The 267,583-nt window shown below is 50.2% G+C and overlaps 3 protein-coding genes and 1 pseudogene across 11 annotated transcripts; 3 read left to right on the forward strand and 1 right to left on the reverse strand.

Moving 5' to 3' along the window:
• Positions 1–5,771: 5,771 nt before the first annotated feature.
• On the reverse strand, positions 5,772–152,889 carry GREB1 (growth regulating estrogen receptor binding 1). Of its 9 annotated transcripts, XM_045447701.1 has the most exons (34): positions 152,055–152,560; positions 84,866–85,038; positions 83,801–83,981; positions 77,829–77,948; positions 74,953–75,129; positions 66,920–67,102; positions 65,385–65,528; positions 63,126–63,254; positions 59,493–59,606; positions 58,862–59,005; positions 55,115–55,300; positions 52,803–53,153; positions 48,288–48,416; positions 47,440–47,559; positions 46,638–46,835; positions 45,449–45,629; positions 44,298–44,493; positions 43,007–43,143; positions 38,957–39,296; positions 37,250–37,365; positions 35,157–35,356; positions 33,746–33,835; positions 30,285–30,898; positions 27,434–27,536; positions 24,835–24,993; positions 23,732–23,874; positions 20,114–20,275; positions 16,307–16,511; positions 15,746–15,920; positions 13,339–13,557; positions 11,315–11,450; positions 9,311–9,511; positions 8,718–8,856; positions 5,772–7,557 (listed from the first exon to the last, which is right to left on the reverse strand). In XM_045447701.1, exons 3-34 carry the CDS (start codon positions 83,955–83,957, stop codon positions 7,394–7,396), a joined length of 5,832 nt encoding a protein of 1,943 aa, XP_045303657.1. In that variant the 5' UTR covers positions 83,958–83,981; positions 84,866–85,038; positions 152,055–152,560; the 3' UTR covers positions 5,772–7,393. The 9 variants fall into 9 exon arrangements, with proteins under 9 accessions (XP_045303657.1, XP_045303658.1, XP_045303655.1 ...); XM_045447702.1 differs by lacking the exons at positions 84,866–85,038; positions 152,055–152,560 and adding an exon at positions 152,778–152,889; XM_045447699.1 differs by lacking the exon at positions 84,866–85,038.
• LOC123581437 (basic proline-rich protein-like) lies at positions 142,000–154,447 on the forward strand. Its single transcript, XM_045447495.1, has 3 exons — positions 142,000–142,051; positions 152,874–153,514; positions 154,034–154,447. Exons 1-3 carry the CDS (start codon positions 142,000–142,002, stop codon positions 154,178–154,180), a joined length of 840 nt encoding a protein of 279 aa, XP_045303451.1. The 3' UTR covers positions 154,181–154,447.
• A 13,916-nt stretch (positions 154,448–168,363) lies between these two features.
• On the forward strand, positions 168,364–190,056 carry E2F6 (E2F transcription factor 6). Its single transcript, XM_045447705.1, has 7 exons — positions 168,364–168,758; positions 177,020–177,074; positions 181,100–181,316; positions 183,034–183,189; positions 184,796–184,910; positions 187,829–187,976; positions 188,827–190,056. Exons 1-7 carry the CDS (start codon positions 168,651–168,653, stop codon positions 188,874–188,876), a joined length of 849 nt encoding a protein of 282 aa, XP_045303661.1. The 5' UTR covers positions 168,364–168,650; the 3' UTR covers positions 188,877–190,056.
• A 17,024-nt stretch (positions 190,057–207,080) lies between these two features.
• On the forward strand, positions 207,081–207,178 carry LOC123581713 (annotated as a pseudogene).
• The last annotated feature ends 60,405 nt before the right edge of the window (positions 207,179–267,583 follow it).

The raw sequence follows: 267,583 nt of genomic DNA on the forward strand, positions 1-267,583 counted from the left end.
CGGCCGTGGGCTCAACTGCCCCAAGAATTTCCACAAATGACAGTGCTCCGGGAGTTACTGCGCTGTCACGAGACTGCAGTTGCACTCTCCAGTCTTGCCCAGCAAGGGAGCAGCTGTTTGCACCAGGAGTGGTGCTCCGGAAGCTGCGGGAGGCAGGGGGGCACCAGCTCCCCTCTCCTGGCCTCTGGCCTGTGTGGCTGCCTCCAGGCGGCCTGTGGGAGGACAGATGTGCGACCGGCCTGGAAGCGGCAGGGTCCTGAAGTGCCGTTTCTGGGGGCATCCTGGTGGCTCTGTCGGTTAAGCGTCCGACTTCGGCTCAGGTCACGATCTCACGGCTCATGAGTTCGAGCCCCGAGTCTGGCTCTGCGCTGACAGCTCGAAGCCTGGAGCCTGCTTCCGACCCCGTGTCTTCCTCTCCCTCCCCCTCTCTGCCCCTCCCTGCTAGCAGGCACACACTCTCTCTCTCAAAAACGAAGTTAAAAAAAAAAAAACCCAAAAAATGAAATACAATTTCTGGAATACTGGAAATAGTCTCATTCCCACTGCCATCTTACACACGGGGAAACAGAAGCAGAGAGAAGAAAGGTACTGCGGCCACTACCTGGTAACCGGGAACGGAACCCCAGGCTTGGGACCGGGCAGCCGACGCTCATCAGAGTCCCATGCTGCTTCCCAGGAAGTCTGATGGCCAAAGAGGAACAGAAAGAAACTAAAGGCTCAACATTAAAGAACTGAGTGAATCGTGATCATCCACTCAGTCCACCCAAATCCTATTTGTTAGGCCACCCTTAAACAGGAAGTATAAATCTTATTTAGCAGCATAAACATACCGTGGTTATACTATTCAAAAGAGAACACAATACAAAATTACACTATGATGCTATGTAGAAATCACTCGGGTGCATAGAAGGGCCTAGAATGAAGCACTTCGTGAAAATGGCAGGTTGGCCAAGGAGGCACGCGTGACCCAAACCCGGGGGCGGTTTCTGTTACCTTCACGCCAGGGTCTGAGCATAAAGATGCCTGGCATGCAGTAGACACACGTTGGGCGAAAAGGATGGTGAAACTGGTTTGTTGTTTTCTCATTTGGTGGCATCGTATCGTTTGTATGATATCTAAATAATAAATTTCAAATAGAAGTTAAGGTCCCCTCGTGTCGTCCCTTGGGCGGCACTGGTGTTGGCTGCAGAGCCTGGAGGATGGGGGTGGAGCCTACTTCCGTCACTTATTAGCTGTGGGACTCAAGCAAGTTCCTTCACCTGCTCAGGCTGCACGTCACATCTGTGAAATAGACATCGTAACAACTCTCCCCTGGGTTTTAAGAATTAAATGGCATCGAAAATAGGGGGGAAAAAAAGTTTGAAAGCATAGTATCTCCCACCCAAGAGTCTCAGTTGGTAGTGGCTGTCATCGACAGGAAGGAAGCTTTTGGTTCCCAAATGCCAATTACCTTTCTAATTCTGTATTTGAACAACTTAAGCTCTATTTGTGTAGTTGGCTGCACTGTTGGCTTGCCTAAGATCGGAGACCCCAAAAGTGGTTCATCAGCCTTAGTCCTGCGGCCATGACTCCATCGGGGCCAGAATTTTAGGAAGCTTCCACCAAATCCTGAAAGATGACGTACCCATTGCCCACCTGTACGAGTTTCCTGGGATTGCCGTAACAAAGCGCCACAAAGTGTGTGGCTTAAAACAACAGAAATCTATTCTCTCGCAGTTCTTGAAGCTACGAATTCAAGATCAAGGTGTCAGCAGGGCCATGCTCCCCAAAGGCCCGAGGAAAGAGTCCTCTTTCGCCTCTCCCGGCATCTGGTGGTTTGCCAGGCATCCTTGGTTTATAGGCTCATCATTCCAATCTCTGCCTTGGTGGTCACACGGCAGTCTTCCTCTGTCACTCTTGAGACACTGGCCATACTGGGTTAGGAGCCCACTTGATTGCAGTGTGACTTTGGCTCGACTAATTACATCAGCCCCAAGCCTATTTCCAGATAAGATCACATTCTTAAGTATCAGGGGTTAGGACCTCGACATATGTTTGAGGGTGTGATTCAGCCGAAAACTTCAACCAAACCCACCCCTAGTAGGGTGGGTTGCCACCACTGGGAAAGACCCTTTTACAGAGCGAGAACCAGACTTAGAGTGGCCAGAGATCCTGAGAGAAAAATTAGTGTTCCTCAGAGTTAAAGAGAGCCAAAGGGAAACTGGGACAGTATATTCAGTGAACGACAAATGTGGTCATGGATTCTTGTTTCTTCTCCAGACACGAAGGGTTTTAAAACTCCACACTTGGCTTTCCAACTGTTTTGTTAATTAAAATGCTAATTCCTTCTGAGCTGGGAAGTCTGCCGAAGCAAGCAGACTGAAAAAGAAATGAAAGCTGTCGACATTGGACACGCCCTTGGTTCAGTCTTCCTTAAAGAGCTGTCTGCAGACTCTGAAGCCAGGTCTGGAAGGCTTAATGCAAATTCCGTTATTAAAAGGGTTTCTAAACATTAATGCTGGGATTGCCCAGACTCGGGATGATACATATGTAATATATTCCGTATATGCTGGCATCCAGTGCTACCTCCCACAGGCAACCCGGCACTTCTCCCAAAGAGAACATTTTGCTTCCATACTTTTATCATATGGGGAGCCTTAGAAGCCAACGGTGCCTCCTAATGGATGACATTTGGTGGCCATAAACTGCTCAAGACAGAAAGCAGCTGTGATGTTAGCAGGACCTATCCTTACACCTGCAAGCATGAATCTAGATCTGTTCTGTCACTTGATAGCTGTGTGATCTTGGACAAGTCATTCAACCTCTCTGAGCCATAGTTTTCTCATTTGTAAGATGGTCCCAATCATATCTACTTCAGAGTGTTGTTGGATTAAATAATAAACAGTTAGCGACCTAGTTAAATGCCTGGCACACAGCAGGTGCTCAAAAATGTTGGCTACTCACTGTTGCTCATTTCGTAGCTAACACATTCTCCAGGAACGAAGTGACCTGGCAAGAGAATCAAGACGCGAAACCAAGTCTCCTGGTTTCAAATGCCACGCCCTCTCCACTGCCACATTCTGCCATGAGAACTCTGACATCCATATGAATGTTGCTTTTGCAGCCTGATTTCTCCTCCTTTACTGCAAGAGTTCTTAAGTTGTGGTGAGTATTCAGGAAAAAAGAGCCACAGTTTGTGTATTTATTATTCTTTTTTTTTTATGTTTAGTTTTTGAGAGACAGCACGGGGGGCAGAGGGGCAGAGAGAGAGGGAGACACAGAATCCGAAGCAGGCTCCAGGCTCTGAGCTGTCAGCACAGAGCCCGACGCGGGGCTCAAACTCACGGACCGTGAGATCATGACCTGAGCCGAAGTCGGACTCTTAACTGACTGAGCCACCCAGGTGCCCCTGGGTATTTATCATTCTTATCTGGTTTGAGGGTGACTGCTATTCCTGGCCTTGCAGAAGTACAGATTTCTGTATTTTCCAATGCTCTGGGACAGTTTTTTATTATGGCAAAATACACACAAACTTTACCATTAGTGTCATTTAGCACATTCACAATGTAGTGTAACCATCACCTCTGTCTAGCTGCAGAACATTTCCTGGAATTTCTATTCCACAAGAATTCTCTCTCCTTTGGAGGTTAATGACTTTCTATCAAACACGTCACTGGGTCAGTCGAGTCTCATTTCGATTGGTCTTCTATTTCCAGAGAGATGTACAAGTCTCCAGTGATGGTTATGCAATTATCCCATTATTACCCTATTTGTTTCCTATTTCTAACTGTTCTCGCCTTGTAAGATTTCACAGTGGTGCTGGCCAGATCTACAAAGTTTTGTGACCATTCTTATCCCCTTGGGTTTAACTTTGAACTTCACCCACTTAATTTTTAAATGTTGAATCCCGTTCTGATTAGCCGTCTTACCCCAGTCTGAGAGTCTCAATCTGCTGCCTTATTAGGTGAATTTAATCCATTTACATTTATTTTGATCCAGGATATATTTTTTTAATTAATATTTTTTAATATGTATTTTTGAGAGAGACAGTGCAAGCAGGGGAGGGGCAGAGAGAGGGGGAGACACAGAATCTAAAGCAGGCTCCAGGCTCTGAGCTGTCAGCACAGAGCCCGACGCGGGGCTCGAACCCATCAACTGTGAGATCATGACCTAAGCCAAAGCTGAAGGCTTAACCGACTGAGCCCCCAGGTGTCCCTGATCAGGAATATGTTTGAATGTCTTTCTGCCATCTACTTTATTTACCAAGCTTTTTGTTTCTTCCCTCCCCAGCCTGTTCTTCCCTTATACCACATACACTGGTTTTGTTGATACTCCTTTTCCCTCTAATGTTTAGATCTTGTACATCCTGTTTCAATTCTTCCAGGGATTACTGTTTTTTAAACGTATATTTAAATATTCCTTTTCTGGTAACATGGTAACCACCCCTGCCCCATTAAACCAGGAATTTTAGGTCAATTTCACTCCTTTATTTTCTCAGTTTCTCCATCACCGGCCACTCCCACCCCCAGCTCCCATGTTGGAAGCATCTAAAACAGAATGGAGTCGGTCAAGGGGCGTTTCACGAACACTACCATTTGCTGGGCATATTCCAGTCTCCAGGAACACAGGAGTGAATGTGTCTTACGAAGTTCCTACTTTCACGGGAAAGGACAAAGAAAACACTAAACAAAACGCATTCTACTGGGGAGGACCTCATTGAGGAGGTGACCTTTGAGGGATCCGAGCGACGTGAAGGGGAGAAGCGGTCCAGGCACAGGAAGCAACCGGCCTGAGGTGGGTACTCGGCTGGCAGTGGCCAAGATGAGCCAGGAGGGCCAGATGTGCAGTGAGCAAAGGGAACAGTCAAGTGTTAGCCCAGACCGCCAACGTTCATTCCTGTTTGCCGTCAGACCTCTCCAGGTGCACCTCCTGGCGGGTTCCCTCTTGAGCTCGTCTGGCTATTCACCCGTCTACTGAGGTCTCTGTTTTCACTTCCAAGATCTGTAATCCATCCTTTTTTGTTCTGGATACCGTATCACCTTACTTTTTTCTGATTTGGATTATGCTTGTTTTATAATTAACCTCTTTACTGACATTATCACCTTTCACTGTATAACGTTTGCTATTTTAAGAATCTTAGTTGTTTGTTCATTTCCATACTTGGTGGGCGGGGGGGGGGGGGGTTCCTGTTTGCTTATTTCGTCTACTATAAACTGACCCATATGACTGTGAGGGGAGAGACAGGACAATGCCACAGAGAGGGGGTGCCAATAGCTTGTCTTCACAAAAGTCTGGACCCCCTCCCGTGCCCCCTCCTTGAGGCTCCCTCCACACTCTGCAGTAAGCTTAGCAGTGGCTGCCTGCCTAGCCCAGGTCAGTGGCGTCTGTGAGTGTTGCAGAAGAGCTGGAAGGAATCGAAGGGCCCAGCTGCACCAAACCGTATCACTGTGACAAATGCCCCAGGCCCCTTCCACGTCCTTAGCCACCGTGACGCACAGAGCACCCCCGACTCCGTCTTCCGACGTAGCATGTTTCTCTGTATGGTCTCAGCTGTGCTATCCTTCATTTCCGTTCTTCTCTACACCTAATTTTCTCTTTCAGGGATTCCTCCATGTGTTAACACACACTTACTTTTATGGATTTATAATTTCCTTTCCAAAACTGTCTTTTCTGTCATGTCATGAGGTTGTAAGCAGGGAGCCCTTGGAGATCACCGGTCACACTACTCCCTCCCAAAGAAACAAAAACAAAAACAAAACCAACCGAATGAATTCCCACCAAAGAAACCAGGAGTGCATCACAGGTTTTATTTATAAGACTGGAACAAACAAGAATATTAGTTTGGTGTCTTCCAAGTTTAAATTAACTAACAAAATGGGAAGCACGGCACACAAGCTACTATTTACAAAAGACAAATACAACTGAAGAAGGAAAGTTTTTATTCCGAGATAGGAATAATGGCATATACGAAGGGATCGTTTTATAAACACTGAACTAATCTTTTATACTCATCGGCTGGTTTTTCTTTGGGCGGGGGTGGGGGGCGGGGAGATTAAACTCTTAGGCATCATCTTCTAAAATAATTTCTTCTTGGACTGTTATCCACCAGAGTGCTCAGAAGTGTCTAAGATGGCTGTGTATGAATGCATGCTGGTGGTGCATTTCTGAGTATCTTCAAACCCTCCCTTCGGATAGGGGCCACTCCAAAAGCACCGTGGCCCGGGGCAAGACAGACGCTGGTCCGGAATCCAGGAGTCTACTTGTCCATCCTTCTGCTTCTCTCCTTGCACAGTGGTCTCGGTGAGGTGCGCTCCCTGCACCGGAACCTTCTCGTCTTCCAGGTGGAGGATCATTGCACCCACCCAGGCTGTTGGAAGGACTAAGCAAGATCATAGCTGTGAAAGCACCCAGTCCGATGCCTGGCCCATGGGTGGCACTCAAACACACAGGCAGACGGGATGGTGAGCGTCACGGAACGTTCCCGCATTCCTGTCGTCCATTCTGATCGGGGCCAAGCACTCGTAAGAGAAAACAAGCTATTTAAAGAACCAAAAACTGAGCTTCAATAAATTATAGTCAAAAGTTTCATTCTTACCAACTATTTTATGTCCCTCTGGTGGTTTCGTTGTTTCAAAGCAAGCAATTTGGTCCTCTTTGTAAGGCAAAGTCGGTCTCTTCAGGTCAACCTCTCCAACTCTAATTTCCTTCCTGAAACACTTCTGGTTTTAAAGAAAGTTTCTTTTCAGCTTTGCCCTTTCTAAGAGGTAGGGTACTGACCCTGTACTATTTTATTTTAACAGAATCATACTTGCTGCGAAGTAAAATCATCTGCTTTACTTTTTCAGAGTGGATGCCTTTGGCCTGGCTTCTGAAAGAGCAAACTTGTCAGCCGTTACGTAATTCTTATTAAATGTCCTTGTTTTTTCCTTCTCTCCAGCCTTTAAAGTTAAAAGATGTTCTTCTGGAATATTGCTTTGTAGTAGGTGATAGGGAAAGCCCCGTAGTCGGAATCCTGTCCATCGCACAACAGGAAGTTACTGACACCTCTACAAGAAAACCCAAGAGTGATCCTTTAGAACTCAGAAAAGTCGCATTTGTCCATGGAAGCACACAGATGACAGGACGGCAGGCAAAAGTTTGTTCTTCATCAAGTGGACTTCGATAGAGCCCAGGGCCGTGTGGCCCAGAACCCAGGAGACATGGCTTTGCGTCCCTGCTTACCACCCACTCATCCTCATCGCTCTAAGACCACAAACGCCCAGGCCTGGGCTCCTGGCACGTAGCACGAGGGGGCCGCACAACGGTCCCGGGGCCGCTCCAGTTCGAGCACCTCGTGGGTCTCAGAGTCCCTTTAGCCTCAAGAGCATGGGGTGCTGAAGGCTCCCCTCCTGCAGAAAATCTGCCGGTGTCTCCCTCAGATGTGCCGCCCGGTCAGAAAAAAGAGCGGCCGGTCTTCCTTGGCGTTGGCCGTCTGGAATTCGTCACGCAGCCGGAACTGCCACTCGTCTTCCAGCTCGAGGCGGACCACCGTCTGGCGCAGGGAGTTCCGGTCCTGGCAGATCACGCACAGGGTGGCACCTGCGTGGGCAACGGCAGAGGCGGTGAAGAAAACGAATGAGAGCTACGGCCTGGATTCTACCGGCAACAAGGAGACACGATGTCGTTTGGGAAGGAGGGACCAGACATCCAGGCGGCACCTCCTGCTGCTTCTGGAAAGCTTCGTACTCTCAGCGAGACACACAGCGAGATGGTTATTTGGCAGGTCTGGCCGGTGACACCACGCGGAGGCGGAAGAAATGTGCACAAAGCGGTGGAGGGGGTGGAGAACCGGAAGCAGAGAGACGCCTCGTCGGCTGGTCAGATCACCAACCAAGCGCTCCGGTTCCAGCCCTGCGCTAGCCCACCTCTCCCAGGCTGACCCCACCCCTTCCTCTCCCATGCGAGCCCCCTGCATACTGGCCAGATGCAGCACACCCCCACCCCCACCCCCCAGCCTCGGGAATTCTCCCTCCTCTCCACTCCCAGCATCCTCGATAATCCCTCTGGTCGGCTCATTCATCCTGTAGGTCGGTCTACCTGCCGCCCTTCCTACCCACACGTCCTGTCCTCCTAGTACACGAAATGTTTCCCCGGGGCAGATCGTGGGAGAAACCTCTTACTACTTCCCAAGGCCACATATAGCGCTGGTGCTCAGTAAACACCCGCTCGACAAGGTCAGAGGGCAGACACCCAAGGCAAGGGAAGATCGGTCAGGATTCCCAGCTGGCTGGAAATAACACTGTTAAGTCCTAGAGAATGAAACGTCTGTCGCTCTCAGCCGCTCTAGCGTGACAACAACTATGGGAGCAGAAAGATCCCAGTAAAGGTCAAAGAGCATGCAGTGCTCCCCAAGATGAGGAGGAAACCCCAGGTACCAGGAGGAAGGCACGAATGAAGGGACCTGGGTGCTGATGTTAAGAATCTGGGCTGACGGGGACCACAAGTCCAAAATATCTACCTGAAAGAAAGGGGACGTGTCTTGTCTCTATCCCGACAGGCACAAGGGGAAGAGGGCCACGCTGGGATCGCATCCCAGCCTTCTTGTACCTTCCTGGATAATCAGGGCAGTCATATTCCGTCTCTGAGCCTCAGTCTACCCACTGGCAAAGGGGGACTAAGACCACAAGTCACCTCCTCGGAAGCGCCAGGTGCCAAAAGGCATTCAAATCGAGGTCCAGGGTAAAAGGATGGGAAGTTACCTTTCAGGAAATGAAACTTTTTCAAAAAGCTAGCTCCCACAAAAGAATCACAGAGGTAAAGCAGGAGTCCGCTAAACATGAAGTCAGAGCAGCTGATGTTCAGGGAGTGGGGCCTGGAGCTCACGTAACACACAGAAATCTGAAAAAGAAGGAATCCAAGAGAGAACATCAGCTTTCACGAGAAATACCCAACAACACCATGCTAGGGCCTTGCGTCTAACAAATACTAACTGCTTGGCCAATGCCCAAGGCTGGTGGGGGTCGGGGCAGAGACAAGACTTAGTGTTATGTCCAAATCCAGATCCTAAAACTCAAGTCCAAGAAATGTATCCACATTTGCCCATCCATCATTTCGACGGATGAGTTGCCACCCGTCAATTTTGGCATCCGCGTCGGCTTTCATTCCTAACTTATTACGGTGGGGGGCAAACCACTTAAACTCTCTCAGGCTTTTACCCTATCAGCTATAAGGCGGGGTAAACGCCTGAGGCAAAGGAGCTGAGTAGCTATCATCCCGAGTCCTGGGTTCTGGCGCCTCCGTTTTAGGAATTTCTCGGATTCGTGGACTCGGCAGGGCCCCCTCTGAAAGTCACCTGAGATCCCAGGTTAAGGTAGCAGTCGACCGAGAGCACAGGGTGGCCGCGGTTCCGCAGGGACAGCGGGAAGAATCGGTGACTGTGGTGCTGGAGGAACTTCTCCAGCAGGAGCTGCGCGGGCGCCGCGAGGAACGTGTGCTTGCTGTCCGGGGCGCAGATGTACTGGGCCGGCACGATGGCCACGGGGTTGTCGGATACCTGCCCGGGGAAGGCAGGGTCAGCCACTCCCAGCCACCCTGAGCACAGAGGTCCCTCCCCAGGCCTCTCCTGGGGTGAGTGGCCCTGTCACGGAAGACTGTGTCACAGGGTAGAGCTGCCCAGCTGCAAACACATACCTCAACCCAGAAATTCTCTGCCAAGGAAAACTACGCTTTACCACGGTAGGACGTGTGAAACTGACGAGTGGGACCGGTAAGAATTGTAGGCATCGACCACTCCATGCAGAAGACTTGCCGCCTGGTCTAGAATAATCAACAGGACCACTGGACCTGGCGAACTCTCCCCCAAATCCGGAGCGGCAAACCTCTGGGAAGGATCAGCCATGCCTTCTGCCCTTTATGCTTCTTCCACGCTGACCTCCCGGCTTTCACCTGCTCAGCTCCTTCACCCAGATCCTTCTTTGAACAGCTGTGTATTACCCCCGAGTCTCTGCTTTAAGGTCACTGTCTCAGGGACACTCACGCAGACTCCCTCCCCCACCCTTCGCAAGGTTAGGTCTCCCTGTGACACACGTCACCCTCGTGGTGCTGGTCACAAGGACACTACATGTTTAACATCCGCCTCAGCTGCAGGGCTACACCGAGTGAAGGGCCTGCGTGCTCAGTAAATACTCAATGAGTAAATGAAAGTAAGTTATTTCATTCAGATGAAAGATTATCGAATGTTCCAGCTCTCTTACACATAACCTAAACCTAGCAGAAAAGAAGATGCTCAAAATAGGAATACACATAAAATATCTAGAGCCAGAGGATTAGACTGAGAGACATAAAGAAAACTCAGTTTTAAAAGTACAACGGTATCTTTGATAGACAATGTGGTAAAAATCAGAATTGTAAAAATTAAACTAGAAATCTAACACAATTTCAATAAGAAATCTCAGCAGCGGGGGAGGGTAGGACTTAATTCAACGACTCCCGAGTTCTGGAAGTACAGACCTTTTCTTTAAATGTCTTGCTACTTTTTAAGAGAAATGAGGATGGGCTTTCCCTTTCAGAGAAGGCTTCACATCCTGCTGATAGGAAGGGGCAGGTGGGTGGGGGTTTGGGACTGGCGTCTGAATTCAGACCCGGCCCAGCTCAGGATAAGCAACCAACCACACAAGGAGTGAGGGGAGATGAGGCAGGACAGAGGCTGAGAGAGTCACCGGGACAGGCCGATGTGTCCACCGCCAGGGCAAAAGTCAAGGTAGATGGAGGTACAAAGCAGAGAATGGGGCTCCCGTCCATGGGTCGGAGAGAACCTTCAGGCAGAGATATGCCAGCCCCATATGTCCTCCTGGAACACCAGATCTCGGAGGGTGTGCTAGGACTTTCCACCCTGAAATTCTGCAGCCAGCACCGACCTAATCAGACCACGTCTCTCCCCACCAAGAGGCTGGCTCGCGCACAGACAACACGGCTACCAGACCAGCCTGTTGGTGCCATTTGGTTATCTGGCCAGGCGCTGTCCAGGGGCCCAGAGAGGAGCATGGCGCCCCACCCCCCAGGAGCTGGGTCCAGCAGAGAAGCCAGGGCAGTGAACACAGAGCCCGGTGCTGGACGTGCAGGCAGGCGAGCGCTCACGGGAAGGCTGGTGGCGGCCACACTGGCGGGACGCGTACCGGGGATACTGTTTAGAACCAGCGATCGGGAGAGAAACCCGATGGCGGGCCTCCCTTCCCCAGGCTCCCGATTCAAAACCTTTACGAAGGCCACCAGCCGTCAAGGCCGCCCCACGGCCTGGCCTCCCTGCCAGCTCCCACACCACCGCAGCCCGGGCAGCAGACTCAGTGGGCGCACTCACCTTGGACGTGATGTGGCAGGACCTGTGCCCACCCACGGCAATCTGCTTCTTCATCACGCTAAAGCGGTTGAACCGGCAGAGCAGGAGGCCGGCGCTATGCGCCCGCAGGTTGAAGTCCACGTCGTCACACGTGAACCTGCTCAGAAGCGGAGGAGGGAGCAGATAGCACTGGACGCGGCCCACGGCCCCGGGCACGCCCCCGGCAGCCACGTGGAGTGTGCACCCCCCGCGCTGGGGGGCTCGTCCCAACCTTGAAGACCTCGCTCAATAGCGGCATATAAAGAAGACAAAACAAATAAGGAGACCAGGCGTGGCTGCGATGTGTCTGCACCAGGCCGGGCTTAAACTACAGAAGGACTACCACTGGCTGATCACACGCTACAGGCACCGTGTGAGCGGCTTCACAAACGCCGTTTCATCTATGCGTTATAAACAAAAAACAAAACAACAAACAAAGAACAAAAGGGAGGTGCCTGGGTGGCTCAGTCGGTTAAGCGCCCGACGACTCTGGCTCAAGTCATGATCTCATGGTTCATGAATTCGAGCTCCACATCAGGCCCTGTGCTGACGGCTCGGAGCCTGAAGCCTGCTTGGGATTCTGTGTCTCCCTCTCTCTCTGCCCCTGTCTTGTCTCTCAAAAAGAAACATTAAAAAAAAAAAAAGAAAGAAAGAAAACAACAAACTCCCTAGAGTAAAAATACTAGCCACATCTTACAGCTGAGAAAAACAAAGCTCAGAGATGCTAAGTCATCAGCCTAAACTGCAAAGCTGTGAAAGAAAAAACCCAGAACTTAGCAGGGCAGCCTCGCTCCAAAAGCGACCCTCCCACGGCTCCTCCGATGGTCATCATGGGTGTGGCCCCAGGGCTCCTAAGAGGGACATCTTGGGTGTGGCCGCCTGCCTGGCCTATAGGGATGCCTGATAAGGGCTGGCAATCTGGTTATTCTTGAGATGTGAGCACTTCCATGGCCAGGCCCAGAGAGAGAGTCATATGGAAATTACTTCCTAGTTTTCTTCCGTGTTAATGCTCCTAAAAACTGACGTATTCCGAGAAGGAAGCAAAGAAGTAAGAGAAATGACACAGTACGACGTAAGTCACTATATAAAGGATCATGTGAACCGATGAAGGAAGTTGAATGATCTCATGCAGATCTACAGTCTACAGAATTATACAATTAAAAAAAAATTTTTTTTTAAGTTTATTTATCTTGGGGCGCTTGGGTGGCTCAGTTGGTTAAACGTCCGACTCCAGCTCGGGTCATGATCTCGCTATTTGTGAGTTCGAGCCCCGCATTGGGCTCTGTGCTAACAGCTCAGAGCCTGGAGCCTGCTTTGGATTCTGTGTCTCCCTCTCCCTGTACCCCTCCCCCACTCATGCTCATGTGCACATGCTCGCTCTCTCTCAAAAATAAGCATTAAGACAATTTTTTAAAATAAATAGATAAATAAAAGTTTATTTATCTTGAGAGAGAGCATAGCATGAGTGTACGTGCGTAAGGGGCAGGGAGAGATGTGGGGCTCAAACTCACAAACCCTGAGATCATGACCCGAGGCAAAATCAAGAGACGGGACACTCAACCAACTGAGCCACCCAGGCACCCCTATACAACAAAAAAATTAAAAAAAAAAAAAAACTGAGGGCTGATTTCAGCTTGGGTCATGGGTCTCGAAGTCTGTGGGATCAACCCTCTTCACTATCAGCACTATCAGCCTGCTTGGGATTCTCTCTCCCGCTCCACCCCCCCCCGCCCCTCCCACTTGTGCGTGCGCGCGCGCGCGCGCACACACACACACACACACACACACACGCTCTCTCTCTCTCAAAATAAAAAAATAAACATTAAAAAAAACCACCCCAAAACCTGAGGGCTGAAAGCAGGGCCAGAGCAATGCCCCGGGAAGGAAGCCTCCGGTTCCACTGGCCCCGCAGCGGGGAGGCGGCCGTCCCCCAGGCCTAAGGTGGCCCTTCAGGGCAGGCTCTGGGCCGGGGGCGGTGCCGACGGCCACAGAGGGTGGGGACTCACCGGTTCTGGTTGTACTGCACGTTCTGGGTCAGGTCCACGTTCAGAATGATGAAGTCGTGCACGTGGCAGCGGGAGAAGGGCTCCCGCACCTCGGCGCTCCCGGTCTTGCTGGACCACTTCCGCATGCCAATCAGGGCATAGTGGGTGATGTTGGGGGACGCCTCGATGTGCTGCATGATGTGCTTCAAAGACACGTTTCTTTCTGCCCAGGAAAACTCCCTGCTCAAAAGAGGGAGACGGACGTCCCCAGGCTGAGGGGCAAACAGCAGCAGGGCCCCCAGGACCGGACGCTGCTTAGGAGCTGGGTAGGGCTGGAGCAGGTGGAGCCCATCGCTGCCACCCTGAGCGCCGGGCGCCAGGCTAAGCGGGTCACATCTACTATCATGTATCCTCACGGCAACCTCATGACCTAGACCTATCATCCCCGTTCTACAAATGAGGAAAAAAGGGGCTCTGAAGAACTTGCCCGGTGTCACTCAACAGAGCTCGGACTCAAACGGCGCCGTCTCCAAAGCCTACCTCCTCCCCATCAGGCTAAAACACTGCATTTCCCGTTTGCAGACCTGAGGGCAAAATGGTGGGGAGAGCGAGACTTTCTGCTGTGAATTCCAGTAAGGGAATGGGAAGGAAGGAGGTAGTGTGTAGATACCCCCCACCCTGACTGTCACTGTCTGAGGACCGTGGCGACGACAGGGACACCTGATGACCAGGGAGGGGGCTGGCGGGAGGGGCTCCAGGGCTAGGAGCTGGGCCCCAGCACGCAGCTCAACTCTTCTGGACCCCAGCTTGCTTTTCCCCAGCCAAGGGGCTTAAATAAACTCTCTAGGGCCCTGGCCAGCCCTGACATGCCAGGGCGTTAACTGCTGCTTCAGAATAGAATTCGGGAATGCAGAATGAAGGCTCCATTCTCTCCCAGTCTCAGCCCCCGGCTGAGCGCTTGCCTTTGGAAGAGCATCAGGGAGAATATTGCCAGCAAAGCAGAACTGCTCCCATAAACTACGGGCAGCTCTATCATCCGGAACACATTTTCTCTCTAGAAGAACAGGGACTAGTGGTAATTGTCACAGGAGGGTACCACTAACATTAAAGAGGTGAAATGACCTCACGTTTCTTTAAAAAAAAAAAAAAAAAGCCAAAAATAATCAGAAGTCATCAGGCAGCCCTAAGTTGAAACATCCATGTGGCAAAAATCACAAAAGGAAGTATTTTACCAACGATGTTCCGAGTCTATCTACTGAGCCTTCCCCACATTGTGCCCTCTGGTGCCCACCTCCAGGCACACCCTTCAGAGTTTAGTTGTTACACTAATGTCACACAGCAAATAAAAATGCAGCTGGCTGTTAGGAATTAGGCTGGCGGCAGGGGGAGGGTGTGGAAGGCCCCAGGAGGGAATTTCTGGGCCACTGGTGATGTTCCATTTCTTCCAACGGGAGTTGGTTAAATGGGTGATCAGTGTGTGAAAATTTCTGGATGTGTGTCCTACTTTCTGTAGGTATTTTATACTGAATATATACTGTGTGATTTTCTGTACGTATTATACATCCAAGAAAAGTTTTAAAAAGTTAAAAACACAAGGGGCCGCCTGGGTGGCTCAGTCAGTTAAGCGTGTGACTCCTGATTTCGACTCAGGACCTGATCTTGTGGTTTGTGAGTCTGAGCCCCCAAATCGGGCTCTGCGCTGACAGTGTGGAGCCTGCTTGAGATTCTCTTTCTCTGCCCCTTCCCCCCTCAAAATAAATGAAAAATAAGAAACTTAAAAAAAATTGAAACCTCAAAACTACGCTGGGCTTGGAATAAGAGCCTACGACATACAAGGCCATGTGGACCACATACTATGCCTTCTATTCTAAGATGCGGTGTCCTCTGTGGTCCTCAGGAGGTAGCTAAGAAGCCCCCATTGAAAAGGAACAGCTTGGGGCGCCTGGGTGGCGCAGTCGGTTAAGCGTCCGACTTCAGCCAGGTCACGATCTTGCGGTCCGTGGGTTCGAGCCCCGCGTCAGGCTCTGGGCTGATGGCTCGGAGCCTGGAGCCTGTTTCCGATTCTGTGTCTCCCTCTCTCTCTGCCCCTCCCCCGTTCATGCTCTGTCTCTCTCTGTCCCAAAAATAAATAAACGTTGAAAAAAAAAAAAAATTGAAAAGGAACAGCTTTGGGGCACCTGGCTGGCTCAGTCGGTTGATGTCCGACTTCAGCTCAGGTCACGATCTCACAGTTCGTGAGTTCAAGCCCCGCGTCCAGCTTTCTGCTGGTCAGCGCAGAGCCCATTTGGATCCTCTGTCCCCCTACTCTCTCTGTCCCTCCCTTGCTCACGCTCTCTCCAAAAAATAAATAAATAAACATTAAAAAAAAAAAAAAAAAAAGGAACAGGTTCATGTTCCTTGCAGGGTCGGGGGAGGGGGGGCATCTCACCTGCTTCTTTCTCCGCCACAGTCTACATCCACCACGTTCCACATCACGCAGGAGTCGTCCGAGATCACGATGAAAGGCCAGATGTCCTGTGGCTTGATCCCCAGCTCCTCCTGCCGGTTCCTCTCCAGCTCCAGATTGTGGTAAGACAGCTCCTTGATCAGGAAGTGGGCGGCGCCTGAAATAGGCAAACCCCAGGCCCACTCTTGGGTCGGTCCTCCACGGACATCTACCCAGGACAGGCCCACCCTCAGGTCTGCCCTACCCAGGACCAAGGCCCCATCTGGAGTTAGAACGGCTCACCGAGGCCCCAGCCTGTGACCAGCCAGCTCCCGACGGACCTAATCTCCATCACCAACCTGCACACACATTTGTCTGCTTATCCTTGTCTCTGACCGTGGAGAATGTGAATCAAAGCAGTGGCCAAAGACGGAAGAAGACTATAGCTTTCAAGATGAAAGGAGCCTGATGAAGAATGTTTAACCCATTCATCTCTAGGACCGTCTCCCAAAAGTCTCCGTTCGCAGGAATTTTACCAAGCAGGGCATGTTAAAAAATGCCTACCAACTCCAGCGCTGTTGAAGATACTTGGGAGCACCAGCATGATGTGGTTGGGCCAGTATTTCTTATAAATGGCCATTTCATACTCCTTGACAACCAGCACGTGCAGATGGCTGGCACCATCCATGGCATGGTACAGGTTAAAGAGTCCGTGTTCGTGACGGCCGGTTGTCGGGGTGAACGTCGGACTTTTTATATACTCGTGGCTCTGGAAAGCAGAGGAATGATGAGGGGAAGTGTTTGTGAATACGGTCACGATCACTCCCCTCCCTTTGAAACGGGGCTTCGCGGAAGCTTCCGATAAGAGAACGCAGCCAGTTTCCACACTCACTGAATGCAGCTTAGCCTTGGGACTTGCTTTTCCCGAGAAGACGACGGGAACACGATGGTTTGCGCCCGTTCCGAGCCTGGCCCCCTGAGGACGGACACATTCCGCCCTCTCTCTCTCAGACCCCTCCCCGGGGGGAGCCGGAGCTGGTCTGCTGGGGCAGGAGAGACCGCAGCGGGCAGGGATGGGCGTCCCACTGAGGCGACCCTCACCCGGCCAGCCCCCAGCTGACCTGGCAGCTAACCACAGACACGAGTGATCGCAACAAGCCAGGGTAACCACACAGCGGGACCTAGCCCAAGCTGCCAGCCCGAAGAATCGCAAGCAGAGTGAGGGCTTGCTTGGGAACGGTCAGTTACACAACCGAAACTAACTGGCATGTGTCAGTGACCCAAACGGATCCCCCTCCCGTGTTGGCACTGAATATGTGCGGAGTATATACTAGTCTGGACGATTTAAATCCCTCAATCCCTCATCCCTGCAGCCTAGCTCCTAATACACTCCGGTTGTGAATCTTTAATATCAAGAACTGGGTTTTCCTCCACTCTGCCCTCAACAAAAAAGTTCTTCTGGTTGAGCTAGGCCTTCCACTCCTTCTGAGTTCCTCAGAGCACCTGCCACAAAAAAAGCTGTGCTGCACCTGGTGCCCGTACCCAGTTCTGGCTGGAACTGGCTGGAACTGGCTGGAAAAGCGAGGGGGGGAACAGAGAAACCCTCCGCCAGCGCAACAGCCCGCCCCAGCCCACAGGGTAGGAGACGCCCTGTAATAAAGGCCCCCATTGTTCTTTACAAATGTTTTCAGTGCTTGGTAAAAGACTGCCAGGTCTGAAGGATTATTCCACCCTAAGGTATTGGCCCTCTGGAGACCGAAAAGCAGCATCCCACACAAGGGTCACATTGGCCGGGGCTGGGGGCAGGCAGCAAGCGGACTCTGAGACGGTCAGGCTGGATCTGTGAAACCAAGCATCCCTATGAGGAGGGCCTCTAAGAATGCTGGTCACGGACTTCTGGTGGAGTCTATCGGATTTTCCATGTATAATATCATGTCCTCTGCAAAAAGGGAAAGCTTGACTTCATCTTTGCCAATCTGGATGCCTTTGATTTCCTTTCGTTGTCTGACTGCTGATGCTAGCACTTCCAACACTATGTGAAACAACAGCGGTGAGAGTGGACATCCCTGTCGTGTTCCTGATCTCAGGGGGAAAGCTCTCAGTTTTTCCCCATTGAGGATGCTATTAGCTGTGGGCTTTTCATAAATGGCTTTTACGATGTTTAAGTATGTTCCTTCTATCCCGACTTTCTCGAGGGTTTTTATTAAGGATGCTGAATTTTGTCAAATGCTTTTTCTGCATCGATTGATAGGATCATATGGTTCTTATCTTTTCATTTATTAATGTGATGTATCACATTGATTGATTTGCGAATGTTGAACCAGGCCTGCAGCCCAGGAATCAATCCCACTTGATCATGGTGAATAATTCTCTTTATATGCGGTTGAATTCAATTTGCTAGTATCTTGTTGAGAATTTTTGCATCCATATTTATCAGGGATGTTGGCTTACTTGACACATCTCCAAAAGCAAGGGAATTAAAAGCAAAAATGAACTATTGGGACCTCATCAAGATAAAAAGCTTCTGCACTGCAAAGGAAACAATCAACCAAACTAAAAGGCAACCGACGGAATGGGAAAAGATATTTTCAAATGACATATCGGACAAAGGGCTAGTATCCAAAATCTATAAAGAACTCACCAAACTCCACACCTGAAAAACAAATAATTCAGTGGAGAAATGGGCAGAAGACATGAATAGACACTTCTCTAAAGAAGACATCCAGATGGCCAACAGGCACATGAAAAGATGCTCAACGTCGCTCCTCATCAGGGAAATATAAATCAAAACCACACTGAGATATCACCTCATGCCAGTCAGAGTGGCTAAAATGAACAAATCAGGGGACTATAGATGCTGGCGAGGATGTGGAGACATGGGAACCCTCTTGCACTGTTGGTGGGAATGCAAACTGCTACAGCCGCTCTGGAAAACAGCGTGGAGTTTCCTCAAAAAATTAAAAATAGATCTACCCTATGACCCAGCAATAGCACCGCTAGGAATTTACCCAAGAATCCAGGAGTGCTGATGCATAGGGGCACTCATACCCCAATGTTTATAACAGCACTTTCAACAACAGCCAAATTATGGAAAGAGCCTAAATGTCCATCAACTGATGAATGGATAAAGAAATTGTGGTTTATATACACAATGGAGTACTATGTGGCAATGAGAAAGAATGAAATCTGGCCTTTTGTAGCAAGGTGGATGGAACTGGAGAGTGTTATGCTAAGTGAAATAAGCCATACAGAGAAAGACAGATACCATATGTTTTCACTCTTACGTGGATCCTGAGAAACTTAACAGAAGACCATGGGGGAGGGGAAGGAAAAAAAAAATGGTTAGAGAGGGAGGGAGCCAAACCATAAGACTCTGAAATACTGAGAATAAACTGAGGGTTGATGGTGGGGGGGGGGGGGGTGATGGGCATTGAGGAGGGCACCTGTTGGGATGTGCACTGGGTGTTGTATGGAAGCCAACTTGACAATACATTTCATGTTAACAAAAAGATAAAATACTTCAGCAAAGGGAAAAAAACCCAGATGAACTAAATGTGGCCAAATGTTGGTAATCGTTGAATTTGGATGATAAATTGTGGGGAGGTTTGTTGAACTACCTCCTAACTTTTGTTAATGTTTCACATTTCATAATAAAATATTTGTTAAACAAACAAACGAACAAAAAAGAATGCTGGTCACAGAGACAGCGAGTTATTAAGAACGAGCTCGTCCAAGAGAGAAAATTTATCTTTTACGGATGACATGATGCACCATCTGGGCTTCGCTTCCAAAGAACAGAAGAAGGCAGAAGAGAAGGCTGGCCGTGACAGAGCAGTCCCTGCAGCTGGGTTTGAGCCCCCCGTCGGGCTCTGTGCTGACAGCACAGAGCCTGCTTGGGATTCTGCGTCTCCCTCTCTCTCTCTGCCCCTCCCCTGCTCATTCTCACTGCCAGAATAAATAAACAAATTCCTAAAACGTTCCACAACAGCTTATTCGAGACAAAATGGGGAAGGGACGAACACGTCCTCAGCACCTGTCACCTCGCAGGCACTGTGCAGGTGCCTCACATCGGTTATTCCCACGATGCTCGCAAGAAGCTGCTGCGAGAGTGACTGCTGCCGAAGCGTACAGGGTGAGGGAACCGAGGCTCGGCGACATTCAGTGACAAGTCAAAACAACACAGCTAGACAACGGTAGAGCAAGGCCGGGACTTGACGGAGTGACCCTAACCCCAGCCCGCTCCACGTTCAGTCACACACCAGTCCCCGCCTGCCCTTGACTCATCAGGCAACCACAGCCTCCAGCTCAACGGTCACCTGCAGCCACTCTGTGTGTGCCCCCCGCCCCGCCCCGCCCGCACCAGAGCCGTACCTTGTCTGTGACCAGGGGCAGCCGCATGCTCTCCAGCTGGCCTCCGGGTTGGCTGAAGACGAAGTGGTGCTCTTTGGACTTGGGGATGATGAAATGTAGCTGGATTTCCTCTCCTAGCATGGAGTAAGAGAAGGCAAAGGCGTGCAGGGTGGACTCATAGAGCTGAGGCGTGAGGGGAAAGGACAGAGCTTGTCGTCAGAGTCCGGCATTACCTCCCAGAAGAGCCCAGGCCCGTCGTGGCCGTGACACCACACAGGTCACTGCCACCTGCCCCACAGCCCGAGAAACCCACAGGCTGGCCCCGGTACGAAGCGTGGACGCCCAGACACCCGAGGCCACGCCCACTCAGTTGCGGACCCTCCCCCCCCACCCCTCATTATTATTATTATTTTTTTTTAATGTTTATTTATTTTTGAGAGAAAGCGAGACAGAGTGCTAGCAGGGGAGGGACAGAGAGAGAGAGGGAGGCACAGAATCCAAAGCAGGCTCCAGGCCCTGAGCTGCCAGCATAGAGCCTGACGCAGAGCTTGAACTCGGGAATGGCGAGATCATGACCTGAGCAGAGGTCAGATGCTTCACCAACTGAGCCATCCAGGCGCCCCCACCCCCACCCCCACCCCTCATTCTGATCCCGCTCCACCCAGTGACGCCACTTCTGGCCCCAACCCCTTGTGGACTCGTGCTAGGTCACCCACTAAAGCATTCACACCACACGTCTCATTGCTTAATGCCAGTAAATGGATTCTTCCCATCACAGGCGTTATGCATAGAAACTCACTAATAAAACTATCAATAACTACACGCGCTTGCACACTTCCGTCACACGTGCTGTCTCGGACCCCTCCACCCTTTGGGGCTGTAATTAACCCTATGAAGCAGGTAGTTTCACCATCCCCTCTTTATGGATGTGGAAACAGACACTCAGAGGTCTTGGGCTCACTCCTATCCCTAGGGTCTAGCCTCACGTCCCCTCACCCCCTCCCGGTCGGCCCGCACCCGCCCCGTGGCTCTGCCCAAGCCTCCTTCAGGCCTCGGCTCGGGCATCCAGTCCTCCTCGACCCCTCCCCAGACCTGCCCCTAGTAGGTGCGGGCCACTCCTGAGGCTCCCCGAGGCCTGGAGGGGGTGGACACAGGCCAGGGCACATGGGCCGTCACTGCCACTGTGGCTCCCCCAGAACCACTAAGCCCTCTGGGGGCAGAGATGAGACAGAAAAAGATTTTGACCTGGGGAGGCAACAAGGGGGGGTGTAACTGAGGAAGTTTCATACAACGGATCAGGGAGCCGTGAGAGTAGAGAAAAGACTCCAGGGTGCACGGGGGCACAGAAAGGCCAGCAGGGAGCGGGCATGTCATGTGCCCCCCAGCACTCCTCCCGTGGCCTGGTTCCGAGTCCCCTGCAGCCAGGGCCCCCAGACCTGAGCACCCTGAACACGGCGGGTGCGGGGCCGGGGTCTCCGCGCTCAGTTCTGTTAACTCACTGCAGATGCCAACCGTGGTGACCACGACTCTACAGCCCGCGGGTCTCCGTTTCTTTAATGTCAAAATTAAGAAAACGCTCTCATGTACACACTCTCCGCTTTGAAAGAATAACTTCATCTCCACGGGGAAAAACATGAGGACGGTTTATGTGCATAGGATTACTATTTTTAATTCTTAAAAAAAAAAAAAACCGCTCATATGTGTTTTCTAATTTTGTCTACAGTAAAATCACATAGTTTTGCTTTTGTTTTTGTTTTTAAACCATCTAAAAGACGACGGGTGCTATTTCAGCCACAGCTGAGCTCCAGGCCGGGCGGATGTGGGATAATTAGAGCCCCTATCTGCTGCGTCCCTCTGCAGAAGGGACAGACGCAGCAGGCCGGTGCTCAGGCCACCTCTGGAAGGTGCCAAGGCCCTTCTGGAAGCAGCCAAGGCATGGGCTTTCCGCACACCAGCTCTAGCTGCTCCTCCCCTTTCCCTGCTTAGGTCTGAAATGAAAACACACACTAGACGTAAAACCCCACCTGCTACTGCTTCTGCGAAACCAGCCTCGCAGGCCAGCTGTGAGGCCACGAGGAGACCATGCAGAAGGCAGCTTGGCCCCCATCAGGCCGCTCCAGGCCATTCTCCCCGGAAAAGCCCCCGTCCTGCTCTCCGCACAGCACCCGGGGCCTTCTGTGGTGTCTCTCTTCTCCCCACCCCCACCCAGCATCCTCTCCTGGGCTCGCCCACCCCTTGCACCTTATGGTCCAGCGATGCCCGACTGAAATCCCTTCTAATTCCCCCAGAGACCCCGTGCCTCCCTCTACTCACATGCTTCTGTCTGCCCCGGCCCCTTGGCAAATTCTTATTGATTCTTCAAAACCCTCTCCTCTGCTCCCTGCCCAAGACAGTATCTTCATTTATAAAATGGGGATAATGTTATTTCCTTGTGTGGTTTTCGTGAGAATAAAAAGCTAGACAGGGCAGTTCCCTATCCAGTCACTCTGAATGAACTGGAGGTGTGCCTTGAACACAGCCACCTGCAGGTGACCAGCCAGAACCTGAGACAGGCAGAGCCCAGGGGCAACAGCCTTAATCCATTTGCCCCAGTGTCTGGGGTAAATATCATTTTCTATCACGTAAAAAGGTTAGAGGAAGGGGTGCCTGGGCGGTTCGGTTGATCGAGCGTCTGACTCTTGATTTCGGCTCGGGTCATGATCTCACGGTCAGGGTTTGAGCCCCACGTCGGGCTCCACGTTGGGCGTGGAGCCTGCTTGAGATTCCCTCGCCGTCTGCCCCTCCCCCATTCACTCACTCACTCGCTCACCTCCCTCCCTCTCTCTCAAAACAAGAAAAATAAAGGTTAGAGGAAATATGGACATATCGAAAGTGCCTGGTGCGTTGCCTGGCGTGTAGTAAGTGCTCAGTAAGTGCACATTCCGATCTCCTTCTCTAAGTCTTTCTACGTGCCAACATTACTGCTTTTCCTGCCAGCTTTACGTTGCTCTGAAGTTCTGCCCTGTCCAAGTGCATCTCTCCACCCCTAGATTGTGAGTCTTATTTTTATGTTTATTTATTTTTGAGAGACAGAGAGAGACAGAGCGTGAGCAGGGAAGGGGCAGAGAGAGACGGAGACACAGAATCCAAGCAGGCTCCAGGCTCCGAGCTGTCAGCACAGAGCCCGACGCGGGGCTCGAACTCACAGACCGCGAGATCATGACCTGAGCCGAAGTCGGACGCTCAAGCGACTGAGCCACCCAGGCGCCCCTAAACTGTGAGTCTTGAATACGGGGATAAAGCTTATTCATCTCTGTGACTGGTGCAGAAGCGCTCGGTGCCTGCTGCACTGAACTAACTTTGGCAATTGCCAGGACAGGACGTAAAGAAAACGAAGACATCCGCAGTCAGTTAACGCTGCTACTGGTAAACGTGTAATCCCAGGAGAATCAAGGTTTCTGTAGCGTCGGCAATAATTTTGCAGCTTACTGAAGGGAACTGAAGATACAGGGGACCAGGAAGCAAGAGCTTCCAGAACTTTCCACGCCCGCCCCCCCCCCCCCCCCCCCCCAGCAACCGGAACGAAAACACCGAGGAACGTGTGGAAGGGCCGCCGCAAGCGCTCCTGGAGACGCAGGGCCTCTGCGCCCCGCGGCCTACCTGGTAGCGGGGGTGGAAGCCCATGTAGTGGTGACACTGCTCGCAGTGGTGGTACGTGTTATAGGCCGCGTACTTGGACAGCCTCATCCGCGCTGTCTGGCGCCGCACGTAGAGCTCCTCCGGCTTCCGGGACGTCCCCCTGGCTGCAGGAAACCCCGGCGTTACAGAGCCGCAGAAGGACAGGACAGACATTCTCTCCACCGCCCGCTCACAGTGGAAGGAACTGAAATGCCGTAATAGGACTTTGTGTGACGGCACCTGCCTGGGCCCCGAGGTGACTCGGCGGGTCAGAAACGACAGAGGTTCAGCGGGAGAAACTAACAGACCACGTTCACGAGGGGTCTCGCCGACGGGCCCACGAATATCCTATACGCACATCTTTAAGGATTCGCCACCTGACGATGCAAATGGGTGGCCGACTTCATACGCAGACCCTGCACTACAGAGGAATTGTCTCTGTTCTTTTCAAAGGACTTAGCGAGATGAAGACTTTAACACTAAACCTTAATTAGGGACTGGTCTGTATGAAGGATCGTTCGCTGAACATGGTTCTAGGGAGAGACAATTATCGGTTTGACACGGAGACTGGTGAGTATCTTCCTTTCCTTTCCACTCACCAAACTGTTCTGGTCAGTGCTTAATATTGCACCGGCCACGAATATCTGATGGTTGCCGAAGGTGACCCTGAAACCCTGCAGGGTCATAATGCTGTGAAAGTCGGCGGTCCCCGAAGGAGGAGGTAGAAAACAGGACACTGAGGGTAGAGAGGGAGATGGGTGCATTTCGTGAGGACAACTCAAATTCCTACATAAACATCCATGCCTTTTATCCTCTCTTAACCAGAACCTTGAGGATATTCTGACCGTGACCACCTGCCAAGAGAGCGCGCATCAAGGTCAGCTACGCGCTGAGCCGCAAGCCTGCCTTCGCGGGAAGAGCTCTTCCTCGTCTGGTGGGGCGGTGACCTCAGTTCTGTACCAGGCACTGCTGGCTATTCACCACCGCACCACCGAGCTCACCGCCGACACGGTTCCACTCGGCCCTTTGCGAGGCTCGACCCTGGACTCTGGAGGAAGGTGGGGCAAGAGATTTAGAAGTCTGACCTTCACTCTTCACACTCTGAAGGTGCGAACAGATCAGACTGGCGTCTTCATACTTCGGGTCGTGAATAATGTAGTCAAAAGGCAACTTCTTGAACAGCTCCAGGTCTGGCCAGGGGTCACTGAGCTGGAGGTAATGCCAATCGGACTCCTCTCTGAGGTCTGTAAGATCGTTGGAAACACAGGCAGGTGACAAACTAGGAAATGAGAATGACTGATTTAAAAAAAAATTTTTTTAAATGTTCTTATATTTTATTTTTGAGAGAGACAGAGTGTGAGCGGGGGAGGGGCAGAGAGAGAGAGAGAGAGAGAGAGAGAGAATCTGAAGCAGGTTCCAGGCTCTGAGCTGTCAGCACAGAGCCCGACGCAGGGCTTGAACTCACGAACTGTGAGATCGTGATCTTGGGTGAAGTCGGATGCTTAACCAACCGAGCCACCCAGATGCCCTGAGAATGACTGATTTTTAAATGTGTCCAAGGACGATGCTTGTGGTAGAGCTATCACTGAGTCTATGGGCTACTGGGGGGAGGGGGTGCTACTGTATCTCAAAAGCTCCCAGAACATACTGCATTTTCAGGATTGTTCTAAGGAAGCAAGAGGTGCCTCTGGGTCCACCTCGTAACCAGAGGACCCGCCTATGCTGTGTTTCCCACGGGATGAGTTTGCTTTCCTGGCTCCCCCACTGACTTCAGCAACTCCCAATACACCTACCACTTGCCCTGAGCTTCCCCCCAGCCCCATCCCCCACATATGCAGGTTCCCAATGCCAATGGAACCTAACATGGCTCTTGTTCTTGTTTTAGATCTAAACGCTATGCAGCCAAAATGGCCACGTCCTATCACTGCACCTCTAGAAAGCCTCTTCCAAGTGTTCAGACCCATTGGTTCCTCCCTTCTGAATGCCAACACCACACATGGTCCAAACTGCATCTTTACACTCGCCGCGTATCATCTTGCGATAATTGGTGTAGTCTATGACGCTCACACTAATTGCTTGCTGGCTCAAAAGCAAAAAAAGTCTAGTTGGTCCAACTCAAATTATGTAACATATTGATTTTACATCTAGGATATGTACACATGACCAGAGTACCTGTCTAGAAGAAAGAGAAGGAAGGAAGGAAGGGAGGGAGGGGAGGGAAGGAAGGGAAGAAAGAAACAAGAGAGGCATGTTTATTGCATATTTAGTAGGCGCTCAAGGCTTCATATGTAGAACATCATTCAACCTTCACAATGCCCCGTAAAACAGAAATTATCCACGTTTTACCAAGAAAACCAACGTATTAAGAGACTATCTGAGAAAATGGGCTTTGAAGTTTAACAAGCTGGCTTCAACTCCTGTCATTGTCATTGGGGTATCCAAGAAAGTGAGGACACACAGACTCAACAGGGCTGCTGGTGTTCATCTGGAATAAAGTTCCAAACTGTGGGTGGGGCGGGGGTAGTGTGAGAGCTCAGAGGTGGGATGAAGAGCCTCTCTCCTTTTCCTTCGGAGGGACGACCAAGGGCTGGATGGGCTTCCTTGGTTCCAGATTTCCTTCAAGTCAAAACTCAAACACGGTCAAGAGCATGTAAAGAATAAAGAAGTGTTGTGTTTGCAAATGACAGGACTTTCTTCTAAGGCTGAATAAAATTCCACTGCGTGTATATACCACGCTTTTCTTTACCCATTCATCTGCTAATGGCCTTTTATCCTTCAAGGGACCACATAGGGTTGTTTGTGTATCTCGCCTACCGTGAATAACACTGCAATGAACCTGGAAACTACGAATATGTCCGTTAGCTTGACCGCAGTGGTGATTTCACAACGTACATGTGTATCGAATCATCAGGTCGTACACTTCCCACGTAAACAATACCAATAAATAAAAAGAATGCCATTTAGCCTCCGCGCAACTCACTGGTTCCCTTTCTTTGCAACACGGACCGGACTCCTCAAATTTTAATTCCCAAAGCAACGGATTCATTTACCAGACCAAGTTTACGAGCCGCCGAAGGAAAGTATGCAGAGACAATGGAGCATAAAACAGCGGCTCAAAGACAGTCCTACCTTAATCAGGGCAAACTCTGTTCCGAGAATAAGGAGGAATGGCTTTCCCCCACATGTCATATACTTGGGTTTTGCCCTAAGATATTGACCTATGCACTCGGCTGCCTGAGTGGAGACCTGCCCGGATGGATAACCCTGCTTCTGAAGGCCGGGATCAAATCCAGCTCAGTTCCAGCTCTGCCGTCTCCCAGCTGGGTTCCTGAGCAAGTTACTTATCAGGAAATAAGCAATTATTCTCATGGTGATGCGCAGAAAATTAAATGTGGCCATTTATGTAAGGTACCCAGCACACTGCTTGCCACTTGGAAAATACTCCGTAAACAGCAGTTATTTTTAGTGGAGTAATTCCATCCCCATGAAGGCCTCCCAGGCACTATTCTGATATTGAGCAAGATGATGACAGACAAGGGAGAGACAAGAGCACCCCACAAGGCCCCGGCAGTGAGCGTGGTCACTGATCTGAGAATTCCATCTGGAGGGCAAAAGACACAAAGTCAACCCGAGCAACCAGTGACAGAGGATTCCAACCCCAAGGGTCACCAACGCACGACTCACGGATATTGATCTCTTCTTCATCATAAACATCCACTTCCGTCAGCCGGATGAGCATTCTGGACAAAATACTAAGGAACTGCAGGTAAGCACCTGTCTTCCCAACCTGTGAAGACATTGAAATTGGAGCCCACAGTCCGCACACCATCTACGTGCAGGCACCGGCCAGAGCACCGGACCCACTTCGTTTCACCCACCTTTTTCAAAGACCTCGTCTAATTAAAGCGAGAGCCTGGGGGGTGCGAAGCCATTTCTGGGGAAACGTGGCCCCAAGAAGCACGGCAGGCCACAGAGGGACTTCCGTGAGCGGCAGACCCGCCTGCTTATAAATGTCGGCAACGCGTCTCTAGTTTTAATCGGTCACATTTTCTAAGCTGTTAGAAATAGGACTTTACCACAAACTGAAGGAAGGTTGCTTCAAAAAATGAACTGCCAATATAAAGCGTAGTAATGTCTTAAGAGAATCTTGCACAATTACAGATTACTATTCTTGTGTTAATACGTCTACGGTAAGAGAATAAAATCTTAAGACGTAAAAGGCTGGCGTCTCATTTCTCCCCTCCTTAGACCAGGAAAAGAAAGAAAATTATTTTTCTCTCCTTCCTGCTCTTCCTTCCTGTATCCTAGAGTCCCTGTTCCCTCAGCCCAGCAGCAGGCTAGGACACCATGAATCTTTGTAAAACTTGGGTCACAGTTGGTTAAATGGGCACCTGTGGGCCAACTTCCCACCCTGTTACTCCGGGAATGTGCTTTCTGAGCTCTCGGCTCAAGGCCTGGTTTGTAGCCAGCACTCAACAAATGCTGATGAACAGAAATGACTTAAGGAAATATGAAATATGACTGGGGGAAGCTTCAGAGAAAATATTTGCGATACATGCAGTAGACAGAGGATTAAATTCTGTAACCTCCAAAGAGCTCCTGCAAAGTAACAGGAAAATGTCAGATGCCTGAAGGAAAAATAAACAGGAGAAACAAAGCAGAAAATCCCTGTGAAAGCCATAACAGTGACCAAGAAATATATGAAAATATATTCAACCTTAATAAAACTATAAGATACTAGGTTTCATCTATCAAATAGGCAAAATTTTCTTTAAGATTGAGATATCCAATAACATGACAGTGTGGAGAAACCAGGACCCCTTTTTCCAGTTTATAAAAAGTTAACAGGGGCGCCTGGGTGGCTCAGTCGGTTCAACACCCCACTTTGGCTCAGGTCATGATCTCACGGTTCGTGAGTTCGAGCCCCGCGTTGGGCTCTGTGCTGACAGCTCAGAGCCTGGAGCCTGCTTTAGCTTCTGTGTCTACCCCTCTCTCTGCCCCTCCCCTGTTTGCACTCTCTCTCTCCCTCAAAATAAACATTAAAAAAAATTTTTTTTAAAGTTAACACACGCTCCTGTAAAAATTCCAGAACCACACGGTGACAATGAAAGAGAACGTTCACAAATCCTGGTCCCTCTCCAGGTTAACAATTCAGCAGCAATCCTGCCAGCGATTTTTTGGGGGGTATTTTTCACACACAGAGACGTACACATACACACTGATACTTTTTCTTTTCCATTGACATTACACTACGCACGTATTATTCTATAACTTAATTTTTTTTTTAATTTTTTTTTTTCTACGTTTATTTATTTTTGGGACAGAGAGAGACAGAGCATGAACGGGGGAGGGGCAGAGAGAGAGGGAGACACAGAATCGGAAACAGGCTCCAGGCTCTGAGCCATCAGCCCAGAGCCCGACGCGGGGCTCGAACTCCCGGACCGCAAGATCGTGACCTGGCTGAAGTCGGACGCTTAACCGACCGCGCCACCCAGGCGCCCCACTTAATTTTTTTTTTTAATTTAAATATCTTAAACCTCAGTGTCAGTATACAGGCCTCTGACTCCAACTTCCTAGGCTGAACTGCATGACACAGCTGTGCCCGAATTTACTCAACCAACTTTGACCAATGGAATTTAAATTGTTTCCAGTCGCTTTTTTTTCACAATTGTAAACGATTCTAAAATGAACATTCTTACACATATGTGGGGGGGGGGGGGGGTTGTATTTCTTGGGGCAGGGTCATCATAAGGAAATTAATACACTGAGCTGGAAGGGAGCAAGTCTCGCACTGTGACAGTGGCAGTACTAATGGGGACAGGAATAACTAGGACACATGCTTTCTACGGTCAGGCCGTGCCCCAGGCACCCTGCGGGGATTCCCTCGCCCGGTGCTCACACTTCTGACGTCATTCTCAGGTGAGGACGCCGAGGCCCGGAGAAGGCCGGATCCCACGCGGGGTGTCAGGTGAGACCCGAGGCCGAACTTGACCCCAGGCGAGAGCCCACCTTGCACCTCAGCACGGTTCCGACAAAGGCCCTTCCAAGACCCGACCCAGTCTTCCCTCACACGCTCCGGACTCTTGGCAGATGTCTGCCATTTTGACAAGTGAAATGGCCTTTCGTTGTTAGGAAAGCACAGTGGGGCGAGAGGCTGGGATGGGGACAAAATCCTCCAGCGCAGAACCCAGGGCAGGGGGGCGGGTGTGTGTCTCCACCTGGCACAGACTGGCCACGGGACTGAACGAAACAAGGTGGGGAAAGCGGAGTCACAGTCGGACGGAGAGGAACCCGGAGAGAAGCCCCCTGGCCCCCCGCGTCACACAAGGCGAGACGCTGAGGTTGGAGGACGGAAGTCAGCCAGCCGTCGGAGGAGGGGGGGGGGCAGGCAGGTCTCGGCCTCCACCCGGCCGCCCGCTGTAGGGTCTGCTGCGGGGATGGCGAGCTGTGAGGGTGTCGGCCCCCCCGCACCGGCCCGGTGGGCGCGAACCCGAGAACCCCCACGGGGCCCAGGCCCCCGCAGGGCGGCACCCACCTGAGGGGGCCCGCTGAGCAGCAGCCGGCGTGGGTGGAAGCCGTCCACGCGGCCCTCGGTGCGGTTGCTGTAGTCCATGTGGCTGGGCCGGGGCACCGTCCACTGCCGGTAGTAGAGGGACTGCTCCGTGGACGTCATGGTCTTGCTGAGCAGCGGGCGGAAGGAGCTGGCCCACATGACCGAGTGGGAGGGCAGGAGCGAGGCGGCCTTGGGCAGGCCGCTGCTGTCGGTGGCCGTGACCATGTCATACACCAGCTTAGGCAGGAAGACGACGGGCGGCTGGCGGCAGGCCTTGGTCAGGGAGCACCGGGAGGCCTGTGGGACGAGCGCCCCGGACGAGGACGACGAGCCGGAGGAGGACAGCTGGGAGGACGACGGGGTGACCGACACCTGGACGCTCCTCTGGCTGGTCCTGGGGCCGGAGTCCGGCTGGGCGGCCAGCCCGGGGCTGCGCCTGCTGATGACCGACGGCGGTCCCCGGCCAGCATGGGGCCTCTGCCTCTCCCCGGGGGCCCTGCCCTCCTCCGACGGGCCGCAGGGCTGCGGTGATCGGGCCCGCTCCCCCTGCGAGGGCGCCCCGGGCTGAGCCGAGGACTCGCGGCACGGTGCCGAGCCTGGGGAGGGATGCACCTGTCAGTCACGCCCTGGGAAGGACCCTCGCAAAGGAGCCCACCTTTCTGCTTTCTGCAGCGCAAACCCCCCCGCACTAGACAATCGCTGGGGATCTTCCTGAACGCAATTCCACCTCTGGGCAAATATCAACCCTTTGGTTCTGTGACAAAGGCAAGACTTGCTGAAGGGAGAGAGCGGGTGTCTTGTGGCAGGACTTCAGCCCACACCCTCCCCAGCACCCCGCCCACTGCCTCAAAAGCCTCTCCTTTGCAACCTCCTGACCGGACCTGTTCCACAACATCCTGCCTTCAGGGCTCAAGCCAACTCTGGCCCCCCCTGTGCACGTGTTCCCCGGGAACGCCTCTCCCTTCTAGACCCTCACGGAGCTCACATCTCACCTCTGCACCAGGACAGCGGTGGCTTCTGGTTCAAACTGGCAGCGAAACTCACAAGACTCTGTGGGCTTTACCTAACACCAGACCTGACTTAAGCTTTAGGAGAATCCGGGCAAGGAAACGCAGCCCACACAGCAGCCGCTGGAATACGGACTCTCTTCGGCCCCTCCCCCACGTGGAGCACGTTGAGACCCTGGCGAGCGTGGTCAGCCGGGCACACGGGGCCGGCACCCTGCTCTCCTTTTTATCATCCCAGCTCACGGCAGCCCCACAGACCGCAGGCCCCGCAGGAAGCAGGGCAGATGGGACACTGCACGGTTGTCCTCACCATCCTTCCCCAGGGGCCGGTGTGGAGAGCAGACTGACTAAGGGAGGCCCGGTACCCCGTACACCCTCCTCAGAGAGGCCTTCCTGCCACCCCGCAGCACTCGGCTCGGCCTGCAGCCCGTTCCCCACGCCACGCGGGCGACCTCCCCGCCGGATCCGAGCTCCCCCGCAAGGGCCCCGCCACTCAGCCCCGCAGCTGGCACCTGGCACCCTTCGAGGGAGGGCACGCACCGGCCAGTGCCCCTCCGCCGAAGGCCTGACTCCTGCTGAAATACCTCGTCGTCCTCAGACAAGGCACTTGAAGTGACTGGCTCAGAGTCAAGGGACGAGCCGAAGACCAGAGACGGGGAGGCAGTAAGGGACCTGGGCGCCTGGCCTGGGGCCAAGGGGACAGATGGGCCCGAAGCACGTGAAAGAGGCTTAAGTTTGCAAAAGTAGACCAAGGGAACCCCGATGTCTTCATCCACTTCCCTAGGTTGTGAGGGCCAGCCTGCTAGGACCCGGAGGACGGATACCCACACGGACCTTCCTCTCCGTCCACCCCAGACCTCAGCTGCTCTGCCCCCCCTCGAATCCAGGGGCTCTGTCAGTCTATCAGATGAGACTCACCCCCACCCAGGTCCCCACCCTGAGTCATGTGGCTGTGGCCAAGCCTCACCTCCCTGGGCCCCCAAGTCCTTCACGTCTGAAACGTATGGGTTGTACCCAAGGGCACAAAACGCATCTCATCAGAGACCCCTACGACCTCAGGACCCTCTGAGGAGTCCTGATTAAGAAAATTGTCTCACCTGACTGAAGAACCCCAGGAGGACAGAGGCCAGCTCATAGCTTGGACCCTCTACTCCTGAAGACACTGCACGGACCAGTGTGCCCCCAGAACCTTCTAGAAAGCGGTCAGGCCAGGATTGGGGAAGAAGCAAACCGCCACTCCTCTCGATTCTGAATAGCATCGGTTCATTCGCTCACCCATTCGCCAGCTCCACCCTGGGGCCCCAGGCTCCCCGTACCGTTTGGGGCAGCGGAACCCGGAGGCCGCCGCGCTTGGCTTTGCTGACTGACCCGAGCCGAGGAGAAGGTCTCCCTTCCGCCACAGAGCTACGGGCCCATGTGCAGGAGGCCTTGTTCTGACCCCCTCTGGCTACAATGGTGGGGAGACCCCCACACAAGGGCTGTGTGGGGAGGGGCAGAAGCCAGGAAGGCTCTGACCCCCACAGCTACGCCCTGACCACGGCCAGGCGCCCACCCGGAGCTGCAGCCCGTGTGACCGTTCACTGTGCCCGAGCATCAATCACGCTCACTTCCACAGCCTGAGCCTCCTCCGTCCAGAAGATCTTCTCTTGCCAAAGAGACCCAAAGGCCAGCTGCCCTCTGAAACCGGCAGCGACTGGGCCGAAACCTGCCCCCACCGGAGACAAAATTCCCTCTTCGTACGTGCGACCGTCACCCTTCACGCGTGACCACGTGTGCACAAACGATAAGACAGCCTCTCTGGTAACGTAACATGCTTGAAGGGGAACGATGGACTCCCTGACGGCAGGACCGTATCTAGCCTTTCAACGCCCTGACTCAGATGCCAAGTCGGTTCTCGGTAACGGTTGCGACAGGAGGACGGGCGGTGTCGTTGGCGGTGTGCCAGTCCTGACCGCTCCCAGACACCAGGCGTCTCTCAGGCGGAGACTGGGCATCTTACCCGCCTTCCCCTCGGTCTGGGTCCGGGGCTGGGTGAACACCTGCTGCCATTTGCTGCGTCCCCCCGCCCCCCGCCCAGAGAAATCTGTGTCCACTTCTCTCTGCCCTCAGCCTCGACCAGCACACCTCAGGTCAGCCCCTCTCCTCCCCGAAGGCGCAGGGATTCATTCCCCTGCGGAGCAGCAAGGCCACACCGCCCAGCACCGGCCACCGAGGGGGGCTGCGTCCATGATCTTCCCCCGGGAACGCTGAGGTCCTGCCCAAACGCCTCACGTCCCAGATCCCAATCCGGAAACACAACTACTCCCTCAGAAAGCCCAGTTCTTCCAAGGGTCCCTTCTCTTTCCAGTTCTAGGTGAAAATTAAGGATCTCTTTTCATTCTCTGAAATCTCAAAAAGAAACGTCCCAACACGCAACTCTCCCACCTGGAGACTTACCGGAAGCTTTCGAGGAGAGGGAGGACGACGCCGAATCATGGGAGCAGGACCTCTCCCGCTTCACCGGGCTCCTCTTCTCTGAGGTGGAGCCTGCCCCAAGATACACGCTCGCTGAAAATGCCTCGTGATCCCCACCTGGTGTGCCCGCCCAGCACTTCATAGTTTGCAAGCTGTGCTCCCAGCTCACACCCACCCACCCACCCAACCACCCGGCTAGCATCCTCTAGGCACCCACCTCTGACAGAGCCCTGAGGAGGCAGGTGGGGAGGGACACAGGGCAGGCCACCCAGGCGCTCACGGCTCATGGGGCCCCTTCCCGTGAGCCGCAGCCACAAGGGAGCGTAAGAGGTGCAGACAGAGACCTGGACGCTGGGGGGCCAGGCTCCCACCCAGCACAGGGAAGCAGGAGCAGGTGATATCCTGGAAAGGTGACCCGACCTGAGCTCTGAGGGGCCAGCAGGGGCTTCTAGGTGAAGCCCAGAGGTGGGAGAACTCAAAGCCAGGGGGAGAGTCTCTGTGTGGCCCAGACGTGACAAGAGCAGAGCACAGCCAGGGAACCCAAGAGGTGAGAGTGGCCAACAGCACGGGGAACAGCGGGGTGGGGGCTGAGAGCGGAGATGAATGAACACCGAGGCTAGAGAGGTAGGCTGGGAAACACCCAGACTGTGGACTCATCCCACGGGCAACAGGCATTTTAACGTCGGGGTCACATTCACGTTTGTGAAAAGAAGCTACGAGTCTGCACGGCAGGCCTTCTAGACTCCGTCTTACAGGTGAGCAGTCTGAGGCCAGGAAACGAGGCACAGCTGTCCCAAGTCACACAGCCAGCAGACGGACCGGGAAGAGAAGCCTGGCCTCCCGACCCTGCTACACCGTCTACCCCACAAACACTGTGCAGTTTTGAATCGACAGCTTTGTCCTTTTCCTTGCTATTGACGACAGCCACATGCTGTGCTCTGCTCCACCTGCCCCACTACGATTCGGGGCTGCATTTCCAGCTCTTCAAAGGAAACTGGGTCTTTCTCATAAATCTTGATAACGGACACATCCTGTTGATTCACACTACCAGAGGGTAAGGCCACGAACGAGTCAAACAGAGCATGAACCTGAGTCCTGAGAAACTCCAATTTTCCTTCCTATTCTCTAAGACTTCCAGAGCTAGGAAGAACCCATGGGGATTTCCATTTTCTCACACCACCAAAAAAAAAAAAATAATAAAAATAAAAATGGCAGGGGAGAGAGCAGAATTAGAATTCAACAATGGACTCGTCACCTTCTCCAAAGACGTATCCAGATAGTTCTTATCGGAGCTGCTGAGCATCGCCCGGGGACCAGGGGTCACAGCCGTCTGGACGAGTGCAGGCCGCCCCCCCGGGGAAGAACAGGGGGGAGCAGACCCACCACCTCTCACCTTCCGTCACCAGCTCCTCGTCCTCGTTGTCTGTACTGCTCAGCTTTTCCGCATCGCTCTCCAAGGGCTCGTTCCGGGCCGCCTTCTCCAAAGAAACCTCGTTGCTCACAAAGTAAGCGGCCAGGCCCAGCTCCTGCTCCAGCGCTGTTCTCACCAAGCAGGAGGAGTTTATCAGACGCAGGTCACAGTACCTCAGAGACCTGGAGGGAACAAGAAGGGATCTACTGAGTGTCTTCTACAACGGAGACACTGTTCCCGGCGCTGGGGGGAAATGGCGATCGGGACCAGCACCCTGCCCCCTCTTCAGGGCCGCAGGACTCGTCTAAACAAAGAAGCAGACGGCATCACGGTGAGCCTTTGGCAACCAAGTCTGTGGAACGTGAAGTCTCCTGGGGCACCTGCTATGTATTCAGCCCTGTCCTGTGTGTCATCAAAAGAGTGCTTTCAGGCCAGAAGAAAAGCAGGCTTGCACCCCAGCTCTGCCACTTCCTGGGGCCAGAACCTCCTGCAAGCTGGGCAACGTCTTGCAGGCTCAGACTTTTTTCATCTGAAAGGGGAGAGTGAACATTAAGAGCCATCAAAGTGCACTGTCTGAGGACGACATGCAGTTAAGTGGGACGTTTAATTATTCAATCGACACTTAAAACGTGCCCAGGATGGAGCTGGGTGGCAATCAGATCACTGCCATATTCGAAATACGAGTCTGTCTGGAGAGACAGACACCAGCAAGCGATGAAAGAGGCAGAGGAGGGGACCCAGAGGACAGGCCGACGCAGGGCTCGGGGGGCTTGGTGGAAACAGCAAAAGGCCTGGAGAGAGGCAGGTGTGGGTTCCAATCAGGCCCTATGGCCTCAGGCAAATGACTTTCCATTGGCTCATCTACAAAGCAGGAGAGTGATGCTGTTGTTGCAAGGAGTAAACGCTGTGTTGAAAGTCTGGCGCGGAGCCTGATAAAAAGAAGGTACTCCGTGAATGTTTGCTCAAACCTAAGATCGCTGGAGACACGGTCTTAGTCCTTAGGGGGCCAAGGAATGGGAAGAAATAATCCATGCGAAAAGCAACAACCAAGGTCAAACGTTCTGGCCCGTGAGGATGCTGCGTGCCGTGGCCCTTGTGGAAGGAACCCAGGCTTTGGAGTTGGGCAGCCTGGAGTCCACGGTCTGCCACCCAGGCTTAATCTCTGGAAGTCCCCATTCCTTCAGCGCTCAAAGGACCTCTGAAATATTACCTTCCCCCAGGGTTATAGTGAGAGTAAAATGAAAAACGGCAGTGGGAATCTAGTCCAGTGCCAGCACGTAACAGGAGCTCGATAAACGACCACTCTTACTGTTTCGTTTTACCAGGAAAGACGTGCAAAGGCCCCACAGTCTGGCTGCCTGCTCTTCTCCATGGGAATCAAGTAAATCTTTAGGAGCCAAGCTGTCATCACCAATTCAAGCACCTGCCTTACTGGAGGCCCAGTGACTTTCGGTCCTGAGTGTCTACCTGTCTGTGTGACGGTCTAGAGACCCCAGGAGACGCTGAGGGGGCTTGCGGCTGACTTCTCCATCCGTGGCTGTGGTCTCCAGGGGAACAGCCTTCGAGATAGCGTTATGTGTGGAAGAAGGGGTTCTTCCTACGTGGCATCAGCTGCCTGCCACCTCCCAGAACACCTCCCACCCCAGGAGGGCCCGGCTGCCACAGCAGCCTGGACACCAGGAGAAATGTGGCCTTGGCCCCCCAGATGATCCGATACTTTCCTAACTGGAACAGCCATCCCTAACGCACATGGTGATCATCGTGCAGAGAGACAGAGGGAGGCATCAAACCCTAACTCCAGCTGTCGGACCTCCACCCACGGAGCCCAGAAACAGCCACCCCACCCCGCCCTCGGCCCAAATGGCGCCTAAGAACTAGGAAAAGCGGCCCAGACCTCAGAGACGTCTCACTGCCGTAGGCTGGAAAACCGTCGTAATGAACACAAATCTCTGATGACTCCGAATGTAAAGATTCTACCTGCCGTCAGACAGGGGAAGCCTGGCCTGCCAACCCCCCAAAGCTGTGTACCTGTGGCCCTTCGAAGACCCCCCGGGGCACAAGCTCCCTCCCCTCACCTTGGTAAGGATTCCCCATGAGGGTCCATCCCACTGAAGATCAGGATGCAGGGCAGGCCCTCCAGCTCCAGGTAGGTCTGAGGTCTCCACTCGGCGTCCTCGATCTTCTGCCACAGCTGCGGATAATTAAAAAGCCACAAAGCGGTGAGACTCCTTCCTTCCGGGCGAGCCCAGCTCTGTCCTTTCGAGAAAAGGACGGTTCCTCATACTGCAAACAAGCACGTCGTCTGCACTGCCACTGTATTCCCAGCCCCACGGCCCGGCGCGTATCAGCTGTTCCCGAAATACCTGCTGACTGATCCTCTGGAAGAAAGCGCACATCCTCGATTGGGTCTAACGTTTTTGCTGTGTTTTCTTCGCCGTGCTGCCCTGCGTTGCCTTTCACCCACTTCCTACTCAACTGTGCTCTCCGTATGCTTTCTAACCCTCCTGCCTTTCCTATCCTCTCTTGGTGGGTTCAGTGAGAAGCTGTGGGCCAGGAGTTTAAAAAAGCAAGACAGGGTTATTGGGCGCCTGGGTGGCTCAGTCGGTTGAGCATCCGACTTCGGCTCAGGTGATGATCTCGCAGTTCGTGAGTTCGAGCCCCGTGTCAGGCTCTGTGCTGACAGCTCGCCTGGAGCCTACTTCGGATTCTGTGTCTCTCTCTATCTGCCCTTCACCCGGTCGTGCTCCCTCTCTCTCTCTCTCAAAAATAAACATTTAAAAAAAAAAAAAAAAAGAGGGGCGCCTGGGTGGCGCAGTCGGTTAAGCGTCCGACTTCAGCCAGGTCGCGATCTCACGGTCCGTGGGTTCGAGCCCCGCGTCGGGCTCTGGGCTGATGGCTCAGAGCCTGGAGCCTGTTTCCGATTCTGTGTCTCCCTCTCTCTCTGCCCCTCCCCCGTTCATGCTCTGTCTCTCTCTGTCCCAAAAATAAAATAAAACGTTGAAAAAAAAAAATTAAAAAAAAAAAAAAAAACAAGACGGGGAGCCTGAGTGGCTCCATCCGTTAAGCATTCAGCTTTTGATTTAGACTCAGGTCACGATCTCACGGTTTGTGGGTTTGAGCCCCACGTGGGCTCTGCCCTGACAGCATAGAGCCTGCTTGGGATTCTCTGCTCTCCCCTCTCTGCCCTTCCCCTGCTCATACTCTCACTATCACTCTCAAGATAAATAAATAAACATTAAAAGTAAATAACTAGGGGAGCCTGGGTGGCTCAGTCAGTTAAGCGTCCGACTTCAGCTCAGGTCACGATCTTGCCGTCTGTGGGTTCCAGCCCCGCATCGGGCTCCGTGCTGACGGCTCCGAGCCTGGAGCCTGCCTCGGACTCTGTGTCTCCCGCTCTCTCTGTCCCTTCCCCTGCTCGTGCTCTGTCTCTGTCTCTCAAAAATAAGCAAACGTTTAAAAAAAAAAGTGTGCTTAAAAAATAAAAATGAATAAAGAGCAGGCCAGCGTGATTTAGGGAGGAACATTCATTAAGTAATTTGGTATCACTGGATGAAAGCTGCAGGTGGGGACACGAGCGGCAGCCAGAGGGGTGGCTGGGTATAGACGGCGCGTGAGGGACACCAACACTGAGGCGCGTGTCGCTGCTCCGTCGCCCCGCCCCCGTCCGGTCACCGCGCACGCGCGCCACCCCTACCCTGCCGGGCATCTTTCACCCCTCCCCACCCCCCTCCCCTGCCGGGCATCTTTCACCTCTCACCCCCCCCCCCCCCCCCCGTCCCCACCTTGAGTTGCTTCACGAAGTGCTTCCCGACGGTGATGCCGGAGCTGGGGTTGCCCAGGATGATCTCAAAGTGCTCCTCCAGGGCCAGGCGTGCCCGCACGTGGGCCAGCCGCTCGTAGGCCACGGCCGCCAGCGGGGAGCAGGGCACCCGCAGCAGGACCATGAGCCCGTGGCCGCAGGGGCACTGCTTGGGGGAGTTGATGAGGTTCTGGGTGATCTCCAGCGTCTCCACCGACGTGTAGTTCTTCATCTGCGACAGGCCGCTCACGGCCATCATGGCGGCCGCGTAGTGCTGCACGAGAACAAAGGTCCTGATCACCGCGCTGTGCAGGCGGGGGAACCTGCAACAAACAAGAGAGGCGGCGCGTGACCGCGCTGCCGCGGGGCTCCAGGATGCCCGGGGCGCTCCGCGAGGACCACGACGACGACGACGACGACGACGACGGCGGCGGCCTTCGCCCAGCCGCCACGTGGCCCAACACATCCGCCGGCTCGGGGGCGGCGAGACCCCGGAATCGCAGACGCGTGGCGTTTCCTTTCGGAGCCGCTTGCGTCCAACCTGCAACACAAGCCTCCCTCAGAGGGCGCGTCAAACACCGCTCCGCCACCGCCAGCGGAGAAACGGAAGCACAGGCTGGGGGCTGCTGTGGAAAAGATCGGGAAACGGAAGACACAGCAAAAGGAACGATCTGAAATGAAACAGAGGGAAGCGAAAACCAAGGACCGTAGCATCGGAGAGCTGAAACTTCAAGCACCTTAACGTACGTGGCATTGGATGACTCTAAAAGGGAGGAGGAGGAGGAACGCAGAAAAAAAAAAAAATTTGAGGAAACAAGGACCGAATTGTTCTCATACTTGCTGAAAACTCAAGTCAGGACAAGAAACGTGAAGAAAATTATACCATGGTGGATCTTAATTTGCTTAAAATCAGTAACAGATTAAAAGTCTGAACACTTTGGGACACCTGGGTGGCTCAGTCGGTTAAGCGTCCGACTTCGGCTCAGGTCATGATCTCAGGATTCGTGAGTTCGAGCCCCGCGTCGGGCTCTGTGCTGACAGCTCAGAGCCTGGAGCCCGCTTCGCATCCTGTGTCTCCCTCTCTCTCTGCCCCTCCCCCACTCACGTGCTCTCTCTCAAAAATAAATAAACATTAAAAAATTAAAATAAAAACAAGTTAATTAAAGTCTGAACACTTTAAATATCTGCAGTTTACTCTATGTCACTTATTCCTCACTAAAGCTGTTGTTTAAAAAAAGAAAAAAAGGAACCACCGTATGGGAGGCAAGAACTCGCACCAGCTCTAAATAGCACGTACAGGTACAATGTGCTTGCCCCTAAGCCTTTGTGGTTGGCTCTACAGGAAGGAAGCTCCCCAGAAAACATACCGGAATAAAAACGGGAGTTGTTAAATGTCTAAATCTCTTAAGTCCCAATAAGTTTGTGTCAGATTTGCGGCTTCCCAGACAGATTTTCCAGCCATATGCTGGGGTCTGTGTGCAACACATGGCGAATCAACAGTCTGGCCACGCAAATGGTGGGGAGAGGCAGTAACCAATGTGTTCTTACCTTTATCGCCTTCTGTCCCAGTTGCCTGTTTCAAGAGAGTTTTCCAGACACAGAACTCCTAGGAAGGGCAGCATGGTGTGGCGGAAAGAATGTCAAACCTGGCTACAGTCCGGGCTGCCACAAACTGGATGTGTCACCTTGGGCAAATCACTTCTCCTCTCCGGGCCCCAGTTCTCACAATTGTAAAATGGGGTGGTTGGGTGAAATGATTCCTAGGAGTCCCTAGGATTCTCCATAACTCAACACTTCAAAGCCTGATGTTCTCTTCTCACTCCGTGAAACGTGAATTTTAATCTCTGTGCAACACTTCCAGTTTAGCAGAGGGGTGGGAAAGGAAGAGGATGGTGGTGACAGGGACAGTTGTGATGGTGGTGACAACGGCAGTGGAAGCTGACATGAGCACGTAATGTGCGCCAGGCACTGCTCTTAACGTTTTGTGTGTATTTGTCCATTCAACCCTCATGACATTCCCATGTGCTAGGTACTCTTATCCCCACAGAGGATTGAGACACTTTTCTAAAGTCTCAGCTCATAAGGGACAGACCCAGGACTCGAACCCAGGAAGTGTGACTTTGGAGCCTGAACGCTCGGCGTACAACTGTTCCTGAGTCTGCACAGGCTCGTGTTTCCTGAAAACTCTCATGAGAAGCCACTAGAAAAGTAGATTTGTTCCCAGGTGAGGGTATGGAAGTTCAGACAGGTTCGGCGGGTCGAAGGTTTAACCTTGCTGAAGGTTAAAGCTAATAAAGTATAGGGGCCCCTGGGGGGCTCAGTTGGTTAAGCGCCCGACTTTGGCTCAGGTCATGATCTCGTGGTTCGAGGGTTCGGGCCCCGCGTTGGGCTCTGTGCTGACAGCTCAGAGCCTGGAGCCTGCTTCAGATGCTGTCTCCCCCTCTCTGCCCCTCACCCGCTCCTGATCTGTCTCTCCCTATCTCTCAAAAATGAATAAACATTTTTAAAAAATTTTTTAATAAAAAAAGACTAATAAAGTATAAAGCCAGAATGTATGGTCCCCTGGCCACTAGCCGTGAGACCCTCCTCCGTACGTATGGTTAGTGGCTCTACTGTTTTGGAGTCGATGGCAAGGACTTGGTCTGGCTTCACTCCAAAACCTCCCACGTGACCTCCCACGTGACCTAAGTGTGTATCTTCCTCTGCCACATGGGGGTAACAGGATCCGTCTCACTGTGCCACCGTGAGGATTACACGAGGCAATACACGTAGAGTATTGGGCCCAAAGTTACCTACAGCTCGCTAAGCAGCCAGCAGGAGGAGGTGCATGAGCAGGGCAGAGAGGCAGAGGCGGGGCTCCCTCGCTCAGCAAGTTTATGGCTCTCGGCTGCCCGTGTGTGAGGTGGAGAAGCGGCCTGATTAAGCCCATCAGCGTCACCGCGCCGAAAGGGATTTCATTCCTCAAAGGGCATTCTGGGGAACGCCCGTCCCCGATGTCCAGGAGATGCCACCTACTCTAGTTCCACTCTAGTCACAGCACGCGGGGCAACTGAAGGCTCGGGGACTCTCTTGGAAAAGCAAACCTTAAACGTAAGCGTGCTGCGACACGGGTGACCGTGGAACCCCTTTCGGCAGAAACAGCCGTCAGCATCCAGCCAAAGCAGGACAGCTCGGAAGACAGCTTGGAACACACCTTGAGAAGCACACGCCTGGTTTAACGCTCTCGTTGGCAAGTGAGGACGAGGTGCCGTGAGGGCAGGTGGCAGGGCCCAGCTCAACACCAATAGTGGCAGAGATCATTTTGTTTCGCACTAGGCAGTCTGCAAAACTTGGCCGGGCTTCCTGACGTAAAAACTGTGTGGATGGCGGCAATCGTTTAACCTCCGGGGGCCTCGGTTTCCTCGTCTCGGAAATGGCAGCATTAAAATCCACCTCAGGGGTCTGCTGTGACACGGGCTAAAAGGGCCGGCTGTAGAGTCGGGCTGATTCTGGAGGTTCACAAAACCGGCTGCAGCCCTTGCCCGACGTGTGGCCCAAGGAAGTCACGGGGGCCCCTCTGAGCCTCTGTTTACTTGCAAAAGGGAGATAATCACAGCAACGGCGAGAGAAGTGGCGAGGACTGAATAAGATAGTGAAACTAAGGAGCAGCGCCGAGCACACAACCAGCACTCAACAGATGATACCCAAAGGACGTGAGAGATGAAGCCCCCTGGGACTGTCGCCGTCGCTCCCCTGAAAACCTTTGGGTGTCTTACCTCCCACTTCCTTGGTTTCCCTGAGTCTCAAACACCCCATTCCACATTCCAACATGTTTCTGCCCATTCTCATTTCTAACACGTTCTAGAACAATGGCCCAACAGATATCACTGGCCCAACGTGCAGGGCAAGAAATAAGCCAGGGTCCCTTTCATGGAAGGACGGTCACCCAGGAAAGGAGGAAGGCGGCTCCCTCCCTGGACTTCTCTGGCTGCACGTGCTTCCACTGGCACGGGACTCCTGAGCATTTGTAGCAACTTCCAACAGAGACGTGTACCTTTTTCCTAATGCCGTGACCATGGCCTCAAAGGAGCTGTCATATCTGAGCAAAGGGAGGCTGTGTCCCGAAAGGGTGGACTCAATGAACTCTGACAGCCCGAAGTACTTCTTGTTCTCAGGATATAAGTCCACCCCCTAAAACAGAGAGGAACATCGGTCACTCAGACACTGCATTTGTGGGGACTCAGAGATTCACACGCCGCAGAGGACCAGGACCAGCCTCTTGATCTAAATGGTGCTGACTCTGTTGTCCTTTGCACGACGCTTTATACGTTAACTTCTCTCCACAGACCCAGAGCACAGAGCATTCTCTACTGAAAGGAGGGTGCATCCCTATCCGTCAACACTTTTCCATTCATTTGACCCCAGTGCCTTTGCCAAGAAGAAAATCAGCCTCGTTCTTTAAACCCACAACTTTGTTAAGACTTTCTTTCCAACCATTTTAAGCTAGTTTTAGGGAAAGGCAAATCAACCATCTGACATTCAGCTGCTATTGAAATCAACAGGAAAAAAAAAATTGCATCCCCCTGATCAATTTCACTCCCACTGACTTAACATTCCTCGGGGCGCCTGGGTGGCTCAGTCGGTTAAGCATCCGACTTCAGCTCAGGTCACGATCTCGCGGTCCGTGAGTTCGAGCCCCGCGTCGGGCTCTGGGCTGATGGCTCAGAGCCTGGAGCCTGCTTCGGATTCTGTGTCTCCCTCTCTCTCTGCCCCTCCCCCGTTCATGCTCTGTCTCTCTCTGTCTCAAAACTAAATAAACGTTAAAAAAAAAAAAATTAAAAAAAAAAAAAAAACATTCCTCCCAAACTATCATCAGAGCCTCTCAAAAGTCAGAGCGTAGCAGATAAAACTGCAAAGACACGACCTTTGCCCTCAAACAGCACCACGGTTGAGCGTGGGGGCCACAGAGCCAGGCGGACTGGGTCACTTCTTGGCTCATCTGGCTGCACAGTCTTTGGACGAGTGGCTCAATCTTCTTCTCTCCATTTGCAAATCAGAAATCGTCCAAGCCCCTGCCTCGTGTAGGAGTTCATATGACAAAGCCCTCAGAACAGTGCCTCCCTACACACGTTAAGATGGGGAATCTAACTAATGTATGTTGGGAGAGTTTCTAAAGACCAGGAAGGGGTTAAAATCTAACTCTGGGTCAACTCAAAGACCCAAGAAACGGGGACCCACTTGGCCCCCAAACGACGCTAGTCAATCAGGAGTTTTACTAACCAGAATTTCTCCCACCTCAGCTGGTGTCATTGTGACCCCAGGCCCCACAGCCCGGCGGCACTCACATTGCTGTAGGAGGCGGGCCAGTGGATCTCATTGTAAGGGCTGATGAGGGTGTGCTGTGTCTGCAGAGCGTAAGGGAAGGAAGTCACGTGAAGCGTCACGATGTTCGGGGCCTCCTTCACCTCTCTGCAGTTCAGCAACCGGTCCACCAATCCCACAGCTGGGTCACTTTGGGAATAGAGATTATGAACAGCGCTACTGAGGAAGGAAAGGGGGGGAAAGCAACAGTGAGTGGAACGAAGGCACTCTGTAATTTTACAAGGATCAAGCAGTTGAATACGTGTGTAACTAGCCCCACCCCCCAAACCTGCAAGTGATCAAAGCTTCTGGCTCTGTGCATCAGGGATGCCCTGACACTCATCGCTTATTAAAAACCTGGCTGGGGGAACAGTATTCATGGAGGACTGCTTTGCAGGCTACACAATCCTCCTACTCCTCGAGAGCAGTGACTCTCACCCAGGAGTGCTCCTTTGTGGCCCCGTCCCATTGCGTACTTTTGTCTCCTGAAATTTTCCCCCGAGACTCCTACTGACCTGAAGCGATCCTGAGAGGATGTAAAATGGCACACTCTGTATTACATTTAAAGAACAGGACCAGGAAGGGGAAGCATTTTGGCCAAGGAGCCAAGGAGGGCAGCACAGCTCAGCCGTTCCCTGTGGGCCACGGCCTCAGCCTTCCCTTCCAGCCACCCAGCAAAACAGAGAAAACAAAGTGATTAGCCCCTTCGGCGGCAGGGAGCTACTCGGAGAAACCTACGTCCAAATGGATGTTCACAATACAGCTCTTTCTACAATTCCGGATGTACAAATGCAGGGACCCGATGCTGCATGCCCTTCATATGGGTGATCTTTGAGTTTCTGGCCAGCCCTAAGCTTCTGACCCTGTGCTAAATCAGAGCCCCCCTCTGCGATCCAACCCAGGATCTCCCTTCCCTCCTCACCCAGTCAGTGACAATGTCTAAATGCACAGCCCTTGGGCCAGTCTAGATGCCCTCCAGCTCTAACGTTCTGGAACACATCCATGGCATCGGCTTACAAATGCCAAAACCCCCAACGTCACTCATCTTTTCAAGGCTTGTACCCACAGCCCCAAGTGTCCCCCATATATTAGCATAATAAAATGTCAACCCGCCATACGCCAAAGCCACGTTCACCTCACGAGGTCCCAGTGGGCGTGGTCGTGGATCAGGACAAAGAGCGTATGCGGATTCTGAAAGGAGTTTTGCAGAAAGGACTTAAATTTTGTCTGCGCTTCAGCATCAAGCTTCAAAACATACTGTTCAACCCTCTGCTTGGTCATGTGCTCCTTTTCCAAGCCGAGCTCCGACAAAACCCCTGTAACGTGGCAAAAAACACATCACAAGTAAAACGGGACAAGAAAAACCCTTGTCACAAGCTTCTCGTTCATTCGGCGGGCGCCTGCCGGGCACCTCCTATCTGGCCGGCGCTCCGGTAGGCCCTGAGGCCACAGGGATGGGCGAGACACGGGAGAGTCGGGGCAGCGGACCCCAGGCAGACCACTGTCACACGTGTCTGCAGGAGCTGGGCACAGAGGCGGGCCTGTTTCATAGCGTGGTGTGTGCATACAGCAGCCTGCCCAGGGGCCACAGCCAAGCTGGCCTCATGATGCAGGTGATCCCGGGCACGGCGTGACTAAAGGGAAGGGTAAGGTCCGTCCCCCCGCCCCCCGCCAACCCCAGCAAAATCATCTCCCAGCCTGAATGCCACTGAGCTGCAGGTTATATAACATAAAGCTAGGACATTTAAGACGTTGACTCTTTGGGGCGCCTGGGTGGCGCAGTCGGTTAAGCGTCCGACTTCAGCCAGGTCACGATCTCACGGTCCGTGAGTTCGAGCCCCGCGTCGGGCTCTGGGCTGATGGCTCAGAGCCTGGAGCCTGTTTCCGATTCTGTGTCTCCCTCTCTCTCTGCCCCTCCCCCACTCATGCTCTGTCTCTCTCTGTCCCAAAAATAAATAAACGTTGAAAAAAAAAAAAAAAGACGTTGACTCTTCATGTATTTCGTATTTCATCCCCTTGAAAACACAGGGAGAATACATTAAGTTGAAGCAGGATATCGACACACAGGTCATTGACCTGAGCGGGACAGAGTGGAAACTCAAGTCATAGTTCTGGCTTTAATGGATTTTAAAATCTTGGGCAATTTGCCATCTCTGAGCGTCTGTTTCATGATCCACGAAATGGGGGTAATAATACTTGCCCTATCTACTTGGGAGGCAAAGACTGGTATTTCAAATCCAAATCTGAATTTAAGGGGATAAAAGCTTCTCCATGGAGCCGTCACAACGTGTCCCCTGAATGTCTCCCCCACCCCCCGCCGGTACCTGAATGCCAGACGTGGAACAGGGTTTGCTGATAGGTCACTTCTGAGGGTGGAATACAAATCAGAAAGTCCACCTTCTCGAAGGATCCTAAGTCCAAATTCTGGGTGCTGGAATCCGCAATTGAACACACATGGGAGAGGAGCTTCTGAGCCACGGCCAGCTGGAAAGGCCGGATGTGGTGGGGCTCCAGATTGTAACCTGGAACCAGAGCCCCCATAAAGGCGAGGTACACTCAAGAGCAGAGAGCTAGGGAGTCACGCAGGGGGCCCCTGTCTAGTGCACAAAGCGACCAAAGGGGGAAACACACCAACATTTATTCGGTGCCTGCTCTGGGCTATGTACCATTTCACACTGTCTGTAATTTAATAATAAAAGGATGAACAGCACTCAGGGAGCACAGAGGCAGTGACCTACTGTACCCGAAGGGGACAAAGACAGCATCTCAGGGAACGTGACACCGAGACTGGACTTTGGAAGAGGCTGCAAGTTCTCTGGAAGGGAAGGAAACTATCACAGCTCTTCGGGAACCTGGAAGGAATAAACTATTTCAACAATGCACTGATAAGCTGGAAAGCAACACAGAGCAATGCACTATCTCAGGAAAAGCGTGCATTTCAGGGTAAGAGGAGACTATTGGCGTTAAAGACTCCAATTAAAATTATATATTAGTCCAGTGTGATGCTAAGAAGATGCCCTGCCTCCCGGATGTGTCTCTAACATTGCTTCCTCACAGCCCCTGGCGTCCCCTGGCCGCTGGCTCACTAGCCCGGACCCTGGCCGCTGGCTTCCTGGCGTCACTCACTTGTGCATGCCGGTGCATCCAGGGATGCTGATTTGGTGACAGAGGAGGCAGTAAGTGACGACGAAATATGGCCTTGATTTTCCTGATGAAATTTGTCCAGCAAAATGTCAATGTCCCCCTCTGCCCAAAACAGAGAGAAAAATAGAAATGGGTTTTCCATCCCAGTGAAATTCGGCAAATATCCATGCAACGTCTACTAGGTATGAGGCACTGTCCCGGGCCTGGGGTAATGGAAATAAAGAAGCCAGGGCCCATCCAGCCCCGGAGCCCACGGCTTGTAAGGCAGGCAAACAGTCAGAGAAAATGGCACAGTGATGTGGTAGGTGCCAGGACAGAAGGAAAAGCCAGATGCTAAAGGACAGGAGGAAGGGGTCTGAGCCCATCCTGGGGGGGGGGGGAGGGCAGGGACAGTTTATGGGAGGAAATGGGTTGAGGAGCCAGGCAGAGAGGGGTGAAGGGCACAGAACTCACAGCATAGAACACACGGACTGAGGCACCGCTCCAGCAAGAAGCCGCAAGCAATCCGGAGGGGGAGCTGGGGAGCAGCCGTGCATGGGGCCAGGGAATACAGAGGAGGCACAAGACCCTCGTGTGCCCCCAAAACCAGAAACCACAAAGCCCCCCCACCTAGGAGAGCCCACAGTCAGCGCACGAAGATGGCCGGCCAGAAACCACCACAGAAAGGGTTGTAAATGCTAATACAGACAACGGAGGGCACGGCCTGAACATCCAAATCCAGGCCAGCCTCGGCAGGTCCCAGGGAACACCCTCCGAGAGAACTTCACCTCTGAGTCTTTGTTTCTGCCCTTCCCGCTCGTGACTTTACACCGGTCTCCCCACGGGCTTACCTGGACAGAGGGTGCTGAAAAACGCCCCCAACAAGTCCACCTTCCCGGTAACCAGCTCGTAATTGACTTCCTTCTGGTACTCCGCTGGGGTGAGGAGGCTCTCAGAAAGAATTCGGGCTTGGTATTTTCCTGGAAAACAAACAACTCTCACTGGGCCCCTCCACTTAGAATTAGCACGTGAGCCCAGGGACGACAGTCTGTCTCCTCTCTCTCCCGCAAGCCTGTCACCATGCCTGGTCAAGAGCAGGTGTTCATGTTGGTTAAACGAATACATGGCATAAAGCATCTTGGCCCAGGTTAACAGGATAACAAGAGGGGAAACCCAGAACACTGGCCTCGGAACCTCTCTTCCCGCTTAGTAGCCGTGTAACCTGAGATACTTAACCGTTCTGGCCCCGTTTCGCCTCCTGAAACACAGGAATAACAGCACTTCAGGACTGTCCTGAGGACTGTAAACCAGGCACTGTTTATAAAAATGCTTAGTCGATCCCTGAGGCACAACAGGCCACCAGGTTTATTTCTGAGAGTGCTACTCAAATCACCTAAGTAATTTATTAAAAAAAAAAAAAACAGAATGAGTTTAGGATCAAGAATGCTTACGGATAACTGGGACAGTGCATAGCAACAATATACACTTTTTAAGTAAATAAAAAGATATGAAAATTTCAGGCTTAAAACAAGTAACACCTGTGGGGTCATTTTTTTTAAACAGTTTAAAAAATAGGAGTATAGTGATTGGCCAAAAATTATTCTGAAATTGACAAACTGACCCACGAAGATCTATGAATACCATACAACAGTGTTAAGAGGGATGTTTTATTTTTATTTTTTTGGATGTTTATGTATTTTTGAGAGACAGAGAGGAAGAGCGCAAGTGGGGGAGGGGCAGAGAGACAGGGGGACACAGAATCTGAAGCGGGCTCCAGGCTCCGAGCAGTCAGCACAGAGTCCGATGCGGGGCTCGAACCCACAAATCATGAGATCGTGACCTGAGTTGAAGTCGGACATTTAACCAACTGAGCCACTCAGGCACCCCGAGAGTGATGTTTTAAATCCTAATAGTCCCATTTAAGCTGAGAAATCTGTTTGTATTCATGAGTTGTTCTTTCTTCTTTTCTTCAAAGAGAAATTTGAAGCCAGAAGGATTCTTTTATTTTTAGTGTTTATTTATTTTGAGAGAGCGCGAGTGCAAGCCAGGTAGGAACGTAGAGAGAAGGACAGAGAGAATCTCAAGCAGGCTCCACACTGTCAGCGCAGAGCCCGATGTGCGGCTCAAACTCACGAAGAGTGGGATCATGACCTGGGCCCAGACCAAGAGTCAGTCGCTTAACCGACTGAGACCCCCAGGCGCCCCTGCATTCATGACACTTCAATCGTGCTGACTACCCCTTAATCTCCTTCAATTTCCTAAGAAAATGTTAGACTTAGGAATTCCGTGTTCTTTTTAATTAACAGGACGAAGTTGGGAAATAATTAGCCATTGCTATTGCTCTGGGAGAGGAACTAATGAGGTCAATGAATTAATGAGGTCACTGCATTAATGTGCACAAAGATCAGCCTGGCACATAAAAGTTGCTTGACACACCCGATCTCCTCCAGGGAGCTGTCCCCTGCTTCCACTCATTCACCTGCAACCAGGGGCGTGCCCTGGGCGTGGTCACCACTGACAACTCCGCCCCTCTGCATCCTGCAAGGAGGGGCTTGCCCTGGGCGTGGTCACCACTGACAACTCCGCCCCTCTGCATCCTGCAAGGAAGGGCTTGCCCTGGGCGTGGTCACCACTGATAACCCCGCCCCTCTGCACCCTCCACTCCCTGCAGCCGGCTCCCCAGCCACCTCTGATACTCCAAAACCTCCCCGCTCTTCAAATCCATAGAGCCTCCCAGACGTGCTCCTGCTTTCTCTTCTTGTCCCCTTCCCTTGAGGGAGAGCCCATGTCCAACAATACTCAGTCCAACGTCCCTCCCCACAGCTGTGCTCCACCCTCTGCATCAAACCCCCTTCCTGCTCCGGGTCTTTACGGAGCTGCCAGACGCGGCTGGAGAAAAGACCACGGTCATGCCCACTCGACTCCCGTAAACCCACTGTGCGCAGCAGCCCCGGCCCTGTCTCCTGCTGGAGGACACAGCGACCAACTGTGACGCATCCCAGGGCCCCTCCACCTGTCCACCTGTGACGCATCCTTCCCACTGCCAAGCATACACTGCGCGACTCAGAACCACCACAAAAACCTGATCCCGTTCCGCCTCCAATTATTATCTCTGTTCTCTATTCCTTGTAAGGCAAAATTTCTCAAAACGGTTGTCTCCCTTTGCTTCTTTGCTCCTCATCTCTTGAGCCCAATCCAGTGGCGCCCTCATCCACCAGCCCACCAGCACCGCTGTGTCCGCGTCACTGATGACCATGCCACAGACAGAGGGAGGAGCCCGTTCGGACTCAAACAGGAGCATTTGGCCCAGTCGCTGCCTCTCCCTTCTTGAAGCACGCCTCCCCACCCCGCCGCCCCCCCCACCTCCACCCCTCGGCCTCCGGGACATTCTCTCCTTCCACTCTCAGGTCTGCTTCTCCATTTCCTCCCCTCACGGGACCGGGCCTCAGACAGCCCCTGCTCCACACTCACCGGATGGGTCCTGGCATCACCTCTGGGCTCTCGGGCCCCCAACGTGCTGACTACCCCTTAATCTCTGTCCTGAACTTTGGACTTTCTACCCAGCTGCCCACCCACGCGGCCACCGCGACATCTGAAGCATGGGCCGGGCTGGTGTGGGAGAACTTGAGATTCCAGCACGACCTCCCTGCCACCCCTTCCCTCCACGAGGACAATTTCAATTTTTCTTTATTTTATTGATTTATGTTGAGAGAGAACACAAGCAGGGGAGGGGCAGAGAAAGAGGGACAGAGAGAAGCCCAAGCAGGCTCCGTGCTGCCGGCGCAGAGCCCGACTAAGGGGCTCCATCCCACAGACCGTGGGATCATGACCCGAGCCAAAACCAAGGGCCGGACGGACACTTAACCGACTGAGCCACCCAGGTGCCCCTAAATTAAATGTTTTCAAAAAACAGAAATGCTTCTGCAGTTCCTGCCATCTCAGCGGATGGTGTCTGCATCAGCTACACAGCCAAAGCCCTCGGGGTGTTCCCACACAGTCCACACGGCCTCCCCCCGCCCCCCCCCCCCCCACCACAAACCCCACAGGTACCCACCCCACAGACACCCAGAATCAGGCCACTCCTCTGCGCCTCCCCCAGCCCAGCCCCAGCCGCCCGCACCGGGCACTGGATGAATCCAGCCCCTCCCCAGGGACCCAAATAGGGGTCCCAAATAGGGGGCTCTCCACACCCAAATAGGTCATTGATTCTTCCAAAACAAAAGCCAGGTCACAGCCCTTCTCTGGTCAAAATCGTGCAACGGTCTCTCAATTCACACAGGGAACAATCCAAAGCTCTGATAAGGCCGTCAGGGCCCCCACACAACGCCCTAGTCCCGTCCTCTGCCCTGGCCTCCTGCTTACTAGCAACATGCCAGGCATGGCCTGTGGCCACGTGGTCCTGGGGGGGCTCCCCCGCAGCTGTCCCCAGAGGCAACATCGCCGGCTGCCTCATTTCTCTCAGGCCCTCGCTCTTTTTTTTTTTAATTTTTTTTTTCAACGTTTTATTTATTTTTGGGACAGAGAGAGACACAGCATGAACGGGGGAGGGGCAGAGAGAGAGGGAGACACAGAATCGGAAACAGGCTCCAGGCTCTGAGCCATCAGCCCAGAGCCTGACGCGGGGCTCGAACTCACGGACAGCGAGATCGTGACCTGGCTGAAGTCGGATGCTTAACCGACTGCGCCACCCAGGCGCCCCAGGCCCTCGCTCTTAATATCCCTCTTTAGGTAGGTTCTCCTGACCCCTCTTAATAACCAGCTCCCCAAATGGGATCCTCCGACCCCGGGCCCCTCCACCTGTCCACCTGTCACTTTCTGCACTGGCTTTGGTGTCTGCCTCCCACACCAGAACGTGCGCTCCAGGCGAGCAGGGACCTCGTTACCTTCCTTCCTGTATCTCCGGTCCCTACAACCGTGGCTGCACACAGTAGGACTTCAATAAATGTTTTTATCCTGTATTAGTTCACTGACGCAGGAGTCCACATAGATAATGAGATGGCTGGGGTATTTTTGTTCTCCATTAGCTAGCTGAAGGAAGTGAGGGCCAGAGTCGTTAAGGGACCAATCACATCATCAGGTGCATGGACCCAGGCCTTCCACCCGGTCTAACTCCAGAGTTGCCCAGCCTCTCTAGGGTTTGGCAAGGTGGAATGCTCACCTTCCTCTCGGAGGAGGAAAGAATTTTAACTCAGCACGCCGGCCGGGGCACGAGCGGCGCACATCGAGGGGGCTGCTGAGCACTAACCAACCGCTGCTACAGACCCTGGGCCACGAGAGGCAAAAAGTGCGGATCTGCAAAGGAAGGGAGCCGGGAAACAGACGCAGCTGCTTTTCCCGCTGCCCCCAATCTCAGGCGCAGGGCTCACCCGTGACGGCGACGCAGGAGTCGATGGCGGGGCTGCGGCACGCGCGGACGATCACCACGTAGTTGGTCTTGGCGAGCTTGCCCTCGATGAGCAGCCGGAACATCTCGGAGAGGCCCTCGGCCAGGGAGTAGGTGCACTCGATGATGTGCACGCTGTCGTTGCAGGAGCTGGCGGCCAGGCCGGCGAGCCAGGGCAGCTGGGCCGAGGTGACGGGGGCCACGGCGCCGGGCGCGGGCGGGCAGGGCTGCGGCTGCGCCTGCTGGTACTGCCGGATCTCGGTCAGGTGCGATTCGCGCCACGAGCGCAGGAAGATCTGCTCCAGGTCCTCCATCAGGGGCACCTGGTCCGCTGCTGGCAACGACAAGACGGCAGGAGAGGCTTGGGCGCCGGCCCCCGGGTCCCCACAGCGAACGCAGGGGGCGATCCTGGGGAGCCGCGCGCAAGCAAACGCGAAAGTAACACAGTCCGCGTCACCGATGCCAGATCGTCTCAGGGACCGACCGCAGGGAGGTACAGGGAGGGCAGCCGCGCGGCCAGAAGCTCCCCAGCCCAGCGGGGCCACAGCTCTTTCTGCCTGTTCCTCAGTCTGGGTTTCACGCGTGGGTTTTAAATAGCAGCAAGGACCGCGAGCCTACGACTCCGGGGCTCCTCCTCTTTCCCTACCTTCTCGCCGTAACCACGCATCGCGCTGTCTGCGGTCCGCGCCCAGCACGGTCACTGGCCACGCAAAGTCCCTTCCTACGAGGCTCTACCGTTTACTCAGCGGTGTCTCCACTGTCGATCCTTTCTTTGCTGCCACGTAGCCACCTCTGCAAGCGCTTTCACAGTACACGACTTTATGCGTAGAGCCTAGCTTCCCGGAGTCTCGAAACTGGGCTTCCGGGGCCAACCTGTACACATCGTCAGACTGTGCCCCGAGGGCCTACGTGCGTCCACCTACCGGCGACTTTAAGTCACGTGTGACACTGGTTTTACTGCACCCTTGGCCCCACTGGATACCCACGCGTGCGTCATCAATTCGAGAGATACGTTACTTGATTTGTGGGTCTGACGCCTAGGAGACTGAATACCGTCAGCCTTTCTTTCCTAGATGTTTTCTGGCGTGTTTGTCCAAATCTTATATCTGGGGGAGTTGGAGGAAACGGCACCATGCTTGGACTCGGAAGGCGTGCTCCCTTCCGGTTCCACCCGGCGCCAGCACGGATCCAGAGCTATCTTACGATACGGGTTCCTGATCTGAAACACGGGATCACAATACTCAGGCACGAGGCTACGCCAAGATTTGATCAAATGAGCCGTTAGGCCTCCCATCTTTGAAATCTTTCCCCTTGAGCCCACGCCCCCTTCTGGAATCACGATCGCCAGCTCTTGGGAGAGCTGTCTACGCTCCCTGCGCTTGCCTCCTGTCTCCAATCCACCGCAGCGCGGCTTTTGTCCCCCACACTCCTCGGACGCACCCATCACCGAGGGTGCCTGTCACTCCCATGTGCCCAAACCCAATGGCCAATCATCAGCCTTCACTCTGCTCTTGGCCTCACTGACTCAGGCGACTGGTCCCTCTCCTGAAATGCTTTCACGGGATTCTGCGTCCGTGTTTACCTGTTCCTTCGACACAGTCGAGGGCCAACCACAGTGCAGGTGCTGTTGGACACGCAGATGTGAACTAAATCAACGTTCCTGGTCTCAAGGACCCTACATCCTAACTGGGGAGATACACGGAAAGTGAGCAAATACTGGTGCTCTAAAGGCAAGATACGGAGGAGAGAGACTCCCAGGGGCCTGCGGAGGGGGCACTGTCTTAGATATGGTGATAAGGTTCTCCCTGAGGTGACACAGGAACCAAAACTCGGAGGACAGGTCCTGGGCAGGGGCGTTTCTCGGGGGTAGATGGGTCTGCCGCGGGGCACGGCAGGGCTGGAGCGGAAGCGGAGGTGGGAGGAGGCCTGGTCACTTGGACCCTGGAACCGATATGGGTTGAGTGTGTGATAGGAGACCCCGGGGGGCTCCAGCAGAGAACAGGTACGATGAGATTCACAATCGTTAACAGCTGTGCAGAATGGGGGGCAGAGCCGCACCCTGGCAAGGGAGGGGTGTGGCGGAGGAGGGTGGGGGACGCCGCATCTGGGACGAAGCAGGGCTTTCCGGTGGATGGGATGTGGGTGGTGAGAAAGGATGGTCCCCGGCACTTCCTCTCTGCCAGCCAGCGTGGCTTCTCAAGGGCTCCAAGCGACGGGCAGGGATCCGGGCTGACACGCCACCTCGGGCCGCAACCGCTGCACCAATGGGCCCCACGCGGCGGGAGGGAGGCTCACCCAGCTGGACGAGATAGTAGACGGTCAGGAGGAGCTGCACCTCCTCGGAGATGGGCTGTATCGCCGAGGCCCCGTAGTGCTCATACGCCCGGGAGATGGACTGAGAGTTCTGGTAGCACGTGTACAGGAGGGGGCTCACGACGACGTCACTCAGGTTCCCGCAGAGGTAAGGGAAGTTCCCGTGGCCTGCGGAAGAAGCAACCACATCCGCTTGGCGACTGGCGTGGGGCACACGTGGCCCCCACAAGCGCGCACGTCGAAGGCGAGGGAGCCGAAGCGGGCAGGCGAGAGGCCCCTGGGCTGACTCACACGTCCCTCTTCGGGGAGAGGGAGGAGGGAGGAGGGAGGAGGGAGGAGATCGCAGATTTCCCACCCTTGCTGAGCTAGTGCACCTGCTCTGAATACTGACCAGGGCTCCAGCGTCTGCCTGTTCGTCGTGTCCAACCCTTGTGGTTCACAGGTGAACTCACTGAGGCCCAGAGAGACGCGCCCAAAGCCGAAGAGGCACCCCGCTGACTACAGAACGCCTCTTGTGAGCACTCTGCCGCACCCCCCCCTCGCCAGCCAGCCTGCCCCTCCCCGACTCCTCCGTGCTGGCTTCTGTTTCCCATCCTCCCAGGACTCTCTGGCAGGCTGAGTGAGGAAAATGAATCACTGCACGGACCGAAGGCTCCAGATACTGACGGAACCCGACCAATGCTTTAGCACACGTTAGGAGACCAATTCCGACGAGAACCCTCAGGGTCAGAAGAGCCTGGCCGGACTGATTCTCCTCTGCGCTGGGCATCAGCTGTGTGGCCCTGCGCAGGAAGTAGGACTTCTCTAAGTCTCAGTCTCCACATCTGTAAAATGGGTCGAAGACACGCAGCCCTCACGGGGCTGCCGAGATAACTGGATGCGCCAGATGCACGTGTGCCGTCCTGTGCTTGGTCTGAACTCATTCGCCAAACACACACTCACTGAATGCCCGCTCTGTGCTACGTGCTGGCATCATGCTTGGCTCTGGGGAAATCTGACGCCTGAGACAGTTCACATCCTCACACAACTGCGTCTCAAACCTGAGGGTGCATGAGGGTCCCCCGGGCCCCTTCTGGGCCTTCCCGCACAGCTTCTGATTTGGAAAAGGGGCCTGATTCTGATTCCAGGATGGGCCTGGGAATTCACCCCTCTAACAGGTCCTGGACGATGCTGGGCCTGCTGGACCAAGGACCACAGTTGGGGTGCCACGGCTTGCGAACGTTATGGCTTAAACTGCGTTGGGGCCCAGGAGAAAGAAACTGAGGCAGCCTCGTGGAGAAGACACATGAGTTTGGGTCCTAAGGCGCAGGTGGGGTTTGGGCATGAGGTGGGCTGGGGGCGGGAAGACCCAGGACAGCGGGCATGTTACAAAGAGTGCGTGGCTGGGGCGCCTGGGTGGCTCTGTCGGTAAAGCGTCTGACTTCCGCTTGGGTCATGATCTCGCGGTTTGTGGGTTCCAGCCCCGCGTTGGGCTCTGTGCTGACAGCTCGGAGCCTGTCTTTGGATTCTGTGTCTCCCCCTCTCTCTGCCCCTCCCCTGCTCATGCTCTGTCTCCGTCTCTCAATAATAAATAAATGTTAAAAAAAAACAAAACAGGGGCGCCTGGGTGGCTCAGTCGGTTAAGCGTCCGACTTCAGCTCAGGTCACGATCTCACGGTCCGTGAGTTCGAGCCCCACGTCGGGCTCTGGGCTGATGGCTCGGAGCCTGGAGCCTGCTTCAGGTTCTGTGTCTCCCTCTCTCTCTGCCCCTCCCCCGTTCATGCTCGGTCTCTCTCTGTCTCAAAAATAAATAAACGTTAAAAAAAAAAAAAAAAAAAAAACCAAAACACAAAGAGTGCATGGCTTAAACCAAGCAGAAAGTGCAGTGACCTTGAGGAATAAGGAGGATGGTCTGTAGTTGAGGTCGTCAGAGGCGGGTCTGCCGGACCCTCACCCCGACTCCTCTGAGGCCCCTGGCTCGGGGGAGGCACAGATGCCACCCTGCCCGTAGTGGTGCCACCGTGCTCTGTCTTCTCATCCCCGCGTTCTCACAGCGTCTCACAGACACGTAATGGCCGTGCACAGGTTACATGTAACACTGTTGCACGTTGACCTTCTTCCCAATTAGCCAAGAGGGCCCAATGGGATTACCGGCCGTGACTCATGCTCAGTTCAAACCCAGATCTGCACCCCTCTTCCTAAAGACCCTGTCCATTTTTTTTTTTAGGAAAAAAAAGCAGCGCCTCTCTTATTTCTTAATTACCGGTAAGATACCTCCCACTTGCCTACGACCCTCTCTCCTCTGTGCCTCCAAACACGATGCCAGATGCTGTACTAGCTTCTTTAGGAAGGAGGCGCACGTGCATGTGTGTGTTTTATCACACGGCCCCGGCGACCGTCACCATCACGCGAGTCCCGCCAGACCTTCACATTTCAACCTCTCCTGCTTCACCAGAAGGGGATTTCTTGGGGCGCCTGGGTGGCGCAGTCAGTTAAGCGTCCGGCTTCAGCCAGGTCACGATCTCGCGGTCCGTGAGTTCAAGCCCCGCATCGGGCTCTGGGCTGATGGCTCAGAGCCTGGAGCCTGTTTCCGATTCTGTGTCTCCCTCTCTCTCTGCCCCTCCCCCGTTCATGCTCTGTCTCTCTCTGTCCCAAAAATAAAAATAAACGTTGAAAAAAAAAAAAAAGAAGGGGATTTCTTTACTTGCGGCAAGTCTGCCCCCACGGAGCCTACGTTAACCTACTGTCGCAAAACAGATCGAGCCAAGTTTCCTGCTTCCATGGGGCGACCGTGGCCGTCTTTGGCCAAAGTCAGATTTCACAGTCAAAATGTACTGGTGGCAGAGGATGACACAGGACAATCCACCGGACCAGGGGTCCCGGGAGCAAGGGGCTGACTGATCTGTCTCCATTCCCTGGTGCTTTGTACTGGACCTGTCATTATGGCACGAATGAGTGAATGAATGTATGAGCGACCTAGTGAATGAGCGAGTGAATGAATGAATGAGCGAGTGAATGAGTATGTGAACGAGCAAGTGAATGAGTGATTGAGTGAATTAGTAAGTGAATGAGTGAGCAAAAGAGTAAGCAAATGAATGAATGAGCAAAATGAATGAGCCAATGAGTCAATGAGTGAATGAGCAAGTGAACGAGTGAATAAGTGAATTAGTAAGTGAATGAGTGAACGAGTGAGCAAATGAGTGAATGAGCAAGTGAACGAGCGAGTGAATGAGAGAGTGAATTAGTAAGCGAATGAGTGAGTGAGCAAATGAGTAAGCGAATGAGTGAATGAGCGAGTGAATGAGCGAACGAGTGAATTAGTAAGTGAATGAGCGAGCGAATGAGTGAATGAGCAAATGCACAAGCAAGCGAGTGAATGAGTGAGCGAATGAGTGAACGAGCGAGGGAGCGAATTAGTAAGTGAATGAATGAGTGAGTGAGCTAATGAGTAAGCGACTGAGTGAATGAGCGAGTGAATGAGCGAGCGAGCGAGCGTGAGCGAGTGAGTGAACAGATGCATATCATGGAACAGAATCGTTCCGCTTGGGCTTGTCGTGGAAACCTGTGAAAAGCCCTAGAACTCTTGGCATCTGACCCGGGGCAACACCAGTGACTGGTCTGCTTAGTTCCTCCGTCGCCCTGGAAAGGGTCTGAGAGTTTTCTCGGGGGGACACCCGTGGGGTCAGCCTGTCCCTTGTTCATCCCTTCAGGCTCTCCGACCTCCACCACCTGTCCCACTGCCATACTTGCCTTTAAATATCACCGGCTTGGCCTTGCATATTTTCAGCAAGTTGTCAGGGACGGACACTGGTTCTCCAGAGGCCACAACAGGGAAGGTGACCGACGCTGGTCCCACCGAGCCAACCTGGGGCACGCAAGACATGCCTGCGCTCTCTAGGGACAGGCCAGGAGAGTTAGGAAGACAGCCCAAACAAGCCACCCACCTCTGGCAGACCTGACGTCAGGCCGGCCTGCGAATCGGCTACAATCTGAGCCTCACCCCTACTTGCGGGAGCCCCCAAGTCTTGGAATCACAGACTCCTGAGGTCAAAGCATCTTCAGAGTCGCCTGATCCAATCTTCCCCACCAAACAACCCAGTCCCCTCCTCTTCAGTCTCCCTGCCACGTGACAGGCAAGCCCCTTTTAAATTCCTTTAGGGTCAGGGAACGAGCTCACTGCCATACAGGAAGCCTGGGCTTGGTTGAGCGGCCCCACCATATGAGAAAGAGACCCTCTGTTATACCCAAGTCTGCCCCCCACAACATCCTCACCGATTCACGCGGAAGCACACACACGGGCACACGCGCCCACGCCCCACCAGCAGCAGCACCGCCACGGGTCCCCGAGTCTCGGGTTTCTGGCAACGTTGCCGTCACTTACCGTACTTAGCTCTGTTGCCACCACCCTGGGCGTAGCCGGCGTCTGTCGCGGATGGAGATTCTGGGGACCACCCTTTGTGGCGTTTTTTCGGGGGCCCAGAGTTTGATAAGATACCTAGACAACATTCAGAGTACGGATTAGGCTTTCGCTAAGGATGAGCTTCCAAACACTCCCCCTGCTCTGGAGAGCACGTATTTGTTATTTTTTAGAAAATCAGAGCCTTACGACGGTCGTTAGCTGTTTAGGGAAGCGTCCGGGCGTGAGGAAATATCCTGTCCATTTCAGTGAACGTTTCGTTCCAAACCGCGCAAGTGCCTCCGCCTGGTCTCTGAGCCCTTAGCACTCCCTCACCTTTAACATGGGGTCACAAGCCCTGCCGTTAAAGGTGGTTCCATGAAGACTAAAGAGAATGTAGCAAAAGCACAGCCTTGGGGCCCACTGGCCGGTAGCCCCCAAGAGCACATCCTCCTTCGCCTCCTCCTCTCAACTGCCCCGTGAATGCCCGTGTGCTTCTGGGATAAGCCACGGTCATGTTCGACCGACCACCACACAGTTTCACCACCTGGGGGCAGGACCGCTCTACCGGTGTTCCTCTCCCACCCCAGCCTTGACCTCTAACTTCAGACCAAAGAAGTCTGGTCTGGAACAGACCAGCTTCTGGAACAGAAGCTGGTACCTGCTGTTGTTAACGAGTCATCCCCGCCCACTCTAGATAACAGCATGTGCGGGACTCACGCTCTGCTCCTGGGTTATTCAAAATATCCAGAGTTGGTTACCACATTCGTTGGAGCAATCCGACTCAAAATCTCCCCTACTTTTAGAAGTACACATTCAGCTGTGGCTGCACATTAAACGCCCCTGGGAAACCTTTAAAGCTCTCTGTGCCTGGACGCAAGCCCATCCCAGGTAAAGCGGAACCCCGCGTCTGGGGGAGCCCCGGGCACCATGGTGACTCCAAGCTCCCTGGTGACCCTAACTCACAACCAGGGTTGAAAACCACGGTGTAGGGCAAGGTTCCTACAAATCTGGCCTGAGAAGGAAGGAGCTGGACAGAAGCAGCAGGGCCCTGCTAAAACCATCCGCTCCCGGGCCCCACCCTGACCTACAGAACCAGACTTCTGGAAACAAGAATGAGAAAATGCTACCGTTCGTGGGCACCCTGGTTTTGCTCAAGCGCCCTTCAGGATCTTGCTCCAGAGTCTCTTAAAGGTGGTAAAATTATGCTTGACTCCGCCTTAGACTGATCAAAAATGAACAAAGGGAACAAAAAGTGAGAACAGAAAACAGGTGGCTCACACAGAGCTTTCGAGCAGGCGGGCTCCTTAGACACGCCTCCTCCCGGCAACACCTGAGGCAGCTACTATAACCGCTGTTCCGTTTATCTTCTATTACCTTCTACTGCCCGCACATCTGTCCTCAGGTGCGGACAGAGGCGCCCCACAGAGACCAAGACGCCTCTGAAAACCACACTCAGCTACCGTAGAGGGGCCAGGCCTCGATACTAAGGATTGAGGGTCTACAGATGTCCTCCCCCTTTGGGACACAAGCCCTCACCGCTCTGCTGGACCCAGCTCGACTCTCCCAAAGTGACGTCACTGGGAGTCGTCCCTGGGGTGCCAATGTGGACCAGCCCTCGCGGTGTCTCCTGGTATCAGGGTGGGGGGCACCCCTTGGCATTTTGGGTGAGCGAGTTTTTATTACGTAGACTTCCATGTCACTCCAGGACACGTAGCACCCAGATGCCCCTGTGTGGACCAAGCAAGGATCCTGGGCACTTGCTAACGCCCCCCTCCCCCCCCCCCCCCACCGCGAGGGGGCAGGACTTTTCCACTCAGGACCACTGAGCGATAGCCCTCAAGCCTGAATTCAACACCTCTTGTCGTTTTAGGAGCAGTTGATTAACATGGGCTTCCTCTCTCCCCAGAGCGGGCGGGAAGGCACAGGACCTCTGACATTTCGGCTGTGCCGTCTCAGTCTGTGAAGGTGTCCCGGGTGGCCAGGTGCCGAGGCCCCAAGATGGGAAGGACGCTGGCCCTGCTCTCAGGACCTTCGGTACCTGACGGACATGGATGGCCACGGAACTGAGACCAGGGAAGGTACCCCCGCTGCAGGAGGAGGGGACAGCTGAGCTAAGCCCTGAAAGGCAGGTTTAGCGGCAGTCAGGACTCAGGGCATGACCAGGGGGTGAGGACAGGAAGGGGAGGGCACTCCTGGAGCGTGGCGGTCTCAAACAGTGGGGAATGAATAAGGTTCCTCAGGTTGGTTGGGGCCAGATTCCAGAAGGGTTCGAGGGCTGCCAGGGACTAGGGGCATTCTACTTCCCACACGGCTCCTCGTTCACCGCGGAGTGGGGCCCCCGTGCCCTGCTGCCCGGGCAAAGGCTGGACGTATACAGGCCTCCACGCAGGCCGGGCAGGTGCCACAGTGCAAGGCTGCCATCACCCTCCGAGAGGTCCAGTCGTTGGCCAGGGGGCCACCCTAAATTCAGCACCTTGCCAAGAAACACCAGTCACAGCCCGGAGCGGCTGGAGGAGGGACAGAGGCTGGACCTTGGATTCCACGCTGGTTAGGACTGGGGAGTCTCAGGTCCAATTCAGAAAAGACACTGGTCCTTCCATCAGGGAGGGGACACTGGTCTTGTACCAGGGATGTCCTCTGCCGGCCATGTAACAGAAGCAGGGAAGCCTGGCCTCTAGGCTTGGGCTGCCTCTCTGGGCCTCACTTCCCTTCTCTACCAAACAGAATGTGGGACCAGAGAGTTACTACGGGCTCTTCCAGTTGGACAGTCTTGCGTGCCAAAATCCACTCAGCTGCGTGCAGGGAGGACGGGGAGAGAGGTAACCCTGGCTTACTAAATGGCTCCTGAGAGCCCAGAGGGGCGAGCACTGAGCTCGGAGTCAGAGGCTCCACGGCCTCTACTCCAGCAGAAGGTCTGTGTAACCCCTTCGTGCACCTCTTCATCCTCTTCTGAGCTTCCTCTCTCACCGCCTCTCATGCTGCCCCAGCTCTAAGGTGCAGCCCGACTGTCACCTCCTCCAGGAAGTCCTCCCTACAAAGGAGCTCGGTGATGATGCCGAGGGGGCATGGTCACTCAGTGAGCTGCCAGAGGTGTCTGAATCTCCATACAGCACCTCACCTGACCCTCTCAGCTGCCCTGAATGCAGAATTCTGATCTCCAGATGAGGGAACGATTTAGCCAGAAGGCTTGTCCAAGATCCCCCTGACCAATAAGAGACAGAGTTGAGTTTCGAATTCGTATTTATCTGATTTTGGAGCCCGTGTTTTTCCCATGACACCACACTGCCCCCAATTTCTCCAGGACCTCACAGCCCTCCTGACGTGTAGCCCACAAGACTGGTCGCCCACCTCACAAGGGGCTCCCACTGCTTCTTGCCATACACCCATCACCCAAGTCGGTGGACGAAGCCACGGCCCCACCCACACCAGGGCCTGGGCACAGCCCCACGGACCCGGGAGGCACCTGCCTGCCTGTCCTGACTCTCTCTCCATGCCACACCCACCCCGTGAGGCTCAGTGGCCCCAGCACGGTGGCACCCACAACCCCCACAACAGCATGGCCTAGAAAAAAGCAAGACACCGCCCCCCCCCCCCCGGCAGGACAGGCGATGCTACCTAATGCCGAGGGCCGTGGCATGGCCGATAGGTCGTTCTTCACCAGCTGTTGGTGCTTCGGAGAATCTTTGCCATTGAAAACAGCTGGACCCACGGCCGTAGCAAGTGAGGGGTGCTCAGAGGCTGGTCCTGGCAGCAAGAGAGAGAGAAAAGGGGAAGCACAGAGTCCGTTCATAGGAGCCCCGCTTAGCAGGAAATTACTTCTCTTCCATTTTTACCAACTAGCCGACAAGTGGTTCTGCCCACTGAGGACACACACCCATGCACGCACACCCATGCACACACACTCCTGCTCCAGTGAGCGCACAGCCCGGGTCAATGAAGGACCAGGGAGACAGGAGTGGCCAGTGGGGCCCCTGCATCCCAAGAGCGCACCCGAGGCTGATCCGCCTCCCTTCTCCCACACCCTCACCCCCCAGGCTCTGGTTTGCACCAAACACGCTCAGGACAGTTGTAGGGCACGCAGTCACCCAGGGCCCTGGGGCTCCCCAGGTCTGAGGATAATGCCGGGGGAAATTATGGGTTCTGGTCTTGTGAGGCTCACTGCTTACGTGCTCACATCAGCCAGCGTGGTCTGGAAGGCCCTCCAGAGTCGGGGGCAGCACAAAACCTTTCTTGTGGGTGAGGTGGCATGGTGAGGGGCTTAGGGGCATAGTTCTGAAGCCCACTGCCCTGGGTCTGAATCCCCTGCTCGGTTGCCCCCCGGAGCCGAGTGACCTTACTTAACCTTCTGAACACCTTATGCTTCAGCTTTCTCAGCTACAAAAGGGGACAGAGCCACTGGGAGAAAGCCAGGATTTCAAAGAAGTGTGCCAAACAGTGCCTGGCAGGTAGTGAGCGCTGAGTATTTGCTATTGGCACCATACTTAACTCTTGCAATCACCCTGCAAGTTAGAAAAGATCTGCTCCAGCTTTACAGGCGAGGAAACAGACGCGAAGAGTTGAAATCAGTTGCCCCGAACTGCCCAGCCAGAGGCTATCAGTGCTGGAAACTTACACCCAGCTATTCCGATGGCAAAGGCCAAGGGCTCCCCAGCCTCCATGGTAGGAGAGGTTCCTGGGGGCCCGGGCGCGGTGAGGACAAGAGCAGACGGCATGCAGAGAGGGAGGCCCGGGTACTCGGTGGGAGGGCACAGTTCCCAACCCTGGCGTGGCCTCTTCGTGGGAGCCAGGGCACCGACTCCCCTCGCTAGGCCCCTCTACACACCTCGTGGGCCGGAGAACGAAAACAGCCAAGCCTCCCAAGCCCTCGAGAAGGCTGCTGGAGCCAACGGCGACCATGCGCAAAGGTCCGTTCAGGATGGCGAAATGCCAGGCACACGACCCAGAAATCCCTGCTTGTCAAATCTTGACTTCACCTCCAACTGCCCGGGAGACCCCAGGCACGCAGCTGAGCCTCGGGTTCCCCAGAAGTACCGCGGGGAAACCCAAGCCTGCTTGCAGGGAGGCTGTTAGGACTCAAGGAGGCACATGCCCAGACTTGTGGGATCCTGAGCACTTGCTTGTCTCACCTGCCCCTTGCAGGCTCCCCACTGCCAACTGGGGGGCTGCTGAGGGACCCCAGTTCACCACCCCACCGATAAGGGGATCATATTACGTAGCAGACAGCAACACAGGACATCTTTCCAAATTAAAAACACAGCACGCGGGGGCGCCTGGGTGGCTCAGTCAGTGAAGCGTCCGACTTAGACTCAGGTCATGACCTCACAGTTTGTGAGTTCAAGACCCGCATCGGGCCCTGTGCCGTCAGCGTGGAGCCTGCGTGGGATCCTCTGTCCCCCTCTCTCTGCTCCTCTCCTGCTCCTTCTCAAAAATAAATTTAAAAAAAAAAATTTTTTTTTAAACACAACACAGCATTCTGTGCCAGAAACCACTACAAATTCAAGATAAAATGCTCAGGCTTTGTAGGCAAAGATGATGTACAAAGCACGCTTTTTATTTATCTTGAAAAACGTTTGGCTGCAGGGGCACCTGGGTGGCTCAGTCGGTTACTCATCCAGCTCTTGATCTCAGCTCAGGTCGTGATCTCACAGTTCATGAGATCGAGCCCCCCTTCCGGCTCTGCGCTGACAGCACGGAGCCTGCTTGGGATTCTCTCTCTCTCTCTCTCTCTCTCTCTCTCTCTCTCTTTCTCTGCCCCCCCCCCCACTCTCAAAAATAAACACACTTTACAAAAAGAAACAAGAAGATCGCTTGGGCTGCACCCTCAAGCTGCCAGGCTTGTGGGTTTAGCTCCTTTGTGCTTCTCGGTCGCCTCACCTGCCTGCTGGGCTCCCAGGGGGACGCTCGGGCTGGCTCCCGGAACGGGCTCGCTGGAGAAGGCAGCCAGAGGCCCGGAGCTCTCCCCTGGTGGGAAGAGTGAGCGGGAACAGGCACTGGCGGAGGTCGGCCGGCTTCTGAACTCTAAGGGGGCAAGACGCGTGCATGAAAACCAACTCCCCCCCCAACCCGGTCACACGAGGCCTTCCTAGACTGGAGGCTGTCCCCCAAGAGAGCCAGACACCTAGATAACCAAAACGGTGCCAATGCCATGCCAGCCTTGCCTCAGCGTAGCTGGGGGAGGCGGGGGTGCGATAACCCCCACGGCTCCGTGCCAAGGGCAGGGGGATCCGTCCGAGGGGCAGCTCTGATTATTGGGAGGGGGAGCAACCCTGAGCGTTTGGGACAAAGAGAAAAACAGAGGACACGAATGAGTCACCCCCATCGCTGCCCTTCAAGCCCAAGGAAAGAACAGATTATTACTCAGAGGCAGAGAAAGAGCTGGGAGCCCCCTGTCCTGAAAGCCACCCTCTGCTGGAAAGATTCCCTCCCAGGAGTTGCATCTAGCCTGTGAGGTGCTTGGTCACAGCACGTGATCAAAGACTCTTCCTGGGTCCCACGGCAGAAGCACCACTTGGTACCATTAATTCTCGGTACCAGGAGCTCAAGAAATGTTTACTGAGTCAAGTAAGAAAAGGAGTAGGGGTGGGGGAGGAAGGCCCCGAACCAGCCCTTCCTGAAGTCCCTTCCTTCTATTCACAGAGGCTGACCAGGAGAGGCCAGGTGACCAGAGATGAACCAACCCAGACAAGGTTCTCGTGGAGACCCCTCCTAGGACATGTCCCTGCACAGCTGGCTGAGTGGGGGCCTCTCAGGGGCCATCCAAGGCTGGGCCTCTGAAAATCCACTGCCCCCCACCCTCTTCTCTCCATAGTTGACTTAGCCATGGGTGATACGGGAGACAGGAGGGAGGAGGGAAGCCCAGTGACTTCTACGACGCTGGCCTTCACAGGGTTCGGGGTGGAGAGAGGACAGGTATCATCCGAGCCATTATTTCTCTAAATCAGAGTTTCTCAACCTCGGCACCGCTGATTATTTAGGCTTGATCGTCTTTGTGGGTTGGGGTATGGGGCAGGGGGGGCGGGGGGGGGGGGGCAGAAAGGGCTATCCTGTGTGCTGCCGGATGTTTAGCAGCATCTCTGGCCTCCATCCACCAGATGGCAGTAGCGCTCTCCAGTCACGATGGGGGACAGAATCACCCCGGGTTGAGAACCTCTGTCCCAAACGCTTGCCACAAGAAGACACAGGATGGTGTGGCCCCCTGCAAACTTTTAAACGTCCCACACAATTAGGCTGGCACTATAAATGTTTACCCATAATGCAAAGCAGCGCTTTGATTTCACGGGGCTGACCTTCTGCCTGCAATTGTGCCCATGGAGCCTGGGCGCTCCTCGAAGTCCGGCTGACAGGCACCTGGGCCCTCTTGGAGGGCCCCTGTTCACCCACCCAACCCTGCTCAAAGCCGAACTGCTCACCTGAGCCTTTCCAACAGATGAGAGGTCCTTTGGTTAGAGTCCCTTGTGCGTTGCGGACCAGGTAATACTTCAAGTGTTTCTGCTTCTTGGGCTGAGTGGTCAACTTGAGATTTATGTGATTAGAGAATTCTGTGAAGTAGCAGAAGCCTTTCTTTCCACAGCCAACGCAATTCCCAGAGAAACCTGGGGGAGGGAAACCACCACGAAGGTCTCCAACTTACCTCCAACATACTCGTCAAATAACGCAGACTTTGTGGTAATTCTAAGTACTCCCATCCTGTGCCACGAACCCGAAAATTCCACGGGGCAAGGGTCCCTAGCACCTTATGTTGGTCCAAGGGTCGAGATGACCTTGACTTGAACAGAAGGAGGCCCAAGAAGACTTAGTCATGGAGGAGGCCCTGAAGCTTGGAAGACTGGACTTGCTGGGGGGGGGGGGGGGGGACAGATTTTAAAGCCTATACACACAGCAAACATTACAAGATGAGACTATCACATTCAACCGTCTACACTGATCAAGTGCCTGCAGGAAGTGGTACACGCCCATCTCCTTCAGTGCTGACTGGTCACAGAATCTCAAAGCCATCAGACCACTGACGACCTCCCAGGAGCCCGAAACTCCATCCTGACCCCATGAGTCGCTGCAAGAAACAAAGAGAGCTCCACGGGGGGGCGCTGGAAGGGTTTGGCAACCAGCGGAACGGAGACCCGCTGCCCCAGTGTGGCTGTCACAACGTTGGCATCCTGCGGCCGAGGCCGGAATGGGCCTTTCTGGGGACGGACGGAGGTTCCCACCAGCTGTGAGGCTCTAGAAAGGTCGCCCAATGACAAAACGACCTCTTAGGAACCATTAAAATCCAGCGAATAGGGATAAAGAGACCTTTACAAACTATAAAGTCCATTCAAACCACACTCAGTGCAACCACCAGTTAACATGGGACAAATGTGACGATTGGCCTAGCTGCTCTGGTCTACACCCACCATCTCAAGAAGACCTTCCTGAGGACCTTGCTTCGCCCACTGGGGCGTCTGGTTTCTATGGTACAAGGCCCTTTGGCAGGAAAGACCCTAAAGCGGAGACTGATCTGTTTCATCATGTTCTCTGGCCGACAAGTTTCCAAAGGTCACTTTGACTTAGCCCATGAGGGCCACGTGGCTCGGTGTGTGAGCCCTGCTTTCAAACAGGGTATTCCTGAGGCCTCTGGCTAATGTTCAAAGCAACGTGTTCGTGAAGGTTCAAAACATCTCCACAGAGAAATAAGGCACCTACAGTACAGACACTCACTGGATTTTCTGATCTATTTTAAGCACATTTAATCCTCCTTAAAAGGCCTTAGAAATAGGGACAGATCTCTTGGTCTAGCCACAGGACAGGGACAGGTTCAGTTTAAACTTCCAGAATCCTGTTCTCTCTGCCCCAGAGCCAACAAAGTATCAAAGAGATGCCAGGCACGGTGCTAGTTCCTTGTTCTTAAAGGGACAGGAAAGGAACTAACACGACAGAGAGCCAGCGAGATGCTGGCCCTTTTACCGTCCTCCAGACAAGGTCACTCAGCTTAACTGACACAACACCAGGCCCCTTGGGACACGAATCCTTCTTTGGGGAGGGTTGAGGACCGGAGAGGCCACGGAATATTCCCCAGTGGAGGTAGACGGTGTGGCACTCCAGCCCAGCAGGCGAATGGGGTGGAGACTCACAAGCGTGGCATTCAAGGCCACCCCAAACACTACCCAACCCCCATAGCTCCAGCCTTCTCCCCGGTTCCTCGCTCTGCTGTGCCGAATCCCCGAGCGGACCCGCCCGCCCACTCCCACCGCCCTCATGCCTCCAGGCTCACACTCTTCCTCCCTTGAGTCCCACCTGCGTGTTGCATGTGTCCCTGCCACTCAATGCCCAACTCAAACGTCCACTTCTTCGGGGCTTCCCTTGACCCGAAGGGCTGAAGCTCCCTGTCCTCCCCTACAGCTCTTCATATTGAACAGAGAACCACCGTAACCTCTTTTGCAGTGTTTAGTCATTGAAATTCGCATCTTTTTCCCCACAGCTATTCCCTCGCTCTAAAGGACCAGCGTCGTGGGGTGACTGCACGTAGGGGTGGGTTGTGTCTGTACACGTTAAGTGTCTGTGCACAGACCAGCGTCCAGCACGTCATAGACGGTAGATATCAGAAGGGAAGGAGAGGCAAAACAGGCTGACTTTCAACGTGAACGTATCAGGATTTCTGCACCTCCTTTGAAATAACAATCTAATGTTTTTATTTCTTCCTTTGTCTCCAACCTGGATCTCTGAAGACAAACGCAGCTCAGCTGCCATTTAAGAATACTGGATGGAACTGGAGGGGATTATGCTCAGCGAAATTAGAGAAAGACAAAGATCATATGACTTCACTCATAGGTGCAATGTAAGATACAAAACGGATGGAAAAAGATTCTAAAAACAAGGAGGGGGACTCTTGAAAACACAAAGAACAAACTGAGGGTGGCTGCAGAAGTTGTAGGAGGGGGGGATGGGCTGAATGGGCAAGGGGCATTAAGGGAGGAGCGCTGGGTACACATCGGGGATGAGTCACTGGAATCTACTCCTGAAATCACTATTGCACGATATGCTAACTAACTTGGACGTAAAAGATAAATAAGTAAATAATGAAATGGGGGGAAAAAAACAAAAAAGCAAAAACAAAAAAACAAGGCCCTGAGAAACCTTCCAAGCTCTCTGGAAGGGATTCTGACCCCAAGTGTTGAAAAGATGGGTGTGGGGCGCCTGGGTGGCTCAGTCGGTTAAGCGTCCGACTTCAGCTCAGGTCACGATCTCGCGGTCCGTGGGTTCGAGCCCCGCGTCGGGCTCTGGGCTGATGGCTCGGAGCCTGGAGCCTGCTTCCGATTCTGTGTCTCCCTCTCTCTCTGCCCCTCCCCCATTCATGCTCTGTCTCTCTCTGTCTCAAAAATAAATAAAGTTTAAAAAAAAAAATTTAGAAAAGATGGATGAATGAGAAACAGAACTGCCAGAAGACCAAGGTGTGCTGCCATCCAGAGACAGCTACATGGACCACAGGCCTTTGATCCGTGACAAATGTGGGCGGTGGGACCACTGCGCCCTTTCAGATGGAGGGATGGGACCACGGGCCATCGGGAAGGCCTTCTCGTGGTTCCAAAGGTGGAAGGCCTGGGTCTGCCTGGTAAGTATTTGGGGAGCCAGCTTCAAGCTGCAGCAAATATGGACTGCTCTTCTAAGAGGTGACTCGGGACCACAGGACGGCTGACCAACTGGTCCCTGGAGACAGGGGAAATGGTTTAAGCCACCCCTAGCTGAACATGTGAGGCAATTCTAATTTTCCCAGAAGTCGTCTCAACGGCAATAAAAAAATTTCACGAGGAAGAATAAAATGAGATGTTCTCTTTGGAAATCTGCCTCAGGACCAGGGAGATAATCAGGACCAGGACCAGGATGATACTCTCTTTAATTTTTTTTCTTTTTTATGTTTATTTATTTTTGAAGGAGAGAGAGACAGAGTGTGAGATGGGGCGGGGGGGAGGGGGGCAGAGAGAGAGAAGGAGACAGAATCCGAAGCAGGCTCCAGGCTCCGAGCCGTCAGCACAGAGCCCGACACGGGGCTCAAACCCACAGACTACAAGATCATGACCTGAGCCAAAGTCAGACGCTCAACCGACTGAGCCACCCAGGAGCCCCAGGATGATACTCTCTTTAGAAGACAGGCCTAGGGGCGCCTGGGTGGCGCAGTCAGTTGGGCGTCCGACTTCAGCCAGGTCACGATCTTGCGGTCCGTGAATTCGAGCCCCGCGTCAGGCTCTGGGCTGATGGCTCAGAGCCTGGAGCCTGTTTCCGATTCTGTGTCTCCCTCTCTCTCTGCCCCTCCCCCGTTCATGCTCTGTCTCTCTCTGTCCCAAAAATAAATAAACGTAGAAGACAGGCCTAGAAAGCCTGTCCTGAATCCTCAAACTCTCTGGCATAAATATCCAGAGTGCAGAGAAACGGTTCCTTCGAGGTTACCACCCCCCAGGAACTATTCCAGAAAAACGAGTCTTTCTTGACCACACGGGGGCGGTACTATCGATTTTCCCCTCAGGCCTGGCCAAGCCGCGTTTGGCACCCCGGGTGGTGTCGCACATGCACACCCCGAACTGGTGCCCACACGTGCTCCCCCTTCCATGGAAAGACCTCCTGGCGAGGCAGGGCTTAAATTGGACCCTGAAGCCGAGGTCCGACCTTGTGAGGGGCTCCGTGCTCCTTTTAAGGACGGAGTCATCACAGGCAGGCCCTGCCCTCCTGTTCCCTGAAAGCGAACGGCGACGATAAAAGTAGCATCGTCCTTGGGTATTGCAGCAAGTGAAGCAGAAACCCCAAAACCGAGCCTTATGTCCACGCTTGTGAAATACCAGCTGTGAAAACCATTTCAGATGCCCCGCCTGGATGGTGCACGGAGAAGAAAATGGGCAAAGTACAATGGAGGTTCACTTGGGGGTGACGGGCAACGTCCTCCTTTTCCACTTTGTATTTGACTGCTGTTGTTTCTGCCATGATCCTCGTCGTGGAGGTAAACAGAGCCTAACGGCGAACGAGGAAAAAACACGTCCGTGGCCCCCAGCCTCGGTATTCTGGCCACGTTCCGACTAAAGTACGCAAGGGATCTACGTTCTCCTTGCGTCTCTGAAGGTGGGCCTCTGGAGGGCTCCAAAGCGCACCTCCCTTTGCAAGTCTCCCGCGTGTGCCTGGGAAGGGGGACACAGGCCAGAGTGTACCAGGCAGCAGCCAGAGGCACAGGGAAAGCCTTAAGAGCCGTGTCAGGCTTCAGATGAGACAGAAACGGGATGGGGGTGACGGGCACAGGAAGATGGGACCAACCTCAAGGCTGGCTGGTGGTGCATTCTTGCCACATAACCAACAAGACCCCCGGAATCCTGCAAGAGGCTCACGGCCACTTCCCCTGCCCCTAATTGTCCCTTTGGAAGAAGGGGGCAGAAATCGGTTATTCATGTGACCTCTAAGAGATCGTTCTACACTGCAAGTTAACAACACAGCAAGCAGGGGCGGCTCAGTCGGTTAAACGTCCAACTTCGGCTCAGGTCATGATCTCGCTGTGAGTTCGAGCCCCGCGTCGGGCTCTGTGCTGACAGCTCGGAGCCTGGAACCTGCTTCGGATTCTGTGTCTCCCTCTCTCTTGGCCCCTCCCCTGCTCTCTCTCTCTCTCTCGCTCTTTCTCAAAGATAAATAAACATAAACAAACACAGAAATCACCTTCTTTGACATTCCAAAAAATAAAAACTGTAAGGGACAACTAGGAAGGAGGGACCTATGCGTGAAGACAGAATTAGCAACAGGTCAGCCAAATGCTTTGGGACAATCTTGGTTGGATCTCGATTCAAACAAAACATCCATCAAAACAAAACCAAAACTGTAAGACAAAATTTGAACACACTGGCTATTGGGTAATATTATGGCATTACTGTTAAATTTTGTAGATACGATGATGGTATAGGAATTCTAACAAAGAGCCCTTATTGTTTAGAGATACACACGGAAACGTTTACAGGTGAAACGACGCGTCTGGGGTTTGCTTCCCCAACAATCCAGAAGTTTGAGAAGGAGTCGTGGGTGAAACAAGACCGGCCGTGTGTTAGTAATTGTTAAAGACACAAGACGGACGCGTTATACTATTATTTGAAAAATGGCTTCCCGGGAATGGCAGCCTTGCCCAGGAGGGGCCCAAGCAGCCCCCACTCCCAGCCTCCGCTCCTTCATTCCAGGACACCATGTTCCTTCACGCACACGGTTCCCCCTCTTCCTGAGGGCACCCGTTCCCCAGAGTAGGAGGGCCAGGGCCAGAGCACCTGGGCTCAAATTCAGGACCTGCCATTTACCGGCCGGGTGACGACCCTGAGCAAGTCAGTTAACCTCTCTGTGCCTTTGCTACCTCATACACAAATGCTAGATAATAACGTACCCACCGGTACACTGATAACCTATTTAGAACAGTTTCTAGAACGCGGTGAGTGCTTAGTAAAGTGGCTGCCATTAGCGTGTAGGTGCTATTGTTCTCGGACTTGCAAAATGCCACTGGTTTTTCAGGGCCCAGCTCACACACCACACCCTGAGACACTGTTCCCGTCACTGGGCTCCGAGTGCCCTTCTGTACCCCCTCGGCACTTTAACCCTCAGCTCTCACGTGCCGCACAGAGATGTGTTAGAAAGTCCCCGTCTGGCCAAGCTTTCCCACCAGCTGGCAAGCTCCCAGCGAAGGACCAGGTTGGACTTGACTCTGGGGCCCTGGGCTGAAGTGAAGGTCCACCTTCGACACGGGGTACACATTCCACAAATGCTGCATGAACATAGGACTCATTTACACCCCAATAGAAAAGGACATTCTAGCTGGAGGTCGTCTCCTGCCTCGGTGATCAGCCAATCGAGAGGAATTCCCGTCGTCAAAAAATGGAAACACACATCTAGATTTTCATCTTTCAGCTTCTCAGACACAATCCCTCTGTTGAGCCCAAGTCACTAAAACAAGATTCCTTTCGTTATAAATTGGAGGTGGGGGGGCGGTTATAAATTAGGAGCTAAAGCCATTGCTTCCCCCAAGATATTCCACAGCTTCCGTTTTATAGGTCACTAAAAAGTGCGGAGCCCAGGCCCCCGGAGGGCTGTAGGCCCACCTTGTCCCGCGCAGCCATCAGGGTTAATTGCAGGAAACCTACACGGTGTTAAGTGTGCAAGCTGAGAGCATAAAGTTATTTTAAAAGAAGAAAGCGTCGGTTATTACCGACCGGCCCTCGTAACCCACCTCCGATGGCTTTTTGGCGAGCAATTAACAAAGCCCCCACTTCCTCTGCACTCGCCACCTGAGGAGCCAAAGCTGTTAGGGGCTGGCGGTGAATGAACTCAAAGATTCTTGTCCCCACATTTCAAGACACAGAACCTCCTTGATTTACTGCCCTCGCAATTCCTTTACAGTCACTAAGTGGTGGAATTCAGCCCAAGCCGCGGCTGCCGCCAGATCAAACGCTGACCAAGTCACTGGCACAGTCTTACCAGCACGTTTCATCCTGAGTGGCCTCGACGAGCAAATTAAATCCGAGACGGAAGTACTCTGTGAGCTCCTTTGGTAGAGTGAATTTCCCGGGATTACCCTTGTTCTCGAGAACTAGTTATAATAAGCCCCTCCTGCCTAGAGAGACGGAGTTGGCCAGAACCTTCTCTCTCGCTCTCTCTCTCTCTCTCTCTCTCTCTCTCGTCACCATCCCAGAGCTGTGTCTGTCTGTCCAGCCCACATTCACCTGCCTTGGTTCAGCATTTACCCACAGTCACTGTCTCCTCGTGGCAGGAACTATTCGTCTTCTGCGGGTCAATCCTTGCTCTCCCCTCTTCCCCTCCTCCCCTCTCGGGTCCTTTGCATAGTGCCTCAGTCCTAAAATGTGCTCAATAAATACCCACTGGCGTGCATTTACCTACTCAGCTTTTGGGGGGGGGGTATCGAGCATGAAATTTAAGTGTTCTACAGCACGAAGACTCTTCCTGACGCTACGTCTGGACCAGATCATTACCAGCCCTTCTGCCTGCCTGATTCTCCTCCACGGGAGACACCGGACCAGGTGAAGGGGCCAGGGCACGTGCAGGAATCGCTCCCCACTTTCTGGAGAAGGCTATGAATGTTCCGCAAGCAGGGACACATACTCAGCCCTGTTCTCCCACCGCCTCAGGTCTGATGCCCTCTGAAAGCATCGAGCACAAGGCCCGTATCCTATCCTTGACACAGGCAGGCGCTTAGAAAAGGCTTGATGAACATACGCACAAGACAGTACTAAATGATGGGCTTTCTATAGGAGGTCAGCCACATCTCAGGATAAATCTCATTTACATTCCACTTCACACGGAAAGAGCCTACTGAAAAACAAACGGGGCGGTAGGATGCAGTGATCAAGAGCCCCCAAAGGCGGCCTGTCCCCCACCCCCCATGGCCTCCCTTGTCCCTGTCCCCCACGCGGATGGAGCCACAGGGAAGGGCAAAGAAAGGACTTACCAAGAAGAGCGTTGTGCCCATTGTCATCCGGCAAGAACCTTTTGTCCACGGCACACACCAGGAGATGGTCTGGCAGGCTGGGGGACTTGGCCCCCACGAGGAGAAAGCCTGCAGGGACGTCTATGGGCTCACTGGAAATGGAGACGAGACGCAGGTCCTTCCCCGCCTGGCAGAACCCTGGGAGGAACGGACGAGACTCACACACGCTGCCCAGGGGCCTCCCCAGCCCCGGGCTCCGCGTGGGCAAAGGGAGGACAGCGTTCCAGGTCTTGTCGGGAACAAAGCTCACCTCTGGATGTGGCTGACTTTCAAACTAGTTCTAAGAGGTAAGATTAGGACCCCACTTACTGAGGCCACTCACCACACGCTAATTATTTTTATGACGATGGTGTCACCATATGATACACGTTGACGTGCAGATGAAACTCACCAGGAAAAAGTGTAGGCACGTGATGGTCAATTAGAATGTACACGAGATAAATCCATAAGAGATTGTGAGCAATTTGATATTCTTTACGCCCGGTGTTCCTTACACGTATGAGGAAAAGATAAATGTCACAAATAGGGAGCAAGAGCCTGGTAACACTGGCCATCTCTGGGGATGGGACACAAGGACACTGACCATCAAGGAGGCTTTCACTCCATACCCTTTTGGACATTCTGTATCTTAGAGCTTTTAAGTAGATTTCCCATTCAAAAAATAAGTGTCCAGGGGCCCCTGGGTGGCTCAGTCAGTTAAGCGTCCGACTCTCGATTTCGGCTCAGGTCATGATTTCACGGTTCATGAGTTCGAGCCCCGCATCAGGCTCTACACCGACAGTGCGGAGCCTGCTTGGGATTCTCTCTCTTTCTCTCTGCGTCTCTCCCGCCCACACTTGCTCTCTCAAAATAAATTCCTAAAAACTTTTTCAAAAAATTTAAGAGATACATGTCCCGAGGCATCTGGAAATAGAAACAGCTGAGACTTATTTGGACAGGCCCTTCCCAAGGTCTTTGGGCACATCCAGCCCCATCCCGTGTCTGTTCCATCCTTAGTTACCGACAGAGGCAGTGACGGCTAACATGGCCTGATGGTCCCAAGGCCTCCCCTGCAAAACCCTACAGTACCGTCAATGGACTCCTCCCACACGCACCTGCTTCGCCATTGACAACACCGTGCCCCTGGCGGGAGGGCCACAAAGGGGCCCTGAGGGGTGGGGAGGCCAGAAGGCACAGAGCCAGTGCCCACGGTGGGCCAGGCCCTGGGCCGGGATAAGCCCTGCAAAGCTGTCACTTGATCACCTGTGGGGAAGTGTTCCAGCTGCCAGTCTGAAGATACGGAAATCGAGGCTCCGAAGAGGTTACGTGATTTGCTCAGAGCCGCAGAGAGGAGGGCCAGGGTGGAGGCAGGTCCGACCCAGCTCAGGGTGGCTCCCCTCCATCGTCTTAGGGAAGCAGGCCTTCCACCTACGCGGCCTGGGCCCAGCCTTCTGAAGAGCTGAAGAAGGGGTGCCTGGGGGGGCTCAGTCGGTTGAGCGTCTGACTTCGGCTCAGGCCATGATCTCACGGTCTGTGAGTTCGAGCCCCGCGTCGGGCTCTGGGCTGATGGCTCGGAGCCTGGAGCCTGCTTCGGATTCTGTGTCTCCCTCTCTCTCTGCCCCTCCCCCATGCGCTCTCTCCCTCTCAAAAGTGAATAAACAATAAAAAAAATATATTTTTTAAATGAAGAACTGGAGGAAGACCGACTATGGACACGGTTGCTGCGTTCACTTGGAAATTCTTTGAAAATCACCGTGATGACCCCTGGAGAGCTCGCTGTTTTCTTTCATTAGGTGGACATGAGAAGGCCCCCTCATGAAGGGCCACTGTGCTGGTGTCCCTCACCCCAGAGCAGCAGCCCCAGCGAGGGCTGCCTGCCTCCCCCGCCGCCATCTTGCACAAGGTCACGTCCAGCCCTACACACGGGGCCTCTACACCCCACATGATCACCGCACTGAGCCCTGCCCGGCCACACCTCAGACTCCTACCTAAACTGCTGGCGGCTCCCCACATGGGCTCCACGCTCCCCATTTTGAGCCTCTGCCCATGCCGTTCTTCTGTCTGGAATGTCCCAGCTTCCCCCAACCCTCTCACAGACTCCTGCCAATCCTCCAGACCCCAGACGATGGGCCACCTCCTCCAGGAAGCCTTCCCTAAACTCTCGACCTGTGTCAGCAACCTTTCGTGGCCTCCCAGGCACCCCTGGTCGCCCACCCCACCCTGCTAGCACTTTCCACGTCGTGGACGAAGGGTCTGCTTACCTAACTAGCTCCAATATCCGAGAGTATCTTTTGTCTCCAAACTTCCAGAGTTGGGAGGGGCAATAATTAATTCACTCACTAAACCATTCGCCTGGTGTGGTGACAGATGAACATATGCCACTCAGACAGGCTGTTGGGCTAGAGAGTGGGAGAGCCAGGGGTTTGCTCCGAGTGTCTCCGCATGCAGAGCGCGAGCTCTTACGACCAGATGAAGCATCTGGCATCCCTGTGCCTCGGTCCCTCAACAGCGCGACGGGAGCGAGTCACCGACCCTACGGGGCTCCTGAGAGACCACAGGTCTGTCTTTTTCAACCACAAAGTGCGATAGAGGAGAAAGATCGTTCCCGCGTACTGGTCTGAGCTAAACGTGCAGCGCCAGCCGACCCGAACGGAGGGGCACGTTCTAGTTTTCAAACAGCCAACGCGGCAAAATGAACTGTTGGACCCAAACCCGTTGGTGAAGCTGAGGCTGTCCAGAGAGCGCCGAGGGGTGAGAGCCTGACGGCCACGGTGAGGTGCAGCCAACGCTGCTGGGTGGCGGAGGGGACGCCCGCTGTCACCTGCCAGGGGCCAGGGTCACGCATTCTGCGGGCTCACCGTCTGTGGTGCAGCAGCCTTCGGGCGGAGGGTGCATCTGGTAGGGATTCGGGGGACCGCTGGGCTCCAGCGCCCCTTCCCCCTCTTCTTCCTCGTCCTCATTGTCCCCTCGGCCTCCACCTAGAAGGGGCAAAGGGGAGCGAGGCGTCAGGCAGAAGCAGCTAGTCCGCAAGTCTCGGCCACCGGACAGCCAGCCCGTCCCGACAGACACACCCCACCCCAAGGTCGGGCGTCATCCCCCGTCTTTGCTGGAGGGGCCAGCTGAGGTCAGGGGACTCTCCCCGGGTCACAGACTCAGGCTCCAAGCCTGGCCTCGCGACCTCGAATCTGGGTTCACCTGTCTCCCCATCCACGAGAGCTGCGCCTGTCTGCACATGCACAGGGCTCAACACGCGGTAACTGGTGGAGAAGAACGGTGCACGAAGCCTGTACCTGGTAGGCACTCCAAAAATATTTCTGTGGGAGGTACCACAGATTAAGATCTAGACCATTTTGGGGCGCCTGGGTGGCGCAGTCGGTTAAGTGTCCGACTTCAGCCAGGTCACGATCTCACGGTCCGTGAGTTCGAGCCCCGCGTCGGGCTCTGGGCTGATGGCTCAGAGCCTGGAGCCTGTTTCCGATTCTGTGTCTCGCTCTCTCTCTGCCCTTCCCCTGTTCATGCTCTGTCTCTCTCTGTCCCAAAAATAAATAAACGTTGAAAAAAAAAATTAAAAAAAAAAAAAAAAGATCTAGACCATTTTGCAGGTGGGCACACTGAGGCCTAGAGAGGCCCAGCGATCGGCCTGCCGCTCTTCAGAGACCCGCTAAGCGGCAGAGCTGGCACGTTCCCAGCTGCGTCTGCTGCCCGCGCCGATGTTCTATCGACCGATTGCACCGGTTAGTTAAGAACAGAAAACGTGGCATGAGTCGCCTCTACAGAATACGAACGGTACCTTTTTATTCATCCCCAAGGGAAAAATGGACACATAGGCATTTCTGAAAACACGCACCCAAATTTGTCACATACACGCAAGGCACCATTCCAGAACAGGGCCAGGCAGGTTATGACGTCAGGAAAGTTTCTTTTTTTGTTGTTGTTTTCTTCTTTTTTTTATTTTTTTTTAATTTTTTTTTTAATGTTTTATTTATTTTTGAGACAGGGAGAGACAGAGCATGAACAGGGGAGGGTCAGACAGAGGGAGACACAGGAATCTGAAACAGGCTCCAGGCTCCGAGCTGTCAGCACAGAGCCCGATGCGGGCTCGAACTCACGGACCGCGAGATCGTGACCTGAGCCGAAGTCGGCCGCTTAACCGACTGAGCCACCCAGGCGCCCCAGTTGTTTGTTTTTTTTTTTTTTCAAGTGAAATAGCATTTTAGGAGTCACGGAAAACACGAAACTGGCCAGGAGAGCCAGCAATGGGCCACGGGAATCTCACCGTGGGCACTCTACCTGGGCAATGGAACAGCTTATTGTCATTCCCCAGACTCTCAGCTCCTAGATTGTGGGGTCCTTGCCCTTCTCCGTCTCGGTACTCCGGGCACCCCGTAAAATGCTCATGCAGAGAAGCACCCAGAAAACACCCGTCCAGCCGATGTGAGCACACACTGTGGTACCTGCCGTCTTTACCCAGCTCGGCTAGAGAAGGGGGCGTCATAGTCGTGAATTTCCAAGGCTATGCAAGAATAGTCCTAACTTTTTTAACAGAAATTTGGGGTTAAAAATCCCTCTCAACTTGTCTACGTTTAAATGTCATTTAACAAACAGCACGGACATGTCTTCATGGAACAGGGTCACTCCCAGCATTCTTAAATAGGCCGGGCTGGGAGAACATTGTTTCTTCTTTTTTATTTCTCTGTCTCCTGTTTTCTCCATTTCTCCAACCTCCTCTTCCTTGGCTCTCACACCCTCCGTCCACCCGCTGGTTCTAGTTTAATGACGAAGTCATGTGCCGTGGAGAGAGGCAGAGCTGGGAACTGCGGATCCGAGTTCTAGTACTTGGGCCTTCCATGGTCTGTGTGGCCACAGGAAAGTGACTGAACCTCTGCGTGCATTAGATCCTGCAACTTTTCGGGGCGCCTGGGTGGCTCAGTCGGTTAAGCGTCCGACTTCAGCCAGGTCACGATCTCGCGGTCCGTGAGTTTGAGCCCCGCGTCAGGCTCTGGGCTGACGGCTCAGAGCCTGCAGCCTGCTTCCGATTCTGTGTCTCCCTCTCTCTCTGCCCCTCCCCCGTTCACGCTCTGTCTCTCTCTGTCTCAAAAATAAATAAATGTTAAAAAAAAATTTAAAAAAAAAGATCCTGCAACTTTTCTATTTTTTTTTTTTTTAATATTTATTTTTGAAAGAAAGAGAGAGAAAGAGAGAGTGAGCAGGGGAGGAGCAGAGTGAGAGGGGCAGTGTGGCACCCGACACAGGGCTCGAACCCATGAACCTTGAGATGATGGCCTGAGCTGAAATCGAGGGCCTGATGCTCAACCAAGTGAGCCACCCAGGAGCCCCCAGGTCCCACATCTTTAAAAGGAGGTGTTTACATAAGGGCACTTTGAGCTGTTGTAGTCTATGCAGGGGGGAAACGCAGCCCTCAGAGTTGCACAGAATATTCCTGATGTGATTTAATCAGCACAGGGTACTGGGAACATATCTTCATGGTGGCCACCATTTTAAAAGGCGCCCGTGGGACAAGAGGCGGAAGAAAGTGAACACCGTAAGCCAGCCTGGGCCCGTGACCTTGGGTAGGTCAGAGCAGGAAGTGAAGATTCCTGGGGTCTCCGTCTTTCTGGGCCTGGAGTACACAGAGGCGGCAGGAAGACTGTAAAAAGATTACCCAGGAAGAGCACAAGGGGGGTGGGGATAAACTCCGGAGCCTCCTTCAGATGCTTCCTTCCTGCCATTAAATGCAGGTCTGGAGTGGCTTTAGCAGGAGGGACAGAGTCCCGCCCAGACCACAGGCGCCCGCAACGCAGCACAGGACCCCGTGGGGGCTGGGACTGTCCTGTAACCACCAGAGGAGAGGGAGTCACAGAAGGCTCTCCTGCACAATCACATCTGCTCTTTGAGCCAGTACCCGCCCCCCCCGGAAGGGGGGGGGGGGGCTCCCGGAGGGGACGGCCAAGACACCAACCAAGTGAGTGAAAAGGGGCGAGAAAGTCGGAGCCACTGGAGCGCTCGGGCACCCAGGAACGTCTGTGTGCACATTATTCTGCTAAGCCAAAAAGAACAGGAATTCAGACTCTCAGAAAAGAATGAAGGAAGGGGATCTTAAGCCTCCGAGAGTCAAAGAAAGAGCTCAAAATCCAGCAGATAAGAAAGCTGCCCTCAAGGGTCAAAGGTCTATAGCAGACATCCCAGGGCCTTTGATGGGATCAGTCGGGCAGCGGCGAGGGCGAGGAAGCTTGTAGCCGGGAGCAGACCAGACCGGACTGCTGGCCAAGGTCTCCCGGCAGGAGGAGGGAGGGAGGAGGGCATTCACACGGCCTCAGACAGACAAAACCAACAGGATGGGGACCTTAGGACCTTCACGCTAGAAACACTGGAATCCAGAAATGCCACTGCACTACTGGGGGTCGTTACTCACTGTAATGTTCCTACCTCATTGCATCTTTCTGTGGCAAGAAGCCGTAGGACATTTTGAGGGGGTGGGATCCCAAGAATGACCTGCATCTTGTTTAACAAATTAATACTTACCTCAAAATGCTGGTATCTGTTCTGTTTGCTCTCTCTCTAAAAACAGCAAATAACACGTAATAAAAGGGTTTTCCCCTGGGAGGAAGTGGTAAGACCTCTACGCCGGGGAACAAAGTCACAAAGGCCCCTGCTGCATCACCTTCACAAATACAGAAAACGTTAACAGATCGAGGGCTGTTTAGTATACCAGCACCCTGGTCATAAAAACCATCTTTAATGTAATTGTCTGAGGAAGGACAGTTATAAGAGACCCAGGGGGAGAGACAGACACACAGACTATAAAACAAGGTGTCGCCAGCACAGGCCGTCTGCGCCAGGTTTTATGATGCAGAAACCAGGGGCAGAGCTGTGTGCTCAGTTTATTGTGACACCCAGCAAACTAAAAAGAGTGTCCTCCCCTTCCCACCAGCTCCCCCTCCCCCTACACCCCCCCCCCCCCCACTCCCAGGCCCCTGCACCTTGGGAGGATTTCTCTATTCTGTTTGCGGGACAAACAGGGAAAGCTGGAGGGTCTGCTCTGGTTTTCATTCAACATTTGGGCTGAACAAGCAAGCCCACTAAAGCCAGCCCCCAGCCCTCAACACGGGAGGCCGGGAGGAGCATAAGGCTCAAAGCTGTCTCTGCAAAGTGTCCCATGCCCAGTGCCCTATCAGCAGGGGAGGACATCCTAAGAAGTCAGAATGTCCGAGATGCAGCCTCCCAGGTAGCCCGTGGAGATCTGGGGCATAAGGAAAAGCTGCCTGGGGAACCTCCTGTCTCTCCCCAGGTGAGCATCTCCACCCGCCCTCCCCGTCTACTTAACCCCCTATCTGCCCCCTCTTCATCAAAGAGCTGCCCGAGTTAAGAGTTCAACTGTGAGACTCGGGCTCTCCTTCAACACTGCAGGCAACCCCAGCGCCCATCTTCCCAAACCGTGGGATTTAATCACGTTAGACGGTGGAGGTGAACCCGCTTTGTAGATTTCAGGATGCCAGGCAAACTAAGTTGTCGTGTGACCATCGTCAATTTATCATTAGCAACGCAGCCTTTCGATACAGAAGGCCGTTAAGGATGACCGTTGAACGTGTGTATGCCTCACGGAAGTCTTTGAGCCAGCCAAAAACACAGCCGGGACCCTCCAGTGAGTTCTCATCTCCCCACCGTGCTGCAGCCACGCTTCCCCTCCAGGAGGACATGCACACGCAGACAAGGACATGCACACGCAGACAATTCGCCGTTTCCCTAGTTTGTGCTTTTGAGCCCAGCCCAGTTTCTCCCAGACCCTCTCTCAGGTCCTTACTGTTGCTATTTGCAAGGTTAATGTTGCAAGATGTTTCAAAGATTGACCCAGGGAGCGCCTCCCTGCCAGAATAAGAACTATCAGGCACTACACAAGCAACTCTGTGCCTCATTTTCCCCTCACGTGCAACCCTCCTGGTCAGCCATCCCCACACCCTGTCAACACACACACACACACACACACACACACACACACGCATGCACACGCACACTGATAATACTGACCCACACACGTCGTGACCACCCCAATCCAGGGGACCTGGCAGGCTGCGTGCTTTCTTAATTGACTCATTTTTGTTGTAAACAACAGTCCTTTTCCCCTTCGGTATCTAAGTTGAGTCTTCAAGCAGAAGGCATAAACTGACCAAAAGGACTTCCGTAAGAGGAAGGGTCTCACCCTATGGATTGCCGTGGGGTTGCTTCTGCCATGAAAATACATGGCTGTTAAAGATACAAATCAAAGATTGAGAAACAGAACCATTTTATTCTCCGGATAAATAAGTAAACCCTAAAGTTGTCCCCATGCCTGAGTATGACTTATGCATTTATTTCTGGCACACGTTCCATTCATCAGGGTGTGTTTCCCTGGCTTTTCGAAGTTTCTAGAGGGCTCTGGCATCTGCCATCACAAAAACTACCCAGACTAGTTTGCAAAGATACGGCCGTGAGTCCCGAGGCAGAGAGAAAAAAAAGACCACTGAGGGCCAAAGCATGTTAAAATTTCTCACTTATCAAGTGACTTTCTGCTGAGAGCCTAAGTAACAACCACTCCAGGATACTCCTCCCCGGCCCTCTTCCTCCCTCCCGTTAGCCAGTGAATACTTTGACTCCTTGTAACTTTACGGCTGAAACTTTATCATTGTTTGGTTGGTTTGTTTGTTTTCAGCCAAGTCCAAGTGTATGCGCAACTTTTTCTAATAGTTCTTTTCCGCCAGACTCAACATTTTGCACACAGGGGAGGAAAGCGTTTCCAGCTCTGTTGCAACAGAAGCTGCACACAACACAGGACAGACGCGAGGGCATCTCCTACCTTCTAGCGTGGAGAGCTGCTGTTCGGCTTCTAGATACAACTGGGAGAAGACGGGCCTGGGCACCAGGCTGTTGGACCGCAGCGAAGCCTCGATGGAGTTGTGCAAGACCTCTTCGAACCGCGTCGTCTTCAGCTGGCCGGCGTATGAGTTTCCCATCTTTAGAGAGGACGACGGAGGCTGCTGTTTAAAAGGGCATCTCAGTGTCAGTTAAAGAGACTGACCCTGTGCACGAAGCCCAAAGGCAGAGGTCGACCGCTTGAAGGGGCTGTGGATCCCCCGCTCAGCAAAGAGGAGAGGAAGGCTCTCAGCCGCAGCTACGGCCGGGCGTTTACAGGAAGTTAGATAAGCAACAGCTTTCTCTAATTTAGCACTCAGATAGCAGAGTCTGACACCTCTTAGGATATTTTACTAGAAATTGGCTCTTTGTCATCCCTGGCTTCCCAGACCCCCGGCTTTTCCCTGAGAGGTGATCCTGCCCCCCCCAACCCCCCCCCCCGCCAAGAGAGCTCAGACAAACGATGGTTTATTTTCCTTGACTTCCAGAAGAACAGCCCTGCACCACTTAACGCATGGGACGGCAGCTGGCAATTCCATGACCCGTGGCAACTGGTCTCCAGATCTGAGGATTCCAAGACCTCCCCTCACCTTCTCGGAAGGCGGGCTAGCAGCTTTCCCAACATTGCCCTTTTTTGCTAAAAGGCCAATTGTTAACATTCTCCCTTTAAAGTGTTTTTGTAGTTTATCAATACTTCCATTACCCAAGTAATGCAGACTTAAATCTGGGAAACCTGGAAATTACAGAAGAGGGTGGAAAAACCATAGGAAAATCACTGCTTTTCCCATTCCCCAAGATGACCACCGTGATTTTTTTTTTTTTTTTTTTGGCAGCCTAAGATAATATTCACATGCCATGCCATTCACCCACTTAAAGTGTACATCTAGTCAGTGTGGTGCAAACATCGCACGATCAACTGTAGAACATTTTCATCGCCCCCAAAAGAAACCTCATACCCTTTAGCTGTCACTCCTCAATCCCCTCCCCTCCCCCCCAGCCACTAATTTACTTTCCGACTTTGCAGATTTGCTGACTGTGCAAGTTTCGCAACAATGGAACCCTCTGGTCTACGTCTTTGGGGACCGACTTCTTCCAGTTAGCGCAATGCTCTCAAGGTTCTCGCGTGTTCGACACCTCATTCCCACTGTGCTAGGATGACGTACTCTTTCCGGACTTCATTTTCTTCACGAGTGGGGGGTAAGAGGGAGAGGGGAGATGGCATTGACATATTCAATGACATTTTTGATTCTGCATTTTTCCCTTGACATAAGCATTTTATTCGATGCTCTTACAAATGCTCTGAAAATAAAGGTCATGGCTCCTCATATTCCGTCCCGTGAAGGTGCAGACATTTGCTCAGACACCTCTCTCGGATCACATGTGGTAAGCCTCTGTGTTTATTTAGTGCTTCCCGAGACCAGCATTTAAACTTATATTCCTTCCTCATGCTGCCGTTCATTTTCTCTTGCATTAAATTTAGGTTTCTGTTTCCTCTTGGCTTACTCTGTTGTACTGTTTCCAAACTGCTTAAAATGATCACTTTGTTATCGTCTTTATTTTCCACCTCCTTTAATAATGAAACCATTTCGGGCTACATATTTTCCTCTGGACACGTCTTTTGCTATGGCTTCGTAGGGCTTGGTATAAAGTGTTCTCCTTTTCACTTTTTAGACACCTTGCAATCTCCCTTTTGATTCCCTCCTTGATCAGGTAATTATCTAGGAATGTATGTTTAATTTCTAAATAGTCGCGATTGGGGGTGGTCAGCCTAATACTATTTGTAATTTTTATTGGGTTGTAATCATGACTGTGGCCTTTAGAAACTCTGCTTTCAAAATGTCACAGGTTTCTTTTTTTTAATGTTTGTTGATTTTTGAGACAGAGAGAGACAGAGCATGAGCAGGGGAGGGGCAGAGAGAGAGAGGGAGACACAGAATCGGAAGCAGGCTCCGGGCTCCGAGCTGTCAGCACAGAGCCCGACGCGGGGCTCGAACCCACAAACTGTGAGATCATGACCTGAGCCGAAGTCAGATGCCTCAACCAACTGAGCCCCCCAGGTGCCCCTACAGGTTACTTTTTAACGGATACCCGATGGATTTTTACAAATAGCCTACGACTATGAGAAGAGAGATGTATAAACTCTCTAAGGGAGGAAAGGAGATAGATTACCCAGTTCTTCTCTATCCTTATGTATTTCTTATCTACTACGCTGTTGATTTTCAAAGTAGCGTCTGACTTAAAAAACAGCCCCCAAAACAGCGTCAACTCGACCACAGGGCGGTAGCTCCTGCTTCGTTACAGGGATGCAACCCCAGTTGTGAGACCAGCCTCATAAGCCAGGCACGACCGCACATATCAATCACTCTGACTCAAGACGTGTAAGAAATGCTCCCTTGTTTGGGCGGCGAAGTCATCTCAAGATGGGGCCGCTGGTGCCCCTCTGAGGGCTCTGGTTTCCCTCCTGAAGACAAAATGGGGCAAACAGTCACACTGATTTTCTGCCTCTCTTGCAAGGAAGGTCCAGCCTTTCCTCTTCCAACTAAAAGTACATAAAAACCATTAAACGCTTCCTGCTTCTAGCAATAATGCCTAACCACAGGGCCCCCTGGTCAGCCCCTGCTTCCAGCCTGGGGCAATGAGGCATCGGAAGGACTGCGTCAGGAATTAGCCCCCCGACACAGAGAAGGCACTCCAGAGAGAGAAAGAGGTCAGCTGCCAGAGCCCCTGAATAGCCCACTCGCCTGGGTCAGAAGGGGCTCCAGGGTCCTCGTGTCTGCCTTCTTCCTTGACCCGACGCATACCTCGAGACACAAAGGAGGGGTTACTGGCCACACTCGGGGACGCTTGCATTATTTTCGATTCGGGGCGGTCTGTTTAAAGCTGCTGCCCGTGAATAACATCACAAATGCCCGTTTCTATAGATCTTTGTCTGAAGAGCTTAAGGCACACAGAAAGGAGATTTGAGCCCATCCCTTTAACATGGCGTCTCTACAGAACCATGCTCGATGATGCAAAGAACACGATGGAGGCATCCAGACCCCACCGCCCTCCCAAGGCCCCTTTCTGCTCACCTGACAGGGGACAGGCACTCCGAGCCCAGAGGATTCCACCGGTTATCACAGATCGATGCCTAACGTGGACGGAGCCACGAGGAAGAAGGAAAGGAACACTCACTGTCCTGCTACTGAGTACAAGGCACATCGGTGGCCAGGGGAGGGATAGTATGAAGCCCATTCTAAATAAAGATGGCAAATTCAAGTCTTGGAGAGGATACTCATCTGAAGGAACTCTTGTTCAAAGAAAAGAAGAGAATTGGGGTGGGGTGGGGTGGGGGAGAAGGAGCAGGCAGGGAAACGGAGGAGGGAGGGGGAGAAACACAAAATGAACCAGGGACAGTGGCACAGAAAAGTTTCCACACTCAGAAAAATGGAAACTTTTACCACCCTACACACACATGGAAGCTTTAATGTCTAGAAGTAAATGGAGAGGAAATGTACCCCGCGCCCTGTGTGATGATGCATTTGAAATTGTAGGAAGGAAACGCCAGCCAATCAGGATGGAGAAGGAGCCCGGAGAATCGAAGGAAAATCGTGTGGCCCTTTCATCAGTGGCCGGGGGACCACCGTTGGATGGGGTGGGAACTCCCCAGGGCAAAGCTCCAGCTCACAGACAAAACCACCTGCCAGGTGAGAGGCTTTGGGAGGGGAGGACACAGCAGGGTGAGGTGGGGACACAGCTGGAGCTCTCTGGCCTGTTAGAAGTGTTAGAATCCGGCCCCCTCGTGGGGGGACTGGAGAGCCCCAGTTTGGCTCAGGGTCAAACACAAAAGCTGAAATCTCCCCCCACCCCAGGCGACAGGGTAAAGGACCCCGGGGCTGCGGTCTCTCCCTGCTCCCTCCCCGTGCAGGTCCTGCTACAGCTACCCCGGCCACGAGCTGCAGGGATTTCTTCCACACCCTGGACACATCACCCTCCACTGCCTGCATTCCAAGGCCTGGCCCACTTCCCGCGGATGCGGGTGCACAACGCTCCTCAAACCCCAGAACCTGAACCGCGGCCTTCGCCATAACGCACAGGAGCCTGGCTGCGGCAGAATGGGCAGCGCATGCGTGGACCCGAGCAAAGTGTTTGACTCGCTGGGCCTCGGTGTTCTCATCTGTAAAATGGGCACTCTGAAGCACTGACCGGCCGGTCATTCGGGAGAGTAAGAGAGGCAGAATATGTGCCCACCGCCTAGCGCAGCACCTGGCAGGCAGGGCGCAAGCATTCATTTCTGGCTACATCTGAATATTCACCCGGGAAGAATTTCAGATTGGAAATGACAAGTGACAAAGAACGCGTGAGGCGTTAGCGTTAGGAGGGAGTCAGTGAGAACTTGGCCCAAGGGGCCGGTACTCAAAAAGGAAGAGGAGGGTATTTTGGTGGGACGGATTTGGCAAGATGTTTAAGACAAGAGGGTACATGGAAAGGAAAGCCCCATGAAGACAGACAGGCTCTCGGAAAAGGAGTTGATCTTACAAGTAGTAAATGGCTCACAAGACGGCACCGTGCGAGAGGAAAATCAAAACTGAGGGTGAAAATCAGACATTGTTGTCGTAGGTAAGTCCCTGAAACCTCAGAGCTAGGGATTTATGGTGACGAACGTGGCGTTTTAGGCCGGCCAATCAGACAGAGAGATGTTTGGGATAAAGCTGGAGGCCCGGGTGGATACAGTTTCAACCGGACCCTTGTGCATCGGCTTGTTTTTAAGACTAAAGCACAAAAAGTTGAAAACTCTGTACCCAAGGAACGCCGCTGGATGGCTGGTGGGCCCTATTTCACCGAGTCAGCCTCAAACAGAGTCAGTTCTACGTCAGTTCCAGTCCCAGAACTAGTCCTGCACGTCCACTGGCTCATCAGACCCCAGGAGCACCTACAAACTTGACCAGATGAATGAAGCAGACTGATCTCCAGTGAGTTTGGAGTCACCAAGGCGGGCTATCTGGGCACGTTCTCAATGGCTGAGACACCCATCCCAAGCCTTTCTCCTCCCCTGGCACCTGTAAACCAAGCGGTGTCGTTGAGAGCATCCGGTTAGAGCAGCAAGCTCTAGTTTGGGTTGAAGTTCAGTGAGAACAAGCATGGGGCGGAGCCATCAAGGAAGATCAAGGGTGATCACAGGCGAAGACAGAGAGAGGGGCGGCTTCGGCGAAAGGGCACAGAGAGAATACACACATCATCTCTACTTCCTCCCAAACTTCACTAGGAGTAGGCGAGGAATCCAGAAACATACTATACACACACACACACACACACGCAGAGCAAGGAGAGCCAGTGACAGCAGACGAAATGTGCCGCCACGCAGTTTAGAAGATGCAAAGCGCGGGGCGCCTGGGTGGCGCAGTCGGTTAAGCGTCCGACTTCAGCCAGGTCACGATCTCGCGGTCCGTGAGTTCGAGCCCCGCGTCGGGCTCTGGGCTGATGGCTCAGAGCCTGGAGCCTGTTTCCGATTCTGTGTCTCCCTCTCTCTCTGCCCCTCCCCCGTTCATGCTGTGTCTCTCTCTGTCCCCAAAAAAATAAATGTTGAAAAAAAAAATTTTTTTTTTAAAAAAAAGAAGATGCAAAGCGGAAGTGGAGACAGACTTTGAAACAAAGGAAGAACTAAGGCATCCTCTGGGAAGCACACCAATTCAAACCACAGCAGAAGCCAGAGGAGGCTTAGGAATTGGAGGCAACGCAGTGAGAAGTGGGGCTGAAGACCTGGCTGGGGGAGGGGGCCGGGGGGAGGAAAATCCCTCCCCACTCTCCTCCCCTCTCCCCTCCCTCAGCAGCCTCTTCCCTGTCTCCACCAGACCCTGGAGGTTTACTCAAGAAAAAAAAAAAAAAAAAAAATCACAGAGATTCTCCAGGATACAGCTGACAACTGGTGTGCGGGACTGAAAACAGGAACAGGTTCAGTCTACGGTGCCCTCTCCTCTCATTCCTTTTCCCTATTTGGTTCCCCCAAAATGCTGACACTCGGGCTTAAGGATCGACAGACACTGCAAACTGGGGGCACCCCCGATGCCACAGATCCACATCCAATCATGTCCCACAAGGCAGCACCCCCCCCCCACCCCAGCTACCTCGTGTGTATGGCAACTTTCACACAACCTCCTGTACCTGATCCTTAACTACGAGCAGACATCCAAAGACCATCAGCATCACAGAGGCTTTTGAGAAACTCCTTCAACATAAAAGGTCAAGACCAGAAGAAACGCACAAATAAAAGACAGCACACAAAAAATGCAAAGGATAACACCCACCACAAATTCCTATCCTCGGAGGAACACTGTATCCACAAAACAAGAACAGAATGCTGTACTGGTCATCAAGGAATGTGTCAGGGCAGGGAGTATATGGGAACGCTTAGTACTTTCCTCTCAATTTTGCTGAGAACCTAAAACTGCTGTAAAGAAATGCAATCTTTAGAAAAGAAAATGTAAGAATGCAGAAACCCAAAATGAACTCTTATAAACCATTTAAATGGTAATAGAAACTTAAACTTTACTGGGAGGGCTAGAAGACAGAATTGAAGATAAAGACACAAAGATAAGAAAATCAGAGAATAAATTCATGGTCTAATAGGAGTTCCAGGAAAAGAGAACAAGGAAAAAGGAGGGAATAACATTCCCAAAGAAATAATCTAAAAAAAATTCCCAGAAGCGAAGAATTTAAGTTTCTGGATTTAAAAATCGCAAGGGCTCACCATAATAAATGAAAAAGGAGCATCATCACGAAATTTCAGAACACCAAGGATCAAGAGAGGATCCCAAAGAAAGATCCAGAAAGAAATTAAATGGCACATTCCACATTGAAAATAATCAGAATGACTTTGGATTTCTCAACAGTGATAATTGGGAAACAATGAAATAATGCCCTTAAAAATTCTGAGGGAAAATGGTGTGCTATCTAGAATTCTATACCCAACTAAAATAACAACCCAAAGTACAAGTAGAATAAAATGATTTTCAGAAATTCAAGATCTCAAAACAACACAAAAACAAACAAACAAAAAACCAGATCTCCCAACTATTCTTTCTCCAGAAGCTACTGGGGCATAGAAAATATTGACCAATGTGAAGACATGAGACCCAGGGCAGAGGGTCCAGCACAAGGAGAGAAAAGGAGCTCCCAAGGTGATAAGGACAACAGCTTGGAAAAGGACATCTCCGAGACAAAATCAATGAAACAGATCTGATTATCTGATGTGTTGAACTATGTTGAGAAGAGCTTTAGAAGTTCTATCAGAGGGGTGCCTGGGTGGTTCAGTCGGTTAAGCGTCTGACTCTTTATTTTGCCTCAGGTCATGATCTCAAGGTTCGGTAGTTCAAGCCCCACTTCGGGCTCTATGCTAACAGTGTAGAGCCTGCTTGGGATTCTCTCTCTCCACTCTCTATGCCCCTCCACACCCCCTAAAATAAATAAACTTTAAAAAAATTTTGAAAAGTAGTTCTATCAGGAGATCAGGATGAATTATTGATAGGTCTACAAAAATTCAAGTAAACAAAAATTGAGACAATTAGTGGCTGCACGAAAAATAAGATGTTGCACAGGAATTAGAAATTTAAGTTAATTGTAGCTCTAAGTCTATGCTGAGCACAGATTCAAAGTTTGCGATAGAATGATTTTGGAAGGATGGGTAAAGGGAAGTGGAGCGTGCATGCGAGGGTACGTTTTAGGGACAGAAGGAAGGAGGCCTGAGAAGGCCACAGTCGGAATGGAATGGAATGGAATGGAGTGGAGTGGAGTGGAGTGGAGTGGAGTGGAGTGGAGTGAAGTGAAGTGAAGTGAAGTGAAATGAAAGTGAAATGAAAAGATGGTCTGGAAATTAACTGCAGCACAAGTTACTATTTGTAAATTAAGCAGTAAATTCCAGAAAACAATTAAAAAAAAAAACTAAAAAATTAAGACAGTTGTCTCTAGGTAGCAGGACCTGGAGTGGGAATAGGTGTTTTTCATTTTAAAGGTTATAATAATGACTTGTTTTTTTAAATGTTTTATTTATTTTTGAGAGAGAGACTGAGACAGAGCATGAGAAGTGGAGGGGCAGACAGACAGGTAGACACAGAATCTGAAGCAGCTCCAGGCTCCGAGCTGTCAGCACAGAGCCCAATGTGGGGCTCGAACCCACGAACTGTGAGATCATGACCTGAGTCGAAGTCTCGGACACTTAACCCACTGAGCCTCCCAGGCGCCCCCATAATGACTTTTTACACTGTGTTCGTATTCACACTTATTAAAAACTGAAGGCTATGTTAAAAACTAAAATGCAAGCACAAAAACGCACGGCAGACGTCACGCAGAATCTCAGCAGAAGGGCCACTGAAGATCGTGGTGGACGACGGGCCAAGAGCAACGGAAGGCCAAGCTGCCAAGCGTTTCCTCAAGATCATCTCGTTTCATCCCAGCAACTATCCTATCTGGCAATTAGTTCTGGCCCTACTTCATTGCTATTTTACAGATGAAGAAACTGTAGCTCAGAAAGGTTGGGAGAGGCATCTCAGGACACACAGCTACTACCTTGTGTGGCCTTGAAAGCCCATCCCCAAAGAACATCTTCCAGGCAGAGCGGTGTGAAGAAGTTGCAGTCAGCAGAACAGGAAGGACATCTCAGACACCCTCGGTTTAAGGGTTATAAGTCTGCCTTACTGTTCTCTTCTAGAGCCTTCTCTAGTAGTGGCAAGGCATTTCCCAACTTCACAGAAAGCTGTGGCATTCCCGTAAACTTCTCAAGGACAAAGCCAGGAAGTCAGCCTCACGGGACTGAGCACTGCAGACACGTGGAAATGTGGGCTGCCCCCTGGGCTCCTCTGGGAGCCCTTAACATCCTGCAGCTACTCATAGAAGGTTCTGCCTCTACTCCCAGAACCACACGACAGTGCAAGGTCCCTATTACAGTACGCCTACATCACACCGTTATATCCACAATGGGGACAAAAACAGAAAACATCAAAACTTCTGTTTTCAAAAAATGAGAACAGGGCGCCTGGGTGGCTCAGTCGGTTAAGCGGCCGACTTCGGCTCAGGTCATGATCTCGCGGTCCGTGAGTTCGAGCCCCGCGTCGGGCTCTGTGCTGACAGCTCAGAGCCTGGAGCCTGTTTCAGATTCTGGCTCTCCCTCTCTCTGACCCTCCCCCGTTCATGCTCTGTCTCTGTCTCAAAAATAAATAAACGTTAAAAAAAGAAAAATGAGAACAAACTGAGGGCTGATGGGGGGGGTGGGAGGGCGGGGAGGGTGGGTGATGAGTATTGAAGAGGGCACCTTTTGGGATGAGCACTGGGTGTTGTATGGAAACCAATCTGACAATAAATTTCATCTATTTAAAAAAAAAAAAAACTTCTGTTTTCATCTAGTCCATCTCATCCTTTTCATTATTTTCCAGTCTATGTTTTGGAACGTAAATAACATATACCATACGCCGCGGTCCGTGTATGCGACACATAAATCAATAAATACATACGTGGAGAGAGACGCGAGTTTGAACGGAAAAACAAGAAAAGCAGTACTTGTTTAGTAGCTGCTGTGTGCTAACACCTCTGTGACAAAAGCACGATCTTCATTTTGCAGATGAGGACACGGGGTCTGAGACTTAAAGCCTTTGTTGGTTTCGCGTCCTTATTATTTCCTTTAGCAACGTAAGCCCCAGGAACATAGGAAAAATCGAAACAGCGGCTATCGTTTATTAGGGCCACTTTGTGTAGCCCCTTTTCTCGGTTTTTACCTCACTTTCATCACGGCTCTGAAAGGCACGCGGCATGATTCTCTTTTTACTTTAGGAAACTGAGACGGGGCCGGGGGAGATTAAGTGACTTGTCCCAGGTCCTACATTTTGGACGATTTTAGAATGTCCAACGATGGCCCGAAGTAGGACAATCTTTGCTTTCAAATGAAGCGGGTGACTTCGGAAAAGAGAGTGTTGTTTTTTTAAGTTGGTGGGGGTTTTTTCATGCCATTCACTTGTCCAGCCCCGCTGAAACTTTTGCTTAAGAAAAAAAAACTGCCTTGGGCTCTTTCATAAAGGTGCTTGACCAAAGGGGGGGGGGGGGGAGGAGGGGTGGGGAGGGCTTCCAGAACAAGAAAATAAAGCCTCAGTGAATGAAAAGCCCCATTTAAAAAAGACACATTTCTAGCCAGACAACGGAAACCGAGAGCATTCTAAGAATGTTGCCTGAAGACAGGTCTGCGGGAGGGAGGAGGGCGGAAAGACCACCGCTCAGACCACCACTTCGAGAAGCAGCAAAGCAAACAAGTGGCCAGCAGCCGGCGGGCCGGGGGCCTGGACAGTGTCCGCCTGTCAGCCCGACTGGCCGTTCCCTGGAGATTAAAGCAGGAGACTCAGACTCCAGCCGTTCAAAGAAAAATATTCCGGCTCAGCCTGTGACTGCTTCTCTGTTCTTCCTTCCTTTCTTTTCTCTCTTCCTTGCAGAAGAGAAGATCAGAAGGTTTGCCCAAGAGGCAGAAAATCCACTTATCTTAAAAGGCTCCTGACACTTACCGGGGAACCCGAAGACATGTGTGTCCGGCTAACCTCTGGGCCCCCAGTTATTCCCCGTTCCCTTCTGAGCACTTTCCACTTTGCTTTTCTGTCAAGTAGGGAGGCGCCCGCGCCAGAACCCAAATCTGTGAACAAATGTTACGGACTTCCCAGAATGGGCTAGCTCACGGTCCCGAAGAGCACACCCAGCTCTGTGCACCCCTGGGTGCTGCTCATTAAGATAAAGCCAACACCTCACCTGCTGCACACGTGCCCGATCCGGCTCTTCTCCCAAACGCCCAGGGCACACACTGTTGGCTCAGTCCCTCTGCACAGAGACCGGAGGCCCACGATGTGCTGAGAACAAGCCCTTCAGTCCGCCCGTCATGCTGTCCAGTTAGATGGGAACCAGCAGGGCTCTCAGAGAAGGGCTTGCAGTTCCCCTTCAGTTATCATAAGCCTCTCAGTAAAGTTCCACTTTACCAGCTTCCAACAATTTTTCAAAGGTGGGCCTTACAAAGCATTCATAATCCGCCTGCCTGCTAGCTGGTAAAAAAAAAAAAAAAACAACACAAAAACAAACAAACAAAAAATAACCATGTACTTTGGAAGAGGACCACCAGAGGCTTAATTCATAGCTGTGCTATTTTCAAGCTGTGTGACCTTGGGTGAGTTACCTAACCTCTCTGGACCACCGTTTCCTTGCTTGTAACATGAAGAACTGCCTCCCAGAGCCGAAGGGAGGGCCAAATAAACGAATATACGGAGGGAAGTTGACACACGGATGTGAATAAACTCTGGTCACCTCTGTAAAATGGAAATTAACTCCTCATGACTCGCATTTCTAGACGCCAACCAGAGATGTGGACTTGGTTCGACTCACTGTACCCCAGCAGAAGTCATCAGGCTCCTGGCTTCCTTTAGGGGTGCACCGACCGAAGTGTGCCAGGGCAAGCAGATACGCGATTTCTGTGTGTCTCATCCCCCTTCTCTCCAAACCTAAAGCTCCCTGGGGCACCTGGGGGGCTCAGTCGGTTAAGCGTCCGACTCTTGATTTCGGCTCAGGTCATGATCTCACGGTTCATGGGTTCGAGCCCCGCGCCGGGCTCCGTGCTGACAGCGTGGAGTCTGCTTGGGATTCTCCCTCTCTCCCTCCTCCTCTGCCCCTCCGTTGCTCTCACTCTCTTGCTCTCTCTCCCAAAATAAATAAATTAAAAAAAAAAATTAAAAGCTCCTTGACAGCAAGAACTAGTCACCCCTTTATTCCCCTGGGACACTGTGCGCACATATATATATATATAGATAGATAGATATAGATGTAGATATAGATATAGATATAGATATAGATATAGATATAGATATAGATATCTATAGAGCTATAGATCTAGATATAGATCTATATAGATCTATATCTATAGATATAGCTCTATAGATCTATATCTATAGCTCTATAGATATAGAGCTATATATATATGTGTGTGTGTGTGTGTGCACGCACGTGCACACACACACACACACACAGCAGAAAATACCTCCTAAACAGAGGGCGTGGGGGAGGGGGTCACAGCGAGGAATGTACGGAAATGGAGCACAGTCCCGTCTGAAAGCTGCACCGGTCGAGTGCAGAATCTGAAACCCCAGCTGCACCAAATAAGCACACCTGAGGTTTTATTTCAGCCCCCCCCCCCCCCCAGGATGCCACTGCTCTTACAGTTCCAGAAAGCGTATCAGCTACTGCCCCGGAGATTACCCGGACTCACCTCACTGCTTTCTATTCCAAGAGGGGTCGGGAGGAAGCCCTCCCGGTTGGACATCGAAGTACAAGATGTGCACTTGTGTTCTTTCCTCATGAGCACGCTGCTTGCTAGAGGGCCCTGTGGGGGCCTGTTCCCCCTTCGGCTTGCACCTGAGCCAAATGCATTGCTCCCTCTTCTGTTCCGCCACCCGCAGAACTTTGCTGCCGCCCCCGCCGGGTGCTGACCCCGGTAAGACCACAGGGCGCGCGTCTCCCACCCCCTCGGGGCGGCGGGGGGCGGGGGGGGGGGGGGTTGAGCTGCTGCAGACGGCAGCCAAGTTCGCTCATCTCTCTATCCCTTACAGAGTCCGGAGCGCTTTCTCACAAAGAGCAGGTCTCTGGCAAGGAAGCGGTGGATGACTGTGCTCATCACCCCAGGCTGCTACAGACCCTGCCACCCGCACCCAGGCCACCCCTGCCTCCGGAAGAAGACGCAGCTGGAGGCCTTCGGGGTCTCAGCACCAACTTGAAGCAGCTGGGTCTGCCCTGAGCCACACACTGACAAGTGTGGCCCCTACTGTGCCTCCTCTGTGAAAAGGTGAACTTTCCCCCCCTTCCAGAATCGTGATTTTGAGCCTTAAAAGTGAAAGCTTAAGTTTGGCTATATAGTAGAAATCTTGCCTTCTCACTTGGAGCTAAGGGCGAACGTGAACCAAAACAGGAAGAGCAGGAAAACAATGAGCGCACGACCCCGGGAGGTGGTCGCCTTAGCAAGGGTGCAGGCAAGAAGGTGGCTTCAACGGAGACAGAAGAGAGCGGAAGTTTCTCTCTCAGGTCAGTCTCAAAGGGCCCCCTCGGAAAGCTGCGTCGGAAAGGATGAGCTCCAGTTTGCGGCAAAGGCGAAAGGGCATTCTGGGCAGAAGCTGGACGGCGCACCCACGCCTGGCCCAGGGGGACACGCCGTCGTGCGCCTGGGGGATGCAGGTCCTTCCAGACGTAGGCATGTAAGGTCAGGGGTAGAGGGGTGACGAGGGGCCGGCTCAGACTAAGCCCAGCCAACGTGTTGAGAACCAGCTTTGTGGAAGCAGGAAAGGACTCTGTGCAGACGTGATTAGGCTCTATTTCAGAGAGGCTTCCTAAGGATGGTCTACAGGACAGTATTGCGATATATACCGCAACTCAAAGACCGGCCCCACGTGCAAGAGGAAGGAGGGGGAGGCTGGTGACTTCAGGGCCAAAAACAGAAGCTCAGCGTCCCAAGTGCCGGGGACCCTCCAGCCCCGCCCTTGCTGGAGGCCCATCCCCAACACTCGTGCACACCCCAGACACTCGGACCGCAGGCCCCCCGTCCCTGCAGGCAACAGCCTTCCCCTTGACTCCTGCCGAGCTTTCAGGGCCTCAAGGGAAGGTACCGGATGTGCCCCGCCGGCCACAGCGACACAGCACCCCCCCCAAAGTCGTACCAGAACCCCCCCAAAACTCCAGCTCTGATCTGAGCTGCCACGAACCGCTGTCCCTTCCTCCTCCAATCTCCCTACAGCAAAATTTAAGAATCCTTCTTCGGCCACCGGACAACTACGGTGACATTCCGAGTTGAGTCCAAAATGGAGTCAAAAAACCAAAACAACCAAAACCATAATAAGCACAGCACTCTCAAGCTGCCGCTTTCAGCCTCACTCTGTGATTTCCACAGGCACGCTGGGGCCCTCCCCCATGAAGAATGGGGGTGTAGGAGCAGTCGGCCCCGAATATATGATATGGCCATAAACGCATTCAGACCGCGGAATGGTCTCCTATAAACTCTTTGACAGTCCTCCTGGCAGGAAACGCCATTCTAATGTAGATTTCTCCGATTTTCCCTAGAGGAACCCATAAACTCCACAGGTGCTGTTTAAGGAAGAAAAGCCGGGGCGAGGGGCTCACTTGTCCCACCACGGCCGTCCTGCCCCCCCCCCCCCCCCCCACCAGCTGCTGCGCCACCGCGGCCCTGGAGACATCCGCTGACAGGGCACAGTGCTTCATCCGAGAACGTCCCCAAGCTCTCTCCTCGGGAACTACAAAGCAGCGTGGCCCCTCCAGCTGCAGTGAGAACTGAACAGGGGCGAGGCACCTTCAGAAGAAAGCCAGGCAAGATTTTCAGGGAAGAACAAACTACTGAGAAACTTTTCTCCAGAAACAAGCAGGCAGGACCCAAAGAGTGCTGCAGACCTTTACACATGATGTACGTATACAAGATACACAAGATAGGTAGGGTATCGTTAGCACATCATATCCTCCCTATACCCACTGCTGCTCCTGTGCCCACCTTGTGCAGAACTATTTACGACCCCTTGAGATGCCACTCCAAACAGTGCACTTTGCTCAGAGTACCTGCACCTGCGGCTTACTGAAACGCTAATGCTCTGCCATCGTTCTCCTGACCGCAGACCAGTGCTGTCTGTCTCAGAAGCAACGAGCCAACACAAACCCTTCCGCCCCCGAAAGTGGGCGCCGCACTCCCCGAAGCCACTGCACCGTACCTTACAACAAGCTGGTCATCTCAGGCAGCCCCATAAACAAAGCAGCCAAGAGCAGCCTGCACCCAGCAGAGTGGGAGCGCTCGCGGAGGCTGACGCCTCCCTGGGGCTGTGCCTTTGATCGCGTGGGGAGCCCTTAATGCCCCTGAGAACTGTGCGGTCAGCCTGACACCCTGGCTCCCGGCCCCTGCCCAGAGAAGCAGCGGCAGCCAAGCCAGCCAGGGGAAAGGTTTCAGAGCCAGTATCTGCTCCTGGGGCTACAACAACAACTGGAGGGGAAAAAAAAAAAAAAAACAACAAAAAAAAAAAAACAAAAAAAAAAAACTTCAGCAGACCTTCCAAGTTGAGCTCCATCTGTCCCAGGCTCCTGCTGGGTCAGATGGCCAATGCCACAGTTTTCTGTCTTCTTAGCACGGAAGTGTTTTGCCGGGTCAGAGTGCTCTCCACGCAGGTACAGGCCAATCTGTCAGTCTAACCCCCAGCAGTTAAACCGAGACGTTTTAAACAACGTGCAAGTTTTGTACTTGGGGGGGGGGGGGGGGGGAACCGCGTCCTCTTGCGCAGAGAACAAAGGGTCGGGAGAAGAGCCTCGGCTTTGCCACGGGAAGCTGGCAGGCCCGACTGCTGGCAGGTGCCGCGCTGACCCACGGAAGCACGTGCCCTCAAAAATGATCCCCGTGAACACCGGGAGCACACCCCAACAAGGAAAACTCCCCGGAGAGGCACAGATGCACATCCTTAAGCTCCTTTTATTGAAATCCCTTCTGGAGCACCTGGGTGGCTCAGCCGGTTAAGCGTCCGCCTTCGGTTCAGAGCATGATCTCATGGTTTGTGAGTTCGAGCCCCGCGTTGGGCTCTGGGCTAACAGCTCGGAGCCCGGAGCCGGTTTCAGATTCTGGGTCTCCCTCTCTGCCCCTCCCCCACCCGTGTACACGCACCCTCTCTCTCTCTCTCTCTAAAAAAAAAAAATTGAAAGAAAGAAAGAAATCACTTCTGCCGTGGAAAAAAAAACGCCAGCCTACATGTCCCTGTTGTAATGGACTCTGAAATCCAGGAATCCTGATCAGGTCCTAATTGAAAAAGCAAAGGAACGAAATCATGGCAGCTTACTTCATTTGTGCTGAATACCTTTAACATTTATTTTTATCTGCTCGTCAGGATCTTCTCTTTGCCCGCAAATACGACGTGGATGTGACCCAGGGTTTCCATGCCACCTACCTTTTGTGACAAAGGCCAAAGTGCCGGATAATTCTTGCCAGAGCCCCAGTCAGCAAAAAGAGCTCTCAGCCGTTTCTAGGTCCAGTTCCAAAAAGGACTAGGAGCTACAGGGTGGAAGGAAGAACCTCGTATCGCAGAGCCTTCCCCGGCTGAGCAGTGTCTCTAGAAAGGGCTGGAAGAGACCCCACTCATGCCCAACCTTCCCAGCAAGGGCGGGGGGGCAGCGCCCCCTGGTGGTTCTGCTGGAGTGAGGCTCCGGGAGTCCAAGCAAACCCCTGGCACGATGGCTTTGTCCATCTGGGGAGGCCATCAGGCCCGGTGACCGTGCACGGAGGACCTGTTGTGACGTCTGCCACTCGGCACGCTGTCTGTAATGGCGGGAAGCTGGACACCTCAGAAACGCCCAACAAGAAAGGAAAGCTTAATGTGGTCTCCGATATCCACACGCACAAAAGCTACGTACACGAAGAGTTTCCAAATGACGCAGACGTCCTTAGGATATAACGTGCAGCAACAAAAAAAGTCTAAATTGTCACAGAGGGGCACCTGGGTGGCTCAGTCGGCCGAGCATCAGTCTCTTGATTTCCACTCGGGTCACGATGTCACATCACAGTTCGTGGGATCGAGACCCACGTCAGGCTCTGTGCTGATAGTGTGGAACCTGCTTGGGATTCTCCCTCTCCCTCTCTCTCTGCCCCTCCCCTGCTCTCTCTCTCAAAGTAAACAAACATTTAATAAAGAGTTATAGAAATAGAGAGAGAGAAATATATATGTAGGTGTATACTTTATGTAACATATACGTGTTACGTAAAACACATTTATATTTATATATCAGTAATACTGTGTTAATATTACAATAATGCACCAGGTAGTATTATATAATATAGGTTATGTATTACTCTGTATTACATGGAACATCATATACTGTATGTTTATAATTAACATATATATTACATTTATATTTATATACTGAAAAATGTCTACAGTGATTGCCTCCAAATGAAAGAATTGAAGATTTTTGTTATGCCTCTTTCATCTTTCCTGTCCTGTGCTAACTTTGTAAACTGACGTAAGTTGTCATCATCACGGGGAGAAAATGAGCGAAGAAAAATCTGTCTTCATTAAGGCTGCGTCACAATACCTTTGAACTGATTATGCGCTGCCATTACTGTCAAAATAGGCTTTTGATGTGAACATAGCATTGAGGTGTGTGAGGACGAGAGAGAGCTCAACACATCAGTTCTGCAGGGATGTTTCTGGTGTGAACCGCCCTTCTGAACGCAGATCTGCAAACCCAACAGATGTCAATGCCAATATATCTCCCTGCCGTAAACCCCTTTCTTCTATTCCACGTCAAACGCTCTTCCCCCCTGGCCAGGTCCCCTGCACGTTAAATATGACGAGCACTGATTACAGTCACCATACCAGCGGCCGACACAAACACTTGAGACTGATGTGTCGGCTTTATTTTTCTTTCTGACCACAAAGGCTAGACGTGATGACCTTCAAAAAGCAGAAGAGTCTCCATCTGTCCAGCACAGTGTCCTGTGTTAGAGGTCATGATAACACCGGGAACAAATACACACGTCTTGTTGGGGGTTTTTTTTCTAGCAATTTTATTATTTTTTTTTTTCAATATGTGAAGTTTATTGTCAAATTGGTTTCCATACAACACGCAGTGCTCATCCCAAAAGGTGCCCTCCTCAGCACCCATCACCCACCCTCCCCTCCCTCCCACCCCCAACACACACGTCTCGTGATGCCTTTTTGTGCCCACTGTACGTTTCATCCCCCTGGAAAGCCCACGCCCCTCATCGGTGACATGAACTCCTACTCATCCTTCAAAATCCACTTCTAGGCATCTCTTTGCTTGTGCGGTGGCCCCGACCTCCCTATACGGACCTGAGCACTAACCTTCTGTGTTTAGGTTTAACAAACCTCCGGAAGCCAGACTAGAGAGACAGACTCGTGGCCGAAGCAGATAAAGGGTACTGCGGTATGGTGCCTATGCAGAGGAGGCCAAAAGGTGCTACCAAAAAAAACGGAGACTCGGGACTCTGGCGGATGTTAAGTGGAGAAGCAGCCCTGAAAATAGGAAGCTTCTCTGAAATACCGTATACAGAGCACTTGGTCCCTCCACTCCCATCCTGTGGCCACAGGCAGAATGTCAGGACACAGGCATTCACCCCCAGGCAAAACACACAAGGGTTCCTCTCCGTAGAAACTGAATCAACCAAGAAGTAGGCCCGCTCTTAAAGACACAGTCTGCAATTTAGAAAGTTCCAGAATACCAGCTGATTCGCTCCTGGGCACCCAAAAAAGCAACACTGCCAATCCACAAAGCTCCATCTGAGGACACACAGAGCTCCCAGCGGACCTCCTCTCTCATTCTTACACACACATGAAAATCCAAAGGTCACAGCATCTGAAGGACTGAAGCGTGAAAAGAATATCCAGGAGGAAAACCAGGGATACAAGGAGAATCAAAACAACACAAAACAAAACAAAACGCAGTGACTTGGGTTATCCTCTGAGAGATCGGGGGGCCATACTTGGCCACCAGCCCATTGAACGAGAGACCAAAATCACAGAGAAGGAGCCCTTCGAGGTGACCCGGGCCATCCTCTGGTTTTAGAGCTAAGGGATAGTCTTGGGCCAGCTGGGCCGCTATTCACAAAAATATCACACAGAGAGGGGCTTCAACAAAAAGCATTTCTTTCTTACAGTTCTGGAAGCTGGAAGTCCAACATCAAGGTGCCCAAAGACTCAGGGACAGTGAGGAACTGCTTCCTGGTTTGGTCGTCTTGCTGTGTCCTCACATGAAGAGAGGCAAGGCAGCTCTCTGGGGTCCCTTAGGAGGGTACTAATCCTATTCATAAGCTCCTCCCTCGTGACCTAATCACACCCCATAGGCCCCACCTCCTAACACCACCACACTGGGGCTTAGCTTTCAACCTATGAATTCGGGGAGGACAGGAACATTATTCAGTCCGTAGCAGGGACCCACAGCTGCTGGAGAGCTGAGGAGGAAGGCTGTGGGTAGGAAAGCCACACGCATTTCCCCAGGAAAGAGTTTTAGCCATTCGGTCATGTTGTTCCTATATACAGACAATTCTGCTACAACGCTGGTTTTTGAACTGCAAATCGGTCCCAGCAGATCGACAGATGACAGAACAATTTGACCACTTTGTGAATTTTCTGTGTGCTTGGGAGTGCCTTCTCGTGCAAATCCACTAAGGCGGACGCAGAAAAAAAGGCGCCCAGCTCCACAGAGCTGCTTGGCAATGAGCAAACCGGGGACCCCCTCAAACCGGGACCGGCTACCTCCAATCGCCACACGTGCCACGCCCACCCACAGCTGTTGGAACCTTCCACATGATTCCACGCCTCCCTCCTTTCCCTGCTTCTCACAAGCTGCAACCCCTCCGATGCACACAGAGCTTCATTCGTGTGATCTGACAGTTCACAGTAAGGTTCCACATTTATGGTGGGATTTATGTACTTCCTAACTGTTTTGCATATGTAAAACTGTGCTTTCCTTTTCTGATAGGACTTTTTCCTCTCCCCCACCCCCCCACCGCCCCCCAGTGTGTCATTGATGAAGTTTCTGAGTGCTATGCCCATAACCCCGGTTCTCCTATAACCCCTTATGGTGCAATTTCTGACGATGCAGTCACTCTGAGGCACACATATGTCTTGTTACGGCAGGATCGACTGCATAATGTATTGCTAACCAGTTCCAGGAGTCTCTCTGATCCCTGAACGAAGACACAAAGGGCATGGTGTGCTGATTCTGCTTTGGAAAAATGTGATTGCCGCCACCGAATCGCTCCTAGTGCGTTATTTCTGGCGACCCCGAAACTTTTCATCTCCTGCTTGACCTTCTCCCCACAGCGATGGAGCTGGAATCTCTTCCTGGGCTAAGGCCATTTGCCGGGTTTTGTTAGCATGAAAGAAATCTGCAGATCATCCATTTTCCCTCCCACCGCATACAAAATAAAATTCAAGCATAAATAATGAAATCTTCATTCCCGGCTTCTGTTTACAAGACAGCAGCCGAGTCTCGGGGAAGCTGTGAGGCTTGCCCCTGGGGTCCCGTGCCGCCCCTCGCCCACCTGGTAGCTGTGTGACCTTGGGCCGACTCCCTGACTCTCTGAGCTCTGGTTTTCTCTGTCATGAACGGAGATACCAAGGTTCACTTCAAAGAGGTTTTGTGAGGGGTGAGTAAGATAATGGAGTATTTAGCGCAGTGGCTGACACTTAAGTGTTTTCCCGTTGATTTTATTTATTTCTTTATTTTTAGGACTAGTCAAGCTGATGTCTTTGCTGCTCACAAATCCCCTCATCTGTGTCTTGTGTTATTTGCCTACATTGCAACCCTCTTCCCTCCCCGACCTCACCTCTAATTTGGAGCTTAAAAATTGCAAAACAGGAGTGACTGGGAAGGTACAAAGCCTCTTCATTTGGGGGGCCAACTCTTTTGGCCCATCATGGCCAGGTTCTCCTCTTTGGCCTCTCCTTGCCCTTCATTAGCTCGGAGCTGTCATTCGTTCATACACCCAACATTTGCTAGGTGCCCAGTATATGCTGGGTAGTTGCGTGATCTGGGTTCCAAGAGCCTCCGTTTTCTCAGCAAAATGAGGGTCGTAATACCTATATCATGAGGTTGGAAGGCTTAAATGGCTCTAGGACCGTAAAGCACCTTTACGCTGCCTCGCACACAGTAGGTGCTCAACAAAGAGTAGCTTTCATCCGCATCATCGTGGTGAAAATGACTAAGCCACAGCCCTGCTGTCAGGAAGCTTAAAGTCCAAAAGCATAAAGAACCCCCCCTTCCAATGCACTAGCACAGACCTGCTGTGGTTCCTATGCTGGGAAGGTCTGCAAACCTCTCTCCTACAGACCCAGACGTGCTGGAGCAGACGTTTCACTGGCTACGAAACAATGAGTCTGATTATGCATGCATAGCACTGAAAAGGCAGCAAGCTTGCGAAGGTATGATTCATCACTGCCTGCTGCAGTAATTAGAAGTATTTTGGTTGGTTCTAGGTCAGAATGACCCAGTTTACTGCACCTTTTTTTTTTTTCTCACTGTGGAAGTCTGTGGTGAACTTTAAAACAAAGCTTGGGAAAAGATAACTGCTCTGTGGCTTTTGCTCAGAGGAAAGACATTATCGGCTCTGCTCCGCAGAAACAAGCCCTCATCACGGAAGCCATTAAGGCTCAGTCTTGGATTTTTCCAGAAAGAAGGACAGTCTGCATGGACCCTCCCACCACCCCTCTCAACCGGAGTTCTTAGAAACTCACCCGTCTGTTTCCCCAGCACCAAGTATAACATAAGTACCAAGAGAGTGTTCATTGGAGGAGTGCTCCTATAGGCAGTTAACTTTCTAAAAGTAAGAAAAAAAGAAAAAAAAAAGAAGAATGAATGACCCAAAATATGTGATATTTGCTAAACTCTCCAGGAATAAAGTAACATTTTCTACTTTATTCCTGCTGATGGTGACTCATTGGCAAAGATAGTGTCTACATGTGTAATATGACATGCTAAAGGACCAAAAAAAGCACAAAAGCCATAACAGAAGGCAGAGAAAACACACATAAGGATAGAAAGTTAGATCACTCACATCCTTGGCAACTAACAGAATAGTATCTTTTTTTTTTAATGCAATAGAAAAAAGACTGGAAGGAAATACATGAAAATTTTAACAGTGGATGTTTGGGGAAATGGAATTATAGACAAATGTTTTTTTCTACATTTTTTTTTTTTTTTTTACAAATGGTCACATGCATGGGGCGCCTGGGGGGCTCCGTTGGTTGAGCGTCCGACCTCGGCTCAGGTCATGATCTCGCGGTCTGTGGGTTCGAGCCCCGCGTCGGGCTCTGTGCTGACAGCTCGGAGCCTGGAGCCTGCTTCGGATTCTGTGTCTCCCTCTCTCCCTGCCCCTCCCCACTCACGCTCTGTCTCCCTCCATCTCTCAAAAATGAATAAACGTTAAAAAAAAATAATAAAAACAAAAAAAAACAAAAAAAAAACCCACAGATGGTCACATGCGGTTTGTATAAACACCTCTTGGGGATGAGGGGGCAGGATGCTAATCATGACATTCCATCAAGGTGGAGTCCACTGGGGGGCGCTGCACAATATGGGGCAGGTGAGGGGGGACTGGAGCGCTGGAGCCACACTGGCCTGACGCTGCCACTCCGCACCGGGCAGGTCCTGGCACCTCTGTAAAAGGGGAGCCCAGGCGAGGGGCCTCTTTGGCAGCAGCCTTCGGCTCTAGCTCAACAGCTACTCATGCGTTTCAGGGGACGACTCTCCTGGGGTAAACTGGACACCCTGCTCGTGGACTGAGTGGGGAGCAAACGTCCCCAGACTGGTCCTCCAATTCAGGCGCCGAGTCCCTGCTTGAAAGTGCCCCCTTAACACCAGCCCACTCACCTGTGGAACTCCTTCTCCCTGGAAATGGACCCACACAGGGGCCGACAAAGTTCAGAGCTGGGATGGGCGGGCTTGGACACAACTTCTCCGACCCAAGGGAGACCTGGGATGCCCCCGCTCCACAAAAACCAAAACTCACCGTCTTTCGAGGCCGGGCTCGGGTCCTACTCGCTCCAGGCAACCTCCCAGGATTGCTCCCATCCCCACTCTAACCCCTTTCTTTCTTTGAATTGTGCTTATTGAATCTGAGCAGATACAGAAGAACGTGTAGGAGATACTTGTTATGAAAACTCATGATACAACGAACAGCCATGGGCCTCCTCCTGTTTAAAAACAAGAACATCAGTGGATGGCTGGGTGGCTTAGGTGGTTAAGCTCCGACTCTTTGTTTCAACTCAGGTCACCATCTCATAGTTTGTGAGCCCACATTGGGCTCAGCACTGAAAGCGTGGATTCTGCTTGGGATTCTCTCTCTCTCCCTCTCTCTCTGCCCCAACCCAGCTGGCTTGCTCTCTCTCTCCAAATAAGTCGATGAATGAATCAATGAATGAATAAATATTTAAAACATTAAAAACAAGAACATCAGAACAGCTACCGAACCCTGGTGAGCTCCTTCCTTACCCCCACCCCCAGGTACCTGGTATCCTGAATCGTACTCTTCTCGCTTTACTGTACAATGTTAACAAATGTTTTCATTTAAATGTAATTTACTACTAACCTAAAATCTAACACAGATGTAACTTTCTTTTTTTCCTATTTGGCAAAGATCAACTTTAGGGTGCAGAAGAAACACCTGGAGGTCTTGTTAAAAAGAAGCTTCTGTCTCAGGAGGTCTGGGCTAAAACCTGAATTCAGCATTCCTGACAAGCTAGGTTCACTTAATTCTAATGTAGGTTTCAACCTAAGCAGCATGCTGTCCACTTCGACATTTTTAAGCTCTGGGCGAACGGACTCGCACTGTATGATTTTTCTTGACCTGCGTTTTTGCTCAGTACAACGTTCCCGAGATTCACCGCTGCCGTTGCCCATATCCGGGAGCCCCTTTCCCCCTGGAACAGCACTTTATTGTATGGACATCCTACGATTTGTTTTTCCACTCTGTAGTTGATGGCTATTTGAGTTACTTCTGAGTTTTGGTCTGTGTGTTATTGCAAATGAAGCCGATATAGACATCATCGTGCGCGTCTCCTGCTACGCACACAACCCACGAGGCTGCCACACAACCCCAGGGGGCACCGTTCACATTGTAGGCTGCGTAAACAGCGCCCCCTAGAGCAAAGAGGCTGGTACCAATTTAGGTTCCTCTCCTGGAGAACAAGCGTCTGGTTGTTCCGCGTCCTCATCCACCCTTGATGTTGTCAGACTTCCAAGTTTTACTCAGCTAGTAGGTGTGAAATGGTATCTCACTGTGGTTTTAATATGCATTTGCCTCTTTACAACTAAAGTTGAGCGTCTTTTCCTGCCTGTTAGTAGGAGATGTGAAATGGTAGCCCACTGTGATTTCAACGTGCATTTCCCTCTTTATAAGTGAAGTTGAATGTCTTCACGTGGTTAGCTGTTTTTCTCTTGCCCCTTTCTCAATTCTGAACTATCACTTCAGTTTACCTTGTCAAACCAAAACGAAGCTTCTGTGAATATTAGTATCTCATGTCTACTTTATAAATTCAGCCCCTGCCCTACAATATATTCTAGTTTCTCTTTTTACTGTTTTATGAGGTTTTTTCCCCTGATGGGGGTGAGGGGAACCACTCTATCTTCACAGGTTTACTAAAGATTTGGTGATTTTATTCTTTTAAATTCTCTATTTTTAGAATTTCTGCCCATTATTTTCAAAAGACAAAGATCCTCTGAATCCTGGTGAAAAGGAGTTTTCAAAGTCACTGTGGAAGCCAAACATACAAACCAGGGGAGAACAAAAATAATTGGTCTTCTGGTCATTTTTTGAAGGTAATAACCACCCTGTATGACAATTCTGTGCTTCCAGTGACCAAAGTCACATTTTAATAATGTTGAGAATTGCCCAAGCCAGTTGAAAAAAAAATTGTCAAGGGCTGATTCTTCCTCCAGTCAAATTACTGAATGACTTCCAATCTGAAAAAGTTATCTGGTCATTCTTTTCAAACAACTATCTACAGCCAGCAAAAAAAAAAAAAAAAAAAAAAAAAAAAAAAAAAAAAAGTAAAATTTGACAAATGTATATCATTTCATAAGAGTATTGGCATTAAGAGTTTCCCCCAGAAAATACAGAGTTTGTACCACTTAATGCATACAGATAGAGTAGAGCTTGGCAAAGGGCTTTACAAAACATTCAATAACCATAGGTTTTACAGCTAAAACGGAACTCGAAACTACCACCTGGTCCAACCCTCTGCCTTATAATAAACTGTTGTGTCATTTTATTTATTTTTTTTTTAAGTTTTTATTTATTTTTGAGACAGAGAGAGACAGAGCATGAACGGGGAAGGGGCAGAGACAGAGGGAGACACAGAATCAGAAGCAGGTTCCAGGCTCTGAGCCATCAGCCCAGAGCCCGACACGGGGCTCGAACTCACGGACGGCGAGATCGTGACCTGAGCTGAAGTCGGACGCTTAACCGACTGAGCCACCCAGGCGCCCCTGTTGTGTCATTTTAAAGACCTAGAACATTTAATGCAAGTAAATAATCCTGCTACTTTCAACGAGGGTGTTCACACTTTATAAACTTTTGTCTTTTATGGCTAGGTTGGAAAGGGATTTCTGCCACTAATTCACCTTGCCATAAATGTGAACTTGGAGTGGATGTAAAGCAATAGAAGATCTTCATCCTTGAAAAGTTACCATTCTCCCGTTCTACCAGGACAGTGACCCCAGGAATTTTGTCATCTGTTCCTCAGACACAGCAGCAAACACACAAACTCGGGCCCCTTCCCAGTGTGGACAGGGGAAAGAGGAGTGTCCAACCTAATCTCCGGGCCACTGTTTTCCCTGAGCAAGTTTCATAATTGACGGAACGTGGTTTTACAACCTGAAAAAGACTGATTCTGCAATCTTGTGGGTTTACTCTAGCCAACAGCTATTTGGTTGTCAATGCGGAAAGGAGATAAACCTACAAAAAAAGTTGAAGGAAAGGGAAATTAAGGGATTTAGTGTATCTATATCAGCAGAACAATAGACGTAGCAGACTTTGTTAAACTCTTGGTAGAATTAGGACTGGGTACCACAGCCTCCCAGGCCACCCTGCTTCTTTCCTTTACAACACACATCACACCAACAATTCACGCTTCAATGTCCGTCTTCCCACAAGACCATGAACTCTGTGAGGGCAAAGACCACATCTGTTTTGTTGATTACAGACTCTCTAGGGTCCAGCCCATACTGGCTGTCTCCATTTACTTCCTGATTGAATGAATGAGTGCAGTCCTGCCATTTAGATAGACAAAAGATCGTCCGGGAGCCACAAAGTCCATCTAATCCACCAGGCGCCCAAGTTTACTCTTGGATCAAGTTTCACCACAAGACATTTTTAACTCATTAGCTTGGTCCCTCATGCAATTCTCTTCCCAGAACTTCCCATAATAGCATCACCTTGACTTTTTGCCAACACCATCATGGAAAACGGCCGTATGGAACCGGCTTTGACATTTGCTTAACATTAAGTCCACTGTGTTACGATATCATTTCTATGCGACCCCACAACAGAAATTATTTTGAAAAGTTAATGCCAGGGAGAGAGAGTCCTTTCCCCTGAAGAACTGGTATGTTTCTCCCTTTCTGGTAATATGCCTGCTAACACTTCTCACTTCCCCATTTTGTACTGAGCACCAGATAAATAGTGATAAGTGCATACAAAAAATAGGCAATTACTAATTTCAGGAAAAACAGAAAGCTACATGGGAAAAAGGAAAACTAACAGTAGCACATACATGGCTCAGTTGTCAAAATGTTTACATGACCACAGTGATGTACACATTAAGTTGAGCTATCAAAAACTATAAATCACCATAATGGGAGGGTGGGGGCCAGGATGGATATATCTGTATGGGGAGAAGAGGGCATGTGTGAAAGAGAAAAATCCTTATCTTCCATATCAAGAAGTTAACAAATTTACCCCGAATTCAAAACTCAAGGAGCAGCAAAATCTGTTCTTCAGAAAAGTCAACACAATTACCAAAAGAATCAGTTAAAAGGATAGGAAGCGACTGCCTCCCGAAAACAAGAAAAAGAATGAAAGAGTGGTTAACTATAGAGAGTAAGACTGCAATTAGCATTTGACGTATAACACCTTTATTTATTCTTCACTAAAATTCTCATCTTATTTACATTAAGGCTCACTGACATTAAGTAACCAAGACCACACAGCTGGTATTCAATGCAGGTTGACTGAAATCCAAAGCTCATCATCTTTCCACTACATGATGCTCCCTTCTCCACTCTCCTCTCCTAAAGGAACTGACGACATAAAGAAAACTTAGAGCCACATGGTCTCAAAATGTCATAGGATGTAAAGAAAGAAGAAAAGTGGCAAAGATGAAGAGAGTGAAGAAGAATATTTAAGACCATTCATAAAGCTAGGGTCATATTAATCCACATGAACTCAAGCTTGACCCCAGGGGTTTTTTTTCTCCTAGAACAAGTCAAGTTGGCATTTATAAAAGTAAGCCTTTGATAAAAAAAAAAAAATAAACCCTGCCAAGTGTCTGATCCCTCTATGCAATGCTGGGAGAAGCCTTCAGAAGCACCAAACAGGAGGAATCACTGGGTCCCAGGGCAAGCTAAACTCAGAAGATCAATTAAGCCCACGCAGTGTGAAGTTTACAACCAAGAATCAGCCAGGGGGACCTCAGAGCACAGTGTACAAAGGATACCGTGAGTCAAGGAAGAGGGAAGATATGCCACAGACAGGGTCAGGCGTGGGGATATCTGGGCGAGAGTTCAGAACCAGGCCTTTCAACTGTGACGGGGTGTCGGGTCCATCAGCTGGCACGGCCTCCAGAGGATGGGCAGAGCTGTCTGCCGCGAGCTGCATGGAGTCCAGTGCCCATTCAGCCAGCGACAAGATGAGTGATGTGTTCTGGAAAGCACAGTATGAAAAGCAATGATAAGACGAAAGCAGACCAAGGCCAAATCTGTCCCAGACAACGAGGTCACGGCGACCTTCTGGGGAGAAGAGGATGTTCAGACAGAACGTGGTAGTGCAAGGCAAATGCAAAAATATCAATGTGTCATTTACAATCTTGCAGGGGCAGCTATTTTAAGGATTTGCTGTCCACCTGATAGGGATTGCACATGCACTGTCCCAGAGGCCACTTCTGCTGGGCATTTCACAGTCACTTCATTTCATCCTGTGCAGCCCTGGGAGACCAACAGGAGGGGAAACGTGAGGGCCAGAAAGAGGGCGTGTCCCGCCCAAGGACGTACAACTAGTAAAAGGCAGAGATGGGAGTTGGACACAAATCCAACACGGTTGCCGGCCGGGGACCCCTCCACCTTTCCTCTCGCCCACTTCAATCTTCTGGATCCTGAAGACATGAGCAAGACTCGGCCTCTGTTCTGCTCAACCCAGACCTCTGGCTACTGAGCCAGACCGGGGTCCCAGATCACACCCACCTCCCACAGAGAGGGTTCTGGCTGTCCCACACTCTGACTTGGCTTTGTCCCCAAGAACCTTCCCTTCTGCCTGGCCCGCCACCCAGCCTCTTGATCTCCAGTTGACAGCTCAAGCTGTGAGGCTGTGCGACCTGCCTCTAGTCCTGGCCTGCTCTGGTCTGGCCTTGAGCAGCCCCTACAGACCTTGAGAGAACTCTCTCCTTTTGTAGGTCCTCACCACATCTTACCGACAACGTCCAAATTGTCTTCTGTGACTAACACCTTCTAGCGAGAGAAGGGAGGAAAAGGGCGTGAATTTCCTATTTGAGCATTTATTTACTAGGAGTCTAAATTTCCACTAGCACATTTTTTTTTCAATGTTTATTTAACTTTGAGAGGGAGAGAGAAAGAGAGAGAGAGACAGAGCACAAGCAGGGGAGGAGCAGAGAGACAGGGAGATGGAATCCGAAGCAGGCTCCAGGCTCTAAGCTGTCAGCAGAGAGCCTGACGCGGGGCTCGAACCCACGAACCGTGAGATCGTGACCTGAGCCGAAGTCAGACGCTGAACCGACCGAGCCATCCAGGCGCCCCTCCGCTGGCACATTTAAAAAGCAATTCTGGGGCACCCGGGTGGCTCAGTCGGTTAAGCATCCGACTTTGGCTCAGGCCATGATCGCCCAGTTCGTGAGTCTGAGCTCTGCAACGGGCTCGCTTCTGTCAGCGCAGGGCTCGCCTCGGATCCTCTGTGCCCCTCTTTCTCTGCCCCTCCCCCGCTCACACTCTCTTTCAAAAATGAATGAAACTTTAAAAAAAAAAAAAAATCACGGCACCTGGGTGGCTCAGTCGGTCGAGCGTCCGACTTCGGCCCGGGTCATGATCTCACGGTTCGTGGGTTCGAGCCCCGTGTCGGGCTCTGTGCTGGCAGCTCGGGGCCTGGAGCCTGCCCCGGACTCTGTGCCTCCCGCTCTCTTTCTGCCCCTCCCTCACTTGCTCTCTGTCTCTCTCTCTCTCTCTCTCTCTCAAAAATGAATAAACATTAAAGAAAAAAAAAAGAGTTCTTCAGCTGAGCCTGTATGAACCCCAAGAAAAGACTTGCCTACGTACGTACTTAGAGTGCCTCCATTCTGTGCCAGGCACTTTGAACCAATCGGTCGAATGGACAGTGACAATTCAGAGACCCCAAAGCCATGAGCTGTGCACCTCAGCCCACCAGGGGCAGAAAGGCAGGAGCGGCCTCTGTGATCAGCAGTGCACCCTGTGGGTCATCTGGAATAGGAAGCAGGAAGGAGACGGGCCAGAGATACCCAAAATAGCAGGGTTTTACCCAGTCCCTCCTGTCCTTCAGGTCTGACTTTGAATCTACAACTTTGGGACTTCTGCCTAGGACGCTGGACATCTAGCCAAAGGGATGGATGTCCCTCACAGCCCAAGGGTGGTAAGACCTCTGCGGGTTGCCCGGTTACTGCGTCTAAGCAAAGACACACTTTGTGAAGTCTACGTTTGCGTGGAGGTTCCAATCAACACACTTTTGTGGAGCTCCTACTAGGGCAACCCAAGGCCAAACAGCGGTTTGTTTTCAAGGTAAAGGGGCATGGAAAACGTTACAGGCAGCACAAGGCAGCAAACGAGAAACCGTATGCATTTTTTGCATTTGATAAGACTTTCACATAAATTTGCAAGTAGACTTCTTTACACGGTAACATCGATTCTGAGGTAGAAGCATCTCCATCATGACCACTGGAGCAAAAGTATTTGTAGCCGATGTTGTGTCTCAGCCCTCAATGCTTGAAGGAGAAACTCGACTGGGTTCAGGGACACGACGTGAGCAGAGGTCAAACATCTGAGTTTATTGCAAGGCAGCTTTTCAAATCAAGGTAAACTTGCAAAGACAGAGGTCTGCCTGGGACACGATTGCTTCATCTTTCAAAACTGGACGGACTAACACATTCCAAATTGTTCTTCGCCTTGAATACAGATCAGTCCGTTCCAAGAGGAGTCCAGCGTGAACTTACACCTGACTGGTAGGTGTTGAGCCTCCGCTATGAGCCCGGCACCAAGGACGAAGCAGAGGCAAGGCAGCTGGATTAGGACAGGCACCAGAGCCAAACTGCCCGCATCCGAGACCCAGGTCCCCACCTGCTAACTGCGCGACCTTGAAAACGTTACTTACTCGCTCTGTACGTCAGTTTTCTCATCTGTAAAATGAAGATAATGCCCCCCACCAAAGATGACCCTACTCTACTCCCTGGAATCTGTGACCGTCCCCTCCCGTGGCAAAAGGGACTTTGCAGAAGGGATTAAAGTTACAGACTTTGAGACTGGGAGATTATTCTGGATTCTCCAATAGTCATCTAGTCGCACGAGTCCTTAAAGGAGGAGAACATGTATCTGTGGTTGGAAAGAGATGAGACAAGAGAAAGAAGAAGGAGAAGAGCAGCAGGAGGGAGAAGAGACGGAGGAGGAGGAGGGAGGAGGGGGAGGGGGAAGGGATAAGAGATTCCAAGTGGCAAAGGGACTTGACCAGCCACTGCTGGTTTTGAAGATGGACGAAGGGCTGAGCCAGAAGATGCGCAAAGCCTCTTGAAACTTCAAATAGCCCTCAGCAGACAACCTACACCAGAATTATGCCAACACCACAAATGAGCAAGGAAACAGATTCCTCCTTGAACAGCCCGAAAGGAACACGGTCCCGCTGACACCTTGGCTTTGGCCTCCGGCGACCAATTCTGGACTTCCGACCTCCAGAATCGTGAGCCATACCTGAGTTTTTTTGAAGCCCCTGTATTCAGGGTATTTTGTTACAAGAATGACAGACAGGAAACTCATACTCTACTGCAAAGGGTTGCTGTAGAGATGAGAAGAGTTTAATCTGTAAGACATCTGAAGCAGGACTTGCTTGTAAGTACTTACCTCATCATTTAACTTTCTAGAGGGCGAACAAGATACAGTTCACATTTGCACAGAACTTCAGTCTTGCAGGGGAGGGACCGTCATACAGACGGTCTTCATAAAGACCGTCGAACGTGGTCCCAATGCCTTCCGTTAATGAGGCAACGAATGGTAACATCTAAATAACCCTTACTACAATGGTACAGGTTCCATCTATACTCTCTGGAACTATATTCAACTACTGGTCTGATTTAAAGAAGAAACAAATCAGGGCACCTGCATGGCCCAGCCGGTTAAGTATCTGACTTCAGCTCAGGTCGTGATCACAGTTCATAAGTTCGAGCCCCACGTCGGGCTCTGTGCTGACAGCTCAGAGCCTGGAGCCTGCTTCGGATTCTGTGTCTCCCTCTCTCTCTGCCCCTCCCCCACTCACCCTCTGTCTGTCTGTCTCTCTCTCTCTCTCTCTCAAAAATAAGTAAACATTAAAAAAATTTTTTAAAGAGAAAACAAATAAATGCTTTTCTGTCTAAAGGTTTTCAACAAGACCTCCCAGTAAGGTAAGACTTCTGAGGGTATCTTTCATGTAAAAAAATCACCTGTTTCTATCTTATGCTTAAACCTTTTTTTTTCCATTTCACTCTATTCACCTCATTGGACCTGGATGAGTTGCCCAAGTGCTATTCAAACTGCCACCAAAATGTCAACAGAGTCTAATGTAAGTTGTTTTCACAGGTTTTAGCCTTGGCTAAATAAAGCACCTGGCTAAGGCCAGGACCGGTCAAATGATGTGCATGAAGGCCCCCACGCTCCCCAAAAGCAGCAGCACGTCCCAGAAGCACAGACAAAATCTCATCCTGTACGATCCACCCTGGAATTCTAAAATTCCAAACGCACAGTCTGAGACACAAATGAGAAGCCCCCCGAGGGACGCAACAGCGACTTTTCCTACTGAAGAGAAAAGAAAACGTCGTCACATTACCTGCACCGTCCAAATTTGCCTACAGCATGACTTTCTCCTATGCTAAAACGTTTTCATGTGTTCGTTTTCAGCTCTCAATGACTGTGAAGTGATAAACTCCCGCCCGAAAGGATTCTCTCTCGCGCTCCTCCTGACCTTGACATTAGACACCTATCTGGAAAGAGGCCCCCTGCTTCCTCAGCGGGGTGTCCACACCAGATTGCGGCGATAAAAGAGAACTATTGCCAGTAATTGAGTATGCGTTGACCGTTTTGTTAGAGTTGCTGGTTCCTTTTTTCCCTTTGCCCTTGAAGAGACAGCACGACACAACCTCTAGGAAAAAGCCCACAAACGAGAGGAAAAGAAAAACCACAACCCCTCCTAAGAAAACTCTCTGGGTCTTGCCAAGTTACCAGCACCTTTTAGTTACTCCTAAACGTTTCACTATCAGTTGCTAAACGTGACAGAAACAAGAATTACATGAACACGTTAAAACAAAAGATCACAAGCCTAAACTAGACTCAGACTGATACGTAAAACAAGATGGGAGTGCAGGTGTAGGAGAGTCCCTTTGAACAATGCCTCCTGGGGAGGAAGCCAACTTCCACTGGGGGAAGAAATAACAAGCACTTTAGTTTGTTTTCAATAACGGAGTGGGTAAGGTGGCCATCACTGTCACCTTTTGTACAGAGAATGAAACAGATGGATCACACAGGACCACGTAGGCTTGATTGTCTCTACCTTGGCACACCTGTTCCACCATCGGTTTCCAGAAACTCACAAAACAGGAATGTCAAGAAACGTGAATTTCAAATTGTATGCTTTCCAGAAGCCCGGAAGTTTCCAATAAAATGCTACGACAGATATTTCATATATGCGTTTGGAGGAAGCCATGACCCGTTGTGGACTGCCAAAACAAGAAATGGGAAAATATCTGCAAACATAATAAGGAAGTGCCGGAAAAGTGACTCCCCCGTTGAACGAAGTTGGTCGTAAGTTACACCGGAAAAACAACTGGTAATGCGCAGATTTTTGTTAACAGGATAATTTCTTGGAGAAAGAACGGACTTTGAAATGGGCCAGGAGATATGCTGTAATTCCTTACAACTTCGTAGTAAAGGACTTGTTGCTATTCCAAAGTACATGCTGCCTTGTGATACCCGTGATCATAGCCTGGGGCCACCAAGAATGCAGAGTGACCCCTTCCAGGGGTGGTGGGAGGACCATGAACATATTTATTAATCGGCAAGGATAGTAATTTCCATATGCTATCTCTTGTTCTCCTGCTCGATTATTTTACAGGTGACGAGCCAAGATTCTGAAATTTACCAGGGCCCCCAAGAGTTCAAGCCCTGAGTCAAGCCCCACGCGCAGGACAGACACCTGTGGGCGTGGACAGACATGGCAGGCCCCCTGCGGTCTGGGACTCCCCGTGTCCGTCCACACCCACGACAAGTGCAAAGCTGCCCTGACCTCCTCACTATCCATGCGGGCAAATTCTCCCAATCACGCCGACATCACTTCTAAAAAATCTGCTCCCGGGAAAACAGGCGTTGAACCATATCCTCTGGGTTGGTCTACAAAGATATGACTCGATTCAGAACACAAAATCCAAGCTGAGGCCAAGCGTCTCCTGTCAGGGAATGGGTCACCCAGTTAGCACGTTTTCAACCCCCTTTGGGCTGCCCAGATACGAAAGCTCGAGGAGGAAATCATTTGGGGGAGGTCCCTAAGTCCAGCAGGGTGATGTCCCGTGGATCTGAAGTAACGTACGTAATTAACGTGCCCAAGTTTGTCCCGGGAACTAGCTTCTCAGCAGGGTGAAGTGAACCACAGATCAGACGTAAGGGGTGTACGTACACAGGGGTGTACCACCTTGGGAGAAATAGAAGAAGCCCCCCCACACCTCCATGCCTTTGCCCCTGTGCCCCCCCCCCCACCTCCCATGTCACTGTCTGTCAAAGCCTTAAGCACCTTTCAAGTCAAGAAGGGAACTGCTACGGGTTAAATGGGTGCCCCCAAAACTCATACGTCGAGGTCCTAACTCCTAGGCGCTCAGAATGTCCCCTTATTTGGAAATACAGTGGCTGCTGATGGAATTATTTAAGATGAGATCATGCTACAGAGGCTGGACTCCTAATCCAGTATGACGGGCGTGCTTACAAAACAGGGGACTTAAAACACAGACGCGCACACAGGGAGAACGCCACGTGAAGACTGCAGTCAGGCTGTCGGGAACCAAGGAACCACCAGAAACTGGGAGAAGGGCCTGGAACAGATCCCTCCTAGTGCTTCAGAGGGAGCACGGCCCTGCCGCCACCTTGACCTTGGACGATGAGGCGCCAGAACTGTGAGAGGATACATTTCTGTGGTTTCAGCTATTCAGTTTATGGTACCCTGTTACGGGAGTCCAAGGAAACTAATACAGGGAGTATCTTATTCCATTTAGGCCCCTTTAACAAAATACCACGGACTGTGCGGCTGGTAAACAACAAATTTATTTCTCCCAATTCTGGAGGCTGCAAGTCTGAGATCAGGGGCCAGCGAGGATGGGGGCTGGTGAGGGCCCTCTTCCGGGCTGCAGACGGCTGCCTTCTGGAAGAAGTCTAGCAGAGGGGTGAGGGAGCTCCCTGGGGTCTCCTGCACAAGGGCGAGTCCCATTCGTGGGGCTCCGCCCTTGCGGCTTCGTACCTCGCAAAGGCCCCACCGCCCAATACCGTCACATTAGGGGGTTAGGTTTAAAAACAGGAATCTTGGAGGGGGCACACATCCACTCGATAGCAATGGCTTAAACCTCATCTTCGCTAAGAGGACCTTCCCAGGCTCCCCCACCAACAAGAAAACGGGGATGCCCTGCCCTGCCCTGCCCTTTGTTACAGGGGTCCCCTTTTCAAACAAGAGACCGCACACTCCCTGCACGGTGGGGAGAAGGAACTTTCGTGGCACGACCCAAAACGAAAAACTGGGCCAAATCCCTCTGTTGGGACTTTGAACCCAGAAGATGCAGGTGGGGGCGGGGGGGGGGGGGGGAACAGGAAGACACAGGTGCACGTGCTGCTGCTGAATCACGATGGTGGCAGAGCACAGGACCCAGAACCGCAAGCTCCTACGTCAAGGACCCAGACCGGCCTTCAACCCAGACCCACTCAGTCTCGGCCTGGGGGCAGCCAGCCCATGACGGTGCTGTCCCCCACCCCGTGCCCCTCACGGCAAAGCCCCTCACCCGAGTTGACTTCAGGGGATCTCGATTTCTTGGGCAAATGATGCAAAATTAAAAAGCCTAGTCTCTCGGTGCACTCACAGGCACCGCCGTCGAGCAGGGGATTTGCCAGCACCCGGCAAACCCCGGAGAATGAAGGGAACACGGAAGTCCTCAGCCCGCTTCCACGTCTGGCGACTGACCGAGAGCCTGGCACCCGGCAGCGCTCAGCAAACACGGCTCGAAATTCATCTCAGTGCAGCCATGCCAGGCGGGTGCCCACCAGGCAGCCACCCAATGGCTCTGTAAGGTGTGACGGCTCCGGAGACCGGGCTGGCCCCACATCTCGGCATCCTGGGGACCGGCACGAACACCCATCGAGGCGTCAGCTTTGCCCAGGGAGGGAAAGGTACTCAGTGCTGGTCCTGGGGTAGCCACCACATACTCATGACATGCCAAGGGGCCAAGATGGCCACGTTTGGGGGACAAGACCAGGGAGAAACAGGGGCGCTGGTTGGCTCAGTCGGTTTAAGTGTCTGACTCTTGGTTTCGGCTCAGGTCACCATCTCATGGTTTGTGGGTTCGAGCCCCGTGTCGGACTCTGTGCTGATGGTAAGGAGCCTGCTTGGGATTCTCTCTCCCTCTCTCTCTCTCTCCCTCTCTCTCTCTCTCTCTCTGCCCCTCCTGAGCGCTCTCTCTTCCTCTCAAAATAAATAAATAAACAACAAAATGAAATAAAATAACATGGGAGAAACAGGGTAGGTACTACCGAAATTTATAGAGAAGGGACAGCAACGAGAGTTAGAGAAGTCTGGAAGGCTGGACTCCAGCATCCTGATGCTTCCCCCTCCGTGCCTCCTCACTTCCAATCGGGGAGCAGGTCTTTGTAAGGCCTTTCATCATCTTTCTGGCTTATCCACTTTATACCTCAGAACCTGTTCCTAATAGCTAACCTCAATCCCTCTTCCAATCAAGCTCATTTCTCATTTTTTTTTTTCAACGTTTATTTATTTTGGGGACAGAGAGAGACAGAGCATGAACGGGGGAGGGGCAGAGAGAGAGGGAGACACAGAATCGGAAACAGGCTCCAGGCTCCGAGCCATCAGCCCAGAGCCCGACGCGGGGCTCGAACTCACGGACCGCGAGATCGTGACCTGGCTGAAGTCGGACGCTTAACCGACTGCGCCACCCAGGCGCCCCTCTCATTTTTTTTAAACGCTTATGTATTCTGGGGAGAGACAGAGTACAAGCGGGGTTGGGTGGGGATGGGGGCCAGAGAGAGAGGGAGACACAGAATCGGAAGCACGATCTAGGCTCCAAGCTGTCAGCACGGGGCCCCACACGCGGGGCTCGAACCCACGGACGGCGAGACCATGACCTGAGCTGAAGTCAGACGCTTAACGGGCTGAGCCACTTAGGGTGCCCCAAACCCATTTCTCATCTTAAATTTGGAACCCAACCGATATGTGATCCATTCATTTATCCAACAAATTTGCTCGGGGCCCTCTATGTACCGGGCACGCTAACATCAGGCACGTTAGCTGGCTTGAAGAGCCCCAGCAGTAACGGAAGACGCTAAATATGGCACAGTAGCAAATAACACTTAGGGAAAAACACCCCACTCAGCTGGGAAGGAGGAGGTCACACAGACAGCCTAAAAGAGCTGGTACCTGGGTTAGGGAGGCGAGCCAGACGGGACCAGGCAGGAACAGAGCCTTGGGGCAGAGGAAGACTCCAGCATCACCCCGGGAAGGGGAACAGTCAGGTCCCGCAGGAAGGCAAAGGTATGGCGGGCGGGCCGGGGGAGCAGGGAGGAAGAGGGGCAAGCCTGGCCACGGAGGCGGGCGCTCCAGGACACAACCTCCCCCCCCCCCGCCCCGAATCCACAGCCTGGCTCATCCGGGTAACCCTGGGTCACTGCGCACACCAAAGAACCTTCCAGACACATGAGCAGAGAAGAAAGCTGGAAACATAAGTGGGCCCAGATGGGTAAGGAGCTTGGTCTTGACTCAACAGTCAAGGTCGGAAAAGCCCCGTGCCCTGTTCCGAGAGTCCCCAGGTGGAGGGGCTTCCCAGAGCAATGCTGCCAGCCTCGCGGCCCTCGCACACTACACAGGTGATGGCAGCCACTGCTCTTGGTGGCTCAGGTCATGATCTCCTGGTTCTGTTCGAGGGATCAAGCCCCGTGTTGGGCTCTGCGCTGACAGGGTGGAGCCTGCTTCGGATTCTCTCTCCTTCTCTCTCTCTGCCCCTCCCCTGCTTGCACACACTCTGTCTCTCAAAATAAACAAACGTGAAAAAAAGAAGAAAAAAAGAAAAGAAACAACCTCATATCTTCTTGGAGAGCCCCAGGCACAAAGATAACGATGTCTGCATTCAACCATTTTTTTCTGCTCACCACGTTTCCTCTTATCGTGCCCAGACTTTGAGCTCTTTGACAGCATGGTCTCTATCTGACTCAACCTCTGTTACCTCAGCACTGGCCACAATACCAGGAACACTGTATACTGTTTGGAGAACGTTGAATAAGGGATTGAGTAATGAGCAGATAGGCAAATGGATGGATGTGCGGGTGGGTGAACAGGTGGGTGGGTGGGTTAGTGGATGGATCAGCAGATGAAAGGTTGGACAGATGGATGGATTAATGGATGATGAAAGGTTAGAGAGATACATGGGCAAATGGATGGATGAATGGATGGATGGATGGATGGATGGGTTGGTGGATGGATGGATGGATGGATGGGTGGGTGGGTGGGTGGATGGATGTTCTTATATTTTTAAAGCAAGACTGAGAACCCTCAGTTAATTACAGTCATCAGGAAATGGGCTCCTGGGGGACCTCTTAGTCACCCTTCAAGGTTCTTCCAACCCAACGCTACAGAAGTTCAGAACAGAGTGGCTAAGAAGATTAAGGAAGGCTTCCTGAAGGAAGTAGGCCTTGAAGGGTGATTAAGAGGTTTCCCAGGGGCCCAGGGCTGTGCTAGGGATTCAGGGAGTCCAATTATGGCAAAGATCTTGAATGTCGATCCTGGAAAAATTAATTACAACAGCCAAAATGCTTAAAACCTCCTTCCCTGAGGAGCCCATCCTTCCGTTCTTAGACTGAAATCCCTCAGGAACGACATAGAGCCTTACTCTCCCCACACTGGGACTAAGTTTTAATTTTTTTTTTAACATTTACTTATTTTTTTGAGAGAAAGAGACAGAGCATGAGCAGGAGAGGGGCAGAGAGAGAGAGAGAGAGAGAGACACAGAATCTGAAGCAGGCTCCAGGCTCCACGCTGTCAGCACAGAGCCTGACGCGGGGATCGAACTCACGAGCGGTGAGGTCATGACCTAAGCCGAAGTTGGCTGCCCAACCAACTGAGCCACCCAGGTGCCCCACACGCTGGGACTAAGTTAAAGACGCCCACCCCTCTCTGTCAAGGAGATGAGCCTGTGGATCCCCAATGGACCCACCAGAACAGATGCAAAAACATCCTTCCTTGGAAAAACAAAGAGAATAGGTTAATCTGTAGAGCTTTCTAGAACGATATATAGAAATGTCCCATTTATGAATAACAGGAAAACAATCTGATCCAATTCAGCCTACTGGTTTTAAACTTTCCTTTCCAGCTCAAGACCAGGGAAGCTCTGACTTTATCAAAGTCTCCCGTCCCAGGGAGAGGGTTTGATAAAAGAACCTATAACCATCTCCCCACACAGCCCTTCCCTGAGTTCTTTTACCCAGGCAGCTCCAGAAACAGGAGGCGGGTCACTTTGACCTGATTGTCTTTGTCTATAAATCTTAAATCGCGTCCACTTAGATAAAACATAAAACCAGCGAGGCTGCCTAAAATGTCTCGAGTTGCTGGGAAGAGGCATTTCTTTCATGCTTTTAAGAGGATCCTTCGGATCTAGCGCTGGGTCACTGAGCACCGGCGTGTGGGAGGCACGGCTTTGTCTTCTATGAGCCTTTAGGTGGCCTCTGGAGGTAAGAGGTCTCAGGGAAAGGGACTCAGAGGACCCACCACTTTGCTCCAGCCCAGCCCAGGAAAGCTCATTGTGCCTTCCACCAAAACGGAGCGTGCCTCAATCCTCAGCCCTACAAGACTAATTTTCTTCTCAAGCCTTAGGAAACATGCAAACCTCCCCTTCCCCAGATGTTTTCAAGAAAATCCTGGCAGCAGTCGCATCTTTGTAGTGTGTTACTAAATGCGCCGGGCATAGCACGGAGTTAAGTACTCCCTAAATATTTGTTGAGTGAATTAGTTTTTCTTTATAGGAAAAGGGTTGCTTCTCTGATTTACTACTTCAGCCCCAGAAAAGTTATGATTTCTTTCTTCGACTTCTACGAAATTAAATGATGGTCCTAAGAAACGAGGTCTTCCACAGAAACCAGTGGTCGACAGAGCACCTAGAAAAAAGGGAGCGTGACCTCGAGGCCCCGTATTGTGGCCAGAATGTGATTTGCTGAGGTGGTTGCAAAGCGGGGTGTGGTCAACCACCTTAGGAAGAAAAAAAAAAAAAATGTGGGAAGAACAAATACAAAAAAATATAACAATCTAAGTCTGATAGAATTAAATCTGATAGAGATTTAGAACCGGTGCTCCTCCCACAGCATTTGAACGTTAAAAAGAATCCAGAGACAGCATCGCTAGAGGTGACAACGGCACAGAATTGCGAATGTACTAAACGCCGCTAAAATGTTCACTTTTAAATGGTTAACTGTACGTTACATAAATTTCACCTCGATTAAAAATTTAAAAAAATTTTTAAAAAGGCTTCGCATTTCTGGCACCGGTTCCGAGGGTAACTCCACCACCTTGTGCTGTGGAAACGTCACCAGCTGTGGGCTGGAAGTCACCTCATAACAGAGCACGTGAGACTGAACCAAGATGCTTTTCTAGGGACACAGAGGGCAAAGTGACGGGCAGCGAGGAAAGTCTCACCGACGGTGATGGTGGTCACACCCACAGAGGTCCTCGCAGTGCGTCGGGAACTGGGCATGCGCCTGGGGTGTATTATCTCATTTAATCCCCATGACATCCCTAAGAAACAGGACTACTGTTACTCCGCCAGCTCACGGTTGGGGGTACCCATCCAAGTATCGATGTATCTATGAGGAGTGTCTGTTCTGGACCACATGTGGGTCCGCTGCTTCATTAGGAATGGTCCCTGTCCCCAAGAAGCTGTCTCGGGGTGGAAGGGAGCAGGCGAGTCCACGCAGAAGGAGGAGGCAGCATAGCAGTGGAGAGTCCTGGGAACAAAGGCGGCATGAGAAGCAGGTGCTGTGCTCATCCCGCACCCCCACCCCCGAATCCACCCTAGTTCGAGCCAACCTTGCCCTGAGTTCACAGTCGTCCACCTGGAATGCCATCCCCTGCCCCGTCCCCACCCCCTCATTGGTTTTCAGGGACGTAGAGCCAATGTGCCTGGGTTGGATCCCCAGTTCTGCCTTTACTGGCTATGTCGCCTTGGGGGGGAAGACTCGACTTTCTTTGAGCCTCAGCTCAGATAGGAATGATGGTGTAACGCCAGAAAGGCTATGACCTCTGCAAAAATGTTGGATGGACGTGGACAGAGAATGACCTTCACCAAAGTCTGGCTCCCCAAGGCCATTCACAGGGAAAAGCTTTGTTCTCAAAGAGACTATGGGAGGAGGTGAGCCTGGGCCTCACGCTGAGGCCCAGCTTACAGGAGCCAACTCAAAGGGATGCCACTGGCCAGAGGTGGGCACTATAAGCACCAAAAACAATCATCACCTCACCGAATGGGGCCCTCTGAATGTGTTAACAATCCATACGTTCATTCAAAACACAACAACGACCCTCCCTGGCCAACTCTGGAGGATGCTGGGAACAAACCCATTATTCTGAAACCTGGTAGATAAAGAGAAGGAGCCAAACACTTTTCCTGCTTCTCCCACCTAAACTGTATTGTAGAGCAGCCAAAGAGTGATGAGAGAAAGTCCTCCGTAAGGATGCCAGCAGCTGGGTGGCCGGGTGGCTGAGTCGGTTAAGCATCCGACTCGTGATTTCAGCTCAGGTCACCATTTCGCGGTTTGTGCGTTCGAGCCCCACATCAGGCTCAGCACTGCCAGCGCAGAGCCAGTTTGGGATTCTCTCTCTCCCTCTCTCTCTCTGCCCCCCTCCCGTTCATGTTCTCTCTCTCAAAATAGGTAAGTAAGCATGAACAAATTTTTAAAAACAAAATAAATTAAAAAGAATGCTAGCAACTACGTGAAGAAGGAATTATAAATCAGGGTATCATTATTTTGCAGACCCTAATGAAATCAGGATCTTGGCTGTGACCATCAGCAGTGGCTAAATCCAGTGCTGAAAGGCTGATGGCGAGTTTTTGTTTTTTTTTTAATTTTTTTTTTTCCAACATTTATTTATTTTTGGGACAGAGAGAGACAGAGCATGAACAGGGGAGGGGCAGAGAGAGAGGGAGACACAGAATTGGAAACAGGCTCCAGGCTCTGAGCCATCAGCCCAGAGCCTGACGCGGGGCTTGAACTCACGGACCGCGAGATCGTGACCTGGCTGAAGTCGGACGCTTAACCGACTGCGCCACCCAGGCGCCCCTGATGGCGAGTTTTTAAGTGGATAGATCAGGCTCACGATGCCTGGACCCATTGGACCCGTGGGCTGATCCCAACATCACAGAGGGGGACAACCAGACCCAAGGTGCCTTCCGTGGTGATGCAAGATAAGGTCCAAATCATCACTTGGACATCTCTGGCCAAACACTGGACCTCTGCATCAAGCTACCAATTTACTGCACACACAGGGGGAAAGGTAGATATTAAACAGCAGCCCGCGGATGCAATCGATAAATCCAGAAAGCAGGGGACTGCAAGAGACAAATGACCTGGTGTTCTCAACAAATAAATGGCAAGGAGACACAAATAATAACAAAGGAAGAACTTATCTTCCTAAGATAAGGACTTTTCAATAAATTGCAACATACGGCCCTTGTTTGGATCCTGATTCCAACAAGCAAACCAACTGCAAAAACACCCTAAAGATACATCCGGGGAAACCGAATCCTAATTGGACAGTTCTGATCATAAGGAATTACTGTTAATTTCTTCTTTAGGTGTGGTCATGGCTTCTTGAAAAAGAGAATCCCTTTAGAGATACCCGCAAAAGTACTTTCAGGTTGGTTTTGTTGTGTTTTGTTTTGTTTCTGGTAATTGAAGTTGGGTGGAACTGAATTGTGTTGACACGCAACGTGGCGTTCGTTTCAGGTGTGAAAACCCAGCGACTCAACAAGTTCGTGTGTCACGTGATGTTCACGAGGGTGGCTGCCACGGTCACCTTACAACCCTATCACAAAGCCACTGACCACACACACTCCACTGTTCCACCGCGGAAGTACGTTTGGATGCAACCGCGTATCCGGCATTTGCCTTACAATAACCCAGCAGGGAAAAGAAAGCTGTTTGAGGCGCGGTGGGATAGACACAACAGGATTTCCACGGGTTGCTCATTTTTTTTGAGATGCGAAATGCTTATGTGGAGGCTCGTTATGAGAATTCTTCTTTCTTTTGTGTACGTTGACAATTTTCCAGATTGAAGGCCGAAAAAAGAGAAAAGGCAGATTTGGCCCCGGGGCTCCGGGATTTAGGGGGAAGTGGTCATTTCTGGCAAGTCAGTGGTCAGTCGGTCTGGACCGACTTTCCAGGTGCTCTGTGCTCCAGGAGACACCCCCGAGGGCATTCCCGGCAGGCGGGGGGCAGGCGGGGGACTCTGTTCCAGCAATGACTGGCTCTGGAAAAACATCGTCTTCAACATGGTTGAGGCCACATCTCTCTGGTTTATATTGGCTCCAAGATGATGTTTTGTTTTCTTTTGTTTTCTTTGCTTTTGCTCTAAGCATAGGTTTAGACTACGCTGTCCCGGACGGTGACTGTTTGTTCCTGGAAGGACTGTGCGTGTTCTTGTTTGGCTGGCTACCACGCAGAAGTCGGTGTGGCAATCCAGAGACGTCAGGAAGGATGTGAAGCCAGCCTTCCCTGGGCCACGTGCAGGGCAGAGGGGAGGCCGCTTGTGTGGCCGCTGAAGAGCCGATAGGGTACGGCTGTGCTAGGAAACGAGCTCCGGGAAACACTCCAGGGTCACACTCCTGTGTCCCAGATGCATGGGGTGGGGAGGGGCGGCTGTGGGGTCAAGGCCAGCCCTGGTTGAAAGGACTGAGGTTTCTCCCCGGAAAGAATCAGAAATTCCAGCTGCCGAAGGTCCCTAGAGAAGGAAGATCTAGTGATGGAAAGTGGGCACGAAGAGCCTGGTACGCAGTATTGGGGCCACGGTGGGCACAGGGCTGGAGACCTCCTACACTAGGAAAGTGGGCTAGAAGCTGGCTAGAAGCCTCTGGAAACAATGACATCCACTATGCAGTTTGGTGCCTTCCAGGTTAGAAATGCCTCCAGGGATCGTTTCTTCCACACATCATTGTAAAGCAACACAACCCAGGTTTAGATGACTTACAGAACTAGGCAGAGACCAGAATCCCCACTTGAAGTAATTCAGGAGAGCACGAAACAGACGTTTGCTCCTCCACCCCAAGGCCAGTACGGCAACAGCAGCAACAGTTCCCAAATTCCGTGGTCTGGGGATCCCCGCCTAGTGGAGGGGCAGGACAGGTTTGGTAGGGACCTGGGGGGGGGGGGGGAGGCGGGGGAGGGACTCTGAGAAGCAGAAGGTGCCATGGGACTCCTGTATCAGCCATAATAATACCCATTTCCCGGAACAGCAAGTTCCGGACGAGTTCTCGGAAACAGTAGCAACAGCAAGAAGTGAAACGATGCAGGTTCACTTTAATTGTTTTTTTTTTTTTTTAACGTTTATTTATTTTTGAGACAGAGAGAGACAGAGCATGAACGGGGGAGGGTCAGAGACAGGGAGACACAGAATCCGAAGCAGGCTCCAGGCTCCGAGCTGTCAGCACAGAGCCGGACGCGGGGCTCGAACCCACAAACTGCGAGATCATGACCTGAGCCGAAGTCAGATGCTTAACCGACTGAGCCACCCAGGCGCCCCAATCGTTTCTTGATTTCAAACGTAATGCACCTGATCTCGTGGCCAGACCGGAGTAGACAGTCCCTGCAGGGCCGCTTTCGTCGTTACTATTTATTCTCCCTGTTTCGTTGTTGCTGGTGCGAGAGACCCTCCGTGAGGAAATGTCAGTGCTTCTCCTGCTACCTGCTCGGCAAAACTAGTCACGTGGTGTTTTAATTCCTTGGTTACGTGGGTTATTAACTATCGTGTAATTCTGTATCGAAATCAGTGTATTTAAACGCAGAAGGCGACATCAATACTTTGTACTTAAGAGGGCGCCTGCTGCGGGCGCAACTCTGATCCTGCAAGTGAGTTCTCGGCCGCAGCCCAACTGCAGTGTGTCCAGAGCGTCGGGAAAAGGGCTGCACACCTGGGGGATGGTTGGAGAGGAGGCAGGAGCCCTGGACTCGAACCTGCTGCACGTACTCTATTCTGGAGCCAGTTATGTAACCTTCCCCAGGCCTCCGCGACCTCATCCGTGAAACAGGGCTGATGAAGTCCCGCCCTCAGGCTTTCTGCCGGAGGTGCAAGCAGCAGGTATAAAGTGCTCAGCGCTGTGCCGGGCACCTGTCAACAACCAGATGCCCAGGAGGCGGCGGTGGCAGCAGCAGCCACAGCAGGGCTGGCCTCATCCTGGTTCCACCTGCTCTGTCTCCATTTGCTCATCGGAGACCCAACAGCCGCCTGAAGGGGACGTGGTCACAGTCACCGACTCTAACCACCTCATTTGTATAGGAGAACGAGACCCCATGCCTGGGTGGCTCAGTCGGTTAAGTGTCTGCCTTCGGCTCAGGCCACGATCTCATGGTTCACGGGTTCAAGCCCCGCATCGGGCTCTGCGCTGAACTGCGGGGCCTGCCTGCTTCCGATCCTCTCTCCCCTTCTCTCTCTGCCCCTCCCCTGTTCTCTTGCTCTCTCTCTCTCTTTAAAAAAAAGAAAGAGGGGCGCCTGGGTGGCTTGGTCGGTTGAGCATCTGACTTCGGCTCAGGTCACGATCTCACGGTCCGTGAGTTCGAGCCCCGCGTCGGGCTCTGTGCTGACGGCTCAGAGCCTGGAGCCCGTTTCAGATTCTGTGTCTCCCTCTCTCTCTGCTCCTCCCCTGTTCATGCTCTGTCTCTCTCTGTCTCAAAAATAAATAAAGGTTAAAAAAATTTTTTTTAAATAAAAAAAATAAAAAATAAATAAAAAAAAGAAAGAAAGAAAAAAGAAAAGAAAATTGAGACCCCGGAGGACTCCATCATCGTTGACACTAGATAAACTGAAGATACTCACTTAACATTCAATTTTAGAAAAAACAAAACAAAACACCTTGACCTTCAGATGTGTGCCGGTACAACTCCCTCCATCGGGAATGTGTGTTTCTCTTCACCTGTCCCAAGTGCTAACTTAAAAGTGCTAACCCAGGGGGCACCCAGGTGTCTCCGTCAGTTAAGCATCAGACTTTGGTTCAGGTCATGATCTCAAGTTTCATGGGTTCAAGCACAGAGCCTGCTTGGGATGCATTCATTCTCTCTCTCTCTCTCTCTCTCTCTCTCCGCCCCTTCCCTGCTCACACTTTCTCTCCCTCTCAAAATAAATAAACTTTAAAAAATAAAAACAAACAAAAAAAAAATAAAGTGCTAACTCAGATGACCTTCCTCCATGAAACTCTCCATGACATTTCCAGCCAAAAGCGCTCCTCTCTCCTGCATTCCCACGATACCTTTGTGGTATCTTACCTCCTTCTACTGCAAGACCAGGCCTTATTCTTTTTTTCCTGGCCACCAGATATCCCAATGCTTAAGCATAACAAACTTTTAATAAATGAAGGGAGGAGAGAGGAGGGCTTCATCTCCTGTGGACAAGCCACCCCCAATTCCTAACCACTTGCAAAGGCGTCTGGTCTGGTGAAAACATAATACACCAGCAAAACCCTTAGTGTTGTCCATTTGCCACCGTGGGTTTCCCATCACGCAATTAACAAAACACCATTGATCAGGAAGGGTGTGCGGAAAGGACTACCCAGGAGGTCAATCATGGGAAGAGAAGCTTTGATTCACGGGCCTGGGCAGCAGCTACCTGCACTGGCCTTACTGATGAGAAAGCGTGGCTGGTGCCCCTTGGGCCACTGGCACAGGTTCAACGCCGGAAAAAGCTTCTGCGCACAGCGTGGCCACTCCCCCTCTCTGCTCGGCTCCGTGTTAACTACCTGCTTATGTGTCCCGCCCCCATCCCAAACCACGCTTCTCAAGGATAGCAAACCCCACCGTCTACACCCAAGCAAGACTGAAGGAGGAATGCACCAGCTGATGCACTGCGACAGGAAACACTACCACTGGGCCAGAGGACAGCATCGCTGAGCGGGACCCCCAACCTCCCAGTCTCACCCTCATCTTCCAGGTGACAGAATTCCCACCCAAAGAGGCCCGGGAAGTCGGCGACTAAATCCCACCTAACCCCAGATTCCCAACTGTGCCAAACTAAGGAATCAAATATGGAAGAAAATCCACAGCAACGCGTGTTCATGTTACATTTTCAGAAAACATTTTCTTGCATGTATAGGTACCCAGTGCACATGCTCACACCTCCGGGGAACATTTTTATTTACTTCTAAACACACCCCAGCAAACCCAGGCTTGGGAGACAGTGGGGCCATTACATGTGAGCCCACAAGCCTCTCCTACTCGGCCTTTTCAGGACGAAATGCATCTAGTCCACCAAGTGACCCCAAAGGTGAGGACGCAGGTATGTATCTTGCAATCATGCATCCACTCGATAGCCTTGAGAAGACATCTGTGCCCAAAGATCAAGCCGCTGTAACTCGTCTGAGAGCAGGACTCGGGACGTGAATGATGCGTGGCCTCATTTGTCTCTGCTCGTGCAAGGGAATCCCGGCCTGCCCCTCCTGGGGCGCTGCACAGATGCCTCCCCTCCCCCAACCCCCAGTCCCCCACCCACAACAGAGGGAGGGAAGAGGGGAGGAAACGGGAGTTCTCTCTCACCCGAGAGAGTGAAAGTCTGAAGTCAATTCCAGCATCTATGAAAGGCAGGAAGGCAAAGGAAGGAGCAGTCCTCGGCTTTTCTCCGGATGCGTGTGTAACGTATCAGGTGCTTGCCAGGTGCCCTGGGTCACGGAAGTGTGCAGAGCTGGGGAGTGAAAAGCAGACCCTTCCTGCTCGGCCAGCAAGGACTTAGGCCTGCCCGCCTCAGTGCTTTACCTTAATACCCTTTCCCCTGCTTCTGTAGTCGGAACAATAAGCTTCAAACAGAGGAGACAAAAGAGATCAGAGAATGTCTGCAAACACAGGGAGGGTTTCTTAGAAGACTAGGACTCTTGGGAATGCAAGCTGGTGCAGCCACTCCGGAAAACAGGATGGAGGTTCCTCAAAAAACTAAAAATAGAACCGCCCTATGACCCAGCAATTGCACTACTAGGCATTTATCCACGGGATATAGGTGTGCCGTTTCAAAGGGACACATGCACCCCCATGTTTATAGCAGCGCTATCGACAATAGCCAAAGTCTGGAAAGAGCCCAAATGTCCCTCATGGATGAATACACACACACACACACACACACACACACACACACACACACACAATGGAGTATTACTCAGCAGTCAAAAAGAATGAAATGCTGCCCTTTATAACTACGTGGATGGAACTGGAGGGTGTTATGCTAAGTGAAATTAGTCAGAGAAAGACAAAAATCATACGACTTCACTCATGTGAGGACTTTAAGAGACAAAACAGATGAACATAAGGGAAACAAAAATAATATAAAAACAGGGAGGGGGACAAAACAGAAGAGACTCGTAAATATGGAGAACAAACTGAGGGTTACTGGAGGGGGTATGGGAGGGGGGGATGGGCTAAATGGGTCAGGGGCACTAAGGAATCTACCCCTGAAATCACTGTTGCACAATATGCTAATTCAGATGTAAAATCTTAAAAAGTAAAAAATAAACTAAAAAAAACAAAAGGAGACGAGGACTCTGCCAGACTTCCAAATGGGGAGCGCGTGGATAAGCAAGAGAAGGGAGGTCACCCCATGAACGGTCCTCAGTGCCTCAAATTCTTGCAATGCTACGAATCTGGCAAATCGAGGAAAGACACGAAGGAAACACCAGTCATGGCTAAGGCCCAGAAAAGCTTATACTGACTCCTACCCATGTATAAATCTTGACTGGGGGGGGGGGGGGGGGGACCCAGGAAGGCCACCTGCCAGCCAGCTTAGAAAACCACCGGCTGGACAGTCAAAGGCCGGGAAGGAAGCTTCACAGGGAGCATCAGGTTTTCAGAGGCAGCTTGGGAGGCAGACCACTAACCCGACCACCCACCCCACTCCCACCCACCCTCTTCAACCCCGACAGCAGCTTCCCATTGCTTTGCAGTGAGATTCTCTCACCCTTTAACAAACCCTGAGAGGTCCGCCTGGGCAGGCCCCCACCTGGCCGCACCCCTCTGCCTCCTGCAGGCACTTGCCACACGGGCCGTGCCCTTGGATGCTCACAGTTTCCCAGGTCAGGACAAACCGCCCTCCCCCGCAGCCTCACGGTTACTGCCAACCATCATCGGATCGCGTCCCAGTCTAGATCAGGCTGTGCTGCTCTCCTGGAACTTTCTTCCCACCTAAGGACATTCCTCCTTGCCCATTCAGGGGTCATCTGATAGTCTCTCTCCCCCACTCAACGGCACTCCTGTGCACACAGGGGCCATGTGTGTTTGGCTCACCAGTCTGTCCCTGGTACCTGACACACTACGGCTGCTAAACAAATATTTGTCATAACAATAAACAAATGTGATGCCTTCACATTAAAAAGGATGAGATCTTGGGGGCGCCTGGGTGGCGCAGTCGGTTGAGCGTCCGACTTCAGCCAGGTCACGATCTCGCGGTCCGTGAGTTCGAGCCCCGCGTCGGGCTCTGGGCTGCTGATGGCTCGGAGCCTGGAGCCTGTTTCCGATTCTGTGTCTCCCTCTCTCTCTGCCCTCCCCCGTTCATGCTCTGTCTCTCTCTGTCCCAAAAATAAATAAAAAAAATTAAAAAAAAGAAAAGAAAAAAGTTGAAAAAAAAAATAAAAAGGATGAGATCTTGCCGTCTGTGACAACATGGACGGACCTAGAGGGTCTATTATGCTAAGTGAAGTAAGTCAGACAGAGAAAGACAATTACCGTTCAATTTCACTCATATGTGGAGCCTAAAACACAGGGGCGCCTGGGTGGCTCAGACAGTTAAGCGTCCAACTTCAGCTCAGGTCACGATCTCACGCACGGTTTGTGAGTTCGAGCCCCGCGTCGGGCTCTGTGCCGACAGCTCAGAGCCTGGAGCCTGCTTCGGATTCTGTCTCCTTCTCTCTCTGCCCTCCCCTCTTGTGCTGTGTCTCTCTGTCTCCCAAAAATGAATAAATGTTATAAATATTTTTTTAAAAACAAGTGAATTAAATAAACAAAACAGCAGAATCAGACCTTTAAACACTGAGAACAGACCGATAATTGCCAGGAGCCCAACATAGCAAAATGAATGCAGGAGACAGTAGACACAGGCTTCCAGTTACGGAAAAAGGAAGTCATGGGGACGAAAGGATATTGGGAACACAGTCAACAGCACTGTAATGGAATCGCACGGTCATAAAGTAGCTTGTTGAATCACTCTGTTGTACAACCTGAAACTAATGTCCCGTTCCGTGTCAACTGTACTCCAGCAAAAATTAGAAACAAATAAAAGTAAAGAGCGAGGGGCCCCTGGGTGCCTCAGTCGGCTAAGATTCCTACTTGATTTCTGCTCAGATCATGATCTCACAGCCGTGGGACAGAGCCCCACGTCAGAGCCCCACCGTGGAGCCTGCTTGGGATTCTCTCTCTCCCTCTGCCCCTCTCCCTCCCCCCCCAAAAAAAAAATTTTAAAAAAGGTTAAAAAGTGATCCCTTTAATGCCAGCCTGTCACTTTCTCATTGTAGGACTGTAAGCAAATCACTCTGTCTCCCTGCACCACCTCTGAAGGTTTGCCAAAACCGAACATAATCATCTTCCCTGATTACATAGCTATCAAGGCGTACTTTCCTATTACTTTTCTTCCAGTATCTGTGTGCAAGCAAGTGCGAACATTGTCGCCATTTGTTATCATTTATTGATTTGTTACTACCAGATTTCAAGGACAGGATCAATATTCTGGCACTCTGTCTATTATTGATCACCCTCTTGATGTGGGTGTACCTTTCTCTAAACGTGTGAAAAATAATAGAGACTTGGAAATGTTTTCGATGAGTCATCACAAAAATAACACCAAATCAAAATTAAAAGCTGGAAGGAAATGTTATGGTTATTCCGGTGAAAAGTGTCAAGATCTAAAGAGAATTTCCAGATAATGGACAGCAGCACCTGCTAAACCGACTCACATTTCCTGGCTTTCTGGTGACTCTGTTTCTGCCACATCGGGAATCTGCCACCGGCTTTCAGGCACTCTTTCCCCCAAAGTCACCCGAAATGCCACTATCCTTTTTTTTTTTTTTTAAGTTCTGTTTTCCCCACAAAAACTGGCCACTAGAATTTCTAAGGAAACCCATGGAAAGGTAAATGATGTCTTCCAGACATCTTAAAACCATAAGGGTATGGGGCGCTTGGGTGGCGCAGTCGGTTAAGCGTCCGACTTCAGCCAGGTCACGATCTCGCGGTCTGTGGGTTCGAGCCCCGCGTCGGGCTCTGGGCTGATGGCTCAGAGCCTGGAGCCTGTTTCCGATTCTGTGTCTCCCTCTCTCTCTCTGCCCTTCCCCCGTTCATGCTCTGTCTCTCTCTGTCCCAAAAATAAATAAACGTTGAAAAAAAAAATTAAAAAAAAAAAAAAAAAAACCATAAGGGTATCTGGACTGGGGAGGTCATCTCTGACCTAGGGCACACGAAGAACCCGTATCCAAAGCGGGGGGTGCTAAGGCAGGGAGGGTAGCATCTCCTGCGGCCACACGACCATCCTCTGAAAACCGGTCCTCGTCGCTAATCAACGTCTGCCGTAGCCCCTTCTCTTCCGTCACTGGCAATGAAGTAGGACAGCCCGGGGGCACCAACACAGCCTTGACTCCGGACAGGCATCGGTGTGAACGCCAGCCGCACCCCTCCCCCTGCATGACCCATCAGCGTGGCTTTCGCGGCCTCCGTCCCTCAACTATGAGACAGAGACGATACAACTTGCCTCGCGGGCTTGTTACAATAATTATGCACTCACTCGGCCTCCTATGTGCCTTCACGAGATGAAGATAACAACGTAGGTGGAGAGACGGAGTATCTGGTCCGAGTGTGTGGTCGGTAAATATTTTCCCAGGTGTAATCGTTGCCTTTATTCAAGGAGCGCATAAATGAACTGAGCAAGGCTCTGTGTTGTCCCAGTTCTGTGCACGTAAACAGAAATCCGGGCTCTAACAAGTTAAAAATCAGGCCGGGGCAAACAAATAAAAAGGGGACCCTACGAGTAGGATTCCTGAAGATAAAAAGCAGCGAGGACCTGGCAAGAAGTAGGCACTTACGCGTCTGCAGTTGGACACATCTCAAGATTATCTTCCTAAAAAGCGTATTGCAAAATAGAACCTAAAACCACCTTCCGTCTAGAGGGAACCGGGTCATAGGAATACAGAGAGAAACAGGAAACGTCTTAAAATGCTGGACACCCCATCATGGAAAGAATCCCGCTCCCCAAGAACTGAGATGCCCACCCCACCCCCCAAGGCACATCCTTTTGCCCCTCGTCACCCCTGCGGCAATTTACTCAAAGATGCTCAGGACTTAAACGAATAAACGTGAAGTCGGTAGGGCGCACCGCTGATTAAACAGGGTCCCTTCATGAAAAACCTGAACAAGCTCATTGGCCGATTCCAGGAGGCCGGGGCGCCCTGCTCGGTCCAGCAGGTGCCGGGATGAGGGAGCCCTGGTGCCCGCCCTCCAGGAGCTGGGCGAGCAGGGCGGGGAGGCACCCGTGACAGTAACAGGGCACAAAGGCAGAGCTCGTCCCCGCAGGATCTGTGACTCTCAGATGGGACCTCCGGCCCAGCCCAAGTCACATCACAGCTGAAGATGGGGAGTGAACTGGCAGCTCGCCCACTGTTCCTTCTTCTGGCATCTCGGGCTCGCACAGAAATCCAACGGCAGCTTGCCAGAACTCTCTACACCTTCTCTTGTTTCTTAGCCAAAAGCCGGCCTAGGGAAATGTGCCGGGGACCTGCCTGCTGGTCTCCTTGGTCAGACTTCTCCCTTGGTCAGACTTCTCCCAGAGAGGGGCCCTGTGGGGGGCAGAAGTCTGACCAGCATCCACTCCCTGCCCTGAAGACATCAAGTGCCCTGGAACAGCTCCACAAAACTCTGCAAATCTCAGGGTTCCCTTTTCTCTGCAGCCAAAAACTAATAAAGTAACAATATGTTACTTGAATGATACTTTTGAAACACTCCTGTTACCAAAGCAGATCATTTTTAGCTACAGCAACAATTCTTTACTAACCAGAAAAGGCAACCGTACCATTTTAATTTTTTTAAAGCAATGTTTCTACAATGCAAAGAAATTATGTAAAAAGGGATTATGATAGCACACAACTATCAAAATTTGTGGGGAAGGATATTTACAGTAATGACCTGCTTAAAGTTTCCTTGTACATCTACAGGAAAATCACACGTATAATATATGATAGTTCGGGTAATACGTCTATTTTACACATATACACTTAAAAAAACAAGAACTTACGGGGCACCTGGGTGGCTCAATGAGTTAAGCGTCCAACTTCGGCTCAGGTCATTATCTCACGGTCCATGAGTTCAAGCCCAGTGTTGGGCTCTGTGCTGACAGCTCAGAGCCTGGAGCCTGCTTCGCATTCTGTATCTCCCTCTCTCTCTCTGCCCCTCCCCTGCTCACTCTCCCTCTCTCCCTCCCTCTCTCTCTCAAAAATAAATAAATAATCTTTTTTTTTTAATAAAAATAAACAGGGGTGCCTGGGTGGTTCGGTCGATTAAGCGACTGACTTCAGCTCAGGTCATGATCTCACGGTTCATGGGTTCGAGTCCCCCATGGGGCTCTGTGCTAACAGCTCAGAGTCTGGAGCTTGCTTCAGAGTCTGTGTCTCCCTCTCTGCCCTTCCCCTGCTCTCTGTCCCTCTCTGTCTCCGTCTCAAAAATAAATAAACATTAAAAAATGTATTTTAATATTTTTTTTAAACAAGACCTTATTTCTAGGTGGAGGAATTAGTTTTCTGTTTTGCACCTGTCTGTGTTTTATACGTTTTTCTGCAGTTAACTCATATAACATTTGAAATGTGAGAGAAAAGGTTTTCTAGTGTTTTCATCGGCTAAGTAGACCAATTTCCCTCAGAACAAAACAGAGAGACCGAGGTAAATGGTCAAGGCAAATACGACTGATCCGCTCTTGCCTGGAATTCATAGCATGATGGAAACCCGGCTCTCCGGGGTTCCCTGTGGGGAGACCCGTTAGACCCTCGGGGCAAAGGACAGAGGCAGATAGCAGTGTTTAGACACGAGACGTCCTCAGCCGTCATCCTGGACAGCTGAACAGTGGAAACAAAAGATCATTCTCGCAGTCCTGGCTGCAGCCGGCCCCCCTGCGCCCACCTTCTGGCAGGGCGGCGTGCCCCCCGCTCCCCGCTGACCACGGCACCCCACATGGGCCACGTGGGCCTTGTGGTCAGCAATGTCACAACTCTCCACTTCCAGCCAACGAGAAAACAATTTTTTCTCTCTTTTTCCAAACCAGCTCTGTGTCTTTATGGCCCAGCTGGAGACTGGAGTTTTTGAAAGAAACGAGCAAAAATAACAATAACTATTATAATCTTCCTTCCAAAATGAATACTTTTGTGTTTACAGGGATTATCTTGGGGCCTGGGGATTACAGATAAATGCTCTTGAACCGTGCTAGCTACCTCCTCTCCAATGAACACGTTTGTGTAACAGAAAACATTTTTAAACAGTAACAGCATTTTTTTAAATATGTGCACTCACACTCCCAAAGCCGCACTTGAGTTCTGCTGTGTCCTGCACACTGGGATTCGAACAGCCAGCTGCTGGAAGCCACAGGGGGAGGCCAGGAGACCTCACAGGAGCTGACAGCTGAAATCAGTCAGAGACCAGGCAGGGCTGCAGCTGACACAGAAGACAAAGTGGGAGCCTAACCCGGTCATGCCCATGCCTACCACAAGGCCAACTCCACCCCCAAGGTCAGCGTGCCCCAGATTGACCCAGGACACCCAGCGTCACCACCCCTCCCTGGAGAGGAAGGCCGCCCAGCTGCACAAAACTCCCCAGGACATCAGCCTCCCACCACCCGCCCAGATTCCCCGTGCCATGACTCACACCCCCACCTAACTGCCAGGAAGTCCGGACCTACAGTGTTCCTGAGCTGAACTGTCCTTAGGGATCTCTTGAAGCCTAAAATTGTATCGGTATCTCAAATTTTTTGCGCAAACTTTAGGCCCTTTTGTGGCCCAAATAATTTGACTTGGTAATAAAAAGCACCAATTCTTGACATCTTAAATCAGTGCGAAAGCAATTCAGCGGAAGACAGCCTTCTCAACAAACAGTATTGGAACAATTGGATACCTGCAGGCGAAGAAATGAATCTTGCCCTAAACCTTCACACGTGATGCAACTCAACGTGAAGCGCTGACTTACATGTAAAACATAACATATAAAACTGAAAGCAAAAGCCACATCTTCAGGATTTAGGGCAAGGCAAAGAGCGTTTAGATTTGACACCATAAGCACAAGCCTTAAAACGATATACAGATAGGGGCACCTGGGTGGCTCAGTCGGTTGAGCGCCCGACTTCGGCTCAGGTCATGATCTCGCGGTTCGTGGGTTTGAGCCCCGCGTCGGGCTCTGTGCTGGCAGCTCGGAGCCTGAAACCTGCCTCGGATTCTGTGTCTCCCTCTCTCTCTGTCCCTCCCTGCTCATGCTCTGTCTCTTAAAAAATAAATAAATGTTAACAAAAAAATTTTTTTAATGACATATTGATACTCTGGATTTCATCAAAATTTAAAAGTTTGGGGGCACCTGGGTGGCTCAGTGGGTGAAGCGTCCGACTTCGGCTCAGGTCATGATCTCACGGTCTGTGAGTTCGAGCCCCGCGTCAGGCTCTGTGCTGACAGCTCAGAGCCTGGAGCCTGTTTCAGATTCTGTGTCTCCCTCTCTCTGCCCCTCCCCTGCTCATACTCTGTCTCTCTCTGTCTCAAAAATAAATAAAAACATTAAAAAAATTTTTTTTTTATTTACAAGTTTGGCTCTGCAAAAGACCCTATTAAGAAGATGAAAAAGGGGCGCCTGGGTGGCTCAGTCGGTTGAGCATCTGACTCTTGATTTCGGCTCGGGTCGTGATCCTGGGATCACCGGATGGAGCCCCACGTGGGGCTCGGAATCGAGCGTGGAGTCTGCTTGGGATTCTCTCTCTCTCCCACCCCCCTCTGCCCCTCTCCCCTTCTCCCTTTCTAACATAAAAAATAAAGAAAGAAAGAAATTAAAGAAGTTAAAATTCATGTTTACACAAAAATGTTACACTAATATGCACAAATGTTAACACTAGCTTTAGTCATAACAGCCAAAAACTGGAAACAATTCAGATATCCTTTCACAGGTTAATGTCAAATAAATTGCTGTACATCCCTAGCCTTCAAGGTAACTCAACAATAAAAAGGAACGAACTACTGATACTCAAAACAGCCAAGTGAATCCCCAGGGAATCGTGCTAAGTGGGCACGGCGAGGGAGCCAACCTCAAGAGATCACGATCTGGGGGCACCTGGGTGGCTCGGTCGGGTGAGCGACCGACTTCAGCTCAGGTCATGATCTCACGGTTTGTGGGTTTGAGCCCCACGTCGGGGTCTGTGGTAACAGCTCGGAGCCTGCAGCCTGCTTCGGATTCTGTGTCTCCCTCTCTCTCTGACCCTCCCCTGCTTATGCTCTGTCTCAGAAATAAACATTAGAAAAAAATATTTAAGAGATCACGATCTGTATGATGACATTTATAAAACACTTGTGAATCAACAAAATTATAGAACGGGATAACAGACCCATGATTGGATTGTGGGGACCCAGGGATGGGGGGACAAGAGTGGACAGAGCAGGAGCTGTGTCCCTGAAAGAGAAACGTAAGGGCCCCTTGCAGGAATGGAGCAATTCCTATCTTGACGGTATCACCGCGGTGATAGCCGTACTATAGCTTTGCAAGATGTTACCACTGGGGGACACCTGGGTGGCTTAGTCGGTGAGGCATCTAACTTCAGCTCAGGTCGTGATCTCTGCCGTCAGCACAGAGCCCGCTTCGGATCCTCTGTCCCCCTCTCTCTCTTTGTCCCTCCCCTGCTCATGCTCTCAAGCTCGCTCACTCGCTCTCTCTCTTTCAAAAATAAACATTAAAAAAAGAGAACGAGATTAACATTAGGAAACACTGAGTAGAGGGTACATGAGAGCTCTGTACTGTTTCTTCCCACTACATGTGAATCTACAATTATCTCAAAATTACAATGTTAATTAAATCAGCATTTAGGGGCGCCTGGGTGGTGCAGTCGGTTAAGCGTCCGACTTCAGCCAGGTCACGATCTCACGGTCCGTGAGTTCGAGCCCCGCGTCGGGCTCTGGGCTGATGGCTCGGAGCCTGGAGCCTGTTTCCGATTCTGTGTCTCCCTCTCTCTCTGCCCCTCCCCCGTTCATGCTCTGTCTCTCTCTGTCCCAAAAATAAATAAACGTTGAAAAAAAAAAATTTTTTTTTTTTTAAAATCTATATTCTTCTTGCTAGCAACTTATGCTTCCTCCAGACTCCTCACTTTGTCAATCAGATATTCAAGCGCGGCCACAGGGCTGGAGAAGAGGCAGGCGCTGCCGTTCCTGGCCTTTGTCTCTGCGAGAGAGGCCCCTCTGGGAATCTGCCGGCTTCGCACCACGGCGATTGGAAGGGAGCAACCGAGGGCCAACTCTGAGCCGTTCCTTTTCAGCCATGCAAACGACCGCAGATAAATATAAACTGAGGGGGTTAAAATCCCCAGCGAGGCATCATCTTTGCTCCCTCCCACGGTGACCACATAATTGAAAGAAGATCCTCCTGGCGACCCCAGCCCCAACCTGAGAGGCGTCCTCCTCCCTGTGAATCGAGAGCACTGCACAGTGTGGCCAGCGCCTGATCTCAAGAGAGCGAAAGCGGGAAGCGGACGCTTTCTGGAAGGAAACTGGATCCCTGAGGACAAGGACAAGGATGGACAGGACTCTGCAGTCACACCCAGCCCCCGGGACGTGTGAAATCTCGCCCCATCGCTTTCTGACTATCACTTCCGTCACCTCTCCCAGCCGGGCTTCCCTTGTCTGTGAAACGGGGCAACGCTGAGGACATCGGAGGGCTGCCGTGACAATTCCGCGACAGGGTGCACAGGGCGCCTAGCACAGACCCCCCAAGGTGCTCCAGAAGGCCCTCCCTTCCCGGCTCGCCCAAATCCCACTGACTCGAGAAAAAAAGCACCTTATCCTACCTGGGACACAAGAGAATAACGCACATGGGCCTAAGAGCTCAGACCCTGGGCCCAGGCTGCTTGCGTCCAAATTCTGTTTCTGCCGCTTCCTGGGGTTATGGCCTCGCACACGCTACTTACCTTCTCTGTGCCTCACTTTCCCCCTCTGTAGAAGGAGAATGATGCCAATGGCACCTCCCTCCTAAGGCGGTTGTGAAATCTGAACGAACCGTATGGTGAAGTGCTCCGCAAAGCGCACGTATCCCCGATTTTTAAAGTGTCCTTTTGGGTGATATTTGGGTCACAAGAAATATGATTATTTCCTCGGGACCGTTTTTTTTTTTTTTTTCTATGTTTGTGAAAAATAATTCTGTGATTAGGTCGAACCATACAAAGCTGCCAATATATCATACCATTTTTGACCCGCGAGAATAGCAATTCCACGTGGTTCTGCCTGGCGGCTAAATCTCTGGGCCTCAGTCTACCCATGTGCGAAACGCGCTTCCTCGTCCCTACACTCCCAGGCTGTGGCGAGGCCCGCGGATCGTGCGAAATGCTGGCACAAAGCGGGGGCTTAATACACAACAGCAGCCAGTTGTACAAAGCCACCCACCTGCTTCCCAGTCGCGATGTTCAAAGAACGCAACGTACAAGCAACATCGCTAAAGAAAAAGAGGCGAGGTGAGCCGATGATGACGTTACCGGCCCGATTCCCATGCAGACCACTCAGTGTCACGCAGGGGGACCCTCTTCCCAAGAAGTCATAGGACGACCCAGCGCAATCACCACAGAAATGAGCGAGAGGTGTGGATGCTGAAAAATGAGCACCCCCCCCCCAAAAAGCACCTCTAACGCCAGACGCCTAAGACAGGCTGCGGGTGATAACAACGATAACGAGCACTTTCTACGTAAGAGGCCGTGTTCTAAGCATCTGACTGACACCCGGCATGCTGAGCTCTTCCAACCAGCCTGTGAGCCACTTATTACCCGCCCCGTTTTACAGAGGAGGAAACAGACCTAGGGAAGATCAACTGGCTCCCCCAAGTACAGCTGGGCTCCAGTTTGACCCTGGGTCTGCATGACTCCAGATGACCAGCTCTTAACTACACTCCCATTACCTTCACCACCCAGGTCACCCTCATTCACATAGAAGAAGGATCGTGATCGAAAAGCAAGGCCGACGAAGGAAGCCAGAAGCCAGCAGCTGTGTCCGGAATGGACTCCAGATTTCTGGAGCAAAGATCTCTTCCACTGACCTCTTGCCAGGGCGGTTCAAAAGCAGCCTCTACAGCAGAGCTTCTCGACCATTGGCATGCGTAAGACTCACTTGGAGGGCTTCTCAAAACAGGTTCCCGGGCCCCAGCGTCCGGAATTCTGACTCAGAAAATCTGGGGGGTGGGGAGTTCCCTAAAAACTTACATTTCTAACAATTTCCCAAGTGATGCTGACGCAGCTGGCCCATGGACCACACTCCAGGATCCAGAAAATAACCCACAACCCCAAAAGTCTCATGGGTCTGTGTGACAGGAAGTCAGGGAAAAGGGTCTTGGTTGGGGGGTACGTGCAGGCCGACTGCCCCCGTAAGTCGTCTTCGCAGTCTGGCTCTGTCCAGCCCCCACCCCCGCTCTGGAGCCAGACAAAAACGGGTTCTCCGCCATTTGCTGCCCGTGGAACCCTGAGTGGGACCATTGGCTTTTCCAAGCCTCTTTACAATGGGAACAACACTCTTCCTCACCCAGAAGGATTAAGTGAGGTGGCATGTCTAAAGTATTTACACTTAGGACGAAGTCAACCACTGTTCATTTCTTCTCACTTTTTCCCAATCAGATTCGTTTTCCCTAAATCGCCAAACACATCAGCCCAAATTCTACTTTTTTAGAATTTTCTATCATGTGTGTAGCCATCAGTAAGGAGAGCAACAACATTTCATATCTCTATAGTTTGCAAACTCCTCAGGGGGCAGGGCCCGTGGCTTACACATTGTGTGTCCCACACCACACCTAATATAATTACTTGGCATAGAGTAAGCATTCAATATGGGTTTACAGATCAAGCAAACAGGTCGAATTTGCTGTCAAACTAACATTTTGAGAAGACAATTTAACCTTCAGAGATGTGAGCCTACAGGACTTCTGGCTTTCTGCTCAACCAAGAACCTTTCCTCTCTGCTAACTTCCAAGGGATGCTGTAAACAGTCAAGATTAAACAAGAGAAGGTTTGTGATTTGAAGGTGAAGGTAAAATCAAGCCAGCCTCCTGGATACAGTCCAGCAGAGGTCCTCTCCTGGAGCTACAAAAGTCACAAGGTCTAATTCTGCAGGCAAAATCAACAAATATATCTTAGTAAAAAAGGACCAAGGAAGTTTCTGGAATAATCCTCCATAACTGCCCGTGAGAAAATGCAGGTTCTCAGGAAGAAACAGGGGAGACGATAGGAAAGGGGCAGAACGTTTATCTTGAGATACAAGTGCTACTCCAGGGGCTCCTGGGTGGCTCAGTCGGTTAAGCGACCAACTCTTGACTTGCGCTCAGACCATCATCTCACGAATTGTTAAGATCAAGCCCTGCATTGGGCTCCATGCTGACAGTGCAGAGCCTGCCTGGGGGTCTCTCTCTCTCTCTCTCTCTCTCTCTCTCCACATAAATAGACTTTTAAAAAAAAGTGCTACTCTAACCAGCCCAGGGGCCAAAAGAAGGGGGAATCAAATGGCAGACAAATGAGAAGTCCACGTAGAAATTAACTTGAAACGGAGATGAAAACTTGGAAAGTTAACAAAATGGACACACAGATTGTTTGTCCTGAGGCCAAGATTTGGCTTGTCTGTTGCACAGCTTTACAGTCAGACGGACGTGTGTTCAAACCCTGATACGGCATCTTCCTGCTACACGACCTTGTACAAGTCACTAAACCTCCCTGGACTTTGGCTTTCCTGCATACGAGGTGGGAATGTTAGAGCCTACTCCGCACAGAGCGGTTGTGAGGGCTGAACGACCTAACAGCTACACGGCCCGACCTGGAGCCTGGGCCCCGGCGGTCACGGAAGTGTTGTTTTCCGCTGACTTCGCCCCACTGGTAACCACGGAGAGGAACCGCCCCATCTGACAGCCTAGAATTCTGCAGGGACTACCGATCACTGCCATGTGTCCAGCTAAGTAACTAACCAGGTTCCAAGTTGCACTGCTGTCACAGAGGAGCCAATTCCTACGACTTAAAATGAAAACTCTGCAATGCCTGCCACTTAGTAATGCAGCCAAACTCAGCGGGGCCCACAACCAACTTCGCAGGACTCTATTCTGTTATTGAAGTGCTTTCAACAGTCAGTGGCATTGTAATCATACTGCAAGGTGACAGAGGGCAGTGACACTTGTGGTGAACCCAGCATGACATACAGAGACGCTGGATCACCAGGTTGTTCACCTGAAGCCAATGTAACATTACGTATCAACCACACTCAAAAGGAAAAAAAAAAAAATTAAGTTTTTATTTATTTATTTATTTAGAGAGAGCCAGGGACAGCGCCAGCGGGGAGGGGCAGACAGAGAGGGAGAGGATCCTAAGCAGGCTCCACACTGTCAGCGCAGAGCCCGATGCAGGGCTCGAACCCATGAACCGTGAGATCACGACCTGAGCTGAAATTAAGAGTTGGGCGCTCAACCCGCTGAGCCACCCGGGCGCCCCTCAGAAGAAAGTTTTTAAGGTCTTCAAGTAACTCAATGGGGTTTCGTTTTTAAATCTCTCTAGAGGGGCGCCTGGGTGGCGCAGTCGGTTAAGCGTCCGACTTCGGCTCAGGTCACGATCTCGCGGTTCGTGAGTTCGAGCCCCGCGTCGGGCTCTGGGCTGATGGCTAGGAGCCTGGAGCCTGTTTCCGATTCTGTGTCTCCCTCTCTCTCTGCCCCTCCCCCGTTCATGCTCTGTCTCTCTCTGTCCCAAAAATAAATAAACGTTGAAAAAAAAAAATTTTTTTAAATAAAAAAATAAAAAATAAATCTCTCTAGAGGTGCCAGAATCGGTGGTCACCTATGTGTGCCCCAGCCTCACCCACCCTGAAGAGCACCCTTCCTCCTCGGGGTCCCCCAAACCAGTACCGGGGTCTTATGAACCCATCTCCCAACTGCAGATCCAAAACTGAGCATGCTCACCTCAGGGGTAATCTCGAGGGGGTGTTACGGACTGAAGGGTCAGGTGCCCCCACCTTCACCACCAAAATGTACACGCTGAAGCCCTAACCTCCAGAGAACCAAAAGGAGGTAATTTAGGTTAAGTGGGGTCATAAGGGGGCGTGGGGAGGGGGGGGGCATCTGATCCTATTGGATTAGTATCTTGATTAGAAGAGACATCAGAGGGCCCCCCTCACCCTCCCATGTGCCCACAGCAGAACGGCCATGTGAGGACACAGCAAAAAGGCGGCCTTCTTACGATGAGCACGGGGTGTTACATGCAAGTGATGAATCACTAAACTCTACTCCTGAAACAACAAGAAAAGGAGGTAGCCTTCTGGCCGGCCGGAAGGAGAACTCTCACCTCTCCAAACCAGACCGGTCAGAACCCTGATCTTGGAAGCTCAGCCTCCAGACCTGAGAAATAAATTTGTATTGTTGTTTAAGCCACTCGGTCTACGGTATTTTACTGTGGCAGCCTGAGCGAATACAGTAGGGTACACGCAAGGAGGCAACACCAGATCTTTGTTATTATGTATTCCTTACTTTAAAAATTATAAATACATCGGGGGCACCTAGGTGGCTCAGTCCCTTAAGCGTCCGACTGCAGCTCAGGTCGTGATCTCACAGTTGGCGAGTTCGAGCCCCACATCAGACTCTCTGCTGTCAGCATGGAGCCTGCTTGGGGATCCTCTGTCTCCCTCTCTCTCTCTCTCTCGCTCTTGCCCTCGCTCTCTCTGCCCCTCCCCCACTTGTGCATTCGTGCATGCTCTCTCTCACTCTCTCCAAAGTGAAAATAAGATTTTTTTTTTAAAAGTTGTACACAGAACTTTTTAAAAAAAAATTACAGGGGCGCCTGGGTGGCGCAGTCGGTTAAGCGTCCGACTTCAGCCAGGTCACGATCTCGTGGTCCGTGAGTTCGAGCCCCGCGTCGGGCTCTGGGCTGATGGCTCAGAGCCTGGAGCCTGTTTCCGATTCTGTGTCTCCCTCTCTCTCTGCCCCTCCCCCGTTCATGCTCTGTCTCTCTCTGTCCCAAAAATAAATAAACGTTGAAAAAAAAAAAATTACAAACACATCACACCCTGGTAACAGGTTGACGCTGGCAGCCCCATGGGTGCAGGTGTCACATATGGCCGGAGAGGTACCCCCCAGCTCCGGGGAGTTGTCAGAACACCTGCACCTGTCCACCTGCTCTCCACTGACTGCAACACGTTACAGTTTACGTGTGGCCAGACTGCGGTCTTAGATAATAAAATCATTGCCATATCTTCCTTTCTTTTTTAGGTTCATTTATTTATTTTAAGACAGAGAGAGAGAGAGAGAGAGAGAGCACAGTGTGCACGTGTATGTGTGAGCAGAGGAGGATCAGAGAGAGAGACAGAGTGAGAATCCCAAGCAGGCTCTGCACGCCCAGCGTCGGGCCCGATGTGGAGCTTCATCTCGGGAAGCGTGAGATCGCGACCTGAGCCGAGATCAAGAGTCGGATGCTTAACCCAGTGAGCCGCCCGGGCGCCCCAAGAATCATGACCATATTTTCTATGGATACGAAGAATGATAATGACAGCCACAGCACTGGGCTCGCTGGCAATCTTACTGCTAGAATGTCAGCCCCGTGAGAGCAGGACTGTCTGTTTTGCTCACTGCTGTGCCTCCAGCACTCACGCTAGCAATGGGCTCATAGGACATACTCAATAAATACGTACATATTAAATAAATGATGGGATCACGTGGCTAAAACATGCCTTACCTTTCCAGACCATCATGTCTGTGGAGTTTTCAATTGTGGAAACAACTCTCTAAGCCTCTTTTAAATTTTTACAAATGGAGATTTGTACAGATTTGAACATTTACCCAATTTGCGTATAATACTTTTACATGGTCGATACTCATAATTATTATTCAGCTAACTCTGGTGTCTGAGAGCAATCGAAAGAAAGGTAGTCATGAATCAAGGGGATGCTCTCATATGCGTGAGTTCCTTTTGTCTTATTCTCTCGTATGGCCCTTCATACTTCTCCCCAGAGTCTGAAGACGTAGCTAAGCATGTAAGAGACGCTTTTATTTGACAAATACGAAACTGACCCTTTGGCTCAAACTCTCCTACGTTTGGAGTCAAGACCTCAAAGTGGAACCCTTAATTGTTCCTGAATTGTTTCTATCAGTATTGGGCTTGGCTCTCTAACCAGAGTTCTGTAAGTTCCCTGAAGAACAAAAGCTCATTCGTTCATCAAATCTTTACTGAGCACCTACTATGGGCCATCCATTGTGCTGGGCACTGGGGCACAACAGTGAGCAAAGGAGACCTGATTCTGCACAGCACTTATCAAGAACCATGGGGAGATAATTACACACAAGTATGTGTGTAATTATCAATGTGGTGCCTCACACTAAGTGGTTTTCAGCATTTTTTTTTAAGTAGGCTCCACGCCCAACAGGGGGCTTGAACTCACAACCGTGATATCAAGCGTCATATGGTCTACAGTCTGAGCCAGCCAGGCACCCCTCAACCATGTGTTTAATGCAAATTGCCTACACACACCCCAGTTCAGAAACACTTTATAATAATTTGTCTCCCAAATCTTTTTGAGTCAAGAACACGTAACCACCTGGGACGCCTGGGGGGGAGGGGGGAGGCTCAGTCTGTTGAGTATCGGACTTCAGCTCAGGTCATGATTTCACAGTCCTTGAGTTCAAGCCCCACATCGGGCTCTGTGCTGACAGATCAGAGCTTGGAGCCTGCTTCTGATTCTGTGTCCCCCTCTCTCTCTCTGCCCCTCCCCAACTCATTCTCATTCTCTCTCTCTCTCTCTCTCAAGAATAAACATTAAAAAAAAAAAGATTCCTTCTCCCCCTCTCCCTCTGCCCCTCCCCTGCTTGTGTGTGCACTCTCTCTGGGGGTGGGGGGGGGGGAAGGGGGGAAAGGCACATGTAACTACCAACCAGATTTCCTGATCAGCAAAAGATTCTGCAGTCACTCCACAGTTAACAGCAGCCCGCACAAAGGGAAGAAGTCTGACATCGGATTGACTTACAGAGCCAGATGATAGGTAAATGCACAATCTCCAGCAGGTTTTTATCTCTGTCTTTTTAAAAGAGCTTATAGACTCTCAGCTGACCTTCACAGATTCACGGTTCATCAAAATCACCCAGAGGGTTTATTAAACCAGGTTGCTGGCCACCACCCCCCCCCCCCACCCAGGGTTTCTGAGTCCATCTAGGCAGGGGCCTGAGAGTCTGCACGTTGTACAAGTTCCCTGGCGACAGCGAAACTGCTGATCCTGGGACTAACAATTTGAGAACTACCCCCTTAGACTAAAAGACAGATCTTATGGTGAACAAAGTTAAAGTTCAAGGACAAGATCTTCCACATTACCCAGGTCAGGCTGCTCGGGTGACAGACTAGAGCAGGAGCCCAGGGAGAACCGACCCTCTCAAGGTCAAAAACGAGCAAGTCAGACAGTTTCTCTAACTCTCGAGTCACCGGCCTTTGTGTCACACAGCCTCCTGGAAACCACCCCCCCCCCCGCCTTCTGCTGAGCCCCCGAGGACATGCTCTTCTCATTGGAAAATTAGGTAAACTCCTCGTCAAAAACACAGGAGTATGATGGGCCATTATGTCTTAGACCTCGAAGACATCCAGGAGGCTTGCAGTGGGGGGAGTGGGGGGAGTGAAAACAATCACAACTGACCAAATGTTGACAATTGTCGAAGCCGGATGATGATCACAGAGAACGTTGTACTGGCTCCCCGCTTCCGTACATGTTCAAAGTTTTCCATCATAAACTAGGTGACGGATACCAGTTGGATCAAGACTTGTCACGGCACATCTCTGAGAGGCCTGAGGTCTCTCACGTGGCCCCTGAGACGTACTTCCCTCCTCCCAAGATATTTTGACATGCCAAGCCTTGGCTGAGCACTAGAGTGATTCACAGAAAATCAAGATGCACATTTCTGTCTTCAAGAAGCCCATCGTTCGGTGGAGTAAATAAAATGCATAGTATTGTGTTACAGATACTGATGAATGGCAGAGACAATTAAGAGTGAACTAAGAGATTAACTGAACTGAGCAAGACTGCATCCTTTTCCAGAAAGGGAAAGGATATCCCAGAAATTACACTTTTTTTCTGCCTAAGAGCAGTCGCATTTTAGAAATGTGTATGGCCATCATCATTTGTTCTATCAAAATGAAAAGACATCAAGTGGAAATAACAGGGAAAAACCAAGAATCTGTTAGACAAATAAATTAGTATTTTTTATACAATATAAAATTATTCAAAATGACAATATGAAAGAAATGACAGGCAATATCAACTTTTATTTTTTTTATGTTTATTTATTTTTGAGAGAGAGAGAGAGAGAGAGAGAGGAAGAGAGAACGAGCAGGGGAGGGGCAGAGAGAGAGGGAGTCACAGAATTTGAAGTAGGCTCCAGGCTCCGAGCTGTCAGCACAGAGCCCGACGTGGGGCTCGAACCCACAAACCGTGAGATCATGACCTGAGCCGAAGTCGGATGCTTAACCGACTGAGCCACCCAGGGGCCCCAATACCCAGAACTTTTAAATGAAAAAAGATGCAAAGTAACATAACACATATACCATATAACACGTAATGTTGAGCAATGTTTAGAAGCATATAAAATTTAGTTTTAATACCAGAAAAAATACACCAAAATGTTAACAGTAATTATATCTGAATCACAGATTTCTGCTTTTTTAACTTTTCTGTATATTCTTAAACTATATATCACAAATATACATTACTTCTATAATAGCCTTCCCCCTCTTGTATTTTTCTTTAATTAGCTTGAAAGTACAGCAATCTATCTGTATATCCAGAAACGGACCCAAAAAGCCAAGAGGGCCCATTAAGCAGTGGATGAGCTGAGAAGATTAACTGCCTGGAATCTTTTTGAAGAGATTAGAGGTTCATGAGCCCTCTGAAATGGCCAGGCCAGAGTTCCATGAGCTGCTCTTAGCCAGTTGTCATGGCCAGTTGCCCCCACAAAAGCCCTAGAGGCTTCCTTTCCCAGAATGGACCAGAACCCAGGAATCACGGGGGGGGCTGGGAAAGCGTGATTATTAAAAGCAGGCTCCCTTTCCCCACTTGGTGCATGAACGGTCCGTGCCACAGCCTTTGTTGCACGTCCTGGTCCCTCTAGATTCTGATAACTGCCTGGGCACGGTGCAGGGGGGTGGCACAGCGGGGCAGGGGAGCAGGGGCCCTGCCCTCTCTCTTTAAGCTACAGTCTGTCTTCTCATTCTGATTGCTTAAACTTTTACTAGCCCTACTTTGAGATGGCCTCGGAACACTCTGAAATTGCTAAATACTTCAAATGTTGAATCCACAAAATGGACACAATGTTCTTAAAAAGGGGATTTCTAATGTCAAGCATAATAGTAGCTCCAGAATAAATACCTACAACACTATAGGGCGTTAATAAGTTGCTCACTAAATGAAAGACAGAGTGGTCACCTTCACGTTAAGCACAGAAACCTTTAGACAGGCTCTAAGAGATTATAAACTCTCCTGTTAACAATTCCAAGACAGGGGTGCCTGGGTGACTCAGTCGGTTAAGCGTCCGACTTCGGCTCAGGTCATGATCTTACAGTCCATGGGTTCGCCCCGTGCTGACAGCTCAGAGCCTGGAGGCTGCTTCGGATTCTGTGTCTCCCTCTCTCTCTGCCCCTCCTCTCTTTCTCTCGCTCTCTCTCTCTCTCCCTCTCTCTCTCTCTTTCTCTCTCCCTCAAAAATAAATAAACATTGAAAACAATTTTTTTCAATTCCAAGACAAAAATACGCATATTTAAAGCATAGCTTCAAATTACCCACCCAGTAAGATTAAAGGTATTGGCCCAACTGCCTATTTTCACTAATTAAAAACACTTAAACCACAAACAAACCATTTAAACCATCTGCAATAATGAGAAAGTCCAGGATGCAAATTCAGCTTCCACCTGAGCTTCCTTCTTAAGCCATAAAGAATGCTTGTTCTAGAATGAACAGCAGCACCCCTCATCCACTCCTGTGGGCAATCAACACTGTCACAGACCACACTGCAAATTTCAAATGCACCAGATTTCAGCGTGCAAAGACTGGCAGAAATATTTCCTCACCTGGGTTTCACTTCACTGTTTCGCATTTTAAATCTGGTTTTCATTTCCTAAAAACAAACTGTTTGAAGCCAGTCAAAAACCCGTGCTCTGGAAGCAATGGGTTGGTTACAAGGAATTCGTCAAATCTGCCCGGAGATTTAAGACATTCTAAGAAAAGTAGTTAAAGGTGGGGCTCTGATTGGCCTTTAAAACTTCCAATAACATTTGCCTACAAAGTGCTGCAAACCGGGCGACTTTAACACAACATTTAAGTAAGACGAAGCTCAGAACCTCTCCAGATCTCCTCCTAACACCTCGTGTTAAGCACAGAGATTAAAACGCTCTCCCTGGGAATCAACGTTTTCAAGTGAAATTTACACATTTACCGTTTCAAAGATATCCTAAGAACACCCCTCAAGCCCATAGCAACACTTACCTCTATAGCGAGAGTCTAGTCAAGAAAAGTTTCAGTTTACAAATTCACTAGTCCCTCCTTCCTGCTGGTCCTCACGACCAGGGATCAAAAAAGGGTTGACAGCAAAATGGCCCAGCATCCTTCCCAGTGAATGGCGGGTCGCCCTGGCCTCCACACCGGCCTGGCGCCCCAGCGGCCACACACACACACACACACACACACACACACACACACACACTTTCCCGGACTTCAGGAAACCAGCCTTTGTTCCCAAGACGCAAAAACCTGGGCTCCAGCGACTAGGCCCCCGCCTCCCCGCAACCGGCCTCTCCAAGCGTCCCAGGCCGGTCTGGGAAGAAGCCCCATTTTCTCCCGTGTCCCAAGTGCTGGGGACACGTGGCTGCCACCTGGGGCTCCAGCTTTCTAAACACACACACGCCGACACCCACGCCCGCACGCCCCGAAAGGAGGGATCGCCGCCGTCATTGTCATCTGGCCGAGCTGTGCCCCGCGGAGCGCGCTCTCCAACTTCCACGATCTCACACGGGCGCACGCGCGCGCGCGCACACCAGGCGAGGGCGCCCAGGGCCCACGTGCCCTCGAGGGCGCACCGCGACCCTCCCGCGCCCCCCCCCCCACGCGGGCGCAGGCCGGGAAAGCGCCCGCGTCCGCCCGCGCCCTGCGCTCCCCGCCCCCGCGGCCCCGCTCCGGAGCCCGGCGCCCGGCCGGCGGGACGGCTCTCACCTCGGCCTTTGTCCTCCCGCCGACGCAGCCCCGCTCCGGTGCGACCGCCGCCGTCGGAGGGCCGGCCCACCCTCCCCGCCGGGGTCCCACCCACAGCTGCCGGGCTCGGGGCCGGGCGGGGGGCGCTCGGCAAAGCCCGGAGCGGCGGAGCGCGGCCCGCGCCCGGGACGCGACCCCTGACCCCGGCCGCCGCCCCCCGCCCCCCCGCCGGAGTCCACTTCTCCGGGTCTTCGGGCCGACCGCGCGGCAGGGACGCGCGGTGGGCACTGCCGCCCCGGGACCCGGGCTGGGGAAGGGTCGCGCGCGGTGTGGGCGGCGTCCGGCGAGGGGTGTGGGCCACGCGGCAGGAGCCAGCCCCCGCGCCGGGAGTTCGGGCCCCCGCGGCACCCCGGCCCCCGCGTTCCCCACCCCCGCGCCCGGATCCCCGCGCCCAGCGAGGCCGGTGGGAGGGTCAGCCAACGGCCCTGCCCGGCGCCGGCGTCCACCTCGAGGAAAGAACCAGGTCCCCACCTGAAGCGCCCGGCACCCGGCCGGCCCCGCGCCCTGGAAAGGTCGCTTTCTTCTCGGTCCTCCCCGCGGGCCCCCTCCCCGCATTCCCGCGTGACCCAGACCTGGAGCCCCTCGGGCCACAGCGGACATCGCGGGGCGGGTGGGGGGGTCTGGACACAAGTGGGAAGAACCCGCCGAGAACAGAGGTCATTTTGTCGCTTGGGACCCAGGCGCCCGGAGGAGACAAGGCAAGTGTGGGAGGCAGGGAGAGAGGAGTCTAGACCTCCCGGGACCCTCCCCCCCCCACCCCCACCCCCACCCCACGTCGGCGCCGGGACTGAGCCCTGCAGAGGGTCCTGTCGGCCGGGTCTCCCAGCAGGTACCATGCTCCCCCCTCCCCACCCGACTGCGCCCGTCTCCCGCAGCGCTGCCCACCCGCCCTAACAGCCTGACTGGTGGACCCTGGTCCCCAGAAGCCCGAGTCAGCGAGAGGCCCACGAGGGGCTCCGCCTGAGGCCCGCAGAGGAAGAGGAGGATTCTGGAAATACAGGCTCCTGTAGGTGGCACCCAGGCACCTTTGCCCTGGCCCCCTCCCCACGCCCGGTCAGAAGAATGAGTGAATAAAGGAGGGAATGAAAAAGAAGGAACCTCAAATAAGACTTTGTAGATGTCGCTGGCGGCTGGTGCAGAGGTAGCCTGAGGGATGAGCACAGGGCTGGAGGTTTCTTTCCTCTTTTCAGCAGATGTCGTTGCCCCTGTGATTTCAGGAACCTGTGAGGTGCTGCACCGGAGTCGGAGGACCTGTCCTGGACCCTCCCTGCCCCTCACCTCCACGCCTCGCCAGCGAGGCCTTGGGCCTAGGAGTCACTGTCCTCCTGGACTGGAGACTCACAGCCACCCAGCTGGGCAGTTAAGCGAGGAAATGACAGAATGAGGGGACAGCTCCCGGCAAATGCCAGCACACAAGCAGGGCCTCAGTGAAGACGTTGACTGAATCAGTCGTGGCAGATCTGTAACCTGAATGGCAGCACCGTCATTTTCCTTATGGTGAAGCATCTCAAACACACGCTGGAGAGGCGACGTCATGAGCCCTCCCTGTGTGCCCAAGAACCAGCCAATCCTAACATCTTGCCATACTTGCTTCGGATGTTCGTGTACAAACTAAATAATATCACGATACAGTTCAAGCCCCTGGGCAGCCCTCCGTGATCCCGATTCTTTCCTCCCCGGCCCCCTCTCCCAGTACTCTTCTACAACGTGCCATCTGTGTTTCTATACTATTGCTACGTAGGCACGCGTTCGTGAACTATATGTAACACGTTTACCAGTTCTACAAACTTTCTGGGTATTATCACACCCTATGTTTTGTTCTGTAATCTGGTGGGTTGATTTCATGCTGTTTTGCTCGATGTTATGGTTGTGAGAGCCATCTGGTCATTCACGGAGCCCTACTTGATTCATCTTAACTGCTAAATGGTATTCCATTGTATGGCTATGGCACACCTTATAAACACGTTCTTCTGTTGATAGATATCAGCGCTGATTATGACATGGTTATAAATAAGACTGTAATGGGGCGCCTGGGTGGCTCAGTCGGTTAAGCGTCCAGCCTCGGCTCGGGTCACGATCTCACGGTTTGTGGGTTCGAGCCCCACGTCGGGCTCTGTGCTGACAGCCTGGAGCCTGGAGCCTGCCTCGGATTCTGTGTCTCCCTCTCTCTCTGTCCCTGCCCCATTCATGCTCTGTCTCTGTCTCTCGAAAATAAACATTAAAAAATAAATAAAATAGGGGCGCCCGGGTGGCTCAGTCGGTTGAGCGTCCGACTTCAGCTCAGGTCACGATGTCACGGTCCGTGAGTTCGAGCCCCGCGTCGGGCTCTGGGCTGATGGCTCAGCGCCTGGAGCCTGTTTCCGATTCTGTGTCTCCCTCTCTCTCTGCCCCTCCACCGTTCATGCTCTGTCTCTCTCTGTCCCAAAAATAAATAAACGTTAAAAAAATAAATTAAATAAATAAATAAATAAATAAAATAAAGACTAAAAAACAAGACTGTAGTGAACATTCTTGGAATTGTATTTGTGTTTCTAGAGTATAGCCCATTTTCAACCCAGTAAAAACATGTACAGAATAACTGTGTTGAATTAACAGTAACCAATATGTTTGCTCTGTGGTTTAGGTACTGCAATTGCTAAACCAGTAACCACTGTAAGAAATGCCCTTACTTTCTTTTCCCCTTCCATTTTGACAGCTTACAGTTTATCAAGCAAATAAAATCCTACAGAACCGAGGTTAGCACACTTTGTTCTTAAAGGACCAGAAGTAAATATTTTATGCTTTGCCAGCCAAAAGGCAAAATCTGTGCTGTCTTTTATATAAGTACTTTAAAATATAACCTTTTAAAAATGTAAAAGAAAAATTATCTCACGGGCCATTAAAAATTTTTTAGGACCAGGGGCACCTGGGTGGCTCAGTCGGTTAAGCGTCCAACTTCAGCTCAGGTCATGATCTCGCAGTTCGTGAGTTGGAGCCCCGCGTCGGGCTCAGTGCTGACAACTCAGAGCCTGGAGCCTTCTTCAAATTCTGTGTCTCCCTCTCTCTCTGCCCCTCCCCAGCTTGCACTCTGTCTCTCTCTCTCTCTCTGTCTCTCTCTCTCTCTCTCTCAAAACTAAATAAACATTAAATTTTTTTTTTTCTAGGACCAAAACAAAAACACGCAGCTGAGTGCATTTGGCCCATGGGCCATAGTTAGTTTGCCTATCTCTTGTTATAATAACATCATTCCTTTCTTTGAAATCCAACATTAAAAAGGAAGTCACTTTTAATAAAGACAAAAATAGGGGTGCCTGGGTGGCTCAGTCAGTTAAGTATCCGACTTCGGCTCAGGTCATGATCTCACAGTTTGTGAGTTCGAGCCTCACATCGGGCTGTGCTGACAGCTCAGAACCTGGAACCTGCTTCGGATTCTGTGTGTGTCTCTCTCTCTCTCTCTCTCTCTCTCTCTCTCTCTCTCTGCCCCTCCCCCGCTCGTGCTCTATCTCTGTCTCTCAAAAATAAACAAATGCTAAAAAAAAATTTTAATAAAGACAAAAACATAATTTGGCTCACCAGAAGAATCAAAGCAAATATGAGATCACTACCTGGGAAAAATTCTTAGAAACATGTCCCATACCTTAGCTGAATGAATACGACGACTTTGGAGAAACCATTTAATCCTATCCTTAAAATCTACAACAAATTTTAGAAATGCATAGGCTCCTCCCAACTAAGAATTAGACAAGACATGAGATCCGACGAAAAAGTTGAGTGTTGTTTTGCTGCTTAATGAATCATCTCTCCGTTCCTAGTTTATTGATTTGAACACTAGCACACAAATACGAACGATTAGACTTGTTGCCTGAACCGAACCTGGCCCGCTTACTTTATGTGTCTTTATCGAACATGAACAGAAAGTAATTTCAAGATATTTTCTCAAATGAGGAGAATCAACCTCGTTTACCATGGGGTTGAGAAGAATGAGAGCAAACTAAAAATCTGTGGTGGCGGGGCTGAAACTCACAAAGGGGCTGTTAATCCCCAAGCCCATTCAGTAAGCAAGGTTCTCGCAGAGGCCATGGGGTCGGGAAAGCAATTAGACATGGCTTCTGGGCACATTTGTTTCCCTGACCAGCATTATCCTGAAGAATCATACGCGTCCACTTCTCGCACACCTACACACACACACACACACACACACACACACACACATTCTTCTATCCTTCGCACATACGCATCATCCCACACGCAAGTGCGCAAGTCTATGCATGTGCTAACACGTGTACCCCTTACCCACACTGCTCTCTGAAATGCACACAGCACATGTGCTTCAGACATACCTATGGCTCTTTTTCACATACATTCGTGTCTCTCATACCTGTGCTCCTTCCTACAGACCACCAAATACTTCTCTCCCTTTCACACACACAGGCCCACCCACCCGCCTTGTCATACAGACAGTTCTCCCCTCGGGACATGCATTCTCCCCGTGCCCATATTCCTCCCGTTTCTAGCACAGGCAACTCTTTGCCCGCCTCGTGCTTTCCAGCTTACACCCGTTTTCCCACAACATCCCCCCCCCCACCGATGCGCGTGTACTCTCTCACACGTTTTCATATCTACGTATATTTGCTCATCTGGCCACACGTACAGATGTATACACAGTCCCCTTCCTTTCCTGCTTTGGTACATACAAGTAGCAGCCGCTTGCGATCACATTTAGCCCAACCGCCCAAGGGAAATGCCGCAGAGTGGAATCCTGTCAAGCCGCTTGGAGTCATTTGTTATCAGCCTGCCACGTGTTTCTACATAAAGAGCGCTTCTAAATTACTTAAAGTTTAGTCTCTGACAATAAATATTTCTGTAACCTGGTCTGTGTTAAGAAAATGTTCCTCTGGCATAGTAACTGCTTTCAACTTGCTTAAATTCCCCCAAAATGTGTGTGGCTAGGTGCATTGGTTCGTTTGTGGCGCCATAAGAAACGCGCCACAACCGTTTGGGTGGCTTCAACCACGGAAATGTATCATGTCACAGTTCCGGAGGCTAGTGGCCCACAGTTGAGGGGTCAGTCTGGGTGGCTTCTGCTGAAGACTGTGAAGGGGTATCTGTCCCCGTCCCACCATCTCTGGTTTGTGGATAGCTGTCTTCCCTCCATGTGTCTGTCCAAATTTCCTTTCTCCTAAGGACACCAGTCATTGAATTAGGACCCACTGTAGAGACCTCATGATTACCTCTGTAAAGACCCTTTCTCCAAATAGGGAGGCTTGGGGGTTAAGACTTCAACTTATGAATATGGAAAGAAGCAGGAATAAGAAACGCAATTCAACCATTAATGGTTCAAACCAGAGATGCCAAACTCTTCCTTGATCAGTCGTACATCGGAACCCTAGATGTGGCCAGGGCTTCCTTTGGAACCTTAAACTCGGATCCAACTGCACCCACTCTCTTCTCCACTTCCATTTATTTATTTCTTTAATGTTTATTTATTTTTGAGAGATACAGAGACAGAGCTGTAGTGGGGGCGGGGCAGAGAGAGAGAGAGAGAGAGAGGGAGACACAGAATCGGAAGCGGGCTCCAGGCTCCGAGCTGTCGGCACAGAGCCCGACGCGGGGCTCGAACTCACAGACTGTGAGATCATGAGCCGAGCCGAGGTCGGAAGCTTAACTGACTGAGCCACCCAGGTGCCCCACTCACCTCCATTTTAGCGGGGATATCGAGCACCCAAAATTCAGAAGCCCTTTTCGATGGACTCCCTGAGGTGAAACTGCTCCACCTGGTGGAGAGTCCAGACGCTACACTTCAGCAAATGACAGACCAGCTTGTAAGGCGACCGCTAGCAGGTTGATATCAAAGGAAAGAGTCAGAGGAGCAAAACAAAGTTGGTGCAACTGATACATTTCACGCGGGTAGTGCATGGAAGGTGAACATTTAAGTAGAAAACATCTAACAATAAGACGCTAGTAAGCAAACTAGATGGCGCTTACGTAGAATTCAGGTGGAATAGAATGCAATAACTCAACTTGGATGAGACTTTCTTTTAAAACCCGGTTGCAACACAGACACAGACTAAGAGTTTCACGCTGGACCTTCATAATCAGGAAATATGAAATTAAATAAAAGTTTGCGATGCCCTGCTCCAATGTATGTATAGAAAGAAATCACTCTGTATAGAAATATCACTATGTATAGAAATAAATCACTCTGCCAATTGTGCAGCAAGGTTTAATAAGCCACCATCGTCATCGCTAATGGCATTTCCAGAACACAATTACATAGAGCTGAAGACCATGTAAATGATACAAATAGTATCACTTGTAGATATTGGGACCCATCACACTTCTTCCTTCTCTTTTTCTTCAAAAAACACCTCTGGGCGTCTGGGTGCCTCAGGAGGTTGAGCATCCAACTTCGGCTTAAGTCATGATGTCGCAGTTTGTGGGTTCAAGCCCCACGCGGAGCTTTGCACCGAGAGCACAGAGCCGGCTTCGGATTCTCTCTCTCCTTCTCTCCCTGCCCCTCCCCCACTCATTCCCCACCCCCCAAGAATTTAAACCTTAAACCTTAAACATTTAAAAAAAAAAATAGAATACCTCTTGGGAGTTTATTCCTCTAAGAATGTAATGGTATAAAGTACACCATGCACATTACAAATATGTATAAAACACCTGGATTGTTGTCATGTATCCCCAAATCCTATGGTTAACTCGTGGAACTGACATGTCAGACTTTTAGCCCCAATGATTTAGCATCAGCAAAGAAAAATTACTGTTCTGGTGGTTGGTAGCTTCTTGATGTATAACTTCTTTCTATTCAGAAGAACAAGGATGCCTTTGTTGAGAAATGTATGAATACAAAGTGAACAGTGCTATTTCTTAAGGGCCAAGTGAAAATTTTATCTGCTTTATCTTACTTTGCACGCCCTTAGCTCTTGCTAGAGGGAGTGTAAATTGATTCAACTTCTTTGAAAGACCATTTGACAATAGGTAACAAAATCACCAGGGCGCCTGGGTGGCGTGGCGCAGTCGGTTGAGCATCCAGCTTCGGCTCAGGTCATGATCTTGCAGTTCATGAGTTCGAACCCCGCATCGGGCTCTGTGCTGACAGCTCAGAGCCTGGAGCCTGCTTCAGATTCTGTGTCTCCCTCTCTCTCTGCCCCTCTCCTGTTTGCACTCTGGTCCTCTCCCTCCCTCTCTCTCTTTCAAAAATAAACACTTAAAACAATCACCGATGCATCTCTGAGAGCCTAGTGGTTCACTCCTAGCCACTTATCTTTTGGATATACTCACACCTGTGTGAAAGGAAGTATGCACAAGATTAGCCCATACCGAGTGTTGTTCCTGGTAGGAAAATATTAGAAGTAGCCTAAATGCCCAGCCTTGGGGAACAGCATGGGGGATTTATGGTACATACACAAAAAAGAGTGAGAAAAACTTTTATTGCATTGAACAATCTGCAAGATATTTTTCTAGGTTGAAAAAATCAATGGTATGATTGTTAGTGTGCAAACAAGGGTCAGGGGAAAAAACATAGATAAAATATGTGTGCATAAAACATCCCTGCACGAATGCATAAAAAGCTGGTATAATGGTAGCCTCCCAAGAAAGGCCTTTGCTGCTAAAGGACAGAGTGGGAGAAAGATTTTTTTCACTATTTACTCTTTTGTACCTTTTCACTTTGGGGCCCTATAAATGTATCGCTTCAAAAAACTAATGTCTTGGGGGATGCTCAGTCGGTTAAGGGTCTGACTTGGGTTTAGGTCATGATCTCACAGTTTGTGGGTTTGAGCCCCACATCGGACTCTATGTTGACAGCTCAGAGCCTGGAACTGCTTCAGATTCTGTGTCTCCTCTCTCTACTTGCCCACCCCCCACCCCCAGCCCCGCTCATGGCTCTGTCTCTCCCTCTCTCTCAAAAATAAAAATAAACATTAAAAAAATAAAATTAAAAAAATTTTTATTTTTTTTTATTTTTATTATTTTTATTTTTTTTTAACGTTTATTTATTTTTGAGACAGAGAAAGACAGAGCATGAATGGGGCAGGGGCAGAGAGAGAGGGAGACACAGAATCGGAAGCAGGCTCCAGGCTCCGAGCCATCGGCCCAGAGCCCGACGCGGGGCTCGAACTCACAGTCCGTGAGATCATGACCTGAGCCGAAGTCGGACGCGTAACCGACCGAGCCACCCAGGCGCCCCTAAAAAATATTTTAAATTAAAAAAATTTTTTAAACTAATTTTTTAAGTTTATTTATTTTGAGGGGGAGGAAGGGCAGAGAGAGAGAGAGAGAGAGAGAGAGAGAGAGAGAGAATCCCAAGGAGGCTCCACTCTGTCAGTGCAGAGCCCTACTCAGGGCTTGATCTCACAAACCATGAGAACATGACCTGAGCCAAAATCAAGAGTTGAATACTTAACTGACTGAGCCACCCAGGTGCCCCCAAAAAGAATATGTTTTGAAAATTTTTTAATGTTTTTATTTATTTTTGAGAGAGAGACAGACAGAACATGAGCTGGGGAGGGGCAGAGAGAGAGAGGGAGACACAGAATCCCAAGCAGACTCCAGACTCTGAGCTGTCAGCACAGAGCCCAATGCAGGGCTCGAACTTGCGAACCACGAGATTATGACCTGAGCTGAAGTTGGATGCTTAACCGACTGAGCCACCCAGAGGCCCCTAAAATGAATATTTTTAATTTAATTTGCCTTGACCAAAATATCTCAAAAACTTAAACTATTTTTCAATTTTGGTATCATAAGTCTGAAACCAATGTGATTAGTCTCTGACATTTAGCAACTTTCTCTTTTTTTAGGGCAGGTATGGTCTACCTTTTGTATTATATAAATGATATGTAAATACCTAACAAGATTCCAAGTTAGATAATTGTATTTCTTTTTTCCACACAATTAATTCAAATGGACATTTATGATACATATCCCTACATGCAGAAAATGCAAAAGAAAAATTCAAATAATGCATCCGAATTATTACCAGTGAAACTTTGTGGTGATAAGACCTTTAACAAATTGGAACGCCACAGATTTGTGCAAGATGAATTATCAAAAATATGACAGCCTAAGAACAGGTTTTCTTGAAGTGTATTCCTTATTAATCAAATTTATGAGAATTCCCAATCCTGACGATATAGCATTCTTTCTCCAAAATAAAACTAATTTGGGGCACCTGGGTGGCTGGGTGGACTGGTTAAGCATCCGACTTTGACCCAGGTCATGATCTCGCCATTCATGGGTTTGAGCCCCACTCTGGGCTCCACACTCTCTCTCCCTCTATCTCTCCCTCTCTCTCTGCCCCTCACTCACTCGTGTTCTCTTTCTCTCAAAAATAGATAGATAGATAGATACATAGATAGATAGATAGATAGATAGATAACTTTTTAAAAAACTAATTTTAAATCTACAATATTTAGGGGCGCCTGGGTGGTGCAGTCGGTTAAGCGTCCGACTTCAGCCAGGTCACGATCTTGCGGTCCGTGAGTTCGAGCCCCGCGTCGGGCTCTGGGCTGATGGCTCAGAGCCTGGAGCCTGTTTCCGATTCTGTGTCTCCCTCTCTCTCTGCCCCTCCCCCGTTCATGCTCTGTCTCTCTCTGTCCCAAAAATAAATAAACGTTGAAAAAAAAAATTAAAAAAAAAATCTACAATATTTAAGAAATACTAAGAAAATTAGTACGCATACAAAAATCAGGCAGGAAGAAAAGTAGAATTTGCTAAACTTATCAATAACCTGATAATTCTGAATCAAAACCAATCCATTGTCAAAAGTATGCTTGGAAGTCTCATGGCAACATGGTATTATATTTTGGGGTGCTATGCTTTGCTTTAGACTTCACATTTCAAGACGAGCATAGTAAAGGTGTTATTTCTCCCAAGTGCTATTTGGTTGTTGATAATGTAATGTACCTATTGATAGTGAAATATTATGAAGGCATCAGTCCAGGTTTCAGGGCTCATCAGACGACACAGGGGGAGGAGACTGGGGTGCTAGCCTCATCTGGGGGTTCGGGGAAGGCTGTCTGGGAGAGCATCAAAGGGAAATGTTCTCGCAAAGAAAACAAGGTGTGAGAGGGCTCAGCAGGGAGGGAAGAAAGCTTTTGAGGGAAGGAATAAAGATCTCTGTGGCTGTGGCTGTGGCCAGAGACAGCAGTGCCCCCCAAAGGGCCCAATGTGGGGACAGGGCGTGGGACCTGCCCTCCCCAAGGGCAGTGGGGGAGACAGCCAGGCAGGCAAGTGACCAGCGTGCAGGGGAAAAATACTAACCTCGGGTGACGCACAAGCAAGCCCACCGGCAGATTCAAGCAGAGGAGGGATGAGATCAGATCTGTGCCTTAGAAAGATTTCTCCAGCAATGTGAGGTCAACCCCGCCCACCCCCGCCAAAAAAAGGCGATTGTTAATTTGACAGTGATAGTGTGGCATCCCTTGTAGGTGGGGGGACGGAAGACGGGGAAATGAATTACGAAGCAGTGATAAAGGCCCTGGAACAATGAGGAGGAGGGCAGCAGCGGGGCAGTGGGAGTCGGGAGGGGGGAGAAACCGAAGCTCCTGGCCTTTGTTGCTCCTCATTGGAGCCCACTGAGGCGCGAGCCCATGGATCATCTCTCCCACAGCAACTTTTTGACAAGCCTTCATGGGGATTTGCCCTTGTGGGTGGATTTGACTGCGCTTGCTTTTTTGTTTCCTTTCCGAGGCGGGAGACAAATGCGGTTGCTAAGCGGAGGGACCGAATCCATGAGGCTGGGCCAAGACTCTCATGGGCTCGTGTCTTCTTGGGAGCTCTCGGGGAAAGCTCGTCCAGTTCTGAGCAAAAACCTCCAAGAGTTCACTGCACCTCTCTTGGTTCCGTGGGATGCCATCGTAGAGCCATTTGCAATCGCTGGAGAGGGAGCTTGGAGGCTGGATTGGAAGAGACCCTGCGGAAAAGGGAAGTTCGTGCAGGTGCTGAAGGTCGTGTGTCGAGGCTTGCTGTCCCTTACCTCTCATGCAACCGAATTGCAGGGACGCTCGCCCCTAGTTTACGAACGCACAGACTGACGGTCCTAGAAGTGAAGTCACCTGCCAGTGAGGGCTAGTCAAGGTTGTTGTGGGACCCACATGGGCCTGGGGTTGCCTGCCCCTTCCTCCAGGCCACCTTCTCCTCTTCCGGCGTCTGTCCATCTGTCCATCTCATCGGTGCTCCTTTCCTGCCACGTGTGTCTTCTGGCACATCGTCTCACCTCCTTTTTTTTTTTTTTTTAATGTTTATTTATTTTCAAGAGAGAGCGCGTACGCTTGCAGGAGAGGGGCAGAGAGAGACGGGGACAGGGGATCTGAAACAGTCTATGCTGACAGCGGTGAACCCAATGGGGGGCTCGAACTCACCAACCGTGATCATGACCTGAGCCAAAGCCACACGATTAACCGACTGAGCCACCCAGCCTCCCCTCATCTCACCTTCCGAAGAGGGTGCTGATCTGGAGAGGAAAAGGCCAGCATTGGAGTTGCAGTTCTGCACCTTTTTGATCTTAGGCAAGTCACTCAACCCCTCGGTTCTGTTCGCTCTCCTGTGAAAGGAGAGGGTTTTGCTACGTGATCGCCAGGACCGCTTCCTGCTCTGACTCAGAACATGACACACAGAAAACTAACGGGGAAAAGTCCTTGCTGGCATCATTTCTCCTCTGCCATCTTGTACACAGGCCCCTTCTTCCTCCACCTGTCATAGGAGGGGATGCACGCAGAGAAACTACAAGCCAGCCGTGGACCAGAGCAGAGGTCTACAGTGTCATCCACAGCCTCACCGTGTTTCCCAAGTCACTGTCCTCCAGGGCGCCTCACCCGCCCCATCCGTCTATAGCCTATGGCTGAGCACCTGCACTGTCTCTAAAATCTGCAATTCTGCCCTCTTCCCTTAGCCCCAGCAGGTGACCTAGGCTTCGCAGACCATGGACTCCCTCCACTTTCTGCCAAAAATACCTTCCAGGCTCGCCTGCCTCTGTCCTGACACTGTCCTCCTGTCCCTGCGAGAGTGGGGTCCCTCCTCTGGCCTCTGCTTCCCTCCTTCCTTCTGTATTGCACCCCCAGGAGCGCCCTCAGACTTGTCTCCTCCGTTGGGTTTTCAGCACTTCCCTTCCTCCTATCAACATCCCTTCCTTGTTATCAACATTGAGAAACTTGGGTCTCTTCCACCTTAAAAAAAAAAAAAGAGAGAAAGGAAAGGAAGGAAGGGAAGAAAGAAAGAAGGAAGAAAGGAGGGAAGGGAGGGAGGGAGGGAGGGAGGAAGGAAGGAAGGAGGGGAGGGAGGAAGGAGGGGAGGGAGGGAGGAGGGGAGGGAGGAAGGAAGGAAAGAAGGAAGGGAGGAAGGAAGGAAGGAAGGAGGGAGGGAAGGGAGGGAGGGAGGGAGGAAGGAAGGAGAGGGGAAGGGAGGGAAAAAAACCCCATCCCTTCTTTTAATCTCTAAGACACTCATAGCCCAGATTCATCTTCCATCTCCCTGGCTACTCTCTTAATTAGTGTTGTTGTTTAATTTAAAAACAAAAGCAACAGTTGTGATAGTGGGGCACCTGGGTGACTCAGTTGGTTAAGCTTCTGACTTCGGCTCAGGTCAGGATCTCCCCAGTCATGATTTCAAGCCCCGCGTCAGGCTCTGTGCTGTCAGGGCAGACTCTGCTTCAAATCCTCTGTCCCCCTCTCTCTCCCTGCCCCTCCGCCGCACACTCTTTCTTTCTTTCTCTCTCTTTCTTTCTCTCTCTCTCTCAAAAAAATAAACATTAAAAAACAAACAAACAAACAAAAACAGTTGTGATAGTATTTTCCAGCACTTTCACCCCTGGCTGTTCTCTGGTTCCACACTCTGGCTCTGCCCCACCTTCCTGCTCCCTGAACAAATCTTGTCTATTCCCGGACTTCAAGTACCCAGATCACCTCCTTCAGCCCAAGCCTTCCCTTAAACCCGATCAACCCCCAAGCTCTCTGTCCCTTCTACCTCTCGAATCTATCCTTTCCTCCATTTTACTATTGCTGGCACCTTTGGGGCCATCACCAGCCGCCCTTTCAGTGACGGTGACAACCTCTCATCCATTCTCCTTCCCTCCAATTTGACTCTGTTTAAGATCTAAAAATGCCTATGCTGGCGTGACAGGTATATGCAGAAAGTTGTAACATCTGGCAAATAATTGGATTACAACGGTAACCTTTGGATTTGATCCTCATTCCCAAAAGGCTGCATTAGAAAGATTAAATTGGCTTCAATTTAACAGGGGTATCATGCACTTGAAAAGGGGCTGGGGATCAGTTTCTTCATCTGAAAAATAAGGGTTTGGGCTAGACCAGTGCCTTGCAGAGTATGCCCAAATCCTCAGAGTTTCTGATTCTGTAGGTCTGGGGTAGGGCCAAAAACTTTGCATTCCTAACAAGCTCCCATGTGATGCTGATGTTGCGGTCCACAGACCACACTTAGAATAGCAGTGGACTAGATGATATGTGCGTATTTTCATTTCTTCACCTGCGCTATCCAATATGGTAGCCACCAGATATGTGGCTATTTAAATTAATAGTGTAATTAAATTAAACATTAAATTAAAATTCAGTTCCTCAGACATACTAGCCACGTTGGAAGGGCTCAACAGCCATGTGTGTCTGGGCACCATTGTGGGGCATGGTTGATAAAGGGAAGGATATGGTGACTGAAGTCCTGTGAGTCCCCACAGGGCCCCCTCTCTGAGCCTCTGTATCTAATCTGCAACGTAGTCTAGAAATATCTACCTCACAGGGAGATGTGTAAAAAAAACACCTGTAATTTACATGAAATTCCGGTTCTTTTTTTCTTCCTCCTCTGTGCTCCCATAGCGTGCGATGCACATTCCGATGGTACTTCTGTGTTCTAGTGATGTGTCTCCCCAGGCTGGGGACAGCTGCAGCACAAAGTAAGGTCCCTGGCAGACTGGACTCCCCTTCAGCACCTCCTCCATGCCAGGCTCTTGCTCCAACAACGTGTGAATGATTAAGTCTCGCGCTGAAGCCAAGTGTCATTGCCTGGCTCTCCACAACCGTTCTCGTGCTGTCTTCAGCCTGGAGTCCCTGCCACCCCCATCCTGACCCACACTCCACCTTTACTCACCCAACAGCATCTCTAGCTGGACACAATCTAGGCGGTCTCCAATTATCTTCTCAAGGATCGGCATCCCAAATGAACTAATCAGCTATGGAGTCAAATCCTGCCTCGAACCGCTGCCTTCCCTGGGACCCTGGGTGACGTTTGCAATCTCGCTAGTCTTTATTTTCCTAATCTATACATTGAGCAGGAAAACACCTTTCAGTTTTGATATAAGCTTTACATGCGAAAATGCATGCAGAACATTTAGCAGAACGCCGAACATATACCAAATGCTGGCTTATGTCTTTTTATGAAAAACATTCATTTCTGGTCTCCAGCACTTGCCTTCTCAGGGACTCTGGTGGGTATAAAGGCATGTTTTAACCACTCTGGGAAATTCTCCATTCTGCAACAAAATCCAATCTTTTAGACACTTAGCCCTTATGTTATTCTTTATTTCAAGCCGTTCATTTAGCAAACATTTACTGAGCTCTTACTATTTATTTGCCACACATTGTGCTAGATGCTGGTCATACAAAGATTATAGAATGCCTCTGCCTGGAGGAGTTTATAATCTAGCGGGGAGCCAACTTTCTCTGGAAGCCTGCCTTGCCCCCCCGCCTCAGGCTGGGTAGAAACCCCTGGGGGTCTAACTACCATGAGGCTCAGGGGCTGCCCTCTACCCTGTGCTGAACCACATTGCCTTGCCTTTTTATCCAAATACGTGTTTGTCCTTGTTCTAAGTAAGTTAATTCATTTCACAACAAACTTACTGTCATTATTCCCATTTAACAAATGAGGAAACTGAGGCACGTTTTAGGATCTTGTAAACTGAATAAGGAGAGAAGCCGGTATTCGAAAACACGTTTTCTGACTCCAGCTTTACACTTTAAATGTTTCAAATGTTCTGTTTATCTGGTTCCTCCATTGGAAGACGAGATTGAGTCTGTGCCAAACTCCGATGGATATCTCCTGTGCCCACCACGATGTCTGACACGACAGGTAATCATTTATTTATTCATCAGATGAAAGAAAGGAAACAATAAAAAAGAAAAGAAAGAAAGAGAGAGGAAAGAAAGAAAGAAAGAGAAAAAGAAAGAAAGAAAGAAAGAAAGAAAGAAAAGAAAGAAAGAAAGAAAGAAAGAAAGAAAGAAAGACGCTCGTAAGTAGACAATTGCACCACGGGTCTGGTTACCATTTACTAAGCATCAACACGGGGCAAGTGCCCGGGGTGTGCAGAGGAAACTCAAGATTAAATGAACATCCGTGCGCTCAGAAGTTTCAACAATATGTCCACAACTGCGTTTCCCCCGCCCCCAAACACACACACCCGCGGCCTCTCTTCTCTGGCCCCGTTCCCTTCTTCTGAGATTCCAGCTCCACCTCTTCCTCCCCCTTGCCATCCTCTCCGTGGATTTCGCGTCCGGGCTTTCCCGAGCTCCGGCCGCGGGAGAGGGTTAGGGCCTGGGAGCGCTCCGGCAGCGGCAGGCATGCGCACTGGGGGCGGCGCACTGCGCATGCGGGAAGATGGCGGGCCTGGAGTCCTGAGAACCGTGGGTCGCCCTGCTCTCCTCCGGCCTGCTCCGGAGCTCCCCAGGTCGTGGGGCAGTGGCGCGTTCGTTCGCGGGCCGGCCTAGGCAGCGGCGCCTCCGAGCAAGCTGCAGGCCCGGTTCGTGCTCGGCCTCCGGGAACCGGCGCGTTGGGGGCGGCGCCCGGCCGGAGCGGGAGAAGGCGGGAGAGCTCGCGGGGTGCGAGGCGAGGGGCGGCCGGCTGGGCAGCATGAGTCAGCAGCGGCCGGCGCGGAAACTGCCCAGCCTGCTGGTGGACCCGGCGGAGGAGACGGTGCGCCGCCGGTGCCGCGACCCCATCAACGTGGAGGGCCTGCTGGTAAGCCCCCGGGGGTGGCTCGTGCCCGGAGCGCCCGGGGCCCTGGCGCGGCGCGGGGTGGGGCGGGGGCGGGGGCGGGTCCCAGGCCCGGCCGCCTGCTCTCGTTTCGCGGGGAAGCCGGACCCACAGTCGTCTGGGTCGTGAGTTCCCTCTGGGCCGGGTTCCTGGCTGCTCGTCGGTCTCCCCGCCTCTCCCGCAGGCTGGTTGGTCATTCACGTGAACTCTCTCGCCTTCCCATTCAACACTTGCTCCCAAACGTGTTGTCAGTCTTACTGGCTGTTACCTCGGGGCTGCGCAGCGCTGTTGGAGAATATTGCCCAGCATCGCGTTGTAAAGCCCTGTTTTTCTACCAACACTGGATCCTTGCTATATTTCTGCAACGTATTTGGTTTTTTTTCTTCTTTCTCCTCTCCCATTCTCTTAACTGCGGCCATTTAAAACCTACGTTTCCCACCCCGCAGCTGCCCATTCAGCAAATTAAGGAAGCTTGTGCTCCCTCCCTGCATAAGGTTAATTTCCTCTATTCTTGCTCTAGACTACAAGCAGTGTATTATCCTTGGTTCTCAGAGGCGTTGATGAATTCATCATTTTCTGTTTCTCCCCGTGTTTTCAACTTCTCTGCTTGTTTCTTCCCGTAATGACTAAATGTTTGCTGAAGTTAATATTAAGCCCAATCCCCATGGTGACTCAGTCCTCAAAAATAGTTTGTGAGCATAGTCTCATTTAATTCTTCACAGCAGTCCCGAGACATTACTATTCTTGTTCTCCGTTTGTCAAAATAGACTTGGAGATGTTAAGTGACTTGCCAGTGATTAGATCGTGCCTGGGAAAGCCTGGGTTTAACCTCACAATGTCCGACCTGTGATGATGAATTCTTGACTACGTACTTAAACTGCATCCTAAATATTTCCCCATCTCAAAAGAGACTTCCTTTAATTCTAGTTGCCCTTTCACCTACTGTATCTTCCCTCCAAACTTTTCCAAAAAACTGTTTGGATTCCCTGTGTCCACTGCTGACTGTTATTACCACTGGGGAGGGGGTGCTCTGCCCTGAGCACAGCTCTAAGACTGTTTTAACCAAGGTTGCCAACAACCTTGTCAGTTCCAGCAGATGTCTGACTCCTTATCTCTGTAGTTTTGACACGACCGACTGATGTCTTGCTTTTGTTGCAAACTCGCTTTGAGTTGCTTCTTTGATGCAACCTGCTCGTGGTGCTCCAGATGTAGTCATCTGGTCTCTTCTGTGCTCCCCTGCAAACTCCTCTTCTTCTCCACGTTCCTTACATGCCCGTGTTATTTGGGGTTTTCTTCTACCCTCCCTACGCATTCTTCATGTGGGACGTCACTCGCCCCTCCTAGGATTTCTGGTCCATTCTTTATTGTTACCATCTCTATTGGTGGGTCTTCCCCTTTGAGAATTTGATACAAGCCCTGAACTCTCACCATCGAAAAACCACTTAATTTCGTATTTAATACCAGAAGATACACACGTCCCTTGAAGTCTTAGATATTCTTATCTACTTTGGTAGTTTTGATTGCCACATCATAATGACTCCCAAATCTATAAATTCAGCTCAGTTTTCCAACTGTCTACTCGACATTTCTACTTAGATTTCAAACTCCTATCCAGCGTTGAATTCACGATCATCTTGGCCTAAGCAGGCAACAACGTTGCTGTGTCTCATCTTCATAAATGGTACCACACCCACCATATTGTCCAAACTAGCATCTTAGTTAGGCATCATCCTTGCCTTTACCCTTTTCCAAACTGACCCCCTCTCCTCTCCCGATCTAATGAAACTAATCAGCACTAGTTGCACCTGTAGCCATCTATCTTTAAGGTTGTTGCAATGTTTTCCTGCTTCTGGTCTAGCCCCCCAGACTTTTCTATATGTTCTCCACATAGTAACCGTCTATAATGGTCTTTAAAGCATGTTTCTGATCATGTTGTTTGGCTTAATCAATCATGGTTCCCTAGTGCTCTCAGAATAGAGTAGAAACTTCTTAATATAATAAAGTTCCTGGTGTTATCTTCTTTGAACTGCTTGTAGTTACTAGATTTCCAAATTTCCGTATTCTTTTGGATTCCTACATGTACATACTCCCCCCTCCAAAACTTACTTTTTCTTGTTACCTGCCCTGGTTTTCAGGTCTAGATGTAGAGGTCCCTTGTCTGAAGCCTTTCCTGATGTCTCAAGACTAGGTTAGGCACTCCTTTTGTGCTCCTAAAGCACCCTGTGCCCACCCTGTCTTTGCAAAGTATGGCTCTTAGGTCCCTGAGTGCAGTGACTCTGTCCATTTCATACACAGCGGTGTGGTGCCTCTCACAAAAGGATTTGGTAAATAGTTCTTGGATGGATGAAGTAGATACTTAAATGTTTGAATGTGTGTTTATTTTTCTGATTGTACACTGGTGGTATAAACAACTACTTCATTGTTTTTTAACTGCCTAGTGACTGGAAGTATTTAACAAACTATATAGCTGTGCAAAAATTAGTTATTATGTATCTGAGTGATGTTCCCCAGGTAAATGGCTTGAAAACTGTCGGAATTTAGAGAAGGGAGAAGGTGTAGGGTTGGTTGGAGGTGGAACTTAGTCTGCACTTTGAAAAGTAAGGGAAAATCGAATGAGTGAGGTGAATGCAAACCCCTTGTTTAATGGTCGATTTCCCAAGAGCTCTTAAAGGAGTAGAGCTCCCCCAAATAGGCAGTCGGTACAAAGAGGCATCTGTATAGAGAAATTCTTAACCAATTTAGAGGCAATGCTTAAGATTTTAGTCCCTAAAATGACCTTTTCTCTTTTCTTTGTCCTTTGCGATCTCAAATTATAATTTCCTGCGTAGTCTTCAGATGTGGGACTTGAAGCACTGGTAAAACAGCCTCGGATGTTCTGGCTTGCCTGTCAGGAGCTCCCGGTTCCTAGAGAGCTGTGTGCACCCAGATCGGTCGCACTGATCTTTCAAGTTTGGCGGCCTCTGCCTTCTCCATTCGCTTCCCAGGCTGGGTATTCAGTCAACAAATGGGGCACAGAAACTGTGTGAGGATTGAAAGGGAAGGTTCTTGGGATGTGACTACCACTGAGCTGTCCCCAGTCATCCCTCAGGGAGATTACCCGAGAGTGAGCTCTCAGAGAGACTTCCTTAGAGGAATGGAGACGTGGTTCAGCCCACGGTGGGGCAGAACCGGAAGCCGTGGTCTGTGCTGCGGCCTGGGCAGCTTCGTCCCGCAGGGATGGGAGGACTGCCACCATAAAGACACTGGAAAGGTCCAGAGTAAGTGCCCTGCACAGGAACCACTTTGCAAAGGCTCCCGCTGGCCTAATCTGGGACACTCTGAGCCTTACAAGAACAGGTTTTCTGCTCACAGAATAAAAGAAGAATCCAGTTCCTGAAACCCAGCTCAGTCCTGCTTCTCCGGGTCTCCAGGCCAGGGAAACTAAAAAGACCGTCATCTGACCCTCCTCCCTCCACACCCAGCCCACACTGCTGGGACAGACCGGGTAGCTGCCGCAGACCTTCCCGTTCCCAGGGGAGGAGACGGGAATCACAGGGGAAGGTAACTGGTCCAGAGCAATTCTGAAAGTCAGCTTGGGAAACGTTAGAAATTCCTTGGTTAGGTCCCAGGGCCTGGGAGCAATTCTCTCTGCTCCCAGCTCGACTCTCTGGCTGTTGGTTCCACTGTGTGTGTCTTCCTTTCTTCCTCATGAAAGGAAATGCCTATTTGTAACAGAGTGACTTTTTCGGCCTGCTTCCTGGCAGTAGAATTTGGGGTGTTGAGTCTCCTCTTTTCGATTTAAACACCCTGTGTCCCTTTTAGTCCAAGCTGACGGTGTTTTCGCTGGTACGGTTCTCTCAGACACGGTGTGGACCTTTTGTGAATCCTGTTGTGGCTCACTCAGCGGAAACAAGTCCCACCTTTCTTCAGGATAAACCCTCCTCTAGCTCGGGCTCCTGCTCGAATGGCTGATGGACGGTGCCCCAGACCTTCCGAGAGGCCCCGGCTTCGATCTGGAGGATCTGTGGGGCTCATCCTTCATCTCCGTCAAGGCCTTTTATGTGACTGTGCAGTGCTGTGAGGCGCCCGCTTTGATCTACTGGGTGTCTTACCCCCAAGCTGTGCAGTCACACCCTCACCTTCTTCTTTGGATTATGCCTTTGATTTGGTCTTTCTCAGAAGTCATTTCTTACTCTGAGCTTCTGGAGAAGCTGAGAATTTTTAAAGGCTTTAAGTCCAGGCTCCTTTTCGTTTAACAGTCCTTTTCTCGATTTCTCGATTTCTCTCTCTCTCATTCTATGCGCTGCGGGGAGAGACAGGTGCCAGATTTGCCTACGTTGTAGGGAAATCTCAGATCACCCGCATCCGTTAGCACCTGCTTCCCTCGGAAGTGCGGTGGACGGTGGGCATCCCATCTTCGCGTAACAACCAAGGTCTCCCTTCCGGCGTCTGACAGCGCAGTCCTCGCCTCCTTTGGAACCTTCACCGCGGCGCCCAGGGTTCTGCCGACAGTTTCTTTCAAAACTGTTCAGTTTGAACAGACTTTGGTGACTGTACAGTGGCCGTGTAAGAGAATATCCTTGAGATACACATGGGTTGTCTAAGGGCCTGCACTTTGGTCCCAGTTGATTCAAGGAAAAAAGTCGTGTGTCCACAGAGGAAAAAGCGGTAAAGCAAATGCAGTAAAACGTGAACACCCGGGGGATTTGGATGAAGGGTATGTAGCAATTCTTCTGCATCTTTTACGAAGGCTGAGATTATTTCAACAGAAAAAGCAAACGGGTGTCCCTGAGAGGAGGAGCTTGGACAGCCCCCTGTTGAGAGGGGCTCAGTTGTTCCTGACCTTGAGGGGGAGCCCCCTCCACTCCAGCCCTGTTTCCGTTCCCGGGTCCACACTTGGATCCGCACAAGAGAGTAGAGCGTCGCCGGTCTCTGTCCGAGGCCGAGGCGCACTGCTCTGCAGCGAGGGACTCCAGTAACGTGGGGTCAAGTGCAGGGGTGGCATTTTGGTTCCTTTTTTTTTCTTTTTTTTTTTTTTTAAATAGCTCACTAACTTTTCTGTGAGGAAACGTTCGTGCTGATTTTAAAACCACTTCAAAAGGAGTCCTATCAAGTCCCTTCTACTCCCAGAAAAGCTCCTGGCCTTCTTACGGAAAACCGTTGACCAAAGTTGGAGTAGCTGCTGGGGTAGCCAGGTGATACATGTTGTATTAGGAAACAGCAAAGGGCACCCCAGCATGTCTCAGGGATCTGTATTAATGGGGTGCAGAAGAGCGCGTCTTCACCCTGTGTCCCCGTGTCTTACATACTCACCGTCTCCGGGCTCTGAGTTACTTACCAGTTGAAGTCCTCTGTGACGAGGTACCCTTTCAACTTCAGATGTTAGCAAATGTTTGCCAAGCGCTCAAATGTGCCAGGCACTGTTCCGCTTCAAAACGCAGAAGGGTAATAGTGTCTTAGGCTCGCCGAGGATTTCACAGTTTACGAGATTTCCTTTAATCTTCACAGCAGCTTGGAAAACGGACAATAAAATTCCATCAACACACTGCGTTTCAGATAAAGACTGGCATCTCTCAGTGTCTACGAAGTCATGTGACTGGTAGTCCTGAAGCCAGTCTTAAGCCAAGAACTATCTCGAATGTAAACGAGATGAATGTGTCATCACTGTGGACGCTTTGGAAATCTCCGAAATTGTACACCTGTAGGGTTTATACATCTAGGATGTCTGCCCCCAAGGGGCTGTGAGACTGTTGTGATTCCTCCAAGATAAAGAGATCGTGTTTTCATAGTCAAAAGGAAGAAACAATGGCTGCTGTTGGAGTCTGCTCTCCTGCAGACTCGGCGTAGACCAGGTGGTGCAGCTGCACGTGTGGTGAGGAAAGCTGTCCTTGCTTCTGCTGCTGTGCCCGATTGAGGCATTATCCCTGTGCCAGCCTGGGAACGGCAGCCGTCTCGATAAGAGGACGAGAGAGAAGGGAGCAGAAAAGAGGCCCTTCTGAAATATGTGGCAAGCAGATACCGAGAGAGCCAGTTAGGATGCCGTCAAGTACTCGTATGTAGGCCTTGGCCTTGCTACTCTAAATTAAGAACAGCAGTCTATTTGTAGCACGGCACCCACGAGCGCAGTGGCGTTAACCCTTTCTGTGTTTCCTGTGTACTCTCTTAGGAATATAGAAGAGTTCAGGGTATTTGTTTATATGTTGCAAAGCAATGTGATAAAGACGGGTTATTTGTCATTTAAGAATCTTGCTACGATAAACGCTGTCTCGTACACTTTTAGCAGAAGGGTTAAATGTAAAAATAGCAATGACTGTGGGTCACATTCATCTGTGTCCTTTAATAGGACTGCCCGTCAGCGTTTCAGCGGTGGGCACCGTGTTTGCAAATCACTGCTGTTGTTTAGCAGGGCTCGTCAGGCCCAGGCCCTCCCCCGAGACAGGCCTTCCCAACTCTGGTTTTGCACAGCCCAGCAGGTCTGCGTTTTCCCTTAAATCCTAACAGCTGAGTGCATCTTCTAGCAGAATTCTCTGTCGGTAGAGTTAGTCCATACGAGGTTCACTTGCTGGTAGATGCTATAATCTTGTCCTAAATGGCAGGGAGATCGTCGTGGCAAAGATTGGTCCTTAATGCTGAGGCAGACAAAGAGCTTCTAAGCCGTCCACCTTGCCTTTAGGCTTCCTCACCCCCCAGACTTTTTGCTGTGTTGCCACGTACTTCCATCCCTACACCGTGAGCTGGGGTATGTCACATTCTCATTCAGAAATCTGCCGGGCGTCCTCGCTGCCGTGACTCCTTAGCGCACACTCCTTAGCGTGACTTCCGTGTCTGTGTCGAGGGTGGTGCCTCATGCCCTTCCGACTTCCGTGTCAAGTCAGTCTTGCACCAGCCACACGGGTGGGTATGCAAAAGGTACCATGCGATTTGTATTTTCGTACTTTGGGTTCATTTCATTTCTTGCACTAGGAATCCTATCTTTTCCCTCCTTCGTGAAGCTCCCACAGGTTCAGGCAAAATCTGGCTTGTCCTTCAAGGCCCAGCTGGGGATCCCCTTCCTGGTGAATGCTTCTCTGATATCCCTCTCCGGGTGCATCCACAGTATTCCTGTTGCTTCTTCTCTTATCCCACTTTTGCTACAGCCAGTTTGGGGGCGAGTTTTTTCACTTGACAAGAGCCGAACCTGATCACGGCCTGTCTGGAGGCTCCTCTCGTCATTGTAGTTTGTTGTAAGCATGAGGCTAATACAGGTTTTTGTTTACATGGCTTTATCTAAATGTTTTATTTCTTTTTTGCAAAAACAGTTTCTAAGTGCGTGGCAAATGTTTTACTAGCAGTTTACGTAAACTTTCATAGCTTCTAAATACCTGATAAGATGGTAGTCATTGGTAGCAGAACTAGTACTCATTTCCTGGTTGTTTGAAGAATTTAAAAGAAGCGGTTTTTTTAATTAGTCTAACACCAAGGTTTCTAGTTATGTAGCATACGTTATTTTCCATTATTAGAAATGCTGCTGGGGGCGCCTGGGTGACTCACTTGGTTGAGCGTTCAACTCTTAATTTTGGCTCAGGTCATGATCCCAGGGCCATGGGATTGAGCCCCCAAGTCGGGCTCCAAGCTAGGCATGGAGCCTGCTTGGGATTCTGTCTCTCTCCCTCTCTCTCTGCCCCTCCCCTGCGTGCGTGCTCACTCTCTCTCAAAATAAATAAACTAAAAAAAAAAAAATAATTTTTAATTAAAGAAATAAATGCTGCTGTTTTTACATTAATTATAGTGGAAATGCATGGCCACCTGTGAAAGCTTGTGAGCAAATTTTTTAGAGCCACTTACACTTAGATAGCAAGGGGTGAGCATTTCCTGGTTTAGACCTATTCTGCACCTCTGCTGAGCTTTCCAGCATCAGAGACAGTGTCCTAATCATCTTCGTATTCCTTTTTATTCTCAGTATCTGATACAGATGATAGAGTAATGCCTATTCAGTAATAATTTCTCATTCACATTTCTCCTCCACCCGTTCTGTAACTACTTAACGTCCATACGTACCAAAGCCCGTGCAGCGTTAGAAACTTAACTCCATGAACCCTGCCAGTCATGAGTACAGTTAGGGTGGTGACAGCTTAGAAGAAAGAGTGCTTTTCTGGCATCCAAATTATCACCCCAGGGAGAATAAAAACCTCTATATTTTCCAGTAAATGCTGTTCATTTGCATTTTTTTCATTCGCATCATTGTTTTTAAATTACTAATTTACATTTCTGTGTTTTCCTTTTTCCAGCCATCAAAAATAAGGATTAACTTAGAAGATAATGTACAGTATGTGTCCATGAGAAGTAAGTTGATTCCTAAATAGGTTTTAGGTTTTGTAGTTTGAACTTCATATGGTTTAAATGATTTATTTTAAATGTACATAAGTTGATTCAAAACTGAAAATGTATTATTTGTACATTGATTTTCAGCAAACACTTGTGAGGTTGTGGGCTGAGTAGTGTAAACAAATGTCAGTTTATTCTTTGCTGCTTAGGGAAATGCATTTTAAAAATGGAATGGTCCGGGGTGCCTGGGTGGCTCAGTGGGTTGAGCGTCCAACTCTTGATTTCAGCTCAGGTCATGATCTCACAGTTCATAAGATCGAACCCAGCATCGGGCTCTGTGCTGACAGTGTGGATCCTGCTTGGGATTCTCTGTCTCCTGTCTCTCTCTCTGCCTCCCCTGCATACATATGCTCTGAATGAGTGAATGGTCTATGTTTAAGGGTGTTTTCTCGAAGTTCTGTGAGAGCGATTACTTGTTGCTGTCAGCAGAATTGAAGGCCATTGACCACAGTCAGGAGAGCCAGTCTTTTGCCCTCCAGATTCCTGGGACTCCCTTTGCTGTCTCCCACCTCTGCCACGGACCAGGGCGTGGAGTCAGTTAAAGGAGGCGAAGTGCCCATTGCTCTAGTTCCCTATCCTTCTGGAAATTATAACTGTAGAACGCCCCACCCCTGATTTTCTCTTAATTTTGGTCCTAACCGCGATGGATGGACAGTGCGTAGATCCCAGATAAATCTTAATATCAGCCCTAATTTGTCCTCGGCCCCTGCCACAATCTCACCTGTAGTTGGTCCGTTTTACCTGTGAAGCGTGTCCTCCGTCCAGCCCACAGCACCACCTCATGGTAACATCTAACACACGTCGAGCTTGTACGGTACGAGCTGTGTTAAGCTCTTTGCATGGATTATCACTACAACCCTTTAAAATGTAAGCGTGGATTGTTTTTCATTTTTTATAGTTGAGTAAACTGAGGCCCGGAGAGGTCAAGGGACTTGCTCGGTCGGGATTCAATTCCCCACCTCTCTGACTTCACCTCTAGTTGTAAGTATGGGGCTAGATCCCTGCTTCTAGTGTAGACTCTCCGTCTCTCCCTGCCTGATGTGGCGAGATAGCCTCCTGAGTAGGTTGTCTGCCCATAGGCTCTTCCACGCTGCTGCCGGTGTGATTTTCCTAACACAAAAATGGGATCGGGACCTCCCTCGACCCGGAATTCTTCCACGATGTTCTGTTACATACAGAGAAAACTCCGACTCCTCGTGTATTTCATTTTACTTATTTGTGTTAAATTTATAAGCCACCTCAGATCCTTAAGAGGAGCGAGGCCGTGGAGAGCGGCCAGGTGGAAAGACGGGGCCCTTGCACGTTGTCTCCTGCCCCACGGGTGGCCTGGGCCTCCAGCTGCCGCCCTCACCCATCGCTGAAGCTCTGCCTGTTGGGGGTTCCCTACATACACCTGTCCTCAGACACAGCTCTGTCTTTTGACGTGCTGTTTCCTCTGTCTCATTAAGCCCCTTGTCCTCTGTCAAGAGGGGAGACACCCTCCTCTTCACGTTCGTGTCCTCTGCCCACACACCCCCTTCGTGAGGACTTCCTTCCTTCCCGTGCCGGTTAGGTTTCGTCTCGTCTTCTCAGGCAGCTTGGACACCTCTCTTAGCACGGACCTCAGGGCGTTGTGATCGACTAGGGAACATCTTCACTTTGAAGACCTTTTTAAGTCATGTTTATGTTCTTTCAGCAACTATCATATTCTAGGTTTTCAGTTAACATCTGTTCTTTCTAAAGTAGCTAACATGGTGGCAGTGTTCTTATCCTGAGCTTGTAAGACCATGTTTTGTTAGTAATGAGGGTGATTAGATTTATGCTTTCTGAAGTTAGAATTTCTCGAGCGCCTGGGTGGCTCAGTTAGCCAAGCATCCGACTCTTGATCTGGGCTCAGGTCACGATCTCACAGTCGTGGGATCGAGCCCCGTGTTGGGCTTTGCACTGAGCACGGAGCCTCCTTGGGATTCTCTCTCTCCCTCTCTCCACCTCTCTCCACCTCTTCCCGCCTCTCCCCGACTCTCCCCAACTCATGCTTGTTTGCTGCCTCTCAGAACAAATAAATTAACATTAAAAAAAAACCCTAATAAAGTTAGAATTTCTCTTTTGTAGTCTTCAACGGGTTTTGGTAGAATTCTGACTTCTAATTTATTTTTTTTTTTTTTTAATTTTTTTTTTTCAACGTTTATTTATTTTTGGGACAGAGAGAGACAGAGCATGAACAGGGGAGGGGCAGAGAGAGAGGGAGACAGAATCGGAAACAGGCTCCAGGCTCTGAGCCATCAGCCCAGAGCCCGACGCGGGGCTCGAACTCACGGACTGCGAGATCGTGACCTGGCTGAAGTTGGACGCTTAACCGACTGCGCCACCCAGGCGCCCCCTGACTTCTAATTTAAATGAAATTTTCATTCCTCCCTAATCCCATTTAATCCGAAGTGTAGGAGTGGTCTCCACAGAGAAGACATGTGCATTATAAAATACATACTTGTGTTCTTGGAGTAACCACCAACAGCTTTTAAACTGAATGTGACATTGTAGAGATTTAGAACACGGGAATTTCCGATTGAAGATAGCGTGACTATTTCTTCTGAAGCGTACTGGTCATTGTAGGCTGTGAAAGTAGCAGAAAGGAGAGATCATATTCTCCACCCCAAAAGGGCAGCTCCGTGATTCCTGAAACTATTTACTCTGCACACCAAACTATTAAGAACTTGTTTTTTAGTATCAAATTAGGGAAAGATGAAAGGAACGTAATACTCAGTTCTGAGGCCCTCATCACTGTGTGAAATCGGTAGGCTAGCAGGTGTAACAGCACATGTTCACACGCCTTAAAGTACCCTTTTACCCATCAGTTCCAAACCGCAGAACTTACCGGAAGGAGACAAATATGCAGACAGAAATTTAGCTGCAGGGAGGTTTATCAAAGTATTGGGCCAAACAGCAAAGTTGGAGACAGTTGGAATTTCCAGTATCGGAGTAAGTGTAGCAAATACTCCATGAAGTGAACTATCACGCAGCCCTTCAGAATAACGTTGAAATACATTTGTTGACAAGTGACGATGTTCACGATGTTGAGTTAAAACAACATGCTAGAGGATAGTCTGTTCTTTTGTTTTTAAAAGTCACGTATACATATTGACAGTATGTCTGTGTGTGGAGGGGGCCGGGCATGTATGAAAAACCAGAATCACAGTAGGTGAGGGATGGAGGGAATTAAAGACATTTTCCCCCCTTTATTTGCTTATCTGTTAACATAAGCTAGTGAATATTTAAAAATGGAATAATAATCAGTTTGAAGACTTTTGCTTTTCCTCAAGGTATGTCTTAATTGTTCTAATGGAAGACCAGGTTGAGCTCTTACAGAAACTTCCATCAGGGTTACACTGTGACACGTACAGGAACATTTTAAGTATTAAAGAGAAAAAGCCAAGTCTCTGCCTTTGCTTCTATAAAGAACGTCTTGGGGCGCCTGGGTGGCTCAGTCGGTTAAGCATCCATCTCTTAATCTCGGCTCGGCTCATGATCTCACAGTTTGAGTTCGAGCCCCGTGTTGGGCTCTGCGCTCACAGTGCAGAGCCTGCTTGGGATTTTCTCTCTCTCTCTCCCCTCCGCCATACCGCTCCCCTGCTCGTGCCCTCTCTCTCTCTCAAAATAAACTGAAAAAAATTCTAATCCTGTTCCTGAGAGTGGTGTAGGTACAAATGCAAACTCTCCGCTTTATGTTTGAGAAGAGGCCGCAGACCCCTGCAGATTCCCGTGTCCAGAGGACCTGGCTCCATATTTCAGATACTCTGTTAAGTCTAAAGCCTTTGCTTACTTGGCATAGGCTGATGCATTTTGATTTGGTGTGAGAAATCTAGTTCATAAAAATCAGCTATGATGTGTTCAGTGTGTAGAATTTCGAAGGGTGTCTATGCTTACTGAGGAGATAAATTATTTTTTTTAATGAGCTGAGAAAGAAATGCTATAGAGAATTTTACAAATTTGTTTGTTTTGTTTCCCAGAAGCTCTAAAAGTGAAGAGACCTCGTTTTGATGTATCTCTGGTTTATTTAACTCGAAAATTTATGGATCTTGTCAGATCGGCTCCTGGGGGGATTCTCGACTTAAACAAGGTCGCCACGAAACTGGGGGTGCGGAAACGAAGAGTATATGACATCACCAATGTCTTAGATGGAATCGATCTGGTTGAAAAAAAGTCTAAGAACCATATTCGATGGATGTGAGTTGGTTTTGAACTTTTCATGCTTTTTTTTTTTTTCCTTCTCCTTAAGTGACAATACCCAGGTTTGAAACAAACTAGTATTTGTAGTGTTTTGACAGGACAAAACAAAGTAAGATATGGCTTCTTGCTAGAAAAAGATTCTATAAAAATTTTGTTCATTTGTTGTCGCACAAGGTACATAAGTATTTTTTTTCCTACTTAGGACTGAATAAAAGCCATAGATCTAGGATATCATTCTGGTGTTATGGAATAGTTAAATGGAATAATAATCGGTTTTAAGACTGACTTTTCAAGATCATAAGAAGACCTTAAACATCTGATTGTTTAGGAAATTTTTTTCCAATTGGTTATTGCCATCAGGAAGAAAGTCGCTAAGGTCGTCGTAAGACCATGTAATGTAATAAACGCTTAGAGGCTTCCTGCTCCAAGAGTTGTAATTCATTTGTTCTGGGGGAAGGTGGGAATCTCATCTTCCTTCTTAATTACCCCAGGTGGTTATGAGTCTGATAGACTATGGATCCACACTGTCCTGAATGTAAAAATAAAAATCAGTGGACCATGTCTAAAAGGCAATTGCTAAAGACTTTATTTTTGATGAGGAAGATCCCATGGAGAAAAAGCCTATGGCATAGATGTAGATACACACGTGGATGTGTGTGTGCATACATGCACAAGAAGAAAGCTGTTAATACACATGTGGATGTGTGTGTGCATGAGAAGAAGCTGTTAATGCTTCTGACAGGCAAAAATTTTGGAAGAGTAAGAAACAGTTCCAGCTTCGAAGTGCATGTAAATACATTTCATTTCAGGCAATGACAGATGTCCCAACAAAGATCATGAAATGGTTTTAAATAATGAACTTTGCTGATAGAGGAAAGGGGTTCATAAAGGAAGTTATTTTTTTCAGCAATACAGAAAAGCAGTTTGAATTCTAATCTGAACGTGTTTGCTAAATAACATTAATAACACCTTAGGGGTTAATATCAGATTGCATTCCGAATCGCTGATTGCAATCAGATTTGAAAAGTAGCAAGCAAAAGGTAAAGTAGTAACAGCCTTTTTCCTCATTATTTTTCATGAAGAAGAAAAACAATGAGTATCAGTTGCTCGGGTCAGATCATAACCACTGCGATAAGGTAGACAGTAATAACTAAAAAAAATACATCTTTTAAGAATAATGCATACAATCGTATATTCAGCTCAAACCAGATAGAAGATGCACATTAGGGAGAATCCTCAATTTTATCAGAGGAGCTGTCATTTTAGTCAGAACCCCTTGTTTGTCATCAGGGGACCAAAAGATTACAACTTCTCAAAAGTCCTGCTGTCAGTGCTAGAGCTGGGACCTAACCTGGGTCTCGTTGACTCTTGGGCGGTGCTCGGTGTGCTTCGTCCGCTTTGCCCACCACTCAGTCTCCGTAAAGTTCTGACGGTCCCTTGGGTCTCCTCAGATCCCTGTGTAAGAGACTAGAACGGGGACAGAAAGCAGTGTAGCTCTACGAAGAATAATGGTTGTCTGGAATACAGGGAGGTCAGGAGTGAAGTGAAGTACCTAGTTTTGTCTGTCGCTTTGGGAAATGCCTGATGTCAACATCGGGAGAAGTTCCAATAACCTAACTTGTGTCTTCATCTCCTGGAGGTGACTCACAGGGAGTTTTTTGTTTGTTTTTGTCTTGTCATTACTATTATTTTTTTAAATACCTTTCTCTTAAAGAGGGTCTGACCTTAGCAATTTTGGGGCGGTGCCTCAACAGAAGAAGCTGCAGGAGGAGCTTTCTGACTTATCAGCAATGGAAGATGCTTTGGACGAGCTGATTAAGGACTGTGCCCAGCAGTTGTTCGAGTTAACAGATGACAAAGAAAACGAAAGATATCCTTTAACTCTGTCCTTTAAAAAAAAAAAAAAAAATTCCCCTTCCAAGGCAGAGGTTACTTTAAATAGTAGGGTCAGCCTGGGAATTTAATTCATATACTCAGGGTACAAAATTAGACCTTTAGAAATTTTGAAGTAACCAAAGAGTTAGGAATATAGCCTCAAACATACACAGATAATTGCCTTTTCCTCTTTCGTGTGGCATTTGTTCAGGTCAAATGCTACATTGAGACCGTGTACCAAGGTTCATGTTGCATATCAAATTAAAGTAGTGACACATCCTTGCTTCGTTTTTTAGTCAGAATGCTGTAAAGATAGCAAACTATCTTTTGTGAAATTGGCTTTTGTGAAATTCAGGTTTTCCCTAATTTGTTAACTGAGGTTTCTTTTTCTTTTTTTTAATTAATATGTATTCATTTTTGAGAGACAGAGCGCAAGTGGGACAGAGAGAGAGCGAGACACAGAATCCAAAAGAGGCTCCAGGCTCTGAGCTGTCAGCACAGAGCCCGACGTGGGGCTCTCCCGAACTGTGAGATCGTGACCTGAGCCGAAGTCGGACGAGTTCTGTCTGACTGAGCCATCCAGGCACCCCACTGAGGTTTATTTCTGAAACGATGACATTGCCATTGAAATGGCAGTGGATGAAATGGCAGCTGCCATTCTGGTCCACAGAGCCCGGTGTAGCTACATGGGACCAGCGGGGCAGACTTGTCTTTGGTGGCGATCTTCTCCTGGGTCTCCTGGGTCTCTTCTCCTGGGCCCACCTACTGCTCTGTTTTCACTGCACCTTTGTGAGGCTCCACTGGTTCCCAGCTGCTTCATGCTTTGAGTTTACTCACACTCTGCATCAGTTAAAACCTATTTTCACGGTACAATTATCACAAGGGAAATAAATGCTGTTCCTCTACCTAATCAGAAAGTCTGTGAAGTAAGCAAAAAAAAAAAAAAAAAAAGAAAGAAAGAAAATGTTGGGGAAATGCAGTAAGTCACTTAATTGGTAACATTTCAGCAACGCAGTAAAACAAGAAGAAAAAAATTCACGTAGTGAGATGGAAAATAATCTGGGATGTGGGAAATCCCATGAGTACACGGTAGTCCTGGAACACATATTCTCCAGATTGATGCCACTTTTTTTTTTTTTTTTTTCTTTTTTACAGATTTTTTCCACCTTGCATTTTTGGAGAGTCTCATCAAAATTGAGTATTTTTTCCCCAAACGTTCTCATAGTTAGATCTAGCATCGAATAGGGAATTGGGGGCAGGGAGCAGTTAAATACCTTCACCTGAGGTTTTTGTGTGCATGTGTTACGTGTATGTGGACAGTTTGTCTGGAAGTTGTCACCATAGTCACGACGGTAGGCTTTAAAGGAATTCTTTGAGCTATACATATTGTAAAACATTTTGTAAAGTCTAAGGAATTGTTTATGAAGTAGTAAGAGTTATATATGAAATGATTTTCTACTAATTGCTTTCCTTAATTGTGAGTTTGTATCCCATAAAAACTACAGAGATTCTAACATGACACTTATATTCGTGTATTATCAGAGATCAGTTATCTCCTCCGTAAGTAGCATTCTGCTTAGAGACCCTTGACTGACGTTTACACTAGCGTACGTGACGTATCAAGATATTCACAGCATCCAAGCCTTCCACGAACAGATTGTTATCGCAGTGAAAGCTCCGGCAGAAACGAGACTGGATGTCCCCGCTCCCAGAGAAGTAGGTATCCCTGCATGTTTAAGAAGACCTTGTAAAGAATGGGGGCAGGTCAACTGTTCAGGCTGCTGTGTTGCAGTCGTAATATCTTCACAAGCATCATGTGCGTGGTAGTTGCACATCTGACGTCGCTTGAGGCACTTTGCACGTTTTAGCTTGTTTTGCATAACGCAACAAAGGAAGCGGTCATGATCACGATCCTCTGACAGGGGAGGAATCTGAAGCACACAGATTAACTTTCTCATGGTCACACAGTAAGCGACAGGCCAGAATTCAAACCCAGATGGTTTGTCTCCAGAGTGTGTTCTTGACCATTGTTCTGTCCGTGAACTCTTCCTATACTATAACGTGCTGCAGTGCCTCCACTGTGCCACAGTATGCTATAACCTATTGTGATGCCTGCTAGAGGAATCTCCAAGAATTGGCCCCGTTGCTGAAGTGCCAGATTGAGTGTCGGTCAAGGCTCTAGAAGTTCACTCTAACCAAGCTCATGAAAGACTAAAGAAAGAATAAACAGGAACGCTAAGTGGTACATTTAATTTTTTTAAAATTGTTTTTCACTGTTTATTTTTAAGAGAAAAAGACGGAGCATGAGCAGGGGAGGGGCAGAGAGAGAGGGAGACACGGAATCCGAAGCAGGCTCCAGGCTCCGAGCTGTCAGCACAGAGCCCGACATGGGGCTCAAACTCAGGAACCGTTGAGATCATGACCTGAGCCGAAGTCAGACATTTGACTGAGCCCCCCAGGCGCCCCCTAAGTGGTACATTTAATATGAAATGTAATACTGCTGTATAAATGAAAAGATGTTTATCAGCTGCCAGCTGCTTAGCACACTCTTTCCCTTGCAGGAAAGTTTATATTGAAAGATAATTGGTCATCAGAAGGTTGCTTGGTAAGGATGGAATCAGGACCAAGGAATGTGGCCATTCTGGGGACAGATCATCAAGTTCTGACAGCCTGTAGACCCATCGGTGCTCATAGTGACCGCTCTGCGTTGCTATAGGGGCCTCCCTCCCTCACAGTGAAGAATGTTCTTACCACTCGTCTGTCCTTTCATCCCCACCAGACCACTGTCCAAGTGAGCGCCATGTTGTTACTTGACAGTGTATTATAAGTCAGGGGACAGCCTTTAATCTAGTCACACTCAAATTGTGACTTCTTGGTGACGCCTCCTCATTATTTTATTTAGATCTGGATATAATCCAAGTCTCCTAAGCAACATTTGTGTTTAATAGGAGTCGTTTGAGAGATGTTCAAACTTTTTTTTAAATAACCACTAATCTTTCAACACATCCTTACCCGGGGACATGATAGTCCATTCGGCAGTGACTGACAGGGTTTTGGTTTTTTCCCCCTGCACTACGAGCTGCCTCAGGCCGTAATTGCCAGATTTTGCTGGGTTTTTTGATCCCGCCCGAGACTGAGAGTCCAGTTTGAAGGCTGAGGAACGTGGGCCCTCTGGGCAGCCCTGCTCCGCGGTCAGGCAAGAGCGGGAGCAGTAGACAGGAGCACACTGCGTGCAGGGGAGCCCGCCGCCCGCAGAGATCCAGGGCGAGATCTGGGGAGCTGGTGCCAGGGTGGTTGGGCTTCAGATCAGATCTGGCTCACTGGCTTTGAGGCGTAGTCTTGTTGGGACACAGCCACCTGCCCGTTTGTTTAGATATATTGTCTCTGGCCGCTTTCAGTCTGTGATGGCAGAGTTGTGTAGTTGTGACACGGGGATCGTATGGCCCACGAGCGCCTTCATGGAAAACGTTTGTCAGCTCTGATTTGGTGGAGTAGGAAGTCCTCGGCTGGCTGCCAGTTCCGAGCAACGTCAGTGTCTTTTGTTTAGAGATATTTTTTGAGTTGCGTAAGATAATACCATGCAAACCAGACCTGGCCTGGTGATCTAGAGCCTGAGCATACGTGTACTTTCTCTGGCCTACACGTCTGGTACCAAGAAGCCCCTCTGAGAGACCGCATCTCACCGAGCCCTTTTAGGAGATGACAGTGAGGTTTGTGGGGCAGGAGGGGGCCCCGGTGTCTGTGCCAAGCCCGGGCCTCCCCGTGTGAAAGGGGAAGAGAACAGACTCTGTCACAGTTGAACCCTCTTCCAGTCAAAACAGCAAAGGAATCATGTATAACTGGAACCATTCCTTCAGATTTTGGCGTAAATTGGTTCGTTTCGGGGTCCTGGCACACACACAAAGATGATGATTTAGCATAACTGTCAGTAGAAGCCCCTATTTCCTGATACCTTACAGAAAAAATAACTAATCCCGAGTAAATTGAAAAATCCAAAGCCAAAAGATGTGAATAATCATAATCAATAGTCCTTTATACGCAGTACTTTTTAAATCTTTTTTAAGTCACTAAGGTACGTTTTGTCAGGATCTCATCTTTTTCACGTGGACGAAAGAGTGGCTCTTTCAGTTAACTCAGCACCTCTCGGGTCAAAAACTCTGAACACACCCTTCTTATTTGAGACTACAGGGTATTTTAGATTTCCCTGTTACCCAGACACTGATCGTGGACCCTCAGGGACCGACTCCTAGAAGGGGTCAACTCCTTGAGTAGAGAAAAATGGGCTCTTGAGTGCTGAAGTAGTCACATCATGACTCCCATCGAGTCGTTTCAGCCCCGTGAGCTGGCCGGTGGCTTATTGGCCAACACTGAAGTGGCTAAAGCCACGTACGTGGTTTTCTCATACATACGATAGGAAGGAAACCACCCGCGTTTAAATTTTCAGCAATATCCCTTGACTTGGCCACGTCCGTGGTTTTTTCAAATATACGATAGAAAGAAAACCACCCGCATTTAAATTTTCAGCAATATCCCTTGAATGGAAACTTCTGCAGTTCTAGTGAGTGAAAAAATATAATCAGTGAACAGACATCCTGACATGTCTTCTTTATGGCGTTTTATTTATATTTTACCAGGACTCTATCACAGTACACATAAGAAGCACCAAAGGACCCATCGATGTTTATTTATGTGAGGTGGAACACGATCATTCGGGTAATAAAGTGTCTGAAGGAGCGGGCACCTCTTCATCTAAAAACAAACATCCAGAACACCCCGATAAAGGTAAGTATACCAAGTGTGTGATGAGGAAAATTGAAGATCCTGATGGCTTTTTATAAAACCATACAAAACAAATTTGTATATTTGTATATACAAATATATATATATATGTATGTAAAAAATCATTAGAATCTTAAATTCATGTATATACATATGATTTTTGTATATTGTTATAAATGCATCTTATGGCCTTACGGATATTTTTACTCTTTCTAGCCACGAAAACACGAGTTAAAGAATTACAAGGTAATTTAGACTATTAGACGACAAGGTAGTTTAGCCTGTTTCTAACAAAAACAGAGTTAGATGCTGTGCAGTTTTTTTTTTTTTTTTTTTAATTTTTTTTTTTCAACGTTTATTTATTTTTGGGACAGAGAGAGACAGAGCATGAACGGGGGAGGGGCAGAGAGAGAGGGAGACACAGAATCGGAAGCAGGCTCCAGGCTCTGAGCCATCAGCCCAGAGCCCGACGCGGGGCTCGAACTCACGGACCGCGAGATCGTGACCTGGCTGAAGTCGGACGCTTAACCGACTGCGCCACCCAGGCGCCCCAGATGCTGTGCAGTTTTGATCTCGAAAACTTAGAATCTAGTCGGTGCCGTGGTGGTGCCTCCCAGCGCGGCCTCTGGGTAGAGAAGCCGCCTCCGTTCTGACAGGTGCTGGCGGGTGCACGTGCGACGTCGCTTGACTCTGGGGAGACTTACAACAGGAGCCTCTGCCATTGACAGAACGGTGTGGCTGTTGGCCAGGGCTCTTCGGAGTTCTTTTAAGCACTTGAAGTGCATGTTCGCTTACCTGTCCGCCTTTCAAACCCTCACTCAGGAGAATTTCTTCCGTGTTTGTTACTTTTCAGAAGAAAAGCCTCCACAACAAAGTGAAGAATTACTTGAAGTGAGCAACTGACAGCATTTGCAGATGCGTGTGTGGAGTTTTGGGGAGCATCCCGTGTGGGTGAATCGTGCGTCAGATTTGATTCTCAGAGCAATAAATCATCCACGAAGTTCTCTGCTTCTCCGAGACAGCATCAAGGCCAGTGGTGGCTTTGAGGGGTTCACTACTTAGGTCTACTGGTAATTACGGTTTCTGCATTTGAAAACAACTCTTTTTATAATTATTCACTGCTTTTTGTCAGTGAAATAGACACCCTGCCTACTGAAATAATACTCTTCCGTCACGGAGAGTATCCCTGAGAAAGGCGGTCGGGCCTGAAGCAGACCGTGCTTTGTGGACTCTGCCCTTCCCTTCAAGGATCATGTGTCATTATCACGCAGGAAATTGCCTTACGCGGGTTCATGTCTGCAATTAGCTCTTGGATGAGTATACACAGGCGTCTAACCGTGATGTCTCTGTATATATCTGTATAATGTTTAGATGACTTATGTAATATGTCTAAGTAAAACTTTCCACCCTTGTACAGCCAAAATAATGTATATATGGAAAGTAACAGACAAATTCTCTAATATCTGTGGTATCGATAACTTATTAGAATCCTCAGAATGGGGGTTAGAGGAAAGTTTTTTCCAAACTTCTACATGTAGAAGTATCATAAATATGCTAGACATTTGAACATCGTGGATTTAATTAAAGTGTTTCCATATGGTTCCCAGTGCTGAAATTGAAATCTGATACTTCTTGATTTCAAGCTTCCTCCAGGGTTAGTGTGTGTGAGCCGGTTAATGTGGGCCCTGAGGCTTTAGGGGCAAGTATAGAAATGCTATCAGGTAATGGCTTAATTCTTTGCAAGACATGAATTTAATCATGATGAAAATTGGAAACTATTTTAACCTTTTTGCAAGCAGATTTTGTAACGTTTCTGTATGCAGCCTCGCTTTTCAATCAAAGGGGTTTACTTTTGATGAGTTGGTTGTACCCTGCCCTCTCTCCAGCTCTAGTCCCACATTTCTAAGAACCTAGCTATTTCTACCTCATTGGGTAAATCATTTACCACTCTGTGCCTCAGTTTACTCAGTAGTTTACCATTAGACTGTGAGCTCCTTGAGGGACTTTGTCTTAATCATTGTTATACCCAGCGCCTTGCACCATGCCTGGCACATAAAAAGTGCTCAATAAATGTTTGAACAAATCACCGAGTGAGTGAGTGAGTGAGTTGTAAAATTCGTCTGAAAACACTCGTCTGTCGTACAGGATTCTTGTCGGCGTCATGCAGAGTCCTGTTTTAAACTTCTCTCGCTTTCAGAGAGAGATTTGAAGCAAGTTGAAATTAAAACCGTGTAAAAAAAAAAATAATAATTCAAGAGGAGTCACAAATCAAAATACTGAAAAATAATGCCGAGGGCTGGGATCGAGTTACCTCCGAGCTCTGCGGTGCGATTCGGGAGACGTCAGGTCGTGTGCGAAGACGGATGCAGTGCGACTGGACGAGCCCACCTAACGAGGGGGTGAGCCGGAGCAGAGGAGCGACCCGCGGACGCCTCTTCTTAAGAGGAGATGCAGAATAAAAAGCCTCTCCTGAGCAGGAACGATGGGCCGGGGAGAAGGTGGTGGCCCGGGAAGCCTTGCCGAAAGTCCGCCGTTCGTAACCAGTGGTTTGTTCCTTAAGTGTGAAATGTGACAACGCTTGTGATTTACAAACTGCTCTGAGGTCACGTAAGCAAAAGTCCTTTGTCCGCCGGAGGCGTGTTCTAGAAACGAATCTCTCTTCGTCACTTTGTCTTCGGGTGTTTGGTCCCTAATCTTTACAACCGCCAAAGCGGGCATCCTCAGGACTGGTCCCACGGCCCTGCCACCCGCTCCCGGGCTCAGCGTCGCCGCCCGCCTGCCTGTGAGGACACCGCCACTTACTTTCGTGTCGCTCCCCCAGCTCAGGGCTAAAGAACCCCTGAGTGTTCCCCTACTTCCTTCGGGCTGAAATCCACACTCGTGATGTAGAAGGCCTCCCAGCCGGCCCCAGCCTACTGTCCAAAGCTTGTTACTTGTTGGACAAGCCCCCAGCCCGGACCAAATCGATCTGGTTGCTGTGCCTTTGCTCTTACCCTTTCGCCTGGGATTGTCCTCTTATCTTTCCAGAATTAGGTCTTCATTCTGGACCTGGCTTAAACCCCTCCTTCCGCTTTCCTGCCCTTGCGCCTCCAGTTACTACAGAGCATTTGGTAGCCACCCTCTTCGGTGGCTGTTAGGTTTTCCCAGCGCGTGTTATGTGCTTTCAGAGTGGAGGGCCCACACCTGACGTGTTCGTAGTTCTCGTATTTAGGTACGTTTCCATATGTTTTGGCTGGTTGGTAAGAAAAGTGACCTGATTTCGTTCAACCTGACTCCCAGGAATTTAAAAACAAACTCTGATTTTGCAAAAACACTAACCAACAAACTGAATTTTTGCTGGAAGAAAAAAAATTACCACTCTGTACTAATTTTGCATTTGCGTTTTGTGAACTCCCGGCACATCTGCCTGATTGTCCCTCATCTTGGCAGAGGAAGACCTTTGTGGTATGAGCATGCCCTTTTCAAGAGGGAGGCTATAAACTTGAGTCAGTAAGGACCCCTTTTGTCCCTCCCTTTGGACCGGGGTTTGGCACCAGGGACGCATGTCACAGGTGGTGTCGAGTTGGACGCTGTAGGTCACACGAGTGAATGGTCACGCCTCTAGAGGCTTGAGGGCCTTAAGACAAAAACAGCATTTCTCTTGGGAATGTGAGAAGTCATGGCTCAAAATCTAAGAAATCTGGAGCGCCTGGGTGGCTCAGTCGGTTAAGCATCTGACTTTGGCTCAGGGCATGATCTCATGGCTGTGAGCTCGGGCCCCGTGTCAGGCGAGCACGAGAGCCCCGCTTCAGGTGAACCCTGCTTCTCTCTCCCTCTCTTTCTCTCTCTCTCTCTCTCTCTCTCTCTCTCCCCCCCCCCCCCTCTGCCCCACGCTCACTCCCTCTCTTTCTCAAAAAAAAAAAAAAAAAAATCTCAGGAACCTGCTCCTTGATTATCTACCAAAATTAAAACCCGAAATCAGAATAAAGTCACATAAGTCTCTAAAAGCAAGTTGCTGGGGCGCCAGGATGGCTCAATCGGTTGAGCGTCTGACTTCGGCTCAGGTCATGATCTCGAGTCCGTGAGTTCGAGCCCCACTTCAGGCCCTGTGCTGACAGCTCAAGCCTGGAGCCTGCTTCGGATTCTGTGTCTCCCTCTCTCTCTGCCCCTCCCCACTCATGCTCTGTCTCTCTCTCAAAAATGAATAAATGTTTAAAAAAAAAATTTTTTTTAAAGCAAGTTGCCCTATTCCGGTGTTTCTGAGTTGGCTCATCCCGCTCTTGTGGGCCACGCAGCCACGAGGCCTCAGTGCTGAGGATTAAGCCGTGGCTTCTGTCCTTTGCTCTGACAGCTTCCCTGACCACTGAGGACAGACCGGCAGCTTGTTCTTCTCAGGCCCCGTTGTCCTCATAGGTGGACGGGACTGTTTGGGTGGCCCTGCAGAGGACAGGAGGTGGGGCTCAGCAGAGGAAGAAAAGTCATGCTGAGAGAAGGTGGAGAAAGTGAACAATGAAAGGAAGCGGGAAAGAAGGAAGTCTTTTCCGGAGCGTTGCACCAGCCTCAGCATGGACTCTGATTGGAACCCACCACTCCTGGCCTCTGCTGCCCCCCTCAGTCTCCTCTTGAGAAGAAAAAGGAGGCTTTTCTGCCAGTGTGTCTGGAAAACGGAACTGGGCATGCAAGGCTCAGGCCCTCCTGGGTTTCCTCTTTTCCTGCCTGTGGAAGGGGCTTCTTGACTCGCCCGGATGGGGCCCTGCAGGTGTTCAGTGAGGCCGGGAACCCCCAGCGGGGGGAGATGTCATTCCCCGGGGGACACCGGGCGAAGTATGGGAACACCTTTTTTGGTCTCGATTCAAAGTTTATCTTTCTGAAAAGTTCCAAGACTAGTGTGCAGTGGAGAGGGACATTTCAGAAAGTAGATAAACGGCTGGTTTCTTGCCATTGTTTAACCTGGTGGTTGGTTCGTTACGTGCAAGTTGTATCTGGGTTTGAGAGGGATTGGTGGTGATAAAAGTTACCCCAAATAATGAGTCGTGACGTACTTGGGCTTTGAAAGGATGCCACAGTCCTGAAAATGCCAACTTCGCTCAAGTGCAAATACATGGTTTACATTATATGTCTCAGTCTATCCAGTTCATACCTTGCGGTAGGTTTTGAGAACTGTCCCCACGACAGGCTTCAGTTCACAGAGGGACTTGCATAGTGAACCATACCAGGCGTCAAGCGCCATAAACGTAAGACAGTCACCCGTGCTGTTCATGCACCTCCTCTCTGTCGCCCTGTCTGATGGCCACTCTCCACCCTCGAGGAAATTGTCATTTTCCTAACCAGTCCCCCAGACTCTGGGGCCCATCAAACTTGAGCACTCCTCCTGCTCAAGTCTGTCGCTCCCCCGACCACACACACACACACACACACACACACACACACACTTCATTATAAATTGGGACTTGCGTTAAGCCACGTTAAGGAATTTAAGATCTGTCATTTTGATATCAAGTGGCACCCTAAAAACTTCCGTAAGCATGAAGTCCCATGGAGGGCTTGTTGTTCAACGCAGATTTCCACACCTGCCCTCGGAGCTTTCAATTCTATAGTTTAGGTCAGGAATTGCCACCATGTTTCTCCCTCATCTCTGACACGATCAAGTGCCATGGTGTGGACCTCCTTGGTTTCTTGCGTGGACCTCCGTGTCTCCTGAGCTTGGACGTCTGTGTCTTTCCCCAGGTTAGGGAAGTTTTCACCTATTATTTCCTCAAATGAGTTTTCTGCCCCCTTCTCCTCTTCTGGGACCCCCCTGTAATGCGAATGTCTGCTCACTCAATGATGCCCAAGACACCCCTTAACCCATCCTCATTTCTAAAAATGCTTCATTTCTGCCGTTCAGCTTGGGTGCTTTCCGTGACCCTGTCTTCCAGATCACTGATCTGTGCTGCACCCACTAATCTGTTGACTCCCTCTAGTGTATTTTAAGTAAGCTCTACGCCCAGTGTGGGGCTTGAACTCACGACCCTGAGATCAAGAGTCACACGCTTTTCTGACGGAACCGGCCAGGTGCCCTTCTAGTGTATCTTTCATTTCAGTTACTGTATTCCTCAGCTCTGATTGGTTCCTCCTGATATGTGCTATCGTAATTGATGTTCTCGCTGACTTCCTCCACTCCTCTCCAGTCTGGTGGCATCTCTATGAATAACCATTACTTTGAACTCTTATCAGGTAGATGGCTTATCTCCACCTCGTAGGTCTTTTCTGAGGTTTTGTCATGTTCTTTTGTTTGGAGCATAACCCTCTGCCCCATTTTGCTTGACCTTCTGTGTTTGCTTTAGTGAATTAGGCAGAACGACTACTTAAACTTGAAGGAATGCTCTTGTGTCTCGTCATGCATGGTGTGGATGCTGCCTGGTGACTCTGGCTGGAGCTGTGGCTGGTGTGGGTTGGGGGTCCCCGGGCGCTTTGCTCTGGGCTGCTCTGGTGGGACAGCAGGAGCTGAAGCCGGTGCAGGCTGGGATGTCCAGGGACGCTCTGTACAGGGGGCACCCTGCTGGGGTAGCTGGGGCGGAGGCAGGCAGTGCTGGGGGATTCTGTCAGTTAATTCTGAAAATAGAAGGGGAAGAGGGATGTTACTGGGAAAAGAACCCATAACAGACTTTGCATTGGGGTACCGTATTGGGATTAAATGCAGCAGCAAGTAACAGAAAAAGCCCCAAATAACAGTAACTTTAAGAAGATACAGTTTATTTCTCACATATGGGAAGCCTGTAGCTAATTCAGAGCTGGTATCACTGTTGAGGGGGTCATGGACTGAGGCTCCTTCCAGGTAGTTTTCTTCATGCTTGACAACTTAACCATTTATACTATGTATATGTATATACATATGTATGTACATATATATGTATATATGTACGTACATATATATATGTATATACATACATAGTATATATGTATATATATATATATACATAGTATAAATGCTTAATGTGTGTGTGTGTGTATATATTCTATAGTATACATCACATATATATAAATACACTTAAGATTTTATATATAAATATATAAAATTTATATATTTATATGTATTTATATATTTATATGTATATTTGTATACATGTATATGTATATACTTATATTTATAAATATATATATTTATATATATATTTATATAAAATATTCTTCATGCTTGACAACCATTTATACTATGTATATATATATTTATAGTATAAATGGTTAATGTGTGTATATATATATATACACCCAAACTATATATTATATATATGTATAGTGTATATATATACACCATAGTATACATCACTTATATATATAAATACACTTAAGATTTTATATATATAAATATATAAAATTTATATATTTATATAAAAACTATATATGTATATATAAAATCTTCAGTGTCTTTATTTATTTATTTTAAGAGAAAGTGTGAGTGGGGCGGGGTGGGGGGAGGGTGGCAGAGAGAATCCCAAGCAGGCTCCGTGCTGTCAGCTGGAGCCGGATGCAGGGCTCAAACCCACAAACGGTGAGATGATGACCTGAGCCCCAGTCAGGCACTTAACTTTCTGAGCCACCCAAGCGCCCCAACAACTTAACCATTTAGACTGAGAAAACGTAGTCATTACTGGGGCACAGACGGTCGCGTACCCAGCGAACGCCCTGGAGCTTGGTCGCTGTTGAGGAAGGGAAGAAAGGACGTGGGGTGTGGTAGGCAGCACTGATGTTTGCGGAGATCTGACCGTCTGGGCACCTCCTGGTGAGACCACGGGACTAATTCCAGCCAGGTGGCCATGAGGAGTGACACGCGGCGAGAAAACCATGCACGATTCTCCAGCAGCTCTCCCCCCCCCCCACCACCCCCCCCAGCAACCACGAAAGCCACAGGGGACACAGACACCATTCCCAGATACTGGTGCCTCTGTCCGCCTGGGTCCCCGAGAGGCCGTGTGGCATAAGCCCTGGCAGCCTGCTGGCACGAAGAAATGCATCAAACCATTGAGATTTATTTGGCGGGGATTTGCTACTTACTGCAACAGAAGCGACATCATCCAAGCTAGTAGGTTTGGGGACCCCTAGCCACAGGTCGGGGGGTGGAAGGAGAATGCTGTCAAAACAGCCTCAAGTCAAACCCATGTCCTGTACCTTTGGCCCACTCCCAACGGGCATCGGTCAACTGACTCTGAATCCCTTTGCTTGCAACCGGTGTGGCGGGAGTCTAACTCAAATGTACGTCATGATTGCCACCTAGTGGGGAATCGACATTTGTTCAGATTTCTTCAGTTGCTCTCAATCAAGCAGGGGTTGCTAGAGAATTGCTTTACCTTTTTCTTTTTAATGTTTGTTTATTTTTGACAGAGACAGAGACAGAGCATGAGAGGGGGAGGGGCAGAGAGAGAGGGAGACACAGAATCGGAAACAGGCTCCAGGCTCCGAGCCGTCAGCACAGAGCCCGACACGGGGCTCGAATCCACAAATCGCAACATCATGACCTGAGCCGAAGTCGGACGCTTCACCGAAGGAGCCACCCAGGCGCCTCAAGAATCGCTTTAACTTTAAAAGGAAATGTTCAGGCCCCATTCTGGTTGATGAAGTGAACTGATACTAATTTTCATGTGTTACTATTTAAATAGGATAACTTGGAAAGAAGGAATGGACAGCTGCCAACTTAAGAATTCAGCGTAATATCCAGGCTATGTCAATTTTTCTGTTCTGGTTGTTACCTCGCCTACAGAGATCTCCATTTCCTTGATGCTGTTCGGAACGTCACAGTGGTCCACGACATTGACCTGTTGGTCTGGAAGCCGCAAGTAATTCAGATATAAGACATAAGTGTGCCAAAGGGACTAGACAAGCCAACTCTTCCTATCAAGTGCTGGATCAGTCAGGGCCCAGTAAGAAAACCATGGTAGGTTTTGTTGTAAACTATTAACAACAGAGGTGAGTTCATACAAGAAGGCTGGGGCCACCTGGGGGGGCTCAGTCTGTTAAATGTCCGACTCTTGATTTCAGCTCAGGTCATGAGCTCACGGTTTGTGAGATTGAGCCCCGTGTCAGGCTCTGTGCTGACAGCACGGAGCCTGCTTGGGATTCTCTCTCTCTCCCTCTCTCCCTGCCCCTCCCCAATTCGCTCTGTCTCTCTCTCTCTCAAAATAAATAAACATTTTCCATGGGGCGCCTGGGTGGCTCAGTTGGTTGAGCGTCCAACTTCCGCTCAGGTCATGATCTCACAGTCTGTGAGTTTGAGCCCCGCATCGGGCTCTGTGCTGACAGCTCGGAGCCTGGAGCCCGCTTCGGATTCTGTATCTCCCTCTCCCTGCCCCTCCCCCACTCATGCTCTGTCTCTCTCTGTCTCAGAAATAAATAAACATTAAAAAAAATTTAAAAATGTTTCCAAAAACACAAGGAGGTTGAACTAGCACAGAGCGGACACTGATGTCGCAAATGTGAATAATTCAGGAAGTAGCTAACCACCCCCGGGGATAAAGCAGGGTCGCCACAACGTAGGAGCTCAGAGGATAGGACGCACATCTCCGAAAGAGATGCCACACTGGTGCTTGGGCCTCTGGTGGGGACAGAGACGCCCAGCAGGTGGTTGGTACTCAGACCTCCAGTTGGGGTGTGACCTAGCAGGTGTAGTGCCGAGACTTTTGGGGGGGACGCACCACGGCTGCTGCTAGGGCTACCCGCAGAATCGGGAAACTGGGGCCACTGCTGTCCCCTGCTGCTCGAGGGACACTGGCAGAAGCTAGAATGAGGAAGTAAGCCCCTTCCCTCCTCCTGCTGCCTGCTGTCCTCTTCCTGTTGCTTCTTTGTCAGAGCCCCACCAGCCGGCAGGGGACACAGGACATGGAATTTGCAGACCCCGCCCCCCGTGACCGAACAGAATGGACAGGCGGGCCTGGATCTGAGAGAGAGCGAACACCCAGCGGAACACGTAATGACAGTGGCCCCAGGGTGGGGCAGCCCCAGCTCTGACCTTGGCCAACTCTAACATTAGGCAGATGGCCCCGTTTGCTCCTCCGCAGCCTAATTGTAAAAGCCCTTTGTGGTTCTCAGATTCTGTGAGGCTAGGTTGATCCCTGACTCCAAGATCACACGCAGCCCAGGTCGATGCCTGGGAGAGGAGGTGTTTCTTAGATTGGCATTCCGACGGTGTGCTTCGTAACATGGTTTGCACAGCATGGACGCAAGCTGACCTCGCTGGGGGCTCTCACCTTCTCCCATCCCCACTGTGCTTTACCGTGATCAGGACAACGGGGTGCCTGGGAGGCTCAGTCGGTTCTGCGTCCAACTTTGACTGAGGTCGTGATCTCGCAGCTCGTGGGTTCGAGTCCCGCGTCGGGCTCTGTGCTGACAGCTCGGAGCCTGGAGCCCGCTTCGGATTCTGTGTCTCCCTCTCTCTCTGCCCCTCCCCTGCTTGTGCTCTGTCTCTCTGTCTCTCTCAAAATAAATAAATTAAAAATTAAAAAAAAAACAGTGCATGGATCTTCTGAAATGCGCTCCTGATGGATTTCTTGATTTAGACGAGGTCGCATCGATACTGGGAGTGGGAGAAACAAAGAACATATGACATCACACATGTGCTACGTGGTGTTTGCCTCATTCAAAACAGATCTAGGAATCACCCTCAATGGATGTGAGTTATCATCAAATGTTCTCATGTTTAAGCTTCAGTAATAACAGGAATCGTGTTGCTGTTTAAAAGCTGAAAATGAGGGGCGCCTGGGTGGCTCAGTAGGTTAAGCGTCCGACTTCCGCTCAGGTCATGATCTCGCGGTTTGTGAGTTCAAGCCCCGCATCCAGCTCTTTGCTGACAGCTCGGAAGCTGGATCCTGCTTCAGATTCTGAGTCTCCCTCTCTCTCTCTGCCCCTCCCCTGCTCGCACTCTGTCTCTCTCTAATAAGTAAACATTAAAATAATAATAAAAGCTGAAAATGGAATTTTCAGTAATTGGAAATGATAAGACCTATCATGTGATGGATTTCTATCCCATAAACATTAACTGCAGGCAGGGGGTCCCTAAAAGAGCGAACATCTGAGTCCTTTCCGCAGACCAAGTTCTGTCTCAGGCATCTGAAAGACAAAGACGACATATTCCCTGCTGTATTTAGCTCTCTCGGACGCCAGCCAACAACCCGCATGCAATGGTTCCGAGCACAGAAGGTGTGCAAAGAAAACCACGGTCCACCCTCAGAAAGGTGGACCGATTCGGCTTCAATCCTGGATCCTCCACTTACGCGTAAGCCGATAAGCCTTTACTTAACCTCTCTGAGCTCAGGTTTAACACCCATGGAAGTGTTGTTCCCGTGAGGGGGGAAGATAGCTCCCGGCTTAAAACAAACGTTCAGTAAATATCTGTTTTCTCCCTCCACGTAGGAGGGACTTAAAAGAGGGAAGCAAGTGGCGAGGAAATAAGATGATTTTTAATTTCCACGTCAGTCATTCTGGAAAATGTATAGATTGTATTGAAGTTACTGACTAGGACATTTTGCTTCTAAACACTTTAAATTTCAGGGGCGCCCGGGGGTTGCAGTCGGTTGAGCGTCTAACTCTTGATCTCCGCTCGGGTCATGATCTTGTGGTTCCTGGGTTTGAGCCCCGCGTCAGGCTGTGTGCTGGTGGCACAGAGCCTGCTTTGGGATTCTGTCTCTCTTTCTCTCTGCCCCTCCCCTGCCTGTCCACGTGTGTGCACGCGCTCTCTCTCTTTCTCTTAAAATAAATAAATAAACTTAAAAATAATTTAAGGGGCGCCTGGGTGGCGCAGTCGGTTAAGCCTCCGACTTCAGCCAGGTCACGATCTTGCGGTCCGTGAGTTCGAGCCCCGCGTCGGGCTCTGGGCTGATGGCTCAGAGCCTGGAGCCTGCTTCCGATTCTGTGTCTCCCTCTCTCTCTGCCCCTCCCCCGTTCATGCTCTGTCTCTCTCTGTCCCAAAAATAAATAAACGTTGGAAAAAAAAAATAAAAAATAAATAAAAATTTAAAAACCTTAAATTTTGAGAAGTGGCTTGACATGCTTTAGAACACATACGTGGCGTGTTTTATTTTGATATCTTATACTGGACTGGAAAGGAGTTGTTATCTACTCTGTGTCCAAAAAAATGATGAAATGCTTGAGTCCTTATATGAGGATTAAATGCATTTAATATTTTTGAGGCGCCTGGGTGTTCAGTCGGTTAAGCGTCTGACTTCGGCTCAGGTCATGATCTCACGGTTCGTGGGTTCGAGCCCCGCATCGGGCTCTGTGCTGACGGCTCGGAGCCTGGAGCCTGCTTCAGATTCTGTGTCTCCCTCTCTCTGCCCCGCTCACACTCTCTTTCGGTCTGTCTCTCTCTCTCTCAAAAATAAATAAAGATTAAAAAAAATAAATAATATTTCACTAATTACGTGGGAGCTAAAGCAATGTGAGCTACACTTAGGCGATCTCTTCCTTTTGTAGCAGAAAAGGAAAACATTCTTGGTTGGCCTAATGTGTCCGGAAATCACATTAGGATGAAAACAAGGTAAGCATCCTTTTGGTACTTTGGTCTCAGCAGTTTCTTACCAAGTTCCAAATATCAGTGAGAGAGACTGAAGTTCCAATTCATACAAGATGAAATACTTTTTATATAACGGGACTTTTATTTCGGTTTTAAACCTTGCTCTGTAAACCTTCACCATCCAATACAGGAGCCACTAGGCTCTATGTGGCTATTTAAATCTAGATTATAATTAATGTCAAATTCAGTTCGCGAGTCATAACTTGTCACATTTCAGGTGCTCAATGGCAGATAAGCTCCCACACTGCACAGAGAACGTTTCCGTCCCAAGGAAAGCTCTATTAAGCAAAGTTCTATACAATTTTATTATAGCAGCCACCCCTCCCCCAAATGTTCATACACAATAACTAAGCTTCGCCAATTATTTCATTATTTAAAATATTTAGGGGTGCCTGGTGGCTCAGTCTGGTAAACGTCAGACTCTTGATTTCTGCTCAGGTCATGATCCCAGAGTTGTGGGATCAAGTCCCACGTCGGTGTGGAGCCTGCTCAAGATTATCTCTCTCTCCCTCTGCCCCCCTTCCCCACTCATGCTCGCTCTCTCTATATAATAAAAAATAAAAAAAATAATAAGTTGAGCTATTAAAGTAGTTAAGCTGATTTATCTAGCTGCATGGTCATCAATAAAGCATATTAGCAATAAATTTATACTACTGGCAATATGGAACACAGTACGTGAAATATAAACTCAGGAACCAGCTTGCTGTTTAACCAAAGGGTGAGTGATTAAATAAGTCTATCGTTGAACATGGGTCATGACCATTTCACGAAATTGGCATTGTGGGTTTTTTTTTTAATCTCTACTCATTTTTCCTCAAAAAAAAAGGTGGAGAAAAAAAGAAATCTTATAATCCTTATGTGTGGTGAGAAAGAATGTATATTAAACTTTTGAAGAAACAGAACTGTGCCTCTTCCCGTGAGTAAAACGAACACGATTAATCATTGAGTATCCACAATTTATCTTTTCTAGGATTGTGGCATGGCCCATATAAAGAATCCACACTTTGAGCTCATTTCCCGCTTGGGAAAATATTCCTACATTGGCTCTTTCTCAGCCTCTGGTTGACCGAGGTGGTAATATTAGGATTACCCAAAATGTGTCAGTGGTGGGGAAAAAAAATCAGCCTTGAAAGAAACACTGAAATGTTGCTTTCTTAAACAGGCTTTGAAAAATGGTCTCATTTAACTTACGGTTACTTACTCAACTCATAATCCGGTGAAGGAGAGATAAGGTCATGTCACCGACTTGCTATTTATATTGCTGAGTACTCGTCAGTTTTCCGAAGAAGCTGAACATCGCGTCCAGTACTTTGCAAAATTCTTTTGAATCCTCTAATGATCACTTCGGTAGAAAATGTCAACCAGGCCAACTCGGCTGTCTTTCGCAGGCTCTCGTTTTATATTTAACTTTGAAAATAGAGCCACAATCCTTTCAGACAATCAGCCTGCTCACTCGCGCTGGTGGATTTAATTCGGCGCTAAAGGAAAAGCGGGCGGCAGGTAGATGTTAATGTCACGGTTGGGCAGGGAGTTGTAGCAATTTCAAGCCACGCCTTGATCTGTCACGCTCTTAGGCGTCGTCTTACATTACATTACATTGCTTTTCTAGCTATCATCTACTCCTAAATAACTACTTTTAGTGAACGCTTATCACGTGCTAATCACTAGAATACAAGACAGTAGTTTAGTCTCCACGTTATCTTGCCAGGTAGGCATCATTATCCTCGTTTTAGAAACGAGAAGGCCGAGGCTCCAGCGGGCCTGTGACACGCCTGCCCAGGGCTGCACGAACCAGTCAGTGCCAGAGTCCGGCTTTGGACCCAAGACAGTATGATTCAGTCCCAGACTCCTTCCAGGCACGACGGCGATCCCCTTCTCAGCCTATGTGACTTGAAGTTCTGGAATTCTTTGGGCTCACGCTCTCGCCACGGGAACATGTCTTAATTTGGGGACAATTATTCAGAAGCTGGGACAAATACTAGATAGATAGATGATAGATAGATAGATACGTACATACATACATACATACATACATAGGGTATATATATATATATATATATATATATATATATATATATATACTGAGAGAGATATAAATCTGGACAGTGAACCCCTAAAACTGTAGTTAGAAATTTGTATTATATGTCTCACTAGATAGATAGATAGATAGATAGATGATAGATAGATACATACATACATGGGGAGATATATATATATATATATATATATATATATATATACTGAGAGATATATAAATCTGGACAGTGAGCCCCTAAAACTGTAGTTAGAAATTTGTATTAATTTGTATTAATTTGTATTATATGTCTCACTAGATAGATGATAGGTAGATACATATATACATACACACATACATACATAGGATGTGTGTGTATATATATATATATATATATATATATATATATATATACTGAGAGATATAAATTTGGGGTAGAACTGTTTAGATCTTCATTTTTATTTATTTTTTTAAGTTTCCTTATTTATTTTGAGAGAGAGTTTCTCTCTCAGGGGAGATCAGGGGAGGGACAGAGAGCAAGGGAGAGAGAGAATCCCAAGCAGGCTCTGCACCATCAGCACAGAGCCGGTGTGGGGCTCGAACCCATGATCAATGAGACCACGAGCCACGCCGAAATCAAGAGTCAGATGCCTAACCCACTGAGCCACCCAGGCGCCCCTAGATCTTGATTTTTAAGATCTGGAATATTTATTTTTATGTTCAGTTAAGGAACTCAGTGTGAGCTCTTTTATGCAGCCTCGCCTAAAACAACCTGTCACAGCAAATCCAGAAAGTTATTAGTGCTTTGAAATATGATATTCGTACTCATCTGCACCTCACATCGCCTCAAACCGTATTTTTAACATTTTGGGAAAATACGCAACGCGATGTATCCTTCAAAGAGTTAAGGAACTGGGGCAAAGGGCAAATGAGGGGAGAGAAAAATAAAACGAAACCAGGGGAGAGAGGTTAGTACACACTTCATGCCTTGCTGTGTGTGAGTCATTCATGGCATCTCGATTTAAAAATAAAACAGCACACAACCTGCTTTCCCCAAAATGTGGCTTCTTGCTGGGGAATCTCCATCTATTTTTTTCAGCGTTGGAACTTCTTATCCTTTTTTGTACTTGGTTCTTTCTACCCTGCCTTGGGAAATATCCCGCTTGATTTTTGTCCATTTTCTTTCTTTTTTTTTTTTTTTCCCCTCTAATAGGCAACCATCCACCGCAGCCTGAGACAATGAAAACTCACTGGTGCTTTTTTAAGCAAGTGATGACGAGGAGCATCTGAGGATGCGTTCATCAGGTTCGTTGGAACTTCTTATGCGGGCAAGCTCATGTTTCCAATTCGGGACTCAGAGCAAGCAATCAGCTGTATAGACGCTTGACGTTAGCGCTGAGAGCCGCGGTATCTTTAGCAGCTCACAATGTAGGGTGACGCCAATTGGATGAGTCGTCCCCATGGAAAACAGCCCACTTGGCGTATGTTCCCGAAGCTACGATCTGGCAGCGGTACCGAGACCTTTCTTCTAGAAATTGCTGTTACCGCCACACACGGGAGACAGACCCAAAAGGGGAAATTTAGTTTTTCCACCGGCTCGTCCTTTGCCGTGAAGCTTGTGTAGGGCACCCTCCATAAAATCCCTTTTGCAAAGTGAAAACATCGATAGCATTCTTCACGTCACTATTTTCCGTGGATGAGTTGAACGTGGTAACGTGGAATGTAAATACCTCTACATGTAACTACAAAATGTTTTAAATAAAATGGGAAGCATGCATTATTTTCATTTTGTGCCACTGTAAATATGGAAAGAAGTAATCGGATATACTAGGCAGAATGGGGGGGGGGGGTAGATGGGGCCTAAATTTCTAAAATCAATGTTTGCTGCATTTTTATTTTTCCTTTCAATGACTTAAAAAAAAAGGACTTCGTATTTTGGAACAGTTTTAGATTTACAGCAAAATGACACAGACATGTCAAAGTCCCGGGCACCTGGGTGGCTCAGTCGGTTGAGCGTCCGACTTCGGCTCAGGTCATGATCTCGCGGTCTGTGAGTTCGAGCCCTGTGTCGGGCTCTGTGCTGACCGCTCAGAGCCTGGAACCCGCTTCAGATTCTGTGTGTGTGTGTGCGTGTGTGTGTGTGTGTGTCTCTCTCTCTGCCCCTCCCCTGCTCATGCTTTCTCTCTCTCTGTCAAAAATACATAAATATTGGGGCGCCTGGGTGGCGCAGTCGGTTAAGCGTCCGACTTCGGCTCAGGTCACGATCTCGCGGTCCGTGAGTTCGAGCCCCGCGTCGGGCTCTGGGCTGATGGCTCGGAGCCTGGAGCCTGTTTCCGATTCTGTGTCTCCCTCTCTCTCTGCCCCTCCCCGTTCATGCTCTGTCTCTGTCTGTCCCAAAAATAAATAAACGTTGAAAAAAAAATTAAAAATAAAATAAATAAAATAAAATAAAAAAATAAATAAATAAATATTAGAAACACAAATGCTTTTAAGAAATTTCGAAGTCCCATACCCCGCCCCTCCTGCAGTTTCTCTTGTTATATTAGTGTGGTATGTGTCTTACATTAGTGGGGGGTGTGTTACAGCTGATGAGCCAACATCGCTACCTTGTTATGAACCAAAGCCTTAAGTCTACATTAGGATTTACTCTCTGTGTGGTCGTGTTCCGGGGAGTTTGACGAATGCCTCATGTCGTGTAGCCACCATTACGGTATCATATGAAATAGCTTCATCTCCCTGAAACCCCGCCTGTCCAACCCATCCGTGCCCCCTCTCCAGCCTCCCCCAAGCCCCAGCAACAGCTCCCCTGTCTCTAGTTTTGTGGTTTCCAGAGCGACCTATAGTTAGAATCATACCACACGTAGCCGTGTAAGCATTGAGCTCATAAGCGTTAAGCTTATATGGATGTATTACAGTTTGTTTTTTTTTTAACTTTTGTTTAATATTTATTTATTTTTGAGAGAGACAGACGGAATGCAAGTGGGTTAGGGGCAGAGAGAGAGGGAGACACAGAATCGGAAGCAGGCTCCAGGCTCCGAGCCATCAGCACAGAGCCCGACGCGGGGCTCGAACTCCCCAGCCGCGAGATCGTGACCTGAGCCGAAGTCAGGCGCTCCGCCGACTGAGCCACCCGGGCGCCCCGGGTTTGTTTATCCGTTCACCTACTGAAGGACATCTTGGTTGCTCGCAAGTGTTGTTAATTCTGAACAAAGCTATAAACATTCACGTACGGGTTTTCACGTGGATCTACGTTTCGCCTCCTTTAGGTAAGTGCCGAGGAGTACGGTTGCTAGATCTCACAGTAAGCCCAGATTTAGCTTTGTAGGAAACCCCCAAACTGTCTTCCAAGGTGGCTGTACCATTCTGCCTCCCCCCCTGCCCCCCAAACCCAGCAATGACAGAGAGCTCCTCCTGTTCCACAGCCTCACCAGCGTGGCACATGTCACCATCTCCCAGTCTGTGGCTTGGCTTTTCTTTTCTTTTTTTTTCCACTACTTACTCATTTAAGTAATGTCTACACCCAACGTGGGGCTCGAACTCACAACCCCGCGCTCAAGAGTCACACGCTCTTCAGCCTGCAGGCGCCCCTTGTCTTCTCTGTCTCTCCACAGGGTCTTTCGCAGAGCACAAGTTTTAAATTGCAACCAAGTCCAACTTATCAACCTCCGTGGATCATGCTTTTGGTATTGTATCTAAAAAGTCATCGCAGGCCTGACCGAGGTCACCTAGATTTTCTCCCCTGTTATTTTCTAGAAGGTCTATAGTCTTGTGTTTTATATTCAAGTCTGTGATCTGTTTTGAGTTGTTTTGTGAAAGGTGGAAGGCCTTTTTTTTTTACATGTGACCATCCAGTTGTTCTAGGATTATTGGTTGAAAAGTTTGCTGACCATTTTATGATGTCAGGAAGAAAAAAAATGTCCTGGAATGTCACAGTACTGCTGGCCATCTTGGGACAGGTACCAACCTCCTGGAGGCCCACTTACTCATCCCCCGTCCCACATCTCAATCTTATATTTGCAACACCTACTCCTGAGATAGTATATTGATCAAATATTGCCAAATAATGCTGTGCAACAATTCCCCTACCCCTCCCCTCCTCAAACTCAGTGGTTTAAAATGTTACTAATTTGGGGGCGCCTGGGTGGCTCAGTCAGTTGAGCGTCCGACTTTGGCTAAGGTCATGATCTCATGGTTTGTGGGTTCGAGCCCCACATTGGGCTCTGTGCTGACAGCTCGGAGCCTAGAACCTGCTTCGGATTCTGTGTCTCCCTCTCTCTCTCTCTGCCCTTCCCCACTCACGCCCATGCACTCTCTCTCTTTCTCTCTCTCAAAAATAAACAAACATTCAACAAAAAAAATTTTTAATGTTAATAATTTGGGGCCCCTGGGTGGTTCAGTCGGTTAAGCATCCAACTCTTGGTTTCCGCTCAGGTCGTGATCTCATGGTTTCGTGTGTTCGAGCCCCGCATCGGGCACTGTGTTGGCAACTCGGAGCCTATTTGGGATTCTCTCTCTCCCTCTCTCTCTGCCTCTTCCCACCCACGCGGTCTCTGTCTCTCTCAAAAATAAATAAGTGCTCACATCGGCAGCACATATACTAAAATTGGAACAATACGGAGAAGATTAGCCTGGCCCCTGCACAAGGAAATTCGTGAGGCGTTCCTTATTTTTATGAGGACTTTAAGATACAAAACAGATGAACATAAGGGAAGCAAGAATAGTATAAAAACAGGGAGGGGACAAAACATAAGAGACTCTCAAATATAGGGAACAAACAGAGGGTTGCTGGAGGGGTGGCGGGAGGGGGGATGGGCTAAAGGGGTCAGGGGCACTAAGGAATCGACCCCTGAAATCCTTGTTGTTCTATATATATGCTAACTGGGATGTAAATTATAAAAATAAATACATTTGAGAAAAATAGATAAATAAATCTTTAAGGAATAAATACGTAAAATAAAATGTTGATAATTTATCCTCAAGCTCCCAGGTCTGCGGATTGGTTGGACAGTCTCACCTGGGGGCCCAGGCTGGAGGGACGGTGGTTGGTCCTTGGGGCCAGTAGAAATACGTGATACCTCTTAAGGCCTAGGCTGGGAACCGGTACACTGTCCCTTCTGCTCATATCGTATTGGCCAAAGCAAGTCACGTGGCCAAGCCCAACATCAGTGGGGCAGGAAAATATATTTTTCCCGTAAAGATGGAGAAGAAGGGCGTGAATGTTTGTCGGACGGTGGTAAAGGAATCACAAGGTAACACGAACAGGCAAAGTTACATGTAAAGAATTACTAACTAGAGCGGGAGATTGAAGTTACAAAGGATTGGTTAAAAAGAATTAAAGGAAACTCTAAAAAATACAGGAACAGCCGATGTAAGGAGCAGCCATTACACCTAGGACTAAGAGAGAGAGTTCAAGGTAGAGGCCCCTTCTACCCCCAGGGCTGACATTCAGATCCTATTGGAGAGCCAGCCGTGGCTGGCTGGATAGCACGGGAAGACAGTCTGTTCCTGTGTCACCAAGTGCCCTCCTCAGATCTGTTATGCCAGAACGACCCCAGGGGCTTGTTACAATGCCGAGTTCTAGGCGCCACTGGAACTAACTGAACGAGAATAGGGGGAGGGAGATAGGAATCTACTCCTATCTACTACTAATCTACTACTACGACTATGAACCTACTACTCCAGCTAGCTTTCCCTACACTAGCTTAAGATCTCGGAGCCCTGTGAACAGAGAGACCTTGTTGATTCACTGTCTGTATCCTTGTCTCTTAGCCCAGTATCTGCCACTTGCTGGGTGTTGCTTTAGACAGGTTGTTCCTGGACTGGTTCCCATTGGTTGGTCGCTTGGGAGATAACATTCAAACCCAACCGGTTGTAACTGGCCATAAGCCACCTCCCCAGCCATACTTTCATGGTGTTTGGTTGATGAGCGCAACGTCCCTTCGTTACTGTTGGCGAAACCCAAAGGTAACGTATCCTCCCGGAATGGCAGGTGGTATTTTCCAAAAATATCTGCGACACTGCTTTCCATTCTACATGTTTTCCTGCGATGTGACCTTGACAGGCTTCCATGGAGAGGCAGAGTCTGTGTCCCCTGCCCTTGACTCCGGGCGGCCTTGTGACTTGCTTGTAACCAACAGAATGTGCCAAAGTGATGACGCAGGACTCCTGAGGTTAATTTTAAAGGGCAACGCAGCATGGTCCTTGCTTTCCAGAACACTCGCCTGGGGAGCCACGAGTCTCCGTGTAAGAAGTCCCCACACTGGGAGGAAGCCCAACCGCTCAGAAAGGCCACACGAGGATTTCCCGATGGCTAGCTGCAGCTGAGGCTCCGCCAACGGCCAGGTCAACCAGCAAACACGGGAGCGAAACGTCTCCAGGGTTTCCAGTCCCAGCTGCTGAGTCCCCTCCAGTCCTTAAATCTCCCCAGACCTCAGGAGGGTGCGGAGCCATTGTGAGAGTCATCACAAAGTCATTTTCATCTTTACTTCCTGGGGGGAGGGAGGGGCGTGGGGATCATTTGTTAGGTGGCCATACTAAGCGGAACCAGTCCCGGATCAGCATCCCCCCGCCCGCCTCTTCCTACACCATGAACTTGGACTGGAAGTTCTTCCCTCTCCCAGCGATATCGCTGTGACCATCTTCCCTCCTGTCCAGGATCCTCTCGAAAGAGAAAGCCGGCACTTCTGAACGGGGTGGGCTGACGAAGGGTTCTCTCTGAAGTGCTTCAAAACACGGTGTCAGACGCGCCACGGGCCTCACTGCGTTAGCGCCACGCGGAAAGCTTAACCAGGCAACACGGAAAACCCAACCAGGGTGATTTTCGATCCCCTTCCAATGCAGAAACGAAAGCGACTGGAGAATCCTTTGTGCCACCGCAGCGTTCGAGAATGGGGCCGAGTGACCTTTCTCAAGCCCCTTGGTTCGGCACATTGAACGGAGGGATGGAAAGAGGAAAGAATTGGGGATTCGCAAAACCTGGGGTCGAAAATGAGTTCAGCCCCATCTCGTCTGTGGGATCTGAACGAGCTGTCTAACCTCTCGGCGTCCGGCTCTCTCCGTCCCAAAACAGGATCGGGTAATGACCATCCCAGCCCCTAGGGCTGTTCCGCGGATGCCCTGATGTGGGCAGAGAGGTGACAGCGCTTTGTAAATCTGTGACACAAAATACAAACGCTTGCTGTCTCCTTCCACTTTATATAAAGGGCGACTTCCGAAACACGAGAGACTAAACAACCCGAAAACTTTCCTAGGCAATTTAGGACAGGGTCAAAGAAAGCAAAGCAAAAGACAAAACAAAGTCCTCTGCGGACATGTCCTTTCTTGGTGGGCGATAGTCCCGGTAGGCACCTGTGATATCTACGGGTCACGGTGGTAAGGGGACACGGGACAGGGGACAGGGGACAGGGCACCGACCGGGGTGCCCTTCGCTGCCCTTGCCCTCAGAGCCGGTTTACCACCCCCCACCCCCCGAGTGGTAAACTGCGCTGCTCTGATCGAGTTCACCCTCTGCGGCTGAAGTGTTTCCTTCCCCAACAGCCCCGCTTTCGAAACAGGCAGCCGCTCCGGTTGCTTTGCAAAGACTCGTCTCCAGTTCTGATCCTGAAGATAAGCTACCGGGTTTGCACCTCGGGTCGGTCTTCCGTCCCCAGACAGAGGCGCAGCCCGCTCTCGCTGCCCCGTGGCCTCAATGCCAATGTCCCGGTCCACACTCGCCCGGCGGAAGGGACCCTTAGAGGCCCGCCGGCCCACCGCCGGACCGCCGTGGAAACCGGGACGCGGGGAAGGGGCGGACCCGTCAAGGCAAAGGCACCACACCCCCCAGGCTGCAGCTCCTCTTCCCAGAAATAGTCTCCCCTCGTTATTCCTGCGTCACGCGTGTGCTCCTGGCGCGCACAGCCAGCTGCCTGTTCCACGTCTCCAGATGGTGACTAATGAGTGGCTGCGACTTGACTTGTCTAAGCAGGGCTCCGGATTCTACCCACCCACTCACGCTTGTTCCTCCCCCAGCCTACCCAGTCAGTTAATTGCCCAGGTCCCGGGGCCACATGCCTCGAAGCCCTGCGGCTGATCTTTCTTTCCCCCACCCGGTTCACCTGCAAGCCCCGCGGCCCTACCCTCAAAACACCGGCAGGATTGGTCTACTTCTCACCCCTTCGATGACTACCACCCAGCCCCCCTGCCCTCTCACTCAGGCTGCTGCCACCCCTACCCGACTAGATTCCGTCTCCACTCTCATTTTTTTTTTTTTTTTGAGTTTATGAACTTTTAGGGTATTCTTTTTTTTTTTTTTTTAATATGAAATGTATTGTCAAATTAGCTTCCATGCAACACCCAGGGCTCATTCCAAGAGGTGTCCTCCCCAACGCCCATCACCCACCCTCCCCTCCCTCCCACCCCCCATCAACCCTCAGTTTATTCTCAGTTTTTAAAGAGTCTCTTATGGTTTGGCTCCCTCCTTCTCTAACTTTTTTTTTCCCCCCTTCCTCTCCCCCGTGGTCTTCTGTTAAGTTTCTCAGGATCCACATAAGAGTGAAAATATGGAATCTTTCTTTCTCTGTGTGACTTATTTCACTTAGCATAACCCTCTCCAATTCCATCCACGTTCCTACAAAAGGCCGGATTTCATTCTTTCTCATTGCTAAGTAGTATTCCATTGGGTACGTAAACCACAACTTCTTTATCCATCCATCAGTTGGTGGACATTTAGGCTCTTTCCGTAGTTTGGCTATTGTTGAAAGTGTTGCTGTCCACATCGGGGTACAAGTGCCCCTCTGCATCAGCACCCCTGGATCCCTTGGCTAAATTCCTAGCAGTGCTATTGCTGGGTCGTTGGGTAGATCTATTTTGAATTTTTTGAGGAACCTCCACACTGTTTTCCATCTCCACTCTTAACTCTCCTCGGGTCTCTTCTCCCCACAGCGAAGCTTGAAAACCACAAAGCAGATCGCATCGCTCCACTCCTCAAAGGGCTCCAACGGCCGCTCATCTCATGATAAAATCCAAACTCCTTACCATATTCTATAAGATCCTACACAAAGGGCCCTGCCTACTTCTTGGATCTCATCTCCTACCACTGTCTCCTTAAACTCTCTCCTTTCCAGCAGCAGTGGCCTTGCTGCTGTTCCAGAAACACACAAGCTCATGTCTGCCCTGGGGCATTTGTACGTGCTGTTTGCTCTCCTGACACGCGCTTCACCCACATCTTGGCATGGATCGTTGTCCCATGTTATGCACCTTTCTCACTGAACCAACCTTGATCGCTCTCCCAAAAAGAGTATACCTCACCCAGTCATTCCAATCCTCAGCCTGCTTTATTTTTCTCTTATAGCAGCACCTCCCCCATGAAATTATATCACGCATCTGTTCATGTGCTTGTTTACGAAGTGTTTCCCCCACTGGAACTTAAGCTCCATGAGGATAGAACTTCGGTCTGTCTTCGTCCTTTGTCTATCCAGAGTATCTCAAACAAGATCCATCACCGATCAGTCACCTATCACAACGCCTGCCACAATATTAGTTGAATGGATAAAGGAACGAATTAAAAAACTACCATGTAAAATTTGGGACAATCCAAAAGTTTTTGAGAAACAAGTGTGCGAATGTAACACACCAGAAGCATTCACGTCATTTTTTTCTTTTCTTAAATTTAAATTTTAGCTAGTTAACATACACTATTGGTTTTAGCTAGTTAACATACCATATTGGTTTTAGAGTAGAAATCAGTGATTCTTCACTTACATACAACACCCAGGGCTCATCACAAGTGCCCTCCTCAGTACCCGTCGTCCATCTAGCCCATCTCCCACCCACCTCCCTCCATCAACCCATAGTTTGTTCTCTATCATTAAGAGTCCCTTGTGGTGGGACACTTGGGCAGCTCAGTTAAGTGTCAGACTCTTGATTTCACTCAGGTCGTGATCACATGGTTCGTGAGATAGAGCCCCACATTGAACTCTGTGCTGATAACACGGAGCCTTCTTGGGATTCTCTCTCTCCCTTTGCCTCTCTCTTTCTCTCTGTCTCTCTTTCTCTCTCTCTCTCTCCAAATAAATAAATAAACTTAAAAAAAAAAAAGAGTCTCTAGGGCTCCTGGGGGGTTCAGTTGGTTAAGTGTCCAACTCTTGATTTCGGCTCAGGTCGTGATCTCAAAGTTTATGAGTTCAAGTCCCACATTGGGCTCTTTACTAAGAGTGCAGAGTCTGCTTCGGATTCTCTCTCTCCCTATCTCTCTGCCTCTCTGTCTCAAAATACATAAATAAATACTTTTAAAAAATAGTTTTTCGTGGCTTGTTTCCTTCTCTTGTCTCCCCCCCCACTTCCCATATGTTCATCTGTTTTGTTTCTTAAATTCCACATATGAGTGAAATCCATATGGTATTTGTCTTTCTCTGACTGACTTATTTCACTTAGCATAATACATTCTAACTCCATCCGCATCATTGAGAATGACAAGATTTCATTCTTTTTGATGGCTGGGTAATATGAAATCTTGTCATTCACAATGATGCGGATAGAGCTAGAATATATATATATATATACACACACACACATATAGCTTCTTTATGCATTCATCATTCGATCGATATTTGAGCTCTCTCCATAGTTTGGCTATTGTTGATAATTTCATGTCATTTCTTAGCGCATGGTTCTTCCAGGGGCAATTTTATCTGTAATGAATCTACCAAAAGACCACGGTGCTTACAAAGGAGAGAGAGACTAGAGTATTAAAAAATTCATGTTGTGCGGGAAACCCACTAACTGGTCCTGGGATTTCCGTTTGGCTCTGTGTTTTCCTGATGCCTAGTATGTACTAGTGAGCTTAGACCTAGATGTTTTCCCAGAACGTGCATCTCCCAGAAGAAAGGTGGGTCAGTTATAAGCAGTTGAAGTGTTCCATCTGTGAGACACGATTTAGATTCGCTCCAGAGCCATTTTCCTGGTGGACCTCCAAGAATTTCCTGGCAGGAAAGACTCGGGCCTGCAGGGGGAGCTGATGGCACATGTCCATTCTGGAAAGCCTTGGAAAACTGAGGTCCAGGAATTTAACTCTTCCTTCCAGTGGAATGAAGTAAAGAGGTCACTGAATTTTAGAAACGTCCAAGATGTTCTATTCCTGCTGGAATCCGAGAAATGGAAAGATTCTTGAGACTCGAAATGTCAAGCGGTCAGATTGGGTTCATGCAGCCCACGTAATGCAGGATTTTATCTCAACTCTGGGACCACTTCCTCTTCATGTGTAGACTTGGATGTCCCCACACACCGGCCAAGACGGTGGCTCCGAACGATGGCGAAGGATGCCCAAGAAACACACTACCGCGCATTCTAGCCTGGAAAAGCATAAAAAGCCAGCGTTCATCATGACACAGAAAGCCTTGTGGGTTTATCAGGAGAACCCCAGAACTTTGCCTCCTGCAATGAGAGAGCAAAACAATGTGACCTTTCTGTTCAGAGATATAAAGTTACTGAACAAAATGGAAATCGTTCTATTAATAGTTTATTTACGACCGTATCACTGGGTCAGAATTAATTCTCATCTTGCATCTCATTTCACAATGGCAACCCCACGTTCGTGGAGCCGGCCCTTCTTGCAAATTAAAGAGACTCTGCTTCCTCTCAGACTCCAGTCCTTCAGGGCAACCCTTGAAAATGGAAATAAGTCATATTCCCCACCCAACCCACCATGATCACACACACAAGAAGGGACAGCAGCTCATCTCGGTCCCAGCTGCGTTGAGTCTTAGAAATAGTGCTCGCTCTCCCTGCATCAAAGGGCAGAAGGAGATTTCTGCTCCAGAGTGATGGCATCCCGTCATCCTCCAAAGGCAAGTCTGCACAGTGGGGCTGCGTCATTTCCTTTTCGATGTTGGGATTTCCTGGACTTTCCGCGCAAGATCTTAAAAACCAAAAACACAGTCTGTAGAAAGATGCATCGAAAAACCCTTCATCCCTCATCCCCACTACACATACGACGTCACCGTGTCTGACGTGTCCTCCATTGCAAGCAGACGGTAGCCACAAACTAAGGACGTGCGTCAATCGGAAGGACTCAACACCCCCACCTGCCCAAACCGCAGCATGTCCGGGCTCCTTCCCTTGACTCCCTGTTCAAGTTCCATATTTACCTAGTATTTTCTTGCACAATCGACGGCTCTGAGAGGGTGTATCTTGCAGGGAACACCAAAAAGGAAGGCACAGCCATTGGGATAGCCAGGCCCAGGTTGTTACCAGCGGTGTGACGGTCCTCACCCGCCTGTGGGCAGGGTCGGTCCTTCCGGAGACGCACCCCTGCAGCCGGTCATCTGCAGCCGAGTCCTCTGCGTCGGTGCTGTCCCACACCGTGGTCTTCGTTTCAGTGGGGATCCCGAACTCTTATCGAAAATGTCTTTGGAAGGTCATACGGCACCACAACATGGAGACGGAAGTCATTTCGATGCCAAAGATGACCCCTCATATACCAGTGCAATAAAATGTAATTGAAATCACCAGATCTCTCAGAATATCTTAAATTTTTCTTTTTTTTTAAAGTTTATTTATTTATTTGGAGTGAGAGAGAGAGAGAGAGAGAGAGAGAGAATCCCAAGCACTCTCAGTGGAGAGCCCTATGTGGGGCCTGAACCCGTGAACGGCGAGATCATAACCTACGTTGAAATCAAAAACTGGACCCTTGGGGCACCTGGGTGGCTCAGCCGATTTTGCGCGCGCTCTCTCTCTCTCTCAAAAATAAAAAATGAACATAAAAAAAAGAGCCGGACACTTGGCTGTCTGAGCCATCCAGGTGTCCCATAGATTTTCTTTTAAAGATTTTTTTTTTCATTTTTAAGTAATCTCTGCACGCAACGTGGGGCTCAAACCCACAGCCCCATGTTCCGTCAACTGAGCCAGCCAGGCACCCCTCTCTTAGATTTTTCTAAGCTAAGCAGGGTTAGCTTAGAAAGGTAACTTTTTCCAGGTGTTAGAACAACCATCAGTCAAAAGCTCCATGGGGTGCCTGGGTCATGGCTTCAGCTCAGGTCATGATCCCACGGCGTTCATGGGTTCGAGCCCCCCATCGGGCTCTGTGCTGACAGCTCGGAGCCTGGAGCCTGCTTCGGATTCCGTGCCTCCCTCTCTCTCTGCCCCTCCTCTGCTCATGCTCTTTCTCTTTCTCAAAAATAAATGAACATTAAAAAAAATTTTTTTTAATTAAAAAAAAGCTCCTGATTGATTACCAAGAAAATTGTTTTATCAACAGTCATAGGTAATTCCATTGAGAAGGGGGGGAAAAAAAGAATCCAACTAGGAGTTTAACCCAAAAGGAAATGTAGATATGTAATCTCACTATACTGATCAATTCTGAAGGTGATCAAGTTCAAGGTTATAAAGGTCACATGTCCTCTGGGTGCCATGTATCCCTGCCAACAGCAATTCAGAAACGTCTCCAAAGTCGGGATGGGCTCAAATAAAAATTTTTACCGTCCAATGAAAAAGTTGAGATGTGTTTCAATAAAATATTCATTATACCATAAAAAGACAGTACATGTAATTAACTGTACAGAGACATGTATGCTCCTACCCATTAATTTTTCTTAAGTTGTGGACATTAGCATATACCGGTGTGATCCCCGCAAAGCTGTGATTAAGTCAACCGTGCATTTTACAAGAACCCGTTCCCCCCAGGCCCTCCTAGCTGCTTTCTCCCCCAGGCTCTCCAGCTTCCCGGACGGACGGGTGGGCGGGGACACTCAGGTGCAGAGGCACTCCACTCACCCCTACAACCCGGGGTGGGGGTGAGAGGGGCTTCCGGCCTCTACCTGCTGTCCCCAGTGCCCATCCTGGCGCCCCCGGTGTCCACAGCAACTCAGTGAGTTCCAGCCTGAACTGTTGAAACAGCGGGCCACCTCTTAAGGATGCATTTGGAGAAAGGGATCCACAGCTAAAAGTATTTTTAAATCTACCGGACTATTTTATCTCTAATGTCATTTGGGTTTGAGTGTTTTCTGATTCACTGACTACACTACACGCTGCTTTTCATCTGAACTGAGATAGGCATTGTTTTCTTTACTTCCCTTCAAGGAGCTCAATCAGAAGGTAAGAGGCTCAGCCAGGAAAAAGGGGGAGTCCGATTCTTGCCCAGCTGTTCTCAACTGAGGTTAAAAATAAAGGGGGGAAAGAAAAAGAGGTCTGAGCTCTAGCTGAGCTCGATCCAAGGCCTGGTACATCAGAGTCCCTGGGGGAAAGACAGACTTAGGTGTTTTTGTAAAAAGCTCTCCAGTGATTCTAATATGAATCACGCCGAGAACCACTGATTTCGTGGGGGAAAAAAACATTACTCTCTGTGGGACTCGGGGACCCTGAGGTTCTAGACTCTGCTGTGTCTGGGGCAAGACACTTAGTTCTTTGGACCTAGTTTCCATTTCTGCAAAATAAAAGGCGTGGGCTGGAGACTTAATCCTTTCGGATCTGATGTTCGTGCCGATGGATGTCCAAGTCTCTGTCACCGCGTGCGGAGATATTTCAGTATAACCCTGACTCAAACTGCACTTTGGACAAAAACTACCAATGTAGACCACAGCCAAAGTGGCCTCCTATCGCCATGCGTATCGACCTTTCCCAGACCTCAATCTTCTCTGCACCTTTGGCGCTGTGGTCCCTCCTTCTGGGTCCCTCCTCCCTAAGGGCACACATTGCATTCACTAGAAGGAACGCGCCAAGTTTTCAGTTAAAGGATCCAAGAAGCCCTGACCGGAGGGGAGCAGCAGAAACAGAGGGGGACAGAGGAGTGACCAGAGAGAAGAATCAAGCGTGGGGATAGATCCCCCAACATCTCCCCGATTTCCGGCCGAGTTGCTGATGTTCTGCGACAGACGAAACGTGCGCGGAAGGAGGGCAGGCTCTTTAGTATTTTGGATCTGCTGACTTTGAGGCACCAAGGTCCACATAACTGTATCCTGAAGGATTTGGCCCCGAGGACCTCCGAGATTCTTCCAGACCTTTCTCTCGTGCCAAAAGCAAACCCTATGACGCTGTAGGCCGCTCTCTGATGACACTGGGAAATCGGGTGCGCGCTCTGGGAGGGGGTCTGTCGGGCTCACGGAGTGTATTCTGTCAGTCTCCTCTCGCTCTTTCGACCTCCTTGTCAACTCCTTCACACTCATCCGTTGTTCGTTTATTCGTCCCCTCTCCCTCAGTTCTCAAAACACTGTATCTGGAGCTCTTCCTTGGCACGCATTTTCCTCCTCGGATTTTGTCGCCAGTGGATGTTCACAAGCGAATGGAATGAGGAAGCACGAGGAAGGCGATTTCTGACAAGCACACTCAGCAGGGAGAGGTCTGGAGGTAAGGAAGGAATCAGATCGCCTCCCCCTTCAGAAAAAAAAAAAAAAAAAAACATAAAAAACGCAGAACAGACGTGATGAACTCGATGAAAACAACGGTCTTGGAGTAGTCGGTACAGGGGCAATGAGAAGAGCAGATTTTTTTTGTGCATCGGTGATGATGTTAATGATATAAGTGCATCCTACTTGTCAGGGATGCTCCCGAAAATTTTTCGTACATTATGCACGTACACGATCTCATTTTTTTTTTAAATTTTTTTTTTCAACGTTTATTTATTTTTGGGACAGAGAGAGACAGAGCATGAACGGGGGAGGGGCAGAGAGAGAGGGAGACACAGAATCGGAAACAGGCTCCAGGCTCTGAGCCATCAGCCCAGAGCCCGACGCGGGGCTCGAACTCCCGGACCGCGAGATCGTGACCTGGCTGAAGTCGGATGCTTAACCGACTGCGCCACCCAGGCGCCCCATGATCTCATTTAATCTCCACAACAGTCCCGGGGAGGGGGGAGGATTATTATCTCTGCTTTACGTAGGAAGAAGCTGGCTGAGAGGTTCTGTGAAGGTGGCGTAGCTGGGGGTGGCGGGGGGGGGGGGGGGCACAGCTGGATTCAAACCCGGGTCAGCTGGACTCAACGGCCCAGACTGCCCCACTGTGCCGTCTGGCCCCCATAGCATCGCTATACAGGGGCAGTATGATGAGTGATGTTGCTATTACTGCCCTGAGTCATCATTTCCCTTCCTAGTCTCAGAAGGTGCAGGAGGTGAGCGAGCATTCGGGAAGGGTCCTCCCCAAATGGCCCAAATCCATGGTTCTCAATTGGTTGATCTCCAACTACCTGGAAAATTCCCTTATACGGAGATCTTATCCCCCATCAGGTAAACAAATGAGCAACGCCAGGAGTCCTCTTGAGATCAAACCGCCAGAAGGGCACCCAGAATGCCAGGCACAAATGCACTGGGATTTCGCACGGGAGGAGGATGATATATTCTGGTTCGTTTCCAAAACCCTAAGAAATCGTGTCCCGACTGGCTTAGCCTTTTTTTGTTTTGTTTTTAAGAACAACAACTGCTTGGGTGGCGCAGTCGGTTAAGCGTCCGACTTCAGCCAGGTCACGATCTCGCCATCCGTGAGTTCGAGCCCCGCGTCGGGCTCTGGGCTAATGGCTCAGAGCCTGGAGCCTGTTTCCGATTCTGTGTCTCCCTCTCTCTCTGCCCCTCCCCCGTTCATGCTCTGTCTCTCTCTGTCCCAAAAATAAATAAACATTGAAAAAAAAATTAAAAAAAAAAAAAAAGAAAGATCCTCTAAGAAATGCACAGCAACTGGTAGCAATGGCAATTTTTTAAAGTTTATTTGTTTTGAGAGAGAGAGAGAGAGGGAGAGCATCAAAATAGCAAGAGTCAAGGTTATTCATTAAACTTTCAGGCTTTTACTTTTCTTGAGCCAAGAAAGTGGTCAGAGAGAGCTTTAAAACACAAGCGTGGAGTTAGAAAGAGAGTCCCTTACACCTTGGTGGCTCAGTCGGTTGAGCGTCCGACTTCGGCTCAGGTCATGATCTCACGTTCCTGAGCTCGAGCCCCTCGTCGGGCTCTGTGCTGACGGCTCAGAGCCTGGAGCCTGCTTCGGATTCTGTGTCTCTCTCTCTGCCCCTCCTCTACTCATGCGCGCGCGCTCTCTCTCTTTCTCTCTCAAAAATAAACATTAAAGAAAAATTTAAAAAAAGAAAAAAGAAAGAGTGCTCCTTCCTCTCTGAGCAGGTCGCTTTGCTTCTTTGAGTCGAATCTGCACAGTGGGGGTTATAAGACCTCCCGGGCATGCCCCTCCTTTGTTATTTTCTCACTGTACTCGTCAAGTACATCCTTGCCCTGTCGGAAGCCAAGGGGAGTACCTGCACTCGAAGAGGAAGCTTCTAGGGAACTAATCTCACCTTGTGAGTCCTCACTAAATTAGTTATTCTAAGTACTAAGGGGGCAGTCCTAGATGGGTTCACAGGAGGCCTGAAGGTCAGCAATGTTCACCATTGGCCCCAGCACAGCCATCGGGAGGATGACCCACGGTTTAAATGGCATAAATTCTGGAGCATAAGTTGGCTTTGGGTTTTGGTCAATGGAGTGCGTTGAATGGTGTCCCCCCAAATTTGTGCCACCTGGACCCTCGGAATGGGACCCTATTTCGAAATAGGGTCTTTACAGATGTATTTGCTATAAAATTTGAGCCCCAATCTCTGAATAGCAAATGCTAATGTAATGTGTGAACTCCTCGTACCCGGGAAGGGGCTGCGAAGGCAGGGAACAACCCGCCATCACACCCACACAATCACTGCACTAGATTAAGACCCAATTCCTTGCTGTCCTTCACGACTCAGCATGCCCTGACCCAGCCCAATCTTTCCAGGGTCAGCTTAGCTGCAACAGGGTTCATCCCTCATCCAGCCACATGCAACTGTTCAGCCACTGGGAATAACTCTGTCCTCTCCCATCTCACAGGTCCGAGTCCTACTCATTGTCAAGTTTTATGTCATATACCACCTCCTCCAGGAAGTACATCCTATATTAGTAAGGAGGCTTTAAACTGGAAGTTCAAAAACACCCAACGCAAGCGGACATTAGCAATGACAGGAATGTATTACCTCATGCGACTGATCAGGAATAAAAATGGTGTTAGGTAAGGAATATTCTGGTGATTCAGGAACTAGTTTATTTTTGTCTCTTCATTCACCTTCTGCAGTCAAACCCCTCCCAAGGCTGACTGGCCTCATGGGCACAAAATAGCTTTCAGCAGCTCCCGGGACCTCTACTGTCACATCCAACAAAAAGGAGAGCTTGTGGGGGCGCCTGGGTGGCGCAGTCGGTTAAGCGTCCGACTTCAGCCAGGTCACGATCTTGCGGTCCGTGAGTTCGAGCCCCGCGTCAGGCTCTGGGCTGATGGCTCGGAGCCTGGAGCCTGTTTCCGATTCTGTGTCTCCCTCTCTCTCTGCCCCTCCCCCGTTCATGCTCTGTCTCTCTCTGTCACAAAAATAAATAATAAAACGTTGAAAAAAAATTAAAAAAAAAAAAAAAAAAAGGAGAGCTTGTGGTCGCTTTCCCAGCCGAAGGCTTGACCTTCACTCTGATTGGTCCAGCTTAGAGAGCATGGCACTCAGGAGCCAATCACCGTGCCCAGGGGGATGGAGAGCTCTGATTGGCCAATCCAGGCCACGTGCGCCACATCGACGGTACTTTGCTCGAACCCTGTGTCTCCCCCAAGGGGAGCAGAAGGAAAGGACGCTGGGAGACCTGACCTGCTCATCACACACGCTCCCTCTTCTGTGTGCCCAGTACCCTCGTCCACGGTTGTGTGAAGGCACCGATCATCCTTTGAATGTATTTTATTCCAGTGTCTGTACCTCCCCAGACAATTCCTTGGGACCGGAGACTGACTTGCTCATAGGCAGGTCTCAAGTTAGCCGTTCACACGGCGGGAGCTCAGTCAAGTTCTGCTGAAGTCAATTATGTCTTTTAAAAAGGAAGCGAGGGATAAGTTGTTTTCATACTTTCAAATTCCCAGAGGATCGTGTTTCGTCGTTTGCGGCACATTGATGAATCCCCTGGCCAGTAAGGCAGGCCGATCCCGGGCGGCACCCAGGGTTCTCACGTGCTGTAAGCAGATACATTAGAACATTTTAGTCATTTAGAAACTGAGTCGAATGTCCACTGCATTTTTTGTGTGTGAATGTGTGGATAGTTATAAATAGACATGGAAAAACACTGGGGCTGGGTGACTCCTTGGCGGGGGCCCTGGATCTGGACCCCCAAATATAGCCTGCTGACAATTTGCCACAGGCACTTTTTTTTTTTTTCTTTTTTTCTTTTTTTTTTCCACACAGTTCATCATTTCAAACATTCTGAGCAACCATCCTGGATATTTGTTCACGAGTACATTTTTTCCACTTTGTCTTTTGGCCAAATGTGTGGCTTTTTCTTTAAAAAGAGATGAGAACCTCAAGGCCCGGATAAATATATCCCCTGGCACTTGGCTATAATACAATTCTCTATAGGCAATTCTGTCGCATGTCTGTGGGATTGGTTTAAATCTGGAAGCCTCCGGAAGGCCTCAGTCTCACACTCCTGCCCCCATAGCTGCTTCTGAGGAGAAGGCCCCGGGAGTGGGCCACAGATATTGTTTTCCATTAAATAGAGCCAGACAGAAAAAGGGACGCTCAGGGAGGAGGAGTCTCTTGACAGACCTGAGCCCAGGGCAGCCTTCACTTTTGAGCTGCCTGGTGATATTACAGCACGCCGTCCCCCGCCTTTTCCCAGTGTTATCATACCGCGGGGTCACCTACGTCTCTGTCCCTTCCCGTCCCTCTCCCACCGCCAACCCCCTCCAGCTTTCCAAGCCCAGCCTCCCTGCCGGATTTGACACATCTGATTACAGTTGACCCAGGCATTTCCCAGTGTCAGTTTGGTCCACGTCCCAGCCGCTCAAGTGGATCTCAGTGCTGGAGATCAGAACAGACTTTCCCATGAGCGCCGTGGAATTAATGAGGTTTAGATTCCCAGGCTAGACCAGAGGACCCACATGTACTAGTGATATCCCGGCGGAGAGTTTGGGGGAGTCAGATTTTGGGGGGGGGGAAAGTAGACCTGGTCAGATCTTCATTTAGCCCTTCGCCCTTTCGGTCTCAGATGCGAATGGGAAGGATACCTGGAGGTGAGCGGCTGTCAGAACCCCTCCTTAAACGGCTGCAACAGCCCAGGGCTGCCTGCCTCTAGGTCTTTTTACAAGTAGAAAAAGAAAAACAAAACAAACAAACAAACATAAGCCTCCTTGAATCATCCACTGTAGGCAGGCGTCCACTTAATGCAACAGAACACAGCCCTAAACTGAGTCACGATCGTTCTTTCTGTAGCTCCAGAGGTATTGAGTTTGGATCACAAACAACATGGGTCTGCGACCTCTTGATCGCGAGGAGGCCACTGTCGGCCTTGCTGATCCTGGTGTCCCACCCCAGTCAGGCCTCGTGGATGCGATGGGCTTTGTAGAAAGACCAGTGGACGCTCCTGATAGAGTAAAAGGCTGGAAGGAGGGGCAGGAGAAGCCAAGGAACGTGCCCTTGTTTTGAAATGGGTGCAGGGGTGGGGGGGCGCTGGGGGACGCCTGGGCGGCTCAGTCAGTTAAACGTCCAACTTCAGCTCGGGTCATGATCTCACGGGTTTGTGGGTTCGAGCCTCGTGGTGGCGTCTGTGCTGACAGCTCAGAGCCTGGAACCTGTTTCCGATTCTGTGTCTTCCTCTCTCTCTCTCTGTCCCTCCCCTGCTGTGCTCGGTGTCTCTCTCTTTCTCTCTAAAATAAATAAACGTTTTAAAAGTGGGTCCGGAAACCTAAAAGCTCTGGGGCAGTCACAGCCCGCCTGGCCATGAAGTTGCCACGGGCAATTTTCTTTCTGACAGAGCTTGGAGCAGCCTGAATCCCGGCCGGCTCTCACCGAGTCAGGCCCGGCCCACCCTCCGCTCCCCCACGAGGGACCCTGGCGCGCTTGTGGTCTCAGCGGGGATGTCGAGCTCCCAGCAAACACAGCCAGAGGCTGCATGCGTGGGAGACAGAGCTCAGAGGGCCTGCAGCGCAGCCTGGGGCCCACGGCCATCATCTGTCAACGTGCGGTGGCAGCGGCCGGAGAGCTGTGTGCCGTGTCTGGTCACAAAGTGTCATCTCTCCGCAGGCCACGGGACTTCACAACTAAGGGAAACCGCTTTGCCAGGCACCAAAAATGGAATCCCTGCTGCGGTGGCGGAGAGAAGAGAGGGGGATCGGAGGAGAGCGACAGGCAGGAACCCTACGACTATTATCAGTTTGAATCAGTGGGATCATAGTTACCATCTTATTTTTTTTCCTGAGTATTTTCCCCGATGTTCTGATGTCTCGCGATATCCCTCGGAGGTAGGAAAGGCTGGGGTATTAGATTCTTATTTAACAGTTGAAGGAACTGAGGCTCGGAAGGGACCGCACACACGGGAAGTCAGGCCTGATTCTCATCTGAAGGTGACACCGGGAAGACCTGTAGCGTGTGGGGTCCCCGCAGGAAACAGATGGCACTCTTCAAAGAGGTGACTCACAGGGGCATAAGGAAGGGACTGTTGACAACGGTGTGTAAAGAGAGTGAAGCATCCCAGGGCCACCAAGAGCAGGAAAGCCCTTGCCACCACCCCCAGGCCTGCAGGGGCGAGGAGAGGGAGCAGCTTCTGGAACTTTGGGGAGAGCGTGCCCACGGGAGAGGGCCACCAGGCAGGAGGAAACCCCATCGCTCTTTCCTCCCACCCCCTCCCATTTCCTGTCGGTTGGTGCCTCCCGTGGGCCAAACCCAACTGGAAGCCAGAGGGCAAATATGGCCCATGTTGTGTTCCTGTCCGTGAGATCAGCTTCCCACAGCCGGGAGCCAGCGCAGAGCAAACATTGGGGTTGGGGTGGGGGGTGGAAAACGTCCTGCCATGATCTGCTGCACACTTACTTTGTGGCACAAACCGTCCTTGGGGACGTCTGCGACGGTCACCTGTAATCCTCGCTATGACCCCGCGTGGTGGGTATGAAACCTCAGGTGGCCAACTCATGTGTGTAAAGGTCAAAACTTTGTGTTTCTAGAATGTCACTGCAATGTGGGGCCTCCGTTCTTCTGACAGGTGGCGGAAACGTTATCTCAGCCGGCTCGTGGTTTCTTCAGCCGGTTCTGGACCCCAGCGCAGTGCAGGCCCTGAGACACCTGCCCCAGGGCCTTCACGCACACCCACGGGACTCCCAGAATGCCCAGTCAATAGTGGTTTCTCTCCCTGCTTCCCCACCGACATCTCAAGGCATCCTTGTTCCCGCCTGGTCTCTTGTCCTGAGATCAGATGCACGCGTGCCTGTCCCAACTGTAGGATCCCTCTAGGTCCCGTTCTCTTTCACCCCTCTGGAAAGCCCAGAAACCTTTGGGTGTTGTCCTGTCGTTCTGCTGGGGGTGGGGGGGGGGGCAGTCCCCAGGGGCTGTCTCTGTCCTGTCAGCATGCAGCCTTCTCCATCTACCTCTCTCGTTTGGACCTGTGGGGAAATTCTCTGAGATGTGCCACGTCAGGGCTCCGCTCGGGAAGCGAGGCTAAAGTCCTCTTTGGAGCCAAGTCCCCAAATGGATCTGGAGCTTTCGTTGTGCCCTTCCCCCTGGGGGCCTGCTCTAGGATCCTTCTCTTGGGGTCACATGGCAATATCTACCCAGCCCTCTGGCCGACCTCCTTCTCTGCCACCGCCTCTGGCCCGCAGAATCTTTAAGCAACAAATACTTTGGGGTGTTGGGAAATCGCTCTGAGGAGACAGGTATGCTTCTGTCTCCAAATATACTCTTCATGCATTGACTTTATCTTCTAAATCATGCAAGGATTGGGATTTTGAAACTCGAAAGTCTAGATCTGGGCAGCCCAGAGTCCTTTCTCTTAAACTTTTTTTTTTTTTAATCTCTACCATGCCAATAATTAAAACTTCAAAACCAAGACGTGCCATCTTGGTTGTCTGCCTTCACCTGGGGCACCCCTTTCCTGGGGTAGGAAGCCTCAGCTGCCATCTGAAAAAGAAGAACCTCTAGCTCCACGAACTTCCCAGAATGCAAGTGATAGCAGTTACGGCAGAGATGGCTTTCCCACGAAGCTAATGAGCTTATGGTTCGGGGTCCCTTGCTTTCAAGGGTCTTGGAAGAGACTCAAGTAACAGATTCATGGATTCATGTTTTTCTAAAACATGCAAAATTTAAGATGTTTTAAAACTACCATGAGTTAGGGGCGCCTGGGTGGCGCAGTCGGTTAAGCGTCCGACTTCAGCCAGGTCACGATCTCGCGGTCCGTGAGTTCGAGCCCCGCGTCGGGCTCTGGGCTGATGGCTCAGAGCCTGGAGCCTGTTTCCGATTCTGTGTCTCCCTCTCTCTCTGCCCCTCCCCCGTTCACGCTCTGTCTCTCTCTGTCCCAAAAATAAATAAACGTTGAAAAAAAAAATTTTTTTTTAAAAACTACCGTGAGTTAAGACCGCTGTCTCCCGCTCAGACTCTGCATTACATTCTATCCACTTTGGGTGGCGCTCTAGTGGCTGTGGGTGTCTGAGAGCCTTAGCCAAGAAATTGAGCTGCGTCTACGCAGTGGCATCCTCAGTTCAGGGCGAGAGCAGCTATACCCTAGACTTTAGAGTGTCCCCCTCTTTTCTCCTCTGGCTTCACCCCTACACTTAGGGTAAGGAGTCTACAGGACCAAAGAGACAAGTGCCCCGGGGACCTTCAGCCTCTTCTAGACCACACCCCAGGTATGGCAACCAGGGAAGTTGCCTGTGAGAACTCCCTTCATGAAGAGCGTGCCTCAGGGAAAGCAGTTAGCTGGGATCCTGTCACCGTTGAGCTCCCAGGATCTTCGAGTGTTCAAGCCAAGGCCATGCTTCTCCTAGGCAGCCCTCAGCCAATGACAACGTGTGCCAGGGTCCTAGCAGCTGGCCATTGCTGCCCAGTGGGGGCCTCCTCTAATGGGCCATCCTTTTATTTTTAATGCATATTTATTTTTGAGACAGAGAGAGAGAGAGAGAGAGAGAGAGACATGGAATGTGAGCAGGGGCAGGACAGAGAGGGAGATACAGAATCCGAAGTGGGCTCCAGGCTCCGAGCTGTCAGCCCAGAGCCCGACACGGGGCTCGAACTCACAGACCGCGAGATCATGGCCTGAGCTGAAGTCAGATGCTTAACCTACTGAGACACCTGGGTGCCCCTAATGGGCCCTCCTCGTACCACAGCTCCTGATTGGGTTGGCTAAGACTCCAGGTAGGCATTTCAGTCTGTGTCTATTGGCCTCGTCTCCTTCCCTACCTCCCTCCCCAGGTTTCCGATTTGCCCTGTGGAGTCTTTCCCCACCCATTCCCGCTCTCCCCTCTTGTAGTTTCCACAGGCATTACCCCCAGTAACCTCTAATACTCCCGGAGCACCTGGGTAGCTCAGTCAGTTAAGCATCCGACTCTTGGTTTCACCTCAGGTCATGATCTCATGGTTGGTGAGTTCAAGTCCCGCATCAGACTCTGCGCTGACAGTGCGGAGCCTGCTTGGGATTCTCTTTCTGTCCCTCTTTCTCTGCCCCTCCCCTCCTCCCTCTCTCTGTCTCCCTCTCAAAAATAAATTAATAAAAACTTAAAAAAATAAAGAAACCTTTAATACTCCCACCTCCGTCTCAGCTGCTGCTTTGGGGAGGACCAGCCTGACACGCTCTGGAGAAAGCAGGCAAGAAGGTGTGGTCTGGGGACCCGACCAGTTATCACTGGGGGGGACTCGATCCCAGGGAGTATGTACACAGATCACAGAGGGTCCCTGAAGCAAGGGGGAAGCCAATAGTCATCATCTTCACTGACATCGACTTGGGAGAATGTTCCGATGGTGGGAAAACCCAAGCAGCGCAATACTTCAGGCTTTGGAAAAGTAGTGGGGCGTGAAGGTCAAGGGGTACAGAACAGATATATAAAGACCGTGGGATCCAGTAGTTGCCTCAGGTTGCACTGACCTTCTAGAAAAAGAGAATGAAAAACCGAGGGCAATTGACAAGCAATAGAAATCTCAATGCGAAAGCCAAAAGGACGCTTTGGTAGCTCCAAAAAGGTTCGTGTCTCCCGCAATGGGAGAGGAGGAAAATCTAAAAATGAAACTCAGGATCAAAGGTGGAGTCGCCAAGTTTCACTGATGGTTGAATACTCAGCCACAGAAGGTTTGTTATGGGTCTGACACGTGGGATGGGGTCACCTGGGTGGACACCCCTGATAGTCCTGGCTCCCGAGACTCTGAACCCTCTGAATCGCTTCTCTTACTGTGACGTTGGGATTAAGAATAAAAAATACATTACAGTAAGGCCTTGGTCTGCGAGCATAATTCACCCTGGAAACACGCTCGTAATCCAAAGCACTTGCGTATCGAAGCGAATGTCAAGAACCATTGGCTCAGTTGTGATCATGTGACGTTTGGCCTCATGTGCTACTCGTATTGCAAGACATCGCTCGTTTATCAAATTAAATTTTATTAGAAATGTTTGCTCGTCTTGCGGAACACAAGTTCCTCGCAATCCGACGTTTTCCTGCACTCGGTCTTTGTCCCCATTTCTGGCACGGAGCTTCTTAGAATTTCCTAGGTGCTGAGAGCCGTAAAGATATCTTGTGTTATGGCAAGCAACCCAGGCATCACGGCAGCATGTTGTAGAACTAAAAGCCACACCGTGAAATGAATGAGTTCAGGCTGCAAAAGGGGGCTGTGGAGGAGAAGCAAGTCGGCATATGTCCGTGGAAAATTCTTCCAGTTACTAAAATTCTTCACAATCTTACGACATAAAATTGCAAACAGAATTTGGTTCTTATTGACATCTATTCAAAACTGTCAATCACAAAAAATAACCTTTTTTAAAAAATAATTTATTTCAAGTTGGCTAACATACAGTGTCGACAGTGCACTTGCTCTTGGTTTTGCGGGTAGATTCCCGCGATTCATCGCTCACATACAGCACCCAGTGCTCATCCCAGCAAGTGCCCTCCTCAATGCCCATCACCCACTTTTCCCTCTCCCCTGATTCCCCCCCATCAACCCTCAGTTTGTTCTCTGTATTTAAGAGTCTCTTAGGGGGGCGCCTGGGTGGCGCAGTCGGTGAAGCGTCCGACTTCAGCCAGGTCACGATCTCGCGGTCCCTGAGTTCGAGCCCCGCGTCAGGCTCTGGGCTGATGGCTCAGAGCCTGGAGCCTGTTTCCGATTCTGTGTCTCCCTCTCTCTCTGCCCCTCCCCCGTTCATGCTCTGTCTCTCTCTGTCCCAAAAATAAATAAACGTTGAAAAAAAAAATTAAAAAAAAAAAAAAAAAAAAGAGTCTCTTAGGGTTTGCCTCCCTCCCTCTCTGTTTGTAACTATTTTTTTCCCTTTCCCTTCCCCCCCTGGTCTTCTGTGAAGTTTCTCAAATCCCACATAGGAGTGAAATCATATGACATCTGTCTTTCTCTGCCTGGCTTATTTCACTTAGCATAAGACCCTCCGGTTCCATCCACATTGTTGCAAACGGCTTCCATTCTTTCTCATTGCCAAGTAGTATTCCATCGTGTATATAAACCACATCTTCTTTATCCATTCGTCAGTTGATGGACATTTAGACTCTTTCCATAAGGTGGCCATTGTTTTTTTTTTTTTTTTTTTAATTTTTGTTTTTAACATTTATTTATTTTTGGGACAGAGAGAGACAGAGCATGAACAGGGGAGGGGCAGAGAGAGAGGGAGACACAGCATCGGAAGCAGGCTCCAGGCTCCGAGCCATCAGCCCAGAGCCCGACGCGGGGCTCGAACTCACGGACCGCGAGATCGTGACCTGAGCTGAAGTCGGATGCTTAACCGACTGAGCCACCCAGGCGCCCCAAAGGTGGCCATTGTTGAAAGCGCAGCTATAAACATTGGGGTGCCTGTGCCCCTATGCATCAGCACTCCTGGATCCTTTGGAGAAATTCCTAGTAGTACAATTGCTGGGTCCTAGGGCCGTTCTATTTTTAATTTTTTGAGGAAACTCCACACTGAAAAACCAAACTTTGATCAACCGGGCTAGGGAATGGACTGAATCAACTTTCAACTCTCTATAGAACATGCTATTACAGAGGCTCCTGGGTGGTTCAGTCGCTTAAGTGGCCGACTCTCGTTAGCAGCTCAGGTTGTGATCTCGCTGTCGTGAGATTGAGTCCCAAGTTGGGTTCCGCACTGAGCAGAGCCTGCTTGGGATTCTCTCTCCCCCTCTCTCCCTGCCCTTCTCCCCTGCTCTCTCTCGCTCTCTCTCTCAAAATAAATGAATAAACTTTAAAAGTTAGAAAAAATAAGTGTATTTAAAAAAAAAGAAAATGCCGTTACAAAATCATGATCATAGGAGGAGCTATCAAAGTATACACAGCCAAAAAAAAGGCAGAAAAAAGTATGATAAAAGCATATAAGTTAATTAATAAAATATGTTACTTTTCTGGATTTTGGGGCCCTTATGGTATTTGTTCTTTAACGTTTATTTATTTTTGATACGGAGGCAGGGGAAGGGCAGAGAGAGAGGGAGACACAGAATCCGAAGCAGGCTCCAGGCTCCGAGCTGTCAGCACAGAGCCCAACGCGGGGCTCGAACTTATGAACCGTGAGATCATGACCCCAGCCAAAGTTAGGACGCTTCACCGACTGAGCCACCCAGGCACCCCTGGTCTTTCTTTCTTAAATTGCAATTTGTTGTGACTTCCTTCTCCTCAGTAACTATTCCCTTTCATATTTAATTTTGTACTTGTAAGTTTCTATTCTTCTTAAAGAGGCTCCTCCAGACCGAATAAGGCTCGGGTCCCACAAAACCTGGGTCCCTTCCTGAATGAATGTTATTATCGTGAGCCCATCATTGTGGTCAGGTGGACAAGATTGCCCCGGTTTTACAGAAAAGAAAAATGAAGGCCCACAGATGAAGTTGCTTACTCATCCTGGCTCTGAATGCTCTCTCGGCTAGGTTCTGGGATCTTCCTGCTTCCTGCTCCTTGGCTCTCAGCCTGTTGCGTCTACCCCCCAGGCGAGGCAGAGGGGGACACTGGGAAGAAGACGCCTCCCTAGTTAAGCCTCCGCTCTGGCTGTGTGGCAGCCCCAGGGTGGGGACGCGGGGACGCGGGGACGCGGGGATGGGGCGGGATGACAGCAGAGAACTACGGCCCACGCAGTGGCTTTTGCAGGACAAAGCAGGGGCACCTCCAGGCACTGGGTCCCCCCGGCCAGGACCCCGTAGCTTCGGGGAGTTGCTGGTGTGGCTTAACCCTGATGTCACCAACAGACGCGGGAAGGAAGGTGGCGAAGGATTGCACATCTGTGCTTCATTTCCGGAAGCCGCGGGCCGGGCACAGAGAGGCCTGCTGGGGACAGCCAGAACCTGACCCCGGTTCGGTAGGGCCCCTGAAGGCACCTGACTCGTCCCTCAGCTTCGGGCCCCTGGACACTGCTTTGGCCAATCAGGCTGTTAAGAATTACAAAGGCATTGCCTCTTAGAGCAGAAAGAACCTACGTGTCTCTGAATCTAGCAATTCCACTCTGGTGGGGCAGAGAATCCATAAGGACAACATAGAGACTTGTTCCAAAAGCCAACGTATTCGATCTAAACCCCGTCGTTTTGGCTTAGATTGGTTCCCGTCGTTTTTTGGTTTTTTTTTTTTTTTTAATCTCCGTTTGGTGTTAACATATCCCTTATGAGGGGCGCCTGGGTGGCTCGGTTAAGCATCGGACTCTTGATTCCTGCTCAGGTCATGATCTCACGGTTTTCGAATTCAAGCCTCGCGAGTTCAAGCTTTCGAGGAACGTGCTTAGGATTCTCTCTCTCTCTCTCTTTCTCTCTCTCTCTTCCCCTCCCTCTGGCCCTCCCCTCCCCTCCTCGCTCGCACTCTCTCAAAAATAAAAAAATAAAAAATAAATTTTTAATTACGAAAAAAAAGAGAAAACTTAAAAAAAACTGTCCCTTAGGAAATAATGGTGAGAGTGATAGTATTTATGAGTTTTGTTGTGTGTTGCCCCATGCTGGGCATTGCGCCGAAAGCTTTACCTTTTTTCTCATTTTTCTAATGTTTATTTATTTTTGAGAGAGAGAGACAGAGACAGAGCGTGAGTGGGGGAGGGGCAGGCAGAGAGGGAGACACAGAATCCGAAGCAGGCTCCAGACTCCGAGCTGTCAGCACAGAGCCCGACGCGGGGCTCGAACTCGTGAATCAGGAGATCATGACCTGAGCTGGGGCCAGACACTTAAGTGACTGAGCCACCCAAGCGCCCCTCCTTGTGTCTCATTTAATCGACACAAGAACCCTACAAGGTGGGTGCTAGTGTGAATCCAATTTTGCCTCCAAAGAAACAAAGACACAGCACATGCTGTGGAGCTAGGACCTGAGCTGTGGCCCTGTGACGTCACTGAACATACTTAGTCATCTCACCATCCTGCTTCTGGAGAGTAAACGTGCAATTGGATTGTTATGTCTTCATCTCACAAAACGAACGTCTGGAAAACTTGCTGGAGCCTGGTGCTTCCTTAAAGAACTTGTACTGGGCGCCTGGGTGGCTCAATCGGTCAAGCATCCGACTTCAGCTCAGGTCACGATCTCACAGTTCGTGGGTTCAAGCCTCACATCTAGCTTGCTGCTTGCTGTCAGCACAGAGCCCGCCTCAGATCCTCTGTCCCCTCCCCCCCCCCCCCCGCACTTCCCCGCTCACTTTCTCTCTCTCAAAAATAAATAAACATTTGGGGAAGAAAAATTAAAAAAAAAAAAAAAAAAGACCTTGTACTGGTCTAGAAATCAGGAATCCCAAGAGCCATTGAGATAGCCCATCAGATCCATTTGACCAAGGCCCAGGAAGACGAACTGAGTTACCCAGTGTCTCCCAGCAGGTTGGAGCAAAATGAGACAAAGAGAAGACAGATTTTCAGCATTTGTGAGACAAGAAAATTGGGGGGTTTCCTTTGATCTGGACAATGGCCGACTCAAAGAAAGACAACCTCTAGAAGTAAATCCAGAAAACAATTCTTCTAACCTATGTTTCCCCAGGGACATCTTGGCTGTGACATTGTACTGCGGTGTAGGCTCCGGGAATGTCTCCACATTCTTCAACGGAATGGGAATTTCCAGGCCTTGGGTTCCTACCGGATGCTGCCTCTCAAACCTACCAAGGAGCGTCTGGAGGCACGTTCTCGCCTCTGCCTCTGCGGCACCCCCTCCCACTCGAGGAGCGGCTTTCCAGTTGGCTGTCTCCATGGTGAAGGTGCGAGAAAGCGAGAGTTCAGCCGGTTTCCCTGGCAACGGCAAGGGAGAGCTTGTTGCCTTGGTGATGCCGAGGCAAGTGAGGCGGTGGGACTCAGAGTATCTGTCCTCTGCCCCCGCTCCCACCCAGCACAGGTCCTACCCTGGCAGGCGGGCTTGGGGTGTGGCACATTAGGTCACCTTTGGGGTTCTTCGTTGCCTCATGGGGCAATAATAGGATCTAATGGGGCTAATGTTAGGATCAACCTCTTGCGGCCGTAAGGAAAGTAAACATACGTGCCAGTGAAGGGTAACCATTGTTATTATGCAGTAACTACCCTCGCACGCTAATAACCATTGTTATTACAAGGCAGAAAGGGAGGCAAGTTGAATGTACTAAGACCATTTTAGGCAAGAGGAAGCAGGAGCCCAGGGATGGCAAGCGACTGCCTGAGTTCCAGCATGGTCAAGTTCTGCTGGAGCGGGAAGCCAGATATCTGGACTCGAAATCCAGCGCTGTTTCCACCCACCCCCTCTCCTCTTGCACAGTAGACACGCCCGGCCGCCGGCCGGGCCTGCCCTGGTCTCCCCGCCTCAATCAGAGAGGCCGGAAGCAAAGCGTCTAGTCCCTCCCTCCCCCACGGCTCCCACGGGTCGCGCCGTTAAGCCTGAACCGCGTCACCACGAGCATCTGGATGATGGTCAGAACAATTAATAAGCACAAGATGGGAATAGTGAATTCATTTAGCCAAGTCTTCCCATGCCATAAATTACTGAAATCAGTCCAGACGCAAGTCTGATGGAATGCTTCACTGCTTCGCTAAACGGTTTTGGCATCGCCTCGCCTCTAATGGCATTCCTGAATCATACAACTTATGAATTATTAAGGTTTTTACTTATGTGATCCATTAGTTATGTAGAAAGCGATACATCATTCTGGGAAGACGACTGGCTTTGGAACCAACCAGACTCGGAATCAAATGCTAAATTCCACCGCGGACGAGCAGTGTGACTTTGGTTGGGCGAGTTCACAAACCTATCTGAGCATCAGTTTTCTGACCTGTGACACAGCCGTATGATAATAACGCCTCCTGGCAAATTTGCTGTGAGGTTTGGAGATAATGTATCTAAGACGGCTGGCACGCGTAAGTCATTCAAACAACGGTCGCCTTTCTCATTAGACACAGGCGGTCTCGTCACGTTTCACAGCTTGTTCTGTTTCCGCGGCTCCTGTCCGTCTTCTGTGGGGGGTGTGCTCCAGGAAGGAAAGACCATGCCTTACGGGGTTCTGCAGCTGCACCTGCAAGGGACAGTTCGGGAAGGGTTCGCTGAGGTCAGCATGGGCCCTTGGTTCCTTTGTATGCAATGCTGGGAGCAGAGGAGCTTAACAATTTCAGCCTGAAGCCGGTCATCTCCACCCAGGTCAGATAGCACAGGGAGCTGCTCAGCTAAAACCTTTCACAGCGTGCTCTCCAAGGCTGGCTGGGTGTGCCCACGTTGAGGGCTGTCGGTCACAGCCATAGGACTGGGTCCTGGCTGGCTTGGACTGCATGATCCTCCCACCCCCCCCCAGCACCCATGTCTAATTGCATCAGAAGTTAATATCCGACCACAGTCCACCAATAAAATTGTATCACCCAGGAATTTAGGATTGGGTCCAAGAAAGAGTTGAGTTAGTTTCTTAATATCATTCAAATACTTGTATAGAAAGCCTGGAATGGATGTTTAGCCACTGGCCATCACGAGGCCCTTGATCTGGGGGGAGGCACACACACACATGCACACGCAGGTACTCGCATTGGTGTGCAGGTGAATTCAGGGACAGAGTTCTCGGATCACGGACCGGATCGCTTTCTGAGTCCTGGCAACACTTCTGACCTTGGGTTTGGTGAAACACCGTATAATAAATCCCCCCTCTGGCTTCTGTTGTTGCTCTTAACTGAGTCAAGTTTCTTTCTGTCGCTTGTAACCAAAGCATCCTGAGCCACGTAATCCCTTACAGCAGGGAGGCACAGGATGGAGGGCAGAGAGAATGCTATGATCCCCTTGAAGGAATTCGGTTCACCAAGGTACAACTCCTCAGACTTTAGATGTTTTTGTGTGTTTATTTTTGAGAGAGAGAGAGAGAGAGAGCATAAGCAGGGGAGGGGCAGAGAGAGGGCGAGCCACAGAATCCGAAGCAGGCTCCAGGCTCTGAGCTGTCAGTCGAGAGCCCGACGTGGGGCTGGAACTCACGAACCGTGAGATCGTGACCTGAGCCGGAAGTCCGATGTAACTGACTCAAACACCCAGACGCCCCTCACTCCTCAGACTTTAAATAATAATAAGGCAACTCCCACCTGCTGTGCAACAAGGTCACGAACTTTCCTCATCTCAGACCCTCCTCAACATAAAGGCCCTGCAAAGGCAGGCAGACATCAGTTTTTCCAGAAACCCAGCCGTCCCCTGGGCCCCTAGGACCGTGAATTCAGAATCACCCGCTAGAAGGCCCAAGATGGCGGTGCACCCAGAAGCCTGAGCCAGGCCAAAGGTCGTGCAGCGGCGTAGCTCAGAGACGAGGAGCCTCTGGGTGCCAGTCTCTGAAGGTCTGTCATGAGGAAGAAGGGAGAGGTGGGTGCTGGTACAGGTTGGGCCCCCCAGGAAGCCGGCTCGGAGAAGAGTTTAGGGACAGGATGTCTGTGAAGGAGCGTCACCGGAACCATCCCCTGAGGAGGGGGCAGGAGGGAAACAGGACTGGGCAGAGGGAGAGGGTGAGGCCCAACAAGAGAGCCCACAGAGAACACAGTGACCTTCGCAGCTGTCTCCCTTCGGACCGAGCTGACCAAGCCTTTATACCTTCCCCGGTAGATGCGGCTCCCACACAAAGGGTAGAGCCTCGGACCAGCCAGCCGTCTGCAGCTGAGGCAAACCCCGAGGAAGCCGACAGCTCAGTTGTCTGAGGACAGCCTTCCCAGCAGCTGGGGGAAGCAAGTTCTCCAGGAAAAGCAGGGTCTGGTGGCCCATCACGGCGTCCTCCAAAAATACGCCGAAACCTGAGCATGTTAGCCAGCAGTGAGAGGCATTAGTCTACAGAGCTCAGGGTTTCACCGAGACATCAAATTTCAACGAGTAGAACTGTCACCCAAATTGGCTAGGGAAAAAAAAAAAAAGGGAAAAAAGAAAAAAAAAAAAAAGCAAGCTGGTCTAGGCATCAGAAAACCTGGCCTCGAACCAGGCGCTGCGGGCTGTGTGAGCTTGGGGAAGCCTCTGAGCCTCTCTGAGCCGGGCCTGAAAATGGCAGCCGTGATACCTCTTTGGCAGGGTTGATTCGAGATCGAAAAGCTAACACGTGTGGCCGGCACCAGCCGGGGCAGAGCAAGGAGGGAGAGCAAGTCAGGTGGCTGGCTGGCTTTCTCTGATAAACACTCAGCCACCGTGGATATCATAAACGTGACGGTTCCAAACAGAAGGGCCACAACCTCTGATTTTTTTTTTTCAACGTTTATTATTTATTTTTGGGACAGAGAGAGACAGAGCATGAACGGGGGAGGGGCAGAGAGAGAGGGAGACACAGAATCGGAAACAGGCTCCAGGCTCTGAGCCATCAGCCCAGAGCCCGATGCGGGGCTCGAACTCCCGGACCGCGAGATCGTGACCTGGCTGAAGTCGGACGCTTAACCGACTGCGCCACCCAGGCGCCCCTCACAACCTCTGATTTTTTATGGCCTAATGAAGCCAGATGCCAGGCAGGGAACCACAAAACTGACGGTTATTCCTGAAACCTTTGGAACGCACTGGTTGTTCTGTGACTGAGGACTCCATTTCCCTTGCGCTAGAGATGGGGCAGATTTACACACATCACCGGGGGCTCTCATTCAAATCTGGCCAAAATCTGTGGGGACGCGGTCATCCTGAGCGACGCTGGCCGGACAACACCCTTGTGAAGCTGGAGAAGCAGTTACGACAAGCAGTCCCAATACACACGTGCACACACACACACACACACACACACACTTAGAATAGGCAGATTTTCACAGATCACCATCTGTAAAACCAGCGGAGGCTCACATAAAAACAAAACAAAACCAAACCAAAAAACCCCCAAAACTCATTTCAAGGGTGAGAACAGAGCCATCCGTGGCTCAGATAATTAGGAGAATTGAAATCATGTTTGCCTCCCAAGTTTGCAGGGAGTAGGAGGCAGCAGGGTATTTTTATTCCCGGTGACCTAAATGCTGTGTCATAAACAGACCAGTCGGAAGGTCCCAAGCCCAGCAGCCTTATTTTTTTTCCCCAATTATTTTTTTTTATTGTGGTAAAGTACGTATACCGTAAAATTTGCCATCGTAACCGTTTGTGAGGGTGCGTTTGAGTGGTGTTAAATATGTTCGTGGTGTGGTACAACTATCACCACTAGCCGACTCCCGAATTCTTTCCTTTTGGAAGACTAAAGCTCACGGGCACCTGGGCGGCTCGGTCGGTGAAGCAGCTGACTTCAGCTCAGGTCATGATGTTGAGTTCATGAGTTCGAGCCCCGCGGCCGGGCCTGTGCTGACAGCCGGGAGCCTGGAGCCTGCTTCCGATTCTGTGTCTCCCTCTCTCTCTCCCCCTCCCCTGCTCACACTCTGTCTCTCTCTGTCTCTCAAAAAATAAAATAAAAACGTTAAAAAAAAATTAAAAAAAAAAAACCTAAAGCTCTCCACCCATGAGACAATAACTCTCCATTCACCCCTTCCCCTGGCCCCTGGCAACTGCCATCTAACTCTCTTAGTTTGCAGCTAAGGAAACCACAGCCCAGAGAGGGCCAGCAACTTGCTAAAGACACGCAGGCCATCTGTGGCTGGTTGAGGACTCAAGCCAGGTCCTGGGAGTCCTGGTCCATTGCGTTGCCCTTTCCTTTCTCTTAGTCGTGGGGCCAGAAGTACAGGGCGTGGTCAGCGGGATCCCCGAGCGATGCCAGTCCGGACTTGAACCTGTAGGTAATAAATCACCATCCTATGTGACCTCTGGCTTTGCCAGCAGGGAAGAGCGATAGGGATGGGGAACGAAAAGTGGAAGGTGGAACAGACACTCTCCTTGTTTCCTAGAGCTGCCGTGACAAAGTACCACACACTGGGTGCCTTAACTAACACAAGTGTATTCTCTCACAGGCCGGAAGTTCAAAGTCCAAGATCCAGGTGTCGGCGGGGCGCGCTGCTCCCCAGAGCTGTGAGGGAGAGTCTGCCCCGGGCTTCTCTCCTTGGCTTGTAGATGGCTGTCCTCATGTTCACACAGTGTCCAACCTGTGTGTGTGTGTCCCGAGTCCCTTTTTGGAAGGACGCCACACGTATTGGTCAGTAGCCCACTTTACCCCCAGGCTGACCTCATCTTCATTAATTACATCTGCAATTGACCTATTTCCAAATAGGTTCACGTTCTGAGGGACTGAGGGGTTAGGATTTCAGCATATGAATGGGGGGGGGGGTGGCAGATGATTCAGCTTATAGCAGAGGCCCCTCCTTTATTCATTGGTCCAGAAGGACAGAGAGACCCACAAGCTGACGAACTCAGGCATAGTCTTCGTGTGGATTTGGCAACATGACACGTGGTATCATGGGTCAACAAGAAGAGGGTGGGCTAGTCAATAAATAACCCAATGATGGGACGCCTGGGTGGCTCAGTCGGTTAAACATCCGACTTCGGCTCAGGTCACGATCTCGTGGTTTGTGAGTTCCAGCCCCCCCATCAGGCTCTGTGCTAACAGCTCGGACCCTGGAGTTTGCTTCCAATTCTGTGTCTCCCTCTCTCTCTGGCCCTTCCACTCTCTCTCTCTCTCTCCAAAATAAACATTAAAAAAAAATTTTTTTTAATGTTTTAACGTTTATTTATTTTTGAGACAGAGAGAGACAGAGTATGAACGGGGGAGGGTCAGAGAGAGGGAGACACAGAATCTGAAACAGGCTCCAGGCTCTGAGCTGTCAGCACAGAGCCCGACACGGGGCTCAAACTCACGGACCAAGAAATCATGACCTGAACCAAAGTCGGCCACTTAACCGACTGAGCCACCCAGGGGCCCCCCAAAAATTTTTAACCCAAAGAGCTCAGCAATTCCACTCCGAGGTATGCCCACTCAACTCCGGTTGGGAGATGCGACATAGCCCTGTGTGAGAATATTCACCGAAGCATTGTTTATATCCCGAAAAGTCTGTCCACAGGACAATGAGTATGTGGGTGGTTGTTGAGGACTGAACTGTGTCCCCCAAATTCACTTGTTGGCATCCTAACACCCAGTACCTCAGAATGTGACGGGACTTGGAGACGGTCTCTAAAGAGGTGATTAAATTAGGATGAGGGCCTAAGAGTAGGTCCTGGTGTCTTTATAAAAGGAGATTTGGACAAACACAGGAAGAAGCCCACCGATCTGACTGAGGTCCCTATAAGAAGTGGACATTTGGACAGAGACACCAGGGATGGGCACGCACAGAGAGGAGAAGACGCAGGGAGAAAGATGGTCACCTCCAAACCAAGGAGACAGGCCTCAACAGGCACCAACCTTGCTGAGGTCTTGGTCTCGTAAGTGCAGCCTCCAGACCTGTGAGAGAATTTGTTTCCGTTGTCTAAGCCGCCCAGCCTGTGGTGCTTTGGTTTTGCATTGTTAGCAAACTCATGCGGGGGTATAAGTGCAAAACCGCATATAGGAGAGGGGCGCCTGGCTGGCTCAGTCGGTTAAGCGTCCGATCTTAGCTCAGGTCATGATCTCACAGCTCGTGAGTTCGAGCCCCGCGTCCGGCTCTGTGCTGACAGCTCAGAGCCTGGAGCCTGCTTCGGATTCTGTCTCCTCTCTCTGCCCCTCCCCCATTCATTCTCTCTCTCTCTCTCAAAAATAAACATTAAAAAAGAAAACTAAACCATCATGAATTAACTGTGGGCTAAAAAAAACCCTGTACATTTTTTAAAAAAATCCCTCAAGTTTTCCTTTTTTAATTTTTACTGCGAAGCATAACATACACACAGAGACAGGCACAGAATAAATGTATAGCTTAGTCACTGTTTATTGCCCAAGTCAAGAAATGGCACGTTGCCAGAACCCTAGATGGCCGTCATGGCCTCCTTCCCAATTATGACTTCCTTCCTCCTCCCTAAAGATAAACACTCCATCATTCATTACCTCTCAGTTGTGCCTGTGTTTATAAACCTTTTCTTCAATAGAATCCAAAGTATGTGGGTTTTTCTGTGTCTGCTTTCTTCTGCTGCACATTGTGTTTGTAAGAATCTGTATGCTGTCTTCCATTTTCCTTGCCGCATAGTATTTCACTGAGGGGCGTCCCATGGCTGTTTCTACCCATTCTCCGGCTGATGGAATTTGGGGCTGCTTCCAGTCTGGGAGTCCTTATGAATAATGCTGCCGTGAATATTCTGCATATGTCTCTTGGTGAGCACACACTTCCGAGGGGCAGATGCTTCGGAGTAAAATTTCAGGTTGTTGGGAATGCCTGTCTTTAGTTTTGGTCGGTGAAACCAAACTATTGTCCAGAGCAATATCTTTGGGGGCCATTAGTCTGTCTACCACATCTGGGAAACAAAACAAAGAATAAGGTTTTTAAAAATCACGATTTTACGCCTTCCAAGTTGAGATTTTTAAAACATAATAATATGCTGGTAAAAAAAACCTGAATTGTTAGACTTCTAAACTACTCCTTACTGAATTAATACAATCTCCCGGAAGGGAAATTTGGCAATACGTATTAAAGATTTTAAACCTTGTAACCCCTTGATTCTACTTCTCGAACATTAGAATAGTCATACATTGGTCAAGTATGCAGTCATTAGGGGCGCCTGGGTGGCGCAGTCGGTTAAGCATCCGACTTCAGCCAGGTCACGATCTCGCGGTCCCTGAGTTCGAGCCCCGCGTCGGGCTCTGGGCTGATGGCTCAGAGCCTGGAGCCTGTTTCCGATTCTGTGTCTCCCTCTCTCTCTGCCCCTCCCCCATTCATGCTCTGTCTCTCTCTGTCCCAAAAATAAATAAACGTTGAAAAAAAAAAAAATTAAAAAAAAAAAAGTATGCAGTCATTAAAAATCATAGACTTGAAAGATTTTTGACTTTTTTTAAGTTTTTATTTATTTATTCTTGAGAGAGAAAGAGCACATAAGCAGGGGAGGGCAGGCTCTGCATTGTCAGTGCGGATCCCAACACAGGGCTTGAACCCATGAACCATGAGGTCATGACCTGAGCGGAAATCAAGAGCTGGACGCTTAACCAACCGAGCCACCCAGGCACCATGGGTGACATTTATTACAAGATATACCATATGTTAGATGCCACTTACTTATGTGTGTAAAACGCTAGTTTTATATAATGTCTGCAGGAAAATGTTCCAGAGTTAAATATTGCACCCATATCCTTGCTTTGGAAATGTATGATAATATTAGAACACTAAAGTCTCCAAGAAGCCCTAGAAGAAGAAAAAAATAACTGTTTAAATCAACATTTCCCAAATTTACTTGACTCTAATTCTCTTTCTTCATGGAATACATATTACAATTCTGCCAAACTACTATCCTACATAACGCAATTGAAGAAAATTTTGTTAAATGAAAATCTTGAGGGAGGAAAAAAAGGCCCAGAGAATGACCTTAGGGTCATAGGCAGATATGTATGTATAGATATATCACATGTACATAACTGACTAGCAGGGCACATATCTTTGTGAATTGCTGTTACCGGCATTTTCTTTGTTTCACGCTTTTCTACCTTTAAATTTTTTCTACACTGAACATTAGTACTCTTTTTATAATCAAAAAAACATGCATATATAAGTGCATGCGTACGAGTATGGCTACATGTGTTGGTTTCCTTAAAATAAAATGTCAGCCATCCACGGCCCTTAAATGGAGACCCCAGGTCCTCGCAGTAAAGCCACGCTGAGGGCTCTGTGGTGATTCTGAAGTGTAAGTTCTTCCTGTACTTGTCCTAAGAGTGCAGGAACATGACAGGCAGAAATGCCTTCCTTGAGTTATGATGTTCCCGGTGACCTCTGCCTTTTTGGAAATGCCCTACAAGCATAATCTCTTTGTTTACTATTTATCTTTTCTAAAGATTAAAAATAATTTTTTTTAGTGTTTATTTATTTTTGAGAGAGAGACAGAATGCAAGTTGGGTAGGGGCAGAGAGAGGGGGAGACACAGAATCCGAAGCAGGTTCCAGGCTCTGAGCCATCAGCACAGAGCCCAATGCAGGGCTCGAACTCGTGAACCACGAGATCATGACCTGAGCCGAAGTTGGACGCTTAACCGACTGAACCACCCAGGCTCAACAAAAGATTTTTTTTTAAGGAATCCCTACACCCCACGTGAGGCTCGAATTCAACAACCCCGAGATCAAGAGTCGCACGCTCCACCAACTGAGCCAGCCAGGCGCCCCAGGCATCATCTGTTTGAACAATGTCTGTGGGTCTTGTGTAATACTGTAGTGGCAGCCATGGTCCGTTCCATAATCCAGGGTCTCTTTACAAGGACACTCAGAAGTTTTGGCAAGAGCTTTATTCCAGGAAAATGTCCGGCTCTTGCAAATCAATTTGTATGCATTCTTTTGTCAGAAAAACTAAACTGTGTAACCCAGTATGTTTCTCGCTTCATTTCAGTTGCCAGGAGATGTAGACCCAAACTCAGGACCCCTTTAGAGCAATAAACTTTTAGGATCGCTGGGCTCCGAAATGTCAGAACCACAAGACCCCCTAGAGAACATGCGGTCTCATACACACATATGGGGAAATCGAGGCCTCTGGTCCATCCTGGACTTTTTCTCAGCCCCCCTGTATCCCTGATGTAGCTTATTCCTAAGCGTGTCCCTTTGCGTCGTTGATATCGGGAAGCTGCAAATCTAGGGTTGGCACAGATCAGAGCTCAACAGAACGGGAGCACAGAGGTGGTCTTCCAATAGCCCAAAGTGTAGCTGAGACTTCGCAGGAAGGGAACTAAGGTCACTTCCACTAACTAAGGAGACAGAGTCCAGCGGGCGTCTGGGACACGTTTGGAGAGATGAGCTTTGATTTAGCGGAGGACCTGAGCATTGGGGGGGAGGATATGGCCTTGCCTCTTGACTTTTTGAATCAAGGAGACGGTGGTGTAGCCCAGGGAGATGGTTTGACAGAGAAGCAAGGTATATTTCAACAAGTGTCATCTTAGGGCTTCAATTCTGTGTCAGCCCTGAAGCTCATAAGCCGTTATCTGGCCCTGTAACCCTGGATCCCCAAATGCTGCTGCAGCAGCCGGGGGTCAGAGCGTGAAAATGTATTTTTCGGTTCGGTGGTTTGGGTGGTCTTAAGCACAGTGAGAAGAATAAGGGGGGGCGGGGGTGTGGAGACTGTTCAAAGAAACCAAACTCCTTCCCTTTTTTGGTTTTACCGTTTATTTTACGAAACGCTGGCCCTGGGAGTTGTTCGATTTGCTCTTTCGGGGCAAAATAAAATGTCATCAACCCACGCCAGACCCTCCCCAATTTCACTTGTACAAATGATTTTTGGTGATGTGTGAGAACCGCCCCCCCCAAGTCCGCGAGCCCTTGTTCTCTGGCCCCTGCCCGGTTTTACTGCCGGCACGTGCCTGGAGAGGGAAGCCAGCCCCCCCCCCCCCCGGGCCCTCGTTCAGAAGCAGCAGGTGAACCAGGTCTAAAGCGCTGCCCCAAGGCCCTTTCCCCTTCACCTCACACTCTCCCCACTAAGCACCCGATGGCACTCTTTTTTTTAATTTTTTTTTTTTCAACGTTTATTTATTTTTGGGACAGAGAGAGACAGAGCATGAACGGGGGAGGGGCAGAGAGAGAGGGAGACACAGAATCGGAAACAGGCTCCAGGCTCTGAGCCATCAGCCCAGAGCCTGACGCGGGGCTCGAACTCCCGGACCGCGAGATCGTGACCTGGCTGAAGTCGGACGCTTAACCGACTGCGCCACCCAGGCACCCCCCGATGGCACTCTTGATACGTGGGATTACTGGCCATTCCTTACACACGTACAGCTTTGGGCCCCATGCCTTTGAGACGGGACTCTCCCTGCCCACAGTGTCCTTTTTCCTTCTGTCTCTGAGGCCCGGCCCGCCCACTTGGCCAGAAGAAATGAACTATAAATGTTTGCAAACTGGTTGTGAACCGTAACCCCACAGCTTCCCAAGGAACTTAACCACTAGGTTTTCCTTGCATGAAGCCCTCCCAGCAGATCCTGGTGGATGTCAGGCCTCTCTCCCTCCAACCCACGGCATCCTGTATTCCCAGTGTCCGCAACTATGTGAGGTCACACGTGTCCTTTAAAGATCTGTGTCCTTGAGGGCAGGGAACATGGCTTCCCGGTGTTTACATTCCCCGTGGCCCCACAGTGGATACCCATTTCATGTTTATGGAACAAAAGAGTGAGTGAGGAAGGAGTGAGCCACTCGGTGGCCCAGCTCCGGAAGTCGGCACAGGGCAGCACGTGGGACCGGTGGCCTACCTCCCTGAGCTCTCTGCCCCGAGAGCACTGGTGGCAGTGCTCACACCGGGTGACAGGGGTCGGGCTGTGCGAGCGGGCCAGAGCCCCATCTTTCCCTGCTGGGCAAAGAGGCCAATAGCGATTATCATTGATTAGAAGTCTGGTCAGAGCCAAGCACCTTTCATATATGATCTCATTTGTTCCTCATCTCAACCAAATAAAGTTAGGAACCCGGGGCTCAGAGAGGTAGAACAAATTGCCCAGAGTTGTACGGTCAGTGAGCGGCTTGACGGGTGGATTAGACGAAAGATTTGTGTCCCCTCCAAACTCCCGTGTGGAAAATCGAATTCCCAGCGTGTTGGTGTCGGGAGGTGGGGTGTTAGGGGGTGGGTAGGCCATGAGGGCTTCACCCTCGTGAGTGGGATCGGTGCCCTCATAAAAGGGACCCCAGGGAGCTCCCTCACCCCTTCCGCCATGGAGGACAGTAAGGCATCTGCGAACCAGGAAGGGGGTTCTCTGTAGACGCCGAATCTGCGGGCACCTTGATCTTTGGCTTTCCAGCCTCTAGAACTGTGAGGAATGAATGTTGGTCGCGGAAACCCCTCAGTCTGCGGTATTTTTGTTAGAGCAGCTTGAATGAACTAAGACACAGAGGCTCAGTCTGACTCTCAAACCTGTTTTCGCTCCACTTTTAGGGAGAAGGAGCCAGCCACGGTGCCCAGGCCCCAGGGCCCAGCGGCCCACCCCAGATTCCCCCTCGTCAAAGCCCGAGAGCCAAGTTCCCTGCACCGAAGGTGCGGTGACCATTCGAGGGGAAGGGACCTTTCATCACAGCGGGCGATGTCACCACGTGCCGCCACAAAAATATGACTATTTCAGACCCCGCAAGGTTTGCAAAGGCAAAGGCAGGAAGAGAAGCTTGGTTTAGCCTGCGTTTATTTTTGTGATTGGAGAGTGAAGGCAGTCGAGATATCACAGGGCGTTCAGAAAGTTTCGGAAAGGGAAGTATTTGTGCTTTATCACTTGACCCAGAAACTCCAGCGGAGTGCTAATCTTTGATGGATTCTGCCTGCCTCATAGGCGCACTAATAATAAAAATGAGGCAGATGGGGAGCGTTTCAACACATGACACGTCAAATCCGTCTCCTGAGATGTGCCCATGCCCGTCACAGCCCTGCCTGGGTGGCTTCGAATGCCGAGCACGGGTAAGTGGGTCATCAGTGTTTGGAACCTGGCAGCAAAGAGGGGAACGTACAGTTCTCCAGGGAAGCTAGCGGCTAAGCTCCCCCCGGTCAGAACGTGAGCTCGGCTTTCAACAGACCGAGGTTTCATGCCTTACCAAATTGTCTCGTTTTCTTGAATGTCCTTCCTCCAACTCTTGCCTCTAGGCTTAGGCAAGAGTTGTGCATTCAATAAATATTACTGGGCGTCTGCCGGGGGAGTCTGGGGACAGAAGTCAACCTTGGTGGGGTGTGGGGGGCGGGGAATGTCAGAGGAGGCTCCTGGACGAAGTGACATCTGAACTGGGATCTGAAGGCTAGGAATTCCCCAAGATGCATGCCAGGCCTGGTGTCCAGGGTCTCAGTGGCTAGATCTTCAGTTTTCTAGTTTTTGTTTTTTTTTTTTAATATTCTTTTAAAGTAAATATTCTGCAATATCTGGCGAGCTGTCGTTGGCATTGCAAAGAAATGCAATATTTATGTACTTCTCCCCAGATGGCCTGGTTGCCTAAGGAAGTTATGTGGAGATTAGAGGCAAGATGCAGGGGTGGGGGTGGTGAGAGGCAGGGAGGCATTTTGGAGGGCAGCCGTGAGGACTGCTGTTCATAGTTTTCTTGGGATATAATTCACATCCCATTAAAATGTGCCCTCTTAAAGCATACAATGTATGGTAGATGTAGAACTTTTTAAAACAAAAATATACAGGGGTGCCTGGGACGGTTGAGCATCCGACTTCGGCTCAGGACATGATCTCGTGGTCTGTGAGTTCGAGCCCCGCGTCGGGCTCTGTGCTGATGGCTCAGAGCCTGGAGCCTCCTTTGGATTCTGTGTCTCCTCCTCTCTCTGCCACTCATGCTCTCTCTCTCTCTCTCTCTGTCAAAAATAAATAAACATTAAAAAAAAGTTTAAAAAATAAAACAAAAATAAAACAAAAATATAGAAAAACAATGCTTAAATTTCTCACAATAAAAATATACCTTTGACTCAATATTTTTTAAATGATTTCACTTTTCTAATTGCTTTACTGTCACCGTGTTTCAAAGGTGTATACAAATTAAAATTTCCCCATCTTTAGCGACGGATAAAAAACTAAAGTGCACAACTTAGCGGGTTTTGTGAAGCCACCACCACTGACTTCTCCCAGAGGATTTCCACGATCCCCACAAGAAATCCCACATCTGTTAGCCATCACTGCTCCTCCCCTGCTCCCTGGATCATCTTGTCGAAGGCAACAGTTGATTCCTCCACAGATCGGAATCAAGAGGGCCCTCTTGAAGCCCCGAGAGGACAAGCACTTGGCTGTGGTCCTTTAGGGAGCTAGTGGTGGATGGGACAGCACTGCAGGGACGGGAGGGTGAGGATATGGAGCAGTGCTACCTGAAGGTTCTAGGGAACCTGTTGAAATGAGGCTCTGATTCCACAGGTCGGGGGCAGGGGAGAGTCACCATTTTGACCAAGCGCCCAGGGGATGCCACTGCGGTACCCTCTTTAAGAACAAGGAGCCGGGGGGCGCCTGGGTGGCGCAGTCGGTTAAGTGTCCGACTTCAGCCAGGTCACGATCTCGCGGTCCGTGAGTTCGAGCCCCGCGTCAGGCTCTGGGCTGATGGCTCAGAGCCTGGAGCCTGTTTCCGATTCTGTGTCTCCCTCTCTCTCTGCCCCTCCCCCGTTCATGCTGTGTCTCTCTCTGTCCCAAAAATAAATAAACGTTGAAAAAAAAAAAAAAAAAAAGAACAAGGAGCCGGAACCACGGAGGGGCACCGAGGGGCTCTTCCCCTGGAGGTCAACGGAGAGGACAAGGGGTACAGTGGGAAGTCCTTGGATCTGAGCCTGGCTGACCTGGACCTGGGTCCGGCACCCCACCCCCACCCCACTGGTTGTGAGTTAGACAAGACACTTTGATCACAGCGACACAGTGCCACCCAAACTGGTTTAAACAAGAAAGGTGACGTTATTGGAAGCCTATCGGGGGTCTACTTTGAAGTCTGAAACCAGTTCTCAGACAGAAATGTTGACTTGCCAAAGCCAGCGGATTTCTCTTCTACGTGCAGATGGCCCCATGTGCCAGCAGCATGCGGAAGCGGGGGGCTGGAGGGACCGGAGAGCCCAGGCTCATGACCTTAACCTGGATGGCGAAGCCGGCCGCCCAGAAGTACCTGGATGCTCTTAGAAGTCAGGAAGGAGGGGCGCCTGGGTGGCGCAGTCGGTTAAGCGTCCGACTTCAGCCAGGTCACGATCTCGTGGTCCGGGAGTTCGAGCCCCGCGTCGGGCTCTGGGCTGATGGCTCAGAGCCTGGAGCCTGTTTCTGATTCTGTGTCTCCCTCTCTCTCTGCCCCTCCCCTGTTCATGCTCTGTCTCTCTCTGTCCCAAAAAAATAAATAAAAAAAACGTTGAAAAAAAAAAATTAAAAAAAAAAAAAAAGAAGTCAGGAAGGAAACATCGCAGCTAGCCCCACCTGTCTTTCTTCCACACACCGTAGCTACTTAGAGCCTTGATGTCCTCGAGCTTTGACTGGGACATCTCCGATCACCTCACAGCCCGCCCCCCACCCCATCTCCAAATATCAGGAAGAAGCACCCTTTCCCTTTGCCGGAGTTTCCCAGGTCACTCTACAAACTGACCCCGTCCTTTCCAGAGTTCTGCAGACCACCTGGAGGGGCTGGCTTTGCCAAGTCCCGGCTCGCTTGTGTTAAGTGAGGTCACCAAGGACCTGCCCCGTGGTGACCTTTTGTTTTTGTCTCTCCAGATAGCAGCTGGTAGATTTTTCCATTAAAGAAAAAAAATTTTTTTTTTCATTCTAATAGATCATTGTGTCACGTAAGTCTAAGCCCTAATAGAACATTCTGTTACAAAAAGATATAGGGATATTTCAGGAAACCGAAGGACCCCAAGAGTGATTAGAACTACCAACAGGGAAGCTGTCAGAACCGTCTCTCTGGGTGTCTGGGGGTCATCGTCTGACATTTTTATCGCTTGCTCTCTGGACAACAAGCTTCCTTCCATTGCTTTTGTTTGCATATGGCAGTATCATCACCGGCCCTCCCCATTTCAGGACCTAACAGAGGCTGAGAAGTATTTCTTTTCTTTTTCTTTTTTTCAGTTGATTTATTTATTTTGAGAGAGAGAGAGCATGCGTGCGTGTGCTCGAGAGCCAGTAGGGGAGGGACAGAGACAGAGAGAGAGAGGGAGAGAGAGAGGGAAGGAGAGAATCCCAGGCAGGCTCCTCATTGCCAGTGCAGAGCAGGGCTCGATCTCACAAGCAGGAGCTCATGACCTGAGTCGAAATCAGAAGTGAGACACTCAACCGACCGAGTCGCCCAGGCACCCCTGAGAAGCATCTCGGGATCCAGAAGCTAAACTTTGAGAGAGAATATCCGACTGGCCTTGCTTGGGGCGTGTGCCCATCTCTGGTTGAATTAAATGAAGTTTGTGAGACACGAGGTCACACTGGCAGGAGCACGGCTGTGAGTGGGGACAGTTCTCAAGTTACGGGGAGTATGATGGGAGGCAGGCACTCCAAAGCTTATCTAGAACAGTCTGATAGCGTATACAGAACGGATGTGCTGCTCTGTTTTAAAATGGGGATGGTAACACCTACCTCTCTGAGAAAGCGAGCTCCGTGAACAAGCACAATGTCAACTCCAAGCGGCTGTCTGGAGCCTGGTGACCGTTCTCATCAGGGAGATACTGACCCTGCGACGTGGACCGTGGGCTCCTCGATGCCCTAAGTTGAGGGGAGGAGAAGAAGGGGGACCCTGCAGCTTTGCGGGGCGGTGGGGGGAGGCATCCAGTGCAGGGCAACTCCATGCTCCCCTGGCTGGAGGCGGCACACAGCCCGAGTCAAGTTCAAGGTTGTGGCAACTCCATACCCACCCCCTTGGAGAGGCACCAGGCAATTCATAGGTTGTCCCTAGAGCACAACTGTCTTAGCTACTCAGGGATGAGATGGGCTCCACAGAAGCCCGGACCAGTATAAATAGGCCTCTTGATGGGGCGCCTGGGTGGCGCAGTCGGTTAAGCGTCCGACTTCAGCCAGGTCACGATCTCGCGGTCCGGGAGTTCGAGCCCCGCGTCAGGCTCTGGGCTGATGGCTCAGAGCCTGGAGCCTGTTTACGATTCTGTGTTTCCCTCTCTCTCTGACCCTCCCCCGTTCATGCTCTGTCTCTCTCTGTCTCAAAAATAAATAAAAACGTTAAAAAAAATTTAAAAAAAAAATAAAAATAAAAAAAATAAATAGGCCTCTTGATTTCTCTGCCTTCACGCGAAGGACAAAGGACAGCAGAACTGGGGAAGAAGGACATTCCAGAAATGCCACAGAGAGACCTCAAAAAGAGCACTGCGCTGTGTCTGCTAAAGGAAGCACTTCATGAGAGAGAAATGAGCCGCAGGAAGAGACCGAGGGTTCTCAGGCCAGCCTAGATGAGGGTAGCGATTCCTTGTGGGCCCTGGGAACGAGGGCAGGGGACCACAGCCCGATCTCGGGCCGGCTCGCCCCCCCCCGGCGTCACGTTCTCTCTCATCTATGATGGTGGGATTTTGCCATAGCGTGGCATTGAGACTGGACCCCTAAAATATCTGACTGCCTGAAGATCCTTGGAGGGGAGGGGTGGCCAGTATTTGGTTTTTGTTTGTTGGTTTTTGAGAGAGAGAGAGAGACAGAGCATGAGCGGGGGAGGGGCAGAGAGAGAGAGGGAGACACAGAATCCGAAGCAGGCTCCAGGCTCTGCGCTGACAGCAGAAAGCCTGATGTAGGGCTCGAACTCACAAATTGTGAGATCATGACCTGAACTGAAGCCATACGCTTAACCAACTGAGCCACCAAAGCGCCCCGCCACTTACTAAGTCCTAATGAGTTAAACTTTTTAGTTTGTTTGTCTCTTAATAATGGGCACTCTGGTTTGTACCCGTTGGCGTAATTTGGGTACGAGGTTGAGGCTGGGAACAGCTTTCCTTTTTTTTTTTTTTTTTTTTTTTTTCCATCACAGAAAGCAAGGTCAGAAGTTTGGGGTTATTGTCATGAGGTCAAAGAAGGGGACCACAGCTTTGAGCGGCCCGGTGTTGCCTATTTCGGGAATGGAACTTCTGAGTCACGACCCGAATTAGACACAGGTGTTCTCAGCAGCCCAGAGAGTTGAGAGATGTGGCTGAGGGCCCGTCCTGCTGGCTTTCCTGGGTGAGGGTCCACGAGAGGAAGAGAACCCGGGATGGTCAGGACGGGGAGAAGAAGAACACAGACTCTCCTAAGAGTAGAGGTCTGGAGTGGCATCCTGGTAAAGGATAAATTGTGGCCATTCCTTGGCAAGGTCTGGTTTCAAATCCTACTCCCAGAAGCTTCCGGGATACAGGGCAGCTCACTTATCTTAATTTCATAGCCTATCAAATAGTCCGAATTCACAAATTCCAAGGTCATCGTACAAATGAAAGATGGTGACTGTTATGTGCCCCCCCCCCACACACACACACGCACACAGCAGGTGCTTAAACGTACAGGCTATTGCTGGTGTTGATTCTATCTTCCACCTCCAGACCCCCAGGCTAAGCTCTTGGAGGGCGAGGACTGATTTATTCATCTTTGAAATCCCCGAAGGCCGGGAAGGCGTGGCCATCGGCAAATCCTTGTGGGTCGACCCACCAGTGGCTGGGACTCCCCCTATCATCCTAACCCTATCTTGCCATACACCCCTGTGGGTGTACGTTCCCTCATACATCATGGTATTGTATTGACCAGCAGAGTGAGAGACAGCAAGCAAGCAGCAGAACTTGAGAAAACCACAACATATTTCCGTTTGTGTCAAAGGCACCAGTGAAGAGGACAGCCCCGGGGTGGGGGTGGGGGGGGGTGGATAGGATTTGCAGGGAGGGGTCAGAGATGAACCCTGCGGAGGCTTTTGATTCTGATGCCTCAGACCCTGGTGCAAGGCCAGCGGGAGCTGTGGCGTTGCGGGTGCCACGTGGCTGAGGGTACAGAAGGGAAATTCACTCTCATTCGTTCATTGAGTGCTATGAGGACCTGCTACGTGGGCTGGGCACTGTGGGTGCAATGGTCCAATCGGGATGCAGAGAAAGGAGAGCTAATGACCAAAGTTTCTGAGACCCTAGGAGCCAGTGCAAAATACTCCAGGCATGCACGGGAATTAGGGAAGGGATAGCCCCTGCGGGTATCAGAAGGTCGAGTTGGAAAAGGACCAGCCAGAGGAAGAAGGGCGTTCCAAACACAGGGAACAGCATTCAAAAGACCCTGAGAGGCTGAGCTTGAACGTGGCAGTGAATGCTTACAGAAGTCTGCAGTTACAGGGGCTGGCGTTAGGGACCCCCTGCCAGATCCAGCAGGCGGTAGCCCGAGGGAGTGTCCTGGGAGCTTCCTTCCTGGGAGTTCTGGACACTCAGCCCCCGGCCAGGAAGGGGAAACCTGAAGGCAGAACTTCACCCGTGACGATTTGGTCACGGCTGGGTTTCTGCCTCTTGTTCTGGAACTTTGGGCTAATGAAGGAGGAATTTGAGCCTTTTCGTTGGCAGTCCCCTTGGGAGACCTGGGCACAGACGCCCAGGACAGCAGCAGATCAGATTACGTTCCAAAGGTTAACCGCGTTAGGACAGGGCTGGCACACCGTTCAGATCAGAGGACGCTCGGATTCAGAGTCAGCCTCCAGCAGTGGTCGGAAACACCCTCATTCCCGCGACACCTGTCTGCCATTCCAGGCTGCAAAACACCGCCGTCCAAGAGGCTGACGCCTCCGCGGCCTAGCCTGGTGCCAGACAGAAGACAACACGCACGAGGTGTTTGCACTTGAACATGAAAAAGGAACAAGCACACACCTCTCCACCCACATCCTGTCCCCAGGGCCTGCTCTTGAACAGAAACACAGCGTGCCGGAGGGGCATCAGGAGACCCGGGTCTGGGCCACTGTTGATCTGTGTGACCCTGGGCATGTCGCGTCCCTCCTGGAGTCTTTTCGTCTGTGAGCAGCATGGTTAGGAATCCGCCTGTCTGGCTCACAGACTTATAGGTGGTGGCCAGTGGATAAATACCAGTCACCTTGTGACCGCCCCCCAGAAAAGAGATGTCCACGCATCTGTCCCTAGTTCACTATGATGGTTATTGCCATTTAACGTGGCCAGGTGGGAAAGAGCTGGTAGTTTTCTTCCCAGAGAGAAGCGGAATGTGCCCTCTCTGCTGACCCGGACGGGGACACCGACTCCAAGCCCCGCGAGCATCGTCACGAGGAAGTCACAGTTGGGGCTCCGGGAAGCTCCGTGCTCCCGGCTCCTCTGTGCTCATTCAGGTAGCCAGAGAGGCCACACGAGGCCCCTGCAGCAAGGGTGGGGCTCCCTGGGGTCAAAGTCAGAGAGGAACTCAGAACCCCGGGAGGGACTTTGAACGAACGAGATTCAGCCAACATCGGTTCGGCGCCTCCATTTCTCACCAGGCACGGGGCCGCTGCCTTCTGTGCATTAAATAATCCGCATGACAAGCCTGGCTGAGGCAGCAGCGTTATTTCCATCTTGTGACGCTTGGGTCCACATCGCTTGGGTGTCATCTGAAACGTCACCTCCTCCTGACGCCTTCCCGGGTTCCTTCTCTCACACAGCGCCTGGATCTTTCACGTAGCAACGTTGGGATTGCACACTGCTTTGTGCTGCTGTCCCTGATGTCCGCCTGGACCGTAAGCGCAGGAGCCCCGTCTCTTCTGTCACCGCCGTCTTCAGGGTGCTTTGGAGACATTCAGGAAAACACTGTTGGACAGAGTGTGGGAATACACACAGGCAGTAGGGACTCAAACACGCGTTGCCTGCCTTCCTTATTTTCCTCTTCGTCATTTTTCACCACGTTTCTTTCTGGATCCGAGAGGAGACGTGATATTTCAGGGGGGACTTTGCAATAAGACCCCAAAGTTCCCACAATCTTACTCATCTTGAGACCACGGAACACCTGGCTGCGGGGTGTGACGGGGGCCTCGGCAAATCCCGGGACCCTCAATCATCTCTTCCCGTCTCGTGAGTTACACTGTCCCCGGAGTCCTGCAGATGCTCAAGGATTTCGTCGAGGCCGTGCAGTGAGCCCGTTAAGCTTGTGGCTTACCCGTGTGACCTGCACGCAGATGGCGTCTGTCCCTGCCCTGGCCGAGAAGCCTGTTTTGTCTATACAAACATCTGATGACGAGAATAGGGGTCAGCCAGAGCTCAGAGCATGCTGTCACTACCGTCATTAGTGTGCATTAATGTTCATTGCACCTTCTGGAAACGCCCTCTTCCCCCTCTTCTCTTCCAACCCCAGTCCTGGGAGTCATCAGAGATAAGTAGGCAAGCCTCTCGCCCTGCTGCCGGCACGTAGTAGGTGCTTGGTAATTACTTCCTCCCTTCCTTTGCCCGTTTGCCAAGGGTGGGCCCCGGCCCGCGGCCTCTCCACCCCGGTCCCCAGGTACGTCCCCTTCTCAGATTCCCCCACCACTGACTCCTTCCCCTTGCAATTGGCCAGTAAGCCAGCAAACTGAACTGGGCCATTTCTCCTCTGCACCTGTTGGTCTCCAAATCTAGTCTGTGAGTGAGCTCCTTGAAGACAAGGACTCAGCCTAATGTGTCATAGTCTTACCATTCCTTTGCCTTAACAACGCTGGTCTCGGGCTGGCCTTGCCTATGGTAGACGCCCCGTAAATCAGGCCTCAGAGCCTTTATAGGCCAAGGCGTGATGGCTGTAGAACAGGCTAGGAAAGCGAGTTGGCGTGAACTGTGAATCAGCTCTTCCTCCTTCGGGTTCTGAATTGGGTTCTGCAACCCTGTCATTATAATGCCCAATCCCCCTTCCACGGGGCAGCCCGTACCCGGCAGGATTCATAGCGCGTTAGCACTGGAGCTAGACCACGGTGGGAAGATCCGCAGCATACAAACAAAACGCTGAATTAGGAAGCGATGAGGATCGAGGCAGGGGAGCAGAATTCTGTCCAAGGGGCGAGCATGGAGTCGAAATGCGTGTGAAAGCCAGAACATCAAGAGTCAGGCCCTCTCTGAGGCGTAGACCAGAGAGACAAGGAGAGGCCAGCAGGAGCAGAGACGGCGGCAGAGAGACTCGTGACCCTGCAGCACCTCCTTCCTGGTGGGGCCCTGGGGCCTGGGGCTCAGCCCAGTTTGATGGCTTAGAGTCTAAGGACACCCACGCAGGCCTCCGCGGCTTCCCTTGGCTCACTGGTATCCAGACCAAAAGGGAACCAAGCCGTGGACAGACAGAAGTTCCTGTTTCCCATTTCATGAAAACTGTGAATCTCTGTCACATTCTGGGCTCAGGCTGTGTCCGGGGCCCAGCCCCTGGCCCTCGGCCAACCTGCAAAATTCCATCTCAGTTTGGAGTTTGAAATCTGTCATGCGTCGACATTTTGGTCAAACGGCTTAAGAGCGCTGTTGTCCGGAATCCACTGAGTCTGCATTTTGTACAACTGCTCCCTCTTCATAAGGTGTAGCCCCCGTGTTCAGCGAGAGAGGCTAAATACACGAGAATCTTCAAACCAGAAATTGGCCGGGTTCTCCCGGAGCGCTTCTGTCCCGGGAGGGCAGGGGCGAGGCTGTTGACACAGGAACTTATTCATTAACCTCAGTCAGAGGCTACAAATTGGTTCTTTATTCACAACAGGGAACACGGCTTAATGAGCTCTTTTTTTTTTTTTTTTTTTTTTTGTCTTTCAAATCAGATATACAAATAAGCTGATAACAATTTTCAGAATGTATAAAACAAGAATCTCCAGTTACGGGAGCAAAGCCTGTAGCTTCTGAGTTCCTGCCTTACTGAGGAAATGGATTTGAAATGCCAGGAGGTAAACGTTCATGTCTATTTTAGATTTCCGGTGAGGTCCTATTTCCTTTGGATTCTGTATAAACAAAGAGAGAACAGTTGTTGGTTTGGTTATTTCAGATAACCCATGTCTTTCAAGTAAATGGAGTCTATCTAAATGGAGATCTAATAAATGACTAAACTTTTCCAAAATAGAACTCCTCAGCTAATAATGAGTATAACAGCAGAGCCCATTTTATCAGGCAATTACCATGTTACAGGCACTTACTAAGCAATTAGCATACCCTAGAAACACTGTTGACTGGCTATATCCACTTCGCCCAGAAATTCCATTCCTAAAAGTCTATTGCCAAGAAATAAAATCCCCTATGCCGCAAAGGGGTGTGTGTGTGTGTGTGTGTGTGTGTGTGTGCGTGCGTGTTACAGCATTGCTCATTGTGGCAAAACCAGAAATGAGGTGAATATCCATAACTATGGAAACAGATGAATAAAAAATATTATTTTCAAATCATGAAATATCATGCCGCCGTTCAAGTCAGAGCTTTACCGAACGACCGGAATGGATCTGCAGAAATTGTCATTGAGCGAGAGAAGGAAAATGCATAAAATCGTGTGTCATAGGGTTTCTTCTTCACAAGGACGAAAAGCCTTTTGTATGATTATATAAATTCAGTGAAGTGTAAATATCGCTATGCTTTTCGTACTGTAGTATCATGGAGGAAAATACAGATCGTACGTTCTAGGGTGTCCTGTGGTTATGTGGGATGTGCGGTTGGCCCAGGTGGAGCAAAAGCTGTGATGTGAGGAGAGCAGCCTGGAGGGCGAGGGAGGAATCAAACGAAGGAGAAGGGGAAAAGGATTCCACCTTAAGGAAATCTGAAATCCACCAGGATATATTATAGAATCGTGTTTATGTATTTATATAGAATCATCTGTGCCAGTTAAAGTAATACAAACATCAGAAATATTAAAATAGTATCGATTTTTTTCAACCTTATGAAACGTTATTGTTTCTCACTTTAGAGAGGAGGAAACGGGTGATCTGATTTCCTAAAGGGCCTCTGATTCCAAAGCCTAAATTCAGTTCCTGAATAGATGATGCACAGCGATTGTGAAGAAAGAAAAAACACTAAAGTATACTAAAGATCGTAAAGCTTGCTGAGACCCAGAGATACCGCTGCTAAAATGTGGGAAAAGGGCCATGTGGACATTTGTGCACACACACAGAGGTACACGTAGTAGGTCCTGAGCCTAGCTTGATAAACACGCTGACGTCAGTCTCTGCAGAGGCTGTGGGAGGGACACCGCGTCTCCGAAGGAAACACGCTCTGAAAAGCGGGTAATCCCGGGCAGGAAATGAGGCCGGTCTCTGGGCGAAGGGAGGAGGGCACAGGTCCAGGACCTGCCTGGGGGCCTCAGAGTGGCGCCTGCAGTGGGAGCAAGAGGCCTGACTACCTGCAGGCAGCCAGTCCACCAACAGTAGGTGGTGAATGCGTGGTGTTGACCGTGACCTCTACCCAAAAGATCTCTTCACCCTGGAAGACAGTGAAAGCAATTAGGAATGACGCCGGGACAGGAGGAGGACTGTGTCCCCACCCTGAGGTCAGAGAGGACTGCTGTCTGGGCAGAGCACGCAGCTGACCTCAGAGCTGCCCCTAACGTAGCCCCATCGTGCCTTTCGATATGTGGCCATCTGCCTACGTGCATAGAAGGGGCTGGTCAGTGATGACATAGTTGCCCCGGAGGCCTCTCCCGAAAGTGACATGGGCTGGAGGGTCCTCTCTTTATGCTGAGGTGACGCAGCAGGCCAAGCATCGGCCACCACGGAGGCAATGAGTAGGCCCCAAAGATGCTCACGTGGCCACAGAAGGGACCCGCGTAATTCCAGTGGCTGCATAGACGGTCACCTTTCAAGGAAGACCAGGAGCCCCTGCTTTAGTGACTGCAGGGGGGCCACCCTGGAGGCCACCGGCAGAAGCTGGTCGTCCACAGATGGGGACAGCCTCAGAGGACACAGCCAAGTGTATGTTCTTCGGGGGGCTGGAGGGAGGGCAGCAAGGATATGTCTGTGAGGACAGATTCACAGGCAGGTTTTTCGAAATACTTGGGGGGGCCACCTGGGTGGCTCAATCGGATGAGTGTCTGACTCTTGATTTCAGCTCAGGTCCTGATCTCGGGCTCTGGGATGACAACAGGGAGCCTGCTTGGGATTCCCTCTCTCTCCCTCTCTCTCTCTCTGCCTCTCCCCTGCTATGGGCACTCTCTGTCTCTCCAAATAAATAAGTAAACATTAAAAAAAGAGAGAGAGAAACATTTAGGGAAGAGAATCTCAGAGATACTCTTTCTTCTAATCTAGGTAGGTAAGGGCTCCTAGCATTAAGATTTGAATATTAAGGAAGGGTGACTTTATTTATTTATTTACTTACTTACTTAGTTACTTATTTTAGAGAGACAGTGTGAGCCAGGGAGGGGCAGAGAGAGAGGGAGACACAGAATCCGAAGCAGGCTCCAGGTTCCGAGCTGTCAGCACAGAGCCCAACGCGGAGCTTGAACTCACGAGCTTCGAGATCATGACCTGAGCCAAAGTCGGACGCCCAACCGACTGAGCCCCCCCAGGCGCCCCTGATTTTGTAGACCAAGTTGGTGAATGGGATATGTCAATTACATGGATAGAGATACACATATTCAAACTACAAATCTTATCACACCACTCCCCTGCTTAAAATCCACAATGGCTTCCTTTGGGGTGAAGCCCAAACTCTTTACATAGATCCCAGGCCCGGAGGGCTCAGCCACATCCCTCGAGGGTCCTCAACCGCAGCCACACTGACATCTTTGGGTCTCCGGGCCTTGGCACAGCTTTGGCTTCTGTTTGGAACGCTCCCTGATCCAATCATCTAGATAGTTCTCGTTTACCCTTAGAGATGTAGCTTGAAATGTCACCTCCCCTGGGAAGTCTTCCTTTGCCCATCCCTCCTCGCAGTGCTCGGACAGATTAAGCCCCAGTGCTCCCAGATTAAGCCCTCCTGCCCAGTGCTTGGACGGTCACAGCATTCGTTGCCCTTTATTGATATGTTCTCCTACCATATTGATATGGCTCCTACCATATACAGCTATGATGAGTTGACAAAGCTGGGTCTCTGACCCACCTTGGATCCTTGATGGTGCTGGCACTGTGCCTTCATCCACTGGTTGTCTCCAGCATCTAGCACAGCCTCTGCCACATAATCGATGTTTAGTGAGCATTTGTGGAAGGAAGGAATGAGTGAACGGACGCACGAGTAAATAAATGAATGAAGGACGTTTACAGTTTTGCTCTTGGAATACTACCCGGTAGGCTGCAAAATCAATTGGAACCCATCCCAATTTATTGCCGCAGACCTACAGACCCTGTCATTTGCAATCAGAATCAGAGAGATCATCCCAGCATCCTGGAACGAGGTAGAATCCTTTCTTGTACCTGGTGCAATTGAGGTCCTACATGGAAAGGTTACACAGCAAATTGCATAATAATGAAATTGGTCAAGATATCAAGATCGATACCCAGGCATTTCAAGGGTCATTAATGATCCGCATCTGATGTCACCCTTATTTCAGGTGGCCTGTAATGCACTTTTTATTTCTTTATTTTTTAAGTTTATTTATTTTGAGAGAGAGAGAGAAAGAGAGAAGCAGGGAGGGGAAGAGAGAGGGAGAGAATCCCAATTAGGCTCTGTGCTGTCAGCACGTAGCCTGATGCAGGCCCTGATCCCACAAACCACGAGATCATGAACTGGGCCAAAATCAAAAGTCAGATGCTTAACCAACTGAGGAACACAGGCACCTCTGCAGTTTTCATTTCTTAACAAAATAATAACAGTTCCTTAAAATTATATAGCACTTCATAGTTTACAAAGTCCTGTAAAAAACACACACACCAAAATTCTGAGCTAGGTGTTTGTGGTTAAGTTACTTGCCAAGATTATTTAGCTCTGAAGCGATGGATCTAGGGCTAGCACTCAAGATTTCTGGCTCTGTGCACTTTCCAGGATATAATATCTGCCTCCAACATCACAATAAACACTGGTTAAATATTGATTCTGGGCTCATTCGTGGGAAACACTGGCATCTCTAATCGATATCATCATTTCCTACTTCTAAGAATTTTCTGAAGGAGACGTAGACCAGACTTGTCAAACCTTAGCTGATAAGATCAAAGGTAAGCTACACGAGGAACCGGAAGTGTGTGTGTGTGTGTGTGTGTGTGTGTGAAGCATGTCAGTGACTCTGCATATAGAATACTTGATGCTTTAGGGCACTCAAAAGTGTGACTGTGAACAAAATAAGCAAATCCCCAATGCATGGTGTCCGGACAGATTATGACCTTAATAAATATTTGCCAATGAATTAATGTGCCTTGTGTCTAAAAAGTTCTCATATAAGTCTACTGCATTTAGTCAGTATTTCCATAGAGTCTTTAATTTTTTTTTTTTCAATGTTTATTTTTTATTTTTGGGACAGAGAGAGACAGAGCATGAACGGGGGAGGGGCAGAGAGAGAGGGAGACACAGAATCGGAAACAGGCTCCAGGCTCTGAGCCATCAGCCCAGAGCCCGACGCGGGGCTCGAACCCACGGACCGCGAGATCGTGACCTGGCTGAAGTCGGACGCCTAACCGACTGCGCCACCCAGGCGCCCCATCCACAGGGTCTTTAAAAAATCTAAATGTACATTCCAAATAACTACATCCATTCACACTTTCATTCAATAAAGAATGCCTATTATTAGTACCAATATGCAGCTCCCCTAAAATACAACAGTGATCAAAATAGACAAGCCCTAACCTCGTGGAGTTTATACTCCTTTGGGGTAAGAGAGAAGGTTAATAGCCATACAGTTATATAGTTATATAGTATATTAGATGATAATTGGCATGAAGAAAAATGTGGAAAGAAAAGGAGCTAAGGGATGCCAGGAGTGAGTGGGGCTGGAATTTATTTATTTTTTTAAGTGTATTTACTTATTTTGAGAGCACAAGTGGGAGAGGGGGAGAGAAAGAGAACGAATCCCAAGCAGGCTCTGCACTGTCAGCACAGAGCCCGACACGGGGCTCCAACCCACAAACCACGAGATCGTGACCTGAGCCAAAATCAAGAGTCGGACGCCCAAAGGACTGAGCCACCCAGGTGCCCCAGGGGCTGGAATTTAAATCAAGGTGTTCAGGCAGGTGACGTTTGAGCAAACCTCTGAGGGCAAGAAGAATGAACTGTGAGGAACTTTGGGGGAAATCTTCCCCTTTTGAACAAACGCTCGTAATTTAAAAAATAAATTCCCCCTGCCCCAAAATAAAAATAGACTTTTCCCAAATAGCTCCTATACACTTCGCTGCCCTCTTAGAGGGGATACGGCAGGTGATGCAATGGTCTCTTGGACATTCGGGCACCCCTGTGACTCTCAGCTCTGTACTATAGTGTAGTAACATCTGTAAAGGCTGAGACCATCTCAGATCTCTCTCTTTCGCCCTGAATCTGCGAGCCAGTCAGCGACTGCAGCCTGCTGACTCAGGCATTGTGTCTGTATCGCCACCCTGCACTTTTTGTCTGCTGTGTCTAATGTGCCGTGGGTTTGTGAGGACCGGGTCCAGGAGAAAACAACCCAAGCAAAAGCCTAAATTTTCCTGCCAGGGACTCCAGGGCATCCGCTCTGCCTCCTCAGATAAGACCTGTTGTTCATTCTCGACTTCTTTTCTGACTGTCTGAATGCCAGATAACTGAACCCCTGAATTTGGGATCTATTTCTTTCCTTTTAGGGCTCAGATCCGTTTTCTTTCTGCTTTCAACCGATCATCACACTGGAGGCAAGTTAATGCCTAAATCCCACTCCTGTGGCTGAGACAGATTCCAGTGGAGCAGCGTGGGGGGAGAAGGTTCCCAGAATATGATTCAGGAGCTCCCAGATGAGAAGAGAGGGGCCGGAAACAGAGGACAGAGACTGCCTTTATTTTTCTAACCAGTACACTGGTAACTGGTACACAACCCAGTACCGGCCCGGAGCACGACGACAGCCATGACATGTAACTATCAGGGCAAGTAGAACGGAAAGTACTCTAACAGAAGCTCTCGAAAAGTGCCTGGGAATTCACTAACAAGTAATAACTTCTTAGCAGGCAATTTGGGGAGGGTCCACAGCAGAGGTGGTGTTTGAGTTAAGCTTTGCAAGATGAATGAGCTCTTCATAGGTAAATAAAAGGGGAAGCTTTTCCAGCCCGAGGGGACAGCATGAACAAAGGCCTGGAGAGGTGAAATGCACGTGGTTTATTGACAAAAAAAAAAAAAAAAAAAAAAAAAAAAGAGAGAGAGAGAATGGTTCATACAACTTCACTTTTCAAGGACTTTTGATCCTTCAGGTAATATCCTTGCCTAAGACCCTGCTTTTTTTTTTCTTTCCTCTTTTCTTTCTCCAAGTTCCCATTTTTGCAACATTCACTGGCACGGAAGTCATCAACTGCCAACTGATAACTCAATGGCGCTGGGCTTGCAGGGGTACAAAGGAGAAGTGGGGAGAGGGGCTGTAAGGTAGCAGGGGGCAGCCGGAAGTGAGCCTTTCCCAAACTCCAGAAAGGTTGGATTTTAACCCACAGGGCAGTGGTCCCCAAAACATATTGTCTGGAGTTGCAGTTCTGAGGGCCGTTGCTTGGAGTTCCTTAAGAAGACTCCTTTGGTCAAATATATTTTGGAAATATGGCGGACTCCATGGGCCTGAACGGGTCTCTTTCCTCTGGGATCTCGGGGACACCGGGACTCTGCCTGCGGAAGAAAGGCAGAGAGAGTGGCATTCTCTGAGCTCAAGTGACACAGCTTGGGGGTTCCGCATCTCACAGGAGAGGGGGGCACTTGGGGATACACCGCTGTAGCTCAACAAGGAGGTGCGGAGAACATTTTTGAGCTGGGGGATAACACCGACCACAGAGGGGCATCTCGGAAAGACCACGGAGTGAGCCCTGTGGGGTGCAGATGAGTGGTCACCCCAGAAAGCAGCCACCAGAGGTGATGAGTCCTGTCCCTGGCAGGGGCGGCGAGGCTGCCTCATGTCTAGGTGACCCCTTCTCAGAGGCCCAGCTGGACGGCAGGCTGGTGTTGACTCCTTTCCACGCCTGATCTAAGCCCCACAGTGTGCCAGTGCTGAGCTGCTGCCTCGGGTCTCTGGCTCCCGTGCTCCCAGAGGCCACACGGTGGACAGAGGTCAGGCAAGCTGGAACCAAAGTAGTTTAAGTTGTCTTGTGCCCTCTGAGGAATGCTGTTCTCAACAGAGGGGAGACAGCAGTGGCATGGGAGCTGCCAGTCCTGCCCGGGCAGGAGAGGCTTCCGGAACCCACCTTCGTTTGAGTCTGACTCCTCTATCTGACATAGGGGGAAACTGAGACCCGAGATGAAGGGACACGCCCAAACTCGTACCACTAACCCCATTATCAGATAACTCTGTGTGGTTATGAACTCCAAAACAGTTTTGCATTAGTATTCTTTTTTTTTTTTTTTTTTAATTTTTAATGTTTATTTATTTTGAGACAGAGAGAGAGCATGAGCGGGGCAGGGGCAGACACAGAACCCGAAGCAGGCTCCAGGCTCCGAGCTGTCAGCACAGAGCCGGACGCGGGGCTCGAACCCACAAGCCGTGAGATCGTGACCTGAAGTCAGACGCTTAACTGACTGAGCCACGCAGGCGCCCCTGCATTAGTATTCTTATTGTTAAATGTTATCACTTTTTTTGAGTGCTTTGACTTAGTGCCCAGGATCCTTCAGGGTGATATTCTTGTTCAAGTGCCAGTAAAAAAATGCTTTCTGGATTTATATTTTCACAGTCGTTTTTTTAAAAAATCACTTTCTTTTGGTTATCTTGCCTTTGACTTTCCTGCGAACAAACGGATTTTAAAATGCAAGTAGGCGGGGCGCCTGGGTGGCGCGGTCAGTTAAGCGTCCGACTTCAGCTCAGGTCACGATCTCGCGGTCCGTGAGTTCGAGCCCCGCGTCGGGCTCTGGGCTGATGGCTCAGAGCCTGGAGCCTGTTTCCGATTCTGTGTCTCCCTCTCTCTCTCTGCCCCTCCCCCGTTCATGCTCTGTCTCTCTCTGTCCCAAAAATAAATAAACGTTGAAAAAAAAATTAAAAAAAAAAAAAAAATGCAAGTAGGCTAATGACAGGAACAGGTCCTTTGCCAAGATTTGAACAGTGCCAAAGACATCTCGCATCAAAGGGTTCCCTTCCCCGGTAAATTTTCCCTCATTCTTAACTTGACAAGTGACCTTGAGAGAAAGGATTGGGATTCACAAAAGAGAGAAGGCAGCTGCCATCGGGAGATAAAGACGGGGATCCTGGTAAGGGGTAAGAGGAAACCAGAATCTGAGTTCTCCGTTGGCTTCTGGGACCTCGAGGAAGTCCCATTTCCTTCCTTTTGCAGGGTTAGTTCCTCGGCCTGATGCTCAGTGTCCCTTGACTTCCCACAGGCAACTTCCATTCTGGCCAGGTGTTTATTCTCGGTCGCCAGAATTGACCAGACTTTCCCCGCTCAGTCCCCTCAAGGCTCTGCTCATTGGAACGTCCTGCTGTTCTTGGCCCTACTGTGTTCTTCAAGTCCCTGCTTCTGCCCCAAGCGCATCCCTAACTTCTCCAATTCAAACTGTTTCTTTGGAATGCTTAGTACTTGATAGGATGTCTAAGCTGAACAGCTCCTAGAGGTTACTCTTATTTTTTTGTTTGTTTTAGGGGAGTGGAAATAGAGGCACAGAATGGGAAAATGATTTGCCTGAGATCACACAATTAACAAAAGGACAAAAGTTAGGACTCAGTTTTCCTGATTCCCGATTCCCATGCCCATTTTTTTTTAAAGTTTGTTTTTTTATTTATGTAAGTAATCTCTACACCCAGCGTGGGGCTCGAACTCACAACCCTGAGATCGAGAGTCTCACTCACGCTCTTCCGACTGAGCCAGCCAGGAGCCCTGACCCATGCCCGTTTTTTGATATCAAGATAGTTTATACCATTTATTACATTCACTTTCCACTTAAGAATTATAATAACCAGGGGTACTTGGGTGGCTCAGTTGGTTAAGCACCCGACCTCGGCCCAGGTCATGATCTCCTGGCTCGTGAATTTGAGCCTCACATCTCGGGCTTTGTGCTGACAGCTCAGAGCCCGAAGCCTGCTTCAGAGTTTTGTCTCCCTCTCTCTCTGTCCCTCCCACTCCATCTCTCTCCCTCATAAATAAACATTTAAAAAAAGAATTTTAATAACCAGTATTTTCGTACCTAATGCATTAACATCTTGTCATTAATTCTCATAAATATTCTTTCATCCACCCACCCACCCATGCATCGGTCCATTCATTCATTTATTCAAGTAGCCAACATTTATTGAAGGCCCGTATTCAAGCATGGTGCTAGAGGCTATTATTCCCATTTCGTAGTGGAAGGGAAGTTCCACGACTTCCTCGAATTTACTGAAAAAATTGCGTCTCAATAGGAAACAGAATTGATTCAGGTGGTTTCCACGAAGGAGCTCTTTCCAGAGGTGTAGACAGGATTGAAGGAAGACAAAGCATAACGAAGCACCCAGACGTCGGTAGCAGTGAGAAGCTAGGACCGCAGGGCGAGGGGAGCTGGAGCTCAGAGAGAACGGGGCGCAGTGCGTGGGGAGCTGTCGGTGTTGGGTCCTGAGCTGCTGGTGGAGGATGAGCCAGGATGGAGGGGAGGACACGCTGTCTCCTCTCCCTGTGTCTTTCCAAGGACCCCCTTTGTCTGAGCCCAGCCAGAATACGTACGGCCAGGGAGCCCAGGGGAGGTCGTTCATAGAGGTCAGCCCGTGGGGCACAGAGCAGGGCAGACAATGAATCTGGACCCAGCAGGAGTATCCAGCCTCATGCCCAGAGGGAAAGTAGGGGAGCAGGAAGGTCAACTGTGCGTTGAGACTCCTAATCCTGCGCTCTCTTCTGACGGGGGACTCGCTTGCATCTATGGCCTTAGGCTCCCTCAGTCAGCCAACTCTTCGTGCTAAGCCATCAACAAGCTGGGTGCTCACTCCTTGCCAGGGCCTGTGTGCATGACTCCTACCGACGACGTCTGCAAATAATGAGCTCAGCGACCTTGTCTCACTTATCTTTGAATTCTCCGGTCACAGTCCCTGGGCCCTGGGGGATATTCCAGCCACATTGACCATCAAGAGCTCCCGAAAACCACTAGGAAGTGTACTGAAGGAAGCTGCCAGAGCGAGCCCTGAGGGGAGTGTTGGTGCCCCAATCACCTTCATGGGGCCTGGGAAGGAGCGCGGGTGGTATGTTGGTATGTTCGAGGGCTGAGGCCTCTGATGCTCTGGGAATTTGCGCCACTTCCGACGACAGAGCTGGGAGGCCGGTGTCTCAGTTCCAGAACGTTTCCACTCTGCTGAGCCCTTCCTCACTCTTGGCTCTCCACCCTGGCCGCAAAGTCTCAGGCCACGTCTGTGAGGGCTGCGGGCGAGCCCCCCGAAAGCCGAGCTTGCCGCCTTCCTCCAGACTGTGTCGCGGTGACAGAGTGATATATGTCAAGGTTTGAACGGCTTTATCTCACAGGTTCTGCCGGGCTACAGCAAACAATGGCTGTGTGTAAACAGCCCGGCCCTGTTCAAACACCGTCAGTGAGAATGTCAACAAGAAATGGAAAGATTTGAAGACTGTGGCCGTCGGCAGTCAGCCTCCCGTGTTGTCAGTCTATTTCTTTCCTTTTTTCTTTTCTTTTTCTTCCTTCCTTCCTTTCTCTCCTTTGTTCCTTCTCTTTCTTCCTTTCTTTCTCTCTGTTTTTTCTTTTTTTTCCTTCTTCCTCTTTCTTTCCTTCTTTTTCTTTCTGTTCTTTCTTTCTCTTTTTCTTTCTCTTCGTTTTTTTCTTTCTCTTTCTTCCTTTCTCTCTTTCTCTCTGTTTTTCTTTCTTTTTTTTCTTTCTTTCTTCCTCTTTCTTTCCTTCTCTCTCTTTCTGTTCTTTCTTTCTCTCTGTTTTTTCTTTTTTTTCTTTCTTCCTCTTTCTTTCCTTCTTTCTCTTTCTGTTCTTCCTTTCTTTCTTTTTTTCTTTTTCTTTCTTTCTTTCTTTCTTTCTTTCTTTCTTTCTGGAAAAGTGCAAAAGAATCACAAAGGACTATCCTATCACTTGCTTTTGGTTAGTGTTTTTTAACCCCTCTCCCTTTTTATCCATGTTAAAATACACTTACAGCTCGTAGATGCAGTAGGTGATCTTTATTACCTGGAGCCTAGGAAATCCTGCAGGCCGTCCTTGACACCTCCTTTCTCCTCTCTTCTGTGCCCAGAATGCAAGCTGGGGACTCTAGCAGGATTTGAGAGAAAGGACTTTGAATGTGTGCCAGGAGTCATATTTCTAGAGCCCCCTCATGTACGTTCTCTTGTTTTAACGTTGGAATCCATTCTACAGAGTAGATTTTACAGGGGGAGTAGTGCAGTTCAGCAAGGGTAAGTGACTTGCCCGAGGTCACATAGCCCATAAATGGTGGCACTGAAGCCTGAACCCAGGCCTCATGTGTCCAACTTCTATCTCCCCCATTGGGTTTTGCTGCCTCAGATGAAGGATGCTGGACCCTGTCTCCATGGTGATGAGAACAAGGATCTATCGGACAGAGTGCTCCTACATTCACCGGCTTCCAAGAATTACTACAAAAAGCACTTAGACAAATGGCCACGAAGAATCCTGCAAATCTTCAGGGCCGGGGACAAACCTGGCCAGGCCACACTGCAGTGCTTCGGGAGAACAGGTGTCTTCTCTCTACCCATCGTGGACCTGTCGTTTTCGTGGTATGGTGTCACTCCTACCAAACCATATATGCAAGGGTGCTTAACTCTAAGTCTGTCTGTTATGAAATGCCCTTCCTTGGTTAAAAAAAAAAAAAAAAAAAGCTCCGGGGCGCCTGGGTGGCTCAGTCCATCAGGTGTCCGACTCTTGATCTCAGCTCTGGTCATGATGTCACAGTTCGTGAGTTCCCGCCCGGCCTCGGGCTCTGAGCTGGTGGTGTATTCTGCTTGGGATTCTCTCTCTCCCTCTCTCTGCCCCTCCCCTGCCTGTGCTCTGTCTCTCTCTCTCTCTCCCTCTCTCTCTAAAAAATAAACATTAAAAAAGAAAGCTGTTTCTCATTCCACCATAAGGCAGGCTTTTATGGATCAACTAAGCGTTATCCCTGTATTCTAACGACCATCCGCTTGCGTTTTCTTCTTTGTATACTTTGTAAACCACCCAATTACAAATGGTGGCCTGCCCATCATGGAAATGTCTCCCAACCGGCCTCCTTCCACCTTTGCTTCCTCCTGCTGAGTCCCAAGTGCCACCCCCATCAGGCCCATCGTTGCCGATGACTCCCCTGGTGCCCACCACACAGGGTGATGGAATCAGAGGAAGGTGGCCTCCTCCAGTTTCTTCAATCCCAGCGACTCCCGGAGGACAGCCGTGGCTGAGTGACGTCACACAGCATGTAAGTCCAGACTCTAGGCCTTTCCTGCTCTGCTCTCCTTCGAACCACGCACGCACCTGCTCTCCAGTCATTGCTTACTTTTCCTTTTATTTACCTCACGATTTCCACATCTGTCCTTG

This window comes from Leopardus geoffroyi, chromosome A3 (assembly GCF_018350155.1).
Source record: "Leopardus geoffroyi isolate Oge1 chromosome A3, O.geoffroyi_Oge1_pat1.0, whole genome shotgun sequence".
Lineage (NCBI taxonomy): Eukaryota > Metazoa > Chordata > Mammalia > Carnivora > Felidae > Leopardus > Leopardus geoffroyi.

Bases quoted from the DNA above. Each gene is read 5' to 3' on its own strand.
- GREB1 (XM_045447696.1), bottom strand. From the start codon at position 96,202: ATGAGGAAAGAACACAAGTGCACATCTTGTACTTCGATGTCCAACCGG. The intron at 43,144-44,297 runs GTGAGTGCCGCC...TCTCTGTTTTAG, and splicing joins GGCCCGCCTCCTACAGCAAT to GGGGTGGACTTATATCCTGA. The intron at 8,857-9,310 runs GTGACTTTCAGA...CTTCTTTTTCAG, and splicing joins ACCTTAACCTGGGATCTCAG to ATTTCTGTGTGTTACGTGAG.
- LOC123581437 (XM_045447495.1), top strand. From the start codon at position 142,000: ATGTTCAAAGAACGCAACGTACAAGCAACATCGCTAAAGAAAAAGAGG. The intron at 142,052-152,873 runs GTGAGCCGATGA...TCCCACCCACAG, and splicing joins GCTAAAGAAAAAGAGGCGAG to CTGCCGGGCTCGGGGCCGGG. The intron at 153,515-154,033 runs GCAAGTGTGGGA...CTGTGATTTCAG, and splicing joins AGGCGCCCGGAGGAGACAAG to GAACCTGTGAGGTGCTGCAC.
- E2F6 (XM_045447705.1), top strand. From the start codon at position 168,651: ATGAGTCAGCAGCGGCCGGCGCGGAAACTGCCCAGCCTGCTGGTGGAC. The intron at 168,759-177,019 runs GTAAGCCCCCGG...TCCTTTTTCCAG, and splicing joins TCAACGTGGAGGGCCTGCTG to CCATCAAAAATAAGGATTAA. The intron at 177,075-181,099 runs GTAAGTTGATTC...TTTGTTTCCCAG, and splicing joins ACAGTATGTGTCCATGAGAA to AAGCTCTAAAAGTGAAGAGA.